Source organism: Passer domesticus, chromosome 5 (genome assembly GCF_036417665.1).
Source record: "Passer domesticus isolate bPasDom1 chromosome 5, bPasDom1.hap1, whole genome shotgun sequence".
NCBI classification, from domain to species: Eukaryota; Metazoa; Chordata; class Aves; order Passeriformes; family Passeridae; genus Passer; species Passer domesticus.
In genome coordinates, this window is record NC_087478.1 from 21,493,227 (window position 1) to 21,728,030 (window position 234,804).

General features: G+C 38.7%; 4 protein-coding genes across 12 annotated transcripts; 1 reads left to right on the top strand and 3 right to left on the bottom strand.

The window, feature by feature from the left end:
- The first annotated feature begins 5,593 nt into the window (after positions 1 to 5,593).
- Positions 5,594 to 33,893, top strand: FAM3C (FAM3 metabolism regulating signaling molecule C). 2 transcript variants are annotated; one of them, XM_064422287.1, is made up of 10 exons: positions 5,595 to 5,747; positions 17,605 to 17,664; positions 21,848 to 21,952; positions 23,084 to 23,113; positions 23,503 to 23,626; positions 28,175 to 28,233; positions 29,753 to 29,803; positions 30,288 to 30,372; positions 32,338 to 32,464; positions 33,459 to 33,893. In XM_064422287.1, exons 2-10 carry the CDS (start codon positions 17,652 to 17,654, stop codon positions 33,546 to 33,548), a joined length of 684 nt encoding a protein of 227 aa, XP_064278357.1. In that variant the 5' UTR covers positions 5,595 to 5,747; positions 17,605 to 17,651; the 3' UTR covers positions 33,549 to 33,893. The 2 variants fall into 2 exon arrangements, with proteins under 2 accessions (XP_064278358.1, XP_064278357.1); XM_064422288.1 differs by lacking the exon at positions 23,084 to 23,113 and having other exon boundaries at positions 5,594 to 5,747.
- A 1,692-nt stretch (positions 33,894 to 35,585) lies between these two features.
- WNT16 (Wnt family member 16) lies at positions 35,586 to 50,472 on the bottom strand. Its single transcript, XM_064422286.1, has 4 exons — positions 50,028 to 50,472; positions 49,690 to 49,937; positions 47,589 to 47,875; positions 35,586 to 41,050 (listed from the first exon to the last, which is right to left on the bottom strand). The coding sequence occupies exons 1-4, from the start codon at positions 50,468 to 50,470 to the stop codon at positions 40,586 to 40,588; spliced, it is 1,443 nt and encodes a 480-aa protein (XP_064278356.1). The 5' UTR covers positions 50,471 to 50,472; the 3' UTR covers positions 35,586 to 40,585.
- Positions 50,473 to 66,233: 15,761 nt separating this feature from the next.
- Positions 66,234 to 204,840, bottom strand: CPED1 (cadherin like and PC-esterase domain containing 1). 4 transcript variants are annotated; one of them, XM_064422290.1, is made up of 23 exons: positions 204,554 to 204,840; positions 203,603 to 204,077; positions 191,144 to 191,330; positions 170,214 to 170,320; positions 168,267 to 168,342; positions 157,832 to 157,988; positions 156,110 to 156,275; positions 145,909 to 146,051; positions 144,469 to 144,541; positions 142,725 to 142,892; positions 141,685 to 141,813; positions 140,473 to 140,636; positions 134,586 to 134,653; positions 134,215 to 134,259; positions 132,161 to 132,347; positions 131,206 to 131,374; positions 90,794 to 90,911; positions 85,422 to 85,558; positions 75,534 to 75,754; positions 75,171 to 75,272; positions 74,834 to 74,921; positions 72,865 to 73,011; positions 66,234 to 69,289 (listed from the first exon to the last, which is right to left on the bottom strand). In XM_064422290.1, the coding sequence occupies exons 2-23, from the start codon at positions 203,852 to 203,854 to the stop codon at positions 69,062 to 69,064; spliced, it is 3,132 nt and encodes a 1,043-aa protein (XP_064278360.1). In that variant the 5' UTR covers positions 203,855 to 204,077; positions 204,554 to 204,840; the 3' UTR covers positions 66,234 to 69,061. The 4 variants fall into 4 exon arrangements, with proteins under 4 accessions (XP_064278360.1, XP_064278362.1, XP_064278359.1 ...); XM_064422292.1 differs by having other exon boundaries at positions 141,685 to 141,789; positions 204,565 to 204,835; XM_064422289.1 differs by having other exon boundaries at positions 204,565 to 204,834.
- Positions 204,841 to 218,333: 13,493 nt separating this feature from the next.
- Positions 218,334 to 234,383, bottom strand: ING3 (inhibitor of growth family member 3). 5 transcript variants are annotated; one of them, XM_064422294.1, is made up of 12 exons: positions 234,152 to 234,312; positions 233,916 to 233,987; positions 229,872 to 229,972; positions 228,300 to 228,365; positions 226,098 to 226,194; positions 223,829 to 223,900; positions 223,451 to 223,570; positions 221,602 to 221,759; positions 221,063 to 221,253; positions 219,731 to 219,923; positions 219,205 to 219,243; positions 218,334 to 218,588 (listed from the first exon to the last, which is right to left on the bottom strand). In XM_064422294.1, exons 1-12 carry the CDS (start codon positions 234,177 to 234,179, stop codon positions 218,472 to 218,474), a joined length of 1,254 nt encoding a protein of 417 aa, XP_064278364.1. In that variant the 5' UTR covers positions 234,180 to 234,312; the 3' UTR covers positions 218,334 to 218,471. The 5 variants fall into 5 exon arrangements, with proteins under 5 accessions (XP_064278364.1, XP_064278365.1, XP_064278367.1 ...); XM_064422295.1 differs by having other exon boundaries at positions 221,602 to 221,660; positions 234,152 to 234,311; XM_064422297.1 differs by lacking the exon at positions 234,152 to 234,312 and adding an exon at positions 230,154 to 230,260 and having other exon boundaries at positions 221,602 to 221,660; positions 233,916 to 233,967.
- Positions 234,384 to 234,804: the final 421 nt, after the last annotated feature.

Below are 234,804 nucleotides of genomic sequence, written 5' to 3' on the forward strand. Positions count from 1 at the left end.
CACAGTACTCTGCTTTATGAGACTATTATCAAAATTGGCAGGTTCTCATACCATACCTCTTTGGCTATTGAGGTAAGCCTCCTTCAAAGACATCTGAGTTTAAGTGGCCATATCAATTCTGTAGTAGAAGGAAGTAACCCTTCTTTCTACTATAAGAAAATATTGTCCTAAACTGCTGAGTTCAGAAAACCACCATGACTGTGGTGAATAGAAAGGCTTCACTGTATTTGTTTTTTTGCTCAGAAAGGCTGAACCTGTGTTCCAGCCAGAAGAGCTTTTGAGTCAGGAGCTGGTTAGCTGCAGGAGAAGCCAGTCTGCTTGCATTTCCCTATGAATGTTATTATGCTACTTTTAGATGCTCAGCAATCCTATTGCTACATACATATATAGAGGCATGACCCCAGTGTGAAGACAGTAGGTGAGCAGTATCAGAGGGCATGTGGGTTAAATGAGGTGCCAGCAACTTCCAAGTCATCCCAGAAGTTCTCATGTTTCTGGTTCTTTTGCCCACAACTGCAAAGCAATCAAACTGCCATCGTTGCAGTATTTTAGTCTCAGAGTACTGTATCTTCTGGCCCTTGAAGAGATCACTTTTGCTGTGTGATTTTATGAGCTCTGCTGCATCACTGTGTTTCTGTTCCTGGAGTTTCCACAGTTACCAGGAATCCTTTCATTAGTTTTGAGCTGCCTGTACTAGCTTGAGCCTAGTCTGGTCTCTAGATAAATCCCTTTGACCTGAAACCTGCATTTTGGTCTGTTGCACCCAAAGAGTGTTTGCTGTCCAAGTTCTCCTTTTCACTTTGAAGGACATTCAGATGCCTCTGGTACCAGTTCTGTAACTCTGTGGTTAGAGCTAGAATCCCCTTTTCAGGGCTGTTCCTATCAATCTAGCTAAGAATGCAATTTCTTTTCTGTGGTCTAGCCAAGCATGACAGTAGGGATGGAATGATCACTACTGCCTCTGCACTTTTTACCTTACCCATCACTTGAAGCTTAGATGGATGGGTTCCGGTCATTCCATCCTGGTGAAAAATGCGTGAGCTGGCAGAATCCTTGATTATACAGGCTGCTTTCTATTTCTGGATGCGCAGGATTTAATTTTTTTATTATAGTACACCTAAGGGCCTAACTGAGTACAGTGTCTACCCTGCAGACATTTGCTGAGCTGCCCTGTCTTTCTGCCCCATCACCCTGAAAGTTTTCTCAGAAGATTAAATTCTTTCCTTCCCACTAGAAAAACACAGACATGGTAACTACTGACAATGTATGTTTATATGTTGGTAAGACTGGGGAGTGGTTATCTTGATGAAGCACTAAGGTGTGGGTGGACATGGAGAGACTGTCCATCAATTACTCTCATCATTTGTGATGTGTTGTAAAAAACAGCACATTCCTCACATGTGCACACAGGCAGGGGGAAAGAAGGCTGAAAACTCATGGATTCTAGCAACAGAAGGAAGGCTCCCACTCCTATCTGCAGACCTGCACCTTCAAAATAATGAGTGCCCTGGCAGCAAGCTCTTTCCAGGAGCTTGGTCCAGGAAAACAGTTGTACCAGCTAACCTTGAACCTGCAACAACACCAGGTGGAACCTGCAAGTGACAGCAGGGGGAGAGAAGGTCCCCATAGGCTGACCTCACCAGGTGGCAAAAGGCATCTTCTTCTTGCTGGGGCTTGTATTTCAGATACTGAAGATAGACTTGTGGGGCCTTAGACTATTATCCCGTGCTACTCTTCCACAAGGGCAGCAATGATATTGGCCATGGGAAGCTGTGAACACACTAGGCATAACTCTATGGGTCTGGTAGCAAGGGTCAAGGACGTGGTCAAGGGTTTTCTGGTTGATCCTGCCAGAGAAAGGAAAGACGTATCTTGGGGAGGAGTGGACAGACACTGCAGATGATCAGCTGGAATCATGCAGCTGGCATCTATAATAGGGATCTGGTTTTTATGGTTATAATGTCCTATCTGAATGCCAACAACTGCTAGGAACAAACTGGGTGTTTCTGACAAAGGGGAGCTAAAGCAGCTCTGCCATATGACTGACAAGAATGGTGAGGAGAGCTGTACATTAGGAATGATGAAACAACAGGGAGAGAGATGATGGCCTACAGTCAAGTAAGGAACTGTGTGGGATGTGGTGTAATAAACAGAACAGAGTGAAATGGGTCAACTCAAGCAAATATACACAACAAGACAGTGCCAACGGTATAACGTGGAAAAAAGCTCTCATATCTTTTCCTGGGACATCAGCTCAGCCTGGTGCCTTATCTGACATGCTTGTACATAAATGCATACAGAATGGAGAATCTACTAGGGGGGTTAGAGAACTACAACATCTCATTGGGATCACTGTGATGTCAAGGCACAGCTCACACATGAGGGTGGTGCAGCTGACGGATACAGGATAGAGGCAATTTAGTGAGGACTGAGAGGGAGGGGAGGAACTGACTTTTTTTGAGAGAGCAGCAGTGATGCATGGAGCTCTGCCTTGGGAGATGTAGGATTTGGTTGAAAGCCTGTGGATCAGAAACATATCTTGCTGAAATGAAACATTAACAAACTTGGAAGCAAACTTGATGTGTTTTCTATGACAAAGAGTTAAATTTGGAGGAGGTTTATTGTGTGGAAGAATTCTCATGCTGTCACAAGATGTTCAGAGTGGTGCTCATGACCTTTTACAATGCAGCTCATAAACAATAAAATCTGTAGTCTGTCTTTCTCAGCTTTTGATAACAACAGGGTGAAGTCACAGAAATACATATTGAATGTATATATTTTAAATTCTACCACATCATTGAACAAACACTAAATAATACATTCACTTTCAGACACACACCCATACTGTTTATATAAAACTTGGTAAGACCGATCAGAAAGCCAACAGGATGTCATGTTAAGGAAGATTTTTTCATACAGGTTCTCACATGTTTGGAAGAGGCAGGAGCAAAGAGGCGAGTGAGCTTCATCTTGTACTTATATATTTTAGTTTCTATCTATAGTTAAAAGACTCACCACTTGGTGAAAATTACATTTTCCAATTTCTTCAAGGCAAACTTCCTGTAGCATTCCCTAAGGAACTTCTCTCTTTTTTCCTTTTTTTCTTTCCTCTATATAATATTTAAAAGAGGGCTTAGAGTTGCATCCTATTTGTCACAGCACTGTAATACTGGTGCTATCAAAGTGTTTCCTATGACTGTGCCACTGAGCTGAGAAAAGTAACTTCTATGTCATAGATATTCCAAATTTTGGAGAGCTGAGTATCTGCCCATAATCTGAGTGTGGCTCATTCAAAGTGCCATGGAAAGATTTGCTAGGGCAGGAGTATTAGTTTATAGTATATGAACATTAAATTTAGGCTTACAGGGAAACAGTACATTTAAAAGTCACCAGAAATTGTTTTTATACCAGAACTGAGAATCAAGACTGATGACTAATTAGAAAAACATCTCTTGCCAGAGGCAATAATTAACAGAACAAAGGTAAAGCATCTGGAAAAGTTTGCTTCTGTATTTTACCTTATTTTAATTTATCTCTGTTATCCCTAGGATGATAAATGAGGCTTGCAGTACATCTAGTTTTCCTGTAACTATATGAAGGAAATGTTTTCATTCTCAATAAAACCCAAAATCGTAGTACAATGCTGTGACTTCACTTAGTAAAAAGATGTAGTTATGACAGAGATAAGAAAGTTCAGGTCATATGCTAGAGACCGTAGCAAAGAAATTTGTCAAATATGTAAATAAGGTCAACAAGATTATCTCTGTTCAGTCCCAGTGCACCCAAATTCTTAAGATACTTTAGTTTCTGATGCTTGCAAAACATATAGGTATAGTATCTATTTTTCCTAAACAGTGTAATCATGAAACCAAGTTATTTTGTGGATTTATCTTTAAATAAATATAAATATTTTTGAATTAAAAGTCGTAAATTTAGAACATATTAGGTCGTGATGAAACATATATATGTGGCTATGAAACACATGCTGTTTCATGACAAACTTAATCTACAGAAGGAAAAATGGTCAGTTCATCACAGACAATAATAAGAAGCAAACTCCTGTAGGTATCGATATTTCTACTTCTTATGGAAGACCTCTACACAATGAGCATAGTAATTTTAATATGTTAAAAAAGGCACAATCACAAGACAAATTAGAAATAAAGAAGGAAAAGAGGAACTGTGAGCTGTCTTGAGACACTGGGAGGGCTGGCATACCCCTTCTCCTTTGGTTCTGTCAGCAGCCACGTTTCCAGGGAAGTGTGACTCTACATCCTCTGTGTGTTGTGGCACCTTTGCAGCCAAGTAAATAATCAATGGGATCCAACTGCAGCCGTTCTCAAGTCTAACTTATTTCTTTGACTTTGATGAAAATGTATTCTGAGGTATTGGTTATTGTGCAGATAATATTATTTCTTCTTTAAATAATTTGATATTGCTACTTATGTAATCTTTTTAAAATGTTTGTTTCAATTGCAAACATTTGCTTATCACAAGAGTTAACCTCTGTTAGCATACCGTCTTTACTCATCTGTTACTGTAGACAGTACCACCTAATTAGTAATCAGGGGAACATGGTTAAATTTAACACATTAAGCACTACCTGCCAAAGTATTATATATCTATATCATCTTTTAGAACTAAAAACTATAAATACCTTATTTCCTGTGTAATGTTCCCACTGAGTACTCCTTTGCTTAGATTATAGTATGCCTGAAACCTTGTTATGTTTTGAAAATTTACTAAAGGAATTACTTGATTGATGTTCAAATAACCATTTCATACCAATGACCAACTGGTCTCAAAGCATGCTATTTTAAAACCAATAAAAGAAATATCTATTGCCCAGAAGTCATTAAAATAAATATGGAAACTTCCTTTTGACTACCTGGGTGTGATATGCCCTACATTTTGGCTGTGGCTTTGTTCTCTACTAAGAGAAGTGCCACGCTGATTTTGTAAAAATGCTCTCTTGCTGGTTTAACAATAGTGGAATTTACAGGGGCTGGAGCTCTGCTTCTCCAGCACTTTCCATACCTACCCTAGCAATAGTCCAGCTGAGTTAGGCCAGTGGAAATCTTCCACAAAATAAAATGCTGTTCTTCCTGCTTGCATCCCTACCCACCCAACTACTTCTAACTCCCTACCCACTCCAACTTATGGTCGGGGTTAGAGGAAAATCAGTGCCAAAAAAAAAAAAAAAGATAAAGAAGAGACAGGGATTAACTTTTCTTCTTATGCAATAACACAGACTGCCTCAGTCCTGCTGATCACAATGTTTTTGAAACAAAAAGGTTGGACTTTATTTTAATACAGAAAATGCCTCTTCTATTCGGTAACAGAAGATAACTTCTGGTGTGTTTGGTCAAAAAAAAAAAAATTAAAAAAAGAGAAAAGGTGCGCAAAATATGAAAGAAAACAAGGAGAAACACCTCGGTGTCCATGTCGCTGCCGGGATGGCTGTGGGGCACGGCCGGCACGCCGTGTGCGGGGCGCTCCGCGGCTCCCGGAGCAGCGCAGGGCCGGGCCGGGCCGGGCCGGGCAGCGCGCAGCCCCGCGCCCCGGGGCGGAGCGGGGCGGGGCGGGGCGGCCCGGGTCCGCCACCGGCAGGGGGCGGGTGCTCCCCGCGCCTTCCTCCGGCTGCGCAGCGGCGGCGGCTCCGCTCGGTTCCTGCTCGGGCCGGGGCAGCCTTCGCGGCGCGGCCGCCGAGGGGACGCTGCGCGACCTGTCCGCGCCCTACAGCCCCGGTAGGTGCTCGCGATCTCCGCGGAGCTGCGCGGGGGGTGGCCCCTGCCCGTCTCCCGCCGGGCATCCCGCCGCTGGCTGCGCCGCCCGGGCGCGCATCGCCCGCCTGTGCGCGGGGCGGCCGCTGGCTGCCAGCCCCTGCCTCGCCGCTGGCTTTCCCCGGCGGCGCCCCGTCCCCGGGCCGCCCGGCCCTTCCCCCATGCCCGGCCGCCCCGGGAAGGGTGAGGTGGGCCGGGGCCGCGGGTCTGAGCCGGGGGCTCCGTCCCGTCCGTCCCGGCGCCGGGGCAGGGCCGGGCGGGGGCAGGGGCGAGCGCCCGGAGCCGCCGGCGGGGCCGCGCGGGGCAGCAGGAGCAGGGGCAGCAGGAGCAGGGGCAGCAGGAGGCAGCGGTCGGGTCGGCGGGACGGCCCGGTCCAGGGAAATGAGTGAAACGCTGGCAGCGTGGCAGCCCCTTCCTGCTGACACAAAGTCAGCCCGGTGGGAGCGGGGTGGTGCCGCTGCTCCGCGGCGGTGTTCCCCTGGCTCCCTCTGGAGCAGGGGGCCTTGGACGCTGTTGGTCCGTGAGCCGTAGGGCTCAGCTCTTGTTTAGTTAAAATGCATCGTTACAGGGGGCACCTCTGAACGCCTGAGGAAGTTAGATGTGGTGTTTGTAAAGAGATACTTGTCGAAGCAGCCTGTGTGCCTTGGTTACTGGCCTCTGAGTTGCTGAAGTAGCAAAACATATAGAAATTATATATTTTTTTCCTCTTAGATAAATGCTACCGTATGTTAAGTCACGTGTTAGGCTGAACCACTAAGGGTCTATGTAATTCACCTGATTTGTTTATTTTCCCATTTTCTCACATTCAAAAGAGGTTAAATCACAATGTAATAACTAGACCTGGGTGAAGATCTTTGCATATACCAGGTATTTTAATGTTCTGCGTGGCCTGTTATGCCGCACAGACTTGGAGCCCGTGGTGGCTCTTTGCTGGTGAACGCCGCTGACTGCTCCTCTCTTTTAACAAAATATTTATTTAATACTAATTGGGGAGTTATTTAGAAAAAGTATCAAAACCACAGACCCGCATCAGAAATAGCTACCTAATGACTGTCGCGTTGTTTTCTTTTTTTAAAAGCTTTCGAAACTTCTCAAGGTATGAGTATCTTCATTAGCACATATTTTCCCTCAGGCTTTCTTTTAAGTATGAAGAAATCTTTTTTAACCTTTGCTTTACATAGCTGTTTGTGTGGCAAAACAAGTTTTGTGACTTGCTTTAAGCCTGCAGGTAGGCTCTTCACAAGCTAATAGCTTGCTATTGTCATGTAATAGCATCTAATCGGTGCAGGATGGAGGAAGCACCTGTTGGTTGCAGGCCATTGCTTCCATGGCTTTGCAAAAGTGCTGCCCGTTCACCCAGTGGGAGCGCAGAGTAAACAGATGATAATCATTGCTTCACGGAACCACGAGTTCCCCCCAGCCTCTCTAAGCGCAGCCCGAGCGTTTCAGAGCATATGTGCTCTACATAACATGGTTTGGGTTAGAAGGCCCCTTAAAGACAATCTATTCCCAGCCCCCTGCCTTGGGCAGGGCACCTTCCACTAGACCAGGTTGCTTAAAACCCTATCCAAACCTGGCCCTGAGCGTTTCCAGGGATGGGTTACCTGCCACCTCTGGCAAACCTGTGTCAGTGTCCAGTCACTGTCCCAGTGCCAGCCTCAGGGGTACACTGCTCTAGTCCCTTGGGCACTGCGCCACCGCTACAACTCTTTGAGTGGCCACCCACGTTTAATGAGAACTGTTTGTGCTTATAGAAGGGAGGGATGATGTACACAGAGTTTAACATTTTAGTCAGGGGAACTTTGGAAAACTACTATATAAAAAAGTAAGTTCCTGAATGTTTAGTTTTCAGGTTTTGGGGGAAAATGCTAACATGCAAGAAACAGGTTTTTAATTTTTTCAATAAAATCATAAGATGAGTTGATACTGTGCAAAAATACCTGTCTACTTGCAAATTATTTGCAGCCTGAATATTAGATGTCCATAAAATGAATCCACAGCAGACACAGAGAACTTGTTCTTAAATATTTAAATTGATCAAAGAGAATTTGTTATTCAAATAGAACTTAGGCTCTGGTTTTTAAACTTGTAGTTCCATGAAGGCAGGGAGTTGACATGTGAGTGTAATGGCTGCAAGTCTTTCGAGTTATATCAGTAATCAGTATGTCCATGAGTCATTATATAGGTCATAAGTATGTTCATTTCTGAGTTTTTCACTAAAATTTGCTTAGGCATAATTATTGTAAACCTCCATGTTTTACTTGCCAGTGGCTAGCTGTGTTACCCCTGTGACAATTGTTTTGCTGCCAATGCTATTGGAATTATTGTAATTGTTTTGCAGTTTAGGGGGATCTATCTGAGAAGTCTCTCTTGTTCTAAACCCAAGATTATACATAAATTCTCAGAAAAAATGTAATTTGCATGAGTGTCAGAAATCCAATAGTCTTGCAGTGAGGTCATGACATGGGTGAGCAAAACTAGCAGCCCAATGCTGCTGCACTTTGCCCCTCAACAGTCTTGAAAGTTGTCCTCTAATCTATTATTAAAGTTATATTCTCTTTTGCTACATTAAGTTTCCATATTGAGCAAAATCATGTGAGCTGGAGCAGCCTGTCAGGTGAGCTCACCTATCTCATAAATTTTTATGCTTCCTAATACTATATATGCCTCAGGCCTCATGGCACAAGGACACAAGAGAAGGGAGATAAGGAAGTAACTTTGAACTGGTATTGCTGCTTGAAATCTCACTTCCTAGAATTTCTTAGATTAAGCATCTGTGACATATAAATAGGTGCCCCTGGCTTATTGCTTCATCATCTAAAATTCTGTGTCTGACCATGAATCCAAGCACAGTCTCCTCATACTTTTGTTAAGGGTATACGCATCCTGAGAGGACTTTAGGAAATTTTTTTTGTTAAAATAAATAAATTAATATATTTCTGGATAATTTGTAACTAATTCCATCCTGTAATTTGTTTCCATATGCTTGTGTCTTGGTGTTTTCCACAAATTTAAAAATCTTATCCTTCTTCAGTAGTTCATTGATGTTTATAATAAGTGGTGGATGACTATATTAAATGGTATTTCACCCAAGGTTCCTGAAATTCAATCACACTGAAGTTGTCACATTAACAATAGTTACCCTTTTGGAATTGTTCAACTGTCTTTGCTCTCCATATACAGTACTGTATTTTTATAATACAAAAATAGTTTGTATCTTAATTTGCAGACTGAGCTGCACCGTAGCATTTTCCATCCTTGGCCTCACATATCCTCAGTGCCAAGAGAATGTGGAAGAGAGGAGAACCTCTGTGAGACTATCAGTTCAGAGGGAGCTGCTGGAGTAAACTTTGCCCTCCATTCGATGTTACTGTTGAGTCAGTATTAGTGGCAGAAAATTGCACAATATGTTTACGTATGCAAACACGTGCTAGTGCTCATGACAGTCCAGTTAAAATCTTAACATTGAAATTAATTACAGTCTCCCCTCTATTTATAAGACTTGCTTTCTGGTGACTGGCTGGTTTCCTTCCCTTCTCCCACCCTCTCTCCAGTTGTCTTTTGTCTGAAGAGAAAGTAACCATCAAAGGTTTCTTATTTTATTTTTTATTTTGATCTGTTTTAGTATCATCAGTTAGTTGAGTCATCATTTCACAAACGTTTAGGCTTGTATTTGCTAGTATTGCTGCTGCTAGGAAGTTGCTGACCTGCTCCCAGGCAGTTAATTCTGCTTTTGGATAAGCCTTGATACTCTTCACTTTCTGGGGGAGGTGGCTGATGGAACTGCCATGGCTGCTTGTGTGCTTGCTGGTCAGCTGAGTATCAATGACACTTGAATGGTTTTGGAACTGCATTTGAGGTGATTCAGGCAGAGGTTTATTAAAGGAGTTCCTGTAACAGTTAGATAATTTCTCTTAGAAGAGCATGATCCAGAGGGGATCCCATCAGGAGTTGTGAGATATCAGCATCTTTGTGTGTCAGGTGTGCATAGTCTCAGTGGTAAGGTCTCTGATAAGCACCTTTCTGTCACTGAGGGATGCCATTCCTCAAAGGAGTTTATATGTCCTAATGTAGTAAATTTCTACAGAGATAATGACATACAGTGAATTGCTATGCAGCATAATTTTAGATTTCCCCACTCATGATGATGCTTAGATTATAACATCTTAAAGGATAGAAAATATCTATGTTGGATTTTAGTTAGCAGATGAATACCGGTTGTTAAATATTAAAGTGTACAAATTATGTAAATATATAGTATACAAAAAGAACACATTGTCCCTAGATTTTTTTTTCTGTAAAATTATTCCTCACAGATATAGCTTATGGTTTTGGTAGTGGTTACTGTAAGATTGCACCTAGCCAAAATGTAGGCTGTGGATCTTTATTCTGATATCTCATGCTCAGAAACCTAGAAGCTATAGGTTTTGGGGCTGTTTTGTGTGTCTTCAGTAGGAAGAGGCGAATCACTCTAGAGCTGTTAAGAATCATGTCACTGACTGACCTCCTCTTCATTTTCAAGTACGTTTCACCTATCACTCACAAATGATGGCCTGTCCAGTGCTAATATGGACCAGTAGCAATGACTTGCCTGCAGCACAGAAGCACTTTGGTTCTGGGTGCCTCATGCACGTGAGGTTATCAGGCACCAGCAGCAGTCTCATATGTGCATTGTGATCCCATTAGCAGTGTCCTGTAGGCATAGCATGGTCTGTGGAACTGCTGCTGCCCTTCTTCCCAGAGCTGGTATGCAGTTCTTTCTCCACTAGGTGCTCTTTTAATCCTGCAAAGCGCCAAAACCTACCCAAATGCTACCTCACGTGGGAGATGAGTTGATGAAAAGGGGCTCCACAGTGGAGCATGGATTTCAGTGTCCCTTAGAACAAGACAAACTGCAGACTCCAGCAATGCTGTGGGCAGTGACTGTCACAGGGGAGTACCTTCCCCCAGTTTCCTCATGAGATCAGCATGTACTTTGCTGGGATGAAGTGGAGAACTAAGTTGGTGAATGAAGTTCAGAAAGTTGTCCTTGATGACTTTATCTATCTGAACTTCAATATGTGATATTATCCAACCCCATGAAACACAGAGCTAAGATTCTCTTCAATAGATATGTCAGCAGCAATGGTACGATTTACTTCATCACATATAAATAGTGTGGATTTAGGGACCATAAATCACATTCTTAACTACAGGATCAGTAAATTTTTGTAATAATTGAGAAGAGTCTTCAAAGTATGGATTGAGTGCTTATAAGGCTATTTTTTTTATTGTTGATTGGTTGTGTTGCCTTTTTTTTTTTCTTGGGTTGGTTTGGTTTTGTTGTTTTAATTGCAGAAGGAATGTGGGTTAAGTTTCATTCTCTGTGGGGCGAATGAATGCCTTAGTACTTTTATCTCAGCTTCTCGGGATTCAGAAGAATTTTTCAGTGTTTGAGACTGACTAGTTTATGTGTTGCCTAAGGTGAAAGTACTGGCTTGGTGCCACTAGCAAAAGTTTGCATGGACAGTGATTTGACATGTCATTTGGGAAAGATTTGTTTTGCACATGAAGTTTCAAAACACTCCAGCACAATGCTGCTTCTCATGTGTATTTCCTTTCCTAAAAGTGAAACCACCAAGTGATAGTCACAACACAGGACATGCAACAGTAGCTGAAATAAGCCTGAGTTTAATTTCCTACATGTATCTACATTCATTTGTTGTAGATATAATTTGATAGAAGTAAAATAAAATCTTGTATTTGCAAGCAAACACTTTGGTCTGATTCAGTTGTCTAGAATATCAAAATAAATATTGATATGTATATGGAAGAACACATTTCTTATAAGAAGTCTAATTTTTATAAGAAATTAATAATTTTACTTCATGGTACCATTTGTCACAAAGGAGAAGAGAAAATGTCTTCCTAAGTCTCTAAATTTTTCTGTGTGGACAAACCTTTTCCCTATGTGGAATTCTGTCAGAACCTCAAAGAATTTGAATGGATGTAGGAGTGCTGCCTGTGGGGAGCAACTACTGGGGTCATAGCCTGTATTTCCAGAACACACAAAGGGTGCATGATTATACAATAAAATTGAGTTATACTATTTACTTTTTAAAATATATAATTCTTTTCCATATGTATCCTTCACTAATTTCAAATTAAAATAATTGTATAAACATATTGGACAAACTATTCATAGCCTAGCAGAAAAGTAAGCAGTCATCTGGATAAGAAAATGCATCCTGCATTTAAAACAGTATTAAATGATTTTGAATGTCTCAGCTCTTTTGTCCATGGCATATAATCCAGGTTGGCACAACCACAGGTTTAAAACCAGAAGCCACATAAGAATAGCTAATGCTGTCCTTGACGTATCTAATTCACTGTGTAATATTGAGTAAAAAAAACACCACTGCTCTGAGCTGCTTAAACATAACACACTGAAATATCTTATCAACAGAGGCTGGATTAAACACAGTGTTGTTTCATTGATTATATTTTACCAGGTATGAAAAGCTAATTCTTTTTTGCTTGTTTGAAGGATTTTTTGCTGTTCTCTGGCAGGAATAAAATGTATGTGCTAATAATTGAGGAATGCTAAAAAAAAAACCCCAAAAACCACCAGCAAAAGACAATGTCCTAATCTACTGAAGTCTTGGAAATAAAATGTCAAGCGATTTTTTTGTTGTTGTTGCCTTTTTTTGTTGTTGTTGTTTTGGGGGATTTTTTGAAGGTTTTTTTGTTGTTGTTGCCAAGTAATTTTGAACACTTCTTTAACTTCAGTATAGTGTATGCTACTCATATTAACAAATAGCAGATATATAAAAAAACAGGTATAACATTATTTGACCGTGCTAGAAAGTGTGCAAACACTTAAGTCCTGTTGTGGGGGGGAAATCTCCCCCTGAATTGAATGCAAAGCATCTAAGGCTGCCACACATTTAATATTATATAACCTGAGTACAGATTTGCATGTAATAGTATAGAAATGTGGGCTTAATATTGAAGAGGATATTGGCTCACACCTTGTAGACTTGTATCTGTGTTAAGAAAATCTGTCTCTGTTTCCAGACATTTATGATGATTTACAGCTCCTTTTAAATTTTTTGTTTATCCTCGTAACTGTAAGGTTGTTTTTCTTTAATGTTGTAACTACAAATAGGTAAGAGGCAGCCAGAGAATACTGAGAACAGTTATTCTCAGCAATTTTTTAGATTATAAAAATATATATTTAAAGTAATAATGCCTTCAATATCTATTTTAGATTTGCTATAAATAGTGTTTTTAAAAAGATATATTTATTTCTGTAACAATTTAGAATTACATCTTGAAGATAAGAGATAAAGATGTCTGATCATGACTTCTCTCTTTCACAGTTCCTTGCAGAGCAGACTTGAGTCTTTTATCCCTTAGTTGGTTTATTTAGGTCATGTAATTCTTATCTAGATTCTTCCATTTGGGGATTATGCATTGAGATAGATTTAGAAAAAAAACTGCGCATGGCTCTCAGTTAAAATTCAAGATAGCACACAGAGCAGGGTATTTTTTGTTTATTTAGGCAGAGCAGAGTAATTGCTTTTTGTTCCATACACAGCAGTCCTATCAGTGCAGTTCACAATGAACAGTTACACTTTTGTGGCAGTATGACATTGTTGACCCCAATATTAGAGAGCTGCTATAATCTCTTTTTCCATTTCTGCTGCTTATTTTGCTGCACTTTATGTCAATTTTAGAGTATATTACTTTCTGTTTTATTAAATATTGTTGTTTATTTTGGGACTTCTTCCTAATCAGCTAAGGTCAGAATTCAAAATTATCTTGACTTTCCAATTTCTTGCTTCTCATCTTTGCTTGTTTTTGTGTGCCCATTTTGTAAGCATAATCCACTCATTTTATCAAATTGCTAATGGAAATACTATTATCCTGGGAATGAAACAGACTAATCTACATGTTTCATTATCATTCTTCAAACCATTAATTACAGTCTTATTTGAAACCCCTTTTAAACCAAAGTTTGTGGCAAGTGGCCGCAGCTTTCTGCACAGTAAGCAGGGCAGAGGCTGTGCTCCTGCCCCAGTCAAGTGTGTCCCATGGCACCATCTCTGGACAAGTGTTGAGAAGAGCCTGATAAAGAATTAACCAAATTGAATAGCATGCAGCTTGAAACTGAAATCTGCACTTCATTCAGTGTTAAGTCAGTGAGGCAGGATTAATAGGAACTGTTAATATTTCAATTTCTCAATGCAGTTTCCTCTTGCACAATGATTCTAGGAGAGAAACTTGCATGATGACTACTCTGTCTGACACATGAATGTAGAAAGAACTCAGTCTTGATGTGTTAGAAACTTTTTATGAGCTGACAAAATATGATGCTTGGAAGGATTATAGGCTTGTAATTTTCCTAAACAAAGTAGTTATAAGCTTCCTCCAGGAAGGACTTAGCAGTGTTCCCTCAAGAGACACAGGTTACTTTTAAAAGGAAGCATCTGCTGGTCTACTTATTGAAACTAGTTTAGGTATGAACAAAAATACGTGCAGTAGCTCTGTGGCGTTATCTATTAAATGTTTTGTATTTTTTTGAGTATGTCGTAGCACAGAAGTTAATCAACAAGTGGAGCAGAATGGGGGAAAGCCCTTTGATTTTCTCTTCCTTTTTTTTCTTGTTAGCTGCTGTTTTCTATGCCCTATGGATTTTTAGACTGTCTTGGGGGCTGTGATACTGGTTGCTTTTTTTCTGCATCCTTGTGTAACTTCAGCTCTGAGCTGTCTTTCCATATATCCTCTCCCTGGTAGTTTGTATCGAGAATAAATAATTTTTTTCTGCATGGATAGATGTGCAACTCCATGCAGGGAACTGGACAGTGACATGCCAGCATTCAAGAAAGATTTATAACCTCTAATTTCTTGTCTTCTCCTGTTCAGTTTCTTTTGTGGATAACTTTTAATTTCAAGGCACTGCTGCACAAGAGAATTTTTGGTTTTTTTCTGCTGTCCAAGTTGTAGACCTTGACTGAAAAACTTCCTGAGTTTTGTGGTAAGAACACAGTCTGAAGAAAAAGAAAAAAAAATCCATATTTAAGTCACATAATGCTTCCCAAACCCAGCCATTTTACTTTGCAACTTGAAGATGTTGGTGTTGTCTGTTGCCTGTTTTGTGGTGTTTTCCTTGGCCTGTGCATCCCTATGGGGTTCTGCTGTCCTGTCAGCCCTGCTGTGGGCTACACATCCTGCCTCAGTCTGTAATAAGTGATACAGGGGAGCCTTTTTGACTGCCTGACAGAGAATGATGTAGTAATAAATGATTATCTGTATTACTTGACACTCATGACTCACGAGGATACTAAAGTTCTAATTCTCCTGCCTCTGCTTGATGGAGTATTACATCAAAGAAGAGAAAAATAGTGTTTGGGTTATTTTGGCCTATTTCTAAAGCAATCAAAGGAATGTTGTTGGTACTGCTTTTGTGAATCTAAGTTTGAGCAAACTCAATTGTAATCCTATGTTCTTTGTTTTTAAATAATCCTAAAATGTGCACTATTAAAAATGCCAAACAAATTTTCTAATCAGTTCAATAATTTCAGTTATGTCTAATACTGAAGATGTGGAGTAATGGTCCATAAGCATTTATAAGGGTTCACAGCTTATCTTGTTTTATTCCTGTTCTGTCTTGAAATACTTCAAAAAACCAATCAAGATAATAAGTATAGGAAAGGACTTGATGTCCATAAATTATTTTCCCACTGCTGGAAAGTGCTCTGCAACACTTGTCTCTACTGTAGCACTACTGTATTATTTGGTAAATCAAACATCATGATTTTTCAGTATACTGTAATTTAGGAAAAGAATCACTAAATTTTTAAAATTCAAGTTGAGGCATAGCATACTCATTTTTCCTTTTTCTAAATCAAAAAACATTCCACACTTAAAGAATGCATATTCTTATTTGTTGATTGCTAAAAATAATGCTCCCTGAGACAGGTGAAAGATGATTTTGGGATAAAAGCAGTCAAGGTTAGATCATGTTTCACTTAGATTTTTCTTTCTGATTTTGTTCATGTTCTTTTTTCATGCTTTGAATTCATTATGTGTTTTTGTTCAGAGTAAAACAAAGAAAGAAACTTCTTTTTTTCAGTGCAGACTTAAAACAAGCTTGTAACTGTTCAAAGTACAGCCAGTGTTTATTATAACATTGATATATTTCTGGGTGTCTGGAAGAAGCCTAAAATAATTCTGTTCGCAGACTTTGAAATAAAATTAGTTTATCTGCCCTGACAGATTCTTTTTTGCCTTTTTACAAGACAGATAAATACTAGCTTTCCCTGAAAGTTATTATATGAGGATATAATATGTGTGGCTACAGCTAAATGGATATATTATGGTCTATAATATGCAGTGAGATTTCCTTTACAGTACAATAATAGCACTGAAAAACATTTGTCTGCTTTTAAACTTAGGTGATAGCTATTTTCAAGAATAAAAAGAATAGAAATAAATGTTTCTGTATTTGCAATTTTTTTTCCTGCTTATTTCTCTCCTGACCATTTCCAAGTAATCTTGAAGGGATAGAGCAAAATGACTGAATCTTTGACAAAGAGGATCTGGACACAAGTCACTGAACTTGAAGATACTGAACTAAGTGAAGGCAAAGGTTTTCTGCATAATACCAATTTTTTCTCCCTAGTATAGACCACAAGACTATGTGGGTGTTTTGGTGCTTGTCTCCAAATAATTTGTATTTCTAATAACAAAAGTTTTTCTAATAATTTCTAAAGATAATGTTTTTTATGTTTTTCAAAATCATGACATAGGACTGCAGAGGGTTAGGGATGCTATAGCTTCTGTGATGGGGGTCTGGGAGAGCTGCTTGGATTAGAGTGAGAGCTGATTATGTTTTTTCCAATGTGGCCTTAGTGTAGATGATTCCCCCGATTCAGGGATCTTGTTGAAAGTCGAGGCAGATGTCCAGGCTCAGTGGAACATGAGCCCCCCCAGGACTGAGCAGAGCCAGGAGCAGCTCTGGCTCTGCAGGTGGAGTGCAGATTTGGTACGGCCTCTGGACCCTGCATTGCAGGGAGGAGGAGGTGGTGGGAGCTTTTATCCAGAGCCTGTGGAGTTTGTGGCCCACTTTGTGTGGTGACATGGTCTTCTCAAGAAGCTTGTGGATGCTTAGGCGCTGTTTGCTTAGAGTGGTTTTCAGTTTATTCTGAAATAATTTGAGTGCTAGGGTTGGTGCTTCTGTTATTGTTGACCATCATGTTATTCCTCTGGCTGTACCTATGAGTGACGTTTTTGTAACGTAGAGATTAAAGTGTTGACCTTCTTTCAACTCCATTAAATGTAGTTTTTGTAGTATCCTAGAGACCAAAATGTTTAAATCTTTTCTCTCCAAAGCACAGTTTGCTATGCTGTGTTACCAAATAGCAACTTGCACCCAGAAGCAGGTAAGGTTTTGAAGGAGTGCAGGTGGAGTTGTTGACTTTTACCACATAACTTTAGGAAACTAAATACTGCTTAGATACAGCACTGATAAGTACTTAGGTCACAAATTGAAGGACTGAGAGTTAAACTGAATTTATCGGGGATTAGATGAAATTAGAAATTTTTTCAGAATACTTGTTTTGTGGAGAAATAAATGAAAGCAAGGCATCAGAAACCCATCTTAAATCTTCCCTTAACCATGAGTGTTAAGAAATAGGTATTCAGAACAATCATCAGTAATTTTATTGACTAGAAAGTCTATGGGGTTTTTTGCTCATCACAAAAGTGCTTTTTTGGCTGTAATTATGGTGAAGTGGTTTTTAGTTTGTTTTGTTTTTTTTTTGTTTGTTTCCCATAGGTGGCTGCTTTAATGCAATAGTGTCATTAGCTTGCTGAAGACTAAACATGAGAATAGCAGGTAAGTATGCTCAGTAAAATCAGACTGTGGTAATTTATGAAACATCTGCTATGGACAACATTAACAAGTTGTGACAATAAGGTTTTAAAGTCATAGAATCATAGAATACCAGGTTAAAAGGGATCTCAAGAATCATCTGGTCTGACATTTCTTGTCAGAAGCATGGTTAGACAAGATAGCTGTCATATGAAAAGTGGCCATTTCCTCAAACCTTTAGTGTTTGATTAGTCTGTGAGCATACCAGGAAAGCTGAGACTCTTGTGCCTGTCTAATCTGTGTCCTGTTATGGGGACCTTTCAATGAACTTCCTTTTCATTTGGGTGGATCTTGAGTGACTGGTAGTGCATATTTTTGTTACTCATTGGTGTAAAATTCTTTTGCTTTGCTGTTAGAGATATAGTCAATAAAATATAGAGCATGCTCAGTAAGGGGTGGTCATACATTGGAGGCAGGTAAGTTTGGGATGATGTTGTGAGTTAATGTTACAATTAAGTTACAAAGAACCAAGATCACCTAAGGAGAGTGATTTCACTACCATTTCTGGTTCAGCAGAAAGATACCTGCTCCTGTCTCCCTTGGTTGACAGGTGCTGTGCAGGTTTATCAGCTGCAAAGTACCATCTGATTTTAACAGAGGCTGACCAAGGTGTTTCCACTCTGCTTTCACCCTCTGTTACCTGCTAACACGTGCTTGAGGTTGCAGATTGTGTATGTATGGAATTGCTGTGGGATAGGTTTTGAGCATACTCACAGCATTCCATCCAGGAAATAGCAGCTGTGTTTCACCCTATAATTTTCATACTGCTATAGCTTTCTCTAATTTGAGCCCTAGCCCAGCACTGTCCAGCCAGATTTTAAAATGGCCAGTGTTGGGGAATCCAGTCTTCCTGGGGAGATTATTCCAATGGCCAGTTGTTCACATTGTGACAAATTTTCTGAGTCTAACTGGAATCTTCCCCACAATAACTTGTACCCACTAGCCCTCTTGTCTTCCTTGCTAAAAGGGAGTCTCCAACTTCTCTGTAGCCACCCTTGAAATACTGGAATGTGGTACTAAGATCTCCTGTAAGTCTTCACAAGGCTGAACAAACCCAGCAGGCTCAGCCTTTCCTCATCTAGCAGGCTTCCCAGTCCTTTGATTATCTTTGTGTTGGACTGTCTCTAGATTGTCCGTGTCTTTTTTCTTTTTTTCTTTTAATAGCAGTGTCCAACACTGCAGGGAGTGTAACAAGTGTGGCCTGACAAGTGCTGTGCAGAGAGGAATAATGACTTTATTTCTGTCTGCTGGTGATGCCCTTCTGATGCAGTCCAGCATCCTGTTGGCTTCTTTGCCAGCACCTTCCATTTGTATTGAGTTGGTTGTCTACCAGAATCCCCTAGTCCTTTTCCACAGATCTGCTCCCCAGCTGGGTAGATTCCAGTCTGTTCTTTACTGCTGGGTTATGGTTTCTGTGGTGGAAGATTTTACACTTGTCCTTGCTGAACTGGTAGCGTCAGCCCACTCTTCCAGCCTATCCAGGTGTTCCTGCAGGTGGCTCTGCCTTCAGACATGCCTCCTTCCACTCAGTTTGGTAACCTCGTCACACTTTGTCAGGGGGCACTTCACTTAAGTGGCATAACAGGCATTGCTGTTCTACTTTATTGGTGTTTAATGAAACCCATTTTGGAATTGGGATGGTGGAAGAGCAATCACTTTGTTAAAATGCTCTAGCTGATCTGCAGTGACTGCTTAAGCTGCTATGACTTGACGTATTTTGGCTGCTGTTTCTGTAAGATGATGAAGGAATAAGGAAATGGCAAATGGTTGGTTTCAGCCATTTCTTCCCTGCCTCACTAAAATTGCTATGTGCTGTTTTAAGTGTCTGAAACTTTCTGAATGGTCACTGGGAGTTTGAAAACTGTAAGAGCCTTTTCATAGAGCTAAGTTACTGTAGTACAGCTTTGAGAAACTAAATCTACTTGACAGAAGGGATAGTGGTTGTAAAAATAAGATCTTTGCTAATATAATGTTAAAAGAAAACATTATTTTTGACATTTTGTCACAGTAGAATAGCCTTTGTAGCAATGGAATAAATCTGAGTTTCTGGTGTGTTGCACTTTTCTCAATAGTTAGAGTGTTATTTTTCAGAAGGAGAAACTGTTACCTCTTCTAGAAAAAAATTACACCTTTTCCAAGAGCTTGTTAATGCATACAGTTTTTGTCACTACTCCTAATTTTGCTTTATTAACCACAATATGTATAACTGGAACAAATCTGCTAAAGTGAATCTGATAAAGAGCTGGAAAATGCTCCAATTCTTGGGGGCCTGATTCACCTGGAAAATTACTTTCCAAATGGGTTTAGGTTTTTTTTTTTCCCTTCTGTCCAACAATTTTTTTTTTTTTTTGCTAAAAACTGCAAGTAGATATGGCAATTCCTACAGGATGTTTCATCTGTAGCAAACATGCCAGTTTGCTGTTCAAATGCTTAAGGAACCTTCTAGGAGATTTCTTGCTGTTCCTTTGAGGGAGCACTTGCAGTTCAGTTGAAAAACTGAGAATATAGGGTAGAGGGGATGGTTGGTCCTCAGACTGAGTTCTTGTTCATCTCACATACTATATACTAAAACATGCTCTCCAAATGCCACTTGCTAGATGACACATTCAAAATCAGGTACCATATTGTGGTTTTAAGCAGTGTTGCTTGGAAAACCTTTACCCCATTTCTTAACATATGTTCAGATCATCTGTTTGCACATGGTTCTCTTCCTTTCAAGTGCAGTGATCTTTGGAGTTCCAGCATAATATTTTTAAGCTAGGTTTGCACCTGTGTTTTCTTGCATCATAATGTGTGTGTGCTCACACAAGAAAAAGACCAAACTACAAGCGAAAAACCCTTGTATCTTTCTTCATCTTTCTTTTTTTTTTTCTATGCTCTTATCTTTTTTCAGCCTTCTGGGAGGACTGATTAGCATCTCTCATCCTTCTGAAGGCTGAGTAATCTGTCTATTTTAAGATTTTCTGAGCAGCCCATCACAGCAGCAGTCTGAGATCTGCAGGAGTATATAAGTTTGGTTTTTTTTCTAGAGGATTTGGCTGGCAATCTGAGAAAAAGAAGCATGCTTTAAGGTTGATTCTTCCAACCAGTTTGATATACTGTGGTGAGATAGGAAGGCAGGATGTTGATCAGATGCCTCCTCACCTGCCTTGTACTCTCAGTCAGTAGTTTTTAGTCAGTATTTTACAGTCAGTTAAGAGTGGAGTATTCTGTGAAAATGTATTGCAAATTATACTAAAAAAAGGGTGAGGTTTGTGGCTGTATCACATACATTTCCATTTCAGATGTAAGCTGCTGTGGCTGTGTGCTTACAGCTCTTCTCCCAGGAAGTAGATTGGCCACTCAGCACTGCAGGAACTTAGCCTTGTAAAACTTAGAACTGCCTACTTCAGTATATTAAAAGGGAGGCAGGAGGGGTACTGCTTTTTCTTGCTTGTTTTAAAATAGGCTCTGAGTCATCAAACTTGCTTTCTGAAGGTCATTAATATACATTTCTGAAAAGTAAGTGAGAATGCTTGGTTCTGGTTGGCTGGTGGTTTGGGCTGGTGGTTTTTGTTGTTGTTGGTCGGTTTTTTTGAATGTCATACTCAGAGCTGACTGACCATAGTAGCCAAGCTGCAGTATATAAACAAATCCCTAATCACTCAGTCATATTAAAACAGAGGTAGCTCCAGCTGAGGGCAGGGGAAACACAGTATTGGTGAACAGTGAGGAACCAGGTACTTATGGCTAAGAGCATGCAAGGAATGGGAAAAGTGGGAATTTTGTCTTTGGATAACAGCCAGGTAGATCATCTTAGTTCCTTTGGTTAAGCTGGATTTTCATGGAAGTCTGGTTTCTCCTGGCTGCTGAGCTGAGTTGGTGTACTAAAGTGTCAGACAAGCATGAATTCAGAGAAAGTTAAGACCGGAGTGCATTGCATAACCTGATGGATTGGTGCAGTTCCATCCTACATTATAATATCCATCCTACATAATAATATCCACCCTTTTTTCAGATTTATTCTGTTTAGTAGATCCACAAATGATCATCCTGTTTCTGAGTTCCCCCGGAATGTAATCTGATACACATTTCTCATGTTGCTAATTTCGGTAAACTAATGTTACCATTTGCAGGTAATTTTTTGAAACATTTTGTTTCTTAACAGGTGCTGCAAAGTTGGTAGTAGTCATAGCAATATTTTTATTGACGTTTTATGTCATATCTCAAGTGTTTGAAATAAAAATGGATGCAAACTTAGGACACATATTTGGTAAGTGATGACTTTGTTTTCTCTGGACATTTATTAATATTTACTTGAGGCTTTATCAAGAATATTACATTAGTTTTTCCTGAGCTCTTCAACTTAAGAATTGTTTATCTTTAGTATGTGTGCTTATTTTTTTACATGTAATATGTGTATTAAATTATTTCCTGTATGAAATATTTAGCCTACTCTCTTAATAATTTTGATTCTTTTGTCTGCAAAGGATACATAATTTTACCTCCTTTTTTGTCTACTGGAAATGAAGTCTTAGTGTAGAGTAATAAATCAGACTACTTGAATCATGTTTCTGGAAATCTGTGCTCTGCCTTACTACTGCTAAAGAGATTTAGAATTTGTTTTGGGGGTTTTTTTTCTCTTGTGCAGGTATGCTACCATGTTAAGTTGAATGTGCAGTAATCAAAACATTTCAGATGTGCACAGGTGTTCTACACAGATAAAGATTAGCAGTTGAGGTATCTCAAATTTCAGAGTCTATTTTGAACCAGAGTTTTCTTTCAAGGTGCTTTTTATTACCAAAAAAAAAGCCTCATACAATGTTTGGTACATGGGTGGAGTTTGTGTTCTTTAGTTCTGGATTACTGCAGCGTGAGCTGCCATCTGAAGCAGTCAGCAGAGACATCTCTAGTAATTGTTGAGACAGAGGTGTCATTCAGGTGTCATTCACTCGTGTGCATGGTGGGGGCACTTGTGTCTCTTCATATCTCAGGAAAGGGAGTCATGAATGGTTGGGTTGAAATACACCTGAACTGCAGGCTTTCAGTTTAGGTGATAGGAACCCCGTGCCATTGAAGCTGTAAGGAGGGAATTAATTTTACTTCAATCCCCTGAATTCCATAAATTCTCAGAGGTGTTGGATCTCTGTGGGTTTTTGCTCCACGACTCTCTGAGAGCCATAAATGAAAGCAGTGCTTCTGAATGGGATTCCTAATCACTTTAATTCTCCTAAGGCATAAAAGTTGTTTTTTCTTGCAGCATAATTTTCAGGTGGATTTGATACTTCATTTCAACCAGCCTGTTTTTATAGGGGTACAGAAAGATTTTTACATTTATAGGATATGATATAGCAGATGACACTTTAATAGTAACATCTTGTAAAACTTTCTTTTTTCATTTTAGCTAGATCAGCATTGGATGCAGCTGCACGCTGTGAGTATTCATAGGCATGTATTACTGCTGTGCCTTGCTTTTACTAATAACAGAAAGACTGATGAATTTTCATAGTTAAGAAAGTCTTAATTACACTTCAAATGCAATCAGAAACTAATTTTCCTCTTCTCCTGATTTTCCTAAATTTCTGGTAAAGTCTGTTTTGTAGTTTTGGCTTGTGGCTTTTGATGATGGTGGCAGAGCAAGCAGCAGGGTGAGAACAAGAAGTTGTAATAATGAGGTGCTTCAGGAGCTTAGATTATTTTAAAATGCTATGTAACTACGGATGAGATAGTGTTTGCTCTCTTCCTTGAATTCCTTCAGAATATATTTGTCTGTTGGCCTACCTGTGGTGTTCTCTAAAATCCTGATTTATTTCCTTTTGAAAGCTACAAAACCTCCAAGATACAAGTGTGGGATCTCTAAAGCTTGTCCTGAAAAGCATTTTGCATTCAAAATGTCAAGTGGAGCAGCAAATGTAGTTGGACCTAAAATTTGTGTAGAGGATAATGTGTAAGTATTTTTACCTGTTGTTTCTAAGTGTCTCTTTCAAATACTTAGATCACTTTGTACACAAAATCAGCAGTGTAAATTAGGGTATTTTTGCAATGAACTCCATGAAAAGGTCTTGTTGCATTATAACCTTATCTCTGACAAAGCACACTTAATGCTCTGCAGTAAATGCAGAAATGTATGTTGTTTTAATACATGCAAGATAGCTTGCACTTTGTTTCAGGTTTACAGACTTAGGAGTTGGGCTTTGTCAAGTCAGATGCACACCTGTCTCTAAGTAACTTGTCCTGGTGCCTCTAATAGTAATTCAGTGAATAATTGTATTGTTTTCTGCGAGTAATTTTTAAACTATATTTCCTCAGTACCAATGTCAGAATGTATTTTCTACGTTTCTTCCAAGGTTGCCTTCAAAAGGGGAAAATAATATTTTAATGATCGATAGTTATTTAACTGTGCTGATGGTAGCTAAGGTTAAAAAACTTTATATAAGTTTATATAAGTGAAAGGAAGAAAACAACTGCTTGAGACACAGTTTGGATTTAACTCTTCTTTTTAATAATGTTTTTGACACAGTATTATCAATAATACTGTGCATAAAGCATTTAGCTGAGTACTTTTCAGTAAACCCCCATAATGGGAATATTAATATTTATTTTTAGACTGTGTTTTTCCTCTGAGTGATAATGAGCAGGAACAACCTGAACGTGCAGCTTCCTATAACATAATCTAATCCACTTGATTTTGCAGGTGACATGTCAGAAAAGACATAATGTCAGTGTCGTTGGAAGGGGATTTTTTAAAAATATCAGTCACACTTAATGCTTTTGCCTTCCACTTGCATTTAAGCTACTCCAGTTCAGCTGTTTCTCAGCTCACACTATATTAGTACAGATAGCACACAGCAGCTGGTGCTAATGAATTCTAGAGCCAATGGCAGCTTCTCTGTGGACAGCAGAACCCCACATAATAATTAAATAGAATAATCCATGTATTAAAAAAAAATCACTTTACTCTCCAAAGTAACTGTAAGGCTAGTCTCAAGTGATCTTCTCTAAAGAGAAGGCTGTTGTTAGCACCAAGTATCATTCCTGTAGGGCTGGCTGAGCTCAGGCTTGCTGGCTTGTGTGGGGGTCAGTTTGCAGCAGAGCATCGGCGTGGCTGGGAGCTCAGCAGGAGCTCACCTGGGCACCCACGGGCTGCTCCTTCACTTTCCATTCTTGCTGCTGACTGCCTGGGTGACCTTGGGCAGGCTGATCTAATCTCAGCCTAGTATTTCTGCTGGTGTTACAAAACGTGCTACTGTCTCATTCTGGTTGCTTAATATAGGAAGCTTAATATCTGTGAAGACTTAAGCTGATGTAATGATTACAAGTTGTGGGAATGCAAGTAATGTTTTAATTTCAGGATTGTAGGGTTGATTGTTTGGGATTTTTGACTTTTTTTTAATGTCTTGCTGACTGATTAAATAAGAAGAGTTGTTTTGGGTTTTTTTTTAATTTCTGTCCAAAAAAAAAAAAAAAGAAAAATCGCCTACTAAATATTTTGCTGCAGAAAGTGATGAAAAAAAAAGTAGTTGCTGGAAAAAGTCCTCTAAGAAGGTACTTCAGTGCCCAGCTTTTGGATTCTAAAGTCCACCTTTCCTTGGCAAACATCTTTCTGAATTCCATCAGAGAGGAACTGGTCATGTCTGTCTAAGTGTCCACCAGGAAATTTGATTGATTTTATATGATCTCCTGCTTTGCTTATAAGAGGTTTTATTTCTCTGAAAAGCTCTCAACATGTAGACTGTAAATTTCTGTAAGAACTCTAAACCTGATGAAGGGCTGCCCTCCTGTGAGAAGCTGTTGCACTGCAGCCTGTTGTGTTAGTGATGATGCACAAGTTGTCTCAAGGGTATAAAGTGATGTATCAGAGCTCTGAAAAAAAGTCATTTCCTCTTGGGTAGCTCCTTTTTTAGAGATACTCTGTGAACTCACACTTGCAAAAAGGCTTTTCTTTTTCTGATTACCTTGTGTTCTTCATACTTCCAAGACAGGACAGCAGGAATGAATTTTCATAATTTGTGAACGATATTTACAAAGTAGAGTATTTTTCCTATGTATTAAATGTAAAGATGTCACTTGGATTATGAAAGCACTAAAGTTGCTGATACAATTCAGAATGCAAATAATCTGTCACCTTCTCTTTTTTATTATATAGATATTTTAATGTGAGACAGGATTTCTCTCCAGTTCGGTTCTGATTTCTGACAAGTTCAGTTATAGCCTTGTTCTATATTGGGAGGCCATAATCCAAATTAGAAAAAAACCATGCTGGACTCATCATCAAATCTTAAATATTGTAGTTGCTACTTCATGGGCTTTTTAGAAGGGGCTATATTTACTTCTATACCAGCAACTCTTCCATGCAGTTTTACTTTAGTATGAAGCCAGTTGCATGATTGTGCCACAGTTACCCAATAACAGAATGTTGTACTACATTCCTTTAGTAACTAGTAATTCCTGTATTGATCATTGTAGGTTTTATCTGAATCCTTTATAACTTTATGCATGGGTGGAGTTTCAGAGTCTAGTAGCCTCAGTATTAGATATTTTTCTACTGCTACTTATTTACAAAGAATTTTGTTAAAATGTTAAAATGAAAATAATCTTTCTTTTTTGTTTGTGTTTTGGGGTTTTTTGGTTTTTTTTTTTTTTGTTTTTTTTTTTTTTTTTGTTTTTTTTTTTTTTTGTAAATTATGTGCCTGCTAAATTTTGCAGGAGGAAAAGAATGGGTTCAGAATTTCATTGCCTTTATTCATTTATGTTCCAGTCTTTATTTACCATATATTTTTTTTGTTTAGTATGTTTTCTTGCTCAGATGTGACATGAAAATCACATGATCAGAGCAGAAATTATCCTGCAGTGGCTAAAATACTTCTGGAGTTCCCTACTAACCAGAATTGAATTCTGAATTTCAGCAGGAAATTTCAAGTGTTTTCTTTCAGAAATTACTGAATTATAGTTTTAATTTCAATTAAGTTTTTGCCAGATAGTATAACTTAAGGGACTACCAAAAGAATATGAACTCTATCATCTCTGATTACTAGTTCTTTAAAACCTTTTAAATTCTCTCTTCCAAGAGTTGCCCTAATCTGGTAGTCTTTCACAGCCTCTCTGAATACTGAGTCTATTTCTGATATTTGTCTATTCAGTTTGTCATTCCTTTAAATTTTGGCTTCTTTCTTCATCCTGGGTGCAAAAGATAGCACCAGAGAGGAAGATTTTTGACGTTCTTCTATGATAGACCATTTCTTGTTCCTAGCCTATCACTAAGAAGTTGGCAGGAGAAAGCTGACATGGAAGCTGTGTGTGTAAGGATGCATTGCGTGGTGTTCAGACATGACCAGAAAATCATATTGCCGAGGAAGAAATGTGAAAAACTTTTGAACATAGCAGGATTGTACACATGTGCAGCCCCTTCCTAAAGCCAGCCAGGGAGGTTAAAGAAATCCTGATTGGGATGGAATTAAAGCATCTTCTAGAGTCTGTTTGTAACTAACGACATGTGTGCACCTATAAGCTTTTGCTGAGATGTTTTCTTTGTTCTCAGCTGAAGGCTTCTTCATTATTTTAAATTTTGTAATTGTTCCAAACTTCTATTTGTCCTGTTTATGTTACCTCTTTTAATCCTAGCTTAAAAATGTTGATGTTGGGGTATTTGGGGCCTGAAGGCAGAACAGAGTTGTTCACACTGTGTGAATTGCCAGTGAACAGGGATGAGGAGGTCTGGAAGCTTCCTCCCACTGGAGTGGTACAGCCACCAAGGTCTAAGGCGGCACAGCATCCTACCTAAATCTTAACATTCCTGTTACCTCTTCTTTACTACTCTGAAGGGCTTCCATTTCACAATGGGACACTTCAGCCCCTTTGCCTCTCTTCAGTTTGGTCAATAAATTACTGTCATAGATCCTGACATGGTTTTGGGATGTGTGATTGTAGTCCAAGATTGTATGCAGCTTTTGCTTGAAGTCCTGTCAGTGTGGTAACTATTTTTCTTGCATTTAGGTTTCCTGTTACATGTATGAGTGGCTAAGTGCTTTGCCTTTCTTATTTCTTCATGTGAATTTTAAATGCTTCTGTTCAGTTGGCTTTTAAACTCATTAACTCATTTTTGTTCATTGTGTGCTTGCAAAAAAAAAAAAACTTAAAATATTGGTTATGTAACTGTGCTGAGCTTCACAAATAAATATCTGGTTATTTTTTAAAACGTGAATAATATAGCTACATAAACAGCACTATTTTTGTGGCACTTTTAATATACAGATGTACTTTGAAACCATGATAAAGCAATGAAATGAAATCAATACAGCTGAGGATACTTGATATATTATTCTTAATTCAGCGATGCCTTAAGAGCACAGATTAGTTCAAGGAGATTTTGCTTCATTTAAGTACTCATGAACATGTGGTCTTTTAACTATGTCTCTCTTAGAACTTGATCCTATTTAAAACCAGAAATATTTCACATCAGAAGATTGCCTGATTAAAAATATTTATTTTGTTGCAGTTTAATGAGTGGAGTAAAAAATAATGTTGGCAGAGGAATAAATATGGCCTTGGTCAATGGTAAGTGACATTTTCAGTGGGCAGATTGTCTTCATTTTCAAATTGTTTCTGAAATTTAAGGTGAAATACTATGGGAGGGTGAAAGGCAAGCACCAAAACGAAAAGGAAGTACTCAGCTTATTTATACTGAGATAATTGCAGATATTGGCACTGACACCTTGTTACAAACCAGAAAAAACTCAGTGCATTTTTGTTTCTAAAAATGGGTTGTAAAAATAGTAATGTGGAGTGTGGTGGTGATTGTCTTTTTGATACATCATGTAAATTCCTAATGCAAAACCAGAAAAAGATGTGAGATGCATGCTGCTTCTTTTGACCTTGTGTGTTGCCACCACTAATTAAACTGTAGACTGCATTCTTCTGTTCTGTTTTCAGTGAAACTTCTTTAGCATCTTTAGCAGTTTTGTTACCACACACAAAGACCAGTTCATTATTTCTTCACTTGAATCAGTATATTTGGTTTATAGACCTTGTCCATAAATGCATCTTGTTAAGTAATTGTGTTCTGAGTTTGTCATTTTCATTAAAACCAAACAAGTTTAGCTGTGTGTTACCTTGAAAGCTGAACTGAATGTCAGCACTGGCACATTTGTCTTTAATGTGTAGGAAATGATTCCTTGTAGCACTGAGATAGCACTTTGTCATTTCACTGCAATATAAATTATTGTTATTTGAAGATCGTACTCAGATTTACACCATCTAAAGCATAACTTGAACAATCTTCCTAATCCTCTATTGCTTTCCTAAATTGTCTCTATCTGTTCAAAAGCAAAATACCTATGTTTGTATTTTATAGCTCCAGTCTTTCTGTCTTCCAAACTTTAAATGAATGCATATATTAAAAAAACCCCTCCACCTTCCATCAAATACTCCTTTGTAGACAGCATAATAAGAAAAGGTAATGAGATATACTATATTGTCCACTTGTTTCTATTTATTCTGGATGTTTAAATCTACTTACAGTAATAAGTCTATAGCAAAACATGCAGTCTAATTTTAATCTTTGTGACTTTCCATATAGCACAAAAGGCAGTCTATAGCTATACAATTTTTGCACAACTAACTTTAAAAAAAGGCAGCTATATGAACTGAATAGTCTGTGTTGGTTTTAGAGCCTGTGGGTGTTTTCATTTATTTCAGATTCCATTTGAAGCAAAATCAGAATTTTGTCTACAATCATAGAATGGTCTGTGCCTAAAGGGACCTTTAAGATCACCCAGTCCCACCCCCGCTGCCATGGGCAGGGACACCTTTCACTGGACCAGCTTGCTTAAAGCTGTAACCAGCCTGGCCTCCAACACTTCCATGGATCTTCTCACTTTTTTCCTCTTACTTTTCCGTGCACTTTTTCACAAACCTCTACACTGTTTCCATAAAAGAGATGTTACCATAACTCATTTATCTAGTGTCTTCTGCAGCACTTTGTCTGAAAGAGTGTAAGAAGAGTTGGGCATGTTATCTGTAAAACAATTTTGGCTATATTTGATGGCACCAAATGTTTCTTTCTTTTTTCCTTCAGGTAAAACAGGTGAATTATTAGATACCAAGTTCTTTGACATGTGGGGAGGAGGTAGGTGCAATTACGCTGGTCAGAGAGAAATGACAAATGTGCTTTTTTTCATCCTTCTTATCCAGACTCCTTTTGCTGTGTGATTTAAGGTGATAGTTAAGGGAGTGCTTCACCTCTAGCTTTGTAATCATGAGAGAGTGCAACTTTGAATAAACATAAGTAGTTGAGGTGGGAGGGAATGGTGTGGTTAATCAGACAGACTTGTTCTCCAGAGTAGTTCTCATTAGTGGTTCTGTCCTTACACAGTAAGGATTAAACTCTTTCTATGAAATAAAGAGTTCTCTGATGCATTTTAGCTTTCTCTCACTCTGCATCTTTTTATAAAGGTATGTTTACAAATTTTATATATATTCTATATATAAATATTATATATTATTTCTACAAATATTCTTAAAAGTAATGTCTTTGCAGAAAGACATTGCAGATGTTGAAATACATAATTTTTGCTTATTATTAAACTGTTTCATGTTCTCTTTCTTTTCAGATGTGGCGCCACTTATTGAATTTCTGAAGACCATCCAGGATGGAACAATTGTGTTAATGGCAACATATGATGATGGTGCAACCAAGTATGTAATTGATTTTAAATAGCAAATATTGCTAACATTTTTGCATGCTGTTGTATACCAAAAAAAATACATTATCACACAACTACTCCTAATAGGATTTTGTCCTTCCAAAATGACAGATTTGAAACTATACTTCCAGTTTTTTTAGTTTTATAATGCAGATGTGATTTGGGCATAACAGAAATCAAACTAAAACTAAGCAGATATAGGTGTGCTGATTTTTTCTTGCTGATAGCTCATTCTGTCTTAACCTAGTAAATTCAGATAGGTCCAGATATAGGAACATGATTATGAGCACATACTCTGGTAGGAAGTGTCTGTTCTATCCAGCACTTTCTTCAGATCATCTCCAAGACAGAATTTGGTGATTACAGGATGGCAGACGTATTTCCTAACACGCCTTGCCTGTAGCCATACATTTAAAGTCACAGAAGTTACTAATGTGAGCCTTGTATTTTTTGCCCTGAGTGTTTTACTGTTTTATCCCAAAGCTATTCAATTTATTAATCTAGTTGTAGCCTAAGAGGCTTTAGGTCTCCTGAAACATTGTCTTCCAACTTTCACAACTTGGGTCAGTTTCAATAGATACTAAAAATTGCTGTGGAATATGTGTTATAATCCACTCCTCACTTAAGTCAACCTATCCAAAGGATTGCTTTTCACAGTGAAAATTGAGACTTCTTTCCTTTTCCTCTGTTGTTTTACTAATAATTAACTTTTTTGTCAATGTGGTCTGTATGATTTTTTTCCTCTTTTGGTTCAATTTGTTGTCTACAACTTCTCTGTATTTTTGATATAGAAGCAGCTTCACTATGACTAAGTCCTGATTTTGCAGCATGCAATCTTTACAGTAAATAGTCCAGTGTGCTTACCTTCACTGCTTTTGGGAAAAAAAGAAAGTAATTTTTACTTAGGGTATTAGCCAAGGGTGGATCTTCACTCTGTTGGTCTGTTCAGTTGTTTTGTTTCTTTACATTTTACATTCCTCCCTTTCTTCTTTGATATTTTAGATAATAACTAGGGTTAGTTTTACTTCAGTAAACATGTTATAGCTGATGATTTTGAAAGTTTATTTGCAGATAGAATACAGCTAAACTAGAATTTGTGTTTGGCCTTGTCTTGCTGACAGAGAGATCTACTGCTTAATGACAATACTACAGCTACCACTGGTAGTTGATAGTAAATATAAATGCCAGTTCTTGGAAACAAAATTGTGAAGAATCAAGCTGTCCTAATGCTTGAGAAAGTTGGAGTATAAGTTGGGCAAATAACCTGCACAAATTTATTTCATAAATTTGGCTAAAGTGAGTCATACAGCTATATCTCAATAGGTAGTAGTAATCAGAAGTTTTGTGTCTTGTTTGGCAATCAGGCACATTAAGTAACTTAAAGGAAGAAATAAAGAGCTGCTATTTGGAGATGTTGGAATGATATATCATCTTAGAGAACTGTTTTCCTTTAGATACTAAAATTATCCTACTTGGGTTTACAGGCACTGAACCATGCTGTGAAGCAGCATTCTGAATTTTGAATTAACTTCCTCAAGCAGATGAGAACTTATTTCAGATATTCATTTCATTCTTGTAATCTAAAATAGCTTTTGCTTCATCTACACTTCAGTTTGAACCTGCAAACAATGTTCACTTTAAAGGCTGACTTTTTTAGTTGCTTGGAGAACTGCTAACAGAACTTGAGATGTATAAATGCTCACAGGAGAGGGTTCTTGGATTTTGTTGGTATAGTGGTAGGTTTATATCCTGGTTCCTTGAGATTATAGTATGAAAGAGCAGCGCTCTTGCATCAGGTGATTTCAGAACTTGCCTTACCTGATTCTGAGAGATAGATCTTGCCCAATATTGACTGACTTAAAGTATATTAAATTGGATGAAAGCAGACTGGTGCACTGAGCAATGAAAGCTCTGAGGGTATGTATTTTATTCACATATGAACTCTGGTTTGTTCAAGGCTAAATGAGGAAGCTCGGAGACTGATTGCTGAATTAGGAAGCACATCCATTACTAACCTTGGCTTCAGGGACAACTGGGTCTTCTGCGGTGGGAAAGGAATTAAGACTAAAAGTCCATTTGAACAGGTTTGTGATTCTTTAACTTCCTGGCATTTAACAGCTTGCATTAATAGAGGCATAGCATGTTTTCTAAGTGCCATGCATTTGTTCAAGATGGGTATCTATTGCACAGTCTTATTTTCAGGTTTTTTCCTTTTCTTCCTTTTAACCATACAAAAATAAGATTCTTTGGTGACTCATAAGAAAAAAAAATCCTATATGGTGTAGCTCTTACTATGCTAGTAACTAGATTATTCATCTTTTTGGTGAATCAAATTAACCTGAAGAACTCAAAGCTTTCTGCCCAAGTTGTGTTTTAGATGCACTAAGAATGGTGAACTTCCAAGAGATAAGTGGGTAGTTAAGGTGCTGGTGTTCCCAGCTGTTAGCTTTGCTCTTCTCTCAAATTGCTGCCATCATAAAATTTGTGAAATAGAATATATTCCCATACTTTAGCTGTTACAATTCAGCATGTGTCAATGTTGCCTTTAATTTCTGGTAGAAGTAGATTTGCACTAGCAGAGTAAGGTTGTGGTTTTTTCTGCCAGCTTTCTAAGGGAGGGGAAACTAAGTGCAGAAACAGTAGCAGACTCTTGGAGGCAATAATGTCTTACCTGACTGTAGATGGTTGTTTGGTGGACAAATAAAATTTTCTTTCAAATCTCACTATTTGTTTTCATTGCCTTGTAAATTTAGCATCCTTATTTATTTTTACCTTTATGCTGAAAAGGCTAAACGACATGCTTTAATGCAGTTGGTAATTTCCTTGCTTCTCTCATCCTAAGCAAATATCTATAATAAAATTTAAAAATGTTTTCCCTCTATGGCTTAACTTTTTACCTGAGCAAGTGACTTTATATGGTGAATTCTTACAGATTGTTATGTATGATTCAAAGCACAAAAGTTAATAATGTTTTTTCTTTGTCCATGGCCTGAAAATAAGTACATATATTAAAGCTATGAGTTAAAGCAAAAGGATAAATGACTTTGTTAACAGCAGATTGATATTTTCCATTTATAGCATATAAAGAATAACAAGGACACAAACAAGTATGAAGGCTGGCCAGAAGTTGTTGAGATGGAAGGCTGTATCCCTCAGAAGCAAGACTAAATGAAAATGGAAGAAAAGGAAAAATACTATGGAAGAAAATGCACTTTCTGCTATTATTAGAGAGAGGGCTATGAAGGAGACTGTACTGTAAAAATTATTTTTAAAGCATGCAGCCATCTTGTCAGTGTGTGCATGAGCACTGACATTTTGAATATTGGGATTATTTATTGCTGACACACATAGAAATTCCTTTTGTAAATATGTCCAAAATAAAAGAAACATCCAATCATTTCTATGCAGGTTTCTTAAAAGCACAGTATTTAGTTTGCCTGTGGTAAATAATACTTGTAGATAACTGGCTAATAAATAACGTATGTGGACAATAAACAGATTGTGACAAATGTACTGTCCTCTTAACAGTGCAATGTTGCTGTGACTATGTAAACTCGGTGAAATATTTCAGATTTTAGTAATACATTAATAAGGAGCTTTAATTTTTTTTATCCTCTGCCTTTTTAATGGCATCATCAATTTTTATTAAAACTATTTGGTTATTCTAATATCAAGTACTCCAAAAATTTATTTTGTAGTCCCCTATCAAAACTGAGTAATGAGCAAAGGAAGACTACATGATGGTGGTTACACTAAATATGCCGTGAAAAGCACAATAGAATTTTTTTTTCTGTCTTTCGGGGATGAACTAAGGTAAATGTGTAAATAGTATGTGAGATATTTAAAAGCAGCTTGGAAGAATTTGTACTTGAAAGTGTTTGCTTTATAGAAGGGACTGGCACATTAAGCAGCAGTATTGTGGCTGAATTTTTCATTTTTTATGGCAGCTTTTGTACTGCTGCTTAACCATTGATTCTCCCTATGGCTGTTCAGCTGCAGTGCCTGGTCATGCAGTGCATGTGTGTAATGGAAGAGCTTCCTCTTTGGGTTCTAACATCAGGAATAAATTTCCCATCACAAAGAGCCTGTTAGAAAGCAGTCTGCCTTCTAGTGAGAGTTGTTTCAGGGTACACATCTGTGCACCTCACTACCTACAGTACTTCTCATGAGCTGAGGCAATCTCTTCTTCAGTGGAATGTCAGAGAGCAGCGTGTCTTGGGTTATGCAGTGTGTGACTTGTAAACTTAACTGACAATGTTTCCTTTATCCTTTTTTTAATGGGAAAAAAGGACCAAGTTTAAGTGGCCTTATTCTTTAGCTTATATCAGCTTCTATCAGAGCTGTGCGAAGACCTTGCTTTCTTTCTAAACTTTTATTTCTTTTAAGTAGGGCCAGCTTGAACTTTTCCTGAAACTAAATTATACCATACTAACTGACCATGTCTATATTCACAAATTTAGGGCTGACACAGAACTGGCTGTAATCTCCTGGAGTTTTGTGTTATGAATTCTGGTATATTCCTCAAAAACTTCAAGCTAGTACTATGGGGCAAAAGCTACAAAGTATTTTTCAGAAACCCACAGTGAGTTTAACAGAGGCATTGGAAATAGTATTATTGTTGATGTTTTCTGAGTCAAATTCTGTGCACTAAAGATTTCAAGCAATATTGAGAATTACCTTGTAAGAAAAATAAATAATCTCTGATACCAGAGTAAGACTGGATTCTGAGTTGTTCTCTATGTTTAACTAGCTTTTTAAATAATGTGGGTTTCCCTCAGTATTAATGTGAAATAGCTACAAATGCACCTGACACAGTGCAACTGCATTTGTTAAATCTTCCAGATTTTCCTGTGTAGGGGAATGTGTTAAAATTGTATGTATTTTTTCGTTGAAGTAAAATCCCCTTTTCTAATTGGTTTGAAATTCTGTTTCATTACTTAAGTCTGTAGTGAAAAACTGTGTAATTCCTGGAATTTTCACAGAAATTCAGTTCTGCTGGTGTATATGCCAGTATTGGTTACACTGCTATCCAGAATAATACCAAAATAATTTTGAAGTTACTCAGCAGGGTTTTAAGAGGAAGAAACCCTATTTGGCTGCGTTAGTAGTTTCCCTGGATTACATTTGTCTTCATTATTATTCTTTGAATGCCAGTGAATGTTTCATCTTTCTTCAAATTAAAAAGTTAAAATTTCCTCTGCAAAATTAAATGGAGAATGTGTGCCTTTATTAGCAATCCAAGTTGAGTAAAGATATCATGATTCTCTTAACCCCTTAAAGTTGTACCTGCAACAAACCTTTTAAACAATATCTTTTAAAACAATGACATGGTAGAATTATTTTTGTTACATCTTAAATAATTTGAGTCTTAAAATTTTGATGGAAATCTTCCTTTTATACCCTAAGCCATGTCCTCAAAGCTGTATGGTATCATATTTAATAAGACATGCCAAATATTTAAAAGTTCTACTGGAGTGGCCATACAAATGGGGTCTCCTTGCTTTTCTCCATCATCATGCTCTATTGACTTGCTGCAAGATCTGGTCCTGCCTTCTCTGCCTTGAGTGAGCAAGTTACAGTATCCTGCTGCTGGGATGAACTCCCTGAAATCAGTGGGACTTCCTGGTAATCTGTCTGCATTTCACTTGAGTTGCCAAGCACAAAGATGACTGTTCTGGCCTCTCTCCAGCTGGGGATAGAAATCAGTTTGAAGGTACAGGTGTGTGAATAACTGTGTGTGACAAAGCTCCAGGATCCATATTTTCCTATATGGAAACATAAGTGATGGGAACATTTGTAGCATCTTGCAGACTTGTTGAGAACAGAGCAGCAAGGGAAGGGAAGAGAAAGGTTGTGAGGTACATCAAAAAGTAGAGCTGTGAGAAGAGAGGGGGAAGGACACAAGGTTTCGGCTTACTCTTCACCAAGGACTACCCAGCTGGGATTCAAGGCACCTGAAGATTACTTCATTGTAAACCACAGCTGTCTACTGCTTTACTAGTGGTGCTTTATGTGGATTAATAGGAGTCCTAAGAAAGAAACTGAAGGGGGCCTCTGTCTTGATGTACCCTCTGGACCTTTCCTAGTGTCTTTTATGATCCAGCTTTTTTTTTTTTTTGCCCCCCTCTGGGAAAAGCAGACCCTTTTACAGCCTTAGTTTCCTGATTGCCACTTTGGAAAAAGCTTTATTTTGCTCAACATGTTTTGCTTTCTAGATGTCTTACTGTGGCACTTAGTTTCCTCAAACATTGAATTGACTGCTAAATGCTTGATGTGTATGTAATGACTCCTGAACTGTTTGGATTTTCTGCAGTCTGAGTGTTTTTCAAGAATAAGTGTATTAATAAAATAAGAGGCCAGCTGAGTAATTTCAAAAGGGGAAATAATACTGCCACCATAAGTGCTGGCTGACTTTCCTGTGTAAAGATGGGAAGGGCTGCAGTGCCTTGCTGACTGACTTGGATCATGGTTAAGGTAGATACTAAGCAAAGGACTTTTTATTGATGAAATCCTCTTCAGTTTTAAAGCTGTAAGGCCATAGCCTAGCCTGAATACAAGGGGCCTGTTTAGGAAAATTGTAGAAACCTGTAAGGCTAGATGGGAACTTTGAGGCTGAAGCAGGAAAGTGTGAGAACAGCTCTTGACCTGTTCAGTGGTATCATAAGATGTCCGTGGCTCCTGATGCTGTACAAGGGATGCAAGGGACCCTGCTTCTCACCCTCTGAGCAACAGGCCAACAGGACACAAACTCCTGAGCTTCAGCCACATCCTGCCCCTGCCTCCCTGGGGGCTGAAAAAGTGAAGAATGGCAGGAGAGAACATGCTCTATTTGTGATGCTTCTTTGCATTTCTGATAATATTAAAGCCACTTTTAGTTCCTCCTTGCTGCCTCTGTAGTTACCCTTTCAAAGTTACAAAGATCCAAGGCATCCTTTGTAGACTCAGGTTAAAACAGATTCCTCAGATATTACTTCCTGTGTTTAACTGTCCATCTAGGTGGCTTGGCTCATGGGCTGTCCCAATCTTCTTACCTGAAAATAATTACTTTTTAGCAAGTTAAAAATGGATGACTCTCCACTTAGGTATCTTTTTACATTCTTCTTTGCCCTATGTTCTCTCCAGAACATGCAAACCAGTTCCTTTAATATTGTATTCCAGTTGCTATAATCTCTAAATCTGTAATCAGATTTAGATTAGACCCTCAAAAAGGTCTGTTCATTAGGGTGTTGTCCATAGCATGATATAGCTACAGGCTCATTCAAAGACATGAAGAAAGGCACTCCATACTGAGGAGGAATCATGACTCCTCTTTGAGCTTGATGGATGGCAGTGGAAGAGAGTTGCTATCTTCTGTGGAACATAGCTTGCAAATGTTTTTTCCTACCAAATGCTACAGCAATCTTCTTTAATTATCCTTTTCAGCCTTGAATGTTTCAGCATTTTTTTTATCAGTACAGAGTCTCAGGTTCCCAGGTCTTTGAATCATCCCATTGAAAAACTTGGTGGATTTCTTGATTTATGTCTTAGTTCTCAGAGATGCCTCAAAAGGACCTAACCCACCACATATATAACCATACCTTGTGTTAAGTTTTGTAGTATATTAGTTAATAAAATGAACATCATCTGTTTATTATCATTTGAAGTATGCAGATATGAAAACTGTTTCAGGGAATTAGAATATATAGGGAGAGAGGTAGGGATCAGCATAGACCACTGTAGTAGTCCAACTACATTGTCCACTGTGTAAAATGCATGGAAATCACTCCATCCTCTGGGAAGTTTCTGATCCCTGGAGGCAGCCAAAGCAGCTGCTTAGTTCTCTTTCTCCTGCTGATCTTGTGATCAATGAACAGAAAAAAAAACCAACGCTAAAACCAAAACAACAAACTACTGAGTTTAAATAATATTTCAAGGTTATTTTAGGTGTCAAAAATTGTACTATCCCAAGTACAGTCTGAGCAGAGAGTATGATACCGTTCTGTCAGGACTTGGTGCTGTTTGTCACCTCCCATCCATGCTGCCAATCTGTCCCGTGGCACAGCCTGAGGAGCCTGTGGGTTTATTTTCACTGCTGAAACAACCTGGGACCACAACTCTCTCTTCAGAGTCTTCCACTGTGATAAGTCCTCCCTGTCCAAGTTTTCACAGAGAAGGTGTTGAAAGCTCCTGTGACAGTGCCTTACTGGCATGCTGAGCACCCTTCCCCACAGACAGCAGATTTTTTTTGTGGTCCCAAGATAATAATTTGGTCAGGCCAATGGAGGAGATGGACTGGCCACATGTGGAGTAAAAGTCCAAATAGCAGATAATGGACTACATTGTTGCTGAACTGATGTTCCTAAGATAATCCACATAAGGCAGTGAAATACCACAACACAGAAGATTTTGTTTCTTTCTTCCTGACTTACACATCCAATAAAGAGTGACAGTTCAGAATCTGGTCACCATCTTTCCTGAGAAAATGACTAATGACTAGGAAATGAATTCTTCAAAGTAACTTTGAAAGCCTCAGCCAAACTGTCCCAAGTTTCTAAAAACTGGCTGTTAGTATGGAAGAAGTTAAGGGATTGCAAACCCTTCCAACTTCCCTGGATTTCTGTGGCAGTACTTACTGCTGGAGCTGGGATTTCAATGTTTGTAAAATGCATTTAAGAGAATAAAAAAGAAAGTATGCAGAATACTAATCAACTGACCATTTAGAAAATCATAGTGTCTTATCAGTGTGTATGAACTGCAATAGTTATAACCACCCTGATGATAAAAAACCCTAACATTTATGCAGTTCTCTGACTAATTTCCCCCAGCATATGCAAACAAAATTCAATTTAAGGCCACTACAATATTAACACATATCTAACCAACAAATCTCAAGGGCTGTAGTCTTATCACATTAGTTGTGGAAACTTTTTACATAACTTGCATAATTTAAATATTTACAAAATATAAACTTTCTTGTCTTATCAAAAATAGTTATTTGCACAATTAAACAACAGTAATCCTTTCACATGATGCTTTTTAAGCCAGGCATTAAATCACTGCATAAAAATAAACAACCTTTCACAGATGTAAAATAAAATTAAGCCAACATATGAAGACAGAGAATGTGTTATCACTAACAGTTTAAATATTTTAGTGGTGTGAGCCAATCCATAAATTATATTGTGCATTGAACTTACTGAGGATGCAACCTAATAAAAAATTCTAGCTGCTGATTCTATAAAGAAAATCTATTTTTAAAAAATCCTTTGCTTTATGGCAGATTCCTTTGGGCTAAATCTCATGTGGTTAATTTTCATAATGATGGTGAACCACCAGTGAGATGGTTGAATGTGGCAGATTATTGCATAGAATTCAAGAGTGGGGTGCCTACCAGCTGACTCACAAAATGTGTGCTCAGATACTCAGAAAATGCCTGCAGAGGGTTTTATTTCCTTCAAACTGCATTTCTGTCCCTTCACAGACCTGTCCCTTGTGGGTTTGAAGGACAACCTGTTAAAAATCCTGAAGTTGCTGTTGGGTGCCTCATTCACATTCACCAAGCTGTGCTCCTGCCTCTCTCCCCTGGGCACAGCTTGGCCCTCCTTTTCCAGGCAGACACTGCTGAGCTCTCTGCAGTCACACACGTTCCTCACTTCCCAATGCTTTTCTGCACATTATGCAGAAGGCAGTTTTCTGAACGGCTGCAAAGCAAATGCTTTGTGGTGAACAGCTGAACTTCCCTATCTTTGTGGGTTTTTCTGAAGTCTGCAGAAATGAACTGTCTAATGGATCCATCTAGTCCCAGTTTTAAAAGCACAGATATAGACTATGTCTAATGTGTTTTACAAACTCTCTTAACTCTTCAGTCTCTGCCTAATGAGATCTTGAGATTTCTCCACTGTGCCTACCCACCACATGGATCTTCAGGACATTATGTCTATTAAATACTTGAAAAGTTTAGCATCTGTCTCTGCTCATGGAATAACACGTTCAAATGTGTCATCAGGAGTCCTTTTTGCTGTTCAAGCTGTCCCTGCATGCAGCCTGATGTTTACTCAGCTGTCCTTTAGTCAAAGCAAGCTTGGACGACCCATTGTCTGGTAGTACCTGTTCCCCCCGCGGCCGATCCCTCTGAAATCCCACACGGTGACAGTGACTGCTGTCCCTGCGGCAGCTGCGTGCACCACACAGGCTGGCTGGTTTGGCCACCTTTCCTGTCCTTCACCTCACTTGCAAGTGTGCACGTCGGTCATGGTCTCGCACCTCCTGCAGCGCACGTAGCAGCACCAGACGAACTTGCACTCGCAGCGCTCCACGTGCCTGACGACGTGCGTGTTGTACCCGCGCCCGCAGCACAGCAGGTTACAGCCCTCGGCTCCCTGCGACGTGCGGTTACATTCTCTTCCCTGCGTTCCAGGGATCCCCAGCTTTTGGTCTTCAACACAGTAATTGGGCGATTTGTTCACATACAGCAGGTCCTCTTTACCAATTGGTATTTTCCTCTGGCTTTTCTCTTTCCTGCGTAGCTTTTTTTTCAGTCTGTCTGATATTTGTATGCTGTTTTCATACTTATCCTTTAAAAACCGGCCAATCTTTTCAAAGGATGACATGGTTTTCCAGCAAGTTTTCACAGCACAGGACCCAGAAACACCATGACAACGGCAATCCACAGACATCAGCTTTGCTACAGCCTGAAAGCAAAGGGAGAACAATATTTGGATGTGGTTTTTCATTCATCACGAATGCTGCCTGACATCAGTAGCACAGAGGTCTCAAAGTATTTAATATTACAGCTGCCACTGCCATTTCTGCAACAGGGAAGTCAGAGCATGTGTTAGGAACCAGGCTTCCAGTCCTGGACCCCCAATATGAGAGGCATGATCTTCAGACTTGCTCTTCATTTGCAGTTTGCAATGGCCATAATGTAGCAATATTGATCACAACAGTGAAAGCTGTGATTTCTGGATGGCTTTTTATTCTAGAGGATCCTAAATACCTCAATGACATGTCCTGGGTTGCTCCTCCTACTGCTGGAATGCAAAAGGCTCTTATGGGCAAAAGGGTCTAGTGGGGAACAGCAGAAGGAGAAAGCAAGGATAGGGCAGGTCATGGCACCTTCCAATTTTGGAAGACATTGGGGAAGTAAGTGTCCAGTTATGTTGTGTTTTAAGGGTACTCTATAGGTACCATGAAGACCACTAAACATTCACAACCCTGTTTGTAACTAAGGCCACAGGAATGGCTGAAGTCACACAACAGTGCCTGGGCAACCAGTGTGGCTCAGCACCCAAAGCAGCACAGGAGGAGGCACCTCAGGGCAAACTGTTGGAAGAGCAGGAAGATGGCCACATCTCCAAGCTTCACAGAAAGTCTGTCAAAAGACCCACCATGGCTTAGCAGAGGTGTCTTCAGCTCAGGTAATCTGCAGTAAATCTCAGGTGCTTCTCACTTATAGTCTTAAACCCTGCTCTTTTAATTTAGACCTAACTAGTTCTAGTATGAGTTCCTAGTGTTTCCACTTTCATAATGGCTCTTTTTATGACAAATAGGTAGTTGCATTCATATTACTTTTATAACTGTCAATGTTTTAGCAAGGTTTCCACAGTTATTGCCAACACTTAAATTGAGTTCTTGCCATCAAGTAAATACTTAAATATGTAGATGAGTTACTTTTCCATGCCCATGCAGACGCAAGGGCTGGGCTGAACAGTAACTGACCAACAATGGGAATCTGAAGCCTGTGTTAAGCTTTTTGTAACATGTTAACAGTTTTGGCTCGGTTTATAGGCTATCAAGCCTCAAATAACTGGAATCGGTAAACAAGCAGTAACTTTCTTTATCTCATATCTTTATCTTGAGTATGACTCAAACACTCAGGAGACAATCAATACAATACTTTCTTGTCTAACATCTAATAGTAATAGAATAAAATCATACAATTAGTCTTGTGACAACCCTCACATTGAGGGTTAGAAACTCACATTAGAGTTTGAAAAAGGCACTGAAAACTCACACATGTACAGATGTAGTACCAGATAGCATAATTTTTGGTTTGTTTTCCATCTGCATTAACATACCTTCTGGAGCCATCCTGTAGACTCACAAGAGCCATTGGTTAGTAGTGTGGAAAGCCCATTTTACTAACCTTTCCCTCCATATTTAATTTCCGCAATCAAAGCAAATGGGACAGTAAGTGTGGATTTTAAAATAATTAAATAGTAAATTTAAAATAGTAAGTTTGTCTTGAAATTCCTCATGCATCAAGGCCATTGCATATTGAAATGAATCCTCTTTGAAGGAACTGCTTTTACCAAAACATGGGGGAAAAAGAGAAATCAACATCCCAACTACATGTTTATTAAATTTCATCCTCATCCTTTGCTCATCCTCAGCCTCCACACATACTATATACTAGCTACTGGCAGTCTATGTCTTCCTGAAACTGAATTAAAAAAGACAAGAAAAATCTAACATCCTCCTCTGGTTGCCCCTGAGAAAGTAGTTTCATTTGTTCCAGTTCCTAAGTCTTCGTTCTGCAGTGAGACCTGATACCTGCAATCCTACCAAGCCCCACTGGCCTCTGCAGGACCAGAAAAAAACTCGAGTACCAGACTCCATATAGGTAGCTCAGGCAGCACAAATGCCATCCTCAAAATTCCAAAACCAGTCAAGGCATGCAGCAAATCAAATGAGCTACTTCTATTCTATGTGCTAAACTGGGACTTTTCATCATACCAGTGACTGTGGTCACTGAAGTTTGGGATGAGTCCAGCATGGTTACTCCATTGCATTGAGGCCCCCTGGCACATTCTGCCCCAAAGGTGTTGACTCAGTCTTGAGCTGGCATTTGCATAAAACTCTATAAACATTTTTTAAAAATCCACATGACCAAAGTGTTTGCTTGGAGTCACATCTTTGGTGAATAAACAGGAACAATTTGTAGGTGGAGGTTACTGTGGAAGCCAAATATGCAAGACATTCACAAGAAACATTATCAAGAAAGAACAGGCATATGCCCTGACCTAGAACAGCCATTAGCCTTTGCAAACTAAACCTGGCAAAGAGGTACTCCTGTACAGGAAATACTTCCACGTGCTGTGGGGGCTGCTTTTGCAATTGGAGATTTTTCTGCTCTACTGGAAGAAATAAGAATATTGCAACAAGTAAACTCTCACCCATAAGCACACACAGACTCTTTTAGTGGCAAATCAACTGCTAGTTAATACTGGTAGATACTTACCATCTCCTCTACACAGACTAGTTTCTCTTTAATAGACAGACTTGACCTTGCTCATGTCTCAAGGATCTGTCAACAATGAAATCACTGCGTAGTCAGAATATGATTCATTAAGATGTAAGAGTGGTTGAGGCAAATGAGAATTTAAAATACAAGGACAAAAAGTCTGTCAGAAGACAGATAACCTAATAAAATGTGAATATCAAATACAATATCAAAAGATAAATTTTACACACAACTTAAAAATAGAGAGGATTTAATAGCATTTTTCCAGTTTTGAATGATGTTATTTTTGTCAAGTTACTAGAATTTAAAGGTAGTTTTAAATCATATTGTGCTACTAGATTTGTAAGGTTACAGATGTAATCCTCATTTTAGCTGCAGTACAATAAGGTACTTACTGAGGGCAGAAGGATCCAGAAATTGTCAGAGGAAGCTCTGGACATGCCTGCTAGGTGCTGAGGGCCATGTGGGCAAGCAGCCCAGCAGATGACACTCAGAGTCTTTCTCTGAGGATGAATTAAACAAAAGTAGAGGAAGACAGAGTTTCGAAACAGGAGCAGAAACTGATGTTGAACTCTTAGACTGATATCAGAATATAAAAATGCAGCATTCATTAGCAGTGTATGAATGAGCAGATGAATGAAAGAAATACAAATGTAATTCAGTGTTTTGCTTCCCAGCTGCTAGAATGGGCAAATTTTAAGCCTGGACTCCAATATACTCTAAGTTGCCAGCACAGGGAGGTGACATTTTGCTTTGCCTAATCACAGAACATGCTGCTGCATCTCAGTCTGTTATGTGAACTTCAATGAAAAAGTTCCCATAATTGAACACATGGCAAAATTTAGGGATTAGGCATCTTCTGATGGTGCAAGCAAACCTAAGATTGTACCTATAGAGCTAACATGGCCTTCAGGTGGGACACAGCTGCAGCACACACCTGTGTCTCAGCAGTGCGCAGTGACTGCAGAGTTACTGGGACCATGACCTCCAGACTGACTACACAACCAGTGTTCCGTTTCACATTTTAGGTTCATATGGTGAATCTGTTCAGTTATTCATGAAATAGTGACAGGATTCTCCGTATGAAACAAAAATCCATGGAGAGCTTTAGAGGAGCACTGTTACAGAGACCTAGCGGATGGATGTGTCATTCTGAGCAAGCCAGGACAGGCTTTCTTAGGTGGGTTATGGAACTGACTGATAGCTTGTGAGAAATGAGCGGTGTGGTGACTGAGCTGGGTCCACCAGCATTGTGGTCAGCCACAAGCCCATCTGAGCAGTTCCTCCTGCCCCTACTGCCACTCAATCTTGGTGGTACAACACGCACAACAAAAGCGCAGGCTCAAGTGATAGACAGGCATGAACACTGCTCTTTTTAAAATTAAACCTGAGAGAAAGATCACTTTTAAACCACCTTCCTTTCACTGACCCAGTGCAATTAATAGAGGGAGCAGCACAAGGTGGAATGTGGCTGGAACAGACAGATGGGGAAGAAAGCAGAGACTGATTTGCAGCAAGGAGTGTCAGTGGAATCACAGTTTGCATACTCTAATGCCAGTTAATGCTTAACATGTCCAAGTTAAGCTTTCTGTTTGCAGGCATTGCTCTCAGCTGTGAGACAAGGACTGCCAGTACTTGTTTTGTCACAGGAACCAATGCCTGCAATCAAATGTCCCAATTTCTTCATGATTATTCATGAAGACAAGCACATGTCCTCCCAGAGATGCATCACTTAAGAACAGTTCCAAACTTGGTGAGTCTCTTATCAATCTACAAGTATCAGTAAAAACAAACTCTCCAAACAAGTCCCTCATCAAATAAATTTCAACAAGTGGAAGAGTGAGCAGAATTTTTCCAGCAGTAAAATAATAGTAATACAATGATAATGAACCCATAGTCCCTGACTCCCCACATCCTTTTGTATAAGGAGCAGAAGAGCCCAACTCACATATGCACACCTAAGCACAATGAAAATTGCTGTGCTAAAGGATGATGAATGTTTATCTTGTAGCAGAATAAGGATGCAATAAAGGATGATGAATGTTTATCTTGTAGCAGAACAAGGATGCAATCTGAACCTTCTGAGAGTCGGATTACTGGACAACTCAAAAGACACACAGTTTAAAAAGTTTTATATGTTGATATGATAACTATGAGATGTGGAAGTATAAATATTTTGTACTGAAATAGGAGAGAAACATGAGAATTCTGCACATACCAGTTCTGTTACTAACTCCAAACACTCACAGAAGTACTGTCCCTGGAAGACTGCTTTTGCAAGACACCAAACCAGGAACATGAGAGTATTTATTAGAAAAGGCCATAAGATATCAAAACATCCTTCTTGTAAGCCCCAAAACATGAAGGTCAACATTTTCCAGCAACTCCTAGTTAAGATTTGAAAATACAAAAAGGAAGAGTTATGTTAAACTTCAGATAATATTGCTGCTAGAAATCCTAAGTACCAACAATAAATATTCTTTTTCATTCTGGATAGTGATCAAAATATTTGCTTCATCCTACATTTTGCCATTAAATTACAAAATATTCATGCATGGAAGCTGACTATATATATTTCTTCCTTAACTATCTCACTCTGCAAACATGATAAACAACTCTTTGCTCTTTCCTTAAGGAAATAACCATTTAATCTTCTGTTATTAACATCTCCTACAACAAGATACCAACCACTTTCCTTGCAGATGATTTAGCTGACTGACATCTAATTAAACTCATAGTAACTGCTCTCAGCTTTTACTTAGGTTTAAAGTTTGCTTCAACTACTTCAGTTACAAAAACTGTCACCTGGAATCATGGAGTGGTTTCAGTTGGAAGGAACTGGAAAGATTTTCTGCTTTTCCAACTACATAGCTTAAATGAAATAACACTTATTACCTGTAAAAATTACTTCAAATTAAAGTAATTTTCAATTATATCACCATGGCTCTTAGGATGGCTTACTATGGCTATTCCTTGTCTATGGCAGATAGGAAAGTTGATTACAGTAAAACCCACTGATGCTGCTTCCAGCTACAGGAAATTTGAGAGTCACAATGGAGTCCATCAATATGTGTAGTCAAAACCAGAGGTTTTCCCTTTCTTTTTTCCCCCCTTTTGTTAAAGCTGTGTCACTGAGCAGAACAGATTTAAAGTATTATGGGCCCAGAGAGAGCCATTAAGGATGAAATCTCCAAGGTAAAGCAAATAAAGTAATTTTAAAGGAAAAATGACACAAATCTCTGCTATTCCAGATGAAAGCTCCAAGCACTAGATAATAGGCTCACATCCCCCTGTATAGGCTATTGCTGTCCCCATTTTATTGCTGTCCCTCTGCAGGACAGGAAGGAGAATCCAATGTCACACACCCAAACACACAGTTTTCCTCTGCAACCCTGGGTTGGAAGTTCTTTGGACTGAAAAAAGCCACCCAAAATCAGTCTCCTTTCACTTCTTTGATACATGTCCTAACCAACGAGCTACTTTGAAGGTGTCATTTCTACCCCATGTTTTTAGAGAAAATATTAACTCTTGATTTCCCCTCTGAACAATGTTTAACTTGCACTCTCAGGTATGGACTGCAGACTGCAAGATGAGTAATGAGGCCTTGTGTCCAGCTGGCCTTCTCATTCAGTATTAGAGACAATTATAAATGCAGGTCATGATAATAACAGAATAATCAGTGACAAAAATAATATCATATTATGATGATAACAGGACTATTTCAAGTTTGTAACTGAATATCAAATATCTAATTAAGGTAAATTTACTATTTAGCACTGCAGATCTATTACTTATTTTGTGGATCTTATTTTAACATACTGAAATTAGTTGGTAAAACCAGCTCTGATTGTGAGTTTGTACATGTTTATTTGGTGATGTTACTGGTGTTCTTGCCACTGGTCCCACGAATACCTGCAGCCAAGGCCCCGCCTCCATTGGCTGATGTCATTTTGTCAATGAAGGTGATGGAGCTGAATGACACCCACCTGCCTCCCAGCCTCGTTGTTGTGCAGGTTCATCGCCACCAGCCCGCTCCCGCTCTTGCCTGTTGCGTTCCTGAAAGGCACGTCCAGGAACTTTCTGCTGAAGGCCATTCCGTAGTGGATATCGTCAGAGCAGCCGCCCCAGTGCCAGCCCTCGCTGGCCGAGCCGCCGTGCCGCAGGGTGACATCGCAGGAGCACTCGGTCACGTTCCCCGCGCTGCACGAGCGTGTCACCGAGTGCACGAGCCCCGCCGCCGTCACCGCCGCGATGAACGCCGTCTCCTTGGTGCCTGCACAGCAAACGTTATCCATAATCACCTCCTGGCTGGACTACACAATGATTGTTAAGAGGGAACAGTTACAAGTTTAACGTCATCACAGCTTGGCCCGTAGTGTGAACTTGTCCAAAGCAGTGGATGTTCATACCCCAACACGACTTCAGGGCATGGCCTCTTCCTACAGCCATGCTATTAATGACACTGTTTCTCACTACTGGTACCATGCAATTTTTGGTAACTTCTTTCTAAATCTGATTAGGAATTTTATTTGCCACAGAAATTTTCAAGCCAAATAATAAATAAAGAATCAAACTCCAAACTAACCACATTCCAAACCACTCACTCTCCACTCCGCTTTTCACTATTCAGGTTGATTTGAAGAAGAAAAGGTCAGTCTAAATCCCAGAGAATCTGTCATGATCCCAGGTTCCTTTGGTACAGGGCCAAAACTTACCTCATGCTAAATTTAGCAAACATTGATGTTCTTCTAATTCACAAAGGTTTCAAAGAGTCCCGAAAGTCTTAAACGAGGCAGAAATCAGCACAAAGATATTTAGGCCATGTGGTTTTCCTAGAACAAGCTGGCCATGGGAGAGAGCAGCATGAAAGGCCTTTACTTGTTAGACTGGCTTCTTATTCCTGTCCCATTCTCTGAAGCTTCTGGCACAATGTGGCACCCAGCCACATTTAACACATTACTGTGTTAAGTAAGGCATACTCTAAGCAAATTGAATATCATTGAGTGGTCAATACATGTAGTTGAAATTTTACTGAAATGGGCCAATTTTCACTGTTGTGAAAATTATTTATTTCCAGTCTCCAATATTTCTGCTCATGGGCAGGAATATTGCAGTTTGTTTCTCCTGTTTGTATCAGTCTGTGGTTCCAGTGCCATCATAAAAAGTTTCCACAGTGCACACTAGTGAAGCTTTGTGGGTGAACAGTGGCACTCATTTGTGGGTCTTCAGGAACAGTCCTTCCTGTTGAACAGAAGGACTAACACACATATGGCTCCATTTTATTTTTTTACCCTTTCCTTTTTGGAATATGAACCACTTTTTATTCGTCAATTTATGTTTTCATTATTAAAACTTAGGAGTTTTACACTGCTTTAGTACAAAGTGAAGATTGCATGAACACAAAGTGAAGTACCAGGATACTAAAAATCACATCCATCACACAATCAGTGACCAGGGAGCTATAAAAAAAAAAAAAAAAAAAAAAAAAGTTGCAGAATCCTTGCAACTTGCAGGAAAGCTTTGGTGCAACATTTGATACAAAAAACTCATCCTTGTTCCAGTGGAAATTCCAGCAATGTCGTAATTATTTTATGCAAAAAAAAAGCACCTTTGGTTTCACTGTGCTGATAAATATCACATAACTGAGCAAATATTATATATTTTAAACCATTTCACATTGTATTTAGTGCCCTGATTAGACATATTTACCTGCAAGTGACCTTCCTGAAATAATATGTCATAAGCCCACTTATTTAGTAACTACAACACAAGGGGATAAACCCAACATAAGTCTAAGAGTATTTCCATATAGTTGAGTGGATCTACCTACGGGCAGTGTCATCCACGGACCTACTACACGAAAATTACAAGAAGCAACAACAGCGTTGCAAAGACAAGGGCAGGTTTGGTGCGCTCGGTGCATTTCATGTGCCTGCGGTACCTCCCGGGTCGGCGGCGGGGACCGCCCCGGCTCTGCCCACGGGAAGCACGGACGGTCCCCGCGGGGCTCCTGGCCGCGCACACCCCTTGCCCCGGGGCAGCCCCGGGCCCCGCCGTGCGGGCAGCGGCCCCGGGGCGCTCACTCACCGCTGCTGAGCTGCTGCCCGAAGGCGGCGGGGCCGGCGGCGCCGCGGCGGGCGGCGGGCGGCGAGCGGCAGTCCCAGCGCTCGTGTCGGAACTGGCTGCGGCACTCCTGGAGGCCCAGGCGCGCTCCCTCCCGGATCGCGGGCATCAGCTCCGGCTTCTGCTCGCACAGGTCCTGCTGCCGGCGGCTCAGCGGAGGGCTGGCGCAGCCCGGCTTCTCGGGCCCGCCGGCGGCGGCGATGCCCAGCCACCTGCGGAGGCAGCCGCCCGTCAGCGCCGGGCCCCACGGACACGAGGGGACGGGCTCCGGCAGCGCTCCCACCCCGACCCCCGCTACTCACATCCAGGTGCTGCCGGCGGCGGGGCAGAGGGCGAGCAGCAGCGCTGCCCGCAGCAGGCACGGTCCGAGCGGAGCCCCGCGCCCCATGGCAGCCGCATCCAGCCCCGCCGCGCTGCCCGCGGGGAGCTGCAGCCAGGGCACCCCCTGCTCGGGTTTCTGCCCCTGCAGGGACAGGGCACAGCTGGCGCGGCGAGCCCGCGCCGTCGGACGGCTCTCCTGGGGAGGCTGGGCTGGCAGGGAGGGCGGCAGGAGGGCACGCATCGGGAACGCTCGGTTCCCGTCAAGGTGAGAAAGTTGGGATTGATGTTTTCCCCGGCTCCTTCCCCGGCGGTGCCTCCCCGCCCGTGCATTGGCCGCCCGGGGGCCGGGGCGGGCCGGGGCGGGCCGGGCGGGGGCGCGGGGGGGGCTCCGCTGCACGAAGCACGGCCCCGCACGGCCCCGCATGGCTCCGCACGGCCCCGCATGGCTCCGCACGGCCCCGCACGGCCGCGCCTCTGCGGTGCTGCCCATTGGGCTGTGAGGCGCCCAGAGCGGCTGCGAGGGGTCTAGCGGGGTCCGGGCGCGGCAGAGCGGAACTGAGGGCAAAGGCACCCGTAGGTCTGCAGTGATTTAATCCACAGAAATGAGAGAGATGTTGATACATCATAACATTCCCTACACTTTTTATTCCAATTTTCTAATTCTTTAGCAGTGTTAACGAGTCAGCATCAGTATTCATTCGGATAACATTTGTTCATTCCTGTTAACTTCAGTGAGAGTCTTATCAACCGCTGCCTCGATTGCTAGTCCTTAGTTACACATTAAAAGCCAATGAGTCAGCTAGCACCTGATGGAGAGCTGGTGTTGGCGCTCTGGACTTTCAAGTCCTCTTTGATCACAATATATTGCTGCTTCCTTCTGTGTAAGCAAAACACCTGCACTAAAAATAATCTGGATAAAATGACAGATCTGTAAAACTTTGATTTGACACAGTTGTAAATTAGTGAAATAGCTCTTGTGAACTGACAATAGCTCCAAGTGAAGAACACAATAAATCATCTCAATGACAAATGAACATTTTTATGAGTACAACATCTTGGGAAATAATCACGTAGATGTGCTGTTTTCCCTTGCCTTTTTCTCCCATGAACGTGCAGAGATGTTTTAAGAGCACAGTCTGTGGTCTATTCAGATCTAGAAAATGATGCCTCCTTCCCACTTCATGCTTACATATTTGCTCTCAAAGCGTCTCCAAAGCATCATCAGCTCTGGGCAGATTGCTAATGACCCCACTAGTTATTTAAACCTTTCAATATAACTTAGTTTCTCTGTTCTGAATTTTAGTCTAGAGAACATCTGCTTGTGGTTGCAGAGGAACTTAGACCTGAGTGAGGGACATTGGAAAACAGGGAACCAGCCATGAAACAGGCCTGAACCAGCCAAAATGCGTGGGCTGTGTCAGAGAATTATCTAATTATTCCAGGACACATGGTTCATTTTATCCTCTTTGCTGCTTCCTGGCTCCATCTTCTAAAGTTAATTCAGAGCCTTGGTCTAGCGGACGTGGATTCCTTATGTGCTGCTTTATCTGCTCTTTGAATTTGTCATCCACTCTGAAATTATTTTTTCCTGCTGGTTCTTTAAAGAAATTTCTTCTCTGTAGTTGCTTGTTTTGATTCTGTTTTTCCTGGTTTTTTAAAAAAATTATTAACATTATTATAGATATTTTGGTTCTAAATTCCCATATGTGAATTTTTCTATAGTAGCTACAGAATTTTATATACAAATAGTAATGTAAGACTTAAATTTTAAAAATATTGATTTCAAAAAGTCCAATCCTATTTGTAGCATTTCGTATATGGCCCCTTAAATAAATAAATTACCTTTCTGTTGGGTTCTCATGGGGATCTGATTTTATGAACATTTTTTTTCTGCAATCATCTTTGCCTAGTTAGGGAAACCCTTTGATCATATACACTGTAGAGTGAAACACTTTCAATTTGAAGGACTGATGCTAAACAAAAAGTAATATTTGTTGTAAAGGAGTTCTTGAGATCATCCAGTTCAATCTCTAGGAGTGACTGGAAACAAACTACATTTTTCCATGACCATCTGATTTAAAAAAGATTGGGTTGCTATGTGTTTGAATCCTAATCTCCCATCTGCCTTTCTTCCCATCTGTTTCCCTTACAACCACTCCACGTTTGCTGTCACAGCTGGATCCCCCACCAGATCCCCATCCTCTGCCCTTCTGCGCTTTACCTTCCTGACTGCTCTTTGCACCAGCTCTCTGCTTTATTCCCTCCAGCAGCACTCCCTTCCCCAGGCACAGGCAGCAGGTTCAGCAGTGTTTCTGTTAGTCTGGAGCCCTGTGTCTGCATGCTGCTCAGTTGGCTACCAAGAGCAGAAGGGCAAACACTTCACTTTGCACACCGTGTGCTTTGCAAATTGGCAGAGGGAAACAATTTAGAAATGCCTTGCAGATCTACCAAAATTTATTGTAATTTGTCAAATGTTTCTGAAGGCTGAAATTCTAATTAGCTGATGCTTCAGAGCCCTCTTTGCTGGAAGACCATTCATTCCATCACAGACAGCAACATGAGTGGGATGCAGAGACGGTGAAGCAGAATCCAAGTCAAGGTCAAGTGCCAAGATTCAGTGAACAAAACTAATTATAAATCAGGGAAGATAAATTTGACTTTCTGCTTATCTTGCTTTCTCCGGCCATGCTTGGGCTATCTGTGGCCGTTCATACTAAAATGCCCACATTTTTTAATTTTAAAAAGAAGAAAATCAAATGTCGATAAAAAGGAAATCTGTCTAAGCAGGTTTGTGTTTCCTGATGGGGCATTTATTAATTTGTTATTTAATGAACATTAATGTGATCCTGACAGAGGCAATTACATACATACATACATACATACATGTACATATATATATATGATTCACTAATATATAAAGAAATACTCTGCTGTGCTGAATCTGTGTGAATAAGCTCCACTAACATAACATGCTTCAGAGATAGACCAATTATCTCTTTAAAAATATAGTGGTTAGTGCTTTCACTGTAATGAAACTTTGTTGTCTTATTAGATGTAAGTACATTCAAAGTTAGATTAGGTGTAAGTACATACAAAGTTAACAAGTCACTCCTTTTGAAAGCTTTATTCAAATTATTTTTCTTCTGGAACTTCTGATGCCCATCAGAGACATGAATAGGACAGAGCAAACTGCATTATCCCACCTGTACATACAATGGGTCATTATCCCCTTATCTTATAAAAATAAACAGAGGAAAACCTATATCAGGTTATACCTTCAGCTATGACATTTATTATGTGTGGTGACCGAGCTCAAAATCTGCACTTCTAACACAAAAAGCACGCCCTCAGTCCCCCTCAGTGCTTGGCTGCACGATGTGTCACCACTCTGGGAACTGCAGACGTGGCAGGTCTTTGCACTGAATGAACCTTGTTGGCAAAATAGTGGTACCCAACAGAGCCATTGCACTACAGGGGTAGTGAGAGTACTGCCCCTCAGTGAGAGGGACATGAGGAGAGATGTGCAGAGCCCCTGGACTTCAGGGCAGCAGTCCTCGTGCTCTTAGTGCAGTGCTCCCTCACACTGCAGCATCTCTCTGCCAGGGGATTGTCTGTAGAGAAGTCTCAGGACTTCAGTAAGGTCAGGCTGGCAGCAGAGGGGAAGTTAGGAGAAGGAAACAGATGGGCCCTATATGGCCTTCCAAGGTCTCTCTGCCCCTTGTCCAGAGATTTAACATTATTGCTGTCATTCATAATAATGTTTATACCTGAAAGCACACACTGTTGCTGATTCAGATGCAGCATGCTGAGTTCGCAAATGACTGGGACATGTTGTCAGATGGAGACTTCACAAACAGGCCTCACAAACATGTAATAGTTCCAAAGCTACCCCTGAATATTATGTTTATAGTAGCTGCACAACACAGTATACAGAACCACATTTTCTCTGTGCATGGATATATAATAAAAAAGGGAGAAGTAGTACCTGGAAGGTACTACTGGAAGGTGAGGAAAGAGCATGCATGCTTCTCACAATCCCTTCTGTTATTGCCAAAGGATCCAGAGGAAAACTAAGCTTTCTGGAGCCCGTGACTCCAGCTGGTTGCTGAACCAATTGCTGAGCAGGTCTTCTGGCACTCTACATCTGCTGGTGACATGCTGCCAGAAAGCTGGGACTTAGGGAGAGAGGACTCAGTCTGACTTTAGAGTCTGATGTTTCCTGGGTTCACAAATCTGGAGGCAGTGTCCTGGGCTTACCAATAATTACATGAGTGCTTGAGAATTGCTAATTTTTGGGGGAATCCTGGAAGTACGTGTGGGTTTCTTTTGAAGTGCTGTTAGCACTGTTCTTGAAATTCTGTTCTTGACATGGACTGTCTGAATGTAGGTATTTTCTAGAGTTTCTCCAGGGAGATATTTTCAGCCTACTATTATTAAGTAAAATTCATCAAGGGAATGCTGCAAAGGCTCCAAAGCATAATGTGAAAGATGTGGGAATAAAATCCACTTATTAATTTAGATTTCACCCAGACTTTGCTTAAAGCTAAAATTAGTAGTAAAATCGATAACACTGCCCCTGTATGGCATCAATGAATTTCTCTGGTTGTTTTAACAATTATGAGAAATGCTCTTGGACACAGGAGATAATGAAAAAAGGAATTTTTCACTGACTTAAACTTTGCTTATTTTTTTCTTCACATTTAAAGCAAAATTATCTAAATTTTTTTATTTTTTGTGTTTTAGATCAAGTAAATGAGATTAGAGTAGGTGCTGCTGGCTGGTGCTGCTGACCTTCTAGAAGGTAATTGTGTAGTTTGGTGAAAAGAGTAACTCAAGTGCATGAAAGAATACAAGTTACTTCAGTGCTCAGGGGACATCTGGAGGTATTCCTTATTTAGTTTTAAATCAGACTCACCTGAGGATGTAATACCAGTGCTTTGTTGATGTATGTGTAGGCTTTATACAGCCTATAATTTCCCGAGATAAGCAGGATCAGGTACTCTCTGTGTGTGCTTATGCATGTTCCTGGTGAGCGCAGAAACAACGCTTGCTCCCAAAGACGTCACTGAATTTGAGGTATAATACAGCTAGAGGAAGGAAGGAAGGAAGGAGAACTGCTCCCCTAGGAGCAGTGCTGTCTACAACACAGTTTATATTCCCACCCCAACTGATAATTTGCATTCACACTTTCCACAGGACCCTTTCATAGATGATTTTGTTACATCTCCTAATAGAATCATGATTCACACGCACAAAACTGTTGCCCTCCTGTGATAAGAGAACTGACAATCAGGGAGCTATTTAATTTTCTGGTGTCAGAGGGTGCATCATCATTAAATCCATGATCAGGTCCTTGGTTTCTCACTGCTAATTCAATTTTTAATGAGCTACTTATTGTTTGAGTGAGGATAATGACAGAAACGAGAATCTACTCTGTAATTATTGTAATACAAAGCTCTATTGGTTGTCTTCTCATTCATCAGAGTATGGATATGTGCCTAATTTGCAAAGCATTTGGTCCAGTGGTCAGACTACTTGCACCATACATGTGAATTTACCTACAAGGCCAGTTTAAACAGAGGAAGCTTAGGAAGAAATGTGAAAGAATGATATTCTGTCAAAAACTATAGAAGTAGTCCCTTTCCACTCATGGTGTGGTGGTAATGGGAAGAAATTAATGGCCTTCTTTTTCAAGTTAAGAGCCATTCAATTTATAGGACAGCATTTAAAACATTCCAAATTCAAATAATTAATTACACATTTCTCCTGCCCCCAGTTTCAAGGATCTTTCCTATTTCAGTGCATGAATTTCATCTTTTGGGTCACAGCATTTTTCCTTTACATCCCCAGGAATCCTTATTATACTTCTTGCCCCATTCCCACTTAGCACTTTTTGATTGCTAAAAATGAAAATTATTAAAAATTAAAACCTTTTTCAGTTACATTGTGAATTATCCAAGGCCCATATAAAATTCTATCTTTTCACGGTAATGAGCACTGCAGATGTTAAAAATCAAGATGCAAGAAACTGCCTAGTAAGAAAGCAATTTGTCCCTTCATAAATGTTCACTTGAATGTCAGATGGTTACAGGATGCCTTGCAGGTTTTACAAGACTGTCAAAATTTTTGATTTGGTTAGATGACAAACATCAAATCCTTCTTTGAATCTGACTAAATCTTGCTAAGTCAGTGTTAGATGTTACCTGTTTCCTGAGCCACTTCCTTATTTCCTCTCCTCAGTGATTTCCCTTCTTCTCTTTTTCCAACAATTTTTTTCTTCTTTGACTGGGCCTGGCACTGGAGTATGTGAACCCACTTAAACCTTTTAACACTGCTGTCAAAGAAAGTCTTTCAGCTTTGGAAACCTTACCCTTCTTATATTCCTGCAGCTGTGATATTTCTCCACTGTTGCATAAGACAGGGTAGTTGTGGTTTAAAATGTGTGTAGCCGTGGGCAAGATGCCAAAGTCTACAGGGTTTAGGCTGTCCCCAACTAATTGAACTCTGCTAAACTGGCAAGTTATGAGAATAGCTGGGGTTTAACATCTCAGCAACCTTGTAATAGCATTGATCTAAATCATGCAGAAGTTAAGGCCATGGGGATAAAAGGAAATAGTTTGAGTTGTTTTAAAATTTTTTTGAATTTTTTTATGCCTTTCTCAATGGTAGTTTCCTATTGTGCTTATAATTCTTTACTTGAAAACTTCCTTTTACTCCTGTGTTCTGAGATATTTGAGCAGCTCAACAACTGCAAAAACCTCCAGTGACCACCAGTGAAAATGGGGTCAGTGTGGAGCTTGAGAATCTCCATTTTCTTCTACTCCTGAGGAGTAGGGGAAGGAGTGAGGAGACATCAGTATTCCTTAGCCTGGCATGGGCAGCAGCAGCCATGCCAAGGGATTCATCCTGGAGCGTAGGGCACGGCACCCTCCATCCCAACACCTTTCAGGAGATGATACAGAGATGATGCAGGTAATCTTTGCTGGAAGAGACAAGCAGGAGGTCCATGGCCCAATACTGCCCTGGAGTTCAGGTGATGCCAGGCTCTGTAAACACCTCTGATGGAAGTGTCTGAGTGCCTCAAAAGTACAGTGGTTAATTCTGACTCCCTGAGTGGAGCTGGGCAATTTGTCACTCCCTCTGCCATTCCTTACCATCCTGCTGCTGCCCACATGCCTGGAGTCTCTGGCTTGTTGTAGTTCCTAGGGCACATGAAAGATTCCCCAGAAAAAGTGTAAAGGAGCTCACAAACACAGCTAAAAAATTAAGTGCCACGGTGACATAAATATCTGTTTTTAATAGTGCACACAGTATTAACTTTCTCTCCTGAATTAACAAATTAATGACATCTTCTGTCTAGATATAAGCATATTTCTAGTCTCAATACACTCACAGCAAATGCTTTCAGCCTCTGTTATTACTCAGAAAATTCAGCTATGTTGTGATTCAAAATTTTCCTGCCTTTTAGGTAGTGAAGGACAACTGGTAGGACCAGCAAGTCCTTTAATTTCTTATTTCTGTAAATATAAACTATTTTATTTTCTAAGTATCCTCAGCAATTGCATTAGAATTTGCTTGGGCTCACTACTGCCCCAGCTGTGCTTGGTGCTTTTGCATGTGAGAGTCTGACAGGTGCTTCATTACTGTCCTTGATTTTTTTTTTCTTTTTATATCTATGACTATTTCTGCAGAAGTGGTTAGGAAATATTTTTGGATAATGAACTTGGAGCATAAGCTTTATGTTATTCTTCAAAATTATTTTCCAGTGCCAGACATCCCATTATCTGTGTTTTAATGGAACATACATCCTCTTCAGCTGCACTCTGGGAGGTGTTATCTGCAAGGATCCAAGAGAGTCCGGTTGGTCATGGACAAACATCATGATGATATACAACAGGCCTGGCCCACACCAACAAAAGGGATAATGAGCCTGTTTTCCAGAAATGGCTATCTTTAGATCTTTACTTCATCTTGTGTTTTCCAAGGCTTTTTACACATCCATATCTGTTGGAACAAAGGGGAAGAAAGCCCTAGGGGTTTTCTATTTTTATTATCACACAGCTGACTTGGTTAGCATGTAAATCCAGTATCTCTGTGCACTTCCTGTTTATCTCATCCTCAGGCTATAGAGGATATCATAGCATGCTGGCCAGTATTATAGGGCTTTTAACAGGAAAGATTTTGAGACTCACTTGGTGATACTTAACTTCTGCTTTGAAGTACAACTTAATGGCCACATGTGATTAAAAGCTTTCATGACTGTAGAGGGAGCTTGACAGTGTGACTCAGGTGCAAAAATACATGAAAGGGAAGTCAATATATTTTGTTTTATTGCAGCTGTCACAAATTTTGTATTATCACCGTTATGAAGAAATTGTGCAGTATTTTTATTTTTACATTTGAGATGGAAGATGTTATTTTTATCAATGTTAACACTAATATCTCCTTATGGTAAATGTAGATATTGAGAGTTAAGAGTTACTGACAAAGACAAAACAAAAATATAAGCTGAATTTAAGAACAGAGAGTAAATACTGATCACATATCTTTACCAAAAAAAATTACTTGTGCTCTTACAGAAACTGGTGAAAGCAAAAACTAGTGCAGCATAGCTCAAAGGGAAGCCTAAATACAAAATATTAAATTAATCATATGCGTTCATACTGGAAAGAAACATATTCTTAAATCTGATGATAAAATCTTCAGAGCTTGCAAATATTCCATATGGTCTCTATTTTATATCTGTTGCCACTTTCAAGGAATAAGTGGCACTGTCTGTACAGTATAAATAAGGCAGAAAAATAAACATCTGGTCAATCAAGCTATATCAGACTACATTTACATCATATAAACTTAACAGTAAGTGTCTACTGGATCAGATCCCTGCTGCAATATTGGAGAACAAAGATTCATTGTATTATTTGTGGCTATAGAAGGGCTGTATATTAACTTTAAATTTACCTGCCTTACAAAAATAAGCAAATGGGCTTAAAAAAAATATAATCAGCTGTTAAACTACTCCCTAGCTGCAGAATCTGTCACTTTCAGAAACTATGGAAACAAATTTTTTATAGAAGCTTCAAGACCCTTAAAACTGTATGCTGAGGTGATGTGTTACAAGGGGGACTGCTTTACAGTATGACTCCTGAGACCACTTGTGCATGTGTGAGTGCGAGAGTTGGTGCAATTTACTCACCAAATCCCAAATCTGCCATGTTACGGGAATACAGCTCCACCTATTTAAATCAGGGGTCTCCACCTCAACAAAACCAAACTCTCCTTCCTTTAGTACACTGTCTCTGTATTAGAATCAGCTAAAAAGGAGGCCATGCCTGTGTAAATTTAATTTTGCTATACAGGCACAGGGGGTGGAAGATAAATGGACAGGTAGGACACATTTCTATGAAAGTAGGAATTTGATGGAATTAATTAGCTGGGGAATAAAATGAGGGAGATGAGATGGGGGAAGGGATGCATCTTGTAAGAAGAAATGAGAGACTGAAATGCATTCCCACCTTATTTTAATTTTTAACCTCTTACAACTTTTGCTTCTAACAGGTTTTAGTTATGCAGTGAGCCTTTGTAAACAGAGGCACATTGTCCTGCTCACAAAGCCTTCATCAAAAATAAAGCTGATAGAGACCACAGCTCCACCAGCTGAGAACTGCATACTACTCAGCAGGGTAAGGTGATGAGTGGAGGTTGGAAAATGAGGTTTGTCACTTGTTCAGAGACAGGGGAGGTGGAAGAGGAGATGAAGAAGTAAGGAAAATTATGGAAGTGGAAAAGAAAGGCTGAAAGATAAGGAATATTCAAAGAAAGTCAGGAAAAGGAAAAGACTGGGAATGCTTTTGTAAGAGGATGACAGTTACTGGTTTGCAGGATTCATCAAGATATGCCAGGGGAATCCATTAATTGCTTGCATGTAGTCGTGTTCATAAAGCGTATGCACCTAAGTAAAGCATGAGCAAATCTGAAGAACTGTGAGTATCAGAGGCTTGTCATTTTCTCACCATCTGGAGGATCTTGTTGGGGATATTTTTAAACAAAAATGTAACCAGTTGGAAAAAGGAGTCTAGACATGAACAGATCCACATATTGTACCTATGTGCAAGACACAGCATTATCTAAATTCTTGGCTAGATGGCCATAAAATATTTATGGATCCAGCAAGCAGATGCATTGATTGCAGTTCAATATGTGACCATAACGGGGCATTCCTCAGGTACTTTCATAACAGTTTTCTCTAAATCTGTTACAAATAACCTGGAAAGATATGGAGAATTTCTGCCGGATATTTTAATTTTTTTCAAAAGTAACAAGAAATCATGCGTGAACAGCCAGGATCAGACCTCATATTTCTATTTCAACTTGCACTGCCATTAATATTTTTGTGTGATGAGAAATATTCCATCTGAAACAAACAAAAAAAAAAGTCTAGATCCTTCAATATTACTTGGTGAAAGATTTGAAGTCTCAAATCCCTATTTAAAATCTACCAGTGTTGTGTCATAGCATTTTTACCAGAGCACTCATAAATCAAGCCTTGATTTTTCTTTCATTTTATATTGCAGTGCGCTGCCACTTGGATATTAGCCTTACTTTTCACTTCAGCAACTTGTCTGTGGCTGAATTACTGTCAAACCATTAAGTGTTCTATAAGACTTTTCTCCTCAGATCTTCTATGCTCTGCGTAGATAGCCTTTGCTCAGCAGAGGCAATGACAGCCTTGAACCAGGCAACAAACAGTCAGTGTGGCGTTTTCACTTATAAACACCCCAGAAAATGTGTGGTCAGGATGATGGAAAGGGACAGGACCATCACAGCTTCCCCAAGCCCCAAAAGGGCATAGAGACCTCATTATGGTGGACAGAGCAAAGCTAGATCTTAAATTCCCAAGTGGAATAAACTGAAGCAAATCCACCTCAGGTAGCATCTCTTCTGAACACAAGAAGTCTTGCTAGCTGTACAATGCTGCCCTTGTCTGGCATATGGCAGTCACTTGGCTTGCCAAAGATTGGGCTGTGCTACTGCACTGACTGTTTTCCAGTAGCTGCAGGGCCATATTCTGTAGTGTTGAGATGGTGGCTCTGTTATTTGGGGGTTGAGAGCTTATAGGCAGCTCTGCACCTGTAGTGACTTCCCCAATATCAAAAGAGATTGTCTGGAGTTTGTCTAGTCAAAACTAGAAATGACTGTGCACTTGAGGGCTGATATTCGGTCCTTCACACCTTAGGAAATAACCCCAGTGCCCAGGCTGGAGGAGCATGGAAGATGGCATAGCAGATACCAAATGTGGTAATTGCAGAGTTGTCTAGGCAGACACTCCGCTCCAGACTGGCTCCTGTGGAGTGACAGATCACTCATTTCAATGACTTGCTTCTCTACTAAATTTTAATTAACAGACGTGTGAGGAGCAGGTGTTAACTTGTTTTATAGATTCGTTATAGTCCCTCGGGCTCTCTAGACAGTTAGATATAGTTACCAAACATTTAGAAGTTCCTGCTTCTGACCCTTTTAATCTCATTTACAAACTTGTCGTTCTAGCAGGTATTTATTCACATTAAGAATATTACTTTGAAGCGAGGCATTTAAATGCCCAGAGGTGTGGACCAGTCCACCAACAGCACTTCATTGGGTGTGGATGTGCTTTTTCTGCATCTAACTTGTGGGGAGATTGTCAGCTCCCTCCTAGCTCCAGCTCTCCATTTGCCTTTCCCCTCTGTGTCTTCAGGGATGCTACCATTCACCCCATCATAAATGCTATCTCACAGCTGCCCCACTCAAACCACCTGAAATTGCTCAAGTTAGCTCACACACTACAATTCAAAGAGGTCTCTTCTATACTGTACTGTTTTGAACTAAGTGAGCTAGGGAGCAATTACATGAAAAGCTACAAGCCACACACAACAGTAATGTTGGGGGTGTATTTGTGTGTGTGGTGTTCAGAGATGCTAAGGGCACTCAATTCTTCATAGAGCCAAAATGGAAAATGTGGCCAAGGTTAGGGTAATTTTTTTAATGCCTATTTGACATTTTTCCTGCATAGTGGTCAGCAGTCCCTAAGTTACTTGGGCTCACAATGCACTTCTGGTACAGAAATGAGTGCTAGAAGCTGTGGCCTTCAGATACCAACCAAGCACCTATCACTGATATTGCCTCTAAATTTGAAAAAGAATCTCTGTTGTTTCCTGGAGTTAGGTGCCTGTCAGTTTGGCTTTTCTCACAGAAACAGACATTCACCTAGCCCTCTTGTAAGGCAGTAGGTGGAGATTTGTTCTTCATTTACCCAAATTAAGGCTCCTAAACCTGTATATCCCATACTACCATGAAATGTTCTGCTCACCAGCAGGACTGGTGTCCCTCTGATAAGTGCACTCTTAAACATACAAGCAGCTCCAGGAGCAGAGGCTGAGAATGTTCCATGTTATCCATGCTGAAATCATCTCCTAGTGATGGTGGTGGTGGGCTTGTGATCAAGTTCCTTCAGTAAAGGAGAAGAAGGGGGATGTAAAAACATCTCTTACCTACATAATGAATCCCACAGACACATCTCTGTTGAACTGACATTCTTCTCTCAAAACTTTAGGCACCAGTAAGAAAAATCTGAGTTTCTTTAGGTTCCCTTTGCAGTAACCAATATTGCAGAAATAATAGACACCTTTAGAGAATAATTCAGGTTTTGGTCTTTCTGTGATTACAAAGAAGCCCAGTGTGAACCACAATCATAATTACAATGCCTCTGTTAAATATGTAGAGTTGAGCAGGAAAGCAGGTTTTGGTGCTTGAGAACAGTCTCTAGAAGCTGCTGTCATTGACTTCTAGGTTGGCCTTGATCCAACAGGCAAGTTTTGAGCATGCCTGCAGGCTCTGCTGTATGCATTTCACAGCTGAAGGTGTGTTATTTTGATAACTCCATCAGGGCTACAGTGCTGAACTGTTCTAAAGACTGAGGAGCCCTGCATTAAGAGATTACTGGACCCCGAGTCCTTGTTATTGCACAGAAATGATGCAATGTAGAATTTAGGGAACTGTAATGGGTGGAGCAGTAAGACGTGTTATGATTTAACCTTTTACCATCAGCAGTAAATCCTATTGTATGTATGTGTTTTATAAGAACTGGGCAGGACGCAGTGTGAAAGGATGTTGAAACAGGATTTTACAGTAGCTAATAGATACCATTTGCTGCAAAGAGAGCTCAACAAAGGCCCTGAGCTAAAAAAACCCACATCAGTCCACCAAAGTCATCTTTAAATGGTAAGCACCCCAGTGAAAACTTTAGTAGAACACAACTGTGATTCTCTGTTTCAAAGAAAGCCATTTGTGGCTTGAAACAGCTTCCTTGACCATGCTGGGTGCTGCATTATCTAATGGCTTGCAAGGTTAGGTTTTCAAGGCTTAAAGTGTTTTCCATCCTGTTAGGACCAATAGGGATTGGCAGGTTTCTTTGAATACCTTGGAGGCATTACAGCTATCATAACTAAAGCTTTCTGTAAATATAAAGAAACATTGGAACTGGCATATGGAAGTAAAGGAAAAATACCATTCAGAAGTAATAAAACTTCTCTCATCTGTTAGATGATTTGACTACCATATAGGGAGATTGCACAGTCATTATCAGGCAGAGTAGAAATATTACTTCAAACTTCTTAGTCCCACAGAATCATAAAAGAAATATGGAAGCTGATAATGACAAGAAAAAAAGAAAATATAAAAGATGTTTTTGGAACATGGCAAGTGAGAAACTCTGCCAAACACAGATCTGGTCTTCCAACCCTCACAATAATCCATATAATTTACTAACTTTAAAAGGCTCCTGACAACATTAATTTCACACACTTGATCTGCAGTGAACTCTTCTGAACTGCCCTGACTTTGTCAAGAAGTGTCTGTATCATTTTTATTCCTTACTCAAGGATTTTAGTTCTGCAGTGCTGTCTTCACCCTGAGTCTACTCAGCATCCTTAGAGCAGCACGGGGCAGGTGGTGCTGACAGACACTGAGCTGTTTTAACCACATAGACTGCTCAAAACAGATAAAAGAATCACAATATTGAAAACACCATCTGCTGTGGGAATGTAGTCCCCACAATGAGGTATGGGAGTGAAATGCCCACCTGCAGTGACTGTGTGAACACACCTCAGTCTGTTTGGCAGGAGCATGCAGAGCAGTTCACTCCCTTTGTTTCAGGCAAGCAAGCACTGGGGAAAAAAAGTTTGCCAAAAGCTGGGAAAACACCTTGGTATTGGAGTTTCAGCTGAAAGGGAGTGAATCCTGCTCCTCATTAGGGAAGTTCAGTACTAGAGAAAATTAAGGTGATGCTTAATAGAGGCTGTGTTTAATAAAGACCTGAGATTTATTTAAACATATGCTTGGTCTTCAGGGCTGCTTACTGGGGTGTCCCTTTCCAAGGCTGTTGAACATGCTTGAGGGATTGCAGGAAGGGCTGCCCACAGGTGCCAAGAGCTGGCCCAACAACCAGGTGAAAAAACACAGAAGCGGGAAAAGTCCATCAGAACAGAAACTCGTGCTGCAGAAAACCCTGTTGTGGCCCCAGGCTCATCTTGACCACTGCAGTTAATGACTTGAGCAGTTTTCTAGGACACTTAGCTCAGGTGCTGGCCTAGACTGACATGCAGCACTATTTTTAGTACAATCTAATCCCAGGCCAGTAAGCCTAAAATGCACAGTGTCTTTTTACTGTGTAGTCAGAGCTTTTCTGTTCAATGGATACCATTAAGGTACCAGCAAACACTTCAGGATTTGTACCAACACAAATAAATATCTATGCCTGCATTTTACACAGGCTGTTCTGGTGTTTGGAAGATTTATACAGGTAAAGATGGCAGTGGAGTTTGAAAGATGGATTTTTGCTTGGTAAAGGGAAGCTCCATGAAGAGCTAAGTACTAATGAAAACTACTTAATACAACACAGCTGTTTTAAATTCATCAGAAAAAATCACTGCCCTAGATAAGAGGCTTGCTCTACCCCTGCTGTATTCTAGTGGTTTTGGGCTTGACAAAAATGTATTTTGAAGATTCAGACTGAATTTGTGATAATTATATCTCAGATTTCCAGAAGCTGCTAGTCTGACAAAACACAAATTTCTAAGGTTATCTGAAAGAAAGGTTGATGTGGAGAAGAGCAGGTGCAGATAGTCAGTGAGGTAAGACAAGCCAGATGCAAAGCTAGCAGGCAAACAAGAAGGTAAGACCATATTTTTCATGTGACCCTACAGAGACTTGTTTAGCAGTTTGGGTCTATGCCAAATAGTTCACTGCACCTCTAAAAATTGCTTTACTCTAAAAGAGTAATCTGAAGATCCCTGGACTGCAGTCAACTTAATATCACACATATCTGCATCTTCAAAGCATTCTCTTTGGCTCAACATAGCAACAGAATCATAACTATTAGTGGTTATTTCAACCTTGAGGTAATTTGATGCCTTTCTACCCCACCCACTAAGCAAATAAACTTACTTTGATGTTGCTTTAATGTGTCACAGAAGAGAAAAATAAAGGCCTTGTACTTAACAGTGTGAAAGAGATTATTCCAGAGATTATAATTTTCAAATGAATACCAAGACTAAGTGTTGTATTTCTAGTCCATTCTTTCAGCTCCCTGAAATCTGGCAACTCTGATGACAGAGAGGACTTGCCAAGGCATTTCCCTACAAAAAGGGAAACAATTTTTATTCAAAAGTCAGTCAGTTATAAGATGGACTTGATCATGGTGGCCAGGTACCCTGCTCTAACCCAATTCACTGTTCGACAACTGTTCACCATCTATGGAGTTATATGAGAGGTGAGGAGTTGCAACTCACTGGACACTGGTAAATCGTGCTTCAGCTAAAGGCATGCAATAATAACTGAGACTACTACTCTGTATATCAGAGTATTTATTTTGCAACACAATTACATTCTTACTCTACCTTAGCTTTAAGTATGCTCTAGTTCTGCTCTAAGCTTTGCATGCTGCCGGGTAGATACTGAGCAGGAAACCCCACTTCTCAGAGTTCTTGTTCCCCAGCCTAAATATTTCAATCCTACCACTAATTCCAGGGCCATTCTTGTCTGTATTAGGAAGTGGAACTCAATCTGACAACTAGGTCCTTTGCTATTTTAATGGTAAGTAATGGGACTAAGTTAGACATATGGATTATAGGAACACTTCCATGTTTATTCAGGCAAAATGTCACAGCAGATATAATAATTCTAGAGTAAACTGTAGATAGCAACATGTGCTCTCACTGGAATTCAAACACAGTAATCCTTTTATTGTCTTAATCCATAAATTTTAATGCATATGAACAAGCAATCCTTGCATATGAATCTCAACTCTCATATTTCACATACATAGAGATACCAGATATATTTTAAAGTTAAATAACAAAAATGTAGCTTAATATCCTTTGTTTATTCCTAAGACTATGTGGATCATACATAGTGTTGGAAACAGCTTATTCAAAGAAATTGTTTAAATAAAGATCAATTTGCAAATTGTACCAATGACTTTGTACAGACATTAATGTACAGAGACATGTAAAAAATAGAAAACACACAGGAAAATGTACACTTAATACATTTGAAAAATAGCAAGATTTGGAAAACATTAAGACATCTGGGTGTACAGCACATGTAAACCATTTTGTGGTGAAACCAGAACTGATGAATTGCACATTCACCGATATCCACTACAGTATAACAAAGTCAGCTCTTTTCTTTTCATCACTAAGCTGATGCTTCAGAAATAGGTTTTAGCTAAAAAAACCCAAACCATAAAAGCCCAGTTAATGGCTTAAAAACATTTGTGTACAGAACAATAACAGTAACAGCATGTAGATTTAAATGAGCTACCAAAAACTCTATCAGAAGCAGAACTGCAATATACCTGTCATTGATCAACTTAATACCAAAGCCATCTGGCTGCATTTTACATCTACTAATATTAATGATGATATTCTATCCTTCATCTTTAAGGTCGTGCAGCTCTGGATTTCTACACCCAAGTGAATATATTACATTATTTACATACAATTATATTCTTTAGATAATCATATTGCTCAAAACCAAATGCTAATATTTTCAGTATTTATGCACAGCTCCTGACCCATCTTTCATGTAGATCTCCATGCCAGGGGAAACCTTACATTGAAATTTGGGAATATTTGCTGTAAGCAATCAGCAGCATATTATACAAAAACAGATATAATCACACCATTTCACTAATTTTGGCCTTATCTAAGTTGGGACCTTTTTCAATATAGTGAAAGGTGTCTTAAATTAGGTATGCCAGATCCTGTTTTGGAGGACACACTCTATCACCTAAGATACCAAAGTCCATATTGCATGACAATTTCCTATTATAACTTCTTATCTGAAGAAGCACAAATTCACAAAACTACAGCTGGGCACACAAACTGTGGATAGATACAGGTTCTTAGGCAAATACTAAATATCATGACATGAGTTCCTAACCCTACCTCTATATAGTGCAGCCCCCCCATGTGCTACTAAGGCAAATAAGATGATGAGTAAATCCTTGTATAATTATTCCCTGACATTGTTTGTGGCTTCCTTTCCCAAAGAAGAAGCTAGTGGAGGATTATATGTAAAATTGTGCCAGGGAAGCATGACACAGAACTCAGCAGATCCTTTGTAAGACTTGTTTCAGCCTGGTTAAAACACCCTTCTCCAATGCATGGTGTAGAGTGGTGCCTTGATTGCCTGCTGTGTGACCAGATGAATAAAAATCCATAACTGGATAATTTTTAGGGACAGCAGTCCTGTGGGTTGCCACTAACCTTTCACCCAGCTGCTAATCCTGGGCTGTGCACGGTTTCCCATCGGGTACCACAGCTGTGAATGAGTGGGCTGCCAGCACTGTGGGAGGGGACCAACACACAGCTTCTCCCTGGGGTGTCACCCACAGAAGGTCTGCAAACACTGGGGATGTAGCTGGGCTACAGCATGAAACTGCAGTTCAAAGAACGTCTGAACTGAAACTGGCTGTCCGTGCCAAGCAAGAGAGGCTGGCAGTATACTCTGCTGCCATCACATCACACACTTATGATTGATAAATTACCAGATCCTGAAAATCTTATGTGTGCTTGCAAGGGGGATTTTTGTTATGTTTGTGGTACTAGCTTCACACATTGGCAAGTATTTTATAAAAAATCATTAAAGAAATGGCACTTCTGTGCAGGAAGAACACTTGATTGGCTTACAGGCCAAGGTAGACACTGAAGCACTCATCTAAGTATTCTTCCTGCATATGGACACTGTCCTAAACTGGGACCATAAATAAATTAATGTCAACAAATTCACTATATTTACATGTTACATTGAGACAGTTTCAATCAGTATCAAGTACAGGTACTCTATCTCTCTTTTAGCTTCAGAACATGCAAAAAATAGAGTAGATATCTGTTCCATCTAAAATACAAAGGATAGATGTGTTTTCACTAAAAACACTAGAGTTCAAAACTCAGCATCACCAGGAAAATGCTAATAGACATTTTCAGATTCAATAAACCAAGTGTCTAAACAGAAAAAGTTTAATATGGAAGGGAAACCAGTCCACATAAAATAAAACTATTTCAAACGGAATGTAGTCAGTTTCTAAATACATTCAAATATTTCAGTGTCTCTATAAATAGAAAACTAGATAATGCTGAAGACCTAAACCAGCCCTTTCCAAATGTTCAAGTGAATATATAGGTCTCTTTTTGCTATCAATAATACACACATGCTTGAACTACAGCTGTTCTAGTCTTTGGCATCAGTTCAAGTAACTTCCCCTCTTCTCTCCTTTGCAACCCTCCATCTTCCACTTTCACACAATGGAGTCACCAGGGCATATCTTAATTTCATAAGGTTTTTGGGAAAATATCACATGTCCCAGACTCTCATTGTGTGTATGCAGTCAGTCAAGGAAGCATATCTTAATCCACCATGGTCCTTCAATTGTCACTCAGGCAGTGGCACTTAGTCTCGGTGCTACATCCAAGAGAGGTTATGTGCTGACAAACTCCCTCTTACTTGCACAGAGCCTGCTCAGAAGGATTTCAGAATAAACTTGATTTATTGGACCTCGGACATGATAGGGGGACTGAGAATTTGTTGCATAGTCCTGCAGTTGGGATGGTTTGCTTTGACTGCTGAAATATTTCCCCAGCGTATAGTGCCTCGATAACGTCATTGTTATGTGTGGCCTTTCTTCAGAGGGATTGGATTTCACCACCTGCAAAAGAAATGACATATGTGAGTGCTTTCTGCCTGCACCTAGAAAGACAGACACACAGCTGTGTGTGCAGAAATGCTGAGCCAGTTGTTCATGAAGCAGGTCCTGATACTCTTACTTTAAGGTGCAAGTTGCTCACAAACATTCATTTAATGGCCAACTTGTTATGTTGCAAACTAATTAAAGAGCAAGATCTTAATTTTTGCAATCTACATTCATAGGCCCGTTATACTCAGTCATTTGACTTTGTAATGCCTTTGTGTATTGGACTCTGTTGCCTTCATCAGAGACAGTTTACCTAAAACAAAACTCATGACTGCTCTAAATTGCAGAAATGTTTAAATCTTGGTCTGATACCAAGCACTTGAGGCACATATAACATGTCTCAGTTATGAGCCCTGCGAGAATGCCTCATTCTGACATCTTGATGCAAACCTGGTCCAGCCTCACACTGAGATGAAAACCCTCGTGTGTCGTGTTTCTTCAAGGAGGGAGTTATGGAGCAATTTAACATCCCTCTCCCCAGGACACCACACGGACAGAACCACAACATGATTCAGTAACTTAGTGTTGAAGAAAGCTTCACCTTGGCCCCTGAAATATGTATACAGCTCTGGGATTATCGTGTTCAACTTGTATGGAATAAAACTGTGCTCAGGGACTAACTAATGAGAAAGTGAAAGGTATGGCTGCCAGGAATTTAATGACTGGGGGGTGATCTCCAGTGAAATGCTGAAGGTCTTGTCTCAGTGAATACTCAGTCACTCATGAATAATCAAGCGGCTTTGAGAGAGACAGAACTTTAGAACCTTGCACATATGCAGCTCAGAGGACCTTAGCCCAGGCAGTGGCAAACCCAGAGAATGCAGAAAAGGTGGCCAACTTATTTTTAAAATAGTATATGTGTGATGACTTAATAGCTCTGACGCCTATCACTTATCCTGCTGTATCAATCACAACAGACACTTGAAAGTGCAGAATTCATTTACTAATACATATATTTATGCAGAAGCATCTTATCGTTAAAAAAGATAATGTATATTTACTGTCACTGAACAATCAGAATCAACACTCATATGTGGTGAAGCTCATAATAAATGAAATAAATCATACAAAATTAGTTGTGAGTGAAGAAATAACATGTGCAAAGGCTTGAAAGACTGAGCAGAAAGACTTTGAGGGAGCTGGCAGAACTGAAAACAGACCAGGAATTATCCATGTAGAAAATTAATATATCCTCTGATCAATTTCATACAGCTAAGCCAAGGACTATTATTTATTTTCATGCAATTACTGTAGGTCCATTTTTCTAAATTAGTGCCTTAGATCTTACAATTATCTCAAAATGATGCCACCTTGAACCAATCACCCAAACTGCATTCCTGTTAGGCATAATCTCCCAGGAATGCAACCTAATGTTCAACCAGCCACCGGCAGCCAGCCACCTATTAAGATACAAAAATCCCAAGGTTGCTAATTTCTTTGTAGTGATTATTATTTCACTGCCATTAAAATAGGAAATCATTCTGAATTTAAAAATAGCTTCTGTAATATTTGTACAGTGCTGACCAATGTCCATAAGCATTTTCAAAGAATGAGGTAGATAAAAAAATCCACTTCTCATGTGCGCATAGAACTAGAATTATGTTGGACAGTAAATGCCAGGGTTATGCAAGATATTTTGTCCCAGCTCAGTATAATCCCTTTGAAAATCCAGATCCCTTAGAAGTCTGAGCAAAGATTGCAGAGTCTACAGAGATGGAGATCTCTGTGCTATCAGGGTCACCTGAGACCCTCTGAAATGGGTTGGTGGGAACTCAATTGTTTAGGCCACTCAGAGGAAACAGCTTTCTCTTCAGCCACTTAGTCGGAGCTAAATGAGAACTCATGAAGGCATTTCAGTTCTTGTTTTCTGACTGCACAGAATGGACAGTCCTCCATTCCTGCACAACCATGCTTCAGCTCAGATGTCATCTACACAGGGGTGCCATCTTCTGATACTTCAGGAGTGTCAGTTTTTAAGAGAAAGAAAGTGAAAGTACAAAGCATGAGATTTAATCTATCTCATCTGGTTTCAGAAAACATGGAAAGTGCTGGGGTTTCACACAGTGTTCTTGGCTCTGTTCTCGGGGGAAAAATGCCATTTTCTTGGTGCAAACTGCTTCAGCACCTAATGAAACTCCACTTGCCAGGATGCAGAAATAAGCTGATGACAAAACTATTAAAACTAATGAAGTATCAAAAGAACTAAGGACTTTATTTTTGCTTTCCTCAAGGATCAAGTCTGTTTTTGGTGTATGATGGATTCTACTGAGCATATGGCTCTTTCAGGAACAATGACCTCTCAAGTCTCATTAATAACAGCTCTGTGAGCCAAAATCTCTCCTGATCCTCCCCAGAACCACATACTCTGTTGAGATTCCTTTAGCAGAGAAGCAAGACCAAATCTGCACATGAGCTCATACAAAATGATGGAGCAGTACATGAAAAATGCTGATGACTGATCACGCCCTGCTGTTTTCTCCACTGAGTTCCATACAAAGCATTTGAAATATTTAATTTTGAAGCTCTCTGTTTCACTACAAGATCTGTAGAAATGGCAAACATCAGCAATGATCCACAAAAACATCAGCATCTGTGCTCTAGATAAAAAAGGGTCAGTACAACTTTCTGGGTAAAAAGGAGGGAAGCATTTGCTCCATGGGGCTATTTATCAACCACATAAATAGCTACTCTGTGACTTACTCCCTATTTCCAGCTTCATTTGGACTGAGCTATGTTTGTGCCTCTCAATTATTGAGCAGAGTGGATTAGAGGGCTGGTTAACTAACCACACCTGCTGATGCTGGCCCCAAAGCAGGATAGAGGCCATGGCACTGGCCTGAAAACCTGTGAGCTGCCGTGAATCCTGAGGTGGAAATCAGCTGTGTGGTTGATGAGTGGCACATGAGCTCACGTGAGTCTGATAACACTCCCAAAAATTCTGTAGATTTCAATCAAGAAAGCAGGACTACTGGCGTGAGGGAGAACAAGCAATCTACACTTCTGTTTGTGCAGTGGACCACTGTAACTATTCCAGATTATTTTTTTCTGACATAGGAAAAGAGATATATAGCAGTAAGATTGGTTATTCAATTTTAAGCTCCATTTTAATTGTACTTATGGTTTGAAGTGAGTGTGCTGAGCTGCTCAGTTAGGAATGCATCAGTCAAAAACCCATGAGACTGAGTAAAAAAGATAAACTGAGTCCATGCAGAAGCAGCAGAGATATATGACACATAAGAAATATTACAAGAACCTGGAAACTGTGCAACATCCTTGTATATGAGTTACCTTTGCAGAAGGGTATGTTCATTTTTATTTCACCACTCCAGCAGTTCAACATGTCCTTGGGTGGCCTTGCACTGGGAGCAGTGATGGACAAGTGCCACCATGCAAACTGCTTTCCCCATGATTTGTATTCAGGCCTAACTTTGAGTGACAGACGCTGCCCTCACCATGTACCTTCTTGTTCCTAAGATCTGACAATTAAAATATCTTAAATACCTGGGAACGTTATAAGCGTAAACTATTACCTCATGGAAATGGCAGCCACACTTCCCTTGCAGGAATTCTTTGTAACGTCCCATGGTGATGACAAAGGTGTCAACCACTTCATAGCCCAAATTTTTTGCTGTATCCAGAATAATCAGGTTTTCATTCCACAGGTTTTGTACTTCTGCCTGCATTCCAGATAAAACATTGCAATGTCTTTTCAGAAAGACTGTTTAAAGGTTATTGTGTCATGGCAAAAAATAGCAAAACTGCATTTTGAATAAGCATATATACAATTATACTACAGACATGAATTACTCTCAAAAAAAAGCTACTACTCCAAGACTCATGTAGGGTTTTTTTCAGAAACTATAATTACTTTTCAGTAGATGTGCAGCTTCATTTATAGGAAGATTTCATGACTGTTTAAAATATAATTCTTGAGTGATGGTTTTTAAAATGTACTTCACTAATATGAGGTGTAATTCAGAAAAATAATTCCAATTATAAAGTTTGTCTGTAACAAATGGTGAAAATGCTCCTTTAAAGAAAAATTCAGCTTCAAATCAAATTCATTGAGGCAGTTGCTTTAAAGGGACTATAGGGCCATAGGTATCTTAAATATGGTTATACTGAAGAACAGATTATAATTTCTGAATATACTTCCGGAAGACCAAGAATAGAAAAAAAAGTTAGCCATACAATTGGCAAGGCAGTGGATTCAGCACGGCAGACAAAAGGCCTTTGAGAGTAGCTGGGGTAATCCTGAAGCCCAGAGCATACAAACCACATGGGTAATTTGGCATATGATTCCAATATTGAAGGGAAAAGAATGTTGGTTATGCACTGTAGCTGATTTCTGGAGTTTTGTAAATTTAATGAAGAAGAAAAAGAAAAATTCTTAGGAATCCTTTAATACTCTATCCTTGCCTCACACCCTGGACTGAAGTTCTTCATCCTAGGATTGAATTTTGCTGGAATGATAAGGAGCTATGAAAATGTTTCTTCATGATGATGACAATAATTTCCTTACTTTATTCTATTTAGGTCCTCCAGATGAGTTAAGAAAATTGTTTGAATCAATAAGAAGACATTCAGTAGAGATGAGGCAGATAGGCAGTACTAACTTAGACAGAAAGAATGGGCAAAATCAGGCAGGGGGGCAGCCTCTGCAGCAAAGAGAAGGGTGAGAGTAGCAGGAAGTCACACGCTGAACACAGCAGTGTGTTATGGTTGCTAGTCCCCAGGGCTCAAGGAGAGCTGTAATCTGTGAAAGGCAGTAATTTTCTCTTTTCAACACCTGGGAATAGCTGGAGCATGACGCACAGCACTGGTAGGCATCATTTACTCCGTTCTGCCTTCCAGTGCTTCTCATCCACGCATTTTGTGTGTGTTCAATAGAGAATCACTGTCCACGTTGTAAATAAAAATAGTGAATTGAGTGAGCTGCACAGTGCATTGAAATGAGCATATTTGTTACTCTGAGAGTCTTGGATATGTTTTAAACCGACTGTAACATCTCATTAACATGTAAATAACAGGCTGGATTCACTGGTACATTCCAGCTGCTCTGTAATGTTCTGGCTTCAGAGGTAGGTTAAGATAGATTTACTGAGTTGTGCAAGCCAGACAAGGGAATAGGATCCAGCAGTAACCATGGAGGAAGCCTGGGGAGGGCCTGTGTGCAATGTAGTATGAGGAACAATCTGCTTATCCCCAGAATGAGCTTTCAATTTTGGCAGCAGGATTCATATTGGAGCTTCTTCTGGTTCTTGGGACAGCTGACTAAGCATGGCATCTCAAATGGCTCCCTGATTGCAGCAGAATCCGTGAAATAAGGAAATTGGTTTGAATCCCTATCAAGCAGCATGAGCAAATACAAACATTAATCTTCCTTTGATCCACTTAAAATGTGCTCAGCAGACATAGCATATTTTGACCAGACAGCAAAATTAATGATGAAATGACAAGTCTTCCATGAAAATGCACTCAAAATGTACTGCAGCTTACCTGTGACAGAGAATGGATTCCATCCACTGGAAGGTGAAAGCCCATCCCTATGGATTTGACAATTACCAGGATATTTGATAGATTTTCCCTGTTTTGCAAATTAAAAAAACAAAACAAAACAAAACAAAACAAAACAAAACAAAAAAAAAACAAACCAAGGACATACGTTTTACTTAAAAGATACATCAAAAGGCAATGTATATTTTATATTTTTTCAAAGTCACTTAAATACACGCCTATGAAAAACAAATGAAAAGTTTGCATTTACAATTTTTTTTGTTGTTTGTCATAATTTACCATATCAAAAATTGGAATAACACCAAATGCATAGCATTACCTGTTCAACACCTTTTGGATAATTTGCAGGTGATTGGAATTAAGCCACTGAACACCACCTACAATTAATACAGTCTGGTCTGTGTTCTCCAGGGGACGTGATCTGAAACCCAGAAAAGAAAAATATCACATGTTGCTTTAAACAGATGGCAAACATTTTAACTACATTGCTTTGCATTTCACTGAACTGTATCTGGCACCCTGATCAGAGGCCTGATGTAATTTTCAGCTATTTTTTAACCACACAATATGATCTGTGCACCTTATGTTTTATCGTTTACTGACTTTAATTGTAAAACGTGTTAAACACATTTGTGAATAGAACAATAATGCAAACAAGGGAGACACAGAGCTTGTGCAGTACCTCTGCAGCAGCTGTTCCAGTGCTTTTTCAAAAGTCGGTCTCTGGTTTGCATTCATCCAGAACTGGGGGTAGTAGGAGTAACTGATAAATGTTTTCCCCTCATTGATATTGTGATAACATTTAACATCATGAGTCTTCTGCCATTCCTGAAGAGTCTTATTCACTCTTTCAATTAGATAATACATCATCCCTCTGTTAGTTGAGTCACCTATAAAAAGAATCTTCAGATGGAGAAGGTATTATTTAGAAGTTGTTCAATCCAGAAACCAGAAGCTAAGAAAAGAATACAGCTAGTTGGGAGGTTTTTAAATGCTTCTCATAATGTTCCAGAAATATCTTTATGACCAGCCAGTACCCTAGCATCTTAATATTAAATTTGGGCTTTAGCAAAATCTGTGTGATTTGATTAATAAAAAGCTGAATTATGTATATTAAATACAAAAAGTACAGGTTATAGATGGTTATAGCTGCAAAATTAGCCCTGCATCTTTCATCCTTGGTGATAATTTCTTTTGCTTAAGTTTATATTTACTTCTAATTGCAAGCACACAATTGCGCTCATGATTGCTTGCAGCATCCTGATTTTTTTTCCTACAGTTTTTCATGTGGTTTGCTCCTGCACAGAGTATTGGTCTTCTATAAATGGCATTCATTAGAATTTGCACCAAACTAGCACACACACACCCCCACACTCCATGAAGGATGCAGCTAGCTCCTGCCTTATTTGTAGAGAGATGGTATTTCTGCAGGTTCAAAGGGGAAAGAAAAGGGGGTTATGTGGGTGGAGGATAATCTGAATAGAGTCCTGTCATGTGTGATGTGACCACCAGAAAGCATCATGGCCTGAAGGGAGTTAGAAATCCTGCCAGGATGACAGATGTATGTTAAGTATAGCAGTCTCTGCTCAGATACCCTGAACTTGCAAATGAATAAAGTCAAATTTGGGTTTGCTCCCACTCATTCTGTAGATTCCTCTGAAAAAACAAACATATTTGTATGGCGAGACCACAGATCCTAAAATGTTGTGTGAAATTTTTTTAATGCTATTACCCTATTTTGAGTGGATAGGGCTAGCATTTCCTTCTGATGAAGCAGGTAATAGAAGACAAGTCCAAAGAGTAGGAGAACCCAGGTTCACTGTGGTTTGCCAATGAAACTGTGTGCAGAATCAATCACCCCAATCAGCTCAGCCAGAAATCCACAATGAGGAGGGAACATGTGAAACTGGGATTAAGAAGCCCCACAGAACCATCACACAGTAACAGCCCTGTTCTCTGCACAGAAGTATTCAGCTCCTCCTACCTCCTCTGGCACTCAGATAGTAGGCATCCTGCAAAGTTGGGATTTTGTTGTTTAATTTCTTAATTTGATGTGGAAATTGATATTTTACTACTTCCACCTAGAATATCTGATTATGCAAATAAAATTCAGACTGCACAAGATGTCATGTCTAAGGATATATTTCCAAAGTTTTATTTAGAGATTTTATGTGCTGCAGGCATTTGGGACTATACTCATCTAGCACATCTATCTATCTATCTATTCCCTTCAAGAATGTCACAGTTTTGAAAACTGATTCCACTTCCCACTATTAACCTATTGTGATTAAAAATAAGGAACAACAGTGTACCAATGATTCTTCCCTGAAAAGAAGAAATTTGAGATGAGCCTACCCTCATCTGATATTAGGGGCAAGAACAGGCAGGACAATATCTTCAACTTCCCATGCCTTGCCCATTGTGGGATGCAGAGAAGCCCTTGATAGATTATGTGTGGTAAGAAACAGATTAAAACTAGCACTGAGCTCATAGAGGCTCTTCTAACTTCTGTCCTGGACCTCTCAAAGCCTCTTCATAGGGGAAATTCTTAAACAGCTGCTGTTCATGTTTGTATTGCATAAGCATTTCTCTCACACGCAAGGGGATTTCCAGCTTTTCACACCGTGTCAGAAGAAATCTCTTTAAATCAAGCATAACATGACTCACAGAAGTCAAGGATCCTTAGATCCACGGAAGGACTGGTTGGATATTCTCTCTTTCCCTCTCTGACAGACACACACACACATAAAATTATTTACAATTAGGAAGACAGTCCATGCTTAAAATATGTCCTAATTCTAATGTAGATTAACTTGAGGTTTTAAGCAACAATTCTTTTAGGTTGCAAAACCTCTTGATTCTCCGGCCTGTCTATATCCATGACAATTTAATCTCCATTTCATAAGCCTATCACTGTAGTATCTTGATGCATATCTGTTTAAACAGCAGTTCTCAGATATCTGCAGGCAAGGACATAATGAGCTTGTAATGTGGGTGAGAACACTTCTGTAAAAACCCAACACATCATTAGCAGAATAACAAACCGGCCCTACCAAGTTACACGCATACAGCAGTTGGTAGAACATACAAAACCTCTTCTAGTATCATATGACACCATGTTGTTATCACAGCACATGGGAATTGCAAAGAAGCATATTCAGCTATTAATTACACAAAATAGAGGGGACATTTTTATCTCATTCTAGTGTGACTAGAATTCTCATCATTGTTTTCTCCTAACTATATTTGATCTAATCTCACCTACTACTAAAATAGCAGGACAACTTCCATGGGAAAAAAAAAGAAGAACCATGGCTAGTGTCAATGAACAGGATGCACAGATGTCTTTTTTGTCAACATTGTGCATTCACTAGCAGATGAGGTGTGAAGAGTCATGCCAAACATTTCCTAAGTCTCAAACACTGCAGAGCATCAAAGCATTTTTTTAATGTCAAAATTAGAGCAAAACACATACACACATCCCAATCCACACTATTACATGATTTAGCATTTTAGGGCTTTGCAATTTTCCTATACCTACCTACTTAGGTACAAACAATGGACCCATTAATTAATTTTCAGGTCTGCCCCGGGTACCTTTCTGGCCAGGTCTGGAGATGGAAGGCCACTATGTGCAGTCATTTAGTAAACCCCTACCGGAAGAAACAAGTTAGTTGTGATCATGTCTTAAAGTGGCAGCTCTAGTCTGGAAATACTGTGATGCTGGGCACCATATTAAAATATCAGGTGGGCTGTAGCACATTGCTATTGTTGTTGTCCTGATGCTCTGAGAATGTGAAATAGGTGGCAGGAGTCAGAGCAGATTCCTTTAGAGCAATTAGTGTAACTGCAACTGTTAAGGCCCTGACATACTTCTTCAAATACCATCACAAGACTGATGAGACTGCACTCATCCTATTTCCAAATCAGGAATAAGAAAGACAGCAATATCCACTAGGGAAATTAACCTAGACTTTTAGAAACAGGTCTGCTAAGAGAATAGACAAGGCTGCAAGTGGGAAAGAAAAAAATGAGCCCAAGTGGACTTGTAGTTGTACACAAAGACAAATCAAAAGGAGAGGTCATCCTTAAAGATGCCAGTCAATTACAGTAACCAGATTAGCTTACAGTCATGAAGCCTTTGATTGTTCAAGTAGGTATGAGCCACATCAGGACTGTATCGCTGGCATCAGGCAAATTTGTTTAACTCTGTCTCCTACAATGAAACCACAGTTTTGAAATGTGTGAAAACTAGGAGTGCAGTATGTGAAACCTATGTTCCCTGCCCTCTAGCTCTGAGATAGAGCTCTAATGTCTGCAGTCATCCTCTGGAGACGTGTGCTGGGATTTTGAAGGGAATGCTCTCTCATAAGTCTAAAGAAGATCTCAGATAGAAAGACAGGTGTGGATTTCTTGTAATTGGATGCACCCTGGGCTGATGTATGCTTAGCACATCACCAGCACATCTGCATACCCACTGCATCCATTCATTAAGATTTGGTCTTTATCCAACCATCTGCTTCCAGCCATTGGTTCAGCCATGATGTGAGATATGTAAATCCTGGAAAAAAACACAAATTCTTTTTCTTCTTCTCCTCAAAAGAAAAAAAAAATCAAAGTGGGCAAAGAGGAAATCTGTAGGTTATCCTACCCTCTTTTCAAACTGCCCTTGTGCAGAGCTGGCCAAATACATTTTGTTATGGTATGCAGGCCATCAGAAAGCATCTTTCAAAGTCCACCTTTTGCTAGTCAGATTCATTTTTAGCAGATGCTTGGATGACTTAAAGACTAAAATAAGTGGTGTTTAGCCTGAGGAAGAAAACCTATGTCCTTCAGCTAACCCAAGAGTTCTGATGAATTAAAATAATCTCTCAATGTAATTCAACATATGGTAACTAAAACCACATTTATTTCTATACAGCTAGATTAACTCATTTTAGTTACATATGCCATGTAGTATTCAATATGTTTTGAACAAAAGGCTCAGGGATGATTCTGTATTTATTTCTATTACAATAATGAGGAACGTGATGGCTTAGGTGTGTAGAGTAAGCCATATCTCTCTTTTTTCACAAGTCTGGCACAAGACTTAGGTACTGTTCAAGTTGATGGGGCAGTTGTCTGCAGGATGACTAAATGATCAAACATAAGGTTATAATTTTACCAGACAAAGAACAACACTTCCACACAGACAGATGTTTTCACTGTCTTCTGTTGCAAATATTTTGTGTGAAAAATTCCATTATAGCTTAAAGGCTTTGAAAGATTGTGTAAGCATAGTGGAATTCACTTCTCAACCAGACCTATCATTAAAAATTAACCACACTCGGGAAATTTAAACACCTGTAAGTTCAAAATACTACTTAACTCTAAAATATTATTAAGAAATCATAAGTTAAAATTCCTGTTTGAACAGCTGAATTTTAAGTACTTCAGCAAATATTGCCTTTTCATATTTCCTGTTCTTAATTACACATGACTCAGTGGTATTTTATTATAAGACTAAACTCTGGTTAGTATTTCCCAATGATAAGCAAAATATATATCCCTCCTGCTATTGAGACCAACTTTCTATATACTGCTAATTGGATAAATAATAACCTGTTAGAACCCATTTTTAAAAGTACAAAATCAATCTTGTACAAAAATCAAAGCATTATCTTAATACATTTGTATATGTCTTACAATAAAAAGTCATTAATCACAGTTGCAGAGAATGTTGTTGAGCCAACATAATACAGATATAATATTTTATTATGATGTATAATATTTTACTATGATGAACAATTTATTTGATTCAATTAGGACATGTATACATATATTCCCTAAGAATGAGACAGTCAGCATCTCAGTACCCTTAAAGTGGAAGAGGAAAAAGACTACTGATATTTAAAATGGACTGAAAGAAAATCTACCCAGGCAGAACAACCTTAACCCCAGCACTTCAACATTTTCCTGTTTACTATGTATGAAATACAAACATATGACTGACTATTCTTGCTAACACATCATAAAGCAAAAAAAAGGCTTCATAAAACTGTTTCTGTGCATGTACATGTTTTCCCATGTCTCCATCAGCTTGAATGTTATTGTTTCACTGCAGGTGGTCTTATGTTTTTATGAAACCAAGTGTCCTAGTTTTGGGTGGGACAGAATTAGTTTTCTTCCCTGTATCTGGTACAGTGCTGTGGTTTGGATTCAGGATAAGAATAATGTTGGTAACACACTGACTTTTCAGCTTCTCATTCTTCCCTGTCAGAGAGGAGGATGGCACAGGAAGCTGGGAGCAGCCAGGACAGCTGACTCCAACTGGCCAAAGGGATATTTCAAACCATGTTGCATCATGCTAAGCCTTAAAACTGGGGGGAATTGAGAGGGGGGCAGCAGCTGTGCTCTGGGATGGGATGGGCATCAGTCAGTGGGTGTTGAGAAGTTGCACTGTGCATTACTTTGTGTATTTATCATTATATTATTATTATTACTATTAATATTTTCCCTTGCTCTTTCATTCTACTAAAGCTGTCTTTTTCTGAACCCACAAGATTCATCTGTTTTCTGATTGTCTCCCTTATCCCTGTGGACAAGTGAGTGAATGGCTATGTGAGGTTAAGCTGCCTGCCAGGTTAAACCAAAAAACACAGAAACAACTTACTTCAAACAGTTTTTTATGCACACAGTCTAAACTAGCAGTTAATGATGATTTGAAATCAACTGGAACTCATAGCCAGGGAAATGTGTTTCAGTTACAGAGAAAGATTATAAAGCTCAGATGACCTTTGGAAAACAAATCAATTTTAATATAAGAAATAAAAGTGGCCTGGAGTTAGAAAAGAAAATAGCAAGCATTTTTGAAGGCTTAATTATGTTGCAGGTAGGAAAGAGGTGCTCTGTTTGGGTGACCATAAATATATTTCAGAAACATAGACAAATGAATACAAGAAAATAGTGATAAAGAGATATCTGTTGCCTTTTACCATTTTCTATGAAACACGAGAAAAATAGAAAGGTTGCACTTAAAGACACATTTGATCTTCCATATGCTGTATTTCAGTCAAAAAGAGTCTACATCTTTCACTCTACATCTTAATTCATCACTTGCTGAAGTGAACACAAGTTAGGAACACAGCATAGCACTGGTTAATTGTTGTATGTTTCCCTTCACATTCATTAAAAATAGAAATATAAGTAGGCTTTTTTTCATCTTTTATTTTTCCCTTATAAAGCTAATAGAGAAGCACATGGAAACAGCCTCCAAACAACAATCTGACAATGGTATAGAGATTAACACCTCCTATTTAAATTTAAAAATGTAATCACAGACTTATGTTTATGTTTTAGAATGATCATAGAATCACAGAATGGTTTTGGTTTGGAAGGAACCTTACAGATCATCTAGTTCCAACCTCCTGATATGTGCAGGGAACCTTCCAGTAGTCCAGGTTGCTCAGAACCCTCTCCATCCTGGATCTAAGTATGGCAAGTTCACAGCTTCTCTGGGTAATCTCTGCCAGAGCCTCACAATCCTTAGAGTAAAGGATTTCTTCTTGATATCTAAACCTACCCTCCTTCAGCTCAAGGCCATTCCCCCTTGTCCTATCACCACACGCCCTTGTAAAAAAGTATCTCTCCATCTCTCTACAAGATTCCTTTCAAATACTGTAAGGCTGCTCTAAAGTCTCTCCAGAGCCTTCTGTCTTCCAGACTAAACAGCCCCAACTCTCAGAGCTGTTTTCATAGGAGAGGTGCCCCAGCCCAGTGATCCACTCAACGGGGCCTCCTCTGGACTCATCCCAACAGTTAGCATCTTTCTTTTGCTGAGGACCCCAGAACTAGACACAGGACTCCAGGCAGGGTCTCTGCAGAGCAGAGGGAGAAAATCACTTCCTTCAGCCTGCTGCCCACACTGCTTCTGATGCAGCCCAGGGCATGGCTGGCTTTCTGTGCTGTGAGTGCACACTACCGCGTCATGTTGATTTTTTTGTCCATAAACACCCTCAAGTCTTCTCACCAGGGCTGCTTTCAGTCCATTCTCTGCCCAGCCTGTATTTGTGATTGGAATTGCCCTGACACAGGTGCAGGACCTTGCACTTGGCCTTGCAGAACTTCATGAGGTTCACAGAGGCCCACCTCTCAAGCCTGTCAAGGTCCCTCTGGATGGCATCCCTTCTTTTCAGCAAGTCAACTGTACCACACAGCTGGTGCTATCACCTAACTTGCTGAGGCTGCACTCAATTCCTCTGTCCATGCCAACAGCAAAGATATCCTGTGTAAGGGATTTTTAACTCCAGAGACCAAAGCTACACAAGCTCCATATACAAAATCCCTGAATAAAGAGGCACATGGGTTAGTTGAGCCCATTTTGAGTGGACACATGAATGAATTCTGTTGTTCTTAGCTAGCTTCAACAAACAATGTAAATCAAACAGCATTCCAGATCACCTCAGTGTCCTCACTTGGGTTAATGACTTTTGCCCTTTCATTTGGCACTCATGCTTTTTTTTTGACATCTGCTTTTGTTTCCAGCATTGAAACCTTCTGCTAATTTTATTATGGAAACTATATCTTCAGTTTGAGACATCAGAGATCTCAGTAGTACTAAGAGACAAGGTATATAATTAATCAAAACTAAAATCACAATTGAGAATATATAAATATTTATAGATGGTTATGAAAATTTCTTTTAAAACTAACAAGTATTTTTTCACAAGACTTCTATCTTCCTACTGCTCAATAGCTCCTTTATAAAAGGTCCAGGTTGCTTAAACCTATATAACACAGATAAAAGTCTTTCAGTGAGCAAATAAAAAAACCAACTTTTTCTACTACATCGCTTGGGCAGTGTAAAGTAAATCCAAAGTTTGACTTATAAAAGGCAGAATCAGGAAGATCCTGCCAAGCAGGATCTTTTTATTCATCTGACTTTGGTAGGAAGAAAGCCTCTCTTAGTTCTTGAGTTGTATTGACACAAAGAAGTTGATCCATTTATTCATTTGGTAAAAGAAGCAGAAATGTCATTGCAAAATTTCAGACAAAACTAAAATCACTACAAAGTTGTGACAAAAATAGCATCTGAGAGAGATAGGAGAAATATACCAAAAGGGGAACATGCTTTAGAGTGATGACTTTAAAAGAATAAAACAATTCAATATACATTTGTGAAAAGGTAACAGAGGTAATTCAGCAGATTTCTACAAAGCAGCAAAGGTTATCAGACAGTGTCAGGAGACTTCTGTAAAAATGCAGAATGGGAAAAAAGTGCTATTAGTTACAGAGATTTTTCTCAAGAAGTTAACGTAGCTTACTTAGGATCTGGCTGTCATCTGACACTAGAATAGATCAGTGATCTCAGAGGATTAGAACATAATGAATGTGAATTAAGAAATTCGGCTTCACAGACACTCATTTCATTTACTTGATTTTAATAAATCCTTTACAAATGCTCTCCCATTGTTGACACTCATGAATATGAGTGGTCAGATTTGGGATATGGAAATGTCAGCAAATCCTCTCAGCAATACCCTGGCAATCCACATCCATAGTGGCATATTGTCCCTCTGCTGTCCTTCAATTGTCTGACCAAAGGATGGTTGCTTGTGAAAGCAGCCTGATGTCCATAGAGATTAAAGACCAAAGCAAAGCAATTAAATTCTTGAATATTTTTTTCCTGTGGTCAATCCAGAAGAGCTTGTTTTGTACATGAGGAGCAAATTGGGCTTCTCCCCTGTCATAAAATGCAATATTTTTTTAGAAAAATATTCTAGGAATAACCTGCAGCTCTATGGTAACAGAGAAAACCACAGGCAGAAATAAAGCAAAACGACAATAAAGTACCTTGTGCAGGACAAGAAATTTATCAGAAATTAAGAAGAAAATGTTAATTGAAAGAGTATTGATTTTGTATTTGTTTATATGGAAATGCTCTTGGATTTTATCAAAATGCCACTTTTAGTATCTATTTTCTTACCTAGGCAACACTTTAAAGAGCTTTATAACAATTAATTACTTACTTTCTGGATACTTGTATCCTCAGTAAGGTACCTGAGCCTCAGATCAGAGATCTCTCTCAACAGTATAACAGTCATAGCATGCTTATTAAGGAGACCTTGTGTTTCCAAGCAATCACTTTAGAAGCTTCACTAAAAGAAAAGAATGTGCAAGAAGACTTGGTAAGATTAGTGTGCACAAGCAATGCCATGCATTAGGTATGCAGCAGAAGAAAACCAACTTGCATGTGAGACAAAACCGTAACAACAACGCAAATACGTCCTCCATGTGCCATCCTTGTGTACTCACTGCAGGTCTCACTGGTAATCACACACACTTTAGGTCTTGAAACTCCAGTGGTGTGACCTAACATCCTCTGTGAAACAGCAGCACACAACTGTGTCTGCATATGAGGCTAAATTAGTACTACGGTTGGTTTTCACCCCTGTGAACTTTTCACCCAAATATATCTCTAGTTAAAAAGGGATTTTTGTCACAAATCAATCTTAAAAATGTTTTGAAAACTTCAGGACGCTAAATACCCAGGTAAATAAGAATGAATTAAAATGTAAAGCCTGGTACATACCCTTCTGCCCTCCACGCAGCGCTGGAGCTCGGGCTTGGCCAACACAGAGTATCGGCAGCCGTGGGGCTGCCAAGTTATTGCTCTCCAGTCACAGGTCCTGTTGTCAGAGCAGCTGAGGCAAGGGACAATCCATTGCCCTGGAAAACAGCAATGAATGTCAGCACGTCCTCTGTATTCTTCTGAGTAGTTTTATTACACAGGAAGTATGATATTTTTGGATATTTTACTCATGTATGAGTAAAAAACTTCATAAGGGAGTTTCCCCTAAATTAAATGCCCTCCAACCCTTTGAAGAGACTATTTCCTGTCACTCTGTTATGCTCTTTTCATTTAGTTAGGGTGGGAGTTTTTTTTCTTTCCCTGAAAGAGCTGCAAATGCTCAAATTTGACAGCCATTTGGGGGCTCATTTCTCACTCCATGTTGCCTTTCTTGTAGCAGCTTGTCCTTTCTCAACTGAAGGTATATGAGAAAGAGAAAATGGGTGAGAAGGATGAAGCAAAAAGAAAATATTTCTTTTTATTCTGAAATATTAATTCTCATCTACAATGAAACATCTAAAAGTTGGATGTATGGTTGAGAGCAATTGATATAAAAATGAAGCAAGATTAAGACTTTCCTTCCAAAACACTAATTTTCTGTTAATTTGTGAGAATTCAGAGGACTGTCCCAGACTACACAAATACATTTCAGAAGATGACAGTACAGTGAAATGAATAACATATGTGATTTATTAGAGTCTGATCTTATTTACAAAAATTATTTTGAAGATTAGGTACACAAAGTGATCAGTGAGTTTTAGTAATCCTTTATCTAAGGTTAAATGGTTTTGTTATTTTGATTTTCTAAAACTATTCCTTTGCAAAATCCTACTGGAAGCTTGCAGGATTTAATTTCTGGAGAAAGACAGAAAACTTTTGAGTTGCCTTTGTATTTGAATGAACGAAAGAAACTATTTTTCTAGATCTTATAAGTACACAGTGCTGACAGTATCTCCCAGTGCCTGTGTAACTGCCAGCAAAACCTTTTTTTGTTCGTATTAAAGGCATTAAACAAAGAAGGGTGCAGAGGCCTAAGGTTCTTGTGTCAGTGCTATCAGGCCTTTCTACCACAGACGGGTTTCTCACCACAGCCCAGAAAACAGCCCCAAAATCAAATACTTGGAGATCAGACCTGGCCTTAGAGTTTGTCCCCACCACCACTACCAGGCAGCGGCTCAGCCAGCTGTGTCTGATGGACAGGAAGCCACAGCAAAGAAACACAAGGCTGCCTTTTGACATGTCACCTGGCCAGGGACTGAGGGGAAGGCTCAGTGAAGAAACCCTGAAGGATCCCTGCGGCCTTGAGAGAGTCAGCTGCTACCTCAGGAGCAAGATAATTTCCAGGGAGGCAGCCTGTTCTTCCACTTAGGCAAAAGTCCAAGTGACTGTTTAGGTAAGTAGCAGGGTGAGTAATCTCAGCAGATAAAGAAGTCCTTCTAAATAAAATCATCAAGAATTTTTTTTGTATGAGAGCCCGCACGGGTACATCTAAGGGACAAATACATTCCACAGTGCCACAACCATGCAATACCAGTTTCTGGGTACCCTGCACAGCCGCCCCTCTTTCTGCCCTGTACAGAACATACACCACCCTCAGATGCACTTGTAGATGATTTGGAGAAAATTATAGCAGACTGAACCTAAACAAACCCTGGACACTGGCTTTGAGCACGCTGTGGTTCAGTGAGAATAACCCAGCTTGCCCTGCTCCCACGGGCATGGGTGCCTTGTGGAGGCTGTGCTGTGCAACAGCCCAGTTCACAGCACGGACAGAGGAAGGAGGGACACTCAGGACCATGGTGGGAGGGTGCAAGCAGGAAGATAGAGATACCCCATGATTCTTGCTCAGAGTAGTTTCAAACTTGCATTTTCTGCATCCTAATGATGCAGCTGCTAGGGGAAATATTCCCCACTCAGTTAAGGACCACTTTAAAGTTCAAAATTCATTAGGACAAGAAAATAGCATGCTTGTAACCTGGTAATTTTTATGTGAAAAGTGATCTGAACTTTGGTCCCTAAGACAGATCCTATGTAGAATTTTATCAAAGGTTTAAATTGAATCTTCATCTGAAGTTACAAAGCAGATAATTAGGATCTGGAGCAGGGAGCTCACTTCCAAATGCATACCCTCCTCAGCTGGGACACCAGAGGCTGAATTTAGACAATTTCTGTTACTGTAGCCTCCCAGTGCTGGCTGTTGTGAGTCCCTTACTCATGCTGACCCTCCCTTGGCTTTCAGGTCCCTTGTTCCAGGCTGCAGCCTCCTGGCTACCACTGGGGCCAGGAGTACATTGACCTGCCAAGATTTCCATTGCCACTTGTGGATCTTGCTGTTGGCTCCCACGTTACAATCCGTGACTGAATGGTCATTCCCAGCAGTCTCATGAGGAAATCAAAAAGTGCCAGGTCTCTGATAACCCAGCAACAGGTGCCATGCCAACACTTTTTACTGCTTTTTATCTTTTGACTAATAGAGCAGGCACAGAATGGTTGGTTGGTTTGAAGTCTAGACTCAGACCATGCCACTACTGTAGAGATCTTAATAAATAATCTGGAAATGTTTCAGGTAGTGACCTATATTTTAAAGTTATATGAAAACTCAGGATTTTTTTCCTGATGTTGTAATTTTTCTTTCAATCCAAATATATAAAAGTTCTGGCAATGTCTAAAACATATGTGTTTCCTCATCTTATGGAATTTTCTTTTAAACATCCCATACTTTTACGAACTGATTTGGTTTAAGGTAATAAACTAGAAAAGTAGAACTATATAAAATAAATATTGAGGAGCCAAAATATCTGAACAATAAATTTTAATCTTTGGCAACTGAAAGTGATAAGTAACTGTTGAAAACCTTCTTTTAAATAGTTTGGTTTATGTTAAATAGCTCCCTAGGTATATTAACAAAAAACATAGATCAATTTTTGGCATAGGCTAAAGGTTAGCAGCAAATGTAAAAAGATTTGAGAACACAGATATATGGAGATAAATTCATATTTTTAGGATGTACTAGCATCTAATGCTAACAGAATGATTCCTGGTTTTGTATTTACATAGATTTTTAGCGATGCATTTTAAATCCAACTATTATGAACTTTTCCTGTTGCAATTTCCCAAAAGTTGGTCAATGCATTCTTAGCCTTCAAAAATAGGACTGTGTTAAAAGATAAAATGAATCTCATATAAAAGAAGACAACAGTGAAAAATTGCAAACAATATTAGTTTTGAAATTAGGCTTATTTTCTATAGCAGTTTTAAGTTGCTCTTTCTTCACTTATATAAGTTAGCAGCACATAATGCAGCTTTCAGCAGCATTTCAATCAGGCAGCATTTTGTGGTGCTTCAGGCAAAAGCATTAACACTGGCTCTATCAGGCAAGGGCAAGTCCACCAACAGTTAAGTGAATGAGAGCAAGAGAGACACACTGTTAGTTGCTTCACAAATTAAAAATTGGCATCATCAAACTTTTATAAAAACCTGTAAGTAGGAGGTTTCCACAGGAAGGGTGAAAGCTGGATTTTGGCTCATTAGAGTAGTTATCAGTTGCGTACATAAATCTTCTGCTTAAGATACGAGATTAAACATTGCCAGTACTCCCTAAATCTGTTCTCATAAAATGGCATGAAAAGAAATATATGTTCTATTTTAAATAATTAGTTAGGATTGTTTACTTTCCTTTTAAAAATATTAGCCTAAAATTGAAAGTTTTAACCAATAATGGCCGTACACTTAATTTGATAGTTTGCTTTTTCTTTCAGCTTCTTTCATTTGTATTTATCCTTTTACATTGTCATAGCCACAATTAAACATATTTTGCTTTCAAATTTAAAATCAAGGTTTTTCTATAGTGCCAAACAATCACTGTAAAGAGAAGATACTATTCTATCTTGGTAATTAAAAATCTAAATATTTAACCTACACTGATGCTAATTTGTTGATTTATGACTGCTTTTCTTTTATATTTGTTATTTATTTGGTACCCTAAGATCTTCAAAAAGCTTTTTCTCTGTGAATAGACTATGGAGGTATTTTTCTTTTTGTTCTAGCTGTATTTATGAAAAAAAAATAGTAAAAACTATGTTTAAAAGGACATGACTTTCTACAGAATAAATAGCCTTAGGCCTATGGACTTATGTCCAAACTGAGATTTATGTCCAAACTGAGATTTATTCCTTGCAATCAAGTGACACATTCATTTAGCTGGACATCAATTTAGGTCTCCACTGGACCCAAATCCAGACAGCTGTTGAATGCAGAGAGAGATCATACAGAATTATGTTAAACTGGATACAGTTGTAAGAAGATTGGAAAGTGGGATATCATTAAAACATATGTGTCACAGCAACAGAAAATTAGAAGTCAATCTGTGATATCTTACACACCAGATTTTGTTATTGCTAGAAAACACATTTCTACAGACTGCAGTAACGATTCACCTGCAGGAATTTAGCACAAGTTGGGTTCTTATGGTCTCTTTTAGTTCTCTTTCTCTCTTTCCCTCTGAGAAGCCAAACACACAGCGAAGTTTGCTGACTTCTGTATTATTGGTAATGCAACAATATTGAACAAAGAGCTAATTTTGATATGATAGCTTGGTTCAAACCAGATGTGAATCAAAGGAGAACTTCTGAAAGAAAAAAGATAAATCGTAGTTTCATTCCATGATGTATACACAAAGGAAAGACACTTCCTCTGTTGTATATTCCAATTTGCATGTATTGATTATAAGAGAGAGGGACAGAGAAAGAAAGAGAGAAATTGTATAAATTAAGTGTATATTTGATAAGGTGTTGAGCTTCCTCTAAGAACAGCTCCATGGTGACTAGGAGAGGAGGAAGTCACTTCTGTGTTTGGTTGGACTCTGAATTACTGTCTCTGCTCTACATCAAAGGATTAGAAATTAGTCATGAAATGCTGGTTGTACTGAACTATAAAGCAACCTTCTAAATTTCACGATTAATGTCAGAAGAAGTAAGGTTATATCTTTATCTCTGCTGTTCCACCTCAGCTTCTGTACATAGCTCGAGGACAGTGTATGACACCTACTTGTGCAGAATTTTTGAGTTATCTTCTGAGGGGAAATTACATTGCTTGGCTTCTCTGAAAATTTAACTTATTTGAGAAATATTAGTGCTTTAGCAGGGAATTTGCCATTTGTCATTCTTCATTGCCAGGATTGGTATATCATTTGGCTGCTGCAAATTTGGAATGATTAGTTCAATTTCTTGTGTGTCAGTGCATGTCCATAGTAAAGAGTTAACATTGTTTCTAGTTTTACTTTGATAAGGTGCATGAGTTAATTTTCAGGAAAAAAAGGGAGATAAAGTACAAACCTTTTGTGTCTCCAGCTTCACAGGTCTTAAACACTGTCTGTGAAATTGCTGAGAGGTATTCATGAGAAAGAGGCTGCAAGCCACAGGACTCCTCTGGGCGAATTTTGGAACCACAGTCCTGAAATAAATAGAATCTATGAAAATGATAGCACTGTGCCCATCCACATCATCTTGAAATCCTCTTCAAGAGTAAAAAAGTTATTTGGGGTAGTTTCACAATTAGTTCATCCTTAGCTCTTCAATATATAGTTTAATATGAAATTTAGAATCCTTTTTCCATTCAGACTTATTTGTTTCATTTTTACCTTTGTAGGAGACCAATCCTTTACCATCATTGACATATTTAATATAATATGCAAAGTGAATCTGTGGCAGCTACAGATTTACTGCCGCTCCATAAATATATGGCACACTGAGGGTTTTTCTAAATGCATGTAGATTTTTTTATTGTTTTCTTCAGGTGCTGTGGTGACATGACATCCTTCTGTCCTTGCCCAAAGATGAAACATCTTGTGATCTTAACTATGTTTACAAAAGATCACCCATGGCAAAGATGAGAGCCAGACATGTAAACCTAAATTATAGTTGTTGCTCTGTGTCTGTTCTTCCTGCAAACCTTCATTCTTAGAAGGGAGACATAAAAAGGCCCTTGTAATTTCTGGATTAGAATCAAAAGAAAAATTCCCTTCCATTACATACGTTAGTGCACATTAGGACTGACTATAAGATCAGTGTGTCTTTTTGCTAGTAAACATTCTTTTATCTTTATGGAAGATTTTCTGGACACTAGCAAATAAAAGAGGAATAAAGCTTTTTTTCTGTGCATCTATATAGCTTTTAAACAACATCAGTTAATACTTAGAGAGTGAACATTTCTGGAGTCCATCTACTATGTGAAATGACAATTTCCTTGTCTCTTTCAGATCACACTACACTGAACCTGATTCTTCATAATGTTTTAGTGTTTAAGAGATGACACAGATTTTCAAGCCTGTTACACTACTGAGTTTTCTCAATTATTGCCTTCAAATTATTCAGGGCTATTAGTCCATGGTATTTAATTTATTTATAGTCTGGGTGCCTAATTTAATAAGAATTTTGGGTTTTAGTTCACTTTTGAATAACAAATAACAATTTCCTCTCAATTATGTACTTATGCATATACATATATATATACATATTTTTACTCAGGCATATATAAATAGTAAAAAAAAAACAAAAAACCCAAAACAAAACAAAAAACCAGTTTCAAAATTACACCGGTAGAAACAGAGAGAGAGATGAACAAAGCATTATAAAGCTGACCCACACTCATGCAGCTGATGTCATGGGATGGATGTCATACAGTGAAGACCACTGTAGATGTAGTAATGCTTCAGATTAAGGAATCTAATTAACTATTAATGAATTTTAAATCACTGTTGTACCTTTTTCACCATCTCCACCTTAATGAAAACTGATTACTCTGAAACTGCAGGAAAAGGAAAGGAGGTAAGAAGCCCTTGACTTTCCTGGGAGAAGTCATACCATAAAGGAAAAAAGTCCATCTGTTCATTTTAACAGTTGGTGCTCCAGCAGTGACAAAGCACCGTAACAAAAATAAAGTTACTTTTAACATCTACACCTGCTGCTACCTATCAGATCAAGAAGGTGTTTTTCAATAGAAAGGAAGGCTTTTCAGTATTTTTATGGAATAATCCAACTCTGTTCATTCACAGCTGTGGCTAAAAACATAATTTTTGGTGGAAGTTGACTCATGTTAATGAATTGAGTGCTTTGGAAACTCCCACCCAGAATGCTCCATACAGGCTCTACAGTCAGTAAAAGACCTTTTTTTACTCAGTAAAAGACCTTCTTGCATTTATATGAAAACCCCTAACAACCAATGGTCTCAATGCTGAAAACCAGGCAATTTCTGCTTCAGTACTCATTTCTGAAATTGTACCCAGCCCAAATCACTGAAGACTACCCCTACCATTCTAATAAAGGATTAATGTATCAGATTGTTTTAAACTAAATAACAAGAGGACTATAACTAAAATCAGAGAAATTTGTTTCAGTGTTGCAAACAAGACATATGTAGCCAAAATCCTGCATATTTTTAACATCCAGAACTCATGCATGGCCTAGAACGAGTGGATGAGATAAACCCCACAGAGTGTCTTTGGTAAGGTGTGAGACCCCTGCACCCTCAGCTCTGAGCTTGCGGTCTCTTGGCCAGCATTGCCCATCAACCTGGCAGGTCACCCAGCCACATCCCCAGGCACTGCAGCCCTGCCCCCTCTCATGGCGCTGCCAGGGCTGTCTCACTCCTTTTGACAGCACTTTAGACATGACAGAATAAAGCTTCATGTGAAAGAGCTAATTTAGAGTGCTTTTCTGTTGGTCTTTGTAGGCTCACTGACTGAACTTTATTGCGTCTGGTTCTGTTTAAGCTGACCCAAGTTTCTCATGAAATCCTTCCATGTTTCTTTAGTCCATCTTTTTCTACTATTTTACACATAACTAAAAATGAGTGAAAAGTGATTAAAAATGATGCTATAGAAGGACTTCTAATAAAATCAGTCAAAGAGTGAGCTCATTAAATAGGGAAACTATATATTATTGCTAGGGAATAAATTGTGGGCAGATGGATTAGCTCTCCTCTATCGACTTTCTTAATATGGCAGGAATAAATGAAGGAACAGTTTTATTGTCCTCTATTCAACTGTCTTCGTCTGTCCAGCTGCATTATTCAGTGACAGATGAATCTCTAAAGATCCAGAGGTTCAGGCCAGTTCAGTTCAATACCAAACTGACTAGATTGAACTGAAACTTGTGTATGTGCAAAATAAGTCTACAGCCCTGTCATAAAAAGAGGCATTCTCCCAAGAAATTTCAGTTCTCTACTGCTGTTGGATGGGAAACAATGACTATAATTAGCCATCAAGCACTGTCTAGGACATACATAAAGACATTGCCTAATCAAAAGACAAACAAATCCATTAAACAGCAAATATAGGATTGATGGGATGAACTGATGGAGTAACGTGCCCTTGTGCTGCAGCTATGTTTTAAAGCAAAGTAACAGTATTTTATATCACCACAATATTTAAGGAACCTAATAAGTTCTGTCTACAATAATGGGATAATTGTTCCCCAACGACCTGAACAACCGTCACAAATAACACATTAAAAGACTATGAGATGTTCATTTCCACGCAGATCTGGTAGGGGCCATAAAAACACTTCAGAAAAGGAATCTGGGCACTCCTGGGTGGAAAATTGCAGCGCACAGACATCGGTAGGAGATCAGGAATGATATGAAAAGCTGAGATACTGGTCATATTGTCAGGGCATCAGAGAACAGTTTGATATATGGATAAAGTACAGCCATCAGTCTAAATTGCTTTTAAGTTCTTAATTGTGCTATTCATGTTGTTACTATAACTAATATTATTGTTTCTTAAGAATAGAAGCATAACTTAACTTGCATGATTTTTGTCAATTCCAAATTTCTCCATATAAAATTTCTTTGAGAATAAAGTCACATGCTTTAACCAGTGACTGAAGATTTTCATAACTACAGAGTACCTTTACTAACTGCTAAACAAATTTTGAAAATCCCGGTAGATGCCTTTCCACAAAGACTTTAAAAGTACTTACTGTTTATATGGACAAATAAATTTCATCCTGACACTACAGCAGATGCAGTGTCTTCCTCTGCACTCAGAATGCTAACCTCAGAGACAGCTATGAAATTGTTCCAAGAAAATATTACGAGTTTCATAACACTAGTTTAGTATCTTTTATGTTCATGGGGAATATAAAAGAATCCTTTTAATCTATGAAGGATTTTGATTCAATTCCATTTTATATGCAAAACATCAGTTAGACCCTAGCTGTCTTCCTGCTCCCAAACAGTTCAAAGTGCTGCATTTGCGAGCCATAGAGCAAAATTATTCACAAGAGACCTAAAAAGCATGACTCTTAATCTAGCAAATTCTTGTGAAATTATCATTCTGAACAGCTCAGAGATCAGCAGAATTAGTTGAACTAAGACAACTGAATGTGAAATCCAACTCCAACTCCAACATTAATAACAGAATACCAGAAACTTCAATTTTGAAAAATGTTTCAAAATGTATCTAATTATAATGACAGAGGGGTTGTTTGGTTTTTTTCAGAATTTGTAGTCAACATCTGCTTGGATTTTTCAAGTGCTTTCTTAGCGAACATGTTTTCCTCATGAAACTAATGATATTTTTCCCAAGCAAGAGCAGTGATAATTTCCAGCTTGTATGCTTTATAAACAAAGTACACAAAGCAAGAAAGAAGAGGAATTAAAAGAATTTAGTATTTCCTCCTCCCTAAAAAGAAGATAAAACAGGAACAAGGAGTAGTAGATAAAGAGAGGCCTTTTGCTGTTTATGTTCTGGTGTTTTTTCAGTTTAAAAAGGGATACAATAATGTTGACCTGGAGACTTGTAAGAGCTGCATCAGTTTTTGATTCCTTTTTTGTCCCCTTCTCTGTAACTGTCGTTTTAAATGCAAGCTCTGAATGTGAACTGACTTGAATTTTGCCAAGTCCATTCTCTGAAAATGGGGAATAGCTTGAGAAAAACATGGGCTTTGACAAAAGCCCACGGCAAAAATTAAAGGTCTTAAGTGATAACCAAAGGAATTATTATGTATTTATGGTTCTCTCAATAAAGTGCTGAGGTGACCCTGATTTTTTTCCCTGGTAATTAGGTAAAAAATGTTCAATACCAGCTGGGAAGTCCTACAGCCTTGTAGCTTTTTATAAGGAGCATTCATCTCTACCCTCCCATGCTCAGGGTATATGGCATTCACAGATCACACTGCAGAAAGATCTATACTCTAAGCCTCCTAACTGCAAGAAGCACATGAGCTCTAGCCTTGACCCTTTGATTTTAGGCCAAGACCTTTATATCACAGCCATGACAAACACAGCAGAACTTCTCAGACTGAAAAATTATCGCTACAATAAGAAAGTAAGAAAAGGGATGAGCAAAAGGATGAGTTGAAAAGCATTACTGTTCCTTCATGATTTCATAAGTTTAAGTACTCTGACAATGAACACCATGCATTGAAAAAGCATGATAGCCTGGGACTTGGTCCAGTGAGCTATACATCTGCCAACACTACTGTTGAAGCTGCTTTTCACAGTAAGCAAGGCCTGTAGATACAAACTCAGTGTTTCAGGGTATATTGTAACAAAAGTACTTCTCATTTCTAGCACCAAATCCTTCAGATTGTGAAGTACATTTATTAACTTTTTTTTTTTTATTTAGGGCTTGGGGCACACTAAGGTTAGGATTTGAAGGAGTGATTTAGGATGTTTGAGTCCAATTCACAACTCTGCCTCCTATTTTCTGTATTTTGGAGCTCCATTCAACACTGTGCACCCTTGTAATCTATCATCTCAAAACCCTCTTTCAGTTACCACCATCCTCCTACGTGCCTAACTTTCTTGTCTTGAGCATAGGCAAAGCCACCCACAGCTCACAGAGATAGGTAAGTTGGCCCCTTCAGCACTGACAGAGTTTAAAAATCCCTTTGCCAACAATGCTTCATCTAATGGGTGGTCTCAGGACATGTTAGTGGGACTGTGCAGTGCATAAAGCAGTAATTGGTATTTCCCCATAGAACATTTTCCTGTGATGTAGAAAACACAGTTTTTAAGTCTCCCTTTCAACTTGGCACCAGAGATTTCAGTTCAAGCTCCCAGTGTTTTCCCTCCAGGGAAAACAGGAGGCTAGAGGGTATTCTGGTCAGTTCTGTCTCAGGCTCTCATAAGGAAGCTGGCTGCATTTAATTGTGTGTACAATGTACATTGTGTGTGCATTGTACACACAATTAAATGCTGACTTGTAAAGAGCCTTGAACCCACTGTGTCCATAGACTGGGTGTGTACAAGGAACACAGGCTGAAACTGGATGGAGGGAGCACCATTAGGTCCCTGATAACTGCTGTGTGAGAAAGAACTGACTGAAGTGGGTGCTTAGATCCCTGAGAGATCATGTGGCAATTCAAAGTGGAGGACTCTTGTAACCTAAGACTGGATGTATAACTCCCATAGAGAGGTAAATCTAAGATACTTTCCTTTCCATATCACTATTTGTGGGGGAATATATCTGACTTCCTAATCATTGTCCTGGCATGTAGAGAATCTTCTCAATATTTACAAATGGAACTCTTTCTATTTTGTATCAAAGGTTGTATCAAAACATTTCTCTGTATGTGTGTGTGCTTTCTTCCCCCCCAGTTATATCCAATGTTCTACTAGAAAAAACATTAAACCTTTCTCTGCAAGCTTTATCTCACCAACACTCCCTCCTAATAATGAGCCTAGTTGCAGTTCTTGGACATGTTCTGTTTCCCTAGACCTCAGGATCCCTAAGTCTCTCTCTGTCTCCAACTTATTGCTCTGGATTCTCCTCGACATTACCTGAATGTCAGAAAAGGAATGTGACATTGATTTTTTTCAGCAAAATATTAATCATGAATAGCAAGCCTGGTGACTGCCAAACAGGATGCAAAAGAAAGGAATTCTGCAAGATCAGTTCAATAGGACCACTGATTCTGTTTCTTTTGCTTCCTTTATGTGACTAAAAAAACAAACAAGGAACATCAGTATTTCCTCTCACTCTAATTTCTCTAAACTGAGCTTAAAGGGGCCCAAAGGGCTGAAAAGGTATTAACGAGCCATGGATAGACTGAAAACAAGATTTCAAAATGTAATGTAATGTACATAATATTGGTTTCAGGGAAAATTTTTTTTTTTTTTAAGGAATTGCTTCACACACTGCTTTATACAGAAATTCACTTCTCCATGATAAGGTATGTATTGGAATACATATCACAGCCACACATGGTCTTGGGAATATTGAGAAAGCCATTTATACAGGCTCAGAAACACCAGGTAGAGGACTTCTGAAACTGTTTTCCCAGAGAATGCCAAAAAAAAACTGTGAGTTCCTGCCTTTCTTGTAATGACAGAGTCTACATAAGCATGGAAGCTTCACTCTAAAGGAAACTACACTTGTATGTGTGGGCAACAGGAGGAATTTCTCTTTACACATCTACAGTCTGCACTGACATGTGTTTGCAGAGAAGCCATGGGCTTTGATGCTGACTGTCTCTAATGACACCCCAGAGAACACACAGGGTCAGATCCTCAGAGCAGTCGTGTTGAACACTTGATTCATTTGAGCCAATTCCCAAGTGCCAAACACCCTCCACTTCAGACAGCAATATTGCAGGAGAAAACACCTCCTCTTGCTCACTGGTGGGAGTGCTTCAAATGGTTTGTCTGCTCAAGCATGAACTTAAAAATATCACCCAACTATATACAGACAGTCTGGGGGACACAAGGCCCCCATTGGGTCACACTTGAGCCTGGGGACATTTTTTCTATGGAAGGCCATCTCCATCCACTGCTGCTTCTCATCCGAAAGGTACCGAGAAGAACAGAGGCACCTGAAATAGGTATGTGCTCATTGCAATGACCCCAGTCTTGGCAGGGGTGATCCCTATATCTTGAGCTTTCCCAGCAGCTCAGTGGGAGGCATGTCATAGTGCCTGGCAATCTTGCAAGCAGCTGCCTTGCCCTTCTTTATTTGGCTCTGTTTTTAAAGTGATCCATCTCTGATAAAGAATCAATCTCTGAGGCTTTTCTGGCCAAAGATCAGACTCTTCTCTTATTAAGACATTAGGCTGTTTGCTTAAGTTACTCAAGAGACCTTGAGAAAGTACATTTTTAGATAGAGAGCATTTACAAAAATCTTCCTAACTTTAACCAGCAAATACATAATGAAAAATCTATTACTGATGTAAAGTAGAGGCAATGTTGCCTATACAACAAATGTGAGTGCTAAAACTAAGAATATGTAAATTACACTAGAGAAAGTATCTGTGCAAATGTCTGGGACACATGGGCAGTGCATGGATAGGTCTCCATCCAACACTATCCATAGCTCCAGCTGCAGCTACTTATATTCAGAACGTGCTGTACAAGCCTATGGTAGTGCAGAAAGTATGACTATGACTTTATGTTTGAAAGAGAGTTGGAGTCAGATGATAGAAGATTAAAGAAGTGATGGGGTTTTTTTCTCCTTTCTTCCTCTTCAGTTAAAAGTTTTGGTAAATATAAAATTACTTGAATTAAGTCAGCATCATTTGAGACTAAAGTTTCTTGGAAAACACTCATAATGGAGACTGTATCAAAACAGAAAAGATAAATACATTTACAGACAGAATCTGGTTATCATTATGCTTCCCTTATACCACACTGTGACCTACCATAAAAAAAATAACATAATGAAGGACTGATTTGACTTTGAAAATCATTATGTTTTTCATTCAAAAGAGCCTTTGAGTAAGGATATTTTCATTGATGTCTAATAGCTGTGACCAGCACTACATTTCACATATTCCCAGATACGCATTTAATATACACAGCTGGGACACAGGAGTGAGATGGCTAAGTTTGTTTTCCTAGAACACCTAAAAATCTAGACATGTAGTGATTTATTTTCTAAACTATAATGGGTTTGAAAATTACTCTAATGAATTTGCAGCATACTGGCTGCTATAATCACAGAAGTGAATATAATGGATTTTTATTAACCATGATCTCTTTTAAAAGATACTGAATAAAGGTTTGCCTTCTGGTGGACAGCAGACTGAAAATGCAACCTTATAGCTTGATGGCTCACTGAGCAACAGACTGCATGCAGGTAGCTCTCACACATGGACAGAAACAGATTGCATGCAGTTAGTGCCAAATAAGCAGGCTGAAGTTAGAATTTACTGTGCTTTCTCCAACAGCCTCCTTGCAGTAATTTACTACAAGTACTTTTCATTCAGCTAAATCAATCAAGCAGCCACTAGCTGAACAAGACCTCCCTCAAAAAAACAACTACTTATGAAAACCAAATGATGTGCTTAACAACTATATTTATTCTATTGCACAAGGCACATCACTCAGGTAAGTGATCCTGAGCTGAAGTCTTGCTTTGATAGATATTGAGATCACATTAGTCCAGAGATGGGACATAGTGGAAATAGAAATAAAAAGACAAAAACCTTATGAATCAAAATTTAGGCTCTGTCAACAAGGTATTAAGGCAGTTAATTATATCTTATTGGACACAAAATTTCCCCTGACCTTTACCAATGCTTTCATACAGAAATTCACTCTCCCTTATAGAGAGACATCTGGAAGATTTCTGTGATTTACTTCAGGTCTGGGGAGCAAAGAGGATGCAAATAATGCAGTCAGCATAGCACAACAAACGTAATTTAATCAAAGTGATTCAGATTGTTTCCACTGAGATGTTAGAAACATGTTAATTACTGTTTTTCTCATAAGGATAGAAGTTACACTTGGATCTGGGCAATATTCCCAGCCCAGGTGAAACTCAATCACCAAGATTCATCACTTCAAAGAAATAACTCTGTAGAGCTGTGAACTCCTCCACCTTTCGTAAGTATTTTGACTCAGCCTGTGAGGTGTTTAGTGTTTAACTTTCTTGTGTCTACTAATAAAATTAATTACCGTAAATTCAGCTTTCTGGAGATGTGGAACAAGTTTTTCCATCAGCAGAGTTGGCATGGATACATTCACATCCTGTAGCAAAACCTCACACATGACTCACATTGTTTTTCTGATTGAAAGGATTATTTAATTACAAGAAATGGTTCCTGAGCAGTTCTAAAATAACGGATTGAATATTATAGTTTTAATATTTTTGCCTTAGACAAACAGTCTTGCTAATGCATTGCCCTGGACCTGCCTATACTCTTAGTTTTTAACCATCTATTTTTCATCTTCCTACTTTTCCTCAGTAAGATAATCTCGAACAAGAAATTTATGCAGAGTGTCTTCCCAGCAGTAAAAAAGGCTCTACAAAAAGCCCTAAAAATTTTGAAGCAATCACACAGACCAAATTCTCTCTACTGCCAGCTCCCTTCCATGCAGAAAGGAGCTGCAAGAACTTACTGTGGACATTGAGATCTGGCTCCAAAGCAGACTAGGCTATTGCAGAAAACTAAAATATTTCCAGTTTGAGTCAGACTTAGAGAATTTACTACCAACAAAAGGACTGAGATAATGGAAAGGATCTATTCCAATAAATATCAGATTACAGTATATAAAGTGTATATAACATACATTAGGTTCCATTATGTACTGTAAACTGTAATCTAGATTAGATGCATTGTATTAATTTAAGAAAAGTTAAATTAAGTATTAGTGCAAGGATGTTGTCATCTTGCTTTTACTTCATTTAATTCCTTCCTTCCACATCCTTTTTACAGCCTTTTTATCATCTGACAACAGTAGATATTGTATCAACTTTACAGACTTTTTTTTTTACAGGATTACACAGATGTGGAGTAATTTTGCTGTGCTGATCCTCCCACTAATCTGTTAATCACCCTTTCTATCATAAAAATGGCATTTCTGCATGAATCAGAGGAGAACACTTATAGAAAAAGTATTGATGTTTGAGAACTTCTTGTCCTTTTCCAATTATTTTTTCATACTACCAGCATGAGAAAGACAATAAGAAATCTTGAGGGAAGGTCAGAAAAGAGAAAGATGAAAGATGAAAGAGAAGGATATGGAATTTATACAAACAATAAATTGTTTTCTTAGGACACACTACTGTCTAGATATGCCATGTTATGGTAGTTGAATAGAATTGCTTAAATAATTGTTTTCAACTGCTAAAAAATATTTGGAAATATTTTGAAATTCCTCCATTTTGCAGTAATAAACCTACTACCTTACAGTGTTGAAAGAAGAACATAGGAGGAAACAGCTCAAGACTGGCTGCTAGTCTGAAAGCACTGCATTACTATTTTCATACTAAAGAGTGAACTTCAAAGAAAACATGTAGTAGATAAAATCTAGCTTATCATTTTGCACTACAAAATGTCTATACAAAGACTGATTTTAATAGAACACCACATAGTGATTTTAGGGATTAAAGAAATTCCTTCTAGGCTGATGAACTTTATCATGTAGCATAGTGGGGAATGGAAAGATCCAATACAGTTCCAAAAAATGACCTGAAGGCAGCTACAAAATCTATATGCAGAGGCTCCAAGTGGCCTTCACACTGCCAAGTTCAATGGCTTAGGGATGATCCCACTTCCTCCTGGTAAAACAGCAAAAACCTCTTCACTGTATCAGAATGCAAAAGTGAAGATTCATGTAAATGAAGGTTGGATTTGATGATCTTGGAGATCTTTTTCTACCTTAATGATTCTATGATTAAATGAGACTTAAATGTGCTGTAAAGCATTTCATGTAAAGCAAAAAAAGCTCTCTTGGTTCTATTCTGCCTTTCTCACCCTCCAGTAATTGACTGAAGCAGTGAAGTTATCTCTGAGTTAAAGCCAAACAAAAGCTGTGCTAAAATTATTTATGAGTGCTGGTGGTCCACTGGCAGTGTGCTGCTCATAACCAGTTTTTACAAGAAGGTGGACATTTCCCAAGATATTTTTTCATTGTCTTCTGATTGACCCCAGTGTCAGTTGTTGAATACAATTATTTCTAAGGTCCACAAGACAAAGTACCTCTCCACAGCAAATGCAGCAAGTTACAAAAGTAATTTCTATTGTTTCACCATGCTTTATATTGAATGTCACAAATGTCAGAAGCTAAAGCAAATGTAAGTTCCCTGAATACTCATATTTGCACCCTACTAGATACAACTCATATATATATATATATGGTCTTTTGTAATGTTTCAAGTCCATCATTTGCTTAGCAAGTGAGAGGGTCAAATCCATATCCAAAATAAAGTGTATGATGCACTCTTTCCATCTTGACAGAAATCTACACCAAGACTTAGACACCATACATTTCTTTGTTCTTTCCATGAACCAGACTTTTCCAGATGGCCCTTACTTCCTTTCTAAGTTGTTATTTAGGATTAATAGACACTTTTGAAGGAGACTTTTTGGCAGGCAGGAATTTAAAAACTGAAAAGAATAAAACCTGCATTTTTGAACTTTTATATTTATAAATATAAATATATTTATATATGTTAATTTGCTTTGCTGTTCATATTATTCTATTGCAAATTAATAAGAGTAAATAATATTTACAGGTCGGCTTTTTCATATTTCAACATCTTTGACAACTAATAATGGCTTTCACACCTAAAGCTAGAGAACAATCACAGAAGTATGTGACTGGAGCAAAGCTTCATAACTTTATAAGGTGAGAAGCGAAAACTTAGAATTTTTATTTCATAGAGGCAGAGCCTTCATTCTTATCACTAGTGGGTTTTATTTTTCTATCATTTATTTAAATTATACATTAAATTCTTAACAGATTATAAAATCCCAGATGAAGGCTAAAACCTCAAGCCATATAAAGCAAAAGTAAAAAAAGGCTATGAAATTATACTTTCAAATAAAATGATTACTGGAAAAGTAGTTTGTCTACTCAATTTCCTTCATCACCAGTCTTCTTTCCCACCCCCTGCCCCATTTACTCTTCTTTCACATCTTTTTCCAAAGCAAACCTTTATCCAAAAATCATGTTACCTCTATAATTATTTTACCCTGTATTTATGAGAGTTTTAGGAATTTTCAGTGGGTGAAGAGCCAGATCCAAGACAGGTCAAATCCATTAGGATTAAATGCTTTCACTCTGCTCAAGTACATGCACACAGACTCTTCAGAACCTGGCAAATCTTCAAGCCTGATACTCAGTAGTCACAAAGTGGTACCAAGAGTTGCAACATCAGGTTTGAACTACATGAATTTCATGTGCTAAGGAATGAAACCAACATCCTGCTAAAGGAGTCTGTATCACATTCCCTACCTCCTCTGCATGACACTCATGTAACTTTGCTTGAATGACTTGTTTTAGTCAAACATATTTTATCCAGATTGCTCAGGATATAAATTACAGAAGATAGGTTTCATCTGATCAAATATTAGGAGCTGAAACACAGATACTGCAACTTAACAGCTAAGCCACTCAGACACAGATAAAACAGATATTCAGAACAGATCAACTGAACTGTGCTTTAAATAGCTAATTCACACCAGTACACAGGCATTCAAAGGAACTAGGTCACACTGTTGAAAACAGAAGTCAGGTAAGATGAATCCCACTCACAGTGTACAGACTGAAAAAATACTTGGGTCACAGAAGACTTTCCTATCCATCCCACTGTCATATTTTCATTTTTGCAGAGAGCAGGAACCCAGCAAAATATTTGGTACAGAAGGTCAATGTAAACTGTCAGCTACAGGAGCAGCTGTCAGAAATGCCCGTGGTAGCTCTTCAGGTCAGTTCTCTTGCAACTTAGCAAACAAATGCCTTTTAAGGCTGCTGTAAAGCAGAGGCAATCCACACATATGTCTCCAACTTTCCTACTGTAGGAATAGTAGGCAACAGAAGATACTGTTAATATTTTTTCCTATAGCAAACCAAATATAAAACTTAACAGTGCACAATAGGCAGCAATTTCTTTCACAGTCTGTAGGAGAAGCAGTCAAAAAAAACAAGAGCTTTGAATGGGCTTTGGAAGCAGCTAATTGTGGGTGATAAGACACAATAATGAAAATCAGAGCTTTGAAGCTAAGCTCTTTTCAATACCTTGCTTTCAGAGGGAACAATAAAATGCATTTTGAGGAGACAATGCACTTTCACATTTCTTTTTTGGTGGATTTACACAATTTTCTATGCTTCTGTCTGAAGTTTATGATTATTAGTTTAATTTCTTGTTAAACAGAAAAATTAAATTCCTATAGAGTGTGGTATACCTTTGATCCATTACTCAGTTTTCCATCTGCTCTTTGGTGAAAACAGCCACAAAACACAGAATTATAGAAGTAGAACAGAGCAATTAAAATATTCAATTTTCTTTTTCTGAAACAGTAATTTTTCTACCAGAGGCCTCTCTTTTTATTGATTAACCTTTCTGACAGAGCCTGGTATGTAATGTCTCATCTTAATTTGGCCAGTCAGGCATTCAAACTCTGTCAAACTCAAACAACAGGGAATAAAGAGTTTATTTCCTAGCATAATCTCTGGTGGAAAAAATTAATAAAGAAGGTGTGGATGATGTATTGACTCTGCTTTTCTGGGTTTGGGCCTGGAAGAGATCACTGAAAGTGGCCCTTGGCTAAGGACATCACAATTTCACCTACCTGGACCAAACAGCAAACTTGCACAATAAAACCTACACCTATTTTTGCCTTCCATAGCATTATCCAGCAGAATGTTCCCACACAGAGGGACCAAGCTGACATTTTTAGATTCCTATGACTATTATTGAAGTCTTATCTAGGCTTAAAATATGGTACATGTTAATTTTTTTGTAATTAAAGTCAGCATTTTTGCTGTATAGACTAAGCATAATCTCAGTAATTGAGACTGTTTGTTCTTTTACTTACTGAAAATATGTGAGCCTTGAGCTTTCCTTCACTTAGAGCCTCAATAGAGTGGAGTGTGTTTAGGTAAAATCTGTAACACAGTGTTATAAGAGGAAAATAGGCAGCCTAACATACACCTGCTTAGTGACGTGTATGCAACCACAGTTCCAATTTTATTTTCAGAAACCAGATAGATCCTGAAGCTAATAACTCATTATACTTCTTGACAAGATATGTTCAGCTCTTCTGGTATCTGCGTGTAGCAATATTAATTTTTTTTTAAAATGCATTATTTCAGTATTTACGTGTGATCACAGTTTTTTTTTTTCTTTTTTTTTAGCTGTTTTTCTTTTTTTTCTGCTGTTTCATTTCTGTCCCTTCTGTTCTGCTCTTTCAAAAGAACAAGGGTTTATATACTCTGGCTTTGTTCAGAACCCTAGAACTTAGTATAAGTTTAACAAATGTAACACAGCTGATGTTAATAGATACAAATGTCTCCTAAAGTAATTTTCCATATTTCTGTTGGAACAGATGTTTCATGTCTTTTTGTGTCCTTGGACACTGGCCATTGCACGGGACTCCAACAGGAGATACAACAGGAACTGTGTGGCTAAAACACGTTTAGCCACATTTGTTTAGCAAATGCATCTTCCTTTCAGTTGGAATTACCAACAATATCAGAGGAAAAAAACAGGAAAAAATATTAATAATTTCTCTTAATTGTGCACAGTTGACCAGAAATGCAGATAAAATGTTAAAATTTTCCTACGAATTTGCTGCAAAAATGAAATATTAGAACTTTCCTTATTATGAACATATATCGCATCTCATAACTGTGCAAAGCAGCTTTCTTCAGATACAAAAGGCATTTAAAAAAATAAACCTTTTTAATTTAATTTAAAAACCTTTCAATTTTGTTTTATGAAGCCAATATTTAGAAAAAGTTGAATTTTTAGTGATTAGCTGAATTTCTGGAACAGCATTAGAGCAGCAATATATAGTTGGAGATTACTTTGCTAGCAAGTAAAACATGTCTGAAAATATCTTTATTTTCTACTACATCACAGATTGTTAATTTAAACTAGATAGACATAATAGCTTGCTTTGAACAATGGGTTAACGTAATTGTTTTGCTCTTATACTTTCATGTAAATCACAACACCACAGTTCTCTTGACCTCCAACAACCTCATAAATCTTCAGCAATCATAAATGAAGTCTTTATTCTCAATCCTAGCTTCAACTGGAGTTGAAATCTGTACCATGAGTTTGCCTTCAATTCAGAGATTTGCCTTATCAAACTCTTCCTTCATTTCCCTAATGTCCATATGTATGGTTACATAGCTCCATAACAGAATGTTTGCTGGGTCAAAAACAAGGGAAAAGTCTCATTGTTCTAATGATGGCATCCGTCCCAAACCATATTAGCTACAAATAATTGCTTCCTAAATTGCAATTGTTGGCAAGGAACATCCTGATTTAAAACCCTCTTGACCTTTAATTTACAGAGCAAAGCATTTGTGAGCAAGATTTCTGCCAATAAAATGTCTCTAAATTATACTTCTCTCTTGTTTCACTTCTTTAAAACTCAAGGGAAAGAGAAGTTCTTAAGTTTAATAGGAGAGAAATAGATGGATAAAATCATTAGCAGCTCTACTTTATTTCCAGTTTAGACTAACTAAACATAGCATAGCACAGATTTTTACCAAAAAAAAAAATAATTCTGAATTGTGAGAATTCTGGACACACAAAGCAGGATAAAAACCCATCAGAAAAGAAATCCATGGGGTCGTTTAGTTAATCTTCCCATACCGAGGCAAGATCAAGTGTGCCAGCAGTTTTACTAATCTCACTTAAAGTCTTCCAGTAAAGGGCAGTCCACAACATAGCTAAAAAGTCTGTGAGAAGCCACATAATCTATCCCTCATTAAATGCTAGGAAAAACCAATTGGCAAAAGGAATAAGCACTAATGTTCTCGGCCAAATATCTGTTTCATATCTATTATTTCTTCATTATAGAACCTTCCCTTGTTTCATAGATCAATTAACTAGCCATTAGTAGAAAGGAACTTATTCACAGGGCAAATAGCAATTTTCTAGAGATTTGCAACTATAAAGTTAATTTAAAACAGTGCAATACAGAAGAGACTCTGGCATGTGCTGGAACCCTCGCTGGTGGGAATTTGACTTTCTGTGCTAACAGGTCACAAGACCTGACCCACAAGAAAATACTACATTTGATCTCAGGCCATAGAGAAAGCTTCCAAAATTGAATGATAGAACTGAAATTATAAGTGTATGATTTAAATAAAAGTGTGTAAAATCACATAGTAGAAATCTTAAAGTTTTAGAATATAGTAATATATATAAAACAATATTGAAGTTTTAAGACAGAGGCTAATCCTTCTTCATTACCTTCTTCTTCATGAGTTTAAGTAATATTGTATAATTAGATAAAAAAATCCACATTGAGAACCACGAGTAGATAGTTATTAAGTTAAAAGTAAAAATAATTTATCATTTCCTAATTAGACAGCTTATCCTTAAAAAGCCTTGTAGAGAGAGAGACACAACTCCATTTTTAGTTTATTAGCATAAAATACTGTAGAACTCACAGTTTGTGAGAATATAATATAGATAAAACTAATGAACATCTGAGTCCGAACAAGAAATACCATCGTACACATTTAATCCCAATCCTGACAAAAAAAGAAGATAAGACTCAACAGGCATGAGTCTTCCTTCAAGCACAAGAAGGATTCAGAAAAAAGTGATTCCAGAATTCTAAACCAAAGGACCTACTAACAGAAAACTCCAGGTTATTTATTCTCATTTCAATTAAAACTATTAAAAACATGAATTCATCTAAGATACTGATAAATAACCCCAGTTTCCTTTAATGTGAATATGATCAAGAGAAAAATTCTTCAGAGTGGAATGGTTGATGAAATATGATATGAAAGACTACATTGCAACCTTTGGACCTTAGTCAACTCTATCCTTCAAGCTGTCAGAACAATACTAGAGAAACAAGATTAGGGGTTTTTTATTTGAATGTGATGCAAATAAACGGTTGTTTGCAAAACTGCAAATACAACTGTGTAGAAAAACAATATTAGTGAATGCGTTCCCCTTTCTCAGGTGGCCTAACTTGTATGAGAGTAGTAGGACGTAACTTGTATCATACTTAGCTTCACAGTAAGGCAATTTTGGGACAGCTTCTAACTTGCTGAGTGGGGAGTTGCAGCCTGACTTGGCAGACCATGCTCCTGCCTTACACTGCCAAAGGTCCAGAGGTTGGAATCTAGCTGCAGCTATGTGTGGGATATGTACACAGCAAGTCCAATCTCCAAATACAACCAGTCCCTGCTAATGGGTTCTATTCACTTGTATGTCTGATTGCCAGCTGGCAGGCACACAGTCTTATTTCTGGGATTTAGCAAATTGGAAGGGCTACAGTCAACCCAGGCCTTCAATGATAGGTGAAATTTTGCTAGATACAGTGGAAATATTCCCTGTTTTCCTTCTTGGGAGACATATACAAAGGAGGTGAGAAAACTCACCTGGGATTCCTGTGCACAGGAATTACAGAAAAGACATACTATGGGACTATTACTATTACTGTGAAGTAATTCATGGCGTTGAAGCATTCTCAATAGTCTTGACACTCAACTAATTTTCATGCACTCCACACTTTCAGACTCAGAATAATTTAGGTTGAAACAGAATTTAGGAGGCTCAAAGCAGGCAGAAATGTGATAACTCATTTATTGAGGGCTCTGAAGTATTTCAAATTTTACATACTGCAGTCTAGTGAACCTGGTTAATTTTATTTTGAAACAGTGCAGGAGAATTTCTACTAGAAGTGACTGCATGTTTGCTGAGGAAGCAGTACCAAACAGCTGAACAGCAGTAACTTAAAGCAATACAGCAGGGACCTGGTGCACCCTACCAGTTTGTTAACACACCTCTAGCCAAAGAATTCCCAGTCAAAAATTTTAACCTATTCTGGAATTAACTTTGTCAATCCAGTTTTGTCTGATTTTCCTTCTTCGAGTCTCAATTGCCATAGAACCATAAAAACACAGAATACCAAGTGGGAAGAGACCTCAAGAATCACCTGGTCCAACTTTTTTGTCAAAAGCACAGTCTAGACAAAATGACCCAGAACCCTGTCCACTGAGTCTTAGGTGTCCAACGTTGGTTAATCCACCACTTTTCTTTGCAGTTTGTTTCAATAGCTGACCTCATAATGAAAAATACTCTTTCTGTGTCCAAATGGGATGTCTCCCAGAGTAATTAATATCATTACCCCTCATCTTTTCTATATAAATCCTTGTAAAAAGAGAGTGTCCATCTTCTTTGTAACCACCTTTTAAATACTGGAACATGGTGCTAAAGTCTTCCCTAAGTCTTCTTTTCTCAAGACTGAAGAAAGCCAGCAGTCTCAGCCTTTCCTCATCTGGCAGGCTTCCCAGTCCTTTCATCATCTTTGTGCTGGACCCTCTCCAGCCTGTCCTTGTCCTTTTTGTCTAGTGGGGACCAAAACACCACCTTCCAGGTGCAAATATTTTGTCTTGGATAAAATCCCAAATGAGTGATTTTTTTCTTCACTGGAAAATTAGTTTTGCATGGTATTTAAGGTGACAGAGAACCATCTTTTTGTACATCAATCTATCATCAAAATATATATGAAATCAAATTGTAGACACAGTTGCCTTAGGACAACTATACTCAATTGGAACTGTGGAGAAGTCCATAAACCAGTAACAGAAAGCTTCTCTGAAAACCAACTAGTCAGCTATTCTGATCCAGGATGATCATTGGAACATGATTCAGAAGGAACCATTAAGACCATCAGCAGGACAATTATTTAAGGTGCTGTCGCACTTATGAAGGACAAAGCCAGTCAGAAGGAGGACACAGAAGTACTCATCTTGCATTCATCTGAATCTCTCCTCACTGACATATCACCAATGAATCTATTGGCCAGGAAGCAAATTACTCTCTCCCATCAGAAAAGAGCTCTCTGAGGAATAATCTACATCTTTTGTTACATAGACAGAAGAACCTGCAGCAGATTGAGAACAGGAAGTGGTCACTAAGAATGACAAAGATAGGACACAACTGAGTTGGGCGCAGAAGAAAAAGAAACTAGGAGCTACGTTCTTTTTTATTTTGGGGTAAGACTGGAGGAAGCAGAAGGACAGTCCGGGTTGAAGGTTCATTTTAGGAAAAACTCACCTAATTGCTTCAGTTCCAGTATGTGAACCAGCCTTCAAAAGAAGCCTCTTTGGACATCTGATAATCAAAGTAGGAGTAGAAAAACTGAAAGCCTGAACAGACAATGAATCAGTATTTCTGAACCTAATTAACACATGTATCAACTAACTTCCAAAGGAATTATTCACATTTTATTGTAGAACTTGCCAAGATGATAACAAAGGTATTTCATGCCTTCTATTGAATGCCTATTTATGCTTTATCCCATTCTTTAAAATAGAATATTTAGTTATATGCGATAATTCAAATGTGAAATTTGGTGATTTCTGAAACCCTAAGTAAAAAAACCCCCCTGACAAATGAAAACAAATGATCCTGTCTCAGACCTAACATTAACACTGCAAACATTCAAAGCAGCATATATCTGTTAAGTTTCTTTATACTCCTAAAGACAGCCAGAGGTACAAAAAAAGTAATTCAACTTGTTTCATTCCATTTTTCTGATGTTCTCATTTCAAATGGGAATTCTGATGTTCCCAGGAAAATTATATTATTAAGGAAACTATATCAGTCTTTCAGACAGTGAATTAATGGTTCAGTCCTTCATGTTATTTTCTGATTTAAGATCAGATGCATTATGATGCCCTCAGTCCTGTCTTGGAAGCTGACTCAGATGCCTAAACAGTTTAAGTAAGGCGCTAAAAGTTTGTCACAATCAAGCACTAGATTAAAACAAATACATCTTACCCGGTCTCCAATAAAACACCCTGACCCAAGCTAGCAATGAATAAAGGTTAGGGACAGAAATGTATCAGTTCCCAGACATTTGCATTTAAAAGAGTGCTGTTAAGAAAGTGGAATATTATATGTCATAAAATCATCACATAATGAAAGCAGTAACAATGAGTTATGGGTTTGGCTCTGCTCCACCAATGTTTCCAGATGCTTTGCAAAATGTACAAACCTACAGTCTGTACTCAATTACAAAGCTTCAGTTACTTTGGTGGGGTTACTGGCATAGCAACAGCTGAATGCAGGCTCAGTCCTCATTTGTAACAATAAAATGCAAAAAGTATAAAACAGCTTAAGAAAAAAAAAATCTAAGTTTATTATGGATTACAGTAAACTGCTGCATAATGTCAACATAAAGTATGCAATATATCTGAACAGAAATGGATGAATATAAGTAAAATAAAGAGAATAATCTTTCCCTTCTTCTACACAGCAGAATTTAATGCAGTTAATGTCGAATTCTCTGCTGGACATTTCAAGACCCTGTGTCTCACAGTCTGAATTTGCTTTGAGGTAATTTTGAATATGTGCTAGTCATCACACATTTTTTAAAAGACTTCTGAATATTTATTATTAGTTTTGAAAATACATCCTAGTCGTGTGTACAAATATTGAAATGTGTGGCCAAAGCTGTGTGCACAACTGAAGTCAGTACGTGCAAAAGTGTGTTTTTCAAAGAACTAAAGATGGTTGGGGTTTTTCAAAGAACTAAAGATAGTTGGCGTTCTGTGAGCCAGGCACCTTCTCATCCCTCGGTAAAAATTCCTTGGGAAAAAAAGTGTCAATTTATCCTTACTACTGCAAGTTAAGAACTGCTAATAGTGAGACATTATGCAAGTTTCTCCCACTGGGATCTACAATGCTTTTTTTGCAGTTTATATTATGCATTTAATAGGGATGTCTTTTCTTCTGGAAGTTTTTTTGCCAGGTAGCATTGCTTATCACACTAGCTGCTCTTTATCTGTATCAAAGTGTTAGTAATACTGGGAATTCCCGATGAATAAAAGCTTACAGTGCTCTTTGTCTATCAGGAGATAGAGGGACTGAGTCTTAGTACCCTGCCAAACAAACTCTGGAGAAGCCTTCCATGGGCTCAGGTAAAAGGAAATAGAGTGGCTCCCTCTGAGTATTTTCTACACCATCGAGAAAACTGGACAGTTAATGTATCTGCTTAGCCAGGAATTCACAGACCATGTCCTTGCATCCTGGATCTCAAAGTTGTGATCACCAACAACCTCTACAGCGCTCAATGATTTGGTGAAATATTTAATGATAACCTTTTCTCCTGTTTGCAACATGGAGAAAAGGTTATCATTGCAGAGTCACTGTACTCTGGGTTTCACCACCTGTCTTAGGTGACCTTACAGTCTTTTGTACTTATCTTCCATTTCTTCTTGGACTGCAATCCAATCTGCTTGGATTATTGCAAACAAATATCCCTTCTATTTTCAAGCTTAAACATTTTCTGACATCTACTTTCCTCTTGCAGCTGGGGAACTGGAAGGTTTGTGAGAGTGGAACCTGTGTGTGAGCTTTCACAGTGACTGAGCTGACAAATGTTGTACCTCATCCCTAAGGGAAGCTGGGTGACTGGCAGCACTGGCTTGTGCAGAGCAAATTTTAACCTCATTCTCCTCAATCTATATACATGCTCAGCAGAATTCTCAAAGGAAACAAGAAAAGTGAGAAAGTTGAAAGAAAAAGGAGAGGGAGAAAGAGGAAAATTTAAGAAAGAGAGGAAAGAAAGAGGAAAATTTAAGACCTGTAACATTTCATACAGGAGGAACAAAGTACCATAACCTTGTACTGGTATTAATTTTATTTTGCTACTCTTGCTCTAAACACTAACCTTAGTTTCTCCAACCCTCTGTTGTAGCAGTCAAAATACTACAGTGGAAGACTGAATACACAACTGAACAGGGAGCAGCAGTGGCAGAGATCATCGCAGACAAGAAACCTTGAATACCCGAAATGAAATACCAGTGCAAGTATGCATGTCAGGGACTGAGGGCTGCTGCTGTAGATGCTGTTCTTACATGGCATTTCTGTTCAGTGAATTTACTGCTTGTAGAGATAATTGTAGTACTTTCCTTTGGTCACTGTAACCAATCCATATTATTTTGATCTCAGGGTTACTAAAGCACAATTCAATCCTTCAGTCATGTGTTCCTGCCATTTGTTTAGTGGTATACAGTATGCATACTGCAGAGCCTTGTCTTGCACAGCCACAGGATGGAACGCTGCTCCTGACTGGTCCTGCCTATAAATTTAATTTAAGTTTCAAGTTTTCAGCCACAAGATTTGAATTTTAGCTTAAAAAAAACCCTGACAAACCAAAACAACTCCTCTGAATTGTTACACACTATTTTAAGAATGGAAAAATCATATCCTAAGATTTTAATGTGAAGATTAACACACAGTCTGGCATAATGCATCTCTAATTTTTTTATGTTTTCCTATGATCAAGTTCAAATACAGAATCCTTGTTGCATTTTTTTTTTTGCCATACTCTATTGTGGGATGTCCAGATCTTCATGAAGACCTCAGCTTAGCCTCTACTCCCATTGCACAATCATCTAGAAGATTCCAGGTGTTCTGTTTATTCCTAAATTAGACTTGTCAACTCATTCAGTGAAAAGAATACAAACATTTGGCAAAGGGAAAACTTTAAGTATTTAACTGCAAACATAAAGAAACAGAGTGGTTGATTTGACAGTAATCATCAGTATCTTGCAGATTTCTGACAAATGAAAGATCTGTGTTTAACTGTGCATTTAGGAAAGGAAGAACATAAACTCAATATCTGGCAAAACACATAATGTGCACTGTGTAATACATCAGTACATTTTATGATGAAAAATAAAAAATGCTTCAATTATGTCTTGGTCAGGTAAAGCATTCTTTGTACATATTTTTTTAATAAACCAGCTACAGAATATTTGAAATAATTTGATTTAATACTTTTGATGAAATGTTTCTATGTAGAAATTTTAAAGGCACATGCAAGGTAATATAAAAGGACAAGGTAATACAAAGGAACTTATAACCAGTTGAATACTTTGTTACTCTATTCATAAATGAGTGGAAAATATGACAACTTGAGGTCTGAAAAATTACCTGAGTATGATGCTCACAAGATAAAAGATCAGTCACTCCAACAGAAAATATACAATTAAATTTTCTCCCTCTCCTTTGACTACTTCCCCTACTTGTCAAGGCTTGGCCCACTGGAATTCTAAAGTCACTTGAGGATTTCCAAAATGGCATGTCTTTGATCTGTCTTCTCCCCAAAATTTGATCAAAATCCATTACATTACCAGATGAGGAAGACTAGCATTTTTCATTTCATAGTTTTCATTTTGAAAGGGACATTGATGCTGGAACTAACAATACTTTTCCACAAACATGCCCAAACAAAACGAGCAAATGTTACTGATGGACACATAAACAGGAAGAAAGACAGAAAGAAAAAATAAGGTATAGAAGGCTACATTCTTTCTTTGTTTGTTCTGATTATTCTAGCAGATTATGTTCCACCAATTTGTAAAGACTTCAGGAAATCCCTTTGCAAAACTAGTCCAGGTGACAGTATCCAGACCCCATATGAATAAGAAAATCCTTGATACTTATCAACTCTGTGTAATCAATGAATATGCTTCTCTGAATTAATAATGTGATAATTCACATAAAAATTAAACAGATAATTTATTTTTTCATATCTAACAAACAGTCATTTTTCATGTATCAAAGCATGTCATCATGCAAAAGAGCAAAAAGACTTAGAAGACAAAAGTCAGGAGCGTTGATAGACACTACAAATGTGTTTCTCTTTTAGGAATAAATAAATAATTACTGTCCTGAACAAATGTGAACATGGACACAACTATACTCATCCCAGACCTAATAAATATAGCTTAAGACTTTGGGCCTGAAAAGATGGAGACATATGGTATTATTCAGAACAAGTTATCCCACTGATTTCAGTGGAAATGTCCAGTGTGGGAAGTTAAGTATGCACACCACTTTGCAGAAGAATGCACTAGATCTTCATGTTTTCCCTCTGAAATCTCATCAAGCCATGGGGATTAGAGGTCCCTGAAGTACTTTCTGTCTTTGTGCTGTTACTGTATTGTTGTTTAATTCCTGCATTCTATTAGTGTTCTCTTTTGCCTAGAATTTACTTGGCAATTCTTAGAGATTTTTGTTACTATCATAACAAATTTCCAGTACATCCAAACTCTCACAATAAAATTCTGAAGTGCTAAACATCTGCTTTAAAAAAGCCCCCCAGAATTATAACTAAATTAAAATTGTGCAACTTTTCTGTCAAGTATTTAATCTCTTGAAAAAGATAATATGGCATATTGCACAATAAGTTTGCTTAGGAATGTTTTAGTTTTGACTAAAAGAAGACAATTCCTCAAGAACTTTTTTTCCCAATATATTTTTTTCATTTATATTTGTAGCTCAACAGTATGAAAAACACTAGGCTGTTGGATCAGGAAAGGTATAGCACAATGGGGACAGTTATCAGGAGTATCAGTAAGGTTTTTGAGTTGTGACAACATACTTCATAGAAAAAAATTAATATAGCAACAAGAGGTCATGGAAATTACCTTACCCTATCAGGTGACCAGCTAGCTAAAGTCAGGGTTTGGTACAGGTAACAAAACACAGGTATTGAGGGTCACTTGGATGCATTAAGATACAAAAAATTATTTTGAACATACTGAGCACTTACACAGAACTGGCAGGTATGCACAGTCCTAGTCTCTTTGGGATCAGCAGCTTGAAGGAAGATGTGATATCAAGCTTCTGATGTGATAAGAAGTGAATATTGAAGCAGTTGATACATGCTCCCTTTCTCTTTCTATCATGTGGCAGTTCCTAGTAGTTCCTTGATCCTTTTCTAAAGTGATTTCTAAAGTGATAAAGCAACCTAAACTAAGAGATCAGAGTGACTGGAAACATTCCTTAGCCCTTCTCTCAGCAGAGTGTGGTGTGCCCAGGAAAAACCTTGTGCCTTTGTACTCCACTGAGGCAAATAAAGAAAGTTGGCTAAGGTGTAGGGACCACCTTGAGATATCAAGATAGTAATTTATTTAAATTTTTAAGCCTTTTCAGGTTCTTAAAAGGCTTTGGGTTTTTTTGTTCTTTCTGCTGTTGGTCACCATCTATGAAGAAAACATAGCCACATATGGAATGTCTGAAGGAAGAAGAAAATAATGAGAAGTCCCTAAAACACAGGAGCAATGGGAAAACACAGGTACTATTTTTATTATAATCTATTAGCGAACTAAAGATGTTGCAGCTGTCCCAAGGTATTTTATAAATCAAGGCAATCTACAGGACTGTAGTGGGTTTGCATGGCAAGCTTTTAGTACAGGGAGGAGCAGCAGTAAGGACTCCTCTCTCTGAAGAGGAAGCAGTAGCAGAAAGAGCATGTAGTGAACTGGCCATAATCCCCATTTCCCATCACCCTGCACCACTGGTGGAGAAGAGGTAGAGAATCAAGAACCAAGTTAAGCCCAAGGAAGAAGGGAAGGGTGGGAAGAAATGTGTTTTAAGGTTTGTTTTACTTTTCATTATCCTACTCTGATTTTGATTGGTAATAAATTCAACTAATTTCTCTAAGTCAAGTCTGTTTTGCCAGTGACAGTTATCACTGAGTGACCACTCCCTGACCTTATCTTGGCCCACAATCTTTCATCATATTTTTTCTCCCCTGCCAAATTTAGGAGGGGAGTGATAGAGTGGCTTTGGTGGGCCTGGGTCAAGCCTGGGTCAACCCACCACAAAGACATATGAGGAGTAAACATAAATAAAATGAACAATTCTAATGGAAAAACAGGAAGTTTCTCACACCTAAAACAGAGGTACAGTTTTCATTCAGAAACTCTCAAACCATAGAATCATAGAATGTCCAGAACTGGAAGAGACACATAAGGATCACTGAGCTCAGCTGATCACTGGCCCTGCCCAGGGCAGCCCCATGAGTCACACTCTTTGTCTGAGATCATTGTCCAAACACTTATTGAATTCTGTCTGGCTGGTGCTGTGACCACTTCTTTGGAGAGCCTGTTCCAGTGCCCAAACATCCTCTGCACGAGAAACCTTTTCCTAATATCTAGCCCGAATCTTGTCTGACATAACTTCATGCCATTACAGTAAAATTTCTGGCCAGAACATTGGTTAAGTGAATTAGACATAATCACAGACCTTTAAACCAAATGCCCTAGAGAATACAGCATCTCTTTTGCAGGGACAACACTGTGTAAGTGAAGGTGGCTTTATTTTGTAGTGACTTTCAGAAGAAATTTTTTTCATGGGGTTATGCCTTCCTTAGAGACAAAGAAATAAAAGAATGACAGGCTGAGACAACAGTCCACCTGTACCACATATTACTCAAATTCTTTACTGAAGTCCAGAGGACTTCTGCATATGGTGGCTCATTGTCATGCCTGTTTCACTTTTCATGCCATGCTTAGACATTAAGCCTCTCACAACTGCTCCTTCTTAAATAAACTCCAGAAGCCTTTGATCTGTTTTCTACAAGGCTTCCCAGCAGATATTGGCATCTACTTTATTTTTCAAACACCAGTGGAATGAGACTTATGAATAACTTCTGTCCTCTGAAGCAGTCTGGTTGCAAACAGCTGAGTACATGCCACTCAATGGAAGATTTATGATCAGCAACAGAAGTTTCTTTCCCTTCTAAAACTTTTCTATTTTTCAAGGTGAGAACCACTGCCAGTGTGGCCAACACATAAAGACTAAAAGTTTTACACTGAAGATCCATGACACTAATTTGGAAAACTTGTAATCAGATTAATGCGCAAGGCATCTTCAGGTGATGCTTAAAGTGGAATTTTAAAATGTATGCATTTTATTACAAAGTGTAGGCATTATCTTCAGGGCATCAGGATTCTGAATTTGCATTGTCAGTCACAAAAATACGAAAAACACTGGGGGAAAAGTCTCAGGTTCTCAACTGAATTGCCACAGCACTGAATACTGCCTGTAGAATATTGCTGTGTTTCATACAGAGCTGTACATGTAAATGAACAGTGAGATAACTGGAAAATATGCTTGATTCAATACAATTAAATGAGAAACAGAGCTATGTTTAATCATAAGAACATGAAGAAAAATCTAAATAAATAAATATATTGCAAAATAGACCACAATAATTCTTTATAAAGAACATAATATAATATAATATAATATGATATTGCAAAACCTAGGGATCCAACATAGCATGAGAGGAATGTTTTTTTCTTCTTTGAAATACAGCAAAATATGCTCTCAACCAATGTTTCTCAGCAAATAGGCTGTCTTTAGCAAAAGGGCAAGGACTCATTTCAAGAGTGGTAGTATATGTAAAAGTAGGTAAATGACCTTCAAGACTCCATTTAAAGTTCAAGCTCATTTTCTTCCAGTAACTAGTCAGACCCTAGGTCACCCTTACTGAGGTATTCATGTATTCCACTCTGTTTTCTGCAATGCATCCCAGCTTTTCTCTATGAATTTAGTTTTAACTGGTTAGCAATTTCATTGCAACATTCTTCAAATAATTTTGGCAGATTATTATAAATGTTTATATGTATTTCAATTTGACCAAATAAAAAATAAATTACTGGGTGTGATTTTCATTCATAATCCTTAAGTTAACAAGCATCTGTAATGGCTGGAGCTTCTTCTCCTAAAGGAAACAAGACTGGACTTGATGCTGACCTGACTACAGCTACTCTGATGTGACTAATTTAAATTTTCCCTTGTTTATATCTACACAACCTATCCCTGAACAAAATCAGAAACACTGTCCACCAGCATTCCACACTCTTTTATGTTGCATTATGTTTAGTAAACACCTAATGTAACAAAATTTAAGACACAGGTAGCTCATTTTATTTGTGCAGCTAAACAAAATAGATTGAAAGCACACACAAAAAGGATTAAATGGCCTGAATTCCAGATGGCTTGCTTGCTCCATAAAGTAACAGTATCTGCTGAGATGATCGTGGTACTGTAATTCTTTCTCCTTACCAAATACATGCAGTAGGAAGTTTTTCTCTGCTCTTTTGTCATCTTCTTTGCTGCTCTCTTATTTCATGACCTCTGAGTTAATCCTTCTATTCTTCCTATTAGCGAGTTTAAGCAGGCAAACTTCAAACAGAATAGTGATGGGTCACAAGGTTTAATGGGCATGTAGATAATCATCTAAATTACATTTCTGCAGCTGATGGGCCAGACAGGCTTAGAGAGTAACTTTACCAGCTTTCACTGTTAATCAGCAAGGATTGTGTGTCTCAGTACGTATCTGCCTTTGCCTGCCTCCCCGAGGGCCTAGGTCATACTGACTGATTAACAAAGGCAGCTGCATTAGCTTTCTTCTCCTGAAAAGTGTGGCATGGAGGCCCAAATGACTTGAAAGGCAAATGTGACCACAGCTCAAACACCAAGCACTCTTCTCATCACTGTGGAATTGCTGGCCCTCCTCCTGCAGGTTATGATACTCGGCACAACAGTTGTTGCCAATTTTCATGATCTGTTAACACTTAGGAAGCTTTATGCTGAAGGCTCTTCTTTCACATCTATTGTGGTATCATCAAGGGGAAAATTCAACAGGCTATTTCACATTTTCAGATGAATTTGAGAGCAGTGTATGAGGTGAACTGAAAAGAATACACCAATTGAACTGTCAATAATGAATGCCCTGGATTTCAGCTTTAAAACACAGACTGTAGAGGGCCAGGTAAGGAGAATAACAGTTCTCTGTAGGATACAGAGATTTTACAGCTACAGAAATAGCAATGGATCTATACTGTGAAACTGATTTTCTCAGCAAAGTGTATCAAATATGACTCTCTTTGTTATATATGGGTGATTGTGTTTTATATAAGTGATTGTGTTTGTGTTTTATATAAGTGATTGTGTTTTATACCTACCCTGATTCCAAAAGGAACAAGAGCAGTGGTGGACTGGCTTCCTGATTTTGGCAGAAGTTTGTCCTTCAGGTGTTGGACTCATCTTGCATAGTAAATGCTTTTCAATTACTCATTTTACTGCTCTTTATCAAGTTGTTAAACAAACACAAAATCAGGCCAATTAAACTATGATTATCTATGCAAGAAGCTTTTACCATCTTACTCAGGAGCACCATAGGCAGAAACCAGCAGTCTTCAGAACAGTAAAGCCTTTAATACATTAATAGCTCTGTACAGAAGAGAATTTGACAAGGCAGCTAGCATTCTATTTTGGACCTCAATTAAGAACATTCTATAAGAAGAAGCTACTGAGGAACAAAGTAAAATAATCTAGAACACTGACTTCCTTATTTGTCTCTTGAACTTCAAGAAAAGAAGTAGGATTCTGAGTTTCCTAAGTTTTTCTAGATGGAAGTACAAAATGTCTAAGTTTCTGTGACCTAGGTACAACTACTTCTGACCGATGTTAGAGACATACATTAATTAAGCTAAATACTTCTACAGTTCTCCAGTCCACGAAGTATGCAATTTCTGAACCTTCTTAACAAGGGTGAGCAAATGTCCCACTTTTATCATGCACAGGCCCAGAACTCAAGGACTGCACCATCTTGTGATAAAATCTTCAGGTCTCAGTTTTGTTTGAGATATTCACTGAGATATGGAATTATCCCACTTCCCATTTTTTATGTGGTGACCTGAGTAAGTTATTGACACCTGGAGCCACAGCATCCACAGCTCTTTCAAGGAGAAAAAAAATGGTCAAACCTCTATATGAGATCATGAGACCCACAGCAGGATTTTGGTCATGTCCCTCCCATCTTTATTAAAATGGCTCACAGAGAAAACAATCTGCATTTCAAATACACATTATGATGGTATAGCTGGAAGAAGTGACAGCCTTTTTATGCAGTGCAACAATAAAACACTTTACTCTTCATTGTTCTATTGTGCCATTTAGGTGAATTGCAGAACTATAATTTTTGCTTTTATTTTACCAAATCAGAATTTTATGACTGTCATTAAAAGTCTAGACAAATTGCTATAAAGACTTATGATGACATTACTATTACTCATTAGATTTCCCTTCATATCTTCATACCAACCTATACCCTCCACTTCAAGGTTTTCAATGCCAAAATGCCACCAATAATTTCCACTAGCATCAAAAGCTGAGATGATAAAAGACCAGCAATTATTTCTGGAGATGCAGTAGGAAGTATACTCTTTTCTACAGACTAATTTTTTTTCATCCTAAGAAATAAGTCTAGTTAGGCTAGATACAAATTACATGGAAGCCAAAGGGAGCCTTTTCCCTATTCAAAGGGCTTAAATTAAGGATATTTTTCTTTTCCTTTACTATTATACACATCACAAAATTGGACACAGAAGCTGTTACTAAACCCAAATGACAGTCCACTTGGAGAGTCCCAGAACTGGAAGAGCTGAGGTGTAACAACTGTATAATGAGGAACGTGCAACTTCAGTGTTCCTCAAACGTGGCTCCAGACAGTTTTACCATACATCCCTCATGGTATGTCTAGGAACATGGCAAAAAGTCTTGTAGAGTAACAAGCTCATGTACCAGAAGCTGTGATATTCCATTAACATGTAGCTGGAATGGCCTGTGTGCCATGTAGCACAGGCACTTGGTTTGCTCCTTGTATTTAGAAAAGCTTGTGCACAGTCAGCACAAAGAGACCCTAGCTCCACTGCCACATCAGCCTTTTAATGAGTGCCACCATGCACCAAAAAATGTAACCCAGGCACCAGAGAGCCCTGGTGTATCACACAAAGAGATTGAAGTTTAACCTTAACAACAACTTTTGCTTCAGTACAAACTGCAGTGATCATTTAAAAATCCCACAGATTTATGTTTAACATATACTTTGCAAATACTTCACCCATATGCCTGTACTGATTTGTCTGTGATTTATAAAGTGGCAGTCCGATCATGGTTGTAATACTTTGTGTGCTGTCATACAGTGCAAGTTATTTCTAATTAATGAACTTTCTCTTCATGAATCAGACAGAATTCAATACATTGACAGACTGCAAACACTGACACAGCTATTTACCCAAAACATAAGCTAAATATTTCAGTTCAGAAACTTTGGATGACCCCTTCTTCTTCCCTACCCCCTTCAACCACTGTACTTTTAAATGTCATTGGAATTTCTAGAACTTGTAAAGGAGAACTGCTGAACTCAAACTTTCAAGCTTCCATACTTATGTGGTTCATTCAAAGACTTGTGAGGCTTTATGTTTTACTGAGCAGTTAATTTTTAAGTCCTGATATTGTATAGTTGGAAATGGAAGCATCAAAAGATTATGGGCTTCACTCTACCTTCCTAATTTTGCCTAGTTAATGTAAGCAATGCAAATTCTGACCCAGCATGATGATTGAGACAGCTAAGCTAGGTTCCCTGTGGAATCATGGAACAACAGCAGCTGGTAGAGGGAAGAGTCCTCAAGTACATCATCTGTTCCCCTCCAGACATCTCAGGTGCCTTCACAAGGTCATATCATCAGCACAACACAGGGCATGACACAAGAACCTGTCTCTGCCTGTCCAGTGTCTGGCTCCAGCAGTGCCTTTCTGAAGGTAGGAACAGCCAGAAGGAAGCAACCCAACCAGTCAGGCTGGGCCAGGACCCCTAAAAACACTCTTTCTCTTGGCCTCAGGTTGAAGTGATTTGAGCATGTGGCTCCCTCTTCTTCCTAAAGGGCCATCAGTCCACCAAGCTATAGCTCTCTGCTGAACTGCACCACAGTGCAGCAATGCATGGAGAAATTACTGTGTAGGGCAGAGAGAGGAAAAAAACGTCTGTGGTATGAGGAATCTTTTGCAAAAGTTAGTGCTACCAGTTCTCTAGCAAAATGTAATTGATTCCAGTAGTGTTACTGGACCTGTATTATATTAAAAACATCAAAAATAAGAGCAAAGAAGGATCATAACTGAAAATCTAGATATATGGGATGATTGCCTGATAACTTAGCACAAACAAAAAACCACATAGCTGACAAAAATTATATAAAATTAGGTTTTGTGATAAACTCTTCCAGAGAACAGTGTTCTCCCAGGAGCAAAACTGCCTACCCAGCATTACTGTCATCTGTCTCCTTTCACAGCCACCCACAATGATTTGCTGCTATTATTTAAAAAGACATTTTAATCCTTAGGTTAAAGGCAAGGAATCAGAAAAACCTGGATCTCTTCCAGTCTGTACTAGCAGTCTGTCATGGGCTCAGAGATAGCAGTGTATCTACAAAATCTGCATCAACAGCACTCCCCATCCTGTAGCACCTCCCCATCCTGTAGCACCTCCCCATCCTGTAGCATCTCCCCATCCTGTAGCACCATAGGGAGCAGGTATTGTAAGGAAATGTCCAACCATACACTCTACTAGTACCAGTGGGATTTTGTTCACATGTTGCAATCATACAGGTCACAATTTAACTCCCTGTTATTTTTAGTCAAGCAATTATGAGTTTCTCCTTGGCTAGTTTATGGGCAGATCTTCATCTTCTCTAAGCTGTCATGCACACTCATGGGATTTCAATTGTATGAAAGGGAAGAATGGCCTGAGCACACAAAAGAATGGAATTGTCAGGTTGTTGAGGTTTATCTTTTATCACATAATTTTCTACTAATGACATTTTTCTGTGGCAGCATAACAGCAAAATAACAATTCAAGTCAGGAGTCACCTGAGTATCTAGGAGGGTGGGACGTTCCTGGTAAGACTGTGCTAAATTACAAACACATAAAAGAAGAAAAGAATGCTAGGAGATACTACATTTTCCACTGCTGAGGAAGGAGGTGCAAACAACTCTAGTTGTGTCAATAAATTCAGCAGTGCTGAAAAGTGATATCACTCCTGACTTAAGAAGTTCTTATCCACAAGACTGCCAACCAAGGAAAAGGAACACTGGAAAAACTAAGGCTGTGCCTATAAAATTCCCAGTGTTTAAGGCCTAATTATTATAGCAACTTTAAACTTCTTCTGGCTAATGATGATAAACCAAATTAGTTCTTTGGTGTCATCTCAGTCATTATTGGCTTATAATTGTTGAACCACTGAGTATTCATATAGATTGTCTCAAAGCAATTTATCCATCAGTAATCCATGTAACACACCATTTCCCAAGCACAGTGCATTGTCATAAAGACAAATGTAGCTGCTGCTACATGGAAACATCTGCTCTCTTCAGTCTCTGCCTGAAACTTTTGGAAACATTTCCTGCAGGGTATCTGGTATTGATCTTGAATCACATGTTAAACAGGAAACTTGGCTACATAGAGAAGACTAAGCGTGACAACTATAAAATCAGGAGTGTAAGGAAAATACTGTAAACTGGAAGACTGCAAACTTTTCTCCAGGCAGCTGGTGTCAACATGAAATTGAGCCTTAAAGTTTGGGCTCTGTAATGTGGCAGCCCCAAAGTATTGGAGAGGAGGATGATGATCCTAGTCAGGCACAGTCTACTGGAGATACAGAATAAAACTATAAATTTTATTCCATGCTCAGAGCAAGAGATGCCTAGATAGAAGCACATACAGACTCGTTCTTTTGGTATTCCTTTCCATTTTTTTCCCAAGTGGTGCCCATTGCTCTGTGTGGCCTCTTCAGAGTGCAGCAGATGTACCACAGAGAGCACTGATTATATGAACTCGTGACTACCAGATGAGAGTGCAGGATATGAAGCTAACTCTGCAGGTGAAAGATGGGCTTGACTCCTAGAACATTATATTAATTCCTTAAGATGATGGATCTATGCTCTGCTGTGGTTTTGGGACATTTCCTTAAAGCAGCAGATGCTGGTTGCTGATTAAGATGTCAGCCTAACAGCAACATCCTGATTCTGAAATCCAAAAGGAGTTTAGTACAGAACTGCATAAACGTAAAGAATATCCATCACAATTGTTAATTGTTCCTCTGACTCATCCACAGAGCAATGCTTTAAATCATCACAAAAGTCTTTGGTATAATTAAGAAAATGTGGTAAGCCTTCTCTCCCCAGTGGTATAGATGTCGACAAAGACAGGACATGCTGACTCTACCAAGTTTGCTCTGTGATACATACACAAATTAACCCTCTACATGAAAATTAGCTAAATGTATTTATTATTTACATCTCTCTCTTCTACATCATCTTAAATATACTTTTTAAAAGCACCAAGTTGTTATTCAGTTTAGGTCTTTGTTCAGTTTATACTTACAGTGAATGGTGATTAAACATCCCTTGATCTTGAAATACTTTAAAACACCTTCAAGTAATTTTCTAGATTATTCTAAGATGTTGTTTCACCTAGATATTTAGGAAAATCACAAAAAAATTCAGCAGTTTTATGTAAGTTAATTCACTCATAAGCATTGCCTGGCATATATAATGGAAAAGAATTCAGCTGTATATTTCTGTCAGGACAGATACTCAATCAGTACAACTTGGAATTGCTCCCCTGAAATTAATTAAACCATGCTGACATACAGCAGCTGAGGATGTGAGACCTCAGCTTCTTTGTATGGCAGTCTCTCTCTATTAGCTCTCTATTTTGCAGCTTTCACCTGAACTGCTGACAATTTAACACATGTTCAGTTTGCTATGTATTTGCACCTCAAGGCTATGTGAACCTCACTTTGTTTTTCCTGAGAAGTGGGTTGCAGTCACACAGAAACAAAATAATTTACAGGTTAATAGTAATGCAAAAGTACTTTTAGTGCTGTGTGTGTTTTCATCTATAAATCACTTCTGCAATTTTTGAACATGAAGCTCCTGTTCATTTAAAACCAGCAAGAGCTTTAAACCCAATCTCAATGTGAATTTCTTTCATGAAGGAAAAAAAAACCTGTCTTAAACAGCACCCACTAACCCTCCTTCTGTGCTCAGCAGCTCATTTCTGCCCCTGCACTTATCCCCTCCTTGTGTTCACGTAGAGAAAATGACAACCTTATCCTAGAAACTAGTTCCTCTTAAAAAAAGTTCTCCCATCTGGTTCATGGGTAGCTGCAGGCAGGGAAAGGGATGCTTAAGTTGGCATTACTCCTGGAAAACATTACTGTCATACTGTGCTCTCACGAGTGTTTCTGAGGAAAATTTAGACTTGGCTATTTCAGATCTAATGAGTGAGCTTTTTGGTTGTCCCAGCCACTCCCTCCTTGAAAAAAATTAGAATTCTGGGCTACACAATGGATAAACTATCTAACAGTTACACTAATACAAATTCTGAATGCTAAAAATTTTAAGTCAAATAGTCCTCTCTGAATCAAAACGTCCTCTTTTGAATAACAAAAACAACAACAACAAAAGAACTAAAACTAGTTTTTTGATGTCTGGGGCATTTTTATGTTGTTTTCTGAAACATTCAAAACCACTAAAAAAAATTTTCACCAGCTCTATACTTGAGAAGGCAGACAAATGCAATGCATGATTGCTCCTATAATGGATATTCTTTTTTTTTCTCTAAAAGGGAAGTAAGCTAAATTTGCACATAACATACAGTCTGGTTGCTGATATAATTAGACTGTAGTTCCACATATGCACTTTCCATGCTTTTTCAAACAAAACACTCAAACTCAGGACTGCTAAGAGGGTCAGCTGCTGCTACAATAACCACAGCAAAACCCAAGAGTCTGTTCACAGCATTTACAATGTCCTTAGGAGAGAAGAGATGGGTCGTTTGCAAGGGTGGTCACACTGAATCTAATGAAGCTAATGGGAAATTCAGAGAGAGTAGTGTGCATCCAGCCTGCAGTCCCACTGCAGGAGAAGCTCTTTGTTTTTCTCCTGAGCTATTTGGTTGGGGGTGGCTCTATGTGTTTTGGTGCTTTGGGGTTTGTTTTTTTTTCACATTATTCGATATTTGCAAGGTTTGTTTTTTAATCTTTGCATGAAAGTACCAGGCAAAGAGTTAATACATGTTTCCATAATTCATAGTTTTTACTTCTACTGTCTGGTATGAAAAGCTTTGCAACGGCAACAGCACACAGTTTAAAACAAAGTAAAATAATTCTATTTTCCTTTGGAAATACATAACCTGAGCTGAAAAAAAAAAAAATAGGTATTCTCATTTAGGTATTCTCTCTCCTGAACACAAAAATGAAATTACTTCCTTTTTTTTTTTAAGGCTTCTTCCTTTCTAAAGATTTTTTTCATCTCTACTCCAAGAAGTCTGTTCAAAAGTTAAATATACTTAATATGATAGTCTTAGGTGTTAATTGCATTTTGATCAATGGGAGTTTAGTAGACAGACAGAGAAATAAATACATTGTTGCTAGCATCTTGTTTCCAGCTGCACTGCAGCTGTTTAGTGTTATACATCAGCAATGCTATGCCATTATCTCATCATAAGCTCTGTTGGGTTTCTTAAGCTATCAGGAAAAGAATATGATAAAAGGATTTACAAAAATACAAGAGATAATAATACATAAGATGTTCTATAAAAATCAGGGAAGTTTTTGAAGCTGTTCTTCAAGTTTGTTCTTTCAGATCTGCAAAAGCTGTAGGACAGCCAGAATATCAGCCCGCTGCACGGCATTGATTTTGGAATCAAATGTACAAATGCACAAAAGAAAATGAAAGAGAACAAAACACATGATGCTATAAAATATAGCACTAGCTATACATTGCTTTCAATATAAATGCAAACCCAAATAAATATCTGTATTATTAAAATACAACAACAATAACAAACCAAACCCAAGCTCACCCACAACCAACCAACTGTCCAAACAAAGAAACAAAACAGGCTATGTGGCAACAGGACACTGTAGGTACAAATAGATACAGAAGTTCACAGGGTCAAAAAAGGTTCCCTAAGCACATCAGTAGTTAATCCCCATGATTGCAACTAGGCAAATATTAACAATCAGAGGCAGCATCCACACATTTCAGAGGTATAGATAGATCTGTTTGCATTTTAAAGATAATGGGCAGTGCAAGAATGAATAAAATATTTTGTCCTTTATGACAGTATGTACATAGTGTGGGATTTTTCACTGAGAGTGATGCTGATAATTGTCTTAAGAGCTCACTGCTTTTTCTGCTGACTGCCTTGGACTTTGACTATCTTCCATATCACAGCTTCAGAGGTGATAATGAAATGGCACCACTTCTTTCAAGGAGACTTAATCTGAATATTGTCAGCAACTGCACAAAATTAAGTTCAAGCAAAAATCAATAACCTCTCTATTTGTAGTCCAAACAATACTGTCAAAATGCAGAACTCAGAATGGAAGGCAACGAACCTGCTGAAGGTGCTATTGTGAGATCACAGTTTATCCTCCACTAACTGGTTTTAATGAGGATATTACAGATGCTATGAAAAAGAACAGGAGACAATGCTTTTCCCCTTTTTAGGGGTTGCAAGGCTTGGAACCACACACTTCTCAACTCAATACCTTGAAATTAATCCAGGATTATTCAACTGCATGGGAATTCTTAGACTGTTGGAAACCACATCTCACACTCTGTCTTTTTTTATAAGCTTCCTCATAGTATCATCTTGCAGTGAAACCTGAATATGCTGAAGAGATTAAACATAAAAGAAAGTAAGGAAAAAATCTACTGGATAAGAATTTTAACTGAAGCCTTCTATGAGAAAGACCACACCACTATCAGTGGCCTTTCTCTCCTCACGTGTGATCCCACTTGTGCCTAATTAAGTGTCCAAGTGTCCAAAGACTCCATCAACTTATGTTGTATTTATCCCTTTTCTCCTAAAACAGGGTTTCATTATTAAGAGAACCACTTTCATTTCCATATTCATGCCACTGATGGGGGTGTATCAACGGGCCCTGCAAGACTGCATAATTTTCTCTGGTATGAAGAGCAAAATGTAATGATGCTGTTAAAGACCTGAGTTTTGTGCTGATAAAAAAAATCATTCTAAGCAATAGGCAATACATTCTGTTCTAGCAAATAGGAAAAAATGCAGACTTTTAAATGCCTTAGAATGCCATTTCTATCTCCAGCTCCAGCCTTTGTTTGTTTTTTAAAGGCACTCTCTGATAAGTTTGCCTCTAACATATCTTAAAGTTCTTTTAGAATCTCATACTGTATCTTCACAGTGCTTATTAGATACCACAAGAATGCTTTTCATCCCATTTTTACTCTAAACTCCTGAAGTCATCCCTAGCTCTGAACAACTGTATTAGTTAGAGGATAGTTATTCACAGAGGAGCAGAAAACCAAGCTCAACCAAAAGAAATTTCTAAAACTCTTTTCATTCTCATCAGTCTAGATCTCTTTGCCTTCACAGTGCTTCTAATATTCACACTCAGTCTCATAAATGGTACCATAAAACATTAACAACAGTGTAAACTCTGGTGTTGGAAGATATTTTTTAGGTTGAATTCCTGTTCCTACACTCACATACTTGTCCCAAATAAGGAAACAAAAAGAGCTCTCCTCACATTTTTCAGCCAGTGTGTTCTCCTAGTAATATAACTCTAGTTCAACTTACTGCTGTTCTCCTTTTCATACTAAGTCATACTTAAGACGTCAAGTACGTTGCTGTACAACTGAACTGAAATCTCAGCTATTATATGTGTTCATTCTTATTTTTCTGTAGTAACTACTAGATGTAGGGTTGAGTCAGTGCAAATAGTAAGAAGATGGTCCTTGACCTTTTGAGCTTGTAAGAGAAGTCTAAGAGACAGAGAATAGGTGGAGGGCCAGACAACACCACAATCAGGTATTCAGGTCAGCAGTCGGTACACGGTGATTACTACCTACATTTTCTCTGGCAGTCCTGATTTGCAGATTGACATAATTATTGTCAACATATAATTTGCTATCAACATTTATAATCTCTTTGACTCCTGTTTTAAGCCTTAGTGCTTATTTATCCATAAGAAAAACAAAATCCCCACCATATATATGCTCTGCCTTCTACCACCCTTGTCTCCCAACCTCTTCTGCAATATATGGAAAGAAACCAGGGAAGGGAATCAAGTTTTGCTAAAGGATATACTGAGATCTTCATATAGAAAATAACTAAAGATAGGATTAGATATCTGACATGAACAAGCATGACAGTTTCAACACAATAGTGCTGAAAATTCTGCTTAGTTGCAGAATTAATTGTGACAAAATATTTTACTCCTGGATGCTCTGAAATGAACCCACCAATCCTTTTAATCTGCCTAAAATTCCAAAGAAAAATGCACTGCTAGTGATTACCATTTATAATGTCACTTCCTGCTTTGAACTGCCTGGTTTATCTTTGCCCATCATATCAAGCAGCAGCCAACACTGAGTCCTCAAACTCTGGAATACAAACAGCTCTGATGCAGCATGTGTCCCAGGTTTTCTCTCTTGTGCATAATATTTTTGTCACTATAGTTTCACTAACTGAAATTTTCACTGTTACTTTCATTAGCTGTCTTCCATTTTTGTGTCTAATTTAGTTTGAAATCCCCTTTCCCAGCCTTTATTAAGCTATATTTGATAGACTGCACCTTTTTTCATTCAACAGACCCACTCCTTCCTAAGGACTGCTATTTGTTGGGAGTAAATTATGTGCATTCCCAAATTTGTATTTGGCTAAATGTGATGTCAGCAACAGTCATCCCTTCCTTTGGAATTATGAGTGAGGCTTTTTTTATTGTGCTTATTGATGTAGAATAAACAGTTTTCATTCATAAATTATGTAGCAGTATTTCTCTTGAACACTCATAAATGGACAGTCATCATAAATATATTTCCTGGTAAAAGGATTTCCATGGCTCCAATGTCAGAGAAAGACAGTTATAAAAAGTTGTAAGTTTTGGCTGACCAAGGTAAGGATTAGTTAACCTGGAGCTCCCAAATACATGATAACAGGTATTCACTCTGGGCTTGCCTTTTATATCCAAAATGTTACATAAATGCTGAATTTCATATGATCTCAAAAAAACTAACTCTGCATAAGCTTTAGCTCATATACCCTAATTTATACCATGGGATGAACAGAAATCAGCTATTCCCATTAAAGTGTACAGCAAAAGAATGCAGAAACAATACCTGCACAAACCCACACATCATGTAGTCATCAAACAAAGGGAGGCTAGGGCGGTCTTCTCGATAAATTGTGATTCTGTAGCTGCTCACAATCTCAGGGCTGGGCTGCGAATCATCCGTTAGGAGAATGATGACTTTGTTCAATCCAAGGCCAAGAGGGTAGTTAGCAATGCTGTATGACAAAATAGGGACAAAGTGCAATAAACACTAAAGAAACACAGAGTTACACTCTTTTATCTATGGCTACTAAACTTTACTTGCTCCTAAAGACTGCTACTTCTACCATTTTCTTTCTCTTACAAAATACATAAGCTTTTAAATAAAAGCAGTGGAAAACAGGATTTGTAAGTATTTTAAGATCTTTCAAGAAGAAAAAATATCGAGAGTGAAATTTAGTGAAAACAGTGGCAGTGGCAAATATTCTGACACGAAATCTGTGAAAGAAATCATTAGGAAAAATAGTTCCTGACAGGCCCAAATTTGTGATGAAGTCAGCAAGGAGAAAAATACAATCAGAAATTTAGCTAGCTGCTGAAATTGTCCACTAGCCAAACATGACGGATTCCCAGACAAACTGCTCAGAGAGATAAAGCTGAGCAAAGCTGAGCTGTGCTCTTCTTCCTTTAGCAGGGAAATAAATGCTGAAAGGCTGAAAGGCACAGAACCTGCATATGCAGGGCTTTTACTTTTCAGTGTAAAGAACATCTTGCAATTCTTTTTCATTATAAAAGAAAGAAATCTTTGAGGTTTTCACATATAGTCAGGTTGATTTCATGTTAACTTCAGTTAACATTGAAACAGGAAAATACTGGGGGGAAGAATTTAATGACATTTAAATGATTTAATGATTTGATTTAAATTATTTAATTTCCCTGCCTTGGAAACAAAAAAAAAAATCTGGAACATTATAACATATTTCCAAAATTAAGTCTTTACACTCATATTTTGTTGCTCATACCTTGGCCCTTTTTTGTTGTCAAGGTGTACGTGGCATTGACAGTTAGAGGGTTCTGCTCCTATCTTCACTGTCACCATGTCAAATGGCACTTCTGCATAGTATTCTCTGATCTTTGGGTTAAACTGAGGACTCAAGTCCAGCTGTGGACTGGTGAAGATCTGTCTGATATGAGAGAGGGTATCTTTATCTGTTCCAAGAAGATATCAAAGAAAAAAAAAGCGACCTGTATGAACATTTTGTAATAACATGCAACTTCTGGCAGACTGATACCATGTACAGTGGCAAGATATTTAATGCCTAGTGATTGGAGACTCATAATCCTGCTGCAAAGTTTTAGTGGAGTTTGTAATGGCACTTGAGAGAAATCTGTAGGCCTTGGAGGGATTTTAAACATTCGGTGTCCAATCACTTAAGTCCTAGTCACAAAACTCAAAGCCTGGGTAAGCCTTTGAAAATGGAAGGATTAAGTCTGGGAGATCTGTCTCTAGTTAGTTAACTGAAACTTAAAGAAGAGGTACGCCAAAATTCATAACCTGCTTAGGTACCAGGCTGTGTACAGGGTTTATATACAAGTGTAATTTCCAATAAAAATCAAAATAAGTTAGACATACTCTTACTGTTCATAAGAGCAAGTCACATGGAGATATCAAGACCCATGGGGTCATTTGCAGTACAGCTCGAAGAATGTTTTATTAAAATTCCTATATCAACAAATTCCAGCTCCTTTCCTGTGTAGGAAATCTCCACAGTAAAATCCTATTTGCTCAAATGTGTCCTTTATTTCATAGTGTTTGCCAAATTACTCATGAGAATATTTGCTGGCAACCTACTTATGACAAATATTTTAATCCAGCCTACTGGATTCAGATTTACAGTATAACACATGCAAAACTGCTTTACATATATATTCATTAGTACATGTTTTAAACTGTGTACTTCAGAAAATATTGCAGATAGGAACCTCCTTTGCTATAATATCTGAAAAATTTTGTGGCTTAAAATACTCAAAAATTATGCAAATATTTTTATTTCTACTTTGAAATATCTGTCTTGAGAAATAAAACAGGGCAATTTGAGAACTCTCTTGCATGGATTAAAATTTAAGGGAAGATATTCCAATGGAAGAACAGAATTTGGGCTAGCTTTGTAGGGGAACAGAGACTTACACATTGACACAGAGAAAGTATTTAAACACATACCATCCCCCGCCCTCAGATGAGTATAAATATTTCTCTATATTCTGTATGCCGTACTTAGAAATGTTGTCTCACTACCAGCTTAAAAATGAGGAGGAGTTTCAAAGTAAAATTAATTAAGGTATTTTTAAAATAAAGGATCATGCAGTTAGAAGGGTGATGCCACTTAGCCAGCCCAGAAGTATTTCTGGTCTCTATCTGGCACAACAATAGTTCCTGGAAGCAGCATGAGATCAGCAGCTGAGGGGGCATGAGGCTTAATGGGTAGCAAAAGCTTTCCACTATAGAGCAATGGCTTCACATTTAAAAATGTGCCCTTCAGATAATTTGAGAATGAGGAAGGCAGCAGAAAACATTGCTACCAACAAAAAAATATATATTTTACATTTTTACAGATATTTAAATACTTTAAATATTCTGACAAGCAGATATTTTAGAAAAACTCCTCATCTCTTAAGCAGCTCCTTAATACTCCATTATCGAGCTGAAGACAAAGCTTCAAACAAAGCTGATTAAACTCCAGACAAGTTTAAAGGTTTTTCCACAAGAACAAATGTATGCTGAGGTGATTGGAAAGAAGGGGAGCAAAATTCTATTGAAGTGTGACAAGAGATCAATGAGTTCTGGAATACTCACATTAATATGCACACACAGCAAAGTTTAATTTTAGTTTTGAGGCTTATGTAACATAATAGTCCATTTATTGAGTTTGTATAAACATTCTTGATACTTAAAAATCCTTTTTTTCTCATTAAAAGCCTACAAACACTCTATTAACTTAGAGATAAGGTAGAGAAACTCAAGACATTTTTTCAAGATTTTTTTTCCCCTCTGTGCTCTAGAAAGACTTTTACTTACCATAACTGCATTGTCTTTCTCCAGTCCTACTGAAATAATGAAATGCTGAAAGATAAACAGAAACAGATAAAAATTTTCTGTTCTCACTCTGATTACAGTCCTATTGGAGAAGTAACCATTTACTACTTTTAAGAGACACATTGTACTTTTATTCTTTACAGTGCGAAATCTTTACTTCAGGCTTGCAAATGCTGCTTGTGGGCCCCACATAGCAACTTATATAAGATAAGAAAGAAATTGGTCTTTTATATGTAGTAAGCCAAGACTTTCCAGCTAGAATGCAAGGTAATGTGATCTAAATCCACATGTTATCAGAAATAATACAGATAGGAAAAAAATACTGTATAAATTATCTCACTCTGAATCCTTACCTTCATGATTCTTCCTGAAGTCAGAAGGACCATTCTGCTTAAGATGCATGCTTTCTTGAGAAAGTTGCCTGTCAATTCAATAGCAGACATATTTCTACATGAATGGAAGGAACAGAAACAATGAAATATTTTGCAATACCATATGGTATCCCAGGGCACACAGCATTTTAGTATTCTCCATAGAAAAATGAACCTTCTGGATTTATATTCCCAGCATTAGAGATATTACCTGAGTGAACATAGCAGAAAACACACATTCAATAATACATTACATCAATAGAAAAAAAAAAATTCCACAATATAGTTGCATTGCTGGGAAAAGGAAGAGTGGATGTCATTAAGGAGAAAATAAACCAAACCGTGACTCTTAAACTGCTTCTATGATAGGTTATTTTGCATATACTTCAGATTAAATTTAGACTTTGTTCAAAAAGAATTAAATAAAAATGAAGGCATGTCTCCAGGGGATTATCTTTGTCCTGCATTAGCATGAATTCCTAAAATGGAACCTCTATGTGTTTTGCTTTGTTTGCAAATTCAAAACAAATCATCTTTGTGTGTGTGTGTATGTGTGTATATGTAAAATCTCTGTGAAAAAAAAAGACAAGTAAATTGCAACAAATAATCAACATGTCACTGGTGCCCATATTGTGAACTCTGCAGATTTTTTTCTTTCCAGTAGAATTTTGGTAGCATGGCAGAAAAAGAGAGTGGGCTTCTCTTCGACCCTCTGGCTGATAAGATCTTTCTGGAGGTCCATTAGCATTTCTTGAAGCTTTCACTGGTTTTCCTCTATTTTCTTTAGAAATTTTCATAATGCAGCTTGTTCCTGAATACTGCAATTCAGATTTTGAAGAACACAAAGCCATTATCTGTGTCAAGGAAGGGAGGTGGCAATACTGCTGTGTGCAATCATTCATCACTGATGTTTCAACAGGAGCTTCTGAAAGCAGTATTGAGGTCAATCATGGAAGAAGCAAAACCGCCCAGTGATAAAAAAAAGCCCAGTGATAAACCAGATTTCTGCATTAACTTAATGAGATAAGGTAAGAAGCAACTGGCAGACTTGTGTGTGCAGGAAAATGTAGTTCTGAGCTTGCAGTGTCTAGACAACCACCCTAAATCCATGCAAATTCATTATCTACTGCAAAGGAAATACTTAACAAACTTTTGGAGGCCTTGCTTTCCAAGTTGTAAGTAATTTTGCACCCCTCTTTCTGCTTGTCAAGGAAGTAAAAGCTAACATCTGTCAAATACTGTTGCATATAGGTAAAGCCTTATAAAATAAGGGCCTTGTTACCCTTGTAAATTCATGGCTCAGGCCTGCTACTTCAGCTAAGTAGAAGAGTACTATCCCAAAGTGACTCAGCTGAATTAGAAGTAGAAAAACAAGTTATATAACCCTTACATGTTCACATCATAGTGTATGGTGGTTGGTTGAATTATGCTTGTTATGATTTAAAACTATGTAACTGATAAAGGCCTTGCTGCTTAAAAAGGCCTGGCTTTTGCAATAAAGCAGCTCTCCTTTGCACCCACCTGGGGACTCTGCGTTTCTTTGCTTTGTACATCTCGCACCTGAACAAAATAATTTTTTTCTCTCTGCTGTTCCTTTTTTGCTTGCCTAGTCCCAAACCCTGTTTCACAGTGAAAGCAACATGTCTCAGCTCTATAAAATGACAGACTTCGGTTTAGTCAGAGAACACCTCAGGAGTGTGGCGAGAGAGCCACCACAACTGCAAGGTTGCTGCTCACAAGGCACAGCATGACCTGTATGAATCTCAGATCTGTAGAGACTGCAATTAACTTCAGACCGCATTAAGAGATATATAATAGCTATATCTGACTATAGAGGGGTACCAAAATATAATACTTGGAAATCATATCAGAGAAAAAAACTCAGATTACAACATGGCCAGCAGGACTGGGGCAGTGATTGTCCCCCTGCACTTAGCACTGGTGAGGTCACACCTTGAATCCTATGTTCAGTTTTGGCTTCTCACTACATGAAAGACACTGAGGTGCTGGAACATGTCCATAGAAGGGCAACGAAGCTAGGGGGGCTGCAGCACAAGGCTTATGAGGAGTGGCTCAGTGAGGTGAGGGTGTTTAGTCTGGGGAAAAAGAGGCTCAGGGGAGACCTTATCACTCTCTACAACTCCCTGAAACAAGGTTGTACCAGGTGGAGTCGTTCTCCCACGTAATAAGTGATAGGATCAGAGAAACCTTTCCAATATAAATGACTGTGGTTCAATGATTTATTTCTGCTGCAGCCCGAGCCTTTTAATCATCAGCACCATGAGGCTTTCCTTTGTCCAAGCTCCTTGCAATCAGCAGACAGAAATATGATGCAGTTATGAAGCTCCACCTAATACGGAGGGCTTTGCAGACTCCTTTCCTTCACATGCTGTTACTCAAGAAAGAACCTTCATCTGTTTGAGTGGCCCCCTATTTACTTAGGTATCTTGGAGATGGCAAGTACAGAGGTGTTCTTTGCCTACACAGTTTGCAGTTAGCTCTAATGAAACTAATGTATGCATGTCAGTACCCTTGGTGAGTGCATGCTTATCAAATGTACCTTGCAGAAGATTCCCAAAGTGTACATCCCAAAGTATTATGTGTGAACCTGCTCTTTAGGCATCTCTCTGATTCAGCAAACAAGGCATAGGATTGACAGTAGCAACAGTAATACAGCTCTGATTGTCTGTGCAATCAGACAATCACCAATGAAGGACATGTATAAATAGAGCATTTCACAAGATTTAAATATTTAAAAAAAAAAAAAACTAGCCACTTTAGGTGGCTCTGATGGATATGTTAGTTGAGAAAGGTGCAACTTTTAACGGGTCATAAACTCAAGATTGAGACCATATTTCAATATTCAGTAGAGTTATGAATTTTCTTTCTTTAGATGATGTTATGTAGTTCTCTCTTCAAAATAAGTTCTCTGTTTTGTAGAGTGTTTGTTTGGCTTCAGTCACAGTTTCCATGAGGGCATTTGGGTCCTTAAATGAAATACCTTATGCTGATCTTCAGAAGTGAAATAAAAAATTTCAGATGCAAGAGTGGGATTAATTTCCTGGCACTTAATCCAACTGTCTCTCTTGTTTCCTCCTTCCTTCTGTCTCTCACTCCTGCCATTCTAGGTCAGTGACCTTAGCCTTGTCTTCCTTTGTCATTACCTTTTTCTGTCCCATAGTCCAAAATATGTTAATTTCTCAGACTTCCCAGGTAACTGACATGACCAAGTTAAATTCCAAAAAAGTATTTTCAGCCCAAATTCAGTCTGAGAACTGATGCTTCCAGTTTGAACTAAAAAAGGGCTTGCATATGAGAAGCTAGAACCAATTTTTCAAATATATCAGTTGATTTAAAAAACGTTTGCAGCTCTTTCACCTGCTTAGGCTTTTGTCTTTTGCAGATACAGAAAGGTTAGTTTTACTCACTAATCTGATTCTTCCATGCAATCTCACATAGCCAAATATACTTTCCATGACACCTCATTGCCCCTATTCCAAAAGGCAGCAGTTATGCATGTCCTAGTCATATCACGAGCATAAACTGCATAGAGTTGAAAAAAGTACATAAAAAATGTCGAAAATTTTTTTTCAGAGTACACATGAGGTGTAATATCTTAAACCAATACATCTGAGGTGGTAATTTTCACCTAGGCTGTAATTATTTCATTACAGTTTGAGATGAGTTTCTAGAGTTCTTCTTGTTTCTCCCGTGGAAGGAATTCAGAATGTTCACTAATACTATTTATGGCTTCAATACTAGTCATATAGATGAAATGAGTTACAATATGTAGACTAGGAAACATCTATATATCCTGCCTTCATTCTGTGGTGTCATGATCAGTGAATGAAGAATTGTATGAGACCTCAGTCAGAAGTCACTACTTTTCCCATATATTTCTTGTCTGCTGGGACAGTCAGTTATGCAATCACTAGATTTGATAAAAGGAAATACCAGTTTTCCACAGCCAGAGAAATAAGAACTGTTAAACAAATTGACCAAACAGCCTGGCCTTAACTGAAGAAAGTCAGGAAAATTGTTCTGATATAAAGACTCGTCAAAGCTGGGGCGAAAAAAAGTTTAATCAACGCTCAAAGAGAACGCATACCCGAGTTATTTGGGGAGTAAGTACAACTAAGCTCTTTCTTCCTTGCAATTAATTATAATCACATGCATATCTGACACATGCATCACCCTCACATGCATGTAGCTAAGATTTTGATTTAGCAATGTCAAAGGACATGGTTTTTTTATACAGTGAATGAAGAGAATGGTGTTATTAGTTAGCCACTGCAGAAAAATAAAGAGCAAAGAAGCAGATTGGCCTATGCCCTGGAGAAAGGTCATGGTACTTCTACATATTTATACACATACAATAATGTCGAGCTTGAAGGAGAAAAAAGAGGCCAAGGGGCTTGCTCAAAGTGAGTGAGTGGCACAGCTTAGATTAGAACAGAAAGCTGCTAAAGGCTGGTATGCTTTGATATGCAAACCTAAATATTTCTGCAAAAGGGCAAGGGCTTACATATGAATGCAAGCAGCTGCATCTTTGAGTTACTTCTCACAGGGAGTGATCGGAGTGGTCGGCAGTAACAACAATAATTTAGCACTTTCACGGAACTGTGTATATTTAAAACACTAACAAATACCTAGTACAGTGACAAAGTATAAGCTGCCCTTTACAGTAAAGCAAAGACACATACAGATAATTATCGATTTGCTGAAATTTGCCCAATTCAAGGAGGAACAAAATTAAAACTTAAATCTTACAGATGCCTTATATACTCACTACAGCATTTTCCCAACAAAATGTACATACTAATATCATTCACACATTTATCTTGATACTCAGTGGAATGGAACATACACACTGTCTAATGTGCCTCTGTTCCCAAGTCCTTGTTTGTAATCACAAATGTCAGTAGTCAGTATGGCATACACGTATATGAAACATCATTAGCTAAGAGATAAAGAAAACAGAAAACATATTTTGAAAAATTTTATACTAAACATAGTGTACTATGTTTACTCCTTCCTTCCTTCCTTCCTTCCTTCCTTCCTTCCTTCCTTCCTTCCTTCCTTCCTTCCTTCCTTCCTTCCTTCCTTCCTTCCTTCCTTCCTTCCTTCCTTCCTTCCTTCCTTCCTTCCTTCCTTCCTTCCTTCCTTCCTTCCTTCCTTCCTTCCTTCCTTCCTTCCTTCCTTCCTTCCTTCCTTCCTTCCTTCCTTCCCTCCCTCCACCTTTGCTTCTTCCCTTGTTCTGTCATTCCTTTCCTCTTTCTCTCCTCACAAAAGTTAAAATTTTTTGCCAAAAATTTAGTGTATCTAACGTTGTCATTACATCATTTTTTCCATCTTTTCACAAGGAGTTAAAGCGATGTACTCAGAGTATTATGGTCTCTGACCTGTCTTTTGTTGGACAGAAAATTTGGAGCAAATCAAAATTATTAATTATTTTAGAAAACTCTTCACCTGAAATTTTATGTTTTCTGTACAGTTTTGCTTTTAATTGGTACATAAATTAAGACAGTCTTAACCCTGGGAAACGCTCCTAATTTAGAGTTCACAGTGGTTTAGAAAAAAATGCACCTAATTAACCTTTCTTTAAAGAAATTACCATAGTTCCAATTAATTTTCAATCCAGAGTCCTTCATATTAGATAGAGAAGCAAAACCTTTTCTATTTAGGAGCCTAGCTCCAGTTCTGATGGCCGAACGGCTGGAAGGGCTCTGTATGGGCTGATTGACCTTCATCTCAAGGGTTGCAAGTACACATACATCTACTGAAGGTTTAAGTTTTATGATGCTCACTGGAGACATTCCAATTATATTACTTGAGAAACTACCTTCAACATTTATAATAGTTATCTTACCACTCTGAAAGATTTGCCTCTTTATTCACGAACTGGAACTGTTGAAGGACACTGGAAAGCAACCAGTGCACAGCCAGGACTGAGCTAAGCCGCCTCATTGGGTCTACCATTCGATACAGGTCGTGCAGCAACATTTGGATCTTGGGTGCAGAAGAAGGGAAAAGCTGAGAAGAGAGACACTGATTTGAGACAACACAGTATGATGTTCGTAGAATGCAAAGATGTGAAAAATTATCAGAAGATAATATATACAGCATAGGGCTGGTTATATATTAATGCCCTTTCCCACATACTTAGAAAAGGACTGTCATGCCCAGCCTTGCAAATCAGGATCAGCAGTATTGACATGGAAGTTGATCTCCTCTGCCTCTGAACTGGCCCTGAGGTTAGCTCAGTTGGTCAGAGAATGAAGCTAATACCAAGGTTACAGATTCAATCCCTGTATTGGCCATTAAGAGTTGGACTTGATGATCCTTCTGGGCCCCTTCCAACACAGATGATTCAATGAATTCCAGATATATTAGACTCAATGCTTCTTCAGAAAGTGTCATCAGTCTCTATCCCTAATACTCATCCAGGAAATCTCACAGAAATCCTAATATCATACACACTTTCTGAACAACACTCAGTTGCAAATCCTTTATTTTCTGAATACTCACCATTTCCTTCATTAACAGTGCCTATTCACAGACACTGTTATTCCCTCATCTGTGTTTTTCTCCAAAAATGAGCTCAAAGCATGGAGAAGAGAACATATTCCACCTGCTTTTTTTTGCCACTTTTTCATCTACATCTACTCTCTGATCATGAGAGATCTACTCTCTGATCATGATCTCAGTATTGTACTTTCTCTAGTCTGTCCACTCACTTCTGCTTTTGCTTCATTGTCATTCATTTTCTTACCACCTCATTAGTCATTTACATGGTTCTCCTTCTTTTCTTTTCCTTCTGTTTCCTGATCTCTGTTTCTGCTTTAGCTGTCCTGTTCAGTGGAAGCTCAGTTCAAATACTCTGTTGTATTTCTTTATCTATTTTAAATTAAATTTAAATGATCCACCAAAGTAAAATCAGTGTTACCTCAATCTTCTTGCTTCCCTGCCAATCCAGCCTAATTACATATGCCAGAGACAGCAGAGAATGGTAATGAGGAAGAAATGTTAAGAGATTTACATAAAATATATATCCAATAAAACAAACCCCTATTTATTTTACCAGCTCAAATTGTCCAAGACTCTTCAGCTCCTTTATGAAAGTAGTCATTGAATTTATCTCTTCCAAAGAGAAACATTGCTCATCTTCTCTGTTGTATGTTCCATCCTGGGAAGGAAAGGGCAGCATGTTCTGGTGAAATCACATGGAAAGATTTCGTTAGACCTCAATCCCTTCATTGATCATAGGAACAAGTTACAGCAGCTCTCAACCAACCCTAACCTCAGCCAGCCAGCTCCTAGAGAGCTCATCCTATTTTTCAGTCTAGAATAAAGCACACTGTGCCCTAGCTTTGTCTAGAAATGAACCCACAGAAACTACCTGTCTCTGGAACAACGGCTGGGTAATCACTGTATGTCTGGATGTCTGCAGCTTTCTACCTTATCCTGACATGAATTTAGAACTCATGATCCTGTTTTAGCGACATCTGTCCAAGAGGCAGAAGTTGCCTGGACAATTTAGTCCCCATAAGTCTTTCAAGCAAGAGACTCCTCAGAAATGAATCCTTAAAAGTTCCCAGACTGAGAGAAATATTGCTGAAAGAGATTTCAGCTTGTCAGAAATGGTTTTCACTAGTGAAGTAAAATTTATGCAGATTCTATAAGTGCAAAAAAATAAAAAATACTGGAACTGGATCTTGCATGAGAATTAGACACAAAGTTGTAAGGAATATAATCTAATTCTGATGCTCATGGATCTCCATGCATGAGTTAACCAATTCTGGATGAAATTGTGAAAACACACAGATACTTATATTTTAAAAAGACCATTTTAAAAAATAGTGGGAAAATTGATTTTTAAAGCTTTAAATATATCTTTCAATCACAGTATTTTTGAAAATTAAATTATTTGAGTGTGGAATTTTTAACAAAAAAACCTCAATTGTTCAATGTAACTACAGTTTCACTCCAAAGAATACAATAAAAGATGGTTCTGATTAAATAAGTCCTTCATTCTATAAGCTGGCACAAACAGTTTCAGAAGCACACAAATTAAAATTAAGTATTTTCAAATAATAATACAGAAAAGTTGGAGTGAACAACCTTGCTCACAGATGACTCATATATTTTTTGCAAAGCTTCTATGGAACTGGTTGTTGAGGATTCATTAGATAAGAGAAATTTAAATGTATCTTCAAAAAGAAGTTCTTTGGAAATTTGGTCCTGAGTAGTCGACTCATTCTCAACTTGGAAGTCAAAGTTTTCATGCACCTGTTGGAAAAAAAAAATTAAAATTTACAGTTTGAATAAAAAGCCCAGTCTTCTCATAGCAATAAATGCTAAACTGGGACTTTAAAAAAGGCAATAACACCACAAAGTGACAGGATTATAAAACAACAAATGCTGCGCCACATTGTCACTACTCCATACCGCAATGTTTGCTGCCCTCCAGTGGACAGAGTGCAGTATTGCAGACACGTGTCAAAAGATTTTTTTTTTTACCCTATTTTATTTGATATTTGATTCTAAAATATAAAATATCAGGTTATATATTAATATAACTCATTAAAAACTCATGTACTAAGGATTACTACAGAACATCTCTTACTACGGATGAAAGTATAAGTTTTACGATATATAAACACAATTAACAAATTCATGGTTATGAAATATTACTATAACACTAATAAACACATATGTAGCACCAATATGACTAGGTTGTGTGCATACTATAAATTCCAAGGTATAATATTCAAAGTCAATGCTGTATTAATTATCAACAGCTATTTTCTAAAGACATTTGTTTTTTCAGAAGAAAATACTAAATCCCACTGATTTACTGTAAACTTATGGGTAACGGATAATAGTTGAATAGTTGAATAGTTCTTACTTTCTATGCAGGAAGGTAAATGTTATGTTTTATTTTTTAAGTTCTTCTGGGATAATTTTTTTACAGCCTGGTATGCAATTATTGAGTTGTTATGACATACCACATTTCTTATACTAGCTAAATAAGTCTTCTTAGACTAATTAAAAAATATTGTCTTCATGGACATTTTAAATTCTGCAAACTTTCTTTCATGTGTGCATTTTCCCTATGTGTTTAAAGGATTTTTTTTCTGAAGAATTCAGAAATTAACTGCAGTGTTATTACTAGACACTTGAACAGATTTTAAGTGGAGATATATTAACTAATTTTTGTTAATATTTGTATATCATAAATATAAAGAAACATTCTACATATCTAAGCATATGCATATTCATGTGTACACATGAGGTAGTGAAAACAGCTGGAAAGCAGTACAAAAATTGTTTCAGGACAGGTTGCTCTGAGGCAAGAGTGGTACAAAAACCGGCACAGGTCTCATTTCCCTGCTTTTAAGGGCCTTGTGGAACATCCAGGAAGAAGGCAGCACAGTGGAGGTCAAAGCAGGTAATGAAATTATGAAGTAAAATCCAATTTATGAAGAACTTTAACTTGTATTAAGAGCCAACTGTGGTTTTTTAACTTCCTCCATTCATCTTTGGTCTGTCACATTTAAAACCTAAATCCACTTTCATGCAGTGCTTCCTATGGATTTTGTTTCACTGATATTCATTTGGGGTAATAGTTAATCTTTTAACGTAAACTGAGAAGTTTGCACATTTTGATTGTCTGGTGAATTTCATCACAGGAACTCTGACTCTAAAAACTGGTTTCTTCTACAGAAACTCTTCACAATCAGCCAGAATTGATATTAAAGTGTACATTTCTTGGACATTTGAAGGTACCTATCAAAGAGGTTTTTCTGCTGTGTTCTTGGTGTGATTTTTTTGAGTGAAGCAATAATTTGTGCAATTTTCTCACCTTAAGAACTACTGGGTGTATGGACATGCTGAATCCAATATCAAAGGTTAGCATTTGAAAACATTGGCTGCATCTGAAATACAATATAAAAAGAATCAGTTTCTGTGATGTTAGGTACTGTTGTGAAATATAGAATCATAGAATAATTTAGGTTGGAAAAGACCTTTAAGATCATTGTTTCCAATCATAAACCTAGGACTGCCAAGCCCATAACTGAACCATGTCCCTGTACACAGTAAAATACAATACACACACAGGTCCAGAGAAGACATGCAGGAAAACATACACACAGGTCAAGAAACAACATGTGATACAGACTTAATAAATTTCTAAGAAGAGTTAGCAGCATGAAACATGGAAGAAGTCAGACTGTGAGGTGATGAAAATAGTGCTATATAAAGGTGGTTTTAATGTTTGACATAGAGGGAGGTAAATTATACTGAAGGGAAAAGTGCCTTTTCAGGAGAGTGAATGAGGTCCTGCAAAAGCTTTGAAGATATTTGGAGGGGAAGAGATGGTGAAACACCCCAGGCTCAGTTGAGCAAAGAGCTCTGCTGCAGCTATGGGGATGTTTGGAGGCATGGACCAGGAGTTATAAGCAAGTCTTGTGTAACACAAACAAGAGAGTCCATTTAATTGGTAAAAAAGGGATTTTGGACCACTGTCAAAATAGCTTCATCCCCATTACACTCCTCCCCTCTTTGCTACCCTCTCCACTCACAATGTAAGCTTTATTCCCAACTTGTGTAAGTCAAATAATGAGCTTTACATTACTGCTACTAAAGCACCTGGTTCTCAAAATAGCTTGAACACATAAATTTAATAAATAGCAACTTATTTAGTACTTATCATAAAAATGTCAGGGATGGGACATAACATACATAGAACAAATAATAATTTTATTAAGTAAAAATATTACATAATTGAGGTTGATTTATGTGTAAGAATTATAACGCTAATAGTAGTGATTGCACACAGAAATGTGACTGTTGGTGCCTAAGTATATTTCATAGCATACACTTTATAAAGTGTTTTACAGTGTCTCCTGTTCAGATTGCTTGCCAGAGACAGCTCTGAACAACCTGGGCTACTCTAGCATTAAATATTTGACATATGACAGAATGCTCCCTGAAAGGAAATACAGCTTTATGTATGTTAGGACTAGCCCAATTGTGAGTGATTTCTGTCCATTTGTGCTGCCTGAAACACTTCATTAGAACAGCATCTGGTCCTAAGTAGTCATCATAACCTTTTCACAAACTAGAAACACTGTGAATATTGAGTTGTACTCCTTAAATGCAGCATGTCTTTACTTTATAAAGAAGTATGAAATAGATAGGAATTTTTTATTTTAAGATTCTTGTATCTTCTGCAATTTTTATTCTCTTCTAAGGAGCTATCTTGACATTAGCATTACAATGACTACTGCATGTCACTTACTGATTGAAAGAATTTGGTCCTGAGGCAGATGATTTGCTGAAGACCTCAGTTATAAGTAGAAGTTTGTTTATAGCCTCCTTCATGTTGTTGAAGGCTTGTTGGGGAGAACTGTTTCTGAAGAATATCTCAAAAAACCTTTGCAGCTGTGAAAGAGAATACATATATTTTTGAGCATGTACAATAAATCAGTGCTTAAAATCACAAATTAAAAGACTGATAGAAATAAAAATTGTCTTGGAATATCATCTTCAATTCTTATTCATTTGTACAACAAAGTGGAATGAAAAGCTCCACATAGCATACTAATAAAGAATGACGTTTTATTTACAAATAAGTATATCAAAAACAAAATCTGTATTAATGGTTTTAAAAATATTGCTCAGAATCTAAGCTGACTTTGATAAAACCTTTTGCTGTCACTGGTTCTAGGCAAAAAACCTCAAAAAATCGCTTGTATCTTCATCAGTGAGCAACAGCACACTCGAAGTAAAAGCCTTCTCTTTTCTTAACATACTGTGCCAAGGGCTATCTCACTGGACCTTGACTACAAATCCTTACCCTAGTCAACAAGCTTTAAACAGAGCATAGAAGAAAGATGCTGGGAAAGTAATCAGCCACTGCAGCCTGTGTTTTGACCAAAGTCTGCATATTCTGTGATTTTCAGACTCATGAATCCTCCCAATGGCATATTTACTGGCCTGCACAGTACTGGCCTCAGGTGCTTTCATCACTCATGCAAATTCACCCTTATCATCACTTCAGATAGAGATTTGGGGAAACAACTGTAGCAGCAGAGAGATCCAGTGAAGAGTGGGACATAGGCAAGTTTTGTACTATGAGTCCTTGGTGCTAAGAAAGGGCTGCCTTTGAACCATATTTCCATTAGAGTTATCATACAGCACAGAACCCAATCACGATCTGAACGATGTAAAACTGTTAGATAATAAAGTAGTACTATCCTACCAAAGACACACTTTGACATAGCAAAAAAATATGATCTTCAGAAATAAAGAATGTAAAGTGTATGCAGGACACATTTTATATTAACACTAAGAAAAGAAAATTTTCTGACTATTTCTGGGAATTTCTCTATGACATTTATTTAGAAATGTCAGTATATATTTTCTATTATCACCCACTTATACATGCCTCAGTGGGGTAACATGATGGAAGCATTTAGGCTTCTGTAGACAACCCTCCTGAGGAATGATATGCTTGGCACATCACTATCTGCCTTGGGCTGCTACAGCCATGAACAAGTACCCACAGCAGTTGGGTTACCCAAGCCACCGCCTTGGCAAAAGTCTGCAACAAAGTTTAATGTGATATTTTAGCTCCAAGACATGATTGCAGAACCACAGGGAGCTCTGGGGTCATCTGGTCTAACCCCCCTGCTTAGGCAGGGTTATCTATGGTCAGTTGCCCAGAATTGTGTCCAGAAAGCTTTTGAATACTTCCAAGGATAAAGACTTCCACAACTTCTCTGGGCAACCTGTGCCTGTGCTTGGTCACCCTCAAAGTAAAAGTGTTTCTTGATGCTCAGAAGGAACATGCCATGTTTCAGTTTGTGCCCATGGTCTGTTCTGTCACTAGGTACCACTGTCTTCTTTACAGCCTCCCTTCAGATATTCATACACTTTGATGACAGTCTTCTGGCCCTTGAAAAGCTTCTCCAGACTAAACAGTCCCAGCTCTTTCAGCATTTCCTCGTATAAGGAATGCTGCAGACTCTCAATCACCTTATGGACTGCACCACCATGCCCCCCGTCCCCACCCTGGACTTTCTCCACATCCCTGTTGTACTGGAGAGTGTACAACTGGACACAGTACTCCAGGTGTGCCACAAGGGCAGACTGCCGGCTGATGGTCAGCTAGGTGTCCTAGACCCTTTTCTGCAAAGCTGTTTTCCAGCTGCTGGCCTCCAGCATGTGCTGGCACCTGAGGCTGTTTCTTCCCAGGTGCAGGACTGTGCACTTCCCTGTGTTGAACTGCATGAGGTCCTTTTTAGTCCTTATCTCCAGTCTGCTGAGGCCCATCTGGGTGGCAGGATGATTCTCTGATGCATTAGTCAATCCTCCCAGTTTTCTGCCGTCAGCAAACTTGCTCACTATACACTCTGTGCAATCATCCAGCCATTTTACAAAGATGATGAACAGGAATAGACCCAGTAAGGATCTCTGCATACAACGCTAATTCCTGGTGATGTGCTGTGATGTGCTGACACCAGAAATTAGAGCATACTTCTCTATACTCTACTCCACAGTATTTTCTAAAAAGTGTTGGAATCTCCCCTTCTGAGCATAAATACTTTCCAGCACACTGGTCTGCACTGGCATAGATGAATGGTTTTCGGTTTCTTCAGGTAGCATATTACAGTTAATGCAAAAAGCACTCTTCAATTTCCTTTTTTAAAAATACTGTGACATTGCTTACAGCCAGCCATGGGAGATACTTGAATATACAGCTAACATTGATCTTCCTTTGCTTTTGCTCTCTTCAGTTTCACTAATTCCATCCAGTTGTGCTGGTAAATAATTGAAAGATAGGAATTTGGTCTGTTTGCCTTCCTGTTCTTATCACCTCTGGTTTGATTTCAACAAGTGGTTGCCTTTCCAAGTTTAACTGACTAAAAGAATGGTGACCCATGCACTGATCTGTGCTGAAGGTATATAGTGCCTGTGACTTTATTTCATCTTTTTAGTAAAGCTATTTGAAATGCCAGTAGGAAAAAAAATTATATCAATATATATGGCTGAAATTATAAAATTGAACTTCTGACTGCAGGAAATGGTGAAGCAAAGGTTGCATGTATAGTCAAACTCTATTTTTGGATATTTGTATGATGCTGAAATCTTGCATGATGCTTTAACCAAATGTATTTCTATACTGTAGAATTATTTCCGTGTGTACTGCAGTTCCCTGAGCTTATGGGGCAAAGGATCCCCAGATGCACTATTTGGAGATTTTGCTGATCCTCACATCACAGTCTATTTCATCTCCAAAACAAGCTGAGAAGGAGTCCTTGTTTCCCTAAGACCACCAAAGCTGTGTTTCTCCCACAGAGTGGTACAAAGATTAAGAACAAGAAGCTCCACATTTTTCAGAGCAGTTCTGATTCATATTCATCTCCAAGGGAAATTGTTCCACTACAGTTCCTTGTTCAGGACAAAACCAGTTAATTAAACTGTTCATGTGAATAAAGAAAAATGTTAAAATGAAGGCTCATCTCACCAAAGTGGTCAGTTCCTTGTTCAGGACAAACACAGTTAATTAAACTGTTCATATTAAATAATTTTTAAAAAATAAAAAGAAGGCTCATCTCACCAAGGTGGGTCTTCAGCTGAATTTTGCAATTATTTCCAGCACCTCTGTCAGATTTTGTGCACAACTTACATTCCTGCTACTCTGGCTTGCACCTTTTCTCCAACTTCCTAAATCTCCAGTAGGTATTGAAGGACTAAGTGAGATGTTCTATTGTGCTGCACAGGGAGCATAAGGAGTTGAAGAGTTTAATAAGGAGAGATGGGGATTACTGGAAGGAAGAGCACCAGGACCATTAGCTCATTTCCTCCCTCACCATCAATCAATTTCCAAGTACATAAACACAAAGGATACATAATGTATACATTTCTAGTAACAATTGATGAAGACAGGCTGGTTTGCCCTACTGGTACTCAGAGCATGCTGTTGGCTATTAATAGTCAACTGTTGCCATTAGAACAGGCATTAAAATAAAACTGGCATCTCCAGGAAACTGCATTTTAGTTACAGCTCTCCTTATCCAGCCTAGAAAAGAAACATTGCTCAACAGGTTCTCATTAGAGGATATCAGGTTTTAGACCAATGTTTATTCTAAGCCAATGGCTGAAAATAAATATTTATTCAGCCTGGTTCAGGACCAATAGAGATGAGATGAATACTTCAGGTTAAATTCCAATTCATTAAAAAATCCTATTTAAACAAGTTCAGATTAGGTTTGACTTCAACAGATGACACAGGATTTACAACAACAGATAGGAAAAATTTAAAGTGTATGGATTAAGGCTGATAATGTGTGAAAATCTGCAGCAACCTCAGGTTCTTCTGAGTGAATAAAACTATATAAATATCTCTGTTCAATTGCAAAATACTAAAGAGCTGAAGGTTTCTTCAAGCGACCACCACTGATGCTGATCCTCTCCCTTTCAGAGGAAACAGACTGCCTGTCCAGCAAAATGCACATTGATAGAGTGTGATGAACTAACAGCGAACAATTTAAAGAGGACAGAGTAGGAAATACTGCGGGCAATTACAGGAACCTGTTCTGGGGGAAAGCTGACCTCTGGCTGGCCAAGTTTTAGGCAGAGGAATAGGGTTTCAATTTTAGTAGGCTGTAAGACTAAATGCAGACATGCACATTTATTTTATACAATAACATCACTATATACAGAACTGCAAGATTTCTCAGAAGCTTGAAGGTGTTCACCCAAATGCTGGACTTATACAGTAGAAGTTATGTTCCAAATATTTATATAATGCCTTACGGAAGTGTGCAAATGCAGTCAAGTTACATGGATCAAGTACACATTTTCTGTAAAGGCAGAATGAAATAGAAATACTTTTCAGATGAATTTAAACTCATTGTCCTTTCATTGCCCAATAACTTCTTGTTTTAGGAAAACTGAGTGAAAAAAGGCCAATTCAATATTAATTTTATTCCACTCCTGATTTACTGCCCATTGTCTGCAGCTCTAACATGGCACTTAATGAAAGGGGAAATCACATTAGTGTCCAACTATTTTTTACAGTAGATTTCCCAGTTCTGTATATATTTTTCATTACATATGATTTAAAAAAAGATGGTATTAAATTGTTCAGAAAAAAAAGTTCACAAAAACCCCCAACATCTTGCCCCTTAAGACTTTCATAACTTAATTACATGGAGAGAAAAAAAGGCCATCTGAGAAAGATTCCTTTTCTCTAAAACTCCTTGCTCCTAAGACTAAGTCCAAAAGCCACTCACCAGCTTCAGCAACCATGAAATCAGGCTTTTTGACTGAGTCTGAGCTAAAAATGGTTTCCCAATTCAGCTCTGACTTATTAGTGGGAAAGTAAAGGTGATTTGCTAACAGTATTTCCCAGGTTGCTGTGAGGACCAAAAGTGTATCTTGACTAAGGGAAGCTGGAATTCAAAAAAAGGATGAATGAGAAGAGTCAGGGTAGTAGGAGGCAGGTCTAGGAAAGCTGGAAGCCACAGAATGGCATGTTTACAAAGCTGACTGGATTGAACAGCCAAAACATGAGGATATGTGCACTAGAAAAACACCAGACAGCTAAGGACCAGGATAATAGTAGAAAAACTTGTGACATATCCACCTGTTGTAGAGGACAATCAGTCCCAAGCGCTTACTTAGCTAACTAGGGATGTTCAGAAAGAGAAAAGCAGAAAAGAACTCCAGAAAGAATATTATTTGTGCACTGCATGACAGGTTGACACAGATGAATAAGACAAAGAAGGAAGGATTTCTTATTCTTTCTTTTAAGACAATTAAGGATATGAAATCAAGTCATGTTTGACTTTGCTTAAGTTTTAAAGCAAACAAATACTCTTTCTCAAGCAACACATAATAATCTGTACAGTATCATTGCTCGAAGACATTGCTAAGACCAAAAGCATTCATGAATTTAAAATTCTAGTAGAGAATTGCATGCATAAAAGCCCACTGGAGCTTATTAAACATCAAGACACATATTCCACTTCCAGTTTTGTGTTTCTAACCCCGCAGGTTACCAGAAATAGATATAGTCTGCCTAGGGACCACTACCACTTTATGTTTGTCTGTTACAGAGTTTCATGATGCTCTCTTGACTGCCACAAATGGAGTGTCAGACTAAGCATGTCTTTGATCTCCCCAGTCCAGACTGACTTCTGTTCTTATGTCAGTGAAAAGAGAAATTATAGATACCATGAGGAAAGAAAACAGAGATGGCATTATATTATGTCCAGTCTCCCAGAAAGAAGAGCATTACAGCATTCTAACAGAACCTAATGAGTCAATTTAATTTTAGTCCCAAGTAACCATGCAATCTAATTGATTAAGAATTGATGGTAATTTTTCTTTTGTCTTTGGTCCTGTAAGTGACAAGGTAGCGATAGTAAATTTAAAAAAATTAAAAAAAAAAACCAAAAACCCCCAAACAAACATAAAATAAAAGAAAAAATCCCAAGCCTTTCTGCTGTTTGCAAGCATTTTGCTCCTTCTCTGTATGTATGTTTGCATACTATCTCACTTTAAATACGTGTGGGTGATACTTCAAATAGTACCAAAGCTGGGCACTTGGGGGCAATACTGTAACTTAATTTCCACCACGCTGAGCACTAAGCCAGACTGCCACGTCATATTAAGAGATGGATTTCCTGTAAAGGTGAGGGTCCAGTTTTATTTGCATGCATGTTAATCAGAAAAAAAAAAATCTTTACTCAAGTTTCCAAATGCTTAATACACAAAGAGAATTCCAGTTATAGTGATTCACACCACAGCAATCTTAACAGTAAAGAGCTTTAATAAATTATACTTACTGCACTTCATAACTGGAAAATTACTAAAGAACAGGGTTTTATCTGAGCACATCAAGGGTTATGCAAGAACACCAGTCAAGGAACTCAAGTCCAGGAGGCACCTGTCAATTTTGGATGGGCAAAAGGATGATGACCCATAGCAGGGGCCACGGGAAGCTGCTGACAGCACAGAAGAGCTTCCCCTGACGATGCAGGATGTGGTACTTCTGTCTACAAAAGTGCATCCCTTCATAAACCATTGGGATCAGGCAGGGAAAGGTTAATGGCAGGGCAAAAGAAGAAGTTCACAGTGTACTAAGCCTTGAAATAATTAATCATTAATTAATTTGGTTAATTAATTTTCACTCTGGCTTCTACAAAAGAAATAATTATTAGGGATCAGCATTCTTCTCAATGCACATACATAATGTTGATTAACACAAAAGGAATCACTGCATACATTGACAGAGACCTGTCCTTTAATTGGTACAATATGCAAAATACAAATATTCTATTTTATTAATAATTTTTCAACACACAGATAGTCTAAATAATCAGCTTCCAATTCTCCTCAAAGAAACTGGGTTATTACAAAAATCTCATATCTAAACATCTGTGTGGCAGAAAGCCATTCTCTCCCCTGCATCTCTTGCATCTTACCATGCTGGGCCCAAATTTGGAGCCGCACTTTTGTTACTCCTTGACTGTACACAAAATCCTCATGCCAGCTCAGGATTTACCTTCCTTTGCCTTTTGAAATTAAATACTAAAATATGTATAATCCAGAGAAAACCTGGCAACTGGTGAGCAAAACACACTTGAACTGTTCCTGAACTGCCATCTGACCAATGCTTATTCAAGAAATCATTCTCAAGTCATGCCACTATGACTACAAAAGGCAAATATGCATTGCAAAAAATAATTTACAATAGTTTACTAACAAAAAGGCAATGAGGAATGCAGTATTCTTTTATGAAACTCCTGGTTTTTTTCTTTACACAATTTCTCTCAATCATTGATATCATATAGCTACCCCATCTCCAGTGTTTTTTTTAAAATCTCTCTTTCATATATCCCACATTCTAGTAACTCCTAGCAACCATAAGGCATTGTTGTACATGGGAGATCAAATTTTAAACATACTTAACATACTGAGTTTGTGATAGCAAAACTAAGTTAACCACAAATGTGGATGAATTTCTCATTAAAAATGTTGTAAATATACTGGTACGAGAAAAAAAATCCAGAGGTCTATACACACTGAGGAGGTCTCTAAATTATGGTATAACATTACTGAAAGCAGATAATCAAGATGATTCTCATCTCTGCATTAAAAAACAAAACCAAAACCAAACCAAACCAAACAAACAAACAAAACAAAACAAAACAAAACAAAACAAAAAAACCCACAACAACCAAAAATTCCCACCAAACAAACAAAACTCAGTCTGTTGTGGAAAAGCTCTGGCAAATTTTTCCAGACCAAAGTACCAAAGTCTCCCCTCTAGGCATGTTGAGTACCCAGTGGGTATTCTGTCAATCAGTGGAAAAACAGGTCTTGGAGATTCTGTCTGTATAGAACCTTGACAGGCTGAAGCTTCAAAATGTGGCAATTTCCATCCTATACAATAGAGCTGGCAGAAACTTGAAGGTAAGGAGCTTTCAGGACCAGGCTCCTTGGCTGGTACAAGCATGCACTGCTCCACTGACTACTTTGGGAGAGATGACTCTCTCAGATGACTGGTACTGTATGTCACACTGGCAAGGGATGAAGGGCTCAATGAATTTTTGAGAAACTTGACAAAATGTCTTAACAAAGGATACCAGTGGCTGAATTTGCCTTTTCCCAAGTATTTTCTGGTGGGTTACCTGCCTGTTTGCTCTGCATCAAGCACAGACCCTCTGTATGATTTTTTCAGCAGTGCTTCCTAGCCACTCTATGAATTCCCAGTGTCTCCCTTCTGGAAGGTCCCTGCCCCCTTCCATGTTCTTTACAGGGCACACTGTGCTGAGAGGCAGCCTTACACACCCCATTTTCCATCATTTTGTTAATTTGCATTTCAACGTCTACATCACTACAAATGTGCTTCTTTCACAAATGGTGCCTATCTTTTGTTATTTTTCACAATTTTGATGCGTTTGTCTGAAGCTATGGGAAAGCAATGCCACAACAGCAGTAAACAGATTGGAACCACTGTAGATGCACTGCTACTTCCATCTATCATTTTTATTGCTTCTTCAGCTGCCAAAGTGCTCTGTAAATGGTGGCTAGAACTCTGTTCAGCAGACTTTCTTCAGTGGGAATTGTTTTCCTGAGCCATATAACAATTACTAATGACTACTAGCCTTTAAAGTAGTCCCTACTTCAGCTGCAACAGCAGCGCTGCTGTACATTGTGCTATTTGAATAAAAATGAACCAAAACTGAATACCAGGGTTTGAAAGAGAGTGACCATTACTCTTCATAAATGTAAATGGAGGAAAATACATAGCAAAGTAATATATCTCCATGGGCCTCCACAGCTTAAGTGGGGGGAAGAGAGAAGTAGATTCAGCTCACCTAATTTTGGCAATCCAGAATTTGGCATGTTCTCTAAGAATTTCATAGCCCATAGAAGGAAGCAAACACTTTCACCAGGAAACTCATTCCAAAACTGGTGTCTAAATTAAGTGTGATGATTTGTTCTCTAGAGGTGTCTGTTTCTCTAATGACTAGAATTAGATAATGAGCTTAAACTAGGCACTCCACTTGGCAAGAGCTAAAATTGTAGAACGTACCAAATGGCTGATATCATCAACAGTCCTGACAGTGATACCACGGTGATATCAGACTGATCCAAAGCCATGACCTGCTCCTACCCCAAGAAGGCTGCATGGGCAAAGCACACCCATCCTTTAATAGCTGCTGCAGGAGCTGATGTATGCAACCTCAAGAAATCACTGCCACATTGTGACCTTAATTCTTCAAAAGGGAAGAAGCAGCAGCACAACTGTAGCTTCTTCACAAAGAGCTGATGTGTTACAAGCACAGTTCCCTTCTAGAAGAAGAAAGGAATGAGAAGGCATATTTCCTGAGGAAGCAAGATGTGGAGTGAGAGGGGTACCTCCATGCACTTGGAGATGTCCAGAATTAATCTAAGGCACATATGAAATTGTGCCTTCTTCATAAAATTGAGACCATGGGGGAACCACCCTATCCATGGTATATTGTATACTTCCTTCCCCTTATTTAGAAGTGCCCTGACCCTCCTCTAGTCTGTTTTATTGCACCTAAAAAAGGAATATAAACAAACTGTTTTAAATATTTACTTTCCCTTTTCACAACACTGTCAATATCCCAGCAAAAGTTGCTACTGCATGGCAGCACCCACACTGCTGTGCTTTAGAGAAAACCCTGACCTTGACCTGCTGTCAAATGTGACCAATAAAAATGGGCTTGGACACCTGCAAATCCCAGGCCCTCAGTGCACAGGGCAATGCTTTCCTGCTTCATGAAGCAAACCCCTCTGGCTCTGAGAAATGAAAACTGTACATTAGAAGAATATTCACCATAGGCTGTGGGCTGCTAATAAAGAAGGAGTAAAATAGAAGAAAGATATTCTCTAGTTTTCTGTCTAGGTACTTTGCCTGAAAGATGGAAAACTGAGGAAATGAAATGTTTTACCTTTATGGTAAAATGCTTCTTCTTGGGTGGATTCCAGACAGTAGTGGTTGAATGAATGAATGCCCGCAGAGGTGTTAGGGATGTCACAAGCACATATGCTTTGATGATTACAGAAAAGTCTTGAGCTTTAAGGACATCCTTGTGGTCTGATGTTGATACCTGATTCCTGTAAAGTAATAAAAATATGTAGCATTAGTGTAAAAATTAAAAATAAAAATATGTAGTATTAATACAGTTCTTTTGCAAATTAGCTATAAGAAAATAGTGAAATAGTGAAATTAGTGGAAATAGGAAATTAGCCCTTTTCCCCCCAAGTTAAGCAACACAGTAGGTTAAATCATGTAGGCTGGAACAAAGCTTTACATCAAGTAATTTCACTGTTTTCAGCATTTTTAACTCCTAGTTTCCAAACACAGGAAGCAACTATATTTGGAGGGAGTGATGTTTGAGAATACATATGGGTAACTGCACTGTGGGAATAATTAAGTGTTACAAATCCAGGCTATTCAGAGTGAATGATTAAATCAAGATTAAATTAAACATTAAAGAAATTCAAGCACGTTAAATAACAGAAATGCATAGTCTAGGTACCCTATTTAATGCTGATTTTTAGTGAATTCAGAAGAACATCCCCACCTAACCCTATGGAAAGACTGTAATATTGTTAGCACTTTCTTCTGTAATAAAGGGACAGAAACATGTGGTGCTGCATATTTCCCCTAATGAAAGCCATATACAATCATTGTAATATTATGAAAGTCTAGGATACCTAGAAATAACCTATAACAAATCAGTTAAACCCAAGAATTCTGCAAGCAACTTTGTTGAAGAAGTGACACAGCTCTCTAAAAACTGGCCTACAGCTTCCATAGTACACACAAAAAGAGTCAGCCATAGAAACAGAACAGAAAAAAGCAAACCCAAGAAAAAACCATTTAAAAGCTCATTGCTTAGGGAAATCCGAGCTATACTTGTGCATATTCACAATGGCGTTATTAATCTGTCTGTTAAAATCTCTGAGCGTCAATTTACCTCATAGAAAATTCAATGGGAAGATGACTATAGAAATTATGGGTCTCTAAGACTGATGACTGGTAAAAGACAAGGGGGTCTTCTTCCATTTCTGTGTAATTTTTGGCAATATGTGGCCTTTCCAGACCTCAATTTTGCTATCTGTTAAGTAAGTCTAATAACATCTGTTTTAAAGAGAAATTTTCTCCCCTCTGCAGAATAGCAGGTCCTCAGAACATAAAATTTGTGAAATAGTGCAATGTAGGAAACAGCACTTGATAACAGACAAATTATCAAGTACTTCTTCGTTCTTCACCTTAAGGGGGGGAATCTCTGTTTCCCGCTCCTATCCCTGCTTTTCCCCTACCACAGACACACGCAGATCTCTGCGTGTGTCTGTGGTAGGGGAAAAGCAGGGATAGGAGCAGGAAACAGCTCAGCCACCATGAGACCTAAAGGTTCAGGGGTGTCTCTGGGTCTGTATTTATTTGTCAAGGTGTTTCAATGCCTCAAAGACTTAGACATTTATACCCAAAACATGTGCAAACCTAGTTAATACAGAAACAAACATTCTGCAAGTATGAGACGCAATACATCCAAGTGCTCCATCTGCTGTGCTCTCCTCTTTTGCTGCATTCTGTGTCCTTGACTCCCAAATAACTGTGTGCTGAAGCGCTGGCAGTTTCTGAGAGTGGGTCATCATTAACTTACAGCTTTGTGCTCATGCTTTGCTTCCACCAGTGCTGCAGATGGGAGGCACGTGCCTGCTCAGTGATTGTGCTGCCCTGGGACACATTTCGTGCAGTGCTGGCCCTTGACAGTCCAGGCTGACCAGAACAGTCTGAGGTCACAAGTGGGAGCTGCAGGTCTGAAAAAGTACCAAGGGGATGAGAAAGGAAGTCAGCAGAGCATTGAAAGCAGGGGTGGACTCCTGCTACTAAGGATTAAATGAATAAAACACAAAACAGGAAAGCTACCAACATCAGATGAAAATGTAAAATAACAAATGCTGAGACAATAAACATTTTTGGATCTGCTTCACCTGACCAAGCATCCCCTTCCAGCTGCAAGCTGCAGGCTGAAAGGCTTAGCTGCCTTAACTTCCACTTCAGAGGTGAGTGCAGCAATACTGCATACAAAAAGCATCCCCTTTTTCCTTCTTTAAAAAAACCTGAAATCGTTGATTTCCAAATATAGAATACCAAAACTTGCTTCCTCATGGAGCACTAATTACAATTAATGGGGATAAGAAATTTCTTTGAATAAGAACCAAGGGACTTTGCTACTGTAATAACATAGCTCAATAAATAAGCTCATATCCTTGTTTCTGTGTTCACCACTAAGGCTACAATTTTCAGGTACTGAAACCTATGCGAGCCTTAGCTCTGCCACCAAACACAGTGGGAGTAGGACTGATGTACCACAGTTCTCAAGCTTATTGAGGCATGTGACTATTAATAGTAATCAAAATATTGTGATGTGAAATCAGTTAAGGGGTGGCATGTATTTTTCTGCTTTTGCTGTGCTTGACACAAAGCCCTCATGATGTGTCATTATTTCATGTAGGGTAGTATTCATTAATTCTAACACACCTCACATTTCAAGTACTTAAGTAATGGTCAGGAAAAATCAAGCTGTTCAAATTATTCCCAAACCTTATTGCTTTTCTTTTTATTGACATACTGCATTGTGCTATGGTATGAATTTCTTTGTAGAGCTTCTTTTCCAAAGCATGCACTCTCAACCTTGGTACATGAAATGAAAAATAAAACTGAAGCTATGCTCCTGGTGACGAGCTGTAAACAGACATTTAAAGAAAAAAACTATTAATCTACTCATTTTCCTAGAGAGCCTATTAAAATGACATTGTGATTGTATTTATTGGCTGCTCATCAGATCAGCTTGGCTCAACCTTCCAGTCTCAACTGGGATCTAGAATTAATCCGATCCTCTGCCTTACATGCACCATTTAGCAGGATTAAAGGCTCCAATAATCAAAACCAGGCACTTATTTAATAGAGCACATCATGCTCAAGTTATATCCACACTGACATCTTTCTGTTGTGTTATGCATTGCAACTGATTGGAACTTTGCAAGTGACTACCTGGTTTTTGATGGTACAGAGACAAAAGTAGACTGCTCTGCCTACTTGACTGTGTAGTGACAACAGGAGGAAGACAGCAAATTCCCATTAAGTAATTTATTTAGCAGACTTGTTTCTCAATATGCATAGGAACCAGAACTGCAAAATCAAGTTGTATTTTTTTCCATATCTGACTTGATGTAAAGACACAAGGGCATTTTAGTATGGCAATTTCTACACTGTAGACAGACAATGGCATTTCACCATGGCAGTTAGCAATGGTCCCGTGTAATTACTCCTATGCATCACTTTAGCCATTTAAAAGAAAGTAAACATTTTACTGAAAATAAGAACATGGCAGAGAAGGGCTGCACAGGTCATTACTCAAGAAAGTAATGTGTCTTTTCCTTTTAAAAACATGTTTCTAATTGTGTTGCTAAAGCAACAAGTAACAACTCACAAGACACAAATTGCAAATAATGAGATGAGGTTTGTGTACCTGTATTTATCCCTCTTAAATGAGAGTTTAACTGTTTCAGGGGAAAAAAAAGATTACTTTGACATTAATTCATTTGTTACTATGCAGTGGGCCATTTCTTGGAGGTGGATATACCCAAGTAAAACAAGTGGGTAGGGACAGATGAAAACCAAAACTTTTCTCAAATTCTCAAACTACTGGGTAGAAGATCCTTAGTATTGCCCTAAGTCATTGCAAAATGCCTGAATAAAAAAAATAAAAAAAAAAAAAACACAAAAAACAACAACAAACCAAACCAAACAAACAAAAACACCCAAAAAAACCCCAAACAAAACCCAAAGAGATAAACCCCAACCAGCCCCCCCCCCAAAAAAACCCCCAAAAACCCCCAAAACAAACAAAACCAACAACAAACCAAAACAACAAAAAACCACAAACAAAAAAAAAAATCAACTGCCATGTCTTAAGGAAGAGAATGTTAAACAAATTTCAGGATGATGATGATTAGCATTGAAAACTAAAAAAGGGGCAATGGTCATAAATTCTACCTCTTTTATAGAGCATCCTGTTTGTATGGTGCCTTACATCCCTTTATTGGTTTTGTGTTGGCATTCCCCTGGGAGACAGCCCATCACAGCGGGGCTCTAAGAAGAAGTGAGACTGTCACTAGGTGCTTACTCCTTTGAGATGACTCAGAGCATGTACACCATCAGGCAGAGTCAAGAGGGAGTGACAGTCCCTCACTTTGGTAAATCTACTCCTAGTAATCAATGAACACAATTACCATAATAATAAAGAGACATCAGTAGTGTTGTACTGAGCACACTCAGCTGCATCAGTTCTCATGGCAACTCTTCACCTGCTCCTGCACTCAAAAGCAGTAACAGTGTTTATTAGAGCTGTGTATTTGTTAATCAACTTTATCATCAATGAAAATTACCCTGCAGTGCCTTTACTGTTTGCAGTAATTGCCATGTTTTTCCATCTTGAAAACACTCTACAAGCTGTTGTTAATTAAGCAGTCCTCTTGAAGTACGTAAACATCAACATTTTATAGTGGAAGAGGTGAAGCAGGCTCAGCGGTTGATGTGTCAGGCAGCTTGGGAAACCAAGTCAGAAAGAGTCCCAGCACCCTAATACCAGACTACATCCCCTCTTTCAAAAATCCAAATCTTATTATTTTTAATTTGTAAATCATAATTTTTGTAGCAGAGTCTAAAGATCAAAGAAAAAAGTAAACTAAATAATTTTTATTTTTACAGTGACTATGCAGTAATGGAAATGTTACACAAGTGCTCTTTTTCCTGAGGGGCAGCTGCAGACTTTGCCAAAAATACTTTTTGCTGCTGCCATTTTTGATGCTCCAGTGTAACACAAAGGACCTATGGTGGGACCTATGACCTGCTTTCACTTTGAAAAAAACACAATTTCATTTCCTTGAAATTCTGGCTTGAAGAAGGCTTCTGATGCTGACATCTCTGGAATGGTGGCATTGAAAGTACCAACAACAACACGACTGTACCTCTTCCTAGGGTGTTCACTGTGAGGCCATGCTCATGAGTAAGGAGGCCACTACATGTTCTCCCCTGAATTCACACAATAACCACAGCAGCAGGTAAAACACAGACCTGAGACATAAGAACAGCTGCATGGCATATGCAAAGAGGAGGTATAAAATCCACCAAAGCAAGTCAACATCTCTAGATTAAAAAAAAAATAAAAATGTAGCACCCCTTTGTCGCACAAACTGGTGGCAGGCACTATTCTGTCAACTGCAATCTCTCAAAGTACAACAGTCAAACAGATCAGTTGACAGTGACAACCTAATGCAGCAGCCTCACTGACATCTAATGAGGCCTTTCAAGTTTTTTACACAGCTATAACTTCTTGCTCCTTCTCCCCCCATCTCTGACTCACAAGTTACTTACTTGTCTTTGGCTCAGAGTTCTGAAGTGTAACAAGAGATTCAACACATACACAATAAAGAATAGCTGATTTAACAATTACAACGTGTGGCTGAGCAAAACGTTTACCAATAGCTAGAAGTACATTTGGACAAATTGAGAATTCCTGGAGCAAAACCAGCCTGCAGCCACCTGGCCTGGTGGTAAATGGAATGCTTAGGTTAACAGGAGCATCTGGTGATCTGCAAAGGCAAGGAATTCAGCAGGAAAATAGCCTACTGGTTTAACTAAGTAATGACTGATAGAAAGAAAAGGAAACAGAAGATGAATGAGAATGTGTTCTCTTCTTTTTCTTTCCTTCTATAGTACCCTTTGATCTTACAAGGAGGATTATGATGTGGGTTTTTTAATTAATTTCTTACTTTGTACAAGATCAAGTAGACTATATTTTACACACTTCAAACATGGAGCAAGGAACAATTAAGACTATTGTTTGTGAGAAAAAGGTCATTTTGTTTCTCAAGTGCCCATCAACTATTCCAAGAGCAATTGAGTCACCTTGGGAGCTCCTAGTTGTTTAATGAAGCACAAAGCTAGAGATGGAATGAAATGCAACTGAAGTGCTGTGCTCTGTTCTGAGCCCAGCACATTGTTGATATCTTCCATAAAATTAAATTATAAACTCAGCACATTTGTTCTTGCAAACAAGAACAAATCCTATTGCTTTTCTTTTTGGCAGGAAAAGTATTGCTTTAGAACTTTAAAATACATTGATGCTGAAACTGTACAGCAGCCTTTCCATCTGCACAGAAGCATTATGGATGTCTTCCTAGATTTTTATAGTGGCAGTCTGTTTCTAGCAGGAGTCTCAATTCTCTGACATAAAAAAAAAAAAAAAATTAAAAAAAGGGAATGGCACCTCATGTCATTTGTCAGCAGTTTCTACAGTACAATATTCAGGACCTACTGATAACAGGTCCTCTCTGCCAGCCTTGCAGGTCCGCATTCTGATAGGGCACCTCAGCAAGTTGGAAGAACTCCATATTGCATTCTGTTCTGCGGTCATCCATTTTCCTTATCGGGATGGGCTGCTGGAGCACACCAGACAACTTGTATTGCTACAACCTGGTCCTCTTCTAGAATTTACAGCTGGGCAATTTTCCAGCCTCTGTAGGTTGGAAAGGTGTGTTTAACAACTGAAAAGATTGCTCCACATCAGGAGATGCCTAAAAAGCTTTCACAGATTCTTAGGCAGACTTCTGAGTTCTCCAGGACAAGGAATTTTGATCAAAATAAAGCCCAGTAACCTTTGTCTCAATCAGGTACAGCAACCCACTCTAAGCTGCATAACTTTGAAAGCAATGAGCATTGAAAATTATTTTTTTTTCCATTTTTCAGTATTGATTTTGGAGGATGGATGATTTCACTTGAACTACTGCCACTACGTGCCTTGAGACTTATCACAGAAAGCAGATCTATTCCATTCAATTGCTTCCTGTCACCCATTTGATTTTTGGATTAAAAGACTGAAACAAAGACTAGACTGAAACAATTTGCTATGGCTTACACATTATGCCCTGAGGTTGCTAAAGAAAGAGAGAGAACCTTTAGCACTCAGTTTCATGACCGATGCATTTAGAAAAGTTTGGCTGTGAAACTCAAAGTAGATGATGAATATTTGAAGGAAACTAGAAACAATAGGGACAATCCTGGCCCCCTGTGAAGTCCTGAAAACATCTGCATTGAGTTCACTGGAATGTGGTTTCTTGCTTGAAACTTAATCTGTGATGGTCTTGATATGCATTATGAGCTTTATTTGCGATGTCAACATTGATGCAAGTCCAATATCCTGCTTACTGCTCACTACTGATTCAGCTGCCCTTAAAAGCTTTTCACATTAAAAAATGCAGTGATCCCACCCTCTAAGACACTTAATCTCAGAGCAACACACTTTGTACATTTAGGATGAGTAAATGTCAAACTACATGTAATTTCTGGACACCTAAATAGGTTTAGTATTAAAAACAAAACAATTTTACAGTAAAACAGATCTAGAGGTAAATTAATTTAAGCTGTGGGTTGAAATGTACTGAAATTCATTGTGAAGTTTCAGAGTTAAAAAGATAAAATTATGACAGTGTTACATTTATATGATGCTGTTTATTTTTCCTTTTAGAAACATCCGCAAATACAGCTTCAGTTTAAAATAATCACTTACCATGTTTTTGCCTCTTTGTTTTGGCAGGTGCATGAAAAACCGTATTTAGAGTATTAAGTATAGTGTTTGGTGTCTTCATTCCTAAAGCACCCTAAGAGTTAAAGTTAGAGGTGTTGGGTTTTTTCCAACACTTTTCAGAAGAGCTGCTTCTTCTGTGTGCACCCTTCATACTAGAACTTAATTACACAGATAAGCTATAAAACTTTGAAAACAGCAACTCTGAAAATGCTGCCTGAGTGTTGCATGATTAGAGTCACAATTCTGTACTAGTGACAGGATAGAATATAGAAGAGTATAGGCCAAGTAATTAACTTAATTTAGCTGCTTTACTTCTTTTCAAACTACTAATATTTGCTGTTATGTTGCTGTTCTTATGTAGCTGAGATTTGACACTGCTGTAAAACCAATGAAATTCCTGCCCCACATAGTTTATAATCTAATTAACTGGAAAAAATCAGATGCTGGTTTTATTGGCCACTCTTGGGGCTCTTATTAACTTCAGTAGCAGAAAGGTAATAGGCACAAACCTGATCAAAACTGGTGTGCAAATATTTGTAAGGGCCAAAAGAAATACATCCCCATATAAAAAAATCCAAATTCCTGTCGCAGAGATGTTGACTTGTTACAACAGAAAATAAATTTGATCTTTAACTTCTCTCTTCCACAGGTGGCTCCACTGAGTCTTGCTTCCTACCCTCGGGTCACAACCTTTCATGTTCACTCCAGAGTAACCCAAGAACACTGGGGATAGGGAGCACGAGAAGAAAGCACAGGGTTAGCACCAGATCATAAACATATCACAGAGTGGGAGCACAGTCACACAGCTGGACTATCTTGGCTCTCCCTCCCATACAATTTCATTAGGTTCATGCCTATCCCTAGACCTTCTGTGTGGTTAACACTGCTGGCCAGGCCAGAAAGAGATCATGGGAGCACACAAGGCTGGCAGACACTCATAATGTCTCTGCACTAGTGACACTAAAACAGAAATACAGAAGGAAGGCATATGACAAAAGTATGGGCATGCTGTCTTAAATACAAAGCCTAACAGTTTAAGAGTTGCACAACAACAAATAAAGTAACATCAAAAAAAACCCCCAAACCACTTTACCACTGCTTATCAACATCAACACTGTCGTAGCCACAGTAAATCCAGTATACCATTTTCTCAGCCTTGCTGCCTGATGTTTCCTTCTACAGCTTACTATGTCTTTAATTAGAGAACATAATTCTTTGTGTTTTCACTTTTACAGGACTTGGCTCCTCAAAGACTGACTAAATGATAGTAACAACAAACCAACCGATGCTCTTTAACAGGAATTGCAGAGAAACCCTGTTGACGCAAACACACAAGAGTGAAAGTACATAACTGATTTGAAAGGAACAAACTGTTCTGTGGAGGAAATACTGATGAGAACTGTTCTTTCTGTGAATAATTTTAAAACTGAGGATCAAAAAAATCCTGCTAATTTGCAACTCTGCTGTTGCTAGAAAGAGAGATCTGTTGGAAAATGCAAGTAAAATTGGAAAGGGCCGACATTATCAGATGAATGGAAGGGGGACTATCTGAAGTCTCACCTCTAGACTAGTTTGCTCTAACTTATGCCCTTTTGTCCACTGAACCTGAAATCAAATTATTTACCCTTCTGATTCTAATTTCACCTTTTATGGATGAGTTCCACTAATTCTAAATTACATGTTACTTATCCAGTGATACTGAATGGGATTAATTAATGGTTTGAAACTGAGGTACTGGTCTATACAGAGATGACCCCTCTGTGTACCACAGTTGAAGTTCACATTCCTGTCAGTGTACATCAGTCTATACAGTCAACGTGGAGCAATTCAGCTAACCCTGAATTACGATGAAAATAAATGGTCTTTTGGGCTTGCTTACTCTAAATACCAAGTGTAAAATTCAGTATCCACAAATAGACACCTATTGCCATTTAGGATATCACAGGATATCCCTCTGAACTTCTAGCTGGTGGACCAAAAGAAAATGGGTCCTATGCCAAATCTGCCCATTCTACTGGGCATGCTGGACTCTCCATGGCATCTTAAATGTCATGACAACCTTGTGTTGAAATAGCCTGAGGCCACATGCTGATGTGGAGATACACAGATTTAAGAGATATAATTTTTTATTCTGACTTTAAAACACTTCAGCTAATTTAGGTTCAAAACCTTTCTTACCAGTAACAGAAAAGTGAGGGATGGGCCTTTTTCTATATGATAGCTCTTCAGTGGAGTGCTAGAATCCTCCTTTGCTGTGTGGGTAAGATTCAGAGCCGTGCTGCAAAGCACATGTATTACCTTGATTTCAATGGGATTTCAACACCAGTCACAAGGTCTTTTCTCTTTGCCAGGAAAGCACTAAAAATATAAGTAAGGAATAAGATGCTTACCAATGGCCCTTCCCTGAAGGTAAGATGTGGTAAAGCGACACTAGTTATATGCCAGGTGCCCACCAAAGTGTCTCAGTAGGACAGGCAAGAGAAACTGTTATGAAATGCTTATGAGACAGAATAGGGAGAGATCACTCATTAATTACCTTCACAGCTAAAAAATGTGTGGATATTAATTGAATTTATTACCAATCAAATCAGAGTAGGATAATAAGAAATAAAACTAAATCTTAAAAAATTCCCTCCATTTCTCCCTTCTTCCCAGGCTCAATTTTACTCCCGAGTCACTACCTCCTTTCTGCCGTGATGCAGAGAGGGGAATGGGAGCTGTGGTCAGTTCATCACACATTGCCTCTGCCACTCCTTTTTCCTCAGCAGGAGGACTCCTCACACTCCAGCATGGGGTCCCTTTCCCAGGAGACAGCCCTCTGTGAACTTCTCCAAGGAGAGTCCTTCCCACAGGCTGCAGTTCTTCATGAACCGTTCCAGCATGGGTCTCTCCCACGGGGTGCAGTCCATCAGGAACAGACTGCTCCAGCCTGGGGTCCTGCCAGGAGCCTTCCCAGCAGGTCACAGCTTCCTTCAGGCACCCACCTCTCCTGGCACTGGGTCTCCATGGAGTGCAGGTGATCTCTGCTCCCCCGTGTACCTCCAGGGCTACAGAGGCACAGCTGTCACACCATGGGCTGCACCACGGGCTGCAGGGGAATCTCCGCCTGCTCTGCTGCCTGCAGCACCTCCTCCCACCCCTTCTTCGCTAATCTCTCCAGGTGCTGTTGTGCAATTGTTTTATTTCCCTTCTTAAATATGTCACCCCAGAGGTGCTACCACCATTGTTAATGGTGGTAGCCATTGGCCAGCAGCAAATCCATCTTGAAGCTGGCTGGCATTGGCTCTGCTGGACTTAAGGGAAGCTTCTGGCAGCTTCTCACAGAAGCCACTCCTGTGGCCCCTCACTGCCAAAAGCTTACCATGTAAACCTAGTACAGGAGAAAACACTGAATGGCTTAATAAAAGTGTCATATACAAAGTGGTTTGTACCACGTTTATGAACAGCAGTGAAAATGCACATATTTTAAATGGAAAGCTCTGTGTGTATTAAGTGCCTGTTATGTTTGTGGTTTTGTGGTAGTAAAATAATAAAAACACTGCAATTGGCCTTTCTTCAAGTAGCCGGGTGAACCAATGTTTTTTGAAGGCAATCTGTTACAATGTGAGCAGGGCCTACCGATTTCTCTAGAGAGTGGTGAGACATAATTGGGTAGCAAGTATCTGCAGAGACTAATTCAACACTCTTGTTTTAAATACATATTTTAAGATAAAAAGAAGTAGCATTTGTAGGTATCTCTCTCTGTCCACTGACTTAAATGGAAGACTAGAATACTGCTTTCAGTAGACACATACTCCTAAATGGCTAAATGAGATGCAATGAATCCTTTTCCTCTGTGTTAAATTTAACATATATATTAAAAAGGGGAAAAGACAAGGAAGCTTAAATAGACCTAATACATTGCACAACAGTTTTTTTCCAGATCCTATTAAAAAATGGATTTTACCCATGGTAAATTAGAATTCTTTGGAAATTCGCCCATAACCTTTAAACTTTTCTGGTTGATGATCTTAATACACAATAAAGGCTTTTTATCAGTAAATTATGTCTGGACAGGAACCAAGCTCTGACTCCTCCTTCTCCATGCCACAACATTTTTGTAAAGCTGAACAAACATATTACACCAAACCCAGGGCACAGAAGTGTAAATACCAGTAACTATATTGACACAAAACAGTCCAAAAATGAGACACTTATAGCCAAATTATTTCTGCAACATGCAACAGCTGAAAAATGCAATATCTTTACCTGGAAAGATACTGCATAATTGTAATCTATATTTAAGTGTGTTTAAAATGGATTATCAGTCTTTTTTTTTTCCCTCTATGAATTCATTACTAAAAACAAAATAGAATTGTAAGTTGACAGTCTCATTTCAAAAACTTCCCGTGACAACTATTAAAAGATAATCATCATATAAGCATATTTGAAGAAATCAGATTACCTGAAAAGGCTTTTGCTATCTGGCATAATCCCTCTTTTCTGCAAAGAAAATGCTGGATTTCTGGAAGTAGGTTTACCTGTATGTAAAAAGAGAAGCTTTAAAGATTCAATTAAAAAAGGAGTTCTTTTTGCTTCAATGGAAAATGCCTTCAATGGGATTGTATTTAATTTATCAAAGACACCTCATGTATAAAACTCCCATCAGTGTCAAGAGGAAATTAAAACTTTGCCCTCCCTGTGATGTTGGAATAATGAAGTTAAGGTGTGGACTCTTCCTCTGTGTTCATAAAAATGCAAAATTTTAGGCCTCTATCTCTGCCTCTGGCTGCTGAGTGTTGACCCGTTCCCTATCCCCTTTCCAGTCTCTGGGGTTTCTCTGTTCTGTGTGGTTACCAACCATTGTCTCTCCCTGCATGGAAATACCCTATGCCTCTTGAATTGCTGTGCTTGGGATCAATAGTATGCTAATGCAGTTAAATCAGGCAGGCTCTGTAGCAAAACACTGTGCTGTACTTTTGTATGGACATGCCAGCAGCAAGTAACGTTAGTTCAATATTTAAAGTTTTCCAGAGGAATGGGCCATCTGGTTTAAGTCCCTGCTCTGCCGCAGACTTCCTGAGAGAACTTGGACAATTCCTTTGATCACCTTGTGTCTCGGTTATTCATGTGTGACACATCTGGACATTGCAGCATGCTGTCAGGATTATTATATTCAACAGCATTATAGAGGCTCAGATATGGTAATATAGTCAGAATGAGAAAAAAGCAGTTTGCAGAAGCCTGGGGTGCTTTATTATCTGAGCACATTCAAAGCACGTATATTTCTAGCAAACTATAACTGTCATAAAAATTTCACTTTGCATACACTTTGATATGGCATCCTGTCCCAGAGAACCCCAGTGTACATGCTCAAAGCTCTATACTTCTGTGGACATCAGTGGATTTTTTTATCACCAGAGGCACCATTTAAAAGCAACTCCACTTGTCTCAGACCCTTAAGCTGGACTCAATAATTTAGAGTCTTGCCATTATTATTAAGTATTTTTTACTTAAAATAGGAATCAAACTGTATCTGTAGCTTGGTTACATTTAATCAAAGATTTCAGTTTATATCACTCACATATTTTTATCAACAGGTCAGGTGTTCACATAGAAATTACATATCTAAGTAACCTAAAATGTGCCCACAACACGCTCAAGTGAGAAAAAAAACAAAAAGCAATCCTGAAAATACCAAGATAATTGGTACTACTGATGCTTTGGACCATGAGGAAGAAGGTTGCAGTGCCAAAGCAAAGAACTCCCTTGAAGGCCCTGGTCCAGATTACACATTATCGATTGTAGGAGCACTACCACTGTTTGGAGAAGTGCCTAAATTATGTTTACAAAGAAGAAATTACATTAGGTGAAACTTAGTAGTGATATAAGATATGAAGCCTAAATTCATGCATCTCTGTCTTCTGGGTATACTATAATTCTGAAATAAGGTATGCATTTTCTAGTTGTTTCTTACCATTTCTAAATTCTCTTTTCCAGTAAGGAAAATTGCTTAAATAATTTCCCTTGTAGACACTTTTGCAGCCAGACATGCTGGTTGAGGGTGGCCAAGAATGCAAAAGCTCAAGCTAAAGTAGAGAAAAGGAAACTTGACACTGAGTTGTAACAATTTTCAGTATTTACACTGAAATACTTACAACCAAACTAACATACTAGGTTCAAGTGAGAAATTGCATTTGATAACTGCGTGTGATATAAAGAAGAATGAAATGCCAGGACCTGACAAGTACTTCTCAGTAAATAGAAAACATGAAAAAAATTAATTTCTGCTAAAACATGCTGCTGCAGTATAAAAGAAACATTTGATACTTCTCTTTTTATGAGTGGGGGCTGAAAATCTGGGCTACCCTGTCCTTACATTCCCACAAAGGATAACACAATAATCTCATACCTTCTGGAAAAGCTCTAGATTATGCAAATCTTCTGTTTGAAAGCAGCCAGTGCCACCATTTTTTCCAGAAGATAAGCAGATGAAAAGGTCCCAAGGGTTCGTACCACCTATCCAGAAAGAAAAGAAGCATGTTGAGAAAGAAAATATCATGCAATTCTTATTTGCATAAAAAATACTTACAGTGATATCCTGAAGAACAGCAAACTTTTGGAGAGCTAATTACATGAGCAGCTACAGGTGGTAGAAGGATAAAAGACATATTTGCTACCACAGTTCAAGTTTTGTAATTATATTTTGGTGCTTCACAGTGGCCATTCCCTGTTATATCTGCCTACTGATGTCCAAACCCTGCTGCTTGACCTGTTTAACATTCAGAAATTAAAAAGTTTGGTAACATGATGCTGCTTTCAGTTGTTCTTTTTTTTTTTTTTTTCTGGAACCCCTCAACATGCATGCTTATAACACGTATCCAGTACATGCAGTGTGATCTTCTGAGGTGTTTCTTTAATGGAAAGTAAATTTTACAGGAATTATTTCTGGTCATGCTACTGCAAACAGCAGGAATTTTGGTGTAGTAGATTCCTAAATATGAGACACCAGACTGCCAGAGCTAGAGCTGGTGTACAAGTAGGAATTAGATTGCTAGCTTCCGAGCTAACGTGATGCTTCCTTCCTGGCACAAAGCTGACCTGAAGATACAAATAGGCCTTGAACTTGCTCATATCTCAGCATGTGATGTGGTGTAGAAATGCCACTGTTTCTTCAAATAACCTTGGTCAGCTTCCTCACATGGTCATTTGTTTTCTTCTGTATACAGCCTTTGTTATCTAGACTAGTTAGAGATTCACAACAGAATTATTACATCTGTTGAGGACACCATGAATATGTTCAATAAAGGGTAAATTATTTCATTGACAGGAAGACAATCTGTAATAATGAACTTAGAAAGGGCAGTCAGAGAAACAGTACAGCATCCAAGGGTATAGAATCAAGTCACAAAGCTCACTGCAAAATAGTTATTTCAGGAACTGGTTGGTTCTTTTTCCCAGAGTTGGGAAGATTACATGTATTTTATTCCACTTTGTGCTATTCATCTGTGATACCTTCTTAATTTTATTAGATTGCTGCCTTAATTTGGTCCCACAGATGGCCCACAGAGATATTTATTTCATTTATTTCCTTCCTTTCTTTCTCCAGAATGTATTTTTTTTCTTACCCCAATCATGATTACAAATGTCAAGCAAGGTAAAGATTCCACTTAAGGAGATTTAACACTCAATTTATGTTAAGTACAGTAATGAACTGATTGTGTAGACTGGATCCAGGACTATGAAAGTAACTATCACTTTTTTATGTTTATAAGCAGTGTGACAAAGCTGAAGAGATTAATTTTCAGTTACACTGCATTTATTACTGTAACAAGTCCTTCAATTTCACATTATGAGAACCAGTATTATGGTATAAAAGTAATTAGGGTATATGAAATTTAGGCAAGACAGATTCACTACATGCTTCTTTGTGAAAGAAATAAAAAAAAAAACAAACCCTGCAGGTAGATAAAAATGTCACAGATAGCAAACAAACGAAACATTAAAGAAATGTACAAGCAAATACCTCATTTTAGTGCAAGAGTTTGGCAGTGCTAACAACCTACTCAATGACCTCACCAGCTATGTAATTATCAGATAAGCAAGATGTTATGCCTCTGACTAGTAAACACCTTTGAATAAATCATTAAAATTACATATAAATCACAATGCCTAGTTGTGTGCAAATTGAAAGAGAGCTGTAGAGAACTCCATTTCTCAGAAGCAGTTCATTTCCTTCCCTTGTTTATTATGACACATCCTACCCTGGGAAGAATTTGATCCCTGACTCCAGAGGATATGCTGCACTGTGTATTTGCCTTTTGGATACATCAGAGTGATCAATATGAATGTACCTAAGAGAAGAAAAGGAAAAAGTACCCTCAGATCTGGTGTGCTTCTGAGCCAGTGCCCAGGAAGTCAAATAGTTCAGGAGAGCTTGAATGCCTGCCATTACTTGTGTTTTCTATTCAGAGTAATTAAACCTCGAGCCAGTTATTTCAGAACAGAACAATCAGAACTGAAACATGTCTATTTATAGAAGTCAGGAGACTTCCTATTAGAAAAACAGTGTACACCTAGTGCTGTCTCTCACATTCAGGCTGACAGAGCAGTGTGACTCCTACTTAAATGTATTGATATATTTCTCATAATCTATACCTAAAAAAACATTATTGGAAAACAAAAACAAAAGAGTCATTGGTTACAGCAGCTATTGTGTTCTAGAACAGGCTCCTCTAGGAATCCATTTTGCCTCAAGTTTGCCTGTGTCACTCATTCCAGAACTTAAATTTTGTTGAAAATGAACACTTATGATCACGAAACCAACAGTCTGTCTTCCCTCTGCATAATTAATAACAGCAGAACTATATCTCAGGAAAAAAAGTGCTACTGTTATACTAATAACAACAACCCAATTCCAACAACATCACATGGGCCATGCAAAGGACCGAAGATCCCTTCCACAGAGCTTACATGTGAGCTAAAACATTCTACAATAAAAGAGAAAGAACAAAAGTGACATTAATAATAAACACCATCTGCATGGAAAGACTCATGTTTCAAAATGTTTCTAGGATTTTATTACGAAGCTTTAATAATATCAATAATCCATTTTCAATGTACACAGTTTTGCTACTTTCCCGCAGACTTCAAACCAGAAGCAGGCTTTTACAGGACATTTGAGGGGGAAGGTTAAAAAGAATGCTTCATATGTGAAAAATTTAATTACTAGCAATTTGCATGAAGTTTTTCCCACAGAATTAACTTTGTCTCTGGCTATGGAAATCCTGTTCCATGCTTTATCCAGCAAACCAGTGGAGCTCAGCACACAGGACCTGTAGATCAGTTAGATAACATGAAATCACACCTCATGGAGATACTCTCTACTCTTTGTATTATTTTGCACTTGGACAAGTAAAAGAGTGGCAACGAGATGAGAATATGCAATTGCATGTTCATCTGCTCTTTGGATATCTTTTCAAATCAAGATAGTTTCGTTCAGCCTATTAATTAAGGCCTTGCATACACAAGGAATGCTTATCTGCAGAATTATATCTAACTATGCAGGCAAAGTGAGCTATATTTTGGCAGTTCTTAGCCTCTCCTCTCCTGCAGTCTTTGTAGCCAATCCTATCCAGTCCCATCTCAAAAAATATTTGTACCTGCAATGTGTATCTCATGTTTACCTAAGAATATCAACCCAAGTTTCTACTTCAATTAGTAGTAGTACAGCATAATTTGATTGAAATCTGATGTGATCACCTTTTATTCTGAATGAGTCAAAGAACATGCTATTCAATTCAGAGAGCAATAACTTCCAACTGAAATTTGTTGTCATGTAAAAATTCCAATTTTCAATGAGATAACACTGTTTTCATTGGCTTTGACATTGATTTGTCATTTGAAATAATTAAAATAGCTAATGTGGAAAAATCATTTAAAAGATAACAGCCTAGGGAGAAAAGCAAACATGTTTTTTAGCAGCAGAGGAAATAGCAATGCAGACACCAATAAAAAATATTTAGCTTTTTCTGTATAATATTCTGCTGAGAGTTTTTGTTTTCTGATATATTAGACCATAGTTAACAGAAACCAAATGAGAACTGTAGGATTTAATGGGGTTTCAGATAAACTTCAAGAATTTCTGAAGGTGATTTCTCAAGTAAAGTGTTTTTATTACAGCTTTTGAAATTATCACATTCTCCCCTTGAGCTATGGTATTGGAGGCTAAATTTTGCAGGAAAACTGTTGGATGCATACAACTCTGGAATGTTAATTTCTCACGTGTATATTATTTAATTTAATCAAATTGCTAAGTTTAATGTCATTACTATAGGCTGAAATTTCATTTTGCAGTATTAAGGTTTCCATCCTGAAATTTGAAATGAAAGAACTTGGAAAATCAAATAAAATTTTCATCTTTCATGTTTACCTTCCTGTATTTCATTCATTCTGGGAAATGAAAAAGAAAAAAAAAACCCGCCACCTGGGTTTTTTAAAATTTATAATCTCAAGTCAATTTGCAATTTTGCATTTGCTCACACCAATACCTTGAAATTAATCAGTTTATGAGCACTAGAGGAAGACAACAAGAAACGGCCAACATTTGTTTGTCAAGAGCATATTACATAAAAGTAGTCTCTTTGTTATGACAGAGTAACTGATCCAGTAACATAAATCAGAGTAACTGATTTAGTGAACAAAGCAAATATTAGCAATTAAACAATTTGACTTTATTAAGTCTTTAGACATTGTTTCCACATAACATACCTCTAAGGTGATTGCACAGCTATTTGAAAAAATGAAGCCTAGTCCACTATCAGAGTGGATTCTTTTTGGAGCAGAACCTCAAAAGATACTCCACTGTACATTCAGTTCTGACCAAATTTTTCAGTCACAAATTTAATAATGGAATAATAAATGCTTTTATAAATAGCAAGCGATACCAAGATGAAAAGAAGCATAAGGACTTCATAAAGCATAGTCAGAATTCAAAATAATTCTGATAATTGGTCCAAATTCAACCCAAGCAAATTCAAAACAAGTTAAAAGTGCCATAGTTCATAAGATGAAATCAAATGGGGAAATACAATTTGCCATAGAGCACTACTGCAAAAAGGACTAAATTTATAAACTGCATATGAACTAACAATACAATATTGTTGCCAAAGAAAAAAAATCCAAACAACCAACAAAGCAAATATAATAACTTTTCAGCTGTTGGCAAGTATTTATTGATGCTGAAAGAGTTGAATCCACCCCTTTAAAATTTCAGTTTTAATCTATTCCATGCCAATTCCCCACAGAATTCTAAATAATGGCCCTGCAGATATCAAGAATTGTAAACAATCTTGTTGATGAGGGTTACATAACAATGTACAGGTGATAACAATGATGAGGGGTTAATCCTTCTGCTTCATTTTGTGTCAGTCATACCTTTCCAGTAACACTGTTCCCCGATTTCAGTAGAGGGTTAGAAAAAGAAGATAGATTATGGAAGACCTCCTACAGAGGCTGACTTGATGGAGTCAATCCTTTGTCTAGCAACTCATAGAGTGATGATGTCTTTTTGATTTTGTACAAACCAGTTTACCACACCACTATTTTAACTGAGTATCAGTGCCTTCTTGGTGTCTCACGCTGACTGCAGCAAGGAGGCTGGGATTGGTGTGAGGCTGGAAGGGGACACAGCCAGGAGAGCTGAACCCCACTGGCCAAAAGGATGTTCTGTACCATATGATGCTGTGCTCAACAATAAAAGCAGGGGGAGAAAGGAAGAATGGAGCAGGGGATGGGGGAAGACACACATATTCAGAGTGGTTGCATTTGTCGGCCCAACTAACCCGTTTGGTTCCATCCATTATGAAGCTCCTGCCCTGGGGATGGTTGAACACCTGTCTGCTCATAGGAACTGGTGAATTAATTCCTTGTTTTGCTTTGCTTGCAGATACAGCTTTTGCATTCCCTATTAAACTGTCTTTCTCAATTCATGAGTTTTCTGTCTTTTACCCTTCTGATTCTCTCCCTCATCCCACCAGGGGGAGATGAGCGAGCAGCTGGGTGGTGCTTTGCTGATGGCTGGGGTTAAACCACACCATCACTGAATAAATTTTTACCCATCCAAAATCAGTTATCTCTGTAATCAGTGGAGACAGGATACAAAGCAAGCATTTTAATTTGCAGCAGAGGGTACATAAAGAACAGTTTCTAAACACATGTATCAAGTACTGGAATACCTTACTCTAGGGAGGCTATGGAACCTCTGGTAAGGGAGATCCTGAGATTTTAACAGAATCCTTTTTTAAGAGAAATTCGTGTCAGCTCTACTTAAAATATATTTTCATACACCTCTAAGCTGCGTGGATGTAAAGAGAAGATTTTCAGGAAAAGTTATTGTTTATATATTGATGCATTCAACTGTATTCAGTTATACTTATAGCATGTTGTAGTTCTGATCTGTAAAAAAAAAAAAAGAATATAAGTTTTAGATTAATGCAAATTTTAGCTTCGTGAGTCATGAGTCCTCATAGTATACATGGGGGAAAAAAGTCACCCTCCTCTGCTCCTGAATGGTAATGGAGGAAGCACAGATTGTACTGAGTTGGGTGAGGAAGCACGTATTTATGGAAGTAGCTGTTTGTGCACAAATCCTACTTCAAACTGGACAGAGGAATGTGTTGGACTTCAACCCTGCCATGTAGTTAATAGTTTGCTAGCCAGGAGTTTAAAGTGGAAGTACTAACAGATGTCTGAAAGACAGAACTTCTGGCTCACTGACTGCCTCTGGATTCTAGGCTGAATTTTATGCTCTTCAGCATCTCAGCAGGCAGCAGCATCAGGCAGGCTGTGTGACAGGGTATGGGGATGTGGGAATTCTACACCTCTGACAATCTGAGCTTCACAGATAGCACTCCAGGGGAAAATATCCTTTGAAGCCTATTTCTGGTTACATCAGTTTGGCTGTCTTGTTTGTGCAAATATCAGAATGCCGCTTGTTTGAATGAATAGGGGTTTTTTGTGAATGACACGTCCTCTTGCAAGTTTTTGATATCACTATTTCATTTGTAAGACTTTTCCTAAAGGAATGTCTCACACCTAGGTGTTCGGGAATTTTCTCCTTAAAACAGTAGTTATTGGAAACATTTTAATTTCTCTTTTGGTGTTGCCCTTGATGATCATGGGCTATTACCAATATGGACTCACTATGACAACAACAAAGAAATGATCACTCCACATGAGTGATAGCACAGGATAGGATGGTGAGGTTTCTGATATTTTTCTGAACTGTTCTGGAAAGCAGCTATTCACCTGTCCATATGCAAATCTTTCACTGTTTCAGAGTGTGTTCAGAATGACTGTACTCTGCCATAACAGATAGCCCCATAACCACTAGCTTAGCTGGACAAATTAGGATAAAATCTATTGTCACATTAATCACAGTCGAGTAATTTAAATGTAAAAAAAATACCCTCCCCAATGATTGAGGCTGAGATGGTTGAACACAGTTAATTCATTCACAAAATACTTTGTGCAGTTGCTGTGTGGCTGCCAGGGAAAGGCTGAAGGAATCCTGAGGACAGTCACTACTCACTCCCCTTGAGGATGATCAGGATTTTTTTTTGGCTTAACTACTCCCTAACTAAGAGGGTTTGAAGTGTCAAGGGAAGCATTCTTTGTAGAGAGGCTGGTGTGAACCAAATGGAACTAGTTTAATTTCAAGGACAGTTCATCTGTCCCTGAACAGCTTACCACAAAACATTGCCCTATGCACAAGAACTAATGCACAGTCACATCTGAGTTCAGAATTCAGACAGTGAAATAGGCATTTGAAGTTGTTTGCAGTGCCTCTCATAAAAACAGAGTAATGCTTGACTATCCTGTATCTATTCTGCAAGTGCTGTGGAGGGATAGTGGGTCTAATTACAAATGGAGAGGTATAATGCTTCCACTCTTGCCTGAAATAAATAATTATTTTATTGTTGTTCATTTATATCAGGGACAGGTTTCAGGGCCTGCTTTCCTTGTCAATCAAAGGCAAATTTCAAAAGTAAAAAAAATAGCATTACAAGCCAAGAGCTACCTGTTTCTATCAAAAATATTCTCAAATGTATAAAGTTATTTTAATTTCTCCACATGGTCTCAAACTCTAAAACTGCCTTAAACCTAGCTACCAAGTCAAAGAGTTATCATCTTCCTTACTGGAACAATTGATCATACAAGGTAGATCACTTTCTCTAAAGGAAGCAGAAGAAATCTATTGCAGGCATAAGTAGAAGAATGGAGAACAGACAGGACAATCCTTTCTCCATTTGCATCATAATCTATGCAACAGAGTAACAATCCTTTCTTCAATCAGTAAATTACCATACTATAGCAGACAACAAAAAAAGAAATTTCAGACCTGCAGGAAACATTTTAAAGCTGGGTTTTCAGATAACTGTCGGTGAGACAACCAAAGGTAGCAAAAAAAATTAAATTTCAGTATTATTAAACTATATCCATATACTTTTCTGTGCAACCAAAGAATGGGCATAATACTGGAAATAAAAGTGCATTCAAAAATTACATTAGTTTGACATAGGGAGAATACTGCAGTATTGTAAGGCAGGTGCATTAGATAGTTCTGAGTCTATCAAGGAAAGACTGTCAGGCTAAGAATAATTCTCTGCTGAGCTGTATTACAGATTGCAACTCTAACAACCTATAGGTTTTACCATGGCATAACCTGTCATATTTTCCTGTATGAAAATATGCTGTCAAAATACTTTCTGAGCTGCAGTAGAGTTCAACAGCAAATAAAAGGAAAATATGCAGTTCTGACCCAATGACAAACACATTGGGGCAATTCAAACACTCAAGCCTGTTATTCCACTTCTGTGCTTACACACCATGCTTAGGATGATTATTCAGATTACTCTGGCATGTTCTCCACACATGGGTATTTTCTGCACAGCAAGCCTCGGTGAAACTAAAAGCTCCTAATAATCCAATATGGTATGCTCTTCTTGTATGCAAGCAAAAATAACTTACAACCCCAACTGCTCCCAAATGCTGGAATTCTTACTTTATATGTATTTAATGTACAACATAAGCCTCGACTATCAAAGCTGCTATATATGTTTCTCACCCACACATTGAGGGACTTAGACCTAACCTTCAGTGGGATAGAAGTACTTGGTATTTAATTAAAGAACAGACATCACAGATCCACTAAAGCTCAGCTAAATCCATCTATGTAGGTGTTTTCTTACCTTCTGTGAAGGTAGAGAAGGAAACTGGCTGACAAAAAAGACAGATGACAGATTGAGAGATATTAGAGACAGGCTATTGAGTAGATTGTCATGAAGAACCAGGTGAAATCTGGAAGGAGAGAATGTGCATGTGGCAAGAAGGGTCATGAGGCTGAGACATGCAGGGACCAGACTGCGCAATGGAGCCCTGCTCCAGCTGCTCCCAGGGACATTGCAGGAAGGGGATCTGCCCACAAAATACTCTTCTCTCTTATGAACATGTACACACACACACACACAAAGGAGCACAGAGGCACAATGCTGGGTGGGGTAACCCCAGTAACTCTGTCAGAGAGACACAAGCCCCTGCCCTGGTACCACCAAGATGTCCCTGGGGAGACTCCACCACAGTGCAGAACATGATAAGTGAACAGGAGCTCCAAAGCACCTTGGGGACCTTGTGGAAGCACATCCCAGCTTGAATGAGTGTGTACATAGAACTTAACAACAAGAGCAAGTGGTACTGAGGCGTCTTCCCCACTAGACCATTGCAAAACCTTCAGATCCTACTTTTATAAGGAAAAGTCTGGGCTTTTAGAAAGGAACATGCAACAAACAGAAAGAGCTGGTGGCTGGAAAGAAGATTGAGTTTGAAAGTAGTTCATAGGGAGGAGGAGTTCTATCCAAGGAAACCAAATTGCCGGTTTGTGATTACTTTCCATCCTGCATTTCTCCCCAACATTTCTACCACTCCCACTCTTTGCAACAGAACATTAGGTACCTGAGCTGAGAAGCCCTCTGAATGATGGCACTAATGAGAATTCATCACTGACTTTAAAACGTAGAAATGGAGCTAGAGCTGAGAAAACAGCCTCTTCCCTTCTGTGGATATATAGCAGCCTCAGGAGAAGCAGCTAAGGAGTAAATGGGTTTATTTGTCTTAATGTCCTGTCTCATTCTAATCACAATGAATGACAATGCCAATTACAATGTTAAAATAATGATGTTTGATCACATATGCAAGAAACAAAAAAACATATTTTAAGACCCAAATCACAGACCTTGATCACTGCAATTAGAGCACTCAGGCACTTATACCTATCTTTGTTAATGTGCCAGGCTCTGTAATACCCAGGAGACATGAAACAATACTGAAAAAAGAAGCTTGGGAATAAAGGCAATGGCTAAAATAAACAGTGTCAGGACACAAGCTCAACCACTGGCCTGCAATCATCTACTGTGTTTGTTTTCCTCTCCCTGGGTGGCCATGCAATGTCCCAGGAGACGGCCTAAGCCAATGACAGTTCCTAAAACTCAGTGAGAAGCAGGCCACCCTCAGTCAGGGAAAACAGTTTAGATAAAGGGACATGAGCCATACTGCATCACTGGTCCTTAGAACTAGGGAATTGACCCATTTTATTTATAAGTCAGACAAAACTGCAGAAGACAGTGATGGAATAATTGAATCATGCCTAATGTAAGGGTTTCCAGCTGCACTGTTGTCTGTGTATCACACTATGCTGCCTTTCACTTCTACTCACCTGGCATGCTATGGGGTAATGGAAGTCCATGATAGATATATGGACTGCCATGTAGAGGATCCATAAAACATGGACTCTAAAGTAGACCTTAAAATTATCTCTGCAAACATTTTAAAGAAATTGTAGGGTTCAACCTCACTTTTGAAGATCAACATATATCCTCATATTGTTAGATTTACAAAAAAAAAAAAAAAAGGTATTCTAACATCTGCAGTGTAAATCATATGTGCCATGGAGCTGGGTAAAGGAAGAAAACCTGATACTTTCTCCTACTTCACATACCTTCGCTTCTACCCTTAGAGCTTTTTTTAAAGCCCTAACACTACATTCCAAGGGAAAATAGGGCTAACATGTCAAGCTCTGTGTATTTAAAGTCCATGACTTCAGCCTCATCTTTATAGAAAATTACCTCAATTATTTTTTGTTGAAGAATGACTTCTAGGCAGGCTCCACTGATACTTGGCCTCACTGTGCCTGTGAAACTTGAAGTGAGAGAGGATTTTTTACACACTTGCTGAAGCCAAATGGGAAAACAATATTTAAATGCCTAATTCCCATTCAGACAGAAAAATGCTTCTTGATTTGCTCCAAAATATCTATATCTTGTTCTTATTTTGTCTATCAGCCTGTTGAACAGTATTTTGGTATGCTGATGTTTTCTATTTTACCTATTGCAGAAAAAAAATGTAGTGAACTGGTTTTTTTCCAAATAAACAAAAAATGATCTTGTCTTATTTCTCCATTTTACTCCAAAAAACCTTCTTCAATAAACAGATCAACTGAGCTGTATTCTCTCAGATCTAAAATAACTGTGGTTCTGCCAGATTCATCTTGCATTTACAAAACACAGAACACTCTGTAAGCTCTCTCTAGTTATACACTTTTAGTAGTTGCTATAAATTAAAACTAAAAATCCTTTTTATAGCTAAATATTTATTTTTGAAAGCATTACCATGAATGTCAGAAACGAAGTCATTACAACAACAATCTTGTTATAGAAACACTTTATGACTTGAACAATTTACTTCAAACTTTCCAAAATGCATTGCACTCAGCTCCTCTGTGCTTCCCTCTATCAGCGTAGGACTGTATTTTATTTATGTGAGGCACCATTGAGGAAATATGTTAAGACTGTAGTTTTTTAATCCTGCTACCAGTTAAAGTTGCTCAAATCCTAATCCACTGTTAATTTTTAATCCAAGTCCATTCAATATTTTGCCTTTCTGTTTTGAAAAATTGACATTGTTTTGTAAGGAAACATGCCTGCCAAAAATGATAGAAAGTCATAATATCTGGGGTTTTTCCTTTTTAATCAAAGGCAGGGTGTCACTTTTAGTAATAATTTTCTGTATGAAATATTTTTTCCAGAAATCCAAAGGGTCTCATAATTAACTCAAAACTGAGAAATAGTTTCAATTTCTGAAAACGTCAGAGGAGCCTCTATTCTCTTTGACATCTGTGCAAACTAGGATTACCTCCAAATGGACAACCTCAGGGGCTGAGTAATAAAATATTCAATATTGTATTGAAAAATCAACTCTGAGGGAGTAAAATGAACATCAGAAGAGTAGAATAATCATGAAGAAGAGGTTTCCTTTTGATGTAAGATAAGCCAGCGTAACAACAATACATTGTGTGAAATTTTCAGAAACATGTTCTAAACTGTGGGTGGCTACTGCACTTTTGATGTCTGGAGTGGCTTTGGGATGCAGCATGCAAAAGAGCTGTCAGCTAAAAGTGGATGCAGCTGGAGAAAGTTGGAATCTGAACCTAGGAATGGCGTGGGCTGGCTGCAAATTACAATGAAGGCCTACACAGTGTATAAGCTTTTTGCTGCCTGAACCAATAAAAGTCATGGTAGCCAAAGTGAAAAAAAAAAAAAATGTTTTTGTTTCAGTGGTATATAATGCTGCTACCTAAAATGGGAGCACAGTGATGAAAGGCAGCAGCACACTCCTCACAGCTGACCAGGGCTCAGAGCCAGTGACTGCATCAAAAAGGGTCCATAGCTTCCAGCAGCCAAATCAGTGAGCAGTCCTAACCAACAATCCCTTACAGAGAGTGCTCTGGCAGGATGGTGACAGGCTTCTGGCTGGACTGACTGACATTCTCCCAGCACCTATATTAGCAGACAATTATCTGACGTTTAGGAACAGACATATATATTTATAAACCAGAGTTGCTGCTTGAACCCTATCGGAGCCAGGATTCATTTCTTAAATGGAAGCATTTTAAAAATACTTGAAGAAGCAATTGTATGCTGTTACCTTTTTATCCAACACACTACAGTTATAAAAAATTGCCTCAAAGCTTTTTACAGGATTTGCATGTTGCTAGCATATTACAAAGTGGCTACACTGATGCCTAAATCCCTTGTATTTATTTAAGTTCAGTAGTTGTGCACATTGCTGTTTTCCTTTGGCCACCATGTGGATCTTCCTGGACACTGGTGTTTTTCAGATTCTGTTAACATGACATAATTTATTCCAGTAAAGTTTTAATTTTAGCTCACTGTGTAATCAGCATGTATCATTTTAATTATTGTAATCTCTAAGTCAGCCCCTTAAATACCACTCTCCACTGGACTGTATGTTCTGTTTAAAAAGTAAATAGAACATTCAGAGAAAGATATATTTGGTACATTTAGGATTAAATGCTATATTTTTGTTTTACCTGGCGGAGCTCAATGTCCTTATACTTTTGTTATAAACAAATAAAGAATTTCACTTTCTAAATAAAAAGAGTGCACTTGAAACAGAGAATTCAGTATAATCTTACAGAGGGTTTATTTTAGTAATACAAAGAAATCGTTTGTGTGCTCTTCTACAAAGCATGAACATGTTCTGCTAGTAATTAAGAAGAAGACTACATATTGTTCAGAAAAATATAAGATGCATTTAGACATTCTAACATGAAACCACAGCATCACATTAGAGAGCAGAATTCATTTGTGTGTGTCAGAAACTTATGTCTCGCACTGAAACCAATGATGTGTGTGGCAGGAGATTAATTGCTAAAAGCAAAACTAAAAAGTGATCAAGATAATGTATGTTTCTGGTATGCATTTCCTCCCCAAAACTAAATGAACTTCCATGTAATAGAAGCAGATTAAATCTGTTACATGCTTGTAACTCAATATGCTCTGAGGATCAGATTTCTACCAGTTCAGCTTGTTTAGGAAGCTCCTTGTTTAACAACATACAAAGAAGCATTTCTAAAATGTGTGCTTTGTTTGTCAAAACTTAGCTCAGGACTCATATGACATACATTTCGCATTAGGAAACCAACCAGTTTTGTAGTGTTGGTTATATATTTGTACTAACAGTTAACAAAAGGATTTTGGGAAATTACATCTCCTAGATTTGAATATACATATGTATTTGTATGGTAACCCACAAAATATTTCTGTGGCCAGCTTCACCATTATTATTTTGCACAGTATTTTAAATTACTTACTTATGATACAATGATCATGTGCTTTTGCTGGCATGCTAGGATCTCCAGTCCTGCTTATTTAACCTTACCTCCACAGGGTTGTTTACACTTTCAGAACCTGATTTCAATTTACTTTAATTTTCTCAGAGACTTTTGTATTTATAAAAGCTGAGCATCTAGTGACCTCTCTATTCCTGACATTTCTTTTACTCTCCACTATGAAAAAGAACAAAAACCCCAGTGTCCCATTTCTGTTCAAAAAAACCTAAACTGCTTCCTTCAGTGGGTTGGTCGTTGTAATTGAAAATGGCAACCAGATGTTTACAGAATACACAAGAAATTTTCCTTGGGGCCTTTAGTTTTTATAATTGTTTGCTAAAGTTAGTTGGATTTCATGGAAACTTGTCTGAGGCTGAAATAGACAGCAACTAGCGGCTCCTCTTAACTGTATTCTGAAAAATTGAAAAAAAGAAAAAAAGAAAAAAAAGAAAAAAAGAAAAAAAGTTAAAACTAATGTTTCCTACTCTTGTTGATGTATTTCTAACTCCACAGAAAACTAATCACTAAGGGAGAAAATTTGGTTCTCTTAGTACTTATTTTACATGCCATCCCATGAAAAACATCCCTATTTCACAATATGCTATTTGCTTTCTACTTTCTCAAAGTTCAGCTAGCTATTATCTAAGCACAACTGATTTCCCCCACTCCTGTCAGGAAGATATTCTCATAAATTTTGGGGGCTTTGAGAATATTTTGCATTTTAAGAAGATGCTCTAAACTATATGTTTTTTGTTCCTCCAAACTCTGAGTCACCACAGCTGATTCACACCTAAAATCTCTCCATCTTCTGTAGAAATCATTTTCTCTCTTCAGTTTTTTGTCTGCCTGATTTTCTCAAGGCTAGTCATATATTCCAAGAAGTCTGCAAGACCATCTTGTTACCCCACCAGAGGACTCACTACACCCAATAAAATCTCTTCACCTAATATTTCAAGACATCTAAGATTGAATGCTCCACAGCTCCAGGGAATCCATTTGATTACTTCACTAGCTTTACTCCCAAAACAGATTTCCTAATAACGACTTTGTTGTAGTACATCATGCCCTGATTACTACAGCCATGATGAGCAGATTGTTCTTTTTTCCTTGGCAACAGAATTCATTAACACTTTGTGTTAACAAGCACCTCTGTTCACCCAAACATACCAGCCTTCACACTCTCTGAAGAAAGAGCATCATTGTGTCCTTCTGTCTCTAGCACCTTCTCTCATTTTCACTAATTTTGCTGATATGGTATGTCTTGGAAAATGAAAAACGGATGTCTGACAGTCACCAGCCATGGCCTGAGGGCCTCTGAAACCCATGGCTGCAGTTTATACTCTAGACTAATTAGCAGTTCTGAGGAAACTGTTACTGGCTGCACTTACGAAGGAGCACTTCTGCAAGTGCTTGCTGCTGGCCAGATGTCAGCAATTAAGCTGATACTTTTCCTTTAGCCTCTGGTCAAAAGTATGAACAGTGAGGAGAACAGTGAGACGTGATACTAAATATGCTAAAGGAATAACATAAAGATATACAGCCAAGAGCATGTGTTTCATCCTAGTTCTGACAGTGACTCATACAGTTTCTATCCTAGTTTTCTCCATCTCTAACTGATGTGGCAGCATTTTCTGGCCTTGCAACTCGAACTGCAAAGCAAAGTGAACTGACTAATTTTCTTCCATGAAAAATGTAAATTTCTTTAAAAAGTAATTTTTCCAAAGGATACCAAACAAATCAAAATGAAAAACTGACAAATATTGACTTCAAAAATTGCTTTTGGGGAAAATCAAATGAGACTTTCCTTCACCTGGCCCTCCAGCTGCTTTTTCAGTCATTCAATATATATAGAGAAAAAACTTTGCAGCTAGCATCACTCCACATCAACACCTGTGCTTGCTCCTGCAGCCTCATGTTCCCTAACATTCCCCAAGCGCCAGCTTTTACCACAGGGAATGACCACCACTGTGTACAAAGCAGCAAATAACTCTCTACAGAGAGCTAAGAGAGGGGCAGCAGAGGCCTTATGTTCCATAATAATACAATTCTCAAACCACCATTTACAGCAAAATGAGTTATATCTGAATATATTCATGCGGCTTTATCAGTGAGGGGGTATTTACTCCTTGCTGTAATATGTAGTAGTGCCACTTTAAATACCAGACAAATCTCTTGACCCAAGCACATAAAGAGAAAGGCCAAGATTTGCTCAGATTTGCTCCCATGGGTCTGTTGTCTCAATCATCCTTTCCTGTTGCTGGTGCAGCTCCACCCAAGCACCACTCCCACATCTGCAAAAAGCTAGATCATCCTCATAGTTAGTTGCTAGAACTAGGGCTTAGTTTACACAGGCAAGTATTTAAACATAGCATGCTCTTAAAATGGCAGAAAACAGGACATAATCCAGTGTATATTGACAATGTCAGAAAATAGGAAATAACTACAGATCTAATATTCTTTGCATTATATGTAAATTTAAGTGTCTATGTAGTATATGATCCATACTTAACAATGTCAGAAAAATGAGTAGGACATGAAAATGGTGTTGATTTCTGTGGAAATTGAAAGAAAGGGTAAGTGTTGAACAAAACTAAGATGGTTTCAATACTTATCTTATGGAACAACAAATCACACAAAAAAATCCCAACCCACATCAATATTTGTACTGTAGCGACCTTTCTAATGGCATGGCTAAAATTTAATCTTTAGTGGATGTCATTCAAACTGCAAAAAGAGGCAAGAGTAAATTTTAAATGCTTCACTGCAGTATTCTAAAAACAGGAAATGATCATGTAAAAGCAATACTATGAAACTGGTTTATAATTCTTTTTTAGAGTCCCTCATTGTAATTGCCAGAGCTTCCACCAAATTACTAACACGCTAAAGCAGCAGGGAGCATATAATGTTTTGCTGCACTCAGTTTGTCAGGAGCCTGAATACCTATGCTTTTTTCCACGGCCAAACTGATGGGCTACCATTGAGCTTATGCACAATCTTTTCCATTCCAAGAGCTAGCGGTAATGACAGAATTTTGCACGTTACTGCAGAATGAATGAAAACTGGCCAGTCAGATTTGTAACATACAACTGCACACATTTCTTGGAGTCTAAAGTATGCCGAGATTTGCATAACTATTTGTAAAGGTGAAGAATTGATAAATGAAGGAAATGCCTATTAAGGGAGGGTCACCAAAGAGTAATGAGGCAGGCATATTCAGCAAAGGACAGAAAAACTGATGGCTCTGTAAGAAAAGATAAAAGTAGTTTATTTATCTTTGAAGATGTCATCTGGGCATCTGGGCATCTGGGCCAAGTATGGAATTCAGGAATGATTCAGTCAGCAGGCAGTAACTAGAGACCATTATTCTTGGAGGGCAAAAATGCCTACTAGAGAAACAACTTTCTGAGATAAAACCTTCCTTTTAAAAATGTTATGAAAATGTTGGCAGGGTAGCACAGAGTCATAAGGACACACACATCCTGTTAATCTTTACTGTGGTAACAGATGAGAGCGTCTCAGACTGGAAGAACAGGGAAGAAGGCAGAAGACGCTGGAAAATATTTGGCAAGTTCTTCTCTGGTATTTGCCTCTCTGGGAGAATCTAAGGGGGCTCTGAAGCCAGGTGGCTCATCCTACTCATCTCTGATAGAGCAACACAGCTCTGTCCTGGGCTGAGGCAAGGAAGTCCAGAGGTTTGTACAGCTCATTACAGCAAATCTTGCCTGAGAAAGCCTGGAAGTGTAGGGCTTTCTCACTCCTCCTTCTGACCCTTTTATTATTTTCCATGAGATTGTGACACCAATTTCAACCCCCTTCAAGGCTGTGGCAAAGGCTTATCTTGTTCCAGAGGAGAGGCAGATGTTCACATTTATAAATGAAGAAGGGAGGGAGGAAGGCAGGAAGGCAGGAAGGCAGGAAGGAAGGAAGGAAGGAAGGAAGGAAGGAAGGAAGGAAGGAAGGAAGGAAGGAAGGAAGGAAGGAAGGAAGGAAGGAAGGAAGGAAGGAAGGAAGGAAGGAAGGAAGGAAGGAAGGAAGGAAGGAAGGAAGGAAGGAAGGAAGGAAGGAAGGAAGGAAGGAAGGAAGGAAGGAAGGAAGGAAGGCCAATCACACTACCTGGCAGACCAAACAAATGTGCCATTTGCAGATGTGCTGGCCAATACAATCTGGTACCTTTCTTATCAGCTGTTATGATGAGCTGTTTGCTCATCAGCAACTTATTTTGAACTGCTTACTTCAAAACAGGTTTACCACAGATATTTACTGGAGGTACTGACCATGTCAAAACAGATTTCCCAAGGTGGTAATCCCAGCTCTCTCCAAAATCTGACAATTCCATCATCTGCTCCTAACAAAGTTCCACCTCTCTATCTCCCTCCCAGCAGCAAACTAAGAGACGTGTTAAATTTACAGCAAACTGGCTCATTTAGGGCTGTAGTCTCAAAGAGCTCAGAGCAGGCAAAGGTATCATCAGCTCATGGAATTTTCCTTCCATGTGAGTTTAATTGCTAAGGAATGGTGAAAGCACAACCACTTTTTGTTCAAGCAAAGCTGCTTGAGAATTCACTGACAAAGCTATTTTTCAGTAAAAAATTAGGGATTTGAATAATTTATGTTTTACTGCAGAATACATCTGTATGGATTTTTGATAGTAAACCCATAAACCACGGTCTCTTTGCCGTGATTTAAAAAAAAAAAAGTTTTTTTCATTTTAGCCAACTGCTTTTCAGTTACCAAAACTCAAAATGGTTTTAGTTGATTTGTAAGAAGTGAAAAATTTCCACTGAAGAAAACTATTCCCTGGATGTTTTTCTCTGACTGCAAGGAACTCAACACAGTGCTTCAGCCCAGGTGTTGAAGATCTTTCTGGAAGATCAGTGTGCACAGCTGTCACATTTGGGTTCCTAACAGCAGCAGAACTGGTCCAAAAATTCTTAGCAGGCCAGCACAAAAAAAAGTTAGGAATGTTTTGTGGTGAATTTTTTTCCATATATGACTTCAGCTAGAGTCTTGGCTCTCAGCCATTCAAAACAAAAAAATCCTTTCAAATTTAGAGTGAGCTTTGAAAGATACATGAGTAAGAAAGACTGCACACAAACAAAAGCAACTGATAGAGCTGCTAAGGAATAGCAAGTAACAAGAAATTACTCTTTTTTTTAGATTTTTCACAGCACTCATGCTCTGTGTTTCTCAGTTCATTATCTGTATCTTTTTAATTGAGGCCTAAAGGAGCATATTTTTAATAACATATAACATTCCTGTTATAAAAATGTTATGCCAAAGCATAGCTCAAAATACCCTTCTCCAAAATAAGGAGTACTATCCCATCCAGAAGAGTAAACCATCATCTACTGGGGAAGAAAATTGACTTTGAATGAAATTTGCTTAGCTGTAAGAAAAGATCATTGGGTTGGTATATAGACATGCTCTCTTACTTATTTCTTGTTTTTAAAACATAACCTTAAAGCTAGACACTTATTTAACAGAGAATAGTTAAAGGCAGATTTATGCTGCCACGAAATGCCAGTAGAGTCTTACTCTTTGCCTTAAGTTGGCAAGCATTTGACTTTTTTACATAATCCAACATCTGCTGGAAGCTGTGGGATGTTTCTGGAAAATACCTGACCTTTTTATTTTTTTTATTATTATTACTGGAAAAACACTACAGGAAGTACTGATTCTGGCCTGTAAAGTATAAATACCCACAGTTAAGCTCATTTCTGCAGAGGCAGTATTTGGAGTGTAAAAACTGCACAGGAGAGTGTCAATCTGAATTCAGCATGTACGAAAATTTAGTGCAGTCTTTTTTTTTCCTTTTTTTTAATAATAAGTTGCAACTGAATTTGGCATACCCACTTCCTTGGCCATTTGAAATAAAAGTATTTCACAGAGATGGTGCACATGGTCCCCAGAGATACTGACTTTCCCCTGCAGTCCATCTGACATTAGCAAAGCCTGCAAGACATGGTGTGTCTTGTCACTCTGAGATGGAAAGTACTCAAGGCAAGGAGTGTCTGAAGGTGACTACAAAACTAGATTAAAGCAAGAGTGAGATGAAAACAATTTACTACTTCTTGGTACAGCCTGTCAAAGAAAACCACACGTACTTAATTTTCAAGAAAATTTCTTAGAGAAACTTGAAATTAGTGATGGAATTTTGAGCAATCTCAAGCATGCTAAGTAACTGTAGTTTTAATCTATGAAATTATCTGGTTTGGTTAAAACTCAAAGCCAACCTGAGCACTCTGTTAGCTCCAGAAGTATATCCCAAGCCTGAATGATGCAAAGAGTACACCCTTTAGCACAAAAAATATCAAACTATACCATTTTTCTTCTGGCAGAATAGTAGCCTGTGTATTTTTTTCAAAGCCTTCCATTTCTTGAATTGACTTACAAGACCAAATTGGCATCACAGTTTTAGTTTATTCCTCTGAGGTGTCCAAGAATACTCAAACATGGTCATCACACGTCTAACTGGTGCCCAAGCTTCTCTATCAAGAACAGTGTAACTCTACACAATAAAGCTACAGTCCTTTGTGCAAGAGATCAGGATTCTTCAGTAGACTGCTTGAAGTGTGGATCAAATTTCAAGAGGTACTAAGAACCAAGAGTAATCTATCCCAGATTCAGCATCAAGTGCAAAATGTACTTGTTCTATATTGTGTTCTTTAACAAATTTACAGAACAATAAAACATTATTAAAGGGAAAAATAACCTTCACACAAACAAGTTTTCTTTAGGAGAGAAAAAGATAAGGTAGAAAATATAGCAGATATGTGTTTTGTTATGAAACATTCTATTGAAAATCCCTCAGTTATATTGATGAAGTTGGTACAAGAAGTCAGCAGGAACCAAACTGATCTCATTTAATTGCCAAGACTATCATGAACTACTGTGCTGCATTTTTTTACAGAAGAATATAGCTAGAATCATGTAACTGGAAAATTATCCACACATCTGAGAAGGGCTAGAATTTGGCTTCTATCATTACTTTTATCAGAGTTTTTATGCTTTATGTTTGTTGAAGAACACTGGATCAATTCTACACTTAGTAACCACACTTATTAATTAACATATTAACTAAGTGCAATTATTCTTACTGTGATAAGGGCCCTCATGCCTCAGCTCTTCCACGAGTCCCCTGTTTTCAAGGACTGTGACTGTATATCCATGTTTTGCCAGGATGCGCTGACAGAGCTGACGGTCAGTTTCATGGTGAGCAGGAGGTGCATAGAGAACGGCTCTTCTCGTCTGGCTTCCAAAGTACTGGAGAATGGAGGCACCGATCTGCAGCAAACACAGTGCAAAGACAATGATGGTAAGATAGGCCATTCCTTACCAGTACAAAATACAGTTGTTGTTTTTCACAAAACAACAGTAACTTACTGTGGCAAGAGTGAAAATAGTTCTAGCATAATTAAGAATTAGCTTTATATAAGGGACTTCAGACCACAAATTCTATTTTGTCTGCCTTTCCATTTATTCTATCTTAACTTTGAACTTATAAAGGTTTGAAAGCTCTGGTTAGGACTCAAGGATCTTTAAACCATGTTCTTCCCTTGGTGGAAACAACTTTTCCTGAAATCTGGGCTGCTCTAGTGAGCTGGTAACAGCGATTGCTATCTGACTTTTACTGTGGTCACCTGAAAAGAGAGGCCTTGGGAGATCCCATGTGAAATGTTCCAAGGAATGCAGGTCCTATGCAGATGGTAAGTGCAGGCATCTGAGTTTTGCTATGAAGCATTATTAAAAAAAATAAGAAGAGTACTGGGGTAAAATCATACACAGGAATCTTAAACAGAACTGGAGATTACTGCAGTTACTGTAGAAAGTTAAATGTAACCTTGTCAGACCTTTATTGCCTTATTAATCTAACACCATCTAGGCCATAGGAGGACTGGCAGAGAGACTTGTATATAAGAGCAAGGGGAAAGGTATCTGATATCTCCAGTGAATCCCAAGGAACACTTGGAGTATCTACCACTTACTGTCTTCCCATACAGTGCCTAGAGACAATGGCATCTAGAGAAAACCCTTCCTCCATATCTAGCCTGGGGTATGAGCTTCTGGAAAGAAAAAAATTAAAGAGTCAGCCCAAACACACAGTCATAGTGCAAACATAACATTAATTTCTGGAAAGGGCAAATCATTGGGCTGTTCCCATCAGATGTTTGGCTAAGTGGGATATTTTATGTCTTAAATAAACGTAGCAGGTTAACCCTGTCTGGAAGCCACGTGCCCACCAAAGCCACCCTACCACTCCCCTTTCCAACTGGACAGAAGGAAAAATACACTGAAAGCCTTGTGGGTAGAGATCAAAATAGGAAGAGATCATTCATTGATTACTGTCACAGGTGAAACAGATGCAGCTTGGGCAAACAGATTTGTTAGATAATAAATGCAATTAGAGTGAGATAATCAGAAATAGAACCAATACACCTTTCCCCCACCCCTCCCTTCTTCCCACGTTCAATTTCCCTCCCAAATTCTCTACCTCTCCCTCAGTGGAGAAGGAGTGCTGGGACTGGGGGCTTAGTCAGTTCATCACACATTGTCTTTGCTGCTCCTTCCCCCTCAGCAGCAGGACTCCTCACATTCTTCCCCTGCTTCAGTGTGGAGTGACTCCCATTGGAGACAGTCCTTCATGAACTTCTCCAACATGAGTTCTTCTTACAGGCTGCAATTCTTCAAAGTGTTCCAGCATGGGCCTCTGCAACTGGACCCAGTCCTTTGGGAACAGACTGCTCCAGAACGGGTACTCCATGGCCTGCTGGTGCATCTCTACTCTGTGGACTGCAGGGGACAGCCTGCCCCACCACAGTCTTCATCACATTCTGCAGATAACTCTCTCTTCTGGTGCCTGAAGCACTTCCTCTCCTTCTTCCTTCACTGACCTGGTGTCTGCAGAGTTGCTCCTCTCATACATCCTCACTCCTCTCTCTGGGTTGCAGTTGCCCAATTGCTTTTCCCCCTTTTTAAATCTGTTATTCAGAGTTGCTACCACCATCACTGATGGGCTCAACCTTGGCCAGTGGCAGGTCTGTCTTGGAACTGGCTGGCATTGACTGTGGGACATAGGGGATGGGGAAGCTCCTGGCAGATTTTCACAGAAGCCACCCTAGCAGCCCCCCCAAAAAAACCTTGCTGTTCAAACCCCAATAAAATAAAGCATAAAAATAGGATGCTCAGTGTGGGAATGAAAACACCATTAAAAACCAAGACTTTATTTTGGTGAAATATATTTGTCTTTAGGATTGAAACATACCAGCAGTGATTAAATTCAGGACATTAAATTAGTTCCGGGCAAGTTTGTGAATTTCAGCCTGACAGTTGTCAGCAGTTTAAAAATTAAGTTTTTTTCATAACTCTTTATTTTAGTAAGCTTATCACTGAAAGTAGGAAGCACTACACAAACAAGTCACATTTTTTGCACAGTAGACTAGACTAAAAAGAGACAGATACTTTTATACAAATAAATGTCATTCAAGATGTGTCCAGTTGCTTACAGGCCTGGCATCGAGTACTAAAGTCACTCTTCTCAGCAGTGTATCCCCTGAGTGTGGGATGCAGTTTTATATTGTGCTTGGCTGAAGTGTAAGTTTTTCTGCAGCAGTAAAGAGCACAAACTATTTCAGAGCCCTTTGCTTCTAACAACAAATGTTCTTTTGCTCCAGAGCAGTCATTGCCCATGGAAAGTGCTAGAATTATTGATGAAGGGACCCTGAAAAAATCTCAATACAACACTATCAGAGTCTTCCACATATACTTGCTAAATGTGCAACCCAAAACCAGTTTATAAACTGAAGTATTCAAGTAAAGGTTGCTCACTTGCTGGCCAGAGTAAGCACACATAGCACAGGGTGAAGTCATCGGAACTGTGTCAGGTCACCTGTTTGACAGCGTTCCTGACATCCCAGAATTTTTTTCAAGCACAGTGTTCGAGTCTCAGATGGCCCTTGCCCACCACAGCAACGTCACTCTTGTCCCGTTCTGCCTTTGCCCCTCATTCCTCTCTTCTTATCTTCTCTATTTCCTGTTCTCTTGCAGTGCCAGCAGCTGCTGGCAGCCATTCCTCTCCATTTCCCTCCCTCCCTCCCTCCCTGTTCCTAAATCCAGCCCTTGTCCCAGCCCCCCTCCTGTGCTCTCTCTCCCTTCTCTTCCAGGCATTCCAGCCAAACACTTCCTACTTTCCATTTCATGTGGAAGAAACCCAGAAGATAGAGACTTCTCTTGCTTTATTTTGCAAGAAAATTCCATTTTCCATCCCACGTGTGCTGCAGGGGCCCGCGCCGGGGTGAGCTGAGGACACGCGGGGAGTACGGAGGGGCTGCAGACCGGGACGTGTCTCTGCTCCGGTTCCATTCCTGCTGGCGATTATGGCTTCTCCCGCTCCCGTGCCTCCCTCCCCGCTCCGCCTGCGGCGAGGGTCCTGCCCTGGATGTGGCGCCACTTTGTGTGACCCCCCCGCAACAATTACCGCACATCTGTTATGCCAGGAAAACACACCTTTCTTCGTGAGAGCAAAGCCTCCCGCAGTGTCACCTGAAGTATCTTGTTTCAAACATTAAGAGGTCCTGCCTCAAGCACCAGCAATGGCTCTATTCCCCTGCGGCCAATACTCCGGGGACAGCATCCTCCACTGGCACATCTGCTGCAACAGGCCTTGGCCCCGGTGCCCTGCGGGCCCGAGGGACGAGGCACAGGGGACAGGGACCAGCCAGCCCCGAGATGTCCCCAGGGGCTCAGCCAGGGAAGTGCCAGGGAAGATCCCGCCTCGGTGTCAGCCTTGATGCGGAAGGCATCTTCCTCAGGTCTCTGGGGAAGGGCTGCACTGTTTACAACGCTCTGGTTTGGCAGTGACGAATACTCAACAGAACACTGATAGCATGGGAGAGGGGAGGGGAAAAAAAAAAAAAAAAAGAGGAAGTTCAGGCAGTGGCAGTGACCTGGGTCATTTCCACAAAACACAAAGGAAATGGCCCGGAGCGGCTCCGTGGGGCCCGCGCAGCGTCCGGCTCCCACCGGGCGCCGTCCCCGGGCTGGGTGATCAGAGGGCTTGCGACAGCCCTCACAGACAGCCCTCACAGACAGGGCACAGCGCCGGCTTCTCCGGGGGCTTTTCTTGGGACACTCACTCCGGAGACACTCAGAAGCCGCTGAGGCTGCTGCAGTCCGAAGCCTGCTGCCGCAGGCCTGGGAAGGACCGAGCAGGGACACACACCCACCTGTGCGCCAGCCCCCTGCGCACCGCCCGGCCCCGGGTCCCGGCCCCGGGTCCCGCGTACAGGCACTTTTATCCACCAGCCTCCCGAAGAGCCGCAACGGCGTCTCTGGGACATAGAAGCAATTCAGCAGCCTAAATTTAACAGCTTGACCTGCTGTCTAATCTGGTACTATTTAATAATATGAAGTATCTCCACACCTTTTAGGGTACTTGCTTGAGATCCATGCTTAGTGTTGCCAAATTTATTTTCTCTGCCCTGTTTCATACCTATTTACAGTCCAGGTTATACAAGCAACGTGTCCTCTCTGTTTTTTTGCCAAAGCAGTGCAGTTGGGTTGTCAGCTACACTGATTTTTTTTTTAATTTTTTTTTTTTAAATCTGGCCAACTGCATGCTTGTAGCAAGTGATTCCATACTTTTTTTCCAAAGCTTTATACAAGATGCCTTGCATCACTGGACATGCTGATCTAGTTACTACTAAATGTTTTTCAGAATTTCCAATATTATACTAATAACAGTCATGTTTATATATTTAAAGAGTCTGCTGGTTTTCATAAAATGTTTCTCAATCATAAAAATGAGGTCTGGGCAGAGAGCTAGTACAAGAGAAGCAGCATACAATAGATGAAAATAAGCTGTTCACATATTTCCACGTTTTATGGTTCTGATTTTTTTGGCATTCCTCTGATTTTAATGTACAACAGACTCAGACACACAAAAAAAAAATGGGTTCATAACATTTTTAAAATTTGAGAATAATTGGTAAATGGTCAAATATTCCCATGTCCTGACAATTTTTTTAGCTCTTCCTCACTTTGAAGACAGACTATTTGTTAGGAGACCTCCTAGTTTATTACAGATTCAATGTATCTTACATGAAAGGGATTTGCAAGAACATCTGCAGCCCATGTCATACCGAGAAAATGGTGTGTTTGTCTCCACAGAAATTAATGAGGCTTTACAGCAAGGCTGAGATTTCCCATGTGATTTTGGATGAGACCTGTGTCAGCTTTGACATGATACACATGCTCTTGCAGCTCACAAAATACTGCACTTAGCTGAGTCACTGACCTCATTTTAGGGCAATTGGCTGTTACACAGATGATCCACAGCCTTAACAACTGGTCCAAACAAACCAGAATGGGCTGTAAAGTAAATAAAAATGCATAAAAATGAATTTTGTAATTTTGTTTTCACTTTACAGAATGACATGAAAAACACAAAAGAAAACAAAATGAGCTCCATTAAAATTTATTAAAGATTTTTTAAAAATTGTATCAAATGTATACTCCTTTGATGTCTTAACAAACAAGATAAAAGGCCCAGTTTATATAACATAAAAGCTGAAGAATTATGTAACCATCCTTTTGGAACTGAAAATAGACATCCACTTTCAGAGCTGCAATTCCTCGTTCAGTCTGTCTGCAACTTCCAGGGAGCTGTGAAGTTCTCTATTAAAAAGAAAATGTTTTGACATTTCCCTTGAAACTGGTATATCCAATTCTAGGTTATGAATATATAAGGATATAATTGATTCTACTAGTCTCTGAAGATTTCCTCTATTGTACAGAATTTCTAGGTTGTTCCTAAAATCTAGAATTTTTGTCAGTCAGTAACTGAATCTTATGATGTATAATTACTGTTTTTGTTTTAGCCAAGAAGAAAATAGTGAAGATATTTCAAGTTGAAGAGAGCAAAACAGTTCCTTGGCAGCTCCTTCAAATTCCAAGAATATTACATAATTCCATAAATATTGATGCATTGTCTATGCCTGGAAAAGAAGCAAATATACAGTTTGAACTGTTGCCATAGAATTTCACTGACCATCACTTCAACTGCAGAAACAAAATTCTCCATCCTAACATAATGGCCCTACTCATGTCAGCCTAAGTTTCTCTCAGGAAAGAACTCAAAAACTCTGAATCATCTTTTCAGCTAGCCAGTTCTGGTGTCATTAGTCCCACATTAGCTTGTGCTGATTACAAGCAGCCGCTTTTCACACTGAGCTAGCCAAGACTGTCAGAGACTTGGTCCAGTAGCTTCAAATAACTTGACTACAGCTTACTTTAACCCCACTTCTTCCTGCAGGTACTGAGCAGCTGCAAAAGAGATGTATGAGCCACTGTGCAAACCAAAAGGCCTTTGCATGAAAGCAGAGTGCAACAAAAATACCACAAAGGAAAACCTGCCTTATAAAAACAAGGCCAGCACTATTAGCAATATTCACAGGCAGTGAACAGCCTAAATTCCAATTTAGCTAGCAAAGGAAGTCAGCATCTACTTTTGCTACTAAATACCACCTAGCAGAACAACATCACAAAAAATACATGAATGGGACTCCCAAAAAATACTGCACTATTATTGAACAGCATCAGTAAGAAGAGTGATAGTAAAAACTTAGCATGTGGTTCTAATGCCCCAAGCCCTTCATTTATGGGACTATGCAGATGTTTATTAGCTCCAAATGTGACTTCTAAATTCCTTTTTGTGTTTGCATAAGAGTTCATAGAAATAGTAAGTTGTTCATACTACCATTATATTTTAAAGTGTGCATAGCTGCTCTGTCAAGAAGTAAGAGAGAAGTTAATTTCCTGTTTCACTTTCTGGAGGATATTTAAATGCTTTTGCATTATGTTCTGTTGAATTTCCTAATCAGAAAGGACTGGGTCGTAGAATGAAATGGCTGCAATGTAATTCTGCTTTGAATTGTTTGTTGGATAAATACAGAACAAGCAATTAGATTATTGGCATTACTTTGATGGCTGTCTTCTGATGATATTATAAATCCAAGAGCAACACTGGAGTTATTTGCACAGTCATCACCGACACTGAGCAGTAAGTACAGAGCTATTTTATCAAAATGCTTTTTGCTTTATGCTGGCATGTAGTACATGGTAACAACGACCCCGTCTTCAGAACAGACAAGGAGCCAAACCAAACCCTCGTTTTGGAGGAAGTTTCAGTGAATATAGAGTGAGGTTCTGCCTTCATTTGCTCCTCATGTGTCCTTCTCAAAGTTCCCTTCCTGCAAAGCCTCCACCCTACCCTGTTTTTCCTGACTGCTACCACAATAGCTGTGCCCTTTATCACCAGAATATCTCTAGCTATCTGCTCAGTAAAAATAGTTGTTTCCTTAGTGCCATTTCATTTTACATTACAAAAGGGGAAAACAAATGTCCTGCTTTCATAGGGACAATGTGAATGTGATATCATTCCAAGGAAATCAGTCGCTATACCGCTGATACTGTACCCTCCTATACTGATTGCTTTCTAGCTGCAACAGTTTTCATACTAGCAGAGCTCTTTTTTCTTTTGTGAAAAGTTCTCATTCCCCTACTTATTCTATAAAATAGCTTTTAAGTTAAATTTATTTAAAAATGTATTAAACCTTATTATGCATAATGCAGTCTTTTCTATCCAAGCTCTCACCACACTCCATTCTACATAATAGCAAAAATCATCTCTTCTCATTCTATCATCCAGCTTCAATTTTCCTTTTTCAGATATTTACATTTCAAAAGTTCTCATTAGCTTTGTCTTCTTTTCTTTACACTTCCATTCTCATCTCCTTTTCTCTTCCCTTGCACAAATTCAACCATCTCTGTACACAATCTGTTCTGTACTTTCTGAGGTTACTATTACTTTGCAGCTGTAGTTCCCTACTCTCCTACACCTGCTTCCTTTCCCCATGCCTTCTTCCATAAAAGACTCTGCTCCTATCTCCTTTGTTGCTTGCTTATTCTGTCTGAAGCGGGCATATTCCATTAAAAAAAAAATCAATAGAAAAGGAGACGTGTCTTTAGAGGATGAAATTCATTAGAATTGTTTTTAATGTCTGCATTACTTCATGATGAATTTTGTATTATACACAGTCTGATTTCCACTGACTGTGAAGTCCAGCTTTCTGCCTCTGACAGAGTGGAGCACTCAAGTAAAGAGAGGATAATTCCACTCTGAATGTTCAGTGATCTAATGTTCTAGTAACATTTTCTCACCTTTTCAGTAAGTTCACTGTCAATTTTCAAATATAGATGCCTGGCCCAGTAAACTATGCAAGGTGTTCAACTGGATCTTCCTCTAGATGTTGGTGAAGACTAAACCATGATGTTTTACCTTTTTTCCCCGTCTTTTTCTACATAGTATCTTTCAGATATGGCCACATCAGGCTGTCATTATCTTGAATCTTTCATACTGTCCACTCCTAGGAAATGATATCCTATCCTGTTTGTTCAGAATGAAGCCATAAAAAGCCTTTTCTTATCTTTGCTCTTTGCTCACTTGAATATACTTCCTCTTTGAGATACATCTTTTACACAAAACATAAGTGGCAGGTTCAGGGCCTTGAAAGGAGGACAGCTTTTTTTTGACACACCTGTGATATTTAATTTATTTGGATGCCAGCCTAACCCACTCATCAAGTTCTCATATAATCAGCTGTGTATCTTCTCTGTTTTCTTGTTCTCAGCTGGCCTAAATGGCCAGGGGATGTGAAACAAAAGTCTGATGAGTATCCATTAAATAATCTCCTTCAGAACCCAAATTAAAATGGGAATATCCTTATTTTTTGTTTAAATACATTCACAATGGCTGGAAAGCTAGTATGCCCCAAAAAGTGCCTATCACAGGAGTAATAACTATAAGAGGTGATTAATAATTTCCTCCTCCTTTTTCTCCATCTGTGGAAGAAATAAGGAAAAGAAAGAATCTTGCTTTCCAGGACCAAACAGAAATTCCCATTGCAGTATGGTGAAGCAGGCTCACAATTTGAGCCTGGATGTAAAGCTTAATGGCTTGGGAATTAGACCTTTTAAGAAAAAAAAGAAAAGTGTTTTTGGGTCCTCTCTCACTGGGAAAGCAACTGAACACCGGGTATCTGCCCTCCTAAAAGCAGTACAGTCTGAATTCCTTCTACCCAGCAGAGGTACAGCATCTACCTGGGCAAAATTACTTGAGTGAAGAGACATACAAATTGCCTCTGGCTGAATTAATTCTGTGAGTGGAAGCACAGCTTAACCAGATAATTAGCTCTTCTCAAAACTGGCTAAGAAGCAGAGTTAAATTGCTTAACATAAGCGTAACAGTATTAGAGCTGGCTGGCTGGTACCAAAAGTATTTCTGGCACCATACCATGCCAGGAAAACCACACAGAGGGGGCTTTTTTTTTTTTTTTAATTTTATTTATTTTTGTTGTTGTTGATACCTATTCCAGTTTTGATGCTACAGCATCAGCTATTCTCCCTACTATATATTCACAAATATTTCATAATTCCTGCCCTGCTAAACCTGCAGACAGCTTTCTGCTAGATGTGATATCACTCACCACTGCCTTTAGTGCTGGAGTATCAGAAATAAACCTTCTCTTTTTCATGCCTCAGATATTAACATTTAATTTTGTACTAGAAAATGTTGACCCCTCTTCCTGTGAATTTAAAGCTTCAGGACAAGATCCCTGGCAGCTTTTAAAACTGTGCGATACCAGAGATAGGAGTACTATGAGCTCTGCCTGGTTTTCCAGGCTATGAATGAAATCTGTATTTTTGCAATTTAAGAAAGACAGCTTGCACTATGTGCCCAACAGGCAGTGCTCCATCCCAGAGCATCCTGGATGACACATTTACAGACAAGGTAATTGACAAGGTCCATCCATCCCCATGCTTCTCCCACAATTGTAAGTCTCCAAAATGACGTGAACTTTGGTATCAGAAATACACTGGCAAAGCTGGACTTTTCCTAAGATCTCTTCCTTTGCTTCCAACAAATGCCTCATAAAAGATGCCAGGGATTTTTGTTTGATTTTTGTTTGGTTTGGTTTTGCAGGGGTTTTTTGAGGCACTTAGTTCTATGCATACTCTGAATGAAGAAATTATTAGATTTTGGAAGGGGATTTTCCCCCTGTGATAACAATCAGAACAAAATTCTCACAACAGGCTCACAGTACTGGTTTTTCTGAAGGAAGCAAGAACAAAACCTGCCCCTGTGCAGAAGAGAATCTGCAGTGTGACATGCTATCACTCAAAACCCCTAAACACTATGTGCTAAATAAAAAACTATCTCCAGCAGGGTCTTATTTTCCTTAAAATGTATTCATGAACTTTGATTTCATAAGACATGTTGCAGTGTTTGCTTTAAGTCACTGTTTAACTGTATAATAGATTCTTTTTAATGCATTTAAATTTTCTTGCTGGACTATATTTATTGAATAAGAATTCATGTATGACTAGTTAATTACAAATGTGAATAACTGTATTTTAAAGTATTTTTCCAGGTTCATACATCAAGATTTTAACTAGCACTTTAATGAAAACTTGTTTCCAAACTAGCTCCCCTTAGTGGGCACGTGACTGTAAAATAAAAGAGTGTAAAGTTTCAACAGTGACATCTGTCTTAGATGTTACTGAGTGCCCAATAAAATCAAGCCAGATAACAGTTCAGCTATTTGAATAAGCAGTGGATGAAAACACACAGTTGAAGAACACACTTTCTAAGCAAAGTGGTGGAGATCTTTGGTGAGGTTTGTCTTTTCTATTCTCTGAGATTATTATTCAGCCCACACAACCAGCAGAGAAAGTTGGGAAACAGAGAGCAGCTTAGAGTAGCATCCCAACATGTGCAAGACATTTTGTTCATCATGCTCTAAAGGAAAAATCCAAGACAAACAGGGAGCCAGCTATGGGTGGTCTTAAGAACTTGAAAAGGAATGTGTTAAGGTAGCACAGCCCTGGAAAACATATCTGTAAGGGTTAATATACACACATCTGTACTACAGCTCCAGAATGTGCATGTCATAGTCACATTCAACCACTTATGCTGGAGAGGAGTAAGTACAGCATGTTGTAAAAACAAAAGCTTTCTTCTCATTTCAATTGGCCAGCACACCAAGTTGGATGTCAATCTGCATTTTTTCTCAGGCAATTTGCAAATGAAGACACTACAGATATTTTCAGCCAAGCAACATCCTAGCAAAACTTTCCCATTATTTCACCAGTTCTTGCAGACATTAAATAGCCCAAGGTATGAAATGTTCTTTGCCATTACAACAGCAGTGAGTAAAAAGGAATGGACTGTTCCTATAGACAGTGCAACCTGCAAGTCAGCTGTGCTTGTTTCCCTTTAAGCAGTAATTATTTATGTCATATTGCAGATCAGATCTGAATCTGGGTTCCTAGTGTACTAAAAGGTCATTAAAATGTAAAATTATGACAAATGCAGCATGTGCTCTAAGAAAAACACTCAGTATTTTAAGAGTTAAGGTTAAAGAACTCATGCCACAGTTATTCCCCCTATCTGTTTTTGATTGTTGCAGAAGATGCACTTTACAGCTGCTCTCCTAAAATCAATATTGCTGACCTTTTAGACTATGAACTCTGTCTAATCAAAGAAGCAGCCTCGTACTTTTTTTTTTTTTAAATATTTGAACTGCTTTATGTGGTTGCTGTCCATAATTTGTGAGGTCACAAATTTTTTACAGTTTTGCTAAAGTTGTATAGAAAATGTTAGCATAATGATAATTTCACAGTGTGCTATCTGCTGCACTGTTAGCAGCTCCTCTGTAGGACTGAAGGAAACCTGAAACATTTGTGCTAGTGCTGATCACAGATTCCAGAGTAAAAATAACTACTCAGTCTGGAGACCATTTAACAAAGTACATTTTCCAACAAAAACAACAGTGTCTCCATTTGTTAGGTTTTAACACCCATCCTAGGAACCCTATACAAAATAAACATGAAGTCAGGTAACCTATGGACAAAGTAAAATTTGTGAGACAAAGATTCCAAAGTATACCGTGTGATTTGAAAATATACTTTTATTACTCAAATGCAGTTTTGCATTTGAGATGCTGAATTTAACTTTCATTTCTCAAAAGCAGTTAAATTCAGCTTCTCAGCAGAATTCCAGTAAAATTCAGAGCTGACGAGCAGATAACTTTAATACAGGGCAGCTGCAGTCCCTGTGCCAATTAACAACCTCAGTCACTTCCATGAAACCCCACTGGCTCCTGATTTACGTGCCTGTACTGTAAAGCCTCTAAACCAATTCCCAAAGCCAAAATAAAGCATGGTCTGTGCAGCAAACTGAAATCTTCCTGGAGTCACCGAGCAATGCCATATTTCAGTTGAAGATTTCAGGATTCCTGTGTTAATAACAGCACACTGAAGAGCTGGTAATGGGAATGTGCTTGTGCATATGCTGCTGTCATTAGATCACCCATTTGTTTGTATACAGATCCCAGACTTCCAAGCTTAGGCTAATTTTAGCTGGACTCAGATGATCCTGCCAGACTTGCTATCCCTCGCTTTGCTAATTATTGCTCAGCACTCTGCTCCAGCTGACTTACCTTTTTCACTGTCTCTGAATTGCTGCCAGGGAGGAAGCAGTGAATGGTGCTTGGGGAGACCTCCTTGTATCTTCCTCGCTGTGTTTTAGTCAGTTTGTTGGGTGCAATCCCATTAACAACTGCCGAAAGGATGCTGCTGGTCATGAGAGGAGTCAGGGTCTGGCAGAACAGACAGAGGGCCACCACTAAGGCCAGAAGGAAGGGTCGAGGGCGACAAAGCCTGCGGCATCTGGGGACTTGCCCACACACCATGGCCTCTTTGCCAACCTCACTTTGCCCTTTGCCACATTGCAGATGCAGTCCAAGTAGCCACGTCTTGCCAGGGTAAAAAACGTCAGAGGCACACTTCACCCAAAACTAGTATGAATTTTCCCATTGGTGCTGCTGAGTGTTTTCCTGGTGACAAGCAAAAAGTCACAAGTTCCAGAGGAGCAGAGGTTTGGGGAACACCTTCCCATGGAGTTACTGGAACAGCCTGTGAAAAAAAAAAAACAAGTGAGCAGCAGCAAACAGCAGCACACCATGGGGCATCCTGCAAGGAGCTGTGGAGAGCTCTTCCATTCCATGCTCTCAGGAAAACAAACCTGCCAGCAGACAGGTGAGGAGCAGAAATTTTCACCCCCTTTGCAAAAGGAAATACTTATTCAGCCAGACAATAGTATTCAAGAAAACAAGAGGTTAAAGCTTTGCATGTCCTGTCCACAGCTGAAAAAAGTAAGAGTGTACCAACTTTGTGAACAATCGTTTGCTGTTTTTTCTCTCTTGCATTCTCAATTCCCACTTTGTTTTTACAGTTTCCTTCATTCCAGTCCTTTTAAATTTCCTTCTTCCTGTTAGAAGGCACAGCTTTCTCTCTAAAAGTGATAATTTATCTGAAAACTGACAGACTATGAAGATTTTAATTTGCATTTGTTTTGTCCAGATTGCAAGTTCAGAGTTAGGTTTACTTACTCGGTTCTTACCCTGTTTGAAGTTTTCCGTTCTCCTCTAATGGGCTGCTGATTAAAACCACTTGGAACAACCCTGGCTCATGATCCCAGCTCGTCTCACACACTCAGGAGGCAGGCACACGCACATAACACACACCATCTGAAGCCAGTTGGACCACAGACTTCATATAAATAAGGGCTGGACTGCTCAGAGGGTGGAGCTAAATTGGCTGTGCTCAGAGCAGGCACAGGATTTGGAGACACAGCCTGAAGCCTGGATGGGGAACGAGAGGTGTCCTTGCTCATGCTGCATGCCTCGAAGTCACCATCACTGCAATTTTTAGAAAACTGCTGTTACAGTGATTAGCCTAATTGAAACAATATTAATACCTTTCAGGGAGAAGCACTTGCAGTATTTTAATCCAGATTAACAAAAAATGTTGTAAACTAAGCAGATTTACTTGGACATAAACATCACTGACAAAGCAGTTGTCAGTAATTTTCCGTAGTAGATATAATATCTCATAGCAGAATATAAATAAAACTTCTTGCTGATGTAAAAGAGGGAGAGAAAGGAGGGTGGACAAAAATACTCTGATGAAAGCACTTAGTATCTAAGCCAGAGAAGGTCTTAGTTACTACTTCCCCCTACTGACACAGGACAGGGACGAGACAGATGGGAACAGTTCACAAACTCTGTTATATTTATAGACCAGAACTTCTAATATAATCAAGTTCTTTTAGCTAAAAATATCTGCTTATAAGTAATCTATTTTATCTACCATACTTAGGTAATGATTTTTGAAAAGACAGTTTTCTTACACTGCCTCATATATAAGAAATGAATGTTGTTACAATAACTTTCAGCCAATCTACACAGTTTGGCAGCTGCAGCAGCACTACCAAATTAGAGGCCTATAAACAGCAAGGAAGGGTAGACTATATATTTTTGAAGCACTGATTTTTACTCAGCTTTAAAATTCCTTTTTTTCCCTGAAATGAAACCTATCAGTTTGCAGACAAAGAAAAATGTCATCAAAGTGATTGAATACCTCATGCAGGACCTCAGTGGTCACACACACTGCATTTTAGTTTTATGTCTGGGATTGTAGCTGCCTAAATTAGACTCCTGGGTTATCCTGAGCAAGAAAAGACTACTCCAATTGCCTGTACCCTGCAGTGATTGATACTTATAAGCCACAGAAGAGCTCCCATCTTTGCTCTCTGGAGATATGCTGCTTGTGCTCCCTCCTTCCCAGCATACCAGTTCACATCCTCAGCTGCTCCACCCAGCCTGTGATGCAAAACCTCTAGCAAGCCAGCAAATCTGGCTAGAGGACATCAGAAAACCATGGTATTCCCTGCAGCTGTGTGTGAGGTAGGTCTCTCCCATACAATGAGGAGGGATACTCAGGGAGCTGGTGTACTCAAAGGAGGATTGCAGAGACATAATTCCAGATTCCAGCCTACCTGGGAGCCACAGTGACACTGTCAACAGAAGAGGAGACTTGCTTTATTGTTATAAGGTATTGTCCTGCAGATTTTGGCATGCCCTGATTTCTGGGCCCTCAACCACCAGTGTGGGTGGTATTTGAATGGTTGTCAACTTCTCTCAGATTCCTAGTGAGGGTATGTTAGTCAGAGCTTTATGGACTATTCCTAGAACACTTGATTAAAACCATTTTATAAAGATTTGGCTTAATGATTTCTTCATAATGTGGAGCTCATACCTCCCTGGAGAATCCCACACTAGAATAAAGTAATCTTCTCTGTCCCCACCCCCTACTCCCTCAGTTACCTTCAGCACAGCAAGTAATTGTACTGTCCCTCCAGCCCAACATCATGTTCTCCTTTTAGGCATTTTAATGGTGTCTTTATCCTTGCATTTTGCCCAATGTCTCAGAGTCAATTAATCCTTCCTGCAACCCCAAAACCATTCATGGATCCCAAGACTTCAGGAGAAGCAGACAACAGATGAAGGAGTTACCAGCAGAGAGCAGGTGGATCACTCTGCCTCCTGCATATTCCTGGGACTCAGCCTTCTATCCATCTGCTTTCCCCAGATGTTCTGGGGAGTGAGCTTGGCTTTTCTCTATAATTTGTGTTTTCATGACAATAGCATGTAATGCCCATTTCTTAGGATGTAAATACTTTCCTCAATCACATTTTGTGTGCAATGAGCACAGTTCCTGTTATTTTTTGAATCAGGATCCCATCTGGGCTTACATGTCTGCTGGCTTACCTGGCCCCATTCTGACACTTCAGAAATTAAGTCAGGAGTATTGCATATGGGGACTAATTCCCCTGGCATTAACTAGTCATTTAGGAAAAGGATATAAGTGGATAAAATGTCAGGCCTCCTAGGTCTCAAATTCACAAGAAAGATTATTCAGTATATAATATTCAAAAAACTGTTGATGAGATCAGAACTATCCAGCTAAGTATTTATATTCATAGGTATATGTGTGTATTTCAAGATTTCTAGCTGAAAGGTATAAGTCTCCTCTTTCTGAAACACAAAACAAACTTAGTATTGACTTCCTGTTTGATATTCCCTGACCTGTTCCTTCCAGTGGCTGCTCCCATTGCATGGATTAAGGGCTCTCTAGTCTGTTTACTTCTTCCTATTTCTGCCTCTCACCCAGGACTTCTTGCCTGGCTGTTCCCTACAGCATGAGGCAAGGTTGCGCCAAAAGCAGCAAGCCATGACTGTCAAAAGTGATCTCCAACGCTTGCAGACAGAATCCCAGTTCCATCTGCATCATCTGGAATAGACTAAAAGTGTTTTAAAGCAACCCTGACACAGAATAGGTGAGAGGAAATTCGCAAGACTTGCTAAAAATTCCCAGGGACTGGGATTTGAGAGGACTTAGCCAAGGTGCCATGCAGGCATGTAATGTTCACTATTCATCATCTCACTGGGGTTTTAAGCAACTCGGCTCATACACACACAGCTTCCATTTTACATGAGTCTCCATGTTTGTTCAGTGGTGAAAGCTAGTGACCACTGAAAAATTATTTCCATGATCTAAACAGTAACCTGGAAACATAATTGCCAGGAGCAAGGAGAAAATATTAGGCACAGAAAGTTAACAGGAGTTTAAGGTCAGCTGAATACATATGTCTTATGCATGCTTAACTTCACTCAGAGATCTAACATAAACCATAAATTAAGTCTAGGTATAAGTGCTTATAAGATGAAGTCTTGATATAAGAAAACCATTTAGCATCAATAATTTCACTATAGAGAGGCTGCCAAAAAGAAAATACATCTAAAAAAAACCTTTTGCTCTTTTTGTGGAGAAAGTTTCAGATTTCAAAGCATAGCATCCTAGCAACCATTTCTGTGAAAAATGAGATCACATGAAAAATAAATGCAAACTGATAATTTCTAAATTAACTGATACTCAAGTGCTTGTAATCATGCCATCTTCACAGAGCAAACCTACATGCAATTTTCATTGTTTATGCTCAACTCTTTATTTTTATTTTCTAGTATGCTGAAAATTGTGCCAAGGGCCATAAATTCTCACTAAGTTCAAAAATTAGTTAAAAGTTTCGGGAAGAATAGGCCTCCATAGCACTGTAAATATTCAAGCAAAGCCTCTTGTTAAGCTGTGTTAGAAAAAAACAGCTGAGCTCCACCCCCCCGCTCTGATTTTTTACTTCTCCTTAAATTCATTCCAGACTGCAATTAGATTTGTAGTGTCTTTAATCCTGCGTGTGGTCCCATTATAAGCAGTGAATGGGGAAGAACAGAACAAAATGAAGAAAACAGGAAAAATACATTAGTGTTCTGCACATTAGAAGATTTGATACCACTGAAGTTAAAATCAATCCCAGCAGAGTAAAAGCCCAGATTCTCTCTCCTTGTCCCATTCATAGAACTCCGTAAGTGTTAGTGATAGCGTGATTTTACTCTGGTCCAGAAAACAAAGATTCATGTCTTAATCCCACTTAAACTCAGCTCTCTGATTTTGGTTCACAGTGAAAGCAGGCAAGCAGAGAATCACAGAATCACAGAATATGCTGTCTTGGAAGGGACCCATAAGGATCACTGAATCCAACTCCTGGCCCTGCACAGAACCATCCCCAAGAGTCACACCATGTGCCCAAGAGCACTGTCCAAACGCTTCTTGAATTCTGTCAGGCTGGTGCTGTGACCTGCCCTGGGGAGCCTGTTCAGTGCCCAAACACCCTCTGGGTGAAGAACCTTTATCTAATATTCAACCTAAACCTGACACAACTTCAGGCCACTCCTTCAAGTCCTCTCGCTGGTCACCACAGAGAAGAGATCAGTGTCTGCCCTTCCTCTTCCCTCAAGAGGAAGTTGTAGACTGTGATGAGATCTCACCTCAGTCTCCTCCAGGCTGAACAGACCAAGTAACCTCAGCTGCTCTTCATACGGCATTCCCTCAAGGCCCTTCACCTTCCCTGTGGTCCTCCTTTGGGCACTCTCCCATAGCTTTGTATCTTTCTTATATTTTGGCACCCAAAACTGCACACAGCACTCGAGGTGAGGCTGTCCCAGCCCAGAGCAGAGCAGGACAATCCTCTCCCTTGCCCAGCTGCCGATGCTGTGTCTGATGCAGCCTAAGACAGGGTTGGCCCTCCTGGCTGCCAGGGCACTGCAGATTAAAATCTAGCTTGTCAGCAACCAGGACCCCCACAGGTCCCTTTCTGTGGTGCTGCTTTCCCATATCTCATTCCCCAGCCTGTTCATACATCCAGAGTTACCCCATCCCAAGTGCAGAATCTGGCACTTTCCTTAACTCTGCTCCTGCTCTGTCCCTTCCTATCTTCCTATCTGGTGGTGCTGCTCATTAGATCCTTCAGGAGAAAGTACACAGCTGGGCTATTTTCTGCTATGTCAGGCAATTGAATTGACAGCTGGAGAGTTCCAGTGGTCTCTCATGCTGGTATAGGTTAAGCAGAAGGAGAACATTATTGAAAGAGGATGCAAACAGAGGAAAGGAACAGGATCTTTTAGGCAGTGGCAAAGCTCAATACTCAGCTCATCTGATTATCAAACCTACCAGCTTCCATAAAGTTTAGGTAGAATCTGGGCCAATTGAGTTATTTGTTCAGAGGCATCTCTGTATCTCAGGCATAGTCTTCACTACTGTGTTTTGGCAGAAGGGTTACAGTGAAACAGAGGTATCTTTATTTATATGTGTTAATTATACAGCAAGTTGCTTGTCATGAGGATACAGGAAAGCATTTGTAGACCAAAGTCTTATTAATATACTGGTTCCTGCTTAAATGGCAAATTTGAATGTCATGAGGAAGAAATCAATCAGCAAATTCTCTGCTTCTCCCTGTCTACAGTTATTTGCTGCTTGAAGGAGTTATTAAGAGATAAGAGATTTATGGATTTTGTAGCCAGTTTGATTGCTCAGACTCACTGGTTACTGCTGAGAAATGGATAAGAATCAGTGGTAATCAAAAAAGTGCCCAGATTGGCTGCAAGAACACAGAAAATAAAAGTGAAATGCCTTATGACCTCTACAGCATCTGTGTTCCTTTTTACTTTAAGTAATTATTTTATTTTGTGATGCTTCACATAATTTCTGTGGTATCTTGTTGGTCCCTCTCTTCTTCACACTTCAGGTTAAAGTATTTGAAGTATTCTCAGGTCTTCCTACAAACCTTTTCTAATCTCTGTATCTCTTTTGTTTCTCAAGATCATTCTCTGATTTTAACAGTGAATAATCTCTTTGCATAGGTGATCTCAATCCTTCTTATTGTCTTTCAGTTACATTTTCTGGGTTTATTATATGAAAGACATTTGCACAAATACTCTTCTACTTTCTCATGCACTTCTGTTGCAAACAGAGCTCCTCATTCCATAAACACTTATCTTCCAGTTCTCCCCCTAAACTCTGTTTGATTCAGTCTCCTTATCTTTGGCTACCTTTCTTTCTTTTCACTGCTTACATAATAAGGAACATCTCTTTCTTTGGCAAATGGGTTGCTTTGCTGAGACCACTCAGACTTTTGTTTGACTATCCCAGTATCTTCCAGGTTCAGTGGTTCTCTGATGCTCCTTTGCAGCAAGGAAACAAATGAAAGTCTCCTACAAACAAATGTTGTCACGTCTATTGTGTCCATTACACAAGGGTGTAATGCTCTCAGGTACCTACAGGTGTTAGTGCTGTCCTGTAGATGATTTAGTCTGTGCTGGTACAGATGGGGTGCCTGCCACCAGCAGGCTTGACAAACGAGCTCTGTAGTTTTGGACCAATTTTTCCAGGTGCCAATTATTTCAGACATTCCGGTCATTACATTTTTGTTCATCCCAGTACAGTAAACATCCATGCAAACATAAAAGTTGAACCACATCATGGCCTCCACTGAGTTCAGAGGATATGTGGATGTTTTAGGCACAAGGGAACAAGAACTTGATTTTTTCCTATCAAAAGGCTTTGCACTGATGGATATTTGTTTACCAGAGCTCTTCTGTTAGCAAGGAGAGTTTTAAGACAACCACGTTGCACAGAAATGTTCACTAAATGCTCAACTGTGCCTCTCAAGCCACCCATAGATTTAACTAACCCCATCAAGGCCAGACATTTTTATATCTGCCAGAGTATGTAACCGTTTATAACAGTTTGTTGCATTCTCTTGGTGCTGCCAGAATATACAATGAACCAGCTCAGAAATGTGTCACCTGGGGCACTCCACATATTGTGAACGTATATGAGAAATTACTGTACGAGTGAATAGAAGACGTGAAGATGCAAGACATGCTATTTTGTTGTTCTTATGGATAGGCAGGAAAAGATAACAGTACACACCTTAACTTCTCAATCTGATTATAGCAGTACAGCTTCTCTCACAAGTCCAGCTGCCTCAGCATGATTACTGCAGAACAAGATAACAGCAACCACTGTGGCACAGAAGTTACTTTAGAAATACCTGTAAGTACATTACATCTTTTAAGCACTGACTTTTGACAACCTACTCAACACGATATTTCTGAACATAAAGCTGAAAATTAGATTTAACCATTCTTACATCTTACAAAGCCTGAATAAATGGAGTGAAGGAGGCCACACAGAACATCTGCATTGCAGCTGGCATGAGGTCTGATGAGTTCTTTGTGTCCTGCCCCATGCAGAGTCACCACATTGCCTCTCAGTTCTGGCCTCATGGGCTGCACAGCTTGCTCAAAACACGCCTGATGGGCTTGAAAGCTCAAAGTGGGGAGGGATGTCACGTGGAAACGCTGTGGTACATCTGGGAGAAGGCTGAACATCACACTGCCAGTGGGTGATCTTGACCACTTTGATTAAACAGGTCATGTATAAAACTAGCATTCCAGGCAAAGGGCTGTTGAAAAACAAGGCTTAAGGAAGATATTTCTCAGGTCTGAGGGATCTAAAATGTTTTGCTGTAATTTTTCAATATTTCACACATAATTTGAATTGTCTAGAGAGGCTGAAAAGTGAATAAAAGCATTTTTGTTCTTTGTCTCATTACTGGTTTGTTGGAGTCTGTTTCTTTTGTGGGTTGTTTTTTTACAATTTTTAATTAAGGACTTATGTTCTAGGACTAGAGGTAGATGTAGATATACTTAGGATTTGATTTTGAAAAAAAATAAAACATAACTAAAATATAACCAGATCTGAATTGCTCTGAAATACAGTATGAGGTAGCTGAATAACCTCCTAATAAATTTTTTATTTAATCACTATTTCTGTATAGCTATGTTTTGATGAACTTTAAAAACTAAAGCATAATAAAGAGACTCTTTGCTTTGGAAAATAATGTAAAACCACGTAGTGCCAACACCAAAAATTAATAAAATGTATATAAGGGTGATAATTAATTCGCTTATTCTAAAAGAGTCTTTGGAGAGAGAATTACAGACAATTTTTGGGATTTATTTAAAATCACACTATCTTTTGCTAAAAAGGAAATCAGGTTACAATTTTATAATGTGATGATGTAATTAGGAGCAATATGTTTTGGTGTCTCTTTCCTTCATGAATTTAAATATAGCTGCTTAAGATTCAAACAATGGGGAAGAGGAAAACTTAGAATCTTTTATGTTATAAGGCTTGTTAGCCTCCAGAGAGAGACATTTCCAGTACATTCCTTTCACCCTCTTAACAGAAGTCTTTAAGTAAATAGCTGTGGGTGAGTGTTTGGAAGTGCTGAAGCACTTTGAAAGTGAAAAGTGCTTCAGCACTGGAAATTCTTGAACATTAATGCAGATAATAAAAGCACCTTAAAGTTGGATTTTCATCTCTTTTCTGTTTTTGAGAGTCATCTTTCATTTCCCTGTCCTGGGCTAAAACTTTACTGAGATGTTTTCCCATTGTGTATTTTAGATTGTATTTATGTCTTACAAGGGCATCCAACAACGTGATAGAAGAGATGGGCAGAACTGCTCTGATGTGACACTCTCAAAGGTAATCATCACTTCTGTGTGCAAAAGCACGTAAACTGTAAGTCTTTGTCTAAAACAATTTCTGTTCTGGATTAAAATGATTAATACATAATTTGAGATTTTTGTAGGGCAATATTAAAGTAACTCCTACCTTAACTACTGCTTATTCCTCAGTTCCTTAGCCATTCCAATAGTATTAGGCTACCAGCAAGATCCATGGATGTATGGAATACCTTCCTAAATTAAGGGATTGGTCAATACTACTGAACTGTTTTGTTTTCCAGACCTAACTAAGGAACACGTTTTATGGCCAGTTCGTTCAACTATTGCCTAATCCTTCAGTCTACACAATCTGCTTTCTTTAAAAGCCCGAGATTAATCTAGCCCCAAATAACATGACAGAGAGATTAAACACACTTTTAAATAATTTCAATCAAGAAGAGCATATCCAACTGAATTCATCACAGCAGAAACACTCTAGCTTGTCATCTTGTCATGCAAGCTACATAACTGAACATTTATTAGAACAATTTTAAAATATGATGAGCGCTTATTTATACACACCAACCCCTAATAACAATGTAACTTTTATTAAAAGATAACAGAGCTGTAAAAAAAATTTCTTTTATTATCAGAGGGAAAACTATTCCTATATATTTAACAAAAAGGAATTCCTTAATTCCAAAGCACTTCCCTGACTGACCCCTTCCAACACTTAACTGCACTCATGCTTGAAAAGTTTATCTAAACATCTATCCCACATGTCCTTTTCTGAAAACAAAGCATAAAACCTGCTTTGAAATTAAAAGGCTAAAGCTCTGAAGGCAGAAGAAACATAAAATTATCTTCACATTGCTCCCTCTGTTTCACTAATCCTCATGTTTGCAAATACAGTATAACTATTATTTATTCCTCTAGTAAAAAAGGCTTATACCACCTTAAATAGGAAAACCAAATTAACTGTCAACTAACTAACTAACTGAATCTGTTCAGCAACAAAGATTCCTCAAAAATTTGATATTTTAAAAGAAATATATAATTGTTCACTTCATTGTTCTCCTTAACTTGAATAAAACTTTTCTAATTGGCAGTAGCCAGTTTCACAGATGTGCGCCAACATCTTTGATTCAGTGACTTTAACATTGCTAAATAAGTTTTCAGAAAGGGATAGAGCGGCCACAATGCACAGTAATCTTCATAATGTAAGGTATAAGGCACAAATAGGTATTAGGTCTTTAAAAATATTAACACAGTTGTAGATCCTATCATTGTTCATCATTTTCTACTGCACTAGGTAGAGTTTGTGTACAGTCATGAGACAAGTATTTCTCTATTCTAGCTGTAATATGCTAGGGTTTTTCTTTCCAATACCTTCAGGATACTTTTTTTAGGACTAAATAAGGGAATTATTCTTATCCCTATAAAAAGAGAACACAGTTAGCATGCAGTTAAATTAATGTTTATAATCAAGACTTTATATATAATGAACTAATGTAGGAAATTACTGGGGGTTTTAAAATATAAGACCTATGGAAGGACAAGCCTGAAAGTAGTAGTCATGCAACTTGTTGAGAACTTTTGCATATTCAAATAGCTCTGAAATACAAGATTCACCCAGAGGAAAAAGCTGCTTGTTTTTGTCTTTATTGAATACTATACGAGTATGAAAGGAAGATACAGATTTGAAAGTGCTGAGAGGAACATTGCTGTAAATTGGCATAGATACACTGAAGTGTGACATTTTTCTCCTTTTAGTTACATTATTCTCTGAGCATTTTAGTCAAAATAGGGAGGAGTAACAAAACTGAAGGTACTACGTTCTTACAGTGTGGCCTAACTTTATTCATGTATACTCTGAAGAGAGTGTAAAAACTCAAGACTCTTATTCCTCTTGCAATTCTGCTTCTTAGACATTTTAGTCTAAAAGAATTGAACACTGTTGTCAAGGTAAGGGCCGTCTCTCTTGAAGAAGAAAAATGTATGGCCCAGACATTCCAGCAGAATGAGGAGGGAGATGAAAAAAACTTGCCAAGAAAAGCCAGCTCGTAGTGGAAAGTACCTCCTGGTGAGGCAGAACAGAAAAGTGAAACAAACCTCAGAATTTCTGACATTTACTGTGTGTGAATAACATTTTGCAAAGTTTGGTACAGAAGAATGCAAATTATCCCTTACTATTCAGAGAGACAACCTAGTGGGATTTTCAGATTAGTATCCATTAATGTATTTTCTCCCCCTTTTTCATTCCAGATCTAGAATAAACAAAAGTTACAGCTCCCCAGTGTACACAGACAATACTCCTTACAAGGAATACAGCGTTTTGTTTCATTAGAGTGCTTAGTACATTGGTTCTCAGTTGGTGGTACTACAAATACCCCTCATCCTAAAAGTTCACCCAAATACTGTAACATTGACATGAAACTAAAAGAAACTACACTGCCTAATGCTGAAGGTCGTCTAACATAGTGTCTGGTATCAAATAGCTTTCATTGAGTGCCAGAGGATTTTAGGACTGTCAGAGGCAACCTGGAACAATTCCCTCAACAAACGCTTTTGACTTCTAGTGATCAATCTTCAGTGAGTTTCTGATCCAGGGATCTTAGCTATATGTCCCATTTTGTAATGTAAGCATGCCACATGTGAAAAAAAGTTGCTCATTTTTCATTTTGGACTACCTCCATACCACCACTTCTATCAAAACACACACCTTTTCACATGACTACTTAATTTACAGATCCCTGTTATATTCTCATGGAGCTGCCTCTTTCCCATCCAGAAGAGTCCCAGACAATTCATCTGTTTCTCAGCTATGTTGTCATGATACAGCTTTGACCCTCCAACTGAGCCTTTTCCTAGCTTTTCTGTCTGTTTGTAACAGAGCAGACCAGAATGTTACACTATGCTGACCTAACTGCACCATCAATTTACATGGTGTAAAATTGTTTTATTTTTTATCTCCTACTGAGTCATTCTCAGCGCTTATGTGACCTGCTGCTGAACAGTGAGTTAGGGTTTCCATAAAATTACTAAATAACTTCCAAATCACTTTCCTACATAGTGATCCTTACTTCCTACTTCAGAGGACTCAGCTGCAGATAAAGTGAAATCTAAGTATTATTTTATATATTATTTTATATTTACATTGTTTTAGCAAAATGTTTAAATACACTTTCCACTTTATCAGACAGTCTGTCATGAGATTGGTCTGATGCTTTTAGCACTTGCCATTTTTGGGTTTTTTTTGAGAAAACAACATACATGCAAATATTATGTTCCCATTTAGGCCTCTTTAACTGATCTCTTATGTAACTCTTGAGCAGTAGAGTCCTGCTCTTGTTTAGCTGTGCGTGTTGGAGATATTACTAATTTATTCCTTTACTTTTTATTATTATATTTTGCAAATAGGAGTGTGGATGTCCCAGTCAAGGGATGCCCTCTTCAACCAGTGAATCACTGATTTTAAAGCTTTAATGAGAGATGTTGCACCTGTGCTTGTCCACCTAGGGAAGCATCCAGCAACTCTATTGACCATGAGGCATGAACTCTCTCAATATGTAGCTACCCACACTGCTCAGTGCTTTACAGTCTTATCACCTCCTGACCAGGTAGCTTCACTCACAGGCTTCCAATTTAGAAAACAAATGTACAGGTTTTGTTGTTCTAAATCTTTAACCTATGTATTGCATTTTTTCCCACATTTTCACATTTGTCCATTTCCGTTTCCTTGACACAAAATACTAATTTACTAATAAGGGCACGTTTTTCCTCTTGTGAGTTCTCTAACTTCTCAATGAAAAAATAATTTCTATTTCACAATGAAACAGGGATCCAGTATTTACACCTAAAACTGAAGTTTTATTTTGTATTTGTAGTTTTGATACCATTTTAGGTATGGTTACCAGCTGAGTGAGAGATTTTGCTGTATAGAGTCTTAATTCTCAAAGGACTTAGTTCTTAGCCTTTGGGACAGACATTCAGTTTAAGAAGGGTCTAGATTACTGGTTGCTTATTTAATTTCAATTTATAGCATGGCACCAGTTTCCCACAAAACAAACACTTTGTTATCTCCACTGTCTCAACAGCCTCACTTAAAACCAGATATTCTAGTCTTCAAGTGTTTTTTTAGACTGAGATTTCCACAGAAATACATACACAGTGGGTTGAGTTCCCAGTTTCAAGGGAACTTTAGCTAACTGCTCCTTGCTGTTTATTTTCACCAACTTGTATCCTAGTCTTTTGCCAAAGTCTATTTATCATCCATAATCACATTTCCCTTCTTTCACATCTACTTTTCCTGAGTTCATGGACTTTAAATGCCTACTTTTTTCATTTTGAACAAACATGGTGTGACAGAAGCCTGTTTTCATTCTCTGCACACACTCTTTATTACTAATGGACCTATCTGTTTTTATTCCCTTGACACTATTTGCACGGTCATGCAATGGAACTGCTTCCTTCTCTCCCTCTCTTCTCTTCATGGGTCTGGAAGGCTACCACATGACAGCCACAGTCTTTCAGCCTAACACAGGGCTGAAGCAAAATCTTTATTTCAAAGGGAAAGCATATTTCTTAATACTGGAAAGAAGGAGGAAGGAAAAAACAGGCATAAACCCCATCTTTCTGTTCAGTGCTGCTGCATTAAAGAGCCAGAAAAAAAAGGAAGTTTGTGAAACCATTTCAGTGAGAGACCTTTTTTTTGACAAATGTACAGGAAACATTAATCTGAGGAGTTGAGGTTCTTTTATTTTACACCTAATACAATTCAAATTTAAAGGATTACTTGCACAAAAAAATAAACACATTTGGTATAAAAATTTATCATCACTTTAACACCTTTTTTTCTTCTTATGGCCCCCGCCTTCTCTGGAGCAGAAACATATAAAGACTAATGGCACAAGTTTGTTGTATTCTACAGCATTTTTGTTTTTACATACTCAAGTACCCTAAAGGACAACAGCCCGCTGTATACAAGAACCATTTTCTTCAGCCTGCTGAATTAAGTTTCATAAAGAACCAAAGCTATAAAGGCATTTTAAAAACCACTGTCTCTTTTTCCTTTCAGAAGCACTGACTTTTTGCACTATTAATATACATAGTGTTACGTAACAGCTCTTGAGTACAGTACATGCAGCAGAATATATCTGTTGTATATAAAACATACATTTAAAATCTTGACTTATCGGAATTTTTGGAAGATTGAGTACTTGTAGAATGCCCACTGCTTAGAGAAAATGGTTTGATAGTACAAATATCTGCATATGCTTGCCACTGGAACAATCCAAGGTCCACTGGAATAGTATCTGTAGCACATCAAGGTGCATAAATAATTTACCTACAATATTAAAACACAACTTAGCAAATCCAATAGTTCAAGATCTTATGACTGGGGGCTGGAACTAGAAGATCTTTACAGCCCTTTCCAACCATACCATTCTATGATTGCTATGTTACTCTTCAGTGGTTGCAAGGAAGTGTGGTGAGAGTTGCCCCTCCCCTCCCAAGTCCTTTATAAAACCTTTATTATGCAATTTTTTCCAGATGAACAAACTTATTTATGTCTACTCCCTCTTCTCTTCATTGCAGCTGTACACTGTGGACAGTACCACTTCCCTTTTGGTGCTTCTGTCAGTCCAACACATCCATAGTGGAACCACTCAATAGGGCACTATAAAAAGAGTTAAAAGAGAAGGTTTGTGACTTGGGTTTTTTTCAAAATGTGTATCACAAATACAATTCTATGAAAATGAAACACGAAAGGATAGCGTAGATTCTGCATTTCACAAAAGTCACAGGGCAAAACAAGGAAAGGTGAGGAACTGCAACATACACTCAGTACACTAAGAAAAATGATAAAAATTCTGTGGACTCACATTACAGAGCAAAATAAGTATGTTGTGCTTTGAAATAGTTTGACAAAGAAATCTTATCACTCACTTCTGTTTAAATGTAGTTATCCCAGTAAATACATGATTATATTCAACTGTTCTTTGAAAACTTTTTTATTTGAAAAGGACAACTCTTATTAATAGTGAAATAACTGAAAATTCACAGAAATAAAGGATCTTTTGAAGCAGGGCATTTTTGAACCTAGCAAGTGCTGCAGGTTCCTAAAAGAACCTAAGCTGTGTGGAGATATGAGAAGTTTCCTGAAGGATGGTTCAAATCATATGCACTTTACTCTAAAAAACTCTACTCAAAACAAACAAAAAAAAAATGCAACTCCTACAAGCAATAGTTATGTGCGCAAGCCGCTCATGAACCTTTTGAACTTTGTTACTTACATCTTGGTTATCACAGCCTACCATTTCACCATAGGACACCTAGTAAAATAAGAAAAAAACCCTCAGCAATTAACATTTTGAAAGGGCCAACATTCAAATTTCTTTCTTTGAAGAGTTTTTTCATTAACAGCAGTAACAACATTTTCATTTTACTTTTGTTACACAACCCAAACACCATAATGTTTTAGTGAACTGATTTTCCAGAATTGTTTATGCAAAAGAACCTACATCTGTGTATTTTAGATTGGATAAAAAACTAAATTCACTGTGACCCCCCCCCAATTTTTAATTTCATTATTCCTGTAGTCTCCATTACCAGATTTAAAACTCTCCAAGGATATCACATCGCTAAAAAAACTGACTATTTTTAGCTTCAACTGTTCATTATTCATATCACCAGTAAGTAAACAAAAACAGACCAGAAGAGTAAAAATATAGTTTTTTCAAAATTAGCATTCAGAGAAGGAAGTTCAGCTGTATCAAAACAGCAGCTGTAGTTGTATTTCAATTTGGAGGCCATCCTTACCTGATTACAAATACAGTAACGTGGCTCATTTGGATCATAGGTCCAATCAACCTGGCTATTAGAATCAGACTCTGGTATTACTGCTGTTTGCTGAGACAGTTCTTGTGCCAGCGCAGATGAAGAAGAACATGATGATAAAGAGGAAGAAGAAGATGATGATGAGGACTGCTGACTTGAGGATTTGTTGTTGTTTCTGAGGAAGAGTGAAAAAAAAAGGAAGAAAAGTGAATAGATGATTAATTTTCTGCCAAGTGAAAGAATCACTAAACAAGTACTTTGTTCACTCTGAACTACAGCAGTATGTAAATCCAAAGCTATCATTCACCATCACATTTCATTCAGCCACTGCAAGCACTGGCATGCACCCACTGTATGCTCTTGGAAAAGGAAACAAGTCACACCAGCTTACAAGCGCAGGATGCGCTGTTCTAATCAATGGAATTTAACAGCTCTAAACTGTCAAGTGCCTTTAACAAATGCTTTTCTTCACAAAGTTTTCCATCAATAGCCTTGGTGTCAAGTCCTTATAAAAACTGTTACCAATAAAACAGGAATTTACATATAAATAATGTCATATGTCATGTACAATAGATAACTGTTTTGAAGATGACTGATTCTCTGTTAATCTCCACTCAAGCATCAGCAGTCATTCCATAGGAATGGTGCCAGAATAAAATTTCTCTGCTTTTGCTTATAGGTCAGACCTGACACCCAAGATATTCATAGATGAAAAATGCTTTTCAAACAACATTATTAACTGAGTTGTGAACACACACAAATTTGAATGAAGAAAAAAACTCATGACAATTTAAAAGGATGGGCATTTTGAGACAAATTCTTTCAAGTACAAGTTCTGATTGTTGAATATGTTGTGACATTGTGTTGTTGAAAATGTTTTAAAACGTCACTTCAATCAGAAATGAAATTAATTTCCTGTTCTAGATGGTCAGTCATTAGGAAGTGTCATGTTTACTTGAAACTGGCATCAAACATCTCCAGATTATTTCAAAACCATCTACAAACCTTTGGACAGTAATTCCCAACAACTGCTGTTAGATCAAATCTCTCCAAAACATAGAAAAGTGAGGGAAGAAACTTGACTGCATCTCAGATAAAAAAGCAAATCAATAGAGTGAGTTTGCTTAAAGAAAAAGAAGTGGGAGGACTAAAGAACACAGCCCTGCACAAAAATGGCCAAGAGGCAGTAACTACCTTCTGCTGATTCCCCCCCACAGATATTAAATACAATGTATTTCTATTACGGCCTGTGACCTTTTAAAAGAAAGCTCATCTGTCTTCAAAGTTATAATTGCAGTCAACAAGAAAACCTACTTGCTTTTTCTGCCACTTCGTGAATCTGTGGTTGATGAACTTAACGTCTGAGTTAATGTAGATGCCAGAGCTGATGATGAATACCCAGCTGAATCTCTGGACAATGAAAATTCTCTTCCAAGCTGAAAATCATTGTTCTTAAATGCTTCATAGCTGGCTTTTAGACTGGATGTTCGTCTTCCCTCCTTCATCTAAAAGGAATGCTGATACTGTATCAGATTACACAGTAAAGCTCCTATACAAGGCTGCTAACTGCTAATGATATGCACAGGTTACCTTGTTAATGAAATTATGTACAGAATGCAGTTAAATGTGTGAGAACATCTTCCAGGAAAAGTCAGAAAACAAGCTGTCCCTTTAGGCAAGCTATACAGGATGAAACTGTCGCATATTAATAAAATCCTAATATAAGAACTGAATCACATCAGCTGAAAGTGATCATGGGAATTCAGATTTAAAAAAAAAAAAAAAAAGCAGTCACTAGCCTTTCTTCTTAATCACAAGCGGATGGCAGAATGACAAGAATATTCTGACATTACCTGTGCCGTGGCTTGCACTGCTTGAGCTGCTGCCATGGTAATTGCACCGGCCCCGGATCCTGAAGATAATGAGCCCAGGTTATATGATGCCAATGGTTGAGAAGAGTTTGTATTGTATGCATTGTTTGAAGAGGATGATGAATTACTGTTTCGACACCCTTGATGAATAGAACACATTTATGAAATTCAAAATGAAACTAAATTCCTTTGCATTTTAAGAAGTTATATGACAACCAGTGAAAGAGTAGGAACTCCATTTACGCATCAGAGCAGTCTAATCATTTGGAAAAAAGGTTTTAAAAGTAATTAGACACAGCCAGTATTTGTTTATGGGGGAAAGAACAAAAGAAGTTTGTTCCCTATCTATCCTCATGTGCAAGGAGTCCTTTCAGAATGACAGCTCTCACTACGATACTCAGCTATCAAAGAACAGATGCAGCTGCTATACATATGCCTATATTGAAACAATTCTCACCACTATAATCATCAAGAAGAGGGTAAGAATGATTACACACCTATACTGTTTCTGAAGGAAAACTTTCAACAATCTTAATTCTAAAAACTATAGGTCAGTTTTAATGCAACACAATTTCCAGGGTCATCTGCAGAATGACAGCTGCAGAATTTTATTTGCAGCCTCATGTGAAGTTTCTTCAAAAGAAAACTGAAATAGACATGACTGAAATGACTTAAAACATGAGTAAGGTAGCTGACTTACTGTAACTCCTTAGTCTTTTATTTTCAGAAAAGAAACTATGAAATACCTTAATATTGAAAATAGGCGGAAAGGTTTAGGTGTTTTTAGTCACTATATACAAAAAGACTTCTCTTTTGACAAAGACAACACATGAAAAAAATTCTTTTCAGACCAACTCTTAAAAAAAAGGTGTGAAAATTCCTTTCCCTTACTTTGGAAATTGTTGTATGCATTTTCTTCCCGAAAATAATGCATTGATCTCTTATATTTCTATTACTAGCTGAACAAAACTGTACTGTTATCTTCCTCAAAGTGTAAATAAAAAGAAACAGCTGTTAAATGACAACAAAGCAGACACACTTCATGGAAGACAGATTAGTAAGAATGCCTGCAACTTCTCATGTTTCAAATGACTGAAAGTCCCAGGGAAAGGAGTATTCCTCTGATTGAGGACTGGCTGAATGGCGGATCCCAGAAGGTCATTATTGATGGCACAGGGTCTAGAAATTCCACAAAGGAAAGTGCAGTGCACCTGCAGAGGAATAATCCCAGGCAACAGCACAGGCTGTGGGCTGACCTGCTGAAAAGCCGCCCTGTGGAGAAGGACCTCAAGGTCCTGGTTGACAACAACTGTCCCTGATCCAGCAGTGTTCCCTAGGGGCTGAGAAGGCCAAGGGTGTCCTGGGGTGCACTAGGAAAAGCATTGCCAGCAGGTTGAGGGAGGTGATCTTGACCCTCCATGCGGCCCTAGCAAAGCTGAATCTGGAGTGCTGTGTCCCGTTCTGGGCTCCTCAGTACAAGACATGGAGCTCCTGGAGTGGGTCCAGTAGAGTGAAAAAAGATGATTAAGGTACTGGAGCACCTCCCCTTATGAGGATGCACAGGGAGCTCCACCTGAATATAAGGAAGAACTTCTGTGCAGGTGGCCACACACAGGACAGGTTGCATAGGAACAGGTTGCCCAGAGAGGCTGTGGATGTGCTCTGGGATGACCCTGCTTGAGCAGGGAGGCTGCACCAGATGATCCACTGTGGTCCTTTCCAACTTTACCTATTCCATGATTCCGTGATTTCAGAAGACTAACTCACAAATATAATTAAGTTTCTCTTCTTCTGACTAAAAAGCAATGAAATGAAAGACAATTAGGATTACCTGGTGTGTTTTCTTTAGAAGCATCTGATGTCAGGGTAGATAGAAGAGCTTCAGATTTAAACTTCTTTTCAGGAACATGATCTGTTGTACCATGGTGAGAAGATGGATTGTGTTTCCTTTCTAAATTAAATAAATGAAGAGAAATGTAAAATCTATTCAGCTTGAAAGTCAAATTATGCTAGCACTTTCAACTAATTCCCACCAGCAAAACCTATTTCATTCGTGCCCTTCTTAACAGACAGTATTTATTATGCTTTGTTTTCTCCTTGCAATGATGAAGGGAAAAAAGTTCTGAACTATCTCTTTCCTTGTACTACTCAAAAAAAAAAAAAAAGGAAACATAAAAAGTGGCCATCTTTATAAGTTTCAAATACTTACTCTCTACTGGAGTGTGAGAATGGGAGTGATGGTTATTCACAGGCTGTGCTGGTGTATCCAGCTCCAGAGACCCTAAGAGGGAGGTAAGAAGGACATGAAAATTGAGAGTTGGCACCATTTTAACTTTTACATACTAAAGGGATCTTTAAAATATTAACAAAATCACAATGCAGTTATATTTATTTTAATCAGAAGAATTTTTGCTCGGGTTGAAACCCTTTCAACAGTACAACCAGGAACCAGTGAGATTAGTTCTCAAATAAAAATTGACAACTGCTACTGTCCAACTGTTGAAATCAAGAACTTAAAATCAAGGCAAATAAGAACCAACAACACTGCCCTCACCAAGCTACTTAATCAAATGAGTTGCAGAATGGCTGCACCAAAAGTACTGACAATCTACACCAGTATGAACTGAAGACTGAACAATGTAAACTGTATAAACAAGGCATCTTGTCCCACTGAGTCTACCTTGTCACATTCAGTCAAAACTCAAGAAAACAGCAGTTTCATCTTTCAAGATGATTTAACATTTGAAAGAAAGGGCTGCAGACCATCATCCAAATTTTCTTAACATCCAAAATACACAGAGCAACAATACAAATAAAAACAAAACAAAAAAACCCACAAAACGACAACAAACTCCACCCCCATCCTCCCCGTACAAAAAAAAAGGTAAAAGTCAGACAGGCATAAATCCAAGTATATGCCTAAGAATAACATTTATTAACATGTTAATAACATGTTATAATAACATGTTATTAAGATGAGGCTAAATAATCACAGTATAGTAGAAACTCTGACTATAAATTTGGAATATAAAATATTTTGTTCATCAATCTCTAACAAAAAGACTTTGAAGTAGTTGCAATAGCTACCAACTGACATTTACACAGAAGACAAAATAGGAAAGCAATTCACATTCATTTTTCAAAATCTGTAGCCTCAGCATTTCTTTACCTCTTCCAGTGCTTTCAAAAAACACTGAAACACATGAGTAATACATAAATATTACAAAAGTTTAAGTATAATTATTCTAGAAGAGGATCAAAGCATAAGGAGCTATTTTGGCTGAGAGAACTTCAATCACGTTACGAACTTGCCCAAAGGCTGCCCTCTGGTGGGACTTCAACCTTATGTATCTGGTGGGACTTCAACCTTATGTATTTACTTAGTCTGAAAGCCAAAAATGTTCAGTCTCCTACTTTTAACTTTAGTTAAAAACAAACAAGGAAACAAAACCCTCAAACCAAGCAAACCTTAAAGATGTAACATGCAGTCTAGTGTTTCTCTATTTTGATTTCTTGAAATCCTATCTAGCAGCCTCTCCAAACACATAGTTCAACAGAAGGGAGCACACATTCTAATACCCAACTGGTATTTAAAATAAACTCAACTAGTCCTTTTCTGTAATTGCTAGTTAATTAAAAGCACTTAATTTAGAGTTTTCTTATATTGTGCCTGTTATTTGTAATAGCAATTACAAATAAAATAGCCCCAAAGTCCCAGTTTATACAACACAGCCACAAAAAGTTCCAAAACAGAATGCTTATTCCTAATATCCCCAAGTGATTTAAGTCAATTTTCACTATCTCTGGCTATGAGGACAACCACTGCCTCCATAATCACAGTAGCTACATCAGCTTAGACATTTATCACATTCGCATTTGAATTTGATGTCTAAATGCCGATATGTACAAAAAAGACAGATTCTTTTACACCAAGCTGGCAAAAAAGCTGTAACTTTACATTTTTATTCACATTCTAAATACCAGTATGGTTTTATTTATCATGCAGGTTTCTTACCTTCACTGGCCCATTACAGAACAACCCATTCTTGCCCCTTTAAAATAGAAAACCACCAAGTCCTGGGAAAACTAAAATAATGACTCTCCTTAGTTTGGTGGCAATCAGTTCAAGGAAGAAATGTTACCCTTGCAACTGGGTAGGTGGCATGCTTACCTAAAGTAAGGTAGGCTGAGTACCTACAACCATTAAAAACAGGTTTAAAGAACTATGTATCTTACTGTAGCAATTCACAAGGACAACAGTTGTGTGAAAAAATTATTCTACTTACTCAAAGGTATTTTGATTTCACCGGTATAAATTGAGATTGAAACTAAAATTTGAGAGTGGGTTAAACTAAAATTTCAAGGTGGGTTGAAACATGGGTGAAAATACTGGCAGCCGCTAACAAGTGTATGATACTTTAATTCTGCAATTTGACAGAAAGTCTGCCAAGTTCTCAAAGAAAATCATGCATACTTACGTCTCTCTAATATTTCTGTAATTCCAGCATTATCTGCTTCAAGTTCCATTTTAAATTTAGCGAGTTCCTGGTCCAACTTTCTCAAATGACGGTCTACCTGTTTGTTAGACAACGCAAAATAAATAGCACCCAGTTCTGGAACATGAATATCTACATCCTTAATCTCAGGCTTGCTAAGTATTTCCCTTCCAGTAATTTGTGCCATGCAGCATTAAGCAAAGTAATGCACAGAAGGGATCTTCTTGGTCACCTCCATTTCCCTCCCTCAGCAGAAACATTCCTGTTAACACCAAAATGGCATAGGGAAAGCTCCAAGGCACTTCTTTTCAGAAATAAAGATGAAGAAGACTTGGAGGTGCTCTGGTTATACAAACTTAAAGAGGAAGAGAAAGAACAGTACATGACATAGAACTCAGCAGAAATTCTGCTGCTCTGGGGAAATTGCAAGTTCCAAACTGAAACCTGTGTGCAATTTGTGTGCCACTATAAACACCAATAAATTTGGTGTGTACTGAGTCTCAACTGAAAGTGGAGACTCCTGGGTGTTTCAGCAAACTATGATGTGCTCTTGGGTATTAAAAATTAAAAAAAAAAAATTCTCAACTCACTATCATGAAAAGAAACACTACATTCCAAATACTTTCTACATCTGTAATCATGCAGCAAAATTTACCCATCTTTATTAAAGACTGGGAAGATTTTCCAGTTACCAGCTAAGTGAAAGAGAAGGGGCAGTTCCAACTTCTAGAACAAACTTTTGCCTAGTTGTAGTGAAACTAAAGCAGTTGTTTTATGTCTTCTATATTTGAGTGTAGTCTGACTTGCACGTTCTGTTCTCTTGAGAAATGTAAAATAAATAAACTTTAAATCAGATGCCATCCCTCTCTGGGTCTGGCCATCCATCCCATTTTTCAGCCAATGAACAGTGCACCTGCCCAAGGCGTGAGCAGCCAGTTTCTCCAGGAGAGCGCTGTAGGAAACAGCATCAAAGGCTTTACTTAAGTCCAGGTAGGCAACATCCACAGCCTTTCCCTCAAGTACTAAGTAGGTCACTTCAACATTGAAGATCAGGTCAGTCAAGCAAGACCACCTTTCCTAAACCCACGTGCCTGGGCCTGATCCCCTGGTTGTCCTGCTTGTGCTGTGTCATGGCACTCAGGATGATCTGCTCCATGACCTTCGCCAGCACTGAAGTCAGGCCCTTACTTCCCTAGATGCTCTTTCTGACCCTTGCTGTACACAGGCATTACATTGCTAATTTCCAGTCAATTGGGACCTCTGGTAAATACCCAAAAGTGGCTCAGTGACCTTTTCCACCATCTCCCTCAGTGGGGAGGATCCCATCACAGCCCTAGACTTCTGTGTGTCTAAGTGGCCACAGCAGGTTGCTGATCTCCCTTGAGTTATGGGGACTTCATTCTGTTCCCCACCCACTTCTTCCAGCTCAGGGGCTGAGTACCCTGAGAACAACACGTCTTGTTATTAAATATTACAGCAATGAAGGCATTAAGAATCTCTGCCTTTTCTTCATCCTCCATCACTACGTTTACCTCTGTATCCAGTAAAGGATAGATATTGTCCACAGCCCTTCTTTTACTGCTGATATATTTTTTAAAATATTTTTTTGTCTTTCACAGAAGTAACCATATAAAGTTTGACATGGGCTTTGGCCCTTGTAATTATTTCCCCACATAACCTCATGAAATCCTTGTAGTCCTCTTGAGTTGCCTGCCCATTCTTCCCAAGATGACACACTCTATTTTTTTCCCCCAAATTAAAGAGTAGCCAAAGCTCTGTATTTAGCCAGGCTGGACTTCCCTGCTGGCTTCTGTTTTGGGATGGGGATGGATTGCTCCTATACATTTAAGATTTCCTTCCTGAAGAATGTCCAGCCTTCCTAGACTCCTCAACACTGTATCACAAGGGATTCTCTCAACCAGTCTCCTAAACAGGCTGAAACTATGCATTAAAATCTTACGATTTCCAATTCTACTTCTCTGTTTTATATTTAAGTGACACTTACTACCCAAAATTCTTAAAAGTCAATTAAATATTAAATGTTTCCTTCACCAGCAAAACATCTGTATGCAGACAACATAAAAGTACAGCACACTGCAGCAAGACTGCAGTGCTTATCAAAATGCTTAGAACTTCTTAGGGCATAAATTTAGGTGATTCACCACAAGTTTTGTGTCCACTTACCAGATCATATATTTGATTAGCCAGTTGCACTTTTTCATCTGCATCTTCCAAAGCCTTATAATAATCCTGTTACGAAGAGAATTTTTTAAAATATTAATGTAACAAAATTCATTTCAGTAAGTTTAAGCTGCTGTTATGAAGCACAAAATATAAGTCAAAAGGACAAATTTCAGTCAGTTTTCAGAAAGACTGAAATTTTACTGAAAACAACAATCATCTGAATTGTTAATGAGAGATATAATTTATATCAATTTATTTTCTCTGTCTTAGAAAAAGCCAAATTACAAGAAGGAGACACCTCCTACTAGAGTGATATTTAGATTTCTGCAAGAAATGTTACATGAAATTAAACAATCTTGGATTTATTTTATATTACACAGCATCATGTCATGGACTTAAAATATGAGTGTGTCTTTTATTTCAGAACCACAACAAATCCTACTGTTCTTAAAAATGATGCTGAAGTACCTGTAGGGAGGCCTTTCCAGCACTCTAGTTAAACAGAGATAATACTGTATATAATTTAAATTACTTTAAATAAGTTCCTCTAACTCATAAGTGCATTCTAAATAATTTGAATAAAACAATCCAAAAGCCTCCTCTAACCAATGAATATTCACAGACAAAACTTTTTTTTAAAGGTATGTTTTCAAATGTTTTTACTTTAGATTTGAACAGATTTTAGTACCTTTTAATTCTCAATTTCCACTGAATAGTATCTTCCGTGAAAACTAAAGTCAACAGAAAAATTTTGATTTATTCTAGTGGAGTCAGAGCTCTGATCTTTTTCTTTTCTTAGAATTTAAAAACCTATTTGCATTAATTAAAGAAGAAAACAACCCTTACCCAAATTAGGGGCTGAAGTAGCCTCTGTAGGAGACTACAAAGGAGTTTCTCCTGACAAAATGATGGACTACATTGCTAAAAATACCATCACTAATGTTCAAGTATTGAAGGATAACACAAAACACATTCATATTCATGTTCTTACTCCTCCCTTTCTCAAGCTAAATAGACCATATGTATAATTAGACCATAATGTATATTTATGTATTATATATACACGTATATATGTATATATAATACATAAATATAACATGTATTATACATAATGTACACATATGTATAATACATATGTATAGACATACATGTTATACATATGTCTATAAATAGACATATGTGTAATAATGTTTAGAAGGACATAGGCTGAAAATCACAGGAAATGCTGAATCTAAGCTTGAAAAATATCCTCTACAAGAAAGGACAACTTCATGTCACACAAACAGAAAGAAAAAATCTGAGCTCCAATTTTAGTACCAGGCTTCCTCACCATTTCAGGATTACATTTTTTTAAATGCTAGCAAGTGCTCAGTAAAACTTCAGAGAAATTCTTGATCAAAGAAACCTTTCACTCACTTTTCTCCTCCAAGGTAGTTCCATCCACCTCTATGAAAGCCCAAGGGAAGACACAGTTCTGAACACTCAAATCTCCCATCAATCATAAACTATTTTTTCCTAAGGTTGTCTTAGTTTGCAAAAGAAAAATCTGACCCACTCTTATGATATCCTTACTTTTTTGATTGATGTCATTTGTTCTTCTCTCCATTCAGGTTTGTTTTTCTTTGCATTCATAAAAAATTCATTTACCCTCTGCTCAAGCTGATCCATTGCATCTGTAGCATAGGAAAAGAGCGAGACAAATGTTATTTTCTCATGTACATAAACATAGAAAATAAGGGAATTTTTTTTTCTCAAACAAAGTTGACAGGACTGAGGTGCAAACTATTAGAGAGGAAAAAAAAGAAAAAAACCAAAACAACCAAGCAACAGTGGACAGCGGAGGGAAATATTTACCTTAATTTCCAAGAAGCAGAATTGCATTCTGGTAGGATTCTCATCAAGGTTCTTGTGCTCTCCAGCATGGGACAGGCAGGACTCCAAGTTCTAAAGGTTTTTTGTCCCTAAGAGCAGTGGTAGTGACTTAAAGCACGACCCAAACTCCTCACCCAGGGCTCTAGACTGCTGACTTTGGAACATTCTAGCCAGTTACAAACTGAGCAGGAAACAAAATGTTCTCCTAAGAGAAACAGTCAAATACAAAACCAAATAATTGAAAAAAATTAGTGTCTCAAAAAGGTAGACCAACTGAAGAGCAAAGTCACTGCCTTTAAGTCCAGGGCCTCTCCATTGTTTGCTAGGAAGGGTCAGGGCAAATTGAAAGCACTCACAAATTATTCCCTCCACCCCCAGAGGAGTAAACGTACTGATGAACTATTATTTGGATGGGATTCTCACTTTCATGAAGTTGAGAAATATCATAAGGGGGGGGGAAATAAAACCACCCATTTTCTAACATTAACTGTCTCTAGAAAGGAAAATGTCAACCACAAGCTGTTTTTATTCATTGTTTATTGAGACAGGAACAGGGATTCCTTTCCCTATCCTCTCCACCCTTCTCCCACTGAGTTTACTATTTCAACAGCTGGACACTTGTGCACTCAACAGCTTGCACATTTCCAAAAACATGCAGCTGCCTCAGTCAAACTAGCTTGGACAGCCTTGCTAGCATCAGGACAGATGACAGTACTGAAGTTTTTTGCCCAGCATTCTCAGTGACATTGCCCAGCTATCAGTTTTAAATTAAATGTGACAATGCACAAATCACCTACAAACTTCAGGCTCTGGGTGCAATACACCTAAGACACTTTCCAGAAACCATCATTAAAACTGGATCACATCTTGCCAAAACAAAATGCAAATTAATTAATCAGTTCAAAATGCTCATGAAATCCTAATTTACTGTGAAAATCCAAGAGGCCAAGGGTTTTCCCAACTCTGTGAAAATTCACAGCTAGAACTGTTTATATCAATAACCAAAAATCATTCATACTCAATGATCAAAAATATAAATCAATTTTCTTTACACTGGGAACACTCAAGATCAAACCCAACAGGAATCTAACAACTGACTGGACAGAGCACTGTTATTCCCAAGCCGTAACAGTTGTGTCATGAGTTCACATCAACTTTATTTAGACCCAGACAAACAAAGTAATCAAACAGTTCTGGAGTAAAACAGGCTTAAAAAATGAGCATTTTCCACTTGCACCAGGTAGAGAATGTTAAGAAGCCTGAGAGACAAGCAAGAAGCACACACTCTATATGGAGGCTTCTAAAATCTTTGCTTTTTGACCGAATGACTTTAATTTGGTCCAAAAAGCCAAAACACAAAATGTTCTATCTCCTATTCTCTGAGCACAAACACCTTAAGTGTTATTCCACTGGCTCCATAAAGAAGAAATGATAAAAAAGTATCTTCCCTCTTCACTTTTTATTGAGGACAAGTTATCAGTCTGTGTGAACTGCCTAGGGGAAAATTTCCACAGAAACCTGGTCTCTCCTGAAAGAGCAGAAAAGGCAAAGCCAAGTTCAGGTCAGATCTATCAATTATACGGAAAGTTCTCTCTGCTACACTCAAGTTCATCCATTTTTTCTTGTGATTCTATATTCTGAGATACAAATTTCTTAGATCAAATTTCCCAAGAGAGTTGCCAAAACTATGAGAACAGTCTTTTTGTCATATATTGACATTTTACCATGAAATCCTGATAATCCACGATTTCAACTTAAACAGAAACACATTTTATGCTTCATGTGGAGCTCAGTTAAAGCTCAAGAGTCAAGTCCCAACTCAGACAGCCTTTGCTTTTTCCACAGCAATCTTATCAGATTATACAGCAGATAGATCTGGTTTATTGTTTCTTCCAACTACAAACAGCAGAACCTGCCTCATTAGGAGTCAATGTGGTCCAAACAGGACAAAATACAAAGTCAACAATGACATTAAAGGAGAGCAGCAGAGATATCTCTAAATTACAAATCATGTCGATTTCTAGGACAGCATCACTCATCAAAGTATTGTTTTCAAGTACTTCTGAGACACCACAAAACCTCCAGGTTTGCATGTAGATTCATCATGCAGCTGGGCAAGTGATGCTGAAGTTTCACAGAAGTTTCATAAATATCTTTGGATACCCTGCCAATCATTGCACAAGAATTACAGAAGTACCAAGGTGTGAGAAAATTTTTCTCTACACTTAAGTATAGTATACAATATTCACTATCATTTACTACTTCCAGTAATACAACATGGAGTGTTATTTGTCATTTTCAGTTAAAGCACAGGAAATTACAAACTGCTGCCTTGGCACTGCTAGCTGCCTCAAGTTCTCAAGCACACCTAAAAAAACCCCTACTCTTTTCTTTGCCTTTTTATGGAACAGAAGTAAAATTTGTGAACTTATTCCAAACTATCCAAGTCAGGGCTCACCTCCCTCATGCTCCCTGGAGATAACAACTTCAGTGGTGCTAAGGCCCAGAAGGAGCCATGACAGCTCCCACAACTTCAAGCACTGAACCCAAGACAACATTTAGGTGATAATATACCAAAAAAACCCCTAAATAGTTCTACATGTGTCAAAAAGCCCTGTTAAACAGACCTGCTGGGTCCACTGAAGTAAATATTCAATGGAAAGCACTTTAAAGTATTTGTTCCCACTTAGTGCTGCATTTTGTATTCCTATACAGTATTCCCTTGTTACTTCAATCTCTTTCTCTCATTCCCCTTTAAAATAACCTGGCCCTTCCATACTGATGATTGCTGTCATCTTTTGTGCAGCAGCAGTTTCATTAATGAATACTTTGGGATCACAGTTATAGATAACCATATTAATTGTGTGTTAAATGACTGCAACAGCTACCCAGAGTGTTACAGTCCCAGAGGAGACTGCATTAGAAAAGACTAAATGGCAATGCAGCCTGAAAACAGCCTAAAGCAGCGCATTACATCAGGATATAAGCAGAGATTCAAAGTGATCTACAAAGAAACCTGAAGTGTATTTATATTTTGCATAAAATATATATATATACAAAAGTAGGCATTTATATAAAATAGAATTTGTATTAAACCGAAAGTATGAAGTGTATTGGTTGCATGTCAGCTGGGGCACAAAGGGCCGAGCAAACGGCACCTTCCCATGTTGTATCAGGGAGCTGGCTGGAAAGTTTCAGGGAGAGCATGCCGCTGCCTACTGGAAGGAGTGGGACACAACTCATGTTCCAAGCCACCATCACTGCTCTTAGGGATCAAAAACCTAAAGAGTTTGGGACGTGCCACGGAAAATGCCTTTGGGAGCAGCACAAGCCCAGAAGGCAGCTCGGCCAGGGCCCTCCTTTTGCCGCGGCCCGGCGGGCGGGGCCGCGGGACGGGCCGGGGGCTGCCGCCACAGCGCCGGGGGCGTGCGGCCCGCCCCTCGCCCGGCAGCCCCCGCCCGCGGGACACGACGAGACGCGCCCGGGCCGAGCGGCGCTGCGGAGAGCCGGGGCAGGGCAGGGGCGGGGGAGCGACCGCCCCGGGGCAGCGCGGGCGGAGCTGCTGTTGCGGGCCGGAGCGGCGCCGCTTCGCCTCCTTCCTTCCTTCCTTGCTTGCTGCCCTGCTCGGCCTGCCCGCCCGTGGCGGCCGGCGGCGGGGGCGCGGCGCTGGGGCCGGTGCCCGCGGGGCGGAGCGGGGCGGGCGCGGAGGGGGCGGGCGGAGGCGGAGGGGCGGGACTCACGTACTCTGCACCTGCAGGTCCATCTCGCGCATCTCGGTGAACCTGTCGCGCAGATCCATGGGAAGCTGCTCGATCACTGCGGGGACACGGGGGAGCGGGAGAGAGGGGGGAGGGGGGGAGCCAGTCAGTCACTCGCTGCCGTGGGGGAGGGGGGGCGCCGCCTCCTCGCCGCGGCTTCCCCCGGCTCCCCCGCACCGGCCGTGCCCGGCCGCCCGGCGCCCCCGCCGCGCACACACTCACTCTCCAGATAGTCCTCCAGGTACAGCATGGCGGCGGCCGGGCCCGCGCCCAGGGGCTGCTCGAGAGCGGGCGCTCGTCCCTTCCAATATGGCGCCGCCGCCAACAACACCAGCGCCTCGACTCAGCGAAAACAACATTGGCGGCGGACGGCGCTCGCCGCGGCCGCGCCGCGATTGGCTGCTCGCGCCGCTGACGCACCCGCGGCCCGCGCTCTGCCGCGCGGCCTCACGGGAAGTGTAGTTTGTGCCGGGCGAGGTGAGGGGAGGCTGTGCGTCCTGCCCGGCGGTGTCGTTCCGGCTGCTCCGCCGTCATTCCCGCGATCCTGGGAGCGTTCCCACGATCCTTGGGGCATTCCCGCCTCACAGGGGCCGCAGAACTCTTCTCCGGGAGCAGCTTTCGGCCCTCCGGAGAGTCCCCGGCGCGACCGCAGCGCCGCAAGTCCGGAGGGCAGGAAGGGAAAACTTGGAGTTTCTCGGCCGGTGTCGAGGCTTTTGTTTGTCCGGTGTTGTTTTAAATGCTCGCAGCCGGCAGTAGTGCATTAAAAGCGTACGAAACGGCAAAACTAATGAAATTGCTTCAGTCCGTGACCTGTCACGGCACAAGGTAAAAAAGCTGCTCCGTTGAGCGCAGGTCGCAGGTACGGACAGCAGAGG

Coding starts and splice junctions, on each gene's coding strand:
- FAM3C (XM_064422287.1), top strand. Junction 23,627..28,174: donor ATTTGTGTAGAGGATAATGT/GTAAGTATTTTT, acceptor ATTTTGTTGCAG/TTTAATGAGTGGAGTAAAAA. Junction 28,234..29,752: donor AAATATGGCCTTGGTCAATG/GTAAGTGACATT, acceptor TTTTTCCTTCAG/GTAAAACAGGTGAATTATTA.
- WNT16 (XM_064422286.1), bottom strand. CDS start 50,470: ATGCGGGGCCGTGCGGGGCCGTGCTTCGTGCAGCGGAGCCCCCCCCGC. Junction 47,876..49,689: donor CGGGCAGCAGCTCAGCAGCG/GTGAGTGAGCGC, acceptor TTTGCTGTGCAG/GCACCAAGGAGACGGCGTTC. Junction 41,051..47,588: donor ACAACGAGGCTGGGAGGCAG/GTGGGTGTCATT, acceptor CTTTGCTTTCAG/GCTGTAGCAAAGCTGATGTC.
- CPED1 (XM_064422290.1), bottom strand. CDS start 203,854: ATGGTGTGTGGGCAAGTCCCCAGATGCCGCAGGCTTTGTCGCCCTCGA. Junction 134,654..140,472: donor GAGGCAAATCTTTCAGAGTG/GTAAGATAACTA, acceptor TTGAATTGACAG/GCAACTTTCTCAAGAAAGCA. Junction 90,912..131,205: donor TGATGTGTGGGTTTGTGCAG/GTATTGTTTCTG, acceptor TATTTATTTCAG/GACTGTGGTTCCAAAATTCG.
- ING3 (XM_064422294.1), bottom strand. CDS start 234,179: ATGCTGTACCTGGAGGACTATCTGGAGA. Junction 223,571..223,828: donor TTCTCACACTCCAGTAGAGA/GTAAGTATTTGA, acceptor TATTTAATTTAG/AAAGGAAACACAATCCATCT. Junction 218,589..219,204: donor TAGGCTGTGATAACCAAGAT/GTAAGTAACAAA, acceptor CTCTTTTTATAG/TGCCCTATTGAGTGGTTCCA.